Source organism: Saimiri boliviensis, chromosome 6, assembly GCF_048565385.1.
Source record: "Saimiri boliviensis isolate mSaiBol1 chromosome 6, mSaiBol1.pri, whole genome shotgun sequence".
Taxonomy (NCBI): Eukaryota; Metazoa; Chordata; class Mammalia; order Primates; family Cebidae; genus Saimiri; species Saimiri boliviensis.
Genome location: NC_133454.1, coordinates 13722576 through 14010933, shown reverse-complemented (window position 1 = coordinate 14010933; position 288358 = coordinate 13722576). Strand labels below are relative to the sequence as shown.

At 37.4% G+C, this 288358-nt stretch overlaps 3 long non-coding RNA genes and 1 pseudogene across 3 annotated transcripts; 2 read left to right on the top strand and 2 right to left on the bottom strand.

Moving 5' to 3' along the window:
* Nucleotides 1-60401: 60401 nt before the first annotated feature.
* On the bottom strand, nt 60402-61419 carry LOC120360948 (uncharacterized). Its single transcript, XR_005577331.2, has 2 exons — nt 60937-61419; nt 60402-60569 (listed from the first exon to the last, which is right to left on the bottom strand). It is a non-coding gene; the product is annotated as an uncharacterized LOC120360948 (long non-coding RNA).
* A 70310-nt stretch (nt 61420-131729) lies between these two features.
* LOC141584736 (uncharacterized) lies at nt 131730-274103 on the top strand. Its single transcript, XR_012517942.1, has 3 exons — nt 131730-131776; nt 194719-194841; nt 273861-274103. It is a non-coding gene; the product is annotated as an uncharacterized LOC141584736 (long non-coding RNA).
* LOC101028739 (zinc finger CCHC domain-containing protein 9 pseudogene) lies at nt 269957-270762 on the top strand (annotated as a pseudogene).
* A 1875-nt stretch (nt 274104-275978) lies between the features above and the next one.
* Nucleotides 275979-277923, bottom strand: LOC141584735 (uncharacterized). The gene is made up of 3 exons (XR_012517941.1): nt 277387-277923; nt 277075-277181; nt 275979-276093 (listed from the first exon to the last, which is right to left on the bottom strand). It is a non-coding gene; the product is annotated as an uncharacterized LOC141584735 (long non-coding RNA).
* Nucleotides 277924-288358: the final 10435 nt, after the last annotated feature.

Genomic DNA, 288358 nt, shown 5'->3' with positions numbered 1-288358 from the left:
TAAAAATGTACCCAAGACTGGGCAATTTACAAAATCGAGAGGTTTAATTGGACTTACAGTTTCACGTGGCTAGGGAAGCCTCACAATAATGGCAGAAGAGAAGGAGGAGGAAGTCATGTCTTACTTGGATAGTCATCAGATCTAGTGAGACTTGTTTACTATCACCAGAACAGCATGGGAAAAACCTGCCCCCTATGATTCACTTACCTCCCACAGGGTCTCTCCCACAACATATGGGAATTCAAGATGCGATTTGTGTGGGGACACAGCCAGACAATATCAGGAGGGTAAAATCATTCAGTTACTTTGGAAAAGTTAGACAATTTCTTATAAAGTTAGACCTAGGCATGCTCTATTACTCTGCAATTCCACTCCTAGGTGCTTACCCAAGGAAAATAAAAACATACGATAAACCTCCCTCTCCCCCAACAAAAGACAAAAGACTTACATACACACAAAATATTTGCATATATGTGTTAAAAATAGCTTTATTCATAATAGCTGAAATCTGAAAAACACCTAAATGTTCATCAGTAGGGAACAGATAAGCAAAATTATGGCATATTCTTACAATAAAACACTGCTCAGCAATAGAATAAAGTAAGTTTTGATGAATTAAATGATGAGTGAATCTCAAAATATCCTGATGCAGAAGAGCCAGACAAAATATGTAAAAATTGTACATTAGTATAAAATTTCTGAGTGGACAAAAACAATAAATGTTGATAGAAACAAGATCAGTGGTTGCTTCTGGAAAGGTATAGTGATTTGCTTTCAAGAGATCATTTTGAGGTAATGAAAATGTTCTATGTCTTGATAGGTATGTATGACACACAAATGTATATTTCTATCAAAACCTTTCATTCATATATTTCAGATCAATATATTTCACTACAGGTAATTTATACCTCAATAAAAAAACAGTCCTGTTAGTGTCAGCTAAAACATCTCACTAGTTAGGCAGAAACTTTCAAACCTGCTAGAGAATTCTTTACTTGTTTCAGTGATGAAATACGAAATATAATCACTGTTACTCATGTCTATCTAGACTACTACTTGCAAAGTTGTAAGTAATGTAGATAAAAGGAAGGAATTAAGAGAGTCAGGAAGAGACAGACATGGACAGAGGGAGAGGAAAAGATGGTAAATGTGATTTAGTGAGGGTAAACACAACTCTGGTGAAATGTAATATTCCTCCCAACATGTGTTTATTTTCTTCTCTTTAGGGATTTGTGTCTTTTCTGTAAAAATAGAATGCTACAGCGGGTGGACTTTCTGTCTCTCCCATCTATCTCATGGTGAGGAAGGAAAGGGATGATTCATGGAATGCTTCTTGCTTTATAGGCTTGGAGGATCCTTCCCCAACATTTTATTCAGTTGTCAATGTATATTACTTAGGAGAACATTTATTAATGTAATTGATATCTGTTGTGCTGCTGTTACATGCATCAGCTCATTTGTTGTACTAAGGATACGCCAAATCAGGTAAAGTCCCGATTCTCTTGAAGTTTAAACTCTAGTGCAAATCTAAAGACAACAATGAGCAAACATACTAATATAGATTATGTATGCGGTGTTAGTGCTTGCATAAAATAAACTAGAATGAGAGGAATAGGAAGTGCTGGGATGGGGAAAGGGACTTTTTAATCCAAGGTGGTCAAGATGACTTTGCTTAATATAGGTTTTTTGAGAAGAGGTCTTAAGTAATTGAGGGAGTATATGACATGGCCTCTGATGGGAAGAATATCAGGAACAGAGAACAGCAGGTGCAAAGACCATGGGGTGGGAATAATTTGGTGGTCGAGGAAATACCAAAGTGATCAGTGTGACTAGAGAAGAGTGAATAAAAGAAAAAGTGGTAGGAGGTGAGGTCATTGGTAGGACTTTGGAGAAGCATTTGCTTTGTGTTTTAGCAGATAAGATTTGACTTGGGTTTTAATGAATAAATCTAGCTACACAGAGCAAGGATAGAATTAGGGAGACCAGTGAGAAGATTCTCGCTTCTCAAGACAGATGGTGATGGTGTGTCTGGCCAGGCTGGGACTTGGGCATGTGACGGATGTCTAAAGTATGCTTGTCTACATGCTGAGTCATCGTCTACTAGCCACCTTGTTGAGAGCCATCTTGCTCCGACTACTTCCCTTCCCAAAGCAATCTCTCCTTCTCATAGCTTATGTCTAGCAAAGAAATTTCCATTGCAGGTAGACTCCCGAGGACCTACCTCAGTTTCTCCTGAGGGCCCGCAATGTAATGGCCATGAACAGCACAAGGATATAATTCAGGAGCTGGGGAAGACAGCCAGACCTCAGGACATGTGCCTTTCCTGGTCTGTCCTTCCTCCCACTAGCCTGGTCTGCTTTGTCACTTGACGGCACTCACACTGTTAAAATTTCTTAATATTCTCTGAAATAAATGTGATGAACTCTCATTATGAAAGTTCAGCCTCATGTCTCTGAAGAAGGACAGTTAGCATGAAAGAAAGGTAAAAAGATCCACAAAAGATTCATCACTTCTCTGGAACATAATAGATGAACAACTCCCGAGAAGGCCTGTGGGATTGAACTATAACATGAACGTTAAACAATCCGAGCTTGGTGAGATACAAGCAGAGAATAGCTTTATGTTTCACTCAGTGCTGCCTTAAGTATACTCTGGCTCATCTTTCTCTCCAACTTCTTGATACCATCTTGAGAGGGTATAAAGTTTCTTGATCACATTCAACTCCAAGAACAGGCCCACTGTGGTTATTAAGCCTCATTCTGTTGTAAAGAGATCCTGCCTTGTCTAAATAAAATTTTCAATCTCATACCCAGTTCAGATCATCTCCTTTCTTTCCATCGTCTTTTTCCCCACTCCAGCTCAGGCCTGATCTGTGGCTCAGCTGTAGCAGTGCGTTGCAGATGGATCAAAGTCTCAGCAAGAGCCAACGGTTAGCATCTCTTTGCAATTCCAAGTTTAGTGTTGTCAGGTTGGTGGATTAAATCAGCCACAGTGGGAGTATTTGCACCATGGAAATTGGCAACCACTATAAACCAGGGTGTTTTCCTGGTTTATAAGAGAGCCAGCAACATACCACTGCTCAGAGGTGAGTAGTGGGGAAAGAACATTTAAAAAAAATGTTCCTTTCCATCCTTCTCTTTTTCTGGCTCTTTCTTGTATGGGTAGGGGAGGGGATAAGATTTAAAACAGGAAAGTGTCATTTAACTGGCGCTACTGCAGTCTGGCCGTTGATGCTCTCTAAATGGCAGATGTCCATTGCTGGCTTTCTCTTGGAGAGCCAGTGTGAGCTTTTAGGAAGAACTTTCACGATCTCGGCATACATAGTTCTCTGGCATGGGTGATGGGTTCCTTGGCTGACCTTTTGAGACTAAGCTTTTGACCCCCTGCTGTAAAAAACGTAGCCTCTTTCTAAGAGAGTTTCTTCACCTAAAAGGTCTTCTTAAGTGTACAGGTTACATGCAAGATAGTCTATGTTCTGCTTCTCGTTCGCCAGTCTGGTCTTTCAGAAATAACATGCCTTCTGGTTACAAGACAGGACAGGAGCCCAGGCCACCTCACTGCTGCCCTTTCTATTTTCTTCCTGACATCAAGAACCACCCCCACCATCTTCCTATGCTTAAGATGCAGGGAGCATCTCTATGTTCCCATATATCCCAGGTGATGGGGCTTTGTTGTGCTCCTGTGACCTTCCTCACTGTGATCCTGTCTGCTCTGATGGCAGTCCCAGGCTGCGCCCACAGATTCTGCATCTCAGCAGGCCTCTAGCCAGGCAGTGAGAGCAGTCTCCCCTCTTCAGGCAGCTCCATGTCTATAGATAATTGTCTTAGAGCTGACCTCACACTTGGCCTGAGACGTATGGAATGTCACAGCTTTTACAACACTCTCGTCCAGCAACACACATTCAAACTCCTTTTCCATTTTTATTATTCCTGTTGTGTATTGGCTCCAAGAAGCTTTCTGCATGTTTACCATGAAGGACCATATTTCAAACCAAAAAACAAAAACAAAATTAGTCTACCCTTCCCCAAAGTAAAGTTAAGAGTTATCTCCTGTCAGTGAAATGGGGGCTCTAAAGTAAGTCTGGCTCACCCCAAGAATATGCTTGCTCCTTAGGCAGGCTTGCATCTCAGGGTGACTCTGTGGCAGCTATGCTTGAGGTGAGCATAACAGCTTGTCATAAATAACCCAGAGAGGTTCAACTTTAAGGCATCTGGGAACTTCAAGGGCCCAGACTGGGGAAAAGAAGAAAGGCTGTTCAAGGGCAGGAGGAGCACATTCCTTCTGGAGTGTACCTGGGGATGTCTGGCCACAGTCACCAGTGTGCTGGTAATATAGCAAGAGCAGACTTATCTGTCACCCACAGATATATGGAATACCTTGCCATGCTTTGGGCAGTCAATTAAGCTCTTTTTGCATTGTATCATTTACCTTTCTCATAATCTCCTTGAGTCAGATACTATTACTTTCTCTGTTTTAGAGATGAGGAAACAAAGGGCCAGAAAATTTAGGTAATGTGTACAAGGTTACACAGCTATTATGTGGCACTACTGTGGTTCAGCACAATGTGGGCTGCCTCCATTGTTCATGCTCTTACCCATTCCTCTTGATTGCTCCTCTGGGTAAGTGGTTAGAAACATACATTTTGAGTTCAGGTATGATTTGAGTTTCCATGTGATCACAGGTGAGTTGCTTAAAGTATAAATATTAGTAATAATTATTAACTGCAACAGGGAAAAAAGAGTGGTAACTCACCTTAGGTCTTATGCTATACTGTTTATTTATCCATTCATTTATCTATTTATCTTGATATTTACATGTCAGGTCATTTACTCAGTCATTAAAATTTATTGAGCACTTACTGTGACCCAGGCCCAGCACTGAGTACTTTGCATATCATCTCATTAAAAATCACAATTCTGTGATGTATCATCTATTGCTCCCTTAATTTTATAGCTAAGAAAATTGCAGTGATTATATTTTTATCTTTGTTCAGTTCCAAAGCCAATGTGCTTTTTTATTATGTATGATGTTCAAATGCAAAGCTTTGATTTGTTTGTTTATTTTTGTGGCTGTTATTCTAGGCGGTTGGGCAGAGAGCAGAAAGAGGAAGATATCTCCAACAGATAAGGGCTCTATTAGCACGGACAAGATAGGAAAACATCCAGGGAGGCTGTCCAGAATAAAAAAGGTGACTATGATAGATAACAAGCTCCCAAGCCTTTGCCAAACACTGTTGAGAGGTGGCCGCAGAAGTGAGGGAAAGGTGAGTTCCCCAGGCCATCCATGTCGCGGCTAAATCAATACCTGTCAGGGCCCAGCAAGAGGGAGAGAAAGGCTGCAAGAAGGTCAGACTTCTCAAGGTTCTCTGAAGTCTGCACGCGGAGCTCTCGACTGGCAGGGATGCATTTTGCAAGGTTCTGTGGATACTGAGAGGGGAGCATCAGGCAGAATTATGACTCCTTTCTACTTTCACATGGGATTTAAGTGGCGAGAAATGGAAAAAGTGTCCAGGACAGTCACCCTTCCTGGCACCTAAAGTCCAGTCTGGAAACTTGATTGGAGACTAGAGGTTTATGTTTGCTCTAAGGATGTTTCTCAAAGTCCCAGGTTCTCAGGCAAGATGAGGAGGCTTTATCATAGCACAGGAGAATACATTAGCTAAACCTCTCATCGTCAGAGGAGCTGGGCCCCTCAGCCAGAGTGCCACATGGGAAAACAACTTTTCTGCTGCCTTCCCACCGCCTTTCACTCAGTTTTCTCCTGTGGTGCCTGGCCCAGTGAAGGCCTTCTCAACAGAGCATTGTTTTTCCAACTGTGCTCTGGGCATTTCCCAAAATTGTCTCCATGGCCACAGGAGCAACAATTGAAGGGAGGAGAGAGGAGCCAGCGGGGCCCAGCCAACACCTATAGCTCAGCAGAAATACTCCATTCTCTTGATTTACATATTACGAGCTTTAGTCTAAGGTTTTGTTGAAGGAAAGCCTTTTATTATCCAACAGTCCCCACCACCAGTAAATCTAGACCAAAAATGTGTGTTTTTCTGTGCCTTTCTTAGGGCATGATACCTAGCAAGTCTAGTCATGTACCACATAATGACGTTTTAGTCGGCGGTGGACCACACATACAATGATGGTCCCATAAGATTATAGTGCCATGTTTTTACTGAACGTTTTCTAGGTTTAGATACACAAATACTTACCATTGTGTTAGAATTGCCTACGGTATTTAGTTAAATAACATGCTTGTAGTCTAGGAGCAATACACTATCCCACGTAGCCTGGGTGTGTAGTGAGCTATACCATCTATGTTTGTGTAAGTATGCTGTATGATGTTCACACAATGATGAAATCATCTAATGATAAATCTCTTGTAATGTATCCCTGTTGTTAACCGACATGATTGTATTTGCTAAATAGAACCCATCATTAATAGTGGTACTACATGACACCTACCCTCAAGGAGCTTACAGATGTTAGAGGGTACAGATGTATTCCTCTTATTCTTTCATGAGAAGCATGCTACGCTGTGCTTGCTCCTCACACTATTCTCTTTCCAGAAGTTGTAATTCTTTTCTGCTTGCCCTCTGTAAACTGGAATCCAAATGGAGTCTCTCCGATTCAAGTAACAGACAGCCTGTGATAAGTCAAAGATAAGACCATGGATGGCAGAGTTGTTGGTGAATTGTAAAATGCTGTAAAAATATTTGATATTGTTACCCTTACTGTATTTTCTAGAGGACACTGAGTCACAGTGAATACTCCTAGTGGAAATTTGAAAGAATTCCTTGGAGCAGATAGACTGTAGTCCCCAAAAGCAGCACCCGTTCCTCAAGCATTTAGCCTGGGACACTGATGGAGATGCCGAGTCTGTGTGGTGAGGTCTTTGCCTAAAGAGGGTGTATGAGTTCGTTCTTGCATTACTATAAAAGTATCTGACGCTGGGTAATTAATAAAGAAAAGAGGTTTCATTGGCTCATGATACTGCAGGATCTAAAGGAAGCATAGTCTCTTCTGCTTCTGGGGAGGCTTCAGGAGGCTTCCACTCATGGCAGAAAGCAAACTAGGAGCAAGTGTCTTACATGGCAGGAGGGTGAGCAAGAAAGAAAGAGCAGGAGGGAGGAAGTTACACATTTACATGACCAGATCTTGTGAGAACTCACTCACCATCACAAGAACACCACCAGGGGGATGGTGCTAAACTGTTCATGAGAATCCACTCCTGTGATCCAGTCACCTCTCACCAGGCCCCATCTCCAACATTGGGGATTATGATTTTATAATTTGACATGAGATCTAGCGGAGGGGAAGTGGGGACACAGATCCAAACCTTATCAGGGAGCTTGCCATGAAGACTTAAATCAACCAACCCTACTTGGTCATGGTTCAGCTCTATACGATGACTTTTTGTTTTTCCTGTTATACTTCTATGAGAAAGATAAATGACAAAAAGACAAGATTATATCAGACATTTACGTATTATTTTCATTTTCCCAAACACTTATTTTGCCAGGTTAGTTTTAGAATATGCCTCATGATAGTTCATTTGGTATACATTTATGAGATGCTGCCAGCTTCTGTCCAGGCCACAGGACGGATGCTGGAGGAAGATGAAAGGGGAAAGTCAGCTCAGACCCAGGCACAGTTGTAGCAGCAGACACAAACATACAGGAGGATGACTCCAGTGCAAAGGGATGGCCAGTGACACACGGAAAGTACAGAGCTCCCAGGGAAGATGAAGGAAGTAGCTTCCTCTTGGCTGGGAAATGTCAGAGCATTTATAGGCTCCTGATGGAAAGCATATTTTCACTGGTACCAGTTGCAGCCCCAGCCAGGCAAAATGGTGAGATGAGAAAAGTTTTATTTATTTATTTATTTAAATCCCTTTTCCCTTCCCTCTCTTTCATTGCTTACAATTGCCAGTGCCCTTGTGCTTTCTCTCCCTTCCCCTCTAACTCAAAGATACTCGCAGGTCCTTCGGGCACATGCCATTTATTAATTAATTAAATCAACAAATAACTATCAAGTGCCTGCCCTGTGCTGGGTCCAGGGTACTGTTCTCACTCACCATGTAGGAAACAGCAGTGAATGTGATAAACAAGTTTCTCTTCCTACTTGAAATTTATCCCCTAGGAGAGTGAGATAGAAAATAAACTAAGAAAGAACAAATTAAATTGCATTCTAACAATTTTTAAGTAGGAGTAAAGGCCATGCTAAGCATGACTGCAGGTTGTTGTAGCAGTAAGAGATGAAATGGCCACTTCAGACAGAGTGGTCAGGAAAGGCCTCTCTGAAGAGGAAACATTTGAGCAAAGACCTGAATACAAGGATCTAGGAATTCGCTGTTCTAGAAACAGAGGATGTATAAAGACTCTGAGGTAGAAGTGAGTTTTAAGTGTTTGACGAATAGAAAAAAAAAAAAACAACAGAGTGTGTTACAGAGAGAGAAAGCACAAAAGGATGAAATTAGACAGGCAGGCAGGAATTTGAATGAGATAAAGTGCAGTGAAAAGCCATTGGAGGGCTCAGTGCCTGCGGCGGGGCGGGGCGGTGTTTCCCCTCTGAGGACATTTGCACTTGTGTATTTGTGTATCTTACTTCATTAACAAAGTGTGCCTGAGTACCTGTTGAGTGCTACCCCAGATCACAGTGCAGTGCCAAGGACATAGCAAACGCTCATTGACTGAGCAAAGATCAGACCATAAGCGAAAGCCACAAATCCCTGAGGGTAGAATATCGGGCATTTCACCCAAGATAGAATACCAGGGGGGAATGGAATCCTCCAGGTGTCTCTGTGAAGGCCATTGCCCCTGGATCACAAAAGATTGGCTCTCCTTTTCTTTTTGCACAGATCTTAGGCATTCTGTTCTCTCTTTGTTCTCTTTCTAGCTGTCCCATCATTTGGGGGCACCCTCCTCACAACCGTGGCTGCACAGTCTCCCCTGCTTCTCCTACTTCTGCTAACCTGAAAGACATAGGCCTGCCTCATTGAATAGCAGAAATACGAAGAACTGAAAGGAAAATAACACAAACAGCAGACATGGGAGCATGTTGTGAGAAGTCTTTCCAACACTTTCCTTCTCGTTTCTCTGTGTAGATTTGGGGAGCCTGTCTTCATTTCTTCTTGCTGCAATTGTCCTGGTTATAGAAGGATGATAAACCGGAGAAACTTTTGTCTTTTTAATTGGAATGCTATTTTTCATTAAATAGTCCCTGAGGGAGATTGACAAAGGGCTTAGGCTGTTCTTGACCCTATGTTCTGCAGGCTTTGGCTAAAAGTACTGCAAAAGTTTGTCTGCCATGTGATTATATGAGAACAATTCATTCTTTCCTTCCTCTAAATCGGAGAAAGCTCAACCTTCCATCTGGATTCTAAATAGTTGTCAAAAATTCACTCTTCAATTCTCCTGCTTTTTGTCAGCAGGAAAATAGTGAGAAGTATTGAAGAAATATGAAAAACACAATCTGAACCCAACCCAGAAAACCTTTTCACAAAGGTAAAAGAGAAATAAAAGTTTTATTACTGAATAAGCATTAGAACAGAAAGTGATACACACCACAGGAAATTTGCTGAAGAGATCACAGAGACAGAAAGAAATCTCACTGTTTTATGCAGCCAAGTGGCTACAATCATTCCATTTATGTTCTTGAGATAAATTTGCGAATTTTCTTCCATGCTTTTAACTGCAGGTAGGTTTGCAATTTGAAGTCAGTTGATTACATTTCAAAGAGGTGGCTCTGATGTCTTTATTTCTGACTTGTAAGATCGGCAAGAACTTTATTTAACATTTGCCTGATAGTAGGCATTTGGAATCCTTATGAGGCCAATCTTGGTAGCTTAAAGAATAGGTGCCTTAGACATACCCCAGAATTGGATGCTGGCTCAAACATGTGATCTTTCTACCTTGCCAGAAATTCGAAATTTCAGTGCTCTGACAGAGTTCTTACTACAAGTATCTCAGCCAGTCACACACGATCCCTTTTAGAACTATTTTTAGAATGTATGTTGAAAAGTAGTATTTGTTTAATTTGCCAAAATAAAGATGAAAAAGTATCTTTCCTTATCATTTCTCTCCACTGATTTAGGAGAATAATCTGAGTACTGTTTCTCCCAGGATATTTCTGTCTTTCAACTATACAGGACTAAACAGATAAACAGGACTCTGAATCTCAGATGGGAATTCCTGAGTGCTTGGACTTCTGAGGATGACGATCTGGATCCGAATCCTGACTCTTCTCTTAGTAGCAGAATAATTAATATATTGAGGCTTCACTTGTAACATCTGTCGAAGGAGGATAATAATTGTTCTGCCCGTCACATGTTTTCTTTTTTTGCCTAGATAATTTCTATTCTTTGTACAGGTTGCAGCTGAATGCTTTTTTTTTATGATACTTTACACTTCATTTTAAGCTCATTGTGCCTATAGCTGTTAACTTGCCTGTCTTACGATACTGTTATGATAGAGGACTTATTCACTGCTTATTTTCAGTGGCTGCTTATAAATGGGATCTAAATAACTTGTGAGAGCCTGAATGAACCTGCCTGTTCGTGTGGTCATAAGATGGAATGTTATACCCAAGTAAAGTTCCTGCCACACATGGTGCCTCCTCTGCCTTTCTTTGGCACTAAGACCCTTCGAGCTGTGCTTCTTTCCTCTACAAAAACATCTTTGAGCATTTCCTCACCCTCCACTGGTGCTCTTAGTCCTTAGATTATGAAGAGCCTAAGATGAAGCAGCTTCTTCCAAAACATTCATCATTGATTCAAATGCTATTTGCAGCCAGGAAATTAGCCTCGCCTCTTCCAGAAGGTTTTCTTTCAGCCAGGACCTTGAAGAAATAGGTTTTCCTGCTTTATTCATCTATTAGCAAAACAATCACATTGATATCTGATTCCAGGAACATTTCATTTAGTCAAAGCATTGATTTAGTTTGGAAAAGGAGAAAAAAAGAGCACCGGGAGAGAGGCTGGGCAAGTTCTTTTCTCAGCCGGCAAGAGTTCACTGGATGGGATTGTTCCGTATCACCAGCTTGCTGGGGCACTGGAGAGGAGCGCTCAGTCAGGTGATGCTGACAGTTGCAAGGCCCACAAGAACCATGTGTCCACCGTGAGATTTGCTGTTTGGAAATAGAGTTACTGATCATTGTGATACTGTAAACACTGTTTGCCAGCTTCCCCCCTTACTACAGGTAAGTGCACCCTTACTTTAAACACTAGTAGGAATATTTAAGAGGTTTCTGGTCCCACAGGATGTTCAAGGCTTCAAAGGAACAGATGAACATGTGCATAACCTTCCAGGTAGAAGACAGCAGTCAGAGTTAATTTTTAATTTTATTTCCCCCCAGAGAAAATATCTCCTGGTAACTGTTGATCCAGCAGACAATGAGGTTCAGTAAAATCATTTAGAAGCTTGAAGGAAAAAAAAAATCCAAAGTTTCTGATGATAAAGGAAAAGTAAACATTTAAGAAAGGACCTTCTTTTGAAAAAAATTCCAAACTTAAGTGAATGAATGGTATAGAATAGAAGGTTTCCATTGTAGACATCACCAAAGAGTGCGTTTGAATTTGTGGTGTTGTCTCTTCTACTTTGGTATAACCCTATTCCACAGCTTGTTAAATTAAAAAATTCAAGAATAGGTCTTTAATTACTTGAGAAGATATTGCTGGTGACTTTTCTTATCTCTAGTTATAGAAATTCTTTCATATTAAAAAAAATAGAAAAATGTCGGGAACAGTCGGGACAGCACGTCTGCCGGGTATCTCTCGACCTGCAAGAGGGTCCCAATACCTGGAAGAGAGAGTCCGCGGAAGAAAAGAGAGACAGAAAGCAGGGTCTGGTGGACTGAATAGGCAGTGCCCAAACAGCAAGTTTATTCTTCTCCAGGGTCTCATTATATATCTTAAGATCAAAGTAAATGACGTCATCCTCACAGTATGCGAAGAACAATAAAAGGGGACAGAAAGTTACAAAATCAAAAAGTCACAAGTACATTTTGTTGTGCAGGGGGTTTATGATCACAGCTCATAAAAGTGACCAGGTGGTGTGTTTTATCTATTTTTCCGGAAGGGGTCTCTGTTCAGATAACAATATCAGAAAGTCACAAGCTAAGTCATTAAACCATTATCTAGGGTACAAGGCAGTCATGCAAGTAAAGAAAAGGTTAAAGCTATTTTTAAAGAAAGAGTCATAAAAATTAAGAGCAGAAACTGGTTGCTGGTATGGAGTCACTCAGTCTAGCAGAACTGCATAGTTTAGGCCCAAACGTCCTTGTGGTTAATAGTAGAAACTGATTATTCATCTTTCAGTTCCTTCTTTCCCATAGTTTCACTGCCTCCAGCAGGAAACTGTGTTTGGGATCAAGCTCACCGTATAGTGAGACCCACGCCTTTTAGGGGTCTCACACGGGAATGTTCCCCACAATAGAATAAATTTGTCATAAGACTATTCCACATTTTTGGTTACCATGTCTGTGCAAATGACTTTTGTGGAGAAGAGCTATTAAACTCTAGCCTTTTTCTTTTTAAAATATTTTTTTGTGTGTATATTTGAGATTTACCAACATGATGTTACAGGATACATATGGTTAAATGGTTACTAGAGAGAAGCACATTAACATATCCATAATCTCACATAGTTACTTTTTGTTGTGGCAGGAACAGCTAAAATCTACTTATTTAACAAAGATTCCTAATGTAATGTGATTTTTATTAGTTCTGTTCCTCATGTTATACATTAGATCTCCAGACCCATTCATCCATACAGAGATAGCAAATGAAACGCTGGTTACCAGGGATGAGGAAGTGAGTGGACAGAAATGAAGAGATGTAGTTCAAAGGATATCATAGCTTTTATCCTAGAAAATTTCAGTCTCCTATTATCTCGTTCCCTGTCAACAGGACCGTGCAAATACTAACAACCAATACTTGCAGAATGCTTTATCGTTTAGAATATATGTATATATGTTTATTTTATCTAGCCCTCTCAACAGCACTGTAAGAAAACTATTGAGGGATTAATAATAATAATGATAATGATAATAACAACAAGAAGAAAATAAGATAACGATTTTCCCAAAGTCATGGGCAATACCCATGGGAAGAGCTAGGCTATAAACCCCTTCTGAATGTTCTTTCCATTGTGTTTATTTTTTTAGAGTTAAGCACAAATTGGTGAGACTAATCCAATGGGAAAACTTTCAGAATTCTTAATTTCAGAATTTTAAGAAAGTTTAGAGATCATCTATCCACAACTCTGTTGGAAAGCTAAAGATGAAAATAATTGCTATATCCACATAGATAGTTAATGGAATAGTCTGGTCTTTAAGCAAAAAGTTCTGTCATCTGATGTCCTGTTCTTGCTTATTATACCGACTCTCCTGCTCCCAATGTACATGCATGGTAACATGTGGTGCCTCTGCAGTATTTACTATTTATTTTTAATCTTGCAGTTTTACTTATCCATCAGGAATTTTCTAGGTAGCCAAGAGGACATTTTCCAATAGAAGGGAACACCTAGAAAATTTGTACCTTACCGACTTAGAATGCTACAAACTTAAGTTTTATATTGGGACAGACATCATTTTTCTATTTTGGCTAAAGGAATGAGGTGCCTGGGTTCTCAAGACATTATACACACACTCTTCTCTTTTGTCTTTGTTCCTCCTGCTTCCCTTCTCAACTTTTTAACTTTTATTCTGCTGATGCTTTCAGTATTTTCACGTAAACTGTGCTGAGTGTCAGATGTGGGTCAGTGGATATTATTGTGAAAAAGATATCTATGTGAACACTCCAATTTGTGGGCGAAACAAACAAAATGGTTTTTTTTTTTTTTTTAAATTTTTTTGGTGGTTGGGTCAGCTTGACTCCATTCTAATACTGTCCCTGACCTTTTCCTAGCCAAGTGAATCCATAAATTAGTCAGGTTGGGAACACTGATTTATTGGAGTGGATATGCTTCCACATCAGTTTGAATTTAGAACAAGTTGCTGCCTGTGCTGTCACAAAACACACTGTATACATCAGGTGTCCCCAAACTATGGCCCACGGGCCACATGCGGCCCCCTGAGGCCATTTATCCGGCCCCCTGACACACTTCAGGAAGGGGCACCTCTTTCATTGGTGATCAGTGAGAGGAGCACAGTATGTGGCGGCCCTCCAACGGTCTGAGGGACAGTGAACTGACCCCCTGTGTAAAAAGTTTGGGGACGCCTGGAATACATTATTAAGCTGGGTCCTGCAGAGGTTTGAAAGATGTATAAGATGAAGAAGTGGTTTCTCCCAAAGGCTGTGGATCCTTGGGGTGCTGAAGAGTTACACAAATCCTTAACATTTCCACAGATTGAAAAAAGCAGTAGCCACACATTGTTGAATGGACTCAAAATATATGCCTGCAGCTTTGCCCTATCCCAGTTTTCTCAGGTAAGAATTATTTTATTTCTGGCGGTTGAACCCTGGGCCTCTGTGGTGCTGGTCAGAAGAGTGGGTAGAGCTTTAGTCTGGAAGGGGGCAATTTAGAGAATGAGTGGGAGAAAGGGAGAGAGACAGACAGTGACAGTGATCCGGGGACAAGCAGAGAAGCAGAAACAGCACCTTAGGCTGAGTTTGGAACAAATGCAGAGGAGTTTGCACAATAAAACTATGGAGTTAAGGCCAGGGCAGTATATAAAAGCAACAGCAGGATATGTTTTTTTTTTTCACTGTGGAAATAACTGAGGAGAATTTTAAGAAAGGTTTGCTGAGTGTTCCTACTTTGACTCCCCTAGTGGAGATTTAATATATTATTTAGATCGTTTTCAATAAGTTTTGGCTTTTTCCAGATAGAACACTTAGGTTTTTAATCTGGCGTTGTTCTTAGGCCACTAAATATACAGGTGATGAAACACCCAACCAGTTTTCAAAAGTTTGTAGATACTTTTGTAATTAATAAAATAAAATCTATGTAAAAGTGGTATTAAAACCGTCATAGTTTGACATTATTATGTATCTGCTAAATCAATATATACCATATTTCTATCATGAGGAAAAGCTCAACAATTTTTATTTTAAGATCTTTTTAAATTTTAAGTTCCGGGGTGCATGTGCAGGATGTGCAGGTTTGTTACATAGGTGAACGTGTGCCATGGTGTTTGCTGCACCTATCAACCTGTGACCTAGGTATTAGGCTCACTATGCATTCACTGTTTTTCCTAACGCACTCCCTCCCTTTGCCGCACCTGCTGACAGGCCCCAGTTTGTATTGTTCCCCTCCCTGTATCCATTTGTTCTCATTGTTCAGCTCTGGATTATAAGTGAGAACATGTGGTATTCAGTTTTCTGTTCCTGCATTGGTTTGCTGAGGATAATGGCTTCCATGTCCATTTATGTCCCTGCAAAGGACATTATCTCATTCCTTTTTATGTCTGCATAGTATTCCATGGTACATATGTAACTCATTGTTTTTTATCCAGTCAATCATTGATGGGCATTTGGGTGGGTTCTTCATCTTTGCTATTGTGATTAGTACTGCAATGAACTTATATGTGCATGTATCTTTGTAATAGAATGATTTGTATTCCTTTGGGTATATGCCAAGTAATGGGATTGCTGGGTCAAATGGTATTTCTGGTTCTAGATCTTTGAGGAATCAACACACTCTCTTCCACAATGATTGAACTAATTTACATTCCCACTAACAGTATAAAAGTGTTTCTTTTTCTCTGCAATCTTGCCAGCATCTTTTGTTTCTTGAATTTTTAATAATTGCTAGTTTGACTGGCATGAGATGGTATCTCATTGTGGCTTTAGTTTGTATTTCTCTAATGATCATTGATGCTGAGCTTTTTTTTCATATGTTTGTTGGCTTCATGAATGTCTTCTTTTGAGAAGGGTCTGTTATGTCCTTAGCCCACTTTTTAATGGGGTCATTTGTTTTTTCTCTTGTGTATTTGTTCAAGTTCCTTGCAGATTCTGGATATCAGGCCTTTGATGGATAGATTGCAAAAAGTGATCCAGGGACAAGGAGAGAAACAGAAACAGCAGTTTAGGCTGAGTTTGGAGCAAGTGTGGGGGAGTTTACGCAATAAGACTATGGTAACCTACAGAGTGGGGGAAAATGGTGATAGTTTCTTTTGTTGTGAAGAGGTTTTTCTTTATGTTTGAAGAGAGTCCTCATACCCCACAAGGGCTAAAAGCAACTGTGTTCATGCCTATGAACAAAGTTTGTAAATCTGCAAAGCCCTGTGTAAATGCAAAGGCTTCTTATTATCAGTCTTGATAATATGAGGCTTGCTGAGAGTAAATTCAAGTGATAGGACATGTACTTAAGAAAAGTGGTCTCAATAATCCTAGACAGCAAACAAGGGAAATAGAGTCCTAAGGAAGGAAAGAGTATTTCTGTGAGAAGTGGTCAGGGCTACCTTCAGAGAGAACATGAGCGTGGAGTTTGGTCTTCAAGTATGTGGCAGACAGAGTGGGGCAATCGAGGAAGACAGGTGGGAGCAGAGGTGGAGAAATTTACACAGAAGGAGCATCATTATTGCCATTTGGGTTACTTGTGCCTGAATAAACGTGTAACATCCTCAGCAGAAGTGATTGTCATAATGAGACCAATGTGGGTCTTTACTCCTGAAAAATCGCAGCTCTCAAAAATATAACCTGCAGCTTTAGTAAAGATTGGAACAACTGGAACTCATTCACTTCTTGGAAAAGATGTGAGTTGGTGAAAGCACTGAAACACTCATTTGGTTATATCTAGTAAAGTGTGAAATATTCAGGTCTTGTGCTGTGTAATCACCTCCCCCACCTTTTCAAGTGGACATGCATAAAAATGTTGTATTCATGGTAATACTGAAAAGCTGGAAGCAATTACAATGTTCATCAACAGGGAGACAAATATGTAAATTGCATTATCTTTTTTTAGTGGAATACATGCAGCAGTTAATGAACAAATGCTACTCATCAGCATGATTAATTAAATTTGCGGAACACAGTGTGCAGTAAAAAAGCAAATGCAAAATGACATATACTCTATGAGGCTGTTTCTATAAAATTTGAAAGTGTGGAAACAGGGCAACATTGTATGTAGAGGTAAACCTAGAAAGCCAGGGTCTCAAAGTGTGCAAGTGCTTGAAACACAGCAACTTCTCCAGGGACAGAGTAGGATTTCAGGAAGGAGTACCAAGGAAACCTACTTTATTCTTAAAAAAAAATCTACTGCAGATATGTGAATTTGATATACGAATTCTCTATACATTTCTCTATGGTTTAAGTAATTTGTAATACAAAATTATAAAGTTAATAATACCAGATGATTTTTACAAATGGGTGGTCCTTTGTTTCTCAGTTTCCTGCTTCTTTATTTTGATTCCCTAGAGGCAACTGTGCTGAAATTCTTTTGGTATTTGTGGCCACATTTTTTTTTCCCACATATATATTTTTTATTGCATTTTAGGTTTTGGGGTACATGTGAAGAACATGCAAGATTGTTGCATAGGTACACACATGGCAGTGTGGTTTGCTGCCTTCCGTCCCCCTCACCTGTATCTGTCATTTCTCCCCATGCTATCTCTTCCCACCTCCCCACCCCCCGTCCATCCCCCATTTTCCCCCAACGGACCCCAGTGTGTAGTGCTCCCCTCCCTGTGTCCATGTGTTCTCATTGTTCAACACCCGCCTGTGAGTGAGAATATGCGGTGTTTGATTTTCTGCTCTTGTGTCAGTTTGCTGAGAATGATGGTTTCCAGGTTCATCCATGTCCCTACAAAGGACGTGAACTCATCATTTTTGATGGCTGTGTAATATTCCATGTTGTATATGTACCACATTTTCCCTATCCAGTCTATCATCGTTGGGCATTTGGGTTGGTTCCAGGTCTTGCTATTGTAAACAGTGCTGCAATGAACATTCGTGTGCACGTGTCCTTGTAGTAGAATGATTTATAATCCTTTGGATATATACCCAGTAGTGGGATTGCTGGATCAAATGAGATTTCTATTTTTAGGTCCTTGAGGAATCGCCACACTGTCTTCCACAATGGTTGAATTAATTTACATTCCCACCAACAGTGTAAAAGTGTTCCTATTTCTCCACATCCTCTCCAGCATCTGTTGTTTCCAGATTTTTTAATGATCGCCATTCTAACTGGAGTGAGATGGTATCTCAATGTGGTTTTCATTTGCATTTCTCTAATGACCAGTGATGATGAGCATTTTTTCATATATTTGTTGGCCTCCCGTATGTCTTCTTTTGTAAAGTATCTGTTCATATCCTTCGCCCACTTTTGAATGGGCATGTTTGTTTTTTTCTTGTAGATCTGTTTTAGTTCTTTGTAAATTCTGGATATCAGCCCCTTGCCAGATGGGTAGACTGCAAAATTTTTTTCCCATTCTGTTGGTTGCCGATTCACTCTGTTTCTTTTGCTGTGCAGAAGCTGTGGAGTTTGATTAGGTCCCATTTGTCTATTTTGGCTTTTGTTGCCATTGCTTTTGGCGTTTTGGTCATGAAGTCCTTGCCTATGCCTATGTCCTGAATGGTTTTGCCTAGATTTTCTTCTAGGGTTTTTATGGTGTTAGGCCTGATGTTTAAGTCTTTAATCCATCTGGAGTTAATTTTGGTGTAAGGTGTCAGGAAGGGGTCCTGTTTCTGCTTTCTGCACATGGCTAGCCAGTTTTCCCAACACCATTTATTAAACAGGGAATCCTTTCCCCATTGCTTGTTTTTGTCAGGTTTGTCGAAGATCAGATGGTTGTGGATATGTTGTATTTCCTCTGAGGCCTCTGTTCTGTTCCATTGGTCTATATCTCTGTTTTGGTACTAGTACCATGCTGTTTTGATTACTGTAGCCTTGTAGTATAGTTTGAAGTCCGGTAGTGTGATGCCTCCTGCTTTGTTCTTTTTGTTTAGAATTGACTTGGCTATGCGGGCTCTCTTTTGGTTCCATATGAAGTTTAAGGTGTTTTTTTTCCAGTTCTGTGAAGAAGGTCATTGGTAGTTTGATGGGAATAGCGTTGAATCTGTAGATTACTTTGGGCAGTATGGCCATTTTCACGATGTTGATTCTTCCTAACCATGAACATGGAATGTTTCTCCATCTGTTTGTGTCCTCTCTTATTTTGTTGAGCAATGGCTTGTAGTTCTCCTTGAAGATGTCCTTTATGTTCCTTGTTAGTTGTATTCCTAGGTATTTTATTATCTTTGTAGCAATTGTGAATGGCACTTCATTCTTGATTTGGATCTCTTTAAGTCTGTTACTGGTGCATAGGAATGCTTGTGATTTTTGCACGTTGATTTTGTATCCTGAGACTTTGCTGCAGTTGTTTATCAGTTTCAGGAGATTTTGGGCTGAGATGATGGGGTCTTCTAGATATACAATCATGTCATCTGCAAATAGAGACAATTTGATTTCCTCCTTTCCAATTTGAATACCCTTTATTTCTTTTTCTTGCCTGATTGCTCTGCCTAGAACTTCCAGTACTATATTGAATAGGAGTGGTGAGAGAGGGCATCCTTGTCTAGTGCCAGATTTCAAAGGGAATGCTTCCAGTTTTTGCCCATTCAGTATGATATTGGCTGTTGGTTTGTCGTAAATAGCTTTTATTGTTTTGAGATATGTTCCGTCAATACCTAGTTTATTGAGGGTTTTTAGCATAAAGGGCTGTTGAATTTTGTCAAAGGCCTTCTCCTTCTCTGCATCAATTGAGATAATCATGTGGTTTTTGTCTCTGGTTCTGTTTATGTGGTGAATCACATTTTTCGACTTGCGCATGTTGAACCAGCCTTGCATCCCCGGGATGAATCCTACTTGATCATGGTGGATGAGCTTTTTGATATGCTGTTGCAATCGGTTTGCCAGTATTTTATTGAAGGTTTTTGCATCTATGTTCATCATGGATATTGGCCTGAAATTTTCTTTTCTTGTTGAGTCTCTGCCGGGTTTTGGTATCAGGATGATGTTTGTCTCATAAAATGATTTGGGAAGAATTCCCTCTTTTTGGATTGTCTGGAATAGTTTCAGAAGGAATGGTATCAGCTCCTCTTTGTATGTCTGGTAGAATTCGGCTGTGAAACCATCTGGACCTGGGCTTTTTTTGGGTGGTAGGCTGTTAATTGCTGCCTCGACTTCAGACCTTGTTATTGGTCTATTCAGGGTTTCAGCTTCTTCCGGGTTTAGGCTTGGGAGGATGCAGGTTTCCAGGAATGTATCCATTTCCTCCAGGTTTACTAGTTTATGTGCATAGAGTTGTTTGTAATAATCTCTGATGATGGTTTGGATTTCTGTGGAATCTGTGGTGATATCCCCTTTATCGTTTTTTAAATTGCATCAATTTGGTTATTGTCTCTTTTCTTTTTAATTAATCTGGCTAGTGGTCTGTCTATTTTGTTGATCTTTTCAAAAAACCAGCTCCTGGATTTATTGATTTTTTGAAGAGTTTTTTGTGTCTCTATTTCCTTCAGTTCTGCTCTGATCTTAGTTATTTCCTGTCTTCTGCTAGGTTTTGAGTTTTTTTGATCTTGCTCCTCTAGCTCTTTCAATTTTGATGATAGGGTGTCAATTTTAGATCTCTCCTTTCTTCTCATGTGGGCACTCATTGCTATATATTTTCCTCTAGAGACTGCTTTAAACGTGTCCCAGAGATTCTGGTATGTTGTGTCTTCATTCTCATTGGTTTCGAAGAACATTTTTATTTCTGCCTTCATTTCATTGTTTATCCAGTCAACGTTCAAGAGCAAGTTGTTCAGTTTCCATGAAGCTGTGCGGTTCTGAGTTAGTTTCTGCATTCTGAGTTCTAACTCGATTGCACTGTGGTCTGAGAGACTGTTTGTTATGATTTCCGTTCTTTTGCATTTGCTGAGGAGTGATTTATTGCCAATTATGTGGTGAATTTTAGAGTAGCTGTGATGTGGTGCTGAGAAGAATGTATATTCTGTGGATTTGGGGTGGAGAGTTCTGTTAATGTGTATTAGGTTTGCTTGTTCCAGGTCTGAGTTCAGGTCCTGGATATCCTTGTTGATTTTCTGTCTGGTTGATCTGTCTAATATTGACAATGGGGTGTTAAAGTCTCCCACTACTATTGTGTGGGAGTCTAAGTCTCTTTGTAAGTCATTAAGAACTTGCCTTATGTATCTGGGTGCTCCTGTGTTGGGTGCGTATAAATTTAGGATTGTTAGCTCTTCTTGTTGCAGTGATCCTTTTACCATTATGTAATGTCCTTCTTTGTCTCTTTTGATCTTTGTTGCTTTAAAGTCTATTTTATCAGAGATGAGAATTGCAACTCCTGCTTTTTGTTGCTCTCCATTTGCTTGGTAGATCTTTCTCCATCCCTTTATTTTGAACCTTTGTGTATCCTTGCATGTAAGATGGGTTTCCTGGATACCGCATACTGATGGGTTTTGGCTTTTTATCCAATTTGCCAGTCTGTGTCTTTTGATTGGGGCATTTAGTCCATTGACATTTAGGGATAGTATTGTTATGTGTGAATTTGATGCTGTCATTTTGATTCTACCTGGCTGTTTTGTTGGTTAGTTGATGCAGATTCTTGATTGTGTTGATGCTCTTTTATCATTTGGTGTGTTTTTGGAGTGGCTGGTACTGGTTGTTCCTTTATATGTGTAGAGCCTCTTTCAGGAGTTCTTGTAGAGCAGGTTTGGTGGTGATGAAATCTCTGAGTGCTTGCTTGTTCACAAAGGATTTTATTTTTCCTTCACTTTTGAAGCTTAGTTTGGCTGGATAGATTCTGGGTTGAAAGTTATTTTCTTTAAGGATGTTGAATATTGGCCCCCAATCTCTTCTGGCTTGTAGGGTTTCTGCTGAGAGATCTTCTGTGAGTCTAATGGGCTTCCCTTTGTAGGTAACCCGACCTTTCTCTCTGGCTGCCCTTAGCATTTTTCTTTCATTTAAACCCTGGTGAATCTGATGATTATGTGCCTTGGGGTTGCTCTTCTTGAGGAATATCTTTATGGTGTGCTCTGTATTTCCTGTATTTGAATATTGGTCTGCCTTGCTAGGTTGGGGAAACTTTCCTGGATAATATCCTGAAGACTATTTTCCAGCTTGGATTCATTCTCTTCATCACATTCAGGTACACCTATCAAATGTAGATTAGGTCTTTTCACATAGTCCCACCTTTCTTGAAGATTTTGTTCATTCCTTTTTGTGCTTTTTTCTCTGTTCTTGCCTTCTCTTTTTATTTCATTGAGTTGATCTTTGACCTCTGATATCCTTTCTTCTGCTTGGTCAATTCAGCTGTTGAAGCTTGTGCATGCTTCACAAAGTTCTCGTGTTGTGTTTTTCAGCTCCATCAATTCACTTATATTCCTCTCTATGCTATCCATTCTCATTAGCATTTCGTCCAATCTTTTTTCAAGGTTCCTAGTTTCTTTGCGTCGGGTTAGGACATGTTCTTTTAGCTCACTGTAGTTTCTTACTACTCACCTTCTGAAGTCTGATTCTGTCATTTCTTCACCCTCCTTCTCCATCCAGTCTGGTTCCCTTGCTGGTGAGGAGTTGTGATCCCTTTTAGGAGAAGAGGTGTTCTGGTTTCAGGAGTTTTTATCCTTTTTGCGCTGGTTTCTTCTGATTTTTTGTGGGTTTATCCACCTGTTGTCTTTGTAGTTACTGTCTTTCAGATTGGGCCTCTGAGTGAGCTTCTAGTTTGTGGATGCTGAAGTTACTTATTCTTTTTTTTTTTTTTTTTTTTTTTAAGCTTTCCTTCTAACAGTCTGGCCCCTCGGCTGTAGGACTGCTGAGGTCCTCTCCAGGCCCTGCTTGTCTGGCGATCACCTGCAGCAGCTGCAGAACAGAAAGGGTTGCTGCCAGTTTCCTCTTCTGCTATCTTTGTCCCAGAAGGATGCTCGCCTACTGTCAGTCCGTTCTCTCCTTTATGAGGCGATTCTTTGGATCTATGGAGGTCAGGGAGCTACTTGAGGAGACAGTCTATCTTTTATTGGGGCTTAAGTCCTGAGCTGTGAGCTCCGTTGTTCGTTCAGAGCTGCTGGGCAGGTACGTTTAGGTCTGCTGCAGCTGAACTCATAAAGCACTTTTTGTTCCCAGGTGCTCTGTCCTGGGGAGTTGGGGCTTTATGAGTTTCCATTGCACTACTGCCTTTTTTCATTTTTCTTTCAGGTCTGACCTGCCCAGATAGCAGCATGCCTAGCCACTGCCTGCCTGCAGAGGCTTTGCTGAGCTGCTGTGGGCTCCACCCAGCTGCCCTGTGCTCTTCCCTGCAGTCCTGTTTATATGGGCGAAGTTAGAACTGTCTTGGCAACGGTGGCCCCACCTCTGTTATGGTGGAGTCTCTCTGTTGTGGCAGGTTGCCTCAGCAACGGCGGGTTGCCTTGGCGACGGCGGCCGGCCTCCATAGTGGTGGAGAGTCTCAGTAATGGCAGACACCCCTCCCCCACCGAGCCGGACCCTCCCTGGTTCAGCTGTGCTTGCTTTGAAACGCTCAACCCAGAGGGTTTTCAATTCCTGTTTTTGTTTTCATTGTTGTTGGGGGTGGGGAGCTGGGACCAACGGAGCCTGATCACCTGGCTCCCTGACTCAGAGTCTTTTAAGTTGAAGACCCCGCGTTCCAGTCGCTTGTTGAAAAGGCGCTGGGATCTCTCGTGCTGTGGCTCACTGAGTTGGCTCGAACTGCGGCGCCGGCTCCTGGCGGATTTTTTGCCTAGGAATCTCCTGGCCTAGCTCGCTATTTCAGATGAATGGGCAACTCTGCCGTCTCAGGGCTCCGATCGCCAGCTAAGAGAGCTCCTAGACCAGTGGCTTTTGTACGGAGAGCCGCAGCAACAGGGCATGGTCACAGCAGCCGCGCGGGAGGAATCAGCCCCGCGGGGGCCACAACAGCCGCACCGGCCAGGACTGTGGTGCTGGTGACCCCTCTGCCTGGGTATCTCCTCGTCTGTGGGCAATAAAAATTCATCTGGAAATGTGGCGTCCACTCACCCTCTGCACTTTCACTGGGAGCTGAAGTCCTGAGCTGTTCTTAGGCGGCCATCTTCCCAGCATTCCACATTTTAAAATAATATACATTTACTCTTATTTTTTTCTTTATAAATATACACATTATCTATTGTTATTCTAACTTTAGCTTCTAAGAGCAGGCTCCTACCCCATAACTGCTCTTCCCTTCCTTTTAAAATAGATCTCACAATTTGGGATTAAATAAATATTGTGTTTGCTTTATTATGACCATATAAATATATTTTATGGCTGAGTACAGTACTATTTCTTGTGGAATACTATCTTTTTATTTCCCTATTTTTTATTTTCTATGTAGTTACTCATTGCTTTATGTTTTCATTTATTGATTTTCTATACACCTATTGGTAATTTTCTCAGGTTTATAGAATGTCTGTTTAGAAAATTTTCTTTAAATGCTGTAACAGAAAAAATAATCAGTTTCTTTATTTCCCTGGAGACCCCCTCCTGCAAGTCTATATCTTTCTGCTCCCACGCAAATTAGTGCCTACTTAAGCCAGGTTTGTACTTCTCTTATGGGGCCAAAAGTTTGTGTTAGAGGTTTTATTTCCTGGATTCTCTGCCTTCCTTCTTCTAAATTTATAGTGCTGATTTGATGGAAAAAATCTTTAATAGCTTCCTCAGAAAAGATACTTGGGAAGTGAAATTGCTGAGATCTTACTCATTTGATTGATGGGTTGGCTGGATAGAGAATTCTAGTGGGAAATCATTTCCCTCTGAGTTTTCGAACTCATAGCTCAATAATATTATAGTTTTCATGTTTATTGCTGAAATATCTGTTGCAATTTTGATTTCTGATTTGTATCAGTGTGTGAATTGTTTTTCCTTTTTGAAAGTTTTTAGGATATGTTCCTTAACCCTGGAGCTCTGAACTTTCCTAGTGATGCAAGTTGAAGGGAACATTTTTCATTTATGTGCTGAGTGCTTTGGAACTTCTTCTGTTGTAGACAAGGGAAACTTGCTTGTAGTAATTATTTTTGATAAGTTTTTTTTCCCCTCATTTTTCTTTCCTTGCTTTCTGATACTCCTATTGTGTGGATATTGGACAGCCTGGATAAATGCTATGATTTTCTTAAATTTTTTTCCTGTTGTATATTACTCTTAATTTTCTCTTCCAAGAGATTGTCTTATTTTTATTGTTCCAATACTTTTGTTTAATTGTATTTCTGATATTATTATTATTTCCATGAGGTATTTTTTGTTCTCTGACAATTGTTGTGGTATCTTTTAATTGATGTAAAAGATATAGTATCTTATTTTCTCTCTCTAAAGAAAGCAGTTTTTTATATTCTTCCATATTATCTTCTTTTTCTATGACTTCAGTATATTTTTCCTTTTCCTCTTAAATTTTTATTTTAATGACTGGTGGTATCAACATTAATGTTCCTATTTAAGAGTGAGGTGCTCAAAAGCTGATAATAGTTCTCTGATGGAAGGCTTGTAACCAGCAGTCTTCACAAATGCAATGGTTGGATAGCAAGGCAGCCATCTCAGCTGGAGGTCCCCAAATATAAGTCTCTAGAGATATTTTTCCTTGGGATTGCACAGTTTCTGCACTCTCTTGCTTAAATGATATAGTCTGGTTTCAAACACTGTGGGATAAGGACATTGGAGGGAGCTGTGTGTGGAGTTGCTTTTAATCCCGTTTCAGTCCATTTTCAGGTTTGCTTCTTGCTTATGTCTGCAAGTTGAGTCACTGTGGTCCAGTTTCTCTGGACCCTGAGACCTGTTCCCATTCTTGGTCCGGGATACTTATGTGCCTAGCTGAGTAAAGGTAGGAACGGGTTCGGGTTCTGTGTGTCTTATTTTCAGGTTTATGCCCTACCACAGGCCTTCACTGGGATTTCTGGAGGGAATAGAAATAAATTTACATTTGAATAGTAGATGCGAGTAAGGTAGAGCAAGTTACCTAACCTCTCTTTTCTTCACTTTCTTCATCTGCAGAATAGGAATAATAATGATACCTGCCTCCTAGAGTTATTGTGAGCATTAAATGAGTTATTATCTGTAAAGTCCTTATAACAGTATTAGAATATAGGGAGTTCTCAGTAAATATCCCCCGTTGTTATTTATTAATATTACTGTTCAAAATGCCAACAGCTTCCTACTTGAGTGTCTGTAGCTCTCTTGGTTAAAACAAAACAAAACAAAACAACACACCTTGAATCAAAGCACTGAACAAGAATGTAGAACCATGTAAGACACAGAGTAGGCTCTCAATAAATGTTTCCTAATTTTTTATCTGTGTCCTTATTTTCTCTCCCCAATTAGATTCCAAGTGCCTCTGTAGACCCTAAGGGTCTGATTTAGTGCTTATACATACTATTCTCACAAGTATATGGACTGAACCAAACTGAATTTGCATTAGAATCTTTTTTTGAAAACAGAAACACACTACAAATCTTAATTTAGATATCAACAAATTGAGTTAAAATATAGAATCTTTTGACCAAAATTTTAGCAGTGCTTCTTCAAAATAAAAATATTTTGAAGGAACTTTTTTCTTTTTATTACTTTCTTTCCCTTCTATTAATGCGATAAAACAGTTCAGTCAGCAACCATTCCATTGTATATGCTGTGGTTCTTCAGGTTTCATGCATTTCTTGGGGTGAATTTGTTTTAGTGGTGTCTGCTCATCAGGATGCTGAATTTTCTTTCTTATATTTAACCTTCTTAGTAAATTTGAGTCTGTGACAATGTCACAATATTTACATTTTCTTGATTTGAGATAGTAAATGAGAATTCATTCTTCATTTATTCTTAAGCAATGGATACGATTTTCAATACTGGCTAGTACCTAGAAAGTACTAGTACCTAGAAAGATGGTTTCAGTACCTAGAAAGATGGTTATTTTGTTTTGAGTGTTCTGCAGACTAAGCCATGTAGGTACGTAAGTAGAATTCAGCATTGGTAGGTAGATTGATGCATCCCAGGGGCAAGGTAGATCCTACTTTGAAGACTTCCACCAGGAACCCTGTGACGTAAAATTAGACAGCTTAAGAATATGAGCTCTGCAGTCTCAAGAACCCACAAAGGAATGGAATCTGAGACTGTGTGCCAGTGCATGTGAGGGGGTCTCCATAAGAGAATTGGAGGAAGATCCTGGACTGAACACTGCATGATATGCCTTTTGCTTCCTCATTTCAATGTATGTAAAACATAGATGAAGAAATATAATTATATTTCTATAGTCAATTTCAAAACATCTGGACAAACTTACACAAAAAACCCTTCCCCAATCAGCTACCTGTTATCCTGTGGAACTGTATTTGAAGGTTACTTTAAATTACTTTTAGATATAATGTTCTTGTCTTGACTGCATTTCATGTCAAGTAAGGTTCAGGGCGGCTCAACTGATACTGTGAGGGCTCATATTTGGGAGAGAATTGAAGACTCTAGAGGCGAAATTTATTCAAATACCTCAATCCAGTCCTTATCCCATCATCATTTTAAAGTTTTACAAAGTTATATGTGCTCTACTTCATGGATGTTCTGTTTCTGCTCTTAAATCTGCCTGAGCAACCTGTCTGCATGATATAAGAAGCCATGCCATCTTAGATAATTTTGGAACATACTTACACATGAATCACCCTTTCTTCTACTCTAAGGGTACCTTTTGGCGTGGAGAAAATAAATCTTGAAATTATTTAAAACATTGGTCATGGGACTCTTTGATCTAGGCAAACCCATTCTGAGTCTAATAAAATAACTTAGGCTGATTTTACGTTAGAGGAGCTTAATTATTCTCACAAGTCTGTAACTCTTACCCACCGTGAATCATAAGACACTAGAAATACTTCTTTATTTCTTTGACTTTGAGTTTCTGGAACCAATCTTGACTTAGGACATGATGTCTGCACTATAGAGAGCTGGCAAAGAGTTAATGTGCTTGTAATTTCCTGGCACTTTGCCTGCAGACTTGGTTGGCAACTTTAAGAGAGTAAACTAGCTCTTTGTCAGATGGGTAGATTGCAAATTTTTTTCCCATTCTGTTGGTTGCCAATTAACTCTAATCATTGTTTCTTTTGCTGTGCAGAAGCTCTGGAGTTTAGATCCCATTTGTCTATTTTGGCTTTTGTTGCCAATGCTTTTGGTGTTTTAGTCATGAAGTCCTTGCCTGTGCCTGTGTCCCGAATGGTTTTGCCTAGATTTTCTTCTAGGGTTTTTATGGTGTTAGGTGTTATGTTTAAGTCTTTAATCCATCTGGAGTTAATTTTAGTGTAAGGTGTCAGGAAGGGGTCCAGTTTCTGCTTTCTGCACATGGCTAGCCAGTTTTCTCAACACCATTTATTAAACAGGGAATCCTTTCCCCATTGCTTGTTTTTGTCAGGTTTGTCAAAGATCAGATTGTTGTAGATGTGTGGCATTGCCTCCGAGGCCTCAGTTCTGTTCCATTGGTCTGTATCTCTGTTTTGGTACCAGTGCCATGCTATTTTGATTACTGTAGCCTTGTAGTATAGTTTGAAGTCAGGTAGTGTGATGCCTCCTGCTTTGTTCTTTTTGCATCATCACTGGTCATTAGAGAAATGCAAATCAAAACTACACTGAGATACCATCTCACGCCAGTTAGCATGGCAATCATTAAAAACTCTGGAGACAGCAGATGCTGGAGAGGATGTGGAGAAACAGGAACACTTTTACATTGTTGGTGGGAGTGTAAATTAGTTCAACCATTGTGGAAGACAGTGTGGTGATTCCTCAAGGACCTAGAAATAGAAATTCCATTTGACCCAGCAATCCCATTACTGGGTATATATCCAAAGGCTTATGAATTGTTCTATTATAAGGACACATGCACATGAATGTTAATTGCTGCACTGTTTACAATAGCAAAGACTCAGAACCAACTCAAATGCCCACTGATGATAGACTGGACAGGGAAAATGTGGCACATATACACCATGGAATATTACACAGCCAACAAAAACGATGAGTTTGTGTCCTTTGTAGGGACATGGATGAACCTGGAAACCATTATTTTCAGCAAACTGACACAAGAACAGAAAATCAAATACCGCATGTTCTCACTCATAGGTGGGTGTTGAACAATGAGAACACATGGACACAGGGAGGGGAGCATCACACATTGGAGTCTGTTGCAGGGGAACTAGGGGAGAGACAGTGTGGGGTGGGGAGTTGGGGAGGGATAATATGAGGAGAAATGCCAGATATAGGTGATGAGGAGGAAGGCAGCAAACCACATTGCCATATATGTACCTATCCAACAATCTTGCATGTTCTTCACATTTACCCCAAAACCTAAAACACAATAAAATATATATTCAAAAAAAGAGAGTAAACCAAAAACTCGAGCAAAAAAGCTAAGTGAGTGAACGCACAAAGTTATAAATATTTATAGGTGTTGGCAGTTATGCAAATATTTAACACATACTTTTTCTACAATAGACATAAACAATAAGTCATGCCACTTCTAAAAAAACTGTGCATCCATATGACACTAACGTTGGGGTGGAGATGGCACACAAGAAGACACTTCTACCCATCATGAAGGCAACTGACTATAATTGGCAGAGTTCATGTGCCCAAAGGGAAGGCTGGCCTGCTTTATTTTTGCAGAGAGTAAAAGATTATTATTAACTTTTGCAGATGCAAGTTTGAAGCAAGCAATACACCTAGTTATGGTAGCAGAGGCAACATTTCACAAACTCAGTGGAGGATAAAGTCAAATGTACCCTCATTTATTTTCTGACTTTGCTTTCTCCAGAGACTACAAATTACAAATTACTTTAATAGTCTTGACAAAGGTAGGAAATACTGGTATGTGAGACTTGCATATATTTTCTTATCATCTAAAGGAGTTGAGCACTCCATGTTAAGTACAAACTAGTAAAATAGAGAATTATCCAAAGAATATCATGTCTAAGGAGGAATATCCAGTACATTTCAGATTAAAATTGAGGTCTGTGCAACCAATGTATAGGTCTGCAATATTTGAGAGTCCCTTTAAATGCTAAGTAACTCCCTACTCTCTAGAATGTCTGAACTTTCTTATTTACCATATTTTCAGGAAGAAGTATTTCATTTTTCATGCTTCAAACAATCATTGATGGTTATGGGGGAAAAAAAAAGACATTCTTTGGATTTCTATTGATGAGAAGTTTACTCTGTAACTCAAGGAAAGACTAGCCGCATCATTCTTCCTCTGAAAAGGTGTTTTAATGCCAATGTCCAAAGATTACTGAGTGATTCCATGGGTATTTCAAGCACTGGAAGCATATGTGCATCCGCTCAATACCCCTAATAATGTGACATGTGAATTAAGCTAATTTATTCAGTACAAACTTGACCTTGAATTATAGAGTAATATTTTAAAGTTGTGTCAAGGAACTCTACCAACTTGGAAGAATTCTAATTAGCAGATGATGAGAAAAGGCACTTAATTTGGCTCATTGACTTGTCATTGTTCAGAAAATAATGACTCTGTTTGGAAGTCACATAGAGGGTTTCACACTAAATAATCATTTGGACAAATGGATAACCAGGTATACTTTGCAGTGGGAGTAAGTGAGGGCTGAAATTCCTAGTTGCCTTGCTCATCCATGAATGAAATTAAACAATGCTGAATATTAAAATGCCCCCTACTTGAAAGCACACCTTTGGTAGAAATCCAAATTCTTTCATTTTTTTTTCTCCATCATTATCTGGACATTTGCATACAATAAACAGCTATTTAAAAAGAAATCCAGTAGTCTCACTGTTAATTTTCATCCATCCATCCATTCAAAAACATTTATTTAGTCTACCAACGGCTTAGTGGGGTTTGATGTTTGAAACACAGAAGTTAATAGGGCATACTTTTGTTTTCTAGAGGCTTTTAGACAGACATATAAACAGGCAATTAAAATGTAGTGTCACAACTGGAATGACAGGTATGCCAGAATTCTGTGGTCCCAAATGATTATCCAAGATTGTTACAAATATCTCATTTATTATGTTGTTATAATTATGAAACTATGCTTATTTTATAATATAATGTAAGCATAAGAATATATTGGAACTATAGTAACTTTACATAATCTATATAAATTCAACCATCTACTTTTATTATTCCTTTTAGTCCTTTCAGATATTTTCATTGACTTCTAATCTAAGGAGAGAGAAAAAAAGACCTTCAAAGAGTCCCATTGACAACACTGACAACTCTTCTTCAGATTTCTAGTTACTAAGACAATTCCACATTAGTCTGTGAGATTATTTGATTAATGTTTGTCCCCACACTGTGTTATTAACTCTGTCAGATCAGAGATCTAGTCTCATTTTAATTCATTTTTGCATCCAGAGGACCTTGCAGAGTGCTCTTCTCACAGCAGATATTTAATAAATATTTGGATGGATGGATGGATGGATGGATGGGTAAATGAAAGGATGAATACAGGAAACTGGAATACCAGGAGGAAGAAGTTTCTTACAGAAATGATGTGGCCTGGATAGGGAAGTGACAGTGGGGTTACAGAAAAGCAGATGGATTTAAGAGATAGGAAAGTAAGGATGATTTGTTTTTGATGAAGTTTGTGAAGTGAGGGATGTAAAGGAGACCAAGATGACACCCAGATATGGGGTCTCAAGGATGGTAATGCCTTTCCTTGAGGCGGACTAATAAATTGTCTCCTCATACAATAAACAAACTTACAGAGGTAAAGAGCAATGGTTAGTAACTGGCAAGAAATGAAAGAGAATGAGAGTGGCTCTAAAACATGAGGATCAGATGTGTTCTGAAGTCTTCAGGATAATTACTAAGAAACTTTGCATCTTGATTTAGTGAGGCATTTAGCAAATCCATTTGTATTAGCTTCCTGTCATTGTTATAACAAATTGCCAGAAACTTAGTGGCTTAAAACAGCTTGTTCCAAACTTCTAGAGGCTAGAAGTCTGAAATCAAGGTGCTGTCAGGGCCACGCTCACTCTGAAGATTCTAAGAAAGGATACTTTCTTACTTCTTCCTGCTCCTGGTGCCTCCTGATATTCTTTGACCATGGCAGACTAATTCCAATCTTTGGTTCCATCTTTATATACAGATAATCTTTGACTTATAGTGGAGTTATTTAAATAATTCCATCACAAATAGAAAATATTGTAAGTTAAAATGCATTTTATACCCTTAACCTGCTGAATATCATAGCTTAGCCTTGCCTACCTTAAATGTGCTCTGACTACTTACAGTAGCCTATGGTTGGTCAAAATAATCTGTCAAAAATCTATATTATGATAAAGTATTAAATGTTTCATGTAATTTATTGAATACCATTCTGAAAGTTTAAAACAGAGTGATCATGTGGGTACTCAAAGTACAGTTTCTACTGAATGTGTATTGCTTTTGCATCACTGTAAAAGCTGAAAACTCATTAAATCAAACCATTGTAAGTTGGAGACCATCTGTAAAGTCTCCTTTTATTGCTGTGTCTTCTTATAAGGAGGTATCTTTATAAGTCATTGGATTTTGTGCTGATCCTAATTCACTATGCCTTCATTTTAACGTAATTACATCTGCAAAGACCCTATTTCCAAATAAAGTCACATTCAGAGGTTTTCGGTAGAAACGAATTTTTTTTGGGGGCGGACCCTGTTGAACCCACTATACTATTTACCATATTCTTGTGAACAAGATGGAAAAATATGAGCTGAATGAAAAGCTTTGCCAAAAGTTTTGACTGATAGATGTGTGTCAGTTATTTTTTAGTGAAATTTTGAAGAACCTTTGGATCCCTGTTGTACATATTTCATCTATGACTTGGATGTGGAGAAATAATTAGTATGGCAGAAAGTAAGGAAACCCCTTAATAGTCCTGACTCAGCCACTTACTGTCTGTCTGGCTTGAGCAAGACACACATCCATGCTTCAAAGTAGGTAATTCTAAATCTCTGGGTTCAAATGACAAGTGATTCTGACTTAAATGTAACACACTTCCTTTTAACTACATAGTTGAATTAATAAGCAGGATAAATTGTGAGGGGCAAAAAATAAAAAGGAAAGCACATAGAGGTTTAGCATGTGAATGTAGGAGGCCGGAATATGAGTGACTCGGGATTGAATGAAGCAGGTATTAGGCTTGGTAACTAGAGGGCTTGGAGATAGAAGATGAGGCATTACGAGGCAGAACATTGGAACTGAGAGTCCTCTCCCTACTGACACACATCTCAGGCCATCAGAGCTACTACATCTTAAGTGAAAAGATGGATCAAAAAAATCTCCCAACAAGGAAGCTAGTCTCATACTCTTAAGGAGTCCATTTCCTTATATATATCAATCAGCTATTACATTGCAGAGTGCAGCATGTAGGATTCAGCATGACTCAATGCTGGGCTAGACTTGTGACTTCTCTCCCCTAAGTCAATAGTAAGAAAGAAGTCTCCCTCTAAATTCACAATACTGACGATTGGAACGGTCTGTGAAATTGGCACAAAAATGGTCAGTGATTTCTCTGAGGTACCTAAAAGAAGCAATGTAAAAACCGTTCTGGAGAGATACTATTTCAACACAGGTGATAAAAAAGACCTGACATAAAGTCTTAGTGAAAATGAATTCATAAAAAATGTAAAGCTCCCCCAAAAACAATCTACCATGAGCAAGAATTAACAGCAAACATAGACATACAAATGGCAGCATTAGATTCCTAAACCCATTAGATAATGATACAATGCAATAGAAGCTATAAAATACATATTTTATAAATAGTGTTCATATTTTAAAGCAATATTAGATTTACAGAAAAATTTTAACTGTATTACAGAGAGTTTAAAAATTTTAACTATATTACAGAGAGCCCATACTACAAGATAAGGATGCTCTCTCTTACCACTCCTATTCAACATAGTATTGGAAGTTCTGGCCAGGACAATCAGGCAAGAGAAAGAAAGAAAAGGTATTCAAATAGTAAAGGAGGAAGTCAAATTTCTTTTTTCATAGAAGACATAATTGTATACTTAGAAAACCCCAGCATCTCAGTCCAAAAGCTTCCTAAGCTGATAAACAACTCCAGTAAAGTCTCATGATACAAAGTCAATGTGCAGAAATCACAAGCACCCCTATACACCACCAACAGGCAAGCAGAGAGCCAAATTGTGCATGAACTCCTATTCACAATTGCTACAAAGAGAATAAAATACCTAGGAATATAGTTAAAAAGGGAAGTGAAGGACCTCTTCAAGGAGAACTACAAACCTCTTCTCAAGGAAGCCAGGGAGGAATGACACAGACAAATGAAAAATATTTTATACTTGCGCATAAGAAGAATCAATATCCTGAAAATGACCATACTCCCCAAAGTAATTTATAGATTAATGCTATTCCCATTAAACTACCATTGAAATTCATTGCAGAATTACAAAAAACATTTTAAAATTCATATGGAACCAAAAAAGAGCCCGTATAGCCAAGACAATCCTAAGCAAAAAGAACAAAGCTGGAGACATCACCCTACCAGTCTTCAAATATACTGTAGGGCTACAATAACCAAAACAGTGTGGTACTGGTATGAAAACAGTCACATAGACCAATGGAACAGAATAGAGAACTCAGAATTAAGATCACACATCTACAACCATCTTATTGTTGACAAACCTGACCAAAATAATAATAATTTAAAAAAGAAATGGGAAAGAATTCCTTTAATTTAATTTAATTTAATTTAATTTAATTTTAATTTTGAGAGATAGTCGTGCTCTGTTGCTCAGGCCAGAATGCAGTGGCTTGATCCTGGCTCACTGCAACCTCTGCCTCCCAGGTTGAAGCAATTCTCCTGCTTCAGTCTTTCAAGTAGCTGGGATTACAGATGCCTGCCACCATACCTGGCTAATTTTTGTATTTTTAGTGGACACAGGCTTTACCATGTTGGCCAGGCTGGTCTCAAACTCCTCACTTCATGTGATCTGCCCACCTTCGCCTCCCAAAGTGCTCAGATTACAGATGTGGACCACCATGCTTGATCAGGATTCCCCATTTAATAAATAGTACTGGGAGAATTGGCTATTCATTTGCAGAAAATTGAAACCAGACTCCTTCCTCACATCTTATACCAAAATTTACTCAAGAGAGATTAAAGACTTAAATGTAAAACCAAAAACTATAAAAACACTAGAAAAAAATCTAGGCAATACTATTCAGGACATAGGAACACACAAAGATTTCATGATGAAATCGCCAAAAGCAATTGCAACAAAAGCAAACATTGTCAAATAGGATCTAATTAAACTAAAGAGCTTCTGCACAGCAAAAGAAACTAACATCAGAGTGAATAGGCAACCTTCAGTGTAGGATAGAAATTGTTGCGATTTCTCCATCTGACAAAGGTCTAATATCTGGAATATATAAGGAACACAGACAAATTTACAAGAAAAAAACAACCTCATGAAAAATTGGGCAAAGGACATGAAGAGACACTTCTCAAAAGAAGACATTTATGCAGCCAACAAACATATGAAAGCAAGCTCAACATCACCGGTAATTACAGAAATGCAAATAAAAACCACCATGAGATACCATCTCGCACCAGCCAGAATGGACATTATTAAGAAGTCAAGAAACAACGGATGTTGATGAGGTTGTAGAGAAACATGAATGCTTTTACACTGTTGGTGGGAATGTAAATTAGTTCAACCATTGTGGAAAACAGTAAAGCAATTCCTCAAAGATTTAGAACCAGAAATATCATTTGATGCAGCAATCCCATTACTGATATATATATCCAAAGGAATATAAATCATTCGAATACAAAGATACCTGTATGCGTATGTCAATTGCAGTGTGATTCACAGTAGCAGGGACATGGAGTTAACCCAAATGTATATCAATGATAGACTGGATAACAAAAATATTGTATGTGGCACATATACACCATGGAATACTATATGGCCTTGAAAAGGAATGAGATTATGTCCTTTGCAGGGACATGGATGAAGCTGGAAGCCATTATCCTCAGATAATAATGTAAGAAAATAAAACCAAACACTGAATGTTCTCACTTATAGGTGGGTGTTGAACAATGAGACCACATGGACACAGGGAGGGGAGTAGCACACACTGGGGCTTGTTTGGGGTAGGGTAGGGGAAGGGAGAGTATCAGGAAAAATAGCTAATGCATGCTTGGCTTAATCTAGGTGATTGGATGGTAGGTGCAGCAAACCTCTATGACACACATCTATCTGTTTAACAAACCTGCACATCCTGCATATGTACCCTAAAACTAACAATAAAAATTAAATGAAGATATAAATTATCAAAGTGAAAAAATTTTAAAATACTGCTACATGCTAATTATAAGATTCATCTAATCATAATGATACAGAAAAAATTTTAAAAGATAGAAAATTATGCTATACAAATACTATTCCAAAGAAAGCTGATGCAACTATATAAATATGAGACCAAATAGTGTTAAAAGCAAAAAGAGAATATTCAGAATGAAGAATGATAGCATATTCTTTATCTTGTACATAAGGAACACATCACTGGGAAGATATAAACATTCTGATGTTATCTGTAGATAGAAAATTATACTATACAAATACTATTCCAAAGAAAGCTGATGCAACTATATAAATATGAAATAAAGTAGTGTTTACAGCATAAAGAGAATATTTAGGATAAGGAATGATAACATATTCTTTATCTTGTACATAAGAAACACATCAATGGGAAGATATAAACATTCTGATGTTATGTGTGAGAGTTAAACAGTAAATACACTATAATATTGGTATATTTTACTCTTAATTCTTAATAACAGGTAATGTTTATTGAGATTTTCTTATAAGGTATGCACGGTTTTAGTTTCTTAATATGTATCAACACATTTAACTGTCATAACGACTTTATAGATAGATTTTATTATAATTGCCTTCTATGTATCAGCTACTTTAAAATAAGTAACAACTTTATACAATATATTATTATTTGCTTTACTTTGCACATAAGAAAATTTAGGTATATTAGGGCTAAATAAATTGCCCAAGATCTCAGTGTGCATATGGTAGAACCAGGCTTGGAAAGCAGCATGTCTATACTGTAAACTACTATATAATAATGCTTCTCAGTAAAAGACACAAACAAAAAATAATAAGGATAAGGTAATAGACATTTTGAATAACACAATAGTTCGTTCTAATGAACATATACTAGCTTTGTACTCTAAAGAAAGAAATTTTCTTTCCAATTACACATAATTCACTGATAAATATTTACTGTGTTTTAGGGCATAAAGTAAAACTCAGTGAAAACCAGACATCAATATCTTATAAACAATGTTTTATGATTACAGTATATTTAAGTTAGAAATAAGTAATTAAAAGCTAACTACCCTCAATACAATAGATTTTTAAAATACATGTTGCTAAATATATGTTGATTAAATAATTATTAAGTTGAAAAATATTTAGATTGTAATGAAAATAAAATACTATAAAATGTATACATATACATTACATTTACTTATAATCCTCAAAACTAAATGCTATGTATATATATAACGTTTTCTTTAACCACTCATTGGTTAGTGGGCACTAGGTTGATTTCATATCTTTGTAATTGTGAATTGTGCTGTGATAAACATGAACATGCAGGTATCTTTTTGATGTGATAACTTCTTTTCCTTTGGATAGATGCCTAGTAGCAAATTTCTGGAGCAAATGAAGAATCTACTTCGAATTCTTTGAAGAATTTCTATAATGTTTTCCATAAGATTGCACTAATTTACATTCCCACCAGTAGCTTGTAAGTGATCCCTTGTGACTGTATCTGTGCAATTATCTATGTTTTTCCTGACTTTTAAACAATGGCCATTCTGGCTGAGGTAAGCTGGTATCTCATTGCGGTTTTAATTTGCATTTCCCTGAAGACCAGAGATGATGAGCGTTTTATATATTTTTTTGTCATTTGCATATCTTATTTTAAAATAAACGTTCATGTTATTTGTCAAGTTTTTAATGAGATTTGATTTTTTAGTTGATTTGTTTGAGTTCCTTGTAGACTCTGGACACTAGTCCTTTGTCAGAGGTAGAGTTTGCATGTATTTTCTCCCATTCTGTAGATTGTCTGTTCATTGATTATTTGTTGATTATTTGTTTTGCTGTACAAAAGCTTTTTTTAAAAAAATTTATTTTATTTTTTTAATAATTAGGTCCCTTTTACTTATTTTTGTTTTTGTTGCACTTGCTTTGGGGGTTTTGGTAATAAATTTATCCCGAGGCCAATGTCTAGAATAGTTTTTCCTAGGATTTCTTCTGGAATTTTTATGGTTTCAAGTATTAGGTTTAAGTCTTTAATCCATCTTGAGTCAGTTTTCTATGCAGTGAAAATTATGGGTCTAGTTTCATTCTTCTGCATATAGTTTGCCTGTTATCTCAGTACCATTTATTATACAGAAAGTACTTTCCTCATGCTTGTTTTTGTCAACTGTGTCAAAGATCAAATGGTTGTAGATGTGCACCTTTATTTCCTGGTTCTCTATGCTGTTCTATTGGTCTATGGGCCTATTTTTGTGTCAGTACCATGGTGTTTTGGTTGCTGTAGACTTATAGTATAGTTTGAAGTTGGGTAGTGCAATGGCTTTGAGAATAGCAACTAATCTGTAAATTGCTTTGCAAAACATGTTCATTTTAATAATATTGATTCTTCCAATACATGAAGATGGACTATTTTTCCATTTATTTGTGTCATCTCTGATTTCTCCCAGCAGTTGTTTGTATATCTTCTTATAGTGATTTTTCACTTACGTGGTTGATGTCTTCCTGGATATTTCATTATTTTTTTGTGTGTCTATTTTATATGGGATTGTGTTCTTGATTCAGCTTGAACATTATTGGTGTATAGGAACACTACTGACTTTTGTACATTGATTTTGTATATTGAAACTTTACTGAAGTTGTTTATAAGTTCTAGGAGCATTTTGGCAGAGTCTTTAGGATTTTCTAAGTATAGAATCATATTATCAGCAAAGATAGATACTTTGTTTTACTTTTCTTATGTGCATGCCTTTTATTTATTTCTCTTGCCTGATTGCTTTGGGTAGGACTTCCAGTGCTATGTTTAATAAGAGTGGTGAGAGTGACCATCTTTGTATTGTTCCAGTTCTCGAGCAGAATGGTTCCATCTTTTGCCTGTTCAGTATGATGTCAGAGTGTGGGTTCATGACAAATGGTTTTCATTGTTTTGGGGTGTATTCCCTTGATGCTTAGTCTGTTGAGGCTTTTTATCATGAAGGGATGTTGGACTTCTATCAAAGGCCTTTTCTGCAGTGATTGAGATGATTATATGGTTTTGATTTTAATTCTGTTAATGTGGTGAATCACATTTATTGATTTGCATTTGTTGAACCAGGCTTGCATCCCAGGAATGAAGCCTATTTGATTGCAGTGTATTAACTTTTCTATGTGCTGCTAGATTCAGTTTGCTGGTATTTTGTTGAGGATGTTTGCCTCTATGTTCACCAGGGATATTGGACTGAAGTTTTCTAGTAGAATTAGTACTAGTACTTGCAGATCTTATAGAATTTGGCCGTGACTCCATCTGGTTCAGAGCTTTTTCTGTTTTATAGGTTTTTATATTTATTACTGCTTCAGTTTTTTTAGGCTTATAATTGGTCTGTTCAAGTTTTCACTTTCTTTCTGTTTCAATATTGGGTAGTCAGATGTTTCCAGCAATTCATCCATTTCCTCTAGATAGAAAATCTAGAGGAAATTGTGTGCATACAATTGTTCATAATAGTTTCTGATGATATTTTGTTTTGCTGTGCAATCTGTTGTAATGTCATTTTTATAATTTCTGATCATATTTATTTGGATATTCTCTTTTCTTCTGTGTTAATCTAGCTAGTAGTCTACCAGTCTTATTATTTTGAAAACAAAATTCTTCATATCATTGGTCTTTTGTTAGTATTTTTATGTCTCAATTTTATTTAGTTATTCTTTAGTTATTCCCTTTCTTCTGCTAGCTTTGGGGTTTGTTTCTTCTTTTATCTCTAGATCCTATAGATGTAACATTAGATTGTTAATTTTAGATCTTCCTAACTTCTTAATGAGGCATTTAGCATTACAAAACTTTCCTCTTAACACTTCTTTAGATGTATCCCTAATATTTTGTAATCTGTATCCTTATTTTTATTAATTTTAATTTTTTGAAAATTTCTGCTTAAGTTTCATTGTTCACCCAGTAGCGAATTGTTTGGTTTCTATGTATTTGTGTAGTTTTGAGAGATCTTTTTGATGTTGACTTTTATATTTAATACACTGTGGCCTGAGCATGTGCTTGGTATAATTTTAACTTTTTAGAATTTATTGAGCCTTGCTTTATAATTGAGCATGTGGTTAATCTTAGACTATGTGCCATGTGCTTATGAGAAGAATGTATACTCTGTGGTTGTTGGATGTGGTATTCTATAGATGTCTATTAGATCAATTTGGTTAAGTGTTGTGTCTAATTCCAGAATCGTTTTGTTAGTTTTCTTCCTTGATGACATGTCTAATGCTGAGAGTGAGGTGTTTAAATCCTTCACTATTATTGTGTGGCTATCTAAATGTTTTCATAGGTCAAGAAGTTCTTATTTTATGAATTGGGTATCACATTGCTTGACACATTTTTATTTACGATAGCCAAGTCTTCTTGTTGAACAGAGCCTTTTATCATTATGTAATGTCCTTCTTTGTCTCTTCTGATTGTTGGTGATTTAAAGGCTACTTTATCTGATATAAGAATAGCGGCTTCTGTCCTTCTGTGTTTCATTTGCTGGCAGATCTTTCTCCATCCCTTTACTTTGAACCTGTGGGTGTTGTTACATGTGAGGTATGTCTCTTGAAGACAGAAGGCAGTTGAGTCTTGTCTTTTTATCCATCTTGCCATTCAATGACATTTGATTGGAGAATTTAGACAATTTACACTCAGGGTTAGTATTGATATGTGAGATTTTGATCCTGTCATTATGTTGTTAGCTTGTTTTGCAGACTTGATGGTGTAGTTGCTTTATTGTATCTTAGGGCTATGTGTCAGAGGGTATTTTTTTGGCTATGTGATAGCAGGTGTCATTCTTTCATTTCCACATTTATGACTCTCTGAAGCACCTTTTGAATGTTTGCTTGTCTGAGAAGGATATTGTTCCTATTTTGCTTATGCAATTTAGTTTGGTGGAATATGAAATTCTTGGTGGGAATTTAATTTCTTTTAGAATGCTAAGAATAAGATGCTAATCTCTTCTTGTATATAACACTTCTGCTGAGAGGTTTACTGCTAGGAGATCCCATTTTATATAAGTAGATCCTTCTCTCCAGCTCTCTGTATGATTTTTTCTTTCCTATTGACCATAATGACTGTGTCTATTAGTGATGGTTGCCTCATGCCTTAGAATGGTCTGACGACTGTGTGCCTTGGGAATGGTCTATTGGGGTCTTCTGTATTTCTTGAATATTCATGTCAACCTCTCAAGTGAGAATAGGGAAAATTTCATGGACTATATCCTCATATATATTTTCTGAGATACTTACTCTTCTCTCTCAGAAATGCAAATGAACCATAGATTTGTCTCTTTAAATAATCCCATATTTCTCGAATGTTCTGTACATTAAAGAATTGTTTTTTCTTTAGTTTTATCTGATTAAGTTTGTTCAAAGAACCACTCTTTGAGCTCTAATATTCTTTTATTGGCTTGGTCTATTCTGCTGTTAAAATTTCCAATTGCATTATACAGTTTTTGTAGTAAATTTTTCAGTTCCAGAAGTTCAGTTTGGTTCTTTCTTAAAATGGCTATTTTGTGTTTAGCTTTTAGACCACTTTGCTGGATTCCTGTAATTGGGTTTCAGCTTTCTCCTTAATCTTGATGAACTTCCTTACTATCCATATTCTAAATTCTATGTCTGTTATTTCAATCATTTTGGTCTGATTAAGGATCATTGCTGGGAAGCTCGTGGGTTCATTGGAAGGTAAGGGAACACTGGCGTTTTGAATAGCCAGGGTTTTTGTGCTGAGTGTTTCTAATCTAGGAGTGCTGGTGTTCTTTTAATTGTGCTATAATTTGAGTGTAGTCAGTTGTCTTCAATTCTAGATGCTTCCAGAGGGTCAAGGGTTTGTATAGGATTTTTATTTGTTACTGGATTTATGCCCTTGATATCACAGGGGTACGTATTAGCACAGTATTTTCTCGTGTTGTAATTTGAGCTTCCAACCGGCAGATGGCACTTAAGACTAGTGGCCAATAGATAGATAGGGTCTTCTTAGCTTCATGGCTCTCTTATATTTCCTCACATTCACAGGCCTGCTTTGTATTGGAGGTGGGAGTGGGTTGATCCTCTCACCAGGCTCCTAGACCTTGGAAGAGGCCACTCTCATTACTGGTTACCAGCACTTCTTTCGTTAGGTGTTTTAGGCTGTGGGCTCCCTCAGGTGGAGGTCCTGGCAGAGAGATAGGATACATCCTTTCTGGACTGGCCCTGGGGATGGTAGGCTATGGAGCTGTTATCTTACCCCTGTCAGTACTCTGAGAATGGGGGCTCTTTCTCTGCTCAAGTATCAGCCACAGATCTTGGCTTGGCACTCCTGAGCTGTGCAACATAGCCATGGGGTGCTGGGACTGGCCTGCAGCTTGGGGTCAGGATCCGGCTGTATGGGGGCATCTAAAGTGCTCCCAGGTCACTGGGAAAGTATTCAGAGGGAGTAAAGCATCCAGGCTGGGCACAGGAGGCTGCGCTGTGCACATGCTCCTGTGATGGCTAGGAGGGAGCCCTAGGACTGGCTGACCGGCAGAAGGGTCTGTAGAACAGACTTGCTTCAGTCCCATGGCTATGCTGATCCCACTGTCTCCTGGCCTGGCAGTCAGTTGGGGCTAGAGCTTTTCAGAGGGAGGGGGAAGCTCTGGGGGATGGGTACCAATGGCTGTACTTCCCTAAAACTGTCCACATGCTAAAGCCCATGGACTCTTGGCTACCTGAAGCCCTGTCTCTGCCTACTCTCTGGGAGGATCCCCTGCCAGCTTAGATGCTCATAGGTCATGTGGTGTCCCCTGTAGCTAGGATCCCAGAGGTCTGTGGCGAGAGTGGGCTGTGCCTCGTTTCTTTCACTCACCCCTTCCCCAGGAGCCTCAGGTAGCCTCAGGTAGCCTGCGCAGGGTTCCCGGCTTCCTCTCTCTTTATCTTCAGAGTCTGCATCACCTCTCCATCCACTAAGATTTTCTTTCTGAAGATCTGCTCAAAGGATCTTGGTTTACCTGATATTTTGGTCTTTCTCAGTGGGGGTGGCACTTCTTGGCTGTGTCCGGTTGGCCATCTCGTCCCCCTCCTCCATGTATAGCTTTCGTGATTTTGAGGTTATTCTCCTTCCGTGACTAGTTCGTTGAGGGGTTTTTCTTTTATCATAAAAGGATGCCAGATTTTATTGAATGCTTTTCCTGCATCTGTTGAAATGATCATATTATTTTTGTTTTTAACTCTGTTTATGTTGTGAATCACATTGACTCGTGTATGTTGAACCATCCCTGTACCTCTGGGATGAAACCCACTCGAAAATGGTGAATTACTTTTTTAATGTGAAGTTCAGTTTGGTTTGCTGATAGTTTGTTGAGGATTTTTGCATCTATGTTCATCAGGGATATTGGCCTATAGTTTTCATTTTTTGTTATGTCCTTTCCTGTTTTTTTTTTTAAAAAATCAGGGTGATAATGGCTTTGAAGAATGAGTTAGGGAGAATTCACTTCTCAGTCTTTTGGGGTAGTTTTAACAGGATTGATACCAATTCTTCTCTGAATGTCTGATAGAATTTGGCTGTGAATCCATCTCTTAGGAGTATATTTTGCTTTAGAGTCATTTGCATGTGTGCACATGGGTACCTGTATGAGGATATTCATTGCGTAATCATTTGTAAAAACAAAATATTGGAAGCAATTTAAGTATCTATTACCAAAAAAATGAAAAAACAAATTGAGGTATCACATAAAATGTTATACTATTAAGTATTAAAATAAGTATACCAGAGTTACATTATTAACATAGAAAAATGTATTTCAAAGGTCCAATGTTTAGTGAATAAAAGTTGTTGAATTATATGATAACACAGTTTGAAATGTTTAAAACTCACTCTATATTGTCCATTACACATTATAAATTATATAAACTTACCTAGCAATAGTAAAAACCACATTTAAGATATTGACTCTGAGACAGGAGGAAAGAGAATAATGGATTTAGTGGATTTAGTGGGCTTGGCCTGAACCTGTTACATTTTATTTTGAAAGATTTTATCTCAGGCATATACATCAACCTGTTAAGTTCTGACAGAGCTATCACGTTGTCGCAGAAGTGATTGTGGTTTTTGCCATTGAGAGTTTGTGTTTGTTAAGTGAGTATAAAAATGAATAATAAAAGTGTGGATGGGATTTTAAACAGTCGCGAGAAGAAAATAATTCCCAATTAGAACTTTGACAAGGGGAGAGGCACGAGGGCAGTGATGTGTAAGGCATGTTGAGAAGTCCGGAGAAAACTGCATGCTCTCAGAGACAGTGCAGTTCAGAGGAGAGCCAGTCAGAGAGAAGGCTTAGATCTAGGGTCAGCTTTACTTTTTCTTAGCAGAAATTAACCTCAGGCCTCATGGTCCTCATCTTCGAAATGATGATAGTAAAAGTGTTTACCTTTCATGGTAGTTTGAAAATTTAATAAGAAGTGCAGGGGAAGTCTGAGCACAGTACTCATTCCTTGAACTTCCTCCACAAATGCCTGCCCTTAGTGTTGGGTAGTGGCCATGGGAAGGAGAGGGAGCATAGAAGACGGGGGGCAAAGGCAGCCTGGCACTAGATCTTTGGACATCTTGTCTTCAGACTCTATTTGGAAGACAGTGAAAAACCATTGGTGGTATTTTAGTAAGAAAATAATGTGAGGAGGCCCCAGCGACATGGCAGGTGTGAGGGTGAGGGTCTATGTGAGAGACCTTCCTAGAGGAGCCCAGTCAGAATTTCATGACACATGACACAAAGGGAGGGAGATGACAAAGGGAGCAGATGACATTGGAAATTCAAGTATAAGTGAATTTAAGGGAAAGGTACTAATAACATAAATGGAAAAGGGAGCATACAGTTATTTTGGACACAAAATTGTTTTTATAAGAAACTTTAAAATTGTCATCATTGGTCCAGATTTCCTCTCCCCTGCCTTTAACCTATCAATACTGTAGGAGTCTTCAATAAGACCTTGTAAACACTCTTTCCTGCAAGCAGTGTAATGATTTGTATCCATAATGTCTCAGCTTAAATCCTGGCTCTGCTAACATACTTCCAGTCTCAGTTTGCTCATCTGTCAAATGGGGTTAATAATGCCTGCATCATAGGGCTCTTTTCTTTCTTTCTCTCTTTCTTTCCTTCTCTCTTTCTTTTTCTTTTCTTTCTTTCCTTCTTTATTTTCTGTCTCTGTCTCTGTCTCTCTCTCTCTCTCTCTCTCTGTGTGTCTCTCTCTATGTCTCTCTCTCTCTCTCTCTCTCTCTCTCTCTCTCTCTCTCTCTCTCTCTTTCTTTCCTTCTACTATACTTTCTTACATAGGGCCCTTATGAAATGAAATGCACTGTGTTCCAGATCCATAGTCCTGCTTAGGAATATGCACTGGGCTTTAACTAGAGAGGAGGATGAATTGTTGCCAAGAACTCTAAGGTGAATGTGTTTCTAGTTTATTACAGGTTTATGGAAAAATGATCAAATTTTCTGGTTTAGACAGTAATGAACTTCAAAAGAGCAGTTCTCCTTTTATACACCATAGCTCTTTAGCTTGACCAAGTTAAAGCACTGGTGAATAATTTATTGCAAAATATACTTTACAATGTGTACAATTTAGTCAAAGAAAATCTCAAAAAGGGTCAACTGCAGAAAGAGATGCACTAACTCAAGCTATAAGTACAGTGTTTCTATTTAGAACATCCCTTGAAATATTGAAATATAGATGAATTAAGGAAAATTGATAGTCACTTATTTGACAAGAAACAGTTTTAGTTTCTGATGGGTTACAAGTTAATTGCCCAGTAGGGTTTTGGTGTTCAGTGGCCTTAATCCTAAGAACTGAGTAAGAAGCCACTGCAGCCCTGCATTAGGAATGGATGTGGATGTGAACAATCCATGTCTGGAAGGCTAGGGCTCTTCTGGCTGGGATTCAGATGGGCACATACAGATATGGCAGTGTGCAGTTTGTTTTCTAGACATTGGGTAGGTATAAAAACTCAAATGATCATGATTCTTATGAGTTGGTAAATGCTAAGGGTCTATGATGGTAAGCAGTACTTTCCAAGTTTATTGTAATTAACTTAATATCACAAGAAGATCGCCTCCGACTTTTTCATTCTCCTCTGGGCACCTACTGGTCAGAAATTTCAGCACTGTCATACATGAATAACTACACATTTGTGTGTTTGTATTTTATAATTTTTATTTTAATTTTTGTGGGTACGTTGTAGTTGTATAAATTTATGGGATACATGAGCTGTCTCGATACAGGCATATAATGCATAATAATTACATAGTGGAAAATGGGGTATCCATTTCCTCAAGCATTTATCATTTGTGTTACAAACAATCCAATTCTATCCTTTTTAAAAAATATATTTCCAACTATTATTTGAAGTTCAGGAGTACATGTGCAGCATGTGCCAGTTTGTTACGTAGGTAAACATGTATCATGGTGGTTTGCTGCACACATCATCCCATCACCCAAGTATTAAGCCAGCATCCATTAGCTATTGTTCCTTATCCTCTCCTTCCTCCCACCCCCCACCCTCCAACAGGCCACAGTGTGCATTATTTCCAAATGTACAATTAAGTTACTGTTGACTACAGTCACCCTGTTGTGCCATAAAATTCTAGGCCTTATTCATTCATTCTGTTTCTTTGTACTTGTTAACCATCCCCACTTCTCACCTATCTCACTACTACCCAAATAAGTGAGAACATGTAATGTGTGTCTTTCTGTATCTGGTTTATTTCACTTAACATACTGATCTCCATTTCCATCCATGTTGTTGCAAATGACCGAATCTCCTTTTTTTAACACATTTTTTTTTATGGTTGACTGGTACTCCATTGTGTAAGTACCACGTTTTCTTTACCCATTTATCTTTTGATGGATACATAGGTTGCTTCCAAATCTTGGGCATTGTGTACAGAGCTACAATAAACATGGAAGTGCAGATATCTCTTTGATATACTGATTTCCTTCCTTTGGGGTATACCCAGTAGTAGGACTGCTGAATCATATGGCAGCTCTATTTTTAGCTTTTTGAGGAACCTCTAAACTGTTCTCCATAGCATTTGTACTAATTTGCATTCCCACCAGCAGCATATGAGCGTCCCCTTTTCTCCCATGCTAACCAGCATTTGTTAAGCCATTTTAACTGGGGTGACATGATATTTTATTTTTGATTTATGCTTTTGATTTATGCTTTGATTTATGCTTCTCTTATTATTAGTTTTGATTTATGCTTATTAGTTTTGATTTATGCTTCTCTTATTATTAATGATGTTGAGCAGATTTTTGTAAGTAAATTTGCCATCGGTATCTCTTCTTTTGAGAAATGTCTATTCAAATTTTCTGTCCAATTTTTGATCAGATTATTAGATTTTTTCCTATAGAGTTGTTTGAGCTCCTTAGATATTCTGGTTATTAATCCCTTGTCAGGGATTGTATAGTTAGCAAATATTTTATCCCATTCTGTGGGTTGTCTCTTCACTTTGTTGGTTGTTTCTTTTTTTGTGCAGAAGCTTTTTAATTTGAGGTGATCCCATTTGTTCATTTTTGCTTTTGTTGCCTGTGCTAGTGGGGTATTTCTCAAAAAATCTTTGGCCAGACCAATGTCCTGGAGAGTTTCCTCAATGTTTCTTATAGTAGTTTCATAGTTTAAAATCAGATTTAAGTATTTTATTCATTTTTATTTGATTTTGTATATGGCAAGAGATAGGGGTTTAGTCTCATTCTTTTTCCCACTGTATGTTATTGGCACCTTTGTTGGAAATGAGTTCACTGTAGGTGTGTGGATTTGTTTCTGGGTTTTCTGTGCTGTTTCATTGGTCTATGTGTCTGTTTCTATGGCAGTACCAAGCTGTGTTTGTTATTATAAATTTGAAGTATAATTTGAAGTCAGGTAATGCGAACCTCCAGTTTTGTTCTTTTTGCTTAGGATAGCTCTGGCTATTCTGGGTCTCTCGTGGTTCCATATAAATTTTAGGATAGGTTTTCCTATTTTTGTGAGGAATGTTATTGGTATTTTGATAGAAGTTGCATTGAATCTGTAGATTGCTTTGGGGACTATGGACATTTTAACAATATTAATTCTTCTAATCCATGAACATAAAATATCTTTCTATTTTTTGATGTCCTCTTCAATTTCTTTCATCAGTGTTCTGTAGCTTGCTTTTTTTTTCTTTTTGAGGCAGTTTCACTCTGCCACCCAGGCTGGAGTGGAGTGCAGTGGCATGATCTCAGCTCACTGCAATCACTGCTTCCTGGGTTCAAGTGATTCTCCTGCCTCGGCCTCCTGAGTAGCTGAGACTGCAGGCACTTGCCACCATCTCCATCTAATTTTAGTATTTTTAGTAGAGATAGGGTTTAATCACAGTTTGGATGCTCTTATATCATTCTCTTGTCTGATTGCTCTAGCTAGGATTTTCAGTACTATGTTAAGTAACTGAAGTTGGACATTGCTGTCATGTTCCAGACCTTAAAGGAAAGGCTTTCAGTTTTTTTTTGTTTGTTTGTTGTTGTTGTTGTTGTTGTTGTTGTTGTTGTTGTTTTCCTATTCAGTATGATGCTGGCTGTGGGTCTGTTGTATATAGCTTTTATTATGTTGGGGTATGTTCCTTCTATCTCCAGTTTTTTGAGGGTTATTATCATGAAAAGATGTTGAATTTTATCAAATGCATTTTGAACATCAATTGAAATGATAGTATATTTTTTTTGCTTCATTCTGTTGATCTGATGTATTTCATTGATTGATTTGTATATATTGAACCATCCTTGCATCACAGGGATGAATCCCACTTGGCCGTGATAAATGATATTTTTTAATGTATTGTTGAATCTAGTTGGCTGACAGTTTGTGGAGGATTTTTGCATTAATATTCATCAGGGATATTGGCTGATAGTTTTCTTTTTTTGGATGTGTTTTTGCCTGGTTTTGTTATCAGGGTATTACTAGCCACATAGAATGAGTTTGGAAGTATTCCCTCCTCTTTGAGTTTTTTTTGTTGTTGTTGTTGTTGTTTGTTTGCTTGTTTGTTTGTTTAGAATAGTTTGAGTAGGATTTGTATTAGTCTTCAACTGGTAGAATCAACAGTGCAGCCATTGGGTCCCAGGCTTTTCTTTACTGGGAGAAGGTTTTTATTTACAGCTTCAATTTCATTGCTTGTTATTAGTCTGTTCAGGTTTTGTATTTCATTGTGATTCAATATTGGTGCATTGTATGTGTCTAGGAATTTGTCCATTTTTTCTAGATTTTTCAAATTTATTGGCATATAGTTGTTCATGGTAACTGCTAATGATACTTGAAATTTTTGTGGTGTCAGTGTAATGTTTCCTTTTTCATCTGATTGTATCTATTTGGTTCTTCTCTCTTTTTTTCTTAGTTAATATGGGTAAAGGCTTATCTATTTGATATAACTTTTGAAGAAACTGACTTTTTGTTTCATTGATATTTTGTATTGTTTTCTTTATTTTAATTTCATTTATTTCTTCTTCAACCATTACTATTTCTTTTCTTCTACTAATTGTGGGTTTGATTTGCTCTTGCTTTTCTAGTTCTTTAAGGTGCATTATTAGTTTGTTTATTTGAAGTTTTTCTTCTTTATTTGATATAGGCATTTATAGCTATAACCTTTCCTCTTAGTACTGCTTTTGCTCTATCCCACAGCTTTGATACGTTGTGTTTCTATTATCATTTATTTCAAGGAACTTGTCAACTTTTTTTGGTCACTCATGAGTATATTATTTAAATTCCAAATTTTATATTATTTCCAAAATTCCTCTTGTTATTGATATCTAGTTTTAATCAATTGTGGTCAGAGAACATGCTTGTTACTGTCGAAATTTTTGGAATGTTTTAAGACTCAAGTGTGACATGACACATTGTCTATTATTGAGAATGATTCATGTTTGAAGAAGAAAAATGTGTATTCTGCAGCTGTTGGATAAAATGCTATGTAAATATCTATAAGATCCATTTAGTCTACAGCGCAGATCAAGTCCAATGTTTCTTTGTTGATTTTCTGTCTGGAAGATGTGTCCATTGCTGAAAGTGGAATATTGAAGTCTCTAGCTATTGTTCTATCAGCATCTCTCTCTCTCTCTCTCTCTCTCTCTCTCTCTCTCTTTAGCTTTAATAATATTTGTTTTATATATCTGAGTGCTCCAGTGTTAGGTGCATATTTAAAATTGTTTTATTCTCTTGCTGAATTGATTGCTTTAAAATTATATCATAATTTTCTTTGTTTCTTCTTACAGTTTTTGTCTTAAAGTCTGTTTTGTATGATATAAGTATAGCTACTCTTGTTCTTCTTTAGTTTCCATTGGCATGGGGTATCTTTTTCCATTCCTTTATTTTCCACATATGTGTGTCTTGATAGGTGAAGTGTTTCTTGTAAGCCACAGAACCATGTGTGTGTGTTGTTTTAAATCTTCTAATCTTTTGGATGTTTGATTATTTTAATCTTTTCAGCCACTCTGTGTCTTTTGATTGAAGAGTTCAGTTTCCAACTGATCTGTTGTAGGCAACAGATCAATGGGTATTGTGTTTTGTTCATCCATTTAACCACTCTATGTCTTTTAAATGAACAATTTCGTTCATTTACATTCAATGTTATTGTTGATAAATAAGGACTTGCTCCTGCCATTTTGCCATTTGCTTTCTGTTTTTTTTTGTGTGTGTGTGGTTTTCTCTTCCTTCTTTCTTTCTTTCCTATATTCCTTTTAGTGAATGTGATATTTTCTGGTGATATGATTTAGATTCTTGCTTTTTATTTTTTATCTATCTGTTGCATGTTTTTTGGTTTGAAGTTACCATGAGCCTTCCAAAACTATCTTATAACTCATTATTTTAAGCTGATAATAACTTAACACTGTTTGCAAAAACAAAAAAAGCAAAAAGAAAACTAATAAAGACTCTAGTTCTTAACTTTTCCACTCCTCAATGTTTTAGCTGTTTGTTGTTACTCTTTATATCTGATTGTACTGGCTATGCTTTGAAAAGTTGTAGTTATTATTTTTGATTGGTTCATTATTTCATTTCTTCTTAAGTCACAATATTATATAACATTTTGTGTTTTCCTGTGTACTTAGTATTAACAGTGAGTTTTTACCTTCAGATGATTTTTTACTGCTCATTAATGTCCTTTTTTTTTTTCTTATGGAAGTACTCCCTTTAGCATTTCTTGTAAGACAGGTCTGGTGCTGATGAAATCCCTCAGCATTTATTTGTCTAAGGAAGTCTTTATTTCTCCTTCATTTTTGAAGGACAGTTTAGCCAGATATACCATTTTAGGGTACAATTTTTTCTTTCCTTTTGTACTTTAAATTTGTCATGCCACTTTCTTCTGTCCTTTAAGGTGTTCACTGAAAAGTCTGCTACCAGATGTATGGAATCTCCATTATATGCTATTTGTTTGTTTTCTCTTGCTGCTTTTAAGATCCTTTCTTTATCCTTGACTTTTGGATGTTTGATTATTAAATGCCTTGAGGTACTCTAATTTGAATTACATCTGCTTAGTGTTCTATAATCATTCTGTAGTTGGGTATTTATATCTTTCTCTAGGGTTGGGAAGTCCTTTGTTATTATTCCTTTGAATAAATATTTTTACCGCTGCCTCTCTTTAAAGCAGAGGTAATAACTCTTTAAAGTTAAATAAAACTCTTTAAAGAGATATTCCCTCTTTAAAGCCAATAACTCTTAAATTTGCCATTTTGGGGCTGTTTTCTAGATCCTGTAAGCATGCTTCATTGTTTTTTATTCTTTTTTTCTTTTGTGTACTCTGACCGTGTATTTGCAGATAGCCGGTCTTCAAGCTCACTAAATCTTTCTTCTGCTTGATTAATTATGCTATTAAGAGACTCTAATGCATCCCTCAGTATGACAATTGCATTTCTTAATTTCAGAATTTTTGCTTGATTATTTTTAATTATTTCAATCTCTTTATTAAATTTATCTGATAAATCTCTGAATCTCTTCTCTGTTCTCTGATTTTTTAAAAAAATTTCCTCAACACAGCTATTTTGAATTCTTTGTTTAAGTCATATATCTCTTTTTCTCCAGGATTGGTCCCTGACATCTCATTTAGTTCATTTGGTGAGGTCATGTTTTCATGGATTTTCTTGATACTTGTAGATGTTCTTCACATTGAAGAGTTAGGTATTCATTTTAATCTTCACAATCTTGGCTTGTTTCTGTCTGTCCTTCTTGGGAAGGCTTTTAGGTACTTGAAAGGATTTGGGTGTTGTGATCTAAGCAGTATCTGCTTTAAAAGGGGCACCAAGCCCAGCCATGCTATATTTTTTGTAGACTCTTAGAGGTGCCACCTTCATGGTCTTAGACAAGATTTGAAAGCATTCTCTGGATCGCTAGGCAGAGATGTGCTCTTCCCTTACTTTCTTCCAAACAAATAGAGTCTCTGTGTTTTGATCAACCTAAAGCTGCGGGTGAAGTCATGCAAAAATTCCTGCGGCCACCACTTTTAGTTCTAGATCAGATCTGGAGCCTGAAACCCCAGGACCAAAGCACTGGGTTTTCAAATGCCTGCTGTAATTACTCCCTGGCTTCTGCCTGTATTTTCTCAAAACCCTGGAGCTCTACAATTTAACAGGTGGTAAAGCCAGCCAGGCCTATGTCATCCCTTTAGAGTGGCAAGTTCCCTCATGCCCTAAGCAGATCCTAGCTCCCAGACATTTCTAGATATACCCTGGGCCACAAGGGAACCTGCTACTTTGAAGAGAAGGACCCAGTCCTGGCGGGAGTTATCACCTGCTAACTGAAGAGCACTTGGGCCCTGAAAAATCAGCAGCAATACCCAGGAACTATGTTAAGGGCCTTGGTAAGCCTCTCAGACTTGCTGGTTTCAAGTGAGACTCAGCACATTTCCAGTTATGATGGCTATGGGGTGAGACTACATCTGGTTGAGAAAAGTGGAGGGAAAAGTAAAGGGAATTTGTCTTGCACCTTAAATACCAGCCTGGCCACAGAGAGGTAGAGCAACAAGCAGGCTCTTGAGGTCCCCAATTTCAGGACTTGGTTTTTGGACAGTATTTCTGGACTGAGTCTAGTGTAAATGTTTCCTGTGCACACTGGGGATTTATGAATAGCTTTGTAAATGAGGATCACAGAAAATGAACTCTAGATTCTCCAGTGCTGTCCCAGAGTGGAGAGCCAGACAGGAGCCTGCTGCCCTGAGGAGTAAGTCTCAGGCCAGGCAGCATTCACCACCAATTGATTGAAGAGCCCCTGGGCCTTAATGGAACATCTGCGGTAGTCTGGCAGTACTGTCCATGAGCCTGGGGTGGCAGTGGCGATAGAATGAGGCTCCACTGCCTTTGGAAAGGGGAGGGAAGAGTGGGAAGGGCTGCAGTTCATTATTTGAGTACCGGATCAGTGGCAATACAACAGAACACCGGGTAGACTTCTGAGGCTTTTGAATATACTTCCTGACTCCCTCTGGACCTGCTCAGGGCATGAGCGAATTTGCCACCCTCCAGGGAAGGGCACAGGCTTGCCTAACTTTGCCACCAGCTAAGAGCAACAAGTAGGCTCTTGAGGTCCCCAATTCCAGGACTTGGCTTTTGGAGAGAATTTCTGGACCAAGTCTAGTATGAATGTTTCCTACACACAGTGGGGAGTTATGAATACCTTTGTGAATGAGGATCATCGAAAATGAACTCTAGGTTCTCCAGTGCTGTTCCAGGGTGGCGAGCAGTCTGCCATTACATGTACTCCCTAGTCTGACACCAAATATGCAGCAGTCCTGTACAATTGCACCACTATGATCAGTAGATCCAAATAAGCAAAGCCATAGAAAGGGGCTGCCTGCAACCCTGACGTCTATAAAGCTGTGGAGTCCTGTGGGGCTTGGAAAGTAATGCTGATGTTAATTGATGTCAATTGGAGAGCATTTTTAGTGATTTGGAAGATCAAAAGAAAATCCTTTAATAGTAATTTTCAAGATCAGACCACATGGCAGCTGTAAGAAAAGAAGAAGCCAGTGCCAGTGGACTCACTTATTACTGTACGAGTCCACTGGTCACCAAGGTCAGGTCCACTTAGATGTGCCCAGTCAGCAGGCAGACACAGCTCATCTGTTGTCCCTCCAAGGGCAACTCCAAGCCCGAAGCCTGTCGCAGGGAGTCAGAGAATCAGAGAAGGCTAGTGTTGATGAGTGCTCAGAAGCCTTTATCTGTCCCTGCTTCTGGCAAATAGAGGATCAGAGCCACAGACTGCAAAGCAGAGAAGACTTAATCATGGCGCCTAGGAGCCAGCGATGACAGCTGAGCACTGTAAGGGACAGAGAATTGTAGCCTAAGGCTCTACGCTCTGTCACCATATTTTCCAAATAAAAAAGCCAAGGCATGTACTCTGACAAAGGATGTATTCCTACTTGTGATTAATTTTCATGGAAAGACAAAGGGAGAAAACATTTACAGTATGAACCGTCCTGGAAAATTCACGTGGGAAATGAATGCACAGTCTCAGAGACAAACCGTAGGAGGACAGGGAACCAATTGGCTGCAGCGGTTTGAGAGGAAGCCGTTCCAAGTTGCAGTTCTGTGTTTGAAAGGATAAGAGTGCCAGCCGCAGCAGGACAAAAGAGAGAGAAAATGTGACATTGCCTAAAGAATGCCTGTCAGAGAGTATGCATTTAATAAATATTTATTACTGAATAAATTAATAAAAAAATTAATAGCCACAAACTGCACAAGGAGTACCAGCTATACTAGAGGCAGATAAACAATGATGTTCCCAGGCTATAGACAGAATTGCAGTCATTCCCCAGGCCTTCCTGTCCAAAGTGTGGTAACTGAGCAGCAGCAGCAGTGGCATCGCCAGGGAGCTTGTCAGAAACGCAAAAATCTGGACTCCACGTGTGACCTACTGAGTTAGGGCTTACATTGTGATCAGCACTCCAGGTGATCAAGTACACTTTAAAATTTGAGAAGCACTGCTCTAAGGGTCTGCCCAGTTAAAGGAAGTAAGAAAGACAGATGCATAGGAATATGGGGATGTGGGAACAGTCTGAGTATTGGGTAATCGGAGAGATAAACAATCACAGTTTAAGAGCTGTGAGGAAAGGTGGTTTAAAAAATCACCGGTTTCCTAAAGGATAAACCCACAGAATGAAGTATAAACAGACAACCACAGGCTGAGAGAGGATTATAGTCAGAGGTTGTGTGAAAAACAGACCAGGTGCAGGAACCGAATAAATGAGAACTGGCTCATGTAAGGGTCAACACACATCTAAATTAATAAATTAAAACTGAATGAAAAAATTTCCCTGGTGCCAAACATAAAAGAGAACTTTTCCCTTCTTCTTTTTTAAGCATTCCTTTGGAGAACTTGGAATGATAAACTTGCTTTCTGTGACCCTTTGAGCTGCATGTAAATCTTTTTGAAATCTAAATAATCCTCTTAACAGTTTTGCTTCCCAGGAATGCCTTTCTTGGGGGCATTGAAATGTGAACATTGAGGAGGGTGCTGCCCTGTCTCCCTGCCTCTGAGAAAGTTCACCTTAGGTGCCAGCTCCAAGCTGGAACTAACTGCTCACCATAAAATTAAAGTTTTATTTTTCTTATGGTTAGATACAGTTAACCCATGTGTAATTAATTGTACGTATCTAGAAATATAAGTGGTGAGATTTCTTTCTGTTTTTCAGTCTTGTTAGTGGATTGTCTGTGACCCACATTGCAGTCTGGTTTAAATGCTTGATTATTAATAAGACTTCATTCATTTTTGCCTTTTGTGGAGATGATTGTTTTGGGTTGGCAGGATATTTTACTTTTAATTATTTCCCCAACACCAGTAATGAGGGCAAGGATTGGACAGTCTTTGTTACTATATGTAGGTAAAATGATTCATATTATAACTGTTGAAGGACAGCAGAGTCAAAGTGGATGGTGGTTTGATTTGTATCTGAGAGTTCACAATATTGAGTAATAGACATTCATTATATCTCTTAAAATGGAATAAAAACTTTTTGATGGTATAAAAGCAGGAATTGTTTTTTAAGTAGAAGAGACACAGTTCTGAGAGTCTAAATCTCTTGAGATATCGCCCTTCTGTGGGAGCCAAGGTCTTATTTGCTGAAAAAATACTGACATAAGTCAGATTGATTAAGAGGAGACAAAGCATACAAATCTATTTAATGTGTATACATGGGAACCTTCAGAATAAAAACCCAAAGATACAGGGAGACTTGTCAGTTTTTATGCTTAGGATCAAGAAAGCATGGACAGCCATGTAGAAGTATGGTTGGATAAAGAGGGTGTGATCTAATGTTAATAGGCACGGTGGCGAAACTCGACAAGGCCTGTCTGTCTAGATTCTTCTTGGCCTCTCTGAGCATGCATCTCTTCTTTCTGGGCATGGGGCAGGACCCTCTCTAGAATGGGGGTTTTATGACCCGCAGTCAAATAAGGTAGGTCAGATAATTTTCTTATGGTTAGTTTTTACACAGAAAGGCAGAAGAAAAATTAGAGCAATATTTTTAGGTTTTATGACTAGCTTTGAGAAAAAGGAGTTCCATTTTCTATGATCTGCCTTAGGGATGGGGGATTCTAGTTTCTGTAGGTGCCTTGAAGGACAATGGGACTGAGAGACAGAAGGCCAGAAGACAGGACAGTCAGAGAGAAACTTTGGTGTCGGAGGTGTTCATTTGAGGATTTTGTTCTCTGAGCCCGAACATCTCAAACTGGCAATAACAGTGGTCTGTCTGGTTCTCATAGTCACAGATGATGCCCTGTGCAAAGCAAGTCTGAGCAGCCTACCCTTGCCATCACAAGAACCCTGCCTTGAAGGGCCTGGACACAATCAGATGCCCTGGCTCACTGATTTTGCAAAAGGGGATTGTAGCCTAGGGTAGTAGGAAGACCTATGCAGCTGGTATCTCTCCGCCAGAAGATACCCACAAGTGTTTGTGTATTCTCTCAAACAGTTACTAAATATCCTGTGGTACCAGGCTCAGTACTAGGTACTAGTTGTATATGCTAAATAAAGCTCAGGTCTTAATCTCAAAGTACTTTTCTTGAGAAAGAAAAACCTGTTAATGATTATGGCAGAGGGTGGTAAATGCTATTATGTGTTCTGCACAAAAAATGGTAAAAATTCTGAGGGCAACTGACAGCCTGGGGAAGGGTCAAGGAAGCCTTCTAAAAGGGAGGACAGCTGAGCCCTGTCTTGACGCTGGAAACCCAGTCTCTCTAGCCTTGGCTCTCACATTTCTTCTCTGTTTCCTGGCTAATTCCTAAGATCTAAACTTTCCAAGTCTTATGTAACCTCCACCAGGATGCCTTCAATGGCCCTGCAAAGCTAGGACAGGTGATGCTTTTGTGTGCCTCATGAAGCCCTGCCAGTCAGCCTCACAATACATTGTGAGCTCTTTTAGGGCAGGGCCATTTTTCTACTTACCTCTATGTCTTCGGCACCTAGCATGGTGCCTGGCACACAAGTAGTAAGTACGTAACATATCTGTGAAATGACTGAAGGTTGGGTGAAAAGTAGTTATTGAGGTGTGTGAAAGAGGAAGCTTGGGAGGAAAGTGGCATTACTGACATTATCAATAGAAGGAACAGCATAAGCATATAAAGGCAAAAAGCAGTTAAGTATTCTGTGTAATGAATGACAAATACTTCCAAGTTGTCCAGAGCATACATTGCAAGTGAGAAAGTGGCAGGAGATAAGATTGGAAAATTAAGCAGAGAGTGTGCGTCAGTCTAATGGTAAATGAAGTCACGTGCCCTCCTCCATTGATCTCTGTTTCCCTTTGGGAGTTTCTGGAGGATTGCCCATTAAAATGGACATCTGCTTAATGTGTACATGGTACAGATGAGTCTCCCATGTGACACACAGAGATGCAATATTTCCGGAAGTGCAATTAAAAAATAAATATGTTGGTTTTAAGTGTAGCCCATTGTGAACCTCTGGGGTGCCTTCCCCAGAAAGAGAGTATTCATTTCAGAGGGGATCTTCATGCAAATTGGATTTGGGAATTTGGAACAACATGCAACTACAAGTATATAATTAGCACCTAATTATGTTGCAGAATGGCTGACAAGACCCTGCTTGGCTAATAGGAGTTTCCAGTGCAAGTGTGTTTGTGGACAAGGCCCATGCTGGAAGATACGCAGACACTAAATCATTTACAGTATAGTGTCTATGTATCCTGATCTAACCCAGTTTTGAGACTTAGTAGAATATAATCTTTAGTAGGACAAGAGCTAACCTCAGTGATGATATTGGGATAAACCATGGAGATCAGGCAGGTTGGTGCATTGCGATGGATCTGGATGAGGTTGTCAGAGGATCTGAATTCAGTTCCTTGCTCTGTCTGAAATGATTTCTGTGTTCACTAACAAGTCATATGCCTCTCTGACCCCCAGATACTTTATCACGAATCAAGTTGTCGCTGAGTTGTTTTGAGAATAAAATGAGATCATGGATGTGGAACTCTAAAATAATAAACAATTGTGGCATTTTCAAACTAATAAAAACCAGTGCTGAAACTGAAGAGGCAATCACTTATGAGTGTAGCCCAATGCCAGGGGAAGTAGGGAATACAGAGAAATAAAGCTTCTTGTTCCCACCTTCATGGTTTTCTTTTGTTTTTCTTTGACAGTAAAGACAAACCAATATGTACATATAATAGAGAACAATTAAGCACTCACATTTAATGAAATCTGAGTTCAAATAGGAGAGTAATGATTGACAGATGGAGTTGCTGAGGAAGGCTGCAAGCCGAATGAGTTTACCTTTTCTTTTCTCCTCCCTTTTCTTATCTTTCTCTATTCTCACTTTCAGACAAAATCCTCACAAGTCTCCACACTTACTCATCATAAAAACTCCCAGCAAGTCAGGACTAGAAGAGAACCACCTTAATTTGACAAAATGTACTCACGGAAAAACCTACAACCAATGTAATATTTAATGGTTAAATTCAAGGCTGTCTGATCTACCACATTAATTCAACACTTTACTGGAGGTTCTGACAATCCAATGAGGCATGAAAAATTAATAAATGTCATTAAGTTTATTAAAAAAATGTGCAGCTGTCTCTTATTGCAGGAAACATTGTAGAAAATGCTAAGGACACTACAAAGATTAATAGAACTAATAGGTGAGTGTATCAAGGCCACAAGATACACAGTCAATACACAAAATTATTGTAGTTTTGTATACCAGCAGAAAATTTCAAAAATAAAAATATTTACAGTATAATTAAAAGATAAGCATAGAAAACTTAGGTATAAATTCAACAAAATATACTCAATGCCTGTATGCATAAAACTACTAAAGATTGCTAAAAGAAATTAAGAAGACCTAAATAAATGCAAGATATACCATGTTCATGAGTTGAAAGATTCAATAGAAAATTATCTTCAGATTATATAAAATTTTAGAATAAGCCAAAGTAATCTAGAATGGAAAAAATTTAAGACATTCTAGAGGAACAGAATTGCTGATTGATCAAGGAAAGGGCAGAAGTATGCATTTACCAAAACTCATGAAGTTTTGTATCTAAGAATTTTATGTTTCATGAATGTAAATTTTATCTAAGTAAATAATATAAATCGTATTGATCATCTATCTATTTCTCCATCTATCTATTGATACATACATTTGTGTGGTTGTATTTTAAATATACACATATTTTTTAGATATGACCATTGAGAGGGTCTAAAAGCCAGGACACACTAGTAGCAATGAGCACATTTTGAGCCCAGATTTTGATTTCTAAATATCATTCTCTGGTATAAAGAACTAAATCTCTTTGGAGAAACGAATGACTCCAGAGCTGAGGCAGAGGATCTATGAGCTGATCTTGGACATTTTATTGTTCTAGAAAGCAAGGACTATACCCACACACACATTTAGAATAAAGCAAATGATCAAAATGTACATAAATGATAAATCTGGGTAAAAATTACAAAATATTTTCTTGTACTTTTCTGGCAATTTTTGTGTAAACTTGAAATTGTATTACAATAAAAATTACCAAAAATGTTGAAGGTAAATAAAACAAAAGTCATAATAATGATTACATCTTTAGGGAAGACAAGACAGAAAGAGACTGTGGGGAAAGAGCATATAGGAGCATATAAAGACTTCTGAGGTGCTTGGAAATTTTTATTACTTAATCTCAGTATTATATACATGGTTATTTATCTTATTACTGACACACTCAATTTATACCTATTTCCATATACATAATTACCTTTCTAAAATAAAAAGAGACACTAATAGGACAACAAGTTAGCATCCAAAATGACATTATTTACTTGTGGTGAAGTCAGAACTAAAGCCCAAATCCATCAAGTCTGTTTCTCTGCCAGGTGATAATATGGGTGGTGATAACAAAGTTAATACGTGGTTAGCTGGAGAACTCCAAACCCTGAACCATCCATCTTTCTCTACATGGTTCTAAAGGGAAACATATACACAGAAAAATGCCCTGTTGACTGAGAAGGCAAAACTTTAATGCTGACCAGGTTCTTGAGCTCTAAACGAGTAAGCTAGGCTAGGCGGAGACCTTTCCTAGACTAGAGACAATCACAGCAAGCTAAATCGTCTTCTCTAGCCCAGTCTCCCTAACTCTATCAACGTTTTGAATTGTGTGTCATCTTAATGATGACAAGTTTTCACCAGAGTTCCCCAGCTAGCAAGAGGAACAAAAAGTCTCTGTCGGTCTAGGCTTATTTACATTCTGCTAAAGTTTTTTTGTATTTCTTAGTAAAGGCTGCCCAATTAGGGTTCTGGCCTTCAACCAAGTAAAAATGATACTTAAAACCCTTTGGAATGGAGTAGAAATTGAGTTGTGAGCCTGTGCTGGCTAATGGACAGTATTGTCTGTTTTTATTTGTAAGCTATCCTAAGCAGCCAACAATGAGACCACAGAGGTGGGTGTGCAACTAGAGATTCACCAGTAGTGCGAATATGAGAAGTTTGATCAATTAGAGTCTGTGATATCTCATGAATAAGTCCAATCATAACATTTCTTTGTCTGCTTTCTTTTTATGTGACTATAAAAAGATGTCAACAGTGCATTTAAAGTTTCCTGCAGAGAGGAAATATGCAGATCACAATGAAGGTAAGAATATGCTCACAACCATATGTTTGTTCTCACAAAAATAGGTGCCAATATAAGAAATGTTCCGTTTTGAAGTTTTTGGCACCATGTGGTGGTGGTGGGTTGAAACTTCCATGGTGGGTTCTTTTGTTTTTTTTTGTCTTTTCAACCTAAAGGTTTCTTTGCTACCACCTCCTCCCTTACCTCCTCCCTGCTCCCCAACCTTATTCCTTTGTATTAAGCACATTACAAACAATGTCATATTTTATATACTTAGAGACAAAGAACATGGTTGCTTAGCAACAAGGTCCCAGTTAAAATTTTAAGAATTCTTTTACTTTTACTTTCCATTTAGGGCAATGCTCAGGAAGCTGTTTTCAAGGAGATTCAGGGCTAGGAGAAAAAGTCTTCAAAAATGTCTACCTAAAACAAAGTGAGTAGTAGGAGGAGGACATTAATTAATGGCTTGCTGTCACAATGCAAGTGGTATTCTCAGTGACAATCAGAATGGAGACAAGGGGTTGGGGAGACTTGGCCTAGGGTGGGACAGAGAGCTTCACCTTTCCATTTTCCATCTGGTTCCTCTCACTTCTCCCAGATTTAACATGGGATTCAAATCAATTAGCTGAGAATGAAAGGCACAAAGGGAAGCAGACCCACACTGTATCAGTCACTCGAAGTGATCTTGTTTTGAGGGTTTTACTTATAGACTGGGAGTGGCAGAAGCTGAAAGCTTATTTTGTCTGTTATGAGGCCTCCCTAAAATATCTATCTCACCTTTATAGGATGGCTATAACTATATTTCAACTGACTTTTTGAATCAAGGACATTTTCCCACATAATTAAATATTACATGAAAATCTGGCTTTTCAGAAATTTATGCTATGGGTATTGCAGGACTGTCTTACCTATTCCTAATTATACATTTAGTTTATTCTGAGAAATTTGCTTCTATTAATGTTACTTCTATGAATTTACTCTTATAAAACTCTCAGAAATTTTCCATAGCAGAGGTGGCTAATAGCAGAATTGATAGATCTGAAAGAGTCTCTTGCTCCCAGCTTTTAAAATATTCTTGATATCTGTAGACTTATTGCTTCCTGAAAACTTAAACTAATATGCAAGTAAATATTTCATGATTTGGTGAGAAATAACATGATGATTTATTTAGCTATTATTTGATTACTAGTAAGATTGTGTGTGTGTGTGTGTGTGTGTGTGTGTATATATATATATATATATATATATATATATATATATATATCTTTGTTTAGATGCCATTTATTTTTAATGAAGTTTCTGATCATGTTATTGCCCATTTAGTTTCCATTTGAGTATTGTCTTTTTATTGTTTTATAAAGCTTATTACACAAACACACATACACACTTAATCCACACTCGGGAAGTATCTTTTATACAATGACAAATGAAGGAAGGTGGTGGGGGCAAAACAGGAGGAACTAATATAAAGGATTTATATTTGTGGTCATATTTGTTGAAAATATTTTTCTCAATTTATTATTTGTCTTTTACTTTATGGCCTATATTCTGTTTTATTTTTGATGTGTGGATGTTTTGTGTGTTTTTATAGCAGACTAAGGAGCACAGTAGTCAAGAACAGAGACTGGCATCTCTGATGCATTTGCATCTTGGCTCTGACATCTCTGTGATGTGTGATTTTCACCAAATTACTTTAACCTTTTTCTGTTTCAGTGTTCTTCTAGAAAATGGGTGTTTTAATAGCTTATGGGGATGATGAGATTTCATCAAATTAAGACATACAGAAAGCATATAGAATTATACCTGGCACACTGCCAATTATGCCTGACACAGCACACGAAGTGCTCAACAAATTAAAGTAGCCAGCATCATGTAGCAAATATACCAACCTATTCCATTGTGATTTCTCCTATAGCTTTTATGTTCAGAAAGTCCAAATCTGTAGGAACACTATAAAATGTGTATTAATCTCTTATTTTCTTCATAAACTACTTACTTATTTAGTTTAATTCTGTAATGCACCAACATCATTGTTGGTCTATGGTAAAAAGTGAGTTAATTTTTCCTACAAATATGAATTTTTTTTGTCAATTAAACTTTCACTTCTCATTTATTTCTATAATTCCTTTATCATTTACAAGTTTTTACATACGCTTAGATCTGTTTCTGAATTATCTGTTCTGTTGTTTTGCCTTTTGATTTCTATTCTAGTGCCATATTGGAAAAAAATTAGTGCAAGTCCACATGAATACTGATCTCATGACTGTTAAGATTCTCTTAGCTATTTTTAACTGTGAAATAGTTCAGGTGGTTATCTGAACCATTTTAATATACTAAAAATATGATTGAGATTTTGAATAGGATTATTCTTATCTATTAATTGATTTAGAGAGAGTGACAGTTTAAAAATATCTTTAAAAGTGTTTAAATTTTTCTTGCAAAATCCTCACATCTCTCAATGGATTTTTTTTAGTGTTTTCATAAAGATTCCCACACATTTCTTGATATTATTAGAAGTTAATATTTTTTACCAATTGTAAAAATAATTTTCTCTTTTTGTACATCTAACTAGATGTAGGAGGAAGCAAGTAACAGTCAAAGTTCCCAACTCGATCTGAGTTTTCTTCACTTCCAGTGCCTTTGTGTGTTATTTTTGTAAGATGTTTGGATTCTGAATCAGGGAATACTTGCCAAATATTATTGAACCTTGAAATGGGAATACTCTTTCCGAAAAGTTGTTTTTACTAAATAAACACATTTTTATTCTGTCTCAACTAAACGCTGGCTTGCTTGGTGATGATAGAAATAGTTCCTGCTCTACAGTGCTTACACTGGAGAACTGATTTAATGACAGCTGTGGTAAATATCAGGAAGAATGGCTGGTGCACAAGTTGAGGGTCTAACTTGGGATTCACCCTCATGCAAGGTTAGAACAGGTCATCTCTAGGAAGATTTGATATTTGAACTGAGCTCTGAGGGATCAATAGGAATTAACTAGGATGTTCCTTACAGAGCAGTTGCCAGAACACAGGCAGCTGAAGGAATCAAGACAGGGCCTTTGCCGGTTAATGCAGAAATGGGGAGAGAGGTGGGATATGGCATTGGGTGAGACAAGTCATTGGTGGGAGGGTCTCAGTAGGGTTTTTATCCTTAAGAGAAAAACAAAAGTCACCTTGAAAAAAGTTAAAAATAGATAAACTATCAAAATATCTAGTATGATGTACATGTACATTTTTTTTTCTTGGAAACGGATAGTTCCCGTGGTTATTTTGCCATGGCTCTTGAATAAATAGTTCTGTGAAAGTTAACTTTCTTTAGCCTAGAGGGAAGACAGTCCAGCTTCTCCTCCAGATTTCTTGACAGAGGAGTCTGTTGCTCTAATCAAAGCCCAACCAGGCCAGTATCTGCCACAAGATGGAAAAGTATTGAGGGAGTCCTGTTTGCTGTTCTCTTGTCAGTACTGTCGGGAGCAAACCACAGCACCTTTTGTTAAAGTGTCTGTGAAACACAGTTCTTCCTGGAAGTTCAAGGGTGATGAATCCCAAAAGGGCTTATAGAATGTCAAATTACCAGCACAGCCTGAAGGATGGCACATTCTCTAATTGAGGCAAGAGAATTAGGGTAAGGTTTCCCAGTTTTGACTTTTTGAGCCAAGTAATTCCTTTCCTTTCTTTCTTTTCTTTTTTTTTTTTTTTCCTTTTTTCCCTCTTTTTTAAATTGCATTTTAGGTTTTGGGGTGCATGTGAAGAACTTGCAAGATTGTTGCATAGGTACACACATGGCAGTGTGATTTGCTGCCTTCCTCCCCTTCACCTACATCTGGCCTTTCTCCTCATGCTCTCCCCAACTCCCCACCCCACGCTGTCCCTCCCCTGTTTCCCCCCAGCAGACCCCAGTGTGTGATGCTCCCCTCCCTGGGTCCATGTGTTCTCATTGTTCAACACCCGCCTATGAGTGAGAACATGCCGTGTTTGATTTTCTGTTCTTGTGTCAGCGAGCCAAGTAACTCTTTACTGTGGCAGGCTGTCCTGTGCTTTGAACGATGTTTTTCAACAGCAGCAGCAGCTCTGGCCTCTACCCACTAGATGGCAGTAGCACCCTCGCCTGGTTGTGGCTACCAACTGTTGTACCCCCAGGAAACAAAATCACCTTGGGTTGAAAAACGCTGAGTTACAGATATAAAAGTTGTTTTTCTTTCACAATTAAAACTATTATACTCGTGGTTTTTTTTTTTTTGCCGTAAATTCACTTACATACTGCCACATTTAGCAAATCAGATTCCTAATTATCAAGGCTAACTCTCCTACAGTGTACAAAGCACTGCCATTTGTGTCTGCTATCCATTTATTTATGGAAACATTTATTAAACACCTGCTTTATGTAGGCACTATACTAATCGCTAGTGTTATAATCAAGGGAGACAACAATGCAAGAGGCCTAAACTACAAGGGGAGATAAAAACATGAGTATATCATAGGAGCCTGGTAGAAGTCTACTGAGAGGTGAAAAGAAGAAGAATGGGGTTAGAAGTTAGAATCTTAGGGGTGGAGCTCAAAGGAAATATGAGGTCGAAGTGAAGCTCAGTGTGGAAACCTGAAACGTGACCAAGTATTTTTCAGCTGATAGATTTGGGGAGTAGTTGGGAAACTTAAGACTTACAACCATATATATATATATATATAAAATATATAATATTCCTCTCTTCTAGATTTAGCGGGTTAGTCACTAAGTCCCATCACATCTCTCTTTTGGGAGGAATTTCAAAACTATCCCTTAATTTCTCTGTCTGTTCTCGTTGCATTTGCTCAAACTCCTGTCACCTCACCTCTGGCATTAGTGTCTTCCCTAGTCTGTTTTCTCCATGTCCTTCCATTGTATCTTGAGCAGTATATTCAATGTAAAATTTTAAAACTTACTAATATAATATATAATATTATATGTTATAGAGTATTACATATATAATGGTATTTTTTAGGGCGGGGGATGGAGTCTTGCTCAGGCGCTCAGGCTGGAATGCCTTGGCACGATCCCAGCTCACTGCAACCTCTGCCTCCCGGGTTCAAGCAATTCTCCTGCCTCAGCCTCCAGAGTAGCTGGAATTACAGGTGCCTGCCACCACACCTGGCTAATTTTTGTATTTTTGGTGGAAATGGGCTTTCACCACATTGAGCAGGCTTCTCTCAAACTCCTGGGTTCCAGTGATCCATCTGCCTCGGCCTCCCAAAGTGCTAGTATAGGCATGAGCCACTGTGCCTGGCCACAACCATGTTTTAAGACATGTATTATAATCATCTGTATCAAGGATGAGAAAACTGAAAGGTTAAACATTGAGCTTAGGGTCACTTAGCCAACACCAAAGTTAACCTGTCAATTTAACTCTTCCCTGGGTTAACATTGTTTGCCTATTATAGTCAGTTAGTAGTAGCATAAGAAAAACTCAGGGGATACTCCTATCAAATAATTTTAAAAGACAACCTCCAATGATTAAAAAAAATAATGCTTTCTTATATCTGTATATTTCAAAGTGCACATTCACAAACATCTCTTGTGATTCTTCTACAAACCCTATCAGTTAGAAAGGGGAAGCATTAACGTCTCTACTTCTTGGAGAGAAAGAGCACTCTCAGGGAGTGTGTTTAGGTAGAGTGCTCACAAAGCATGCCTGCCTTTCTCAGCATGGATATATAGTTCCCAGAGGGCAATGTAATGGTTCCTTGTATTTTAGCTTGTCATTGTACTTTAGCACCAGGATACTGCCATCATTTTCCTATCCTTGAAAGCAGTTCAATTTCTGCATTTAGAACTGAAATTATAGTGTCTCAAAGCTAAATTTAAAAGAATAATTTACTGCTGTCCCCATGAAGAAACAGAACCAATCAATGTAATAAAAAATATTTAAGATCATTCTGTACTTAGTACAGTTACTCTTGCAGTCATGTGACTCATGGGAAGCAGCAAACTGCCTGTCATTATGGAATATTTAGAAAGCAGAACAGTATTTGGTCTTAGATAGGTATGCAAGAAATGCATGTTGGTTAGATGAATGGATGGAAAAGTGAGTGGAAAGATGGGGAGAAGGATGGAAGGGTGGTTGCTTCAAGAAAGGACAGACAGTGGCCTGTTTCTCAGTATCCTGCCCCTTATTGCTTTCTTGTTTTCTGTCAAAACCAAGTTCCTTGTCATTGATTTATGCAGTGTTTCTACTTCCCTTTATTATCTGAAAGAAGGACAAGAGCAGGTGGAAAATGCTGAATTGAACACTTCAGTTTAGAAATCTTCTTCCAGAGAGAGAGGTGCTCAAAACCCAATGTGTTTGCCATGGATACTCTAATGATCAGACTCACACTTGGCCTCGCCCACTTCCTCTCCACCAGATTCAGCAGGTTAGTCACTAAGTCCCATCACATCTCTCTCCAGGGAGGCATTTCAAAACTGTCACTTCATTTCCCTGTCTGTTCTTATTGCATTTGCTCAAACTCCTGTCACCTCACCTCTGGCATTAGTGTCTCAACTAGTCTGTTTTCTCCATGTCTTTCCATTGTATCTTGAGCAGTATATTCGAGGTAAAATTTAAAAACTTATTTTGTTGTTTCTTATATTCTCCAAAGTTTCCAATGGCTGTTCATAATAAAGGCTAAGTTTCTTACTCTGCCAGCTAGGCCTTCCATAATGAGGTCCTTCATATTTATTTCTGCACAGGCGTGCTCAAAGCTGAATGGTCTCTGCACTTCACTGAGAATGTGTTTTAAACATCACCATATCACATCCCACCACTTATTCTTGTGTTCAATATTTACTGAGAACCTGTTATGTAGGCTGTAAGTCAGACCATGAGCATCAGAAAAAGACAGAATCTGAAAAGACAAACTCCTGTCCTCAGGGAGCTCAGTTTCCCGGAATATACAGATAAGCTCTTTTATTAGAGAATAAATGTGCTGCAGCTGGATAGGAGCAAGATATGGGGGGAGCTCAGCAGAGGGCACCCCCAGATTAAATCAAGTGCTTCCTTTTTTGGATCACCTCTGTATCTCTAGCTCAGTACTTCCTGTATTATAATTTTACATCTATCCTGATTTGTAATTATTGATTACCCCTGAAGTTGGAGATTGAGTCTTATTCTACTTTGGCTCTTAAAAGCCCAGTTCAGTGCCAGGCCAACACCCACTGATACATATAACAGTGAGCAGTTGCTGGCCATGGTAAATGCTTATGTGCATTTTCTCAATTGATTTTCATGATGCAGTGGGCATTATTAATGTATTAATAGCATCACTATTTTACATAATGATATGAAATACCTTGACCAATAACTGTTAAGTGGAGGAGCCAGGATTAGAACTCAGGTCAGTGTGATGGCGAAGATTGAATTCCTTCTGTTAATATATAAATCATTAAGTGACAAATGAATGAAGTTTCTCTTTCTCTGTGGGTGTATATTCTTTCCCTAGAACCTTGGAAGAAGTCAGGCACATTCAAAATTTTTTTTGCTTTAAAATGACATTTGTTCAAGTTGAATTGATAGAAATGAAAATTAAGAGAGGAGCCACAAGCTCCAGGCACATGCAAGGTGTTTAGACAGATAAGTGTGATGAGTACTGTATGTTGATGTTGAAAGGCCTGGGAATGGAGCCCACACGGTTTTGTAGAGGGAATAACATTATGTGTTAGGTTGCATGCCTCTGATAAAATAATGGAACAAGGGGAAGGGCTAGTTCCTCTTTGAAGGGCTTCAACAAATTTCCTTCCTTCCTCCCCTAGCCAATCAAGCTTCCTCTCTTTGTCCTCTGCTGAGAAGTGACTTTTCATTCATGTCCAGGAGCAAGGCAACAAAGAAATGGAATCATATGGGAGGAAGCCTGCCCGTGTAGAGGGAAATGAGCTGCACTGAGTTTGGCAGGACTTGGTGGCTGTTTCATGTTGGCTATTGTAATAAGTTAAGGGAATGGGAATTATACTAATGAACAATACTAGTCAATTGGCTCATTTCTTTCCCCTCATCTGAATAAATTCTTGGGCTCAGGAAAAGTTTTGTAGTCTTTAGGGCTTTTAAAATCCTCTTATGATGCTGGCTCAGCTGAAGATAAACCTTGAAGATACACTCTAGGTCAGAGCTTTTCAGAGGAAGGAGCTATGATAAAGTGGAAACAACATGGAATCTGACTACAGAAAGTTCAGGTTCTGACTGTGGCTTGGCCTCTTACCAGCTAAGTGAACCTTCTTGAGATTTAGCTTATTGTCCGTTAATGGAGATAAAATCCCTGCAAAGGGGTTTTGAGGATTATAAACAATGTTACTTGTGAAGGAGTCTAAAACAAGAGACTTTTCATATGTTTTCTTGTCTAAATGTCCAAGGTGCAGACTCCTTCCACCCTCATTCCTGCCCCAGGGGATTTTAATGAAAACCGGTCTTTGCTGATTTATTGGAATAAGTGATAAGGGATAAGACCCAATACCAAATAATTGTGTAAAAGAGGCCCAAGTTATAAATGCATAAATTATCTCCAGCTTCGTTCCTTAGGCACTAAAATAAATTCAGCATTTTCTGCTCTTCTGAGATATGCTTGGTAAAATCTCACCGTAGAATCTGCCTTTATGGGTCTGCAGATCTCGAATTTACCAAATACTTAAATTTTTTTCTCTTTCTGTAGTAACTCTATAATTGTTATTGATTCCACTTATTTAACATACACTGAGAACTGAAATCTTGTCTCAAACTAATAAAGGATATATAATGTATTCATAGATAAGGAATGATATCAAAATACCGTGAGAATAGTCTCTGTCCAAAAACTGTTGGCTTTCTGTTTGAATAATAGAAGATACTTATTCGTAGAATCAGCCTCAAATCAGCCAAGAGAATTGCCATCTTGTTTTGCCACAGTCCACCACTGGTGCCTAGGTGATATACTAAAAGACAGGACTAAGCTCGCCTGAAGGCACATTTGTACAGGTTACTTACTCTAGGTGGAGGCAGCCTAGGGACATGATGAGCAGAGTGAAGACCTGTACAAACAAATATCCTGGCAGAATTTTAACTTGAAGTCTTTTTCCAATCATGTCCTCTTTTATAGAATTACGCTGCCTTAAAACATTCTATGTGTGTGGTGTCAAATTTTCTTTATCCCAAGGCTTCTCACACATTACAGTAGTTGGCCTATAGATAATCCCTCAATGGCAAATATATGGGAGATTAGATTGTATAGTATGGCTTTAATTTGGTAACTTCTTTTTCTTATTTTCTTGATTGATGATATCTTTTTTTGTCAGTGAGGTTAAATTATCAGAGAAGATTAACATTGATCCATTTGACCTATCAGCAACCATTAGGCAATGTGCCTAATAAGAAATTTATTCATTTATTTGTTCAATCATTAATTCAGCACAGAAGCATTTATTGATGCCTTGTTAGACTTGACTGGGTACCTTTCAAAGTTTCAAAGATTAAAAAATGGGACTCCAAAAAAGAATTAAGCTCAAGAGGGGGAATACAATCATGTAACAAATAATTATGATACCCATCCTTCAAAACTCTGCAAAAGTGGTGTTATCTCTAGAATCCATCTTGCATTTTGCTGGACTCTCATCCTTTGTGTTACCATGGCACACCGCATATACTGCTTTGTGAGCATTTTGCTGTATAATATTGAAATTTTCTTGCTATTTTTTTTTCATTTTTTTTTATTGCATTTTAGGTTTTGGGGTACATGTGATGAACATGCAAGATTGTTGCATAGGTACACACATGGCAGTGTGCTTTGCTGCCTTCCGTCCCCTCACCTGTATCTGTCATTTCTCCCCATGCTATCTCTTCCCACCTCCCCACCCCCCCGCCCCTCCCCCATTTCCCGCCAACGGACCCCAGTGTGTAGTGCTCCCCTCCCTGTGTCCATGTGTACTCATTGTTCAACACCCGCCTATGAGCGAGAATATACGGTGTTTGATTTTCTGCTCTTGTGTCAGTTTGCTGAGAATGATGGTTTCCAGGTTCATCCATGTCCCTACAAAGGACGTGAATTCATCGTTTTTGATGGCTGCATAATATTCCATGGTGTATATGTACCACATTTTCCCTATCCAGTCTATCATCATTGGGCATTTGGGTTGGTTCCAGGTCTTTGCTATTGTAAACAGTGCTGCAATGAACATTCGTGTGCACGTGTCCTTGTAGTAGAATGATTTATAATCCTTTGGATATATACCCAGTAATGGGATTGCTGGGTCAAATGGGATTTCTATTTTTAGGTCCTTGAGGAATCGCCACACTGTCTTCCACAATGGTTGAATTAATTTACATTCCCACCAACAGTGTAAAAGTGTTCCTATTTCTCCACATCCTCTCCAGCATCTGTTGTTTCCCGATTTTTTAATGATCGTCATTCTAACTGGTGTGAGATGGTATCTCAATGTGGTTTTGATTTGCATTTCTCTGATGACCAGTGATGATGAGCATTTTTTCATATGTTTGTTGGCCTCCCGTATGTCTTCTTTTGTAAAGTATCTGTTCATATCCTTCGCCCATTTTTGAATGGGCTTGTTTGTTTTTTTCTTGTAGATCTGCTTTAGTTCTTTGTAAATTCTGGATATCAGCCCCTTGTCAGATGGGTAGACTGCAAAAATTTTTTCCCATTCTGTTGGTTGCCGATTCACTCTACTGACTGTTTCTTTTGCCGTGCAGAAGCTGTGGAGTTTGATTAGGTTCCATTTGTCTATTTTGGCTTTTGTTGCCATTGCTTTTGGCGTTTTGGTCATGAAGTCCTTGCCTACGCCTATGTCCTGAATGGTTTTGCCTAGATTTTCTTCTAAGGTTTTTATGGTAATAGGTCTGATGTTTAAGTCTTTAATCCATCTGGAGTTAATTTTGGTGTAAGGTGTCAGGAAGGGGTCCTGTTTCTGCTTTGTGCACATGGCTAGCCAGTTTTCCCAACACCATTTATTAAACAGGGAGTCCTTTCCCCATTGCTTGTTTTTGTCAGGTTTGTCGAAGATCAGATGGTTGTGGGTATGTTGTATTTCCTCTGAGACCTCTGTTCTGTTCCATTGGTCTATATCTCTGTTTTGGTACCAGTACCATGCTGTTTTGATTACTGTAGCCTTGTAGTATAGTTTGAAGTCCGGTAGTGTGATGCCTCCTGCTTTGTTCTTTTTGCTTAGAATTGACTTGGCTATGCGGGCTCTCTTTTGGTTCCATATGAAGTTTAAGGTGTTTTTTTCCAGTTCTGTGAAGAAGGTCATTGGTAGCTTGATGGGAATAGCGTTGAATCTGTAAATTACTTTGGGCAGTATGGCCATTTTCACGATGTTGATTCTTCCTAACCATGAACATGGAATGTTTCTCCATCTGTTTGTATCCTCTCTTATTTCATTGAGCAATGGCTTGTAGTTCTCCTTGAAGAGGTCCTTTACGTTCCTTGTTAGTTGTATTCCTAGGTACTTTATTCTCTTTGTAGCAATTGTGAATGGCAGTTCGTTCTTGATTTGGCTCTCTTGAAGTCTATTACTGGTGTATAGGAATGCTTGTGATTTTTGCACGTTGATTTTGTATCCTGAGACTTTGCTGAAGTTGTTTATCAGTTTCAGGAGATTTTGGGCTGAGATGATGGGGTCTTCCAGATATACAATCATGTCATCTGCAAATAGAGACAATTTGATTTCCTCCTTTCCAATTTGGATACCTTTTATTTCTTTTTCTTGCCTGATTGCTCTGGCTACAACTTCCAGTACTATATTGAATAGGAGTGGTGAGAGAGGGCATCCTTGTCTAGTCTTGCTATTTTTTATCTTCCAAATGGAAGGTGTGCTACTTGTGGGCAAAGACTTTCTTTTTTCTTTATACTTCCATCTTTTATCCCATATCTGCCAAATATTTGTGTTTACAAAAACAGTGATGTACCAGCTTCAATGGGAGAATAATGAATTCAAATCTCCCCAAAGAACTGGGGGAAATTGTCAGTGAAAAAGAAAAGGATAGTCAACAAGTATCAAAATGGATACTTGAAAATAAGTATGAAGGAGGAGAAAAAGACAAAAGAGATGGAGTCACAGTGCACAGCATGAGCAAAGAGAGCCATGGAGTTACAAATGTGCCTGGTATGCTAAGGAAATAGTGAATGATCTGAGAGCTGGGAATTAAATGTAACTAAACACAAATAGGAAAGAGATGGCACACTGTAGGTACACTGAGGATGGATTTTGTTAAAGGAGTTGTATAGAAGGATTAGAGTTTGAGCCATGTTGTGTGGGCAATGTGGGGCTATACGAGACTTGCTAGGAAGGGGCCTGACACATTAGATAGATATTACTATTTTTGAAACCTTTCTGAGGTTTCAGTAAACCTCTTTTACATACATTTTCTTGTCCTTTGGATTTTCTTGATAGGATGCAAGGATGATACTAGGGAAATTAAGTTGCAAGGAGGCAGCCATGATAGGGATATTGGAAAGATCCCCATCTAGGCGTACATTTTTATTCTGTTTATGTTAAGAGTATTTCTTTGCTTCCCTAACTTCTTAAATAATTTTTGAAAAAATTACAACCAAACACACACAAAAAAATCTCCCTTCATTGTACAAGTAGTTTGGGTTGGACAGTTCTCCCCGCTCCTCTTCCCTTGTCCCTGGACCTTGCTATAACTCTGTGCAGATTCATTTTCCTGTGAGTTTGCTTGCTTGTGTCACATGTCAAATCACTATATAATTATTGGGTCATATCCCCTTCTTGGCAGCATTAAATTATAAAAATAATATGGAGTTGACTTATGCACAACATATGATTTTATAAAATTGTGCTTATTTAACTGGAGCTGACCACTGCTATCATTAGAGCTTAGCATGAGATACAGCAGGATAATGCTGTGTAACAAGTCTTAATGAAAGTCAGAACACCTGTTAGAGTTCCAGCTCTAACAGTTTGTCTACAACATGGAAATTATGCTAACTCCACTTTCTTTTCAGAGTGTTTCTCTGTGAAACACATGAATAGATTAGAAAGCTCTTTTTAGTGCAAAGCAGCACATCATTATATTAGCATTTACTGAGTAAGTGCATGAGCTTGGACTCAGGAAATGGATTCAAATCCTGGCTAAGTGATCTCAGGCAAGTTCCTTAATCTCTTTGTGTGTGATTTTTTATATCTGTAAAAATTCTTTAGCCTGTCTTACGAGGTTGTGAAGATTAAATGTAATAATGTGTGGTGGTTATATAACATATCTGCATATTATTAGACATACTCCCTATTGAGATATATGCTCTTTGCCCCCTTACTTTGAATCTGAATGGGCTTATGGCTGTTCAGCCAACAGAACTTCAGCTAATAGAGTACAGTGGAAATGATGCTGTGTTATTTCTGAGGCTGAGTCATAAAAGGCCATATGGAGTCTCCCTTGATCCCAGATATCTGAGTTATCTGATAAGGAATTTAAAGCAGCATCACAAAAGAATCCTCAATGGGTGATTATGTATACACTTGAAACAAATAAAAGAGTAGATACTTTATATTTTCTGAAAGAGTAGATTTTTAACGTTCTCACCATACACACACAAACCCACACACACCCCAGTCACTATATAAGCTATATAACATGAAGGGTATGTTAATTAGCTTGAGTATGCTAATTATTTCACAATGTATACATATATCAAAACATCACATTGTAATTTGTAATAAAATATATACAAATTTTATTTGTCAATTCTATCTTGATGCTGAAAGAAAAAGAAAAAATAGAAAGTTTCACAGATGAAATAGAAGATACGAAGGATAACCAACTGGAAATTTTAGAATGCAAAAATAGAATAACTAATAGCAGAATGAAAAGGCCAGAAGAAAATGTTAGTGAATTTGAATATAGAACAATGACAGTGTGGCGATTCCTCAGGGACCTAGAACTAGAAATATAATTTGACCCAGCAATCCCATTACTAGGTATATACTGAAAGGGCTGTAAAACATTCAGTTATAAAGACACATGTACACATCTGTTTATTGCGGCACTGTTTACAATACAAAAGACTTGGAACCAACCCAAATGCCCATAAATGATAGACTAGATAAAGAAAATGTGGCACATGTACACCATGGAATACTATGCAGCCATAAAAAGGGTGAGTTCATGTCCTTTGCGGGGACATGGATAAAGCTGGAAACTATCATGCTCAGCAAACTGACACAAGAAGAGAAAACCAAACACCACATGTTCTCACTCATAAGTGGGTATTGAACAATGAGAATACATGGACACAGGAAGGGAAGCATCACACACCAGGGTCTGTTGGGGGGTGGGGTGAGTAGGAAAGGGATAGCAGGGGATGGGGGGATTGGGGAGGAATAACATTAGGAGAAATACCTAACGTAGATGATGGGGGGATGGTTGCAGCAAACCACCATGGCACGTGTATACCTATGAAACAAACCTGTATGATCTGCACATGTACCCCAGAACTTAAAGTTTAATTAACAACAACAACAACAACAACAAAATTACCCAATCTGAAAAACAGAGACAATAGATTTTAAAATACAGAATTTCTGGAAATTGTTGGAATATAATACAAGATTTAATGTTTGAATAATCAGAGTCACCCAGGAGAGGAGAAAGAGTATAGAGCTGAATAAAGTATATGAAGAAGCAATGGCTGAAATTTTCCCAAATTTGGCAAAAGATACAAAGGTAAAGATTTAGGAAGTTAAGTGAATTTCACACGGGATAAATCCCCCAAAATCCATGTAAGATACGTTATAATCAAATTCTAAAAACTAAACAGAAATATTGGAAGCAGTGAAAGACAGGTAAATGACATACCATTTTCCAGTGCTAAAAGAAAAGAACTGTGAAACTAGAATTTTATATTTATCAAAAATGTCATTCAGAAATGAAGAAAAAATTGAGTGATTCTCAGATGACGAAAAATTAAGAAAACTTGTCACAAGTAGTCCTGCCATAAAAGACTTGCTAACAGAAACTCACTGCATAGAAAATAAATTATAAAAAAGGACTTAGTGAATGTAAGAAAGAAAGAAAAAAATCTGAAGAGTGAAAACATATGAGTAAATACAATAAGCTTTCCTTCTCTTGAACTTTTCAAATTCCACCTGAGAGTTGAAGCAAAAATTATAAAACCATTTGATATGATTATCAATGTATACAGAATAAATATTTAAGAAAATAGTATTATAAATAAGGAAGAATAATGAAGCATAGAGACAGGTAAGTTTTTGTACTTCTCCTGAATTAGTAAAGTGTCAAATAGTAAACAGATAAGTTATATACATCTAATACTTAAAGCATCCACTAAAAAAGCAATGGGAAGTGATATACTCAAAAAACTGTAGACAAGTCAAAATAAAATTTAAAAAGATGTTTAAATAACTCATAGAAATGCAAGGCAGGGAAAGAATAAATGAACAGAGTACAAACAAAAAAGCATAAAATGAATTTTATATATATAAATATATGAAACATTCTCAAAATGACAATGTTATAGAAATGAACACATTAGCAGTTGCCAGCATTTAGGGATGGCAGGAGGGAAGTCTTGGTGGTGTGATAGAATAGTTCTGTATCTTGATTGAGGTGATAGTTACACAAATCTACATATGTGATAAAATGGCACAGAACTATACACAGTTGAGGGAAACTGGATAAAGAATACATGGCATCTCTTGGTAAAATCTTTGCAATTTCCTGAGAATCTATAATTATTTCAAATCTAAAAGTTTTAAAAACTAGTAAATATTAGAATGAAAATAAGACGATGTGTTTCCAGCCCTCTTTCCTTGTGTTACATGGCTAGTGAAACAGATGGTTGTAAAATATTAAGGATACACAGAAAGTACCATACATCTTAAATACTAATTTTCTTTTAAAAATTACCTGACAACTTTGTCAGCCTTCCTGTACTATAACATCTATTGTTGCAACATTAGAACTGTCCTTTTTTCAACTATTCTATGAATATTTTCCTAATTCTACCAACCTCCCACTTGTATTAAGAATTTCTTTCTTTGTTTCTTCTAACTTTTATTTTAGGTTTAGGGTTACATGGGAGGGATTGTTATATAGGTAAACTGCATGTCAGAGGGGTGTATTTAGTCATCTAGGTAATAAGCATAGCATTCAATAGGTATTTTTAAAATATTTTCTCCCCTCTCCAGCCCTCCACCCTCAAGTAAGCCCCAGTGTCTGGTGTTCCCTGTGTGTGTCCATATGTTCTCATTGTTTAGATCCCACTCATAAGCAAGAACACAAGATATTTGGTTTTATCTTCCTGCACTAGTTTGCTTAAGATAATGGTCTCTAGCTCCATCCATGTTGCTGCAAAGGACATGGTCTCATTCTTTTTAGTGGCTGTGTGTTATTCTATAGTGTATATGTGCCACATTTAAATCCAGTCTACTATTGATGTCCATTTAGGTTGATTCTATGTCTTTGCTCTTGTGAACAGTGCTGCAATGAACATATGCATACAGGGTGTTTATGGTAGAATGATTTATATTCCTCTGAGTATATACCCAGTAATGGGATTGGTGAGTCAAATAGTAATTCTGTTTTAAATTCTTTGAGAATTTGCAACACTGCTTTTTGCAATAGCTGAACGAATTTACAGTCCCATCAACAGTGTGTAAATGTTCCTTTTTTTTCTGAAACCTTGCCAGAATCGTTTTTTTTTTTTTTTTTTTTTTTTGGCTTTTTAATAATGGGAATTCTGACTAATGTGAGATGATAGCTCATTGCGGTTTTGATTTGCATTTCTCTTAATGTCTGTTATGTTGAGAATTTTTATGCTTGTGGGATGAATGTATGTCTTCTTTTGAAAAGTGTCTGTTCATGTCTTTTGACCACTTTTTAATGGGGTCATTTTGTTTTTTTCTTGTAAATGTGTTTTATAGATGCTAGATATTAAACTTTTGTCAGATGCATAGTTTGCAAATTATTTTCTCCCATTCTGTAGGTTGTCTGCTTGCTCTGCTGATAGTTTCTTTCGTTGTGCAGAATCACTTTAGTTGAACTATGTCTCATCTTTCAATTTTTGTTTTTGTTGCAATTGCTTATAGGATTTTCATGATGAAATCTTTGCCAGATTCTCTGTTAATAATGATGTTTCTTAGGTTTTCTCCCTGTGTGTTTACAGTTTAGGTTTTATATTTAAGTCTGTAATCCATGTTGAGTTGATTTTGTATATGATATAAAGAAAGGGTCCAGTTTAAATCTTCTGCATATGGCTAAGGAGTTACCCTAGCACCATTTCTTGAGCAGGGAGTCCTTTCGCCATTGCTTGTTTTTGTTAGCTTTGTCCAAGACCAGGTGATTGTAGGTGTACATCATTATTTCTGGGCTCTACCTTCTGTCCCATTGGCTTATGTATCTGTTTTCGTATCATTACCTTCCTGTTTGCATTACTATAGTCTTTTAATATAGTTTGAAGTTGGATAACATAATGCTTTCATTTTTGTTCTTTTTGCTTAGGATTGCCTTGGCTATTTGAGTTCTTTTTTGGTTCCATTTGAATTTTAAAATAGTTTTTTCCCCCTAATTTTGTGAGGAATATCATTGGTAGTTTGATAGGAGAAACTCTGCTGTGAATTATGCTCATTCAAGAGCATGAATTATTTTTATTTGTTTGTGTCATCTCTGATTTCTTTGAGCAGCGTTCTGTAATTCTCATTGTGGAGATCTTTCACCTCCCTGGTTATCTGCATTTTTAGGTGTTTTATTCCCTTTTGTGGCAATTGTGAATGGGATTGCATTCCTGATTTGCCTTTCTGCTTGGATGTTGTTGGTGTATAGGAATTTTTTGTGCATTGATTTTGTATACTGAAATTTTGCTGAAGTTATTTATCAGCTGAAAGAGCTTTTAGGCAGAGACTATGGGGTTTTCTGGGTATAGAATTATGTCATCTGCAAACAGGGATAGTTTGACATCCTCTCTTCCTATATGGATACCTCTTATCTCTGTTGTCTGATTGCTCTGGCTGGGACTTCCAGTACTATGTTGAATAGGAGTTGTGAGAGAGGGCATCTTTGTCTCGTTCTGGTTTTGGGGGGGAATGCTTTTGCCCATTCAGTATGCTGTTGGCTGTGGGTTTGTCCAAATGGGTCTTATTTTAATGTATGTTCCTCCAATGCCCAGTTTATTGAGGGTTTTTAATATGAAGGGATATTGATTTTAATTGAAAGCCTTTTCTATATCTATTGAAATAATCATGTGTTTTTTTGTTTGTTTGTTTGTTTGTTTTTTTGGTTTGTTCATTTGTTTTAGTTCTATTTAGGTGATCACATCTATTAATTTGCATATGTTGAACCAATATTGTATCCCTGTAATGAAGCCTACTTGATCATGGTGGATCAGCTTTTTGATCCATCCATGTTGCTGCATATATTTTGTGAAGGATTTTTGCATCTATGTTCATCAAGAATGTTGGCCTGAAGTTTTCTTTTTTGTTGTGTCTCTGCCAGATTTTGATATCAAGATGATGCTGGTTTCACAAAATGAGGTAGAGAGAGTCCCTTCTCTTCAAATTTTTGGAATAGTTTCAGTAGGAATGATGCCAGCTCTTCTTTGTACATTTGGAGAATTCAGCTGTGAATTATCTGATCCTGTGTTTTTTTGTTTTTTGAGTTTTTTGTTTTTGTTTTGGATGGTAGGCTTTTTTTACTGATTCAATTTCAGAACTTGGCATTGGTCATTCAGTGATTCAATTTCTTTCTGTTTCAGTCTTTGGGTGTTGTATGTGTCCAGAAATTTATCTATTTCTGCTAGCTTTACTAGTTTGTATGCATTAAGAATTTCTGCAGAATCTCAAATTTCCCCTATAACACTTAACATAATCATATAATTCAGTGTTTTTCACTATATCCCATATGCTAGCCCTATTCACTAAACCAGTTTATAAGTTCCTTAAGATCAAGCATACCTTTTATGTTTTTCTTTCTATATGACTGATTCAAGATTTTGTTAAATCCTTTATAGGTTGATGGAATTATAGGTGCGTCCATTAGAAGGTTGTCTGCAAAGTTTTGAAAAGCAAATCCTTTTCAAAATTGACTTAAAATGGCATTTTAGAGGCATATTTCTCCAGGGTTTCAAATGCTGATCTCAAAAAGTATTTGTTTCCTACTGCCAAAAATTTAGCCACAGCATTTAACATAGATTTTTATGTTTCAAGAAAAGAAAATCCAATTCAAATTGGCTTGAACAATAAAGAAAATTCATTAGTGAATGTAACTGAAAGTTTAGAGATAATTCAGTACAAGCCAGATTCAGGGCCAATGGCATCAGCAAGGACCTGACTTTCCAATCTCTGCAAATGGCTACTCCAGTTCTAGTCTTGACATATGTATACCACACCCTCTGGAGGAAGTTTTCAAAATGACAAACAACAAACAAAAGCGGAATCTATGCTTTCTCAGGTTACCCAACAAAAGGCACTTTGCTTTTCTTTGAATCTGACTGGGTCCTGTGCCTGTTTCCAAAATCTGTTCTCCAAGTTGGAGGATTAAATACATGATTTATTCTGGACAAGTCTGACAGTACTTGTGAATCTGATGTGGCACATAGTACCCAAAGTGGCTGAGAATATATGGTTAATGATTCCCATAATGCAAAACTATGAGTACTGCTGATGGATAGAAGGGGATGTGGATGTTGAAAACATAACCAACAATGTATACAATAAATAAATAAATAAATAAATAAACTGGGGAAAATAATTTATAGACAGCAGAGACTCTGGGGAAACCTTCAGAATCCCTTTCATTTGGAATTCTGGGTCTAGAGCCAGAAGACTAGATTTTTAGGTTTGACTTTGTCTTTTGTAGCATTGGTCAAATTAATTAATTTTCAGTTTCAGCTTTAAAATTTTATTTAGGTGGAGATAATGCTGCTTTACTCGGTGATAGTGAAGATCAAATAATCATTGCAGGAATTCTTTAAAAATATTTAATTGGATTTGAATAAAGATGACTTTGTATATTTTCCATATATGTTTGCATGTGATACTTACATTCATATTTATTCTATCATGTGTTGTTTTCTATTTCCTAGAGTTTGTTGTATTACCATTTTTACCTTAGGAAACAGAAAATAATATGTGTGATAAAACATGTACTATACTATATTCTCTTCAGCTGTAAGTACAGAATAATGTTACTGTTTGTCGGTAAAGAAAGGGGTTTATAGGGAGTGGATATCTGTAAGTTATTGTATATGCGCTGTTTCACTAAATTTCCCCCTATATCCCATAAAGCAAGTGCTATTAACCCACCTTTACAGATGAGAAAACCGAGTTGAAATATCTTATCATACATTAGAAAACAGCAAACCTAGATTCAAACTTAGGTCAGCCTGACACCAATCCAATACACAATGAAATGTATTTGTTTTAAGGAAAATCTAAATCCCCTGGAGTAAAAAATATTTGAGTTTTGAACAAATATTGTCCCCAAATTCAGAATTTATGAAAGGATATTTTCAGTATCCTTAGCTGTTGGATAGATGTTTATATTCCAGTATTTAAGATTTCAAAGTTTAGCCTAATAATCTTGCCATCTGCTATGAAATGATGAGCCCATCTGTCATAATATTCAATATAGTATCAGATTCCATTTATTCTATGAGAAGACAATGCCTTTTGAAATACCAAATTTGAATGTGTCTGATTACAACATTGTGTTATGGAGAAATCGCAAAGCTAGTTCCATATAATTTTGAATGATAGCTAAAGTCCTAGCATTGAAACAATGGTGATGAGGGCAGCCAAACTGGGAAAATCGAGACTCTCAAAAGCTGATTTGGAGATATTTCAGATCTGGTATAATGGTTCTTACCTTAATGCTTCCTGTATTATGTTCAGTAGTACACGTTATATAGAGGTTTTGGAAGTAATATTTTAGCATTTTATAAAGTACTTTTAATTCCATTACTAATATAGTTCTCATTTAATTATTATTACCTTTATTGTCATCTCATTTTTATCCTTATTCTATTTATGCTCTTCCATTCTAAGAACGTTTTTTCTATTTATTTTGGAAATAAGCAAGCACTGTTCTAAGTGGAGTTGCCAGTCATGTGTTTGTAAAAGGGAAACACATGGGCAATAGGAATGCCCAGGCTGGAAACCAAACTTGAGATATTACAGAGGAAAAATGGAGAGTAGAGCTTCTTTATTATTGTGGTTGTTATTTTTGGGTATATGAGTTTAAATAAATGGGTTCTTGGGTTTTGAGGTGAGTTGACTCATGAATGCATTTTAGGCTGGATTAGTAGCACCAATCTTGCTTTACTTTAGTTAACTTTAGGGTCATCTAGGTTATAAACACAAATTAAAATTCTCCAAATAATACCTCCTCAGTTTTCAACGCAAATTCAACTACCCAAATACGTTCAAAACATCTCCTGTCTCCCTACCCTCCTTTTCTTTTATTCGATTCCATTTGAGAAAAGTACTAAGTTCTCAATAACTATTGTCAAGCAAGTTTGATTCTGTGTTGTAGCAACTTAGGATCTCAAGGCACCAAATATATGTTAGTGTACAGGTACATGGCCTAAGTACAGGAATTCAGACCTATTATAGGATTATAACCAGCCTAAGTTATAAGGTTCATGGCTTAACTATTGGAATTCAATCCACTTACAGGGTTTAGTTTAACAGACAAGTCTGGCTATCTTGTGTTTACCTTTCTTCTACTCCTATCCCCACTCCTGCAAGGATTCCTTGCTCCAGAAAGGGCTCTTTCTTAACCCTCAGGTGCTAAGGGAAAATGTCCTTACTGAATAACACCAAGCTGACGCACTGTGATCTATATTTCCAGGCAGATGCTGGCATTCTGTGCAAGAAACCTTATCTTTTACTCCTTTACCTACTTAGCAACTATATTTGTGTTATCTCAATCCTTGTCTTCTTCTCTGATAGTTTGTATTAGTTCTTGCTAAAGGAGTCAACCTAGATACCTGTATTTGTATCAGCTGACCTCGGCTGACTCCAGCTGAACCAGATGAACGCTTCCTCCCTTGTTTCCTCCCTCCTTTTCTGGCTTCTTTCCTCCCTCCGTCCCTCGCTCCCTCCCTTTCTTCCTTCCTCCCTTCCTTTCTCCTGCCCTCGCTTTCTCTCTTTTTGTCTTCATTTCCTTTTTCCTTTCCTGTCTCACTTGGATTTAAAATAAGAGCAACGAATTGTTCCCATGTGGATTTGGACACCAACTAAATTAACTTCAATGAGTCTTGGGTGAGGAAATGAGCAGAAAGGCTCTGAGTTTGACATCTTGACTCTTTTAGGAAAGTTACAGCCCTGATTGAGGCAAGTCTGTAGCCAAAACTTCCAGCTCCTGACAACTTTTCAAAGGTGGAAAGTAATAACCTAGACATGAGCTATAACCACTTTTCAACCCAGAGAATTGGGCTTCCCATTCCTCTTGTGTTGTCCCTACTTTCCTTCATCAACTCAAGAAAAATTGAGAAGTGTTGAGGATAAAACAAAAATTATAATCAGAAAAACTGGTAGTAATAGTAGTGTTTATGGCATAGGTTGGGAGAGGTTTATGAGTTTTCCATCCTTCCAGAAATAAACTTCATTACAAAAGGCATCTTTTACCTGAGCAGGAAACGAGAAGCAAGAGATGATACTATTACAGCAATAATGTAACCCTAAACACTGAGTGAGGTGGACCTGGAGTTTAGGGCCAGGCACTTAGGGATTGTGGTCCTGTCCATATCCAGCCAGCACTTGCTGTTATAATGGACCAAGTCTTGCCCTTGGAGATCCTAGATTGAGTGTATTATGTGATCTTGGGTAAAGTCACTTGACTTGTAAAACTATCAGTTTCATTGTTTTTAAGTGGGGGTTATAACATCTGTCTCTTTTTTCATGATCATATCCGTGAGTATCAATAGAAATAGTGCAAAGTAATGGGCAGAGTAATGTAAACATTGAGTTGTTAAGAAACAAAAAAACCAACTGGGAGGCAAAGGGAGAATATGTGAAGCTGCATTCTGAGGAAACAGGCTGCGGTGCCTAAGAATATAGGAAAACTTGATAGGAAGATGAAAAGATATTAAATGCATCCCACGCTTTGTACCACGAAGCACCACAAAGGCCATTAAAACCCCAGAGTAGTGACTTCTAAATCACCAGGGGCCACTCTTTTGCCTTCACTTCGTTGAACGAATTTCTTCTGCAAGTCCTCAATCCAAAAGGAAGACATGGCAACAAAAACGTAGGATTTTTACCTTGAGTGATTCCACAGTAAATTAAAGTTTTTAGTATTTTATGCTTACAATGCTGATCCTTTTTAATATTGTTTCTCTTCAAAAAGGAAAAGAGTGGAGGGAAGAAAGGAGGGTGAGGGAGGCATATTATATATATGAGCACGAGAGAGAACTAGCCTCATTCAAAACCTAAAAGTTTTCTTATTCCTCCAGTACCAGTTTCAAAGGGCAGTATTATTCTTTTAAGTTTCATGTCATAAATTCTTTTCCTTTGAGCTCAAGTACTTTTTTCATTGAGTCACTTTCCAAAAAGGAGAGGAACACTCTGCTTCTGGATCTGATTTTAAAATCTTAAGATTGCATTTTGGATTTCCTCAAGTTTCACATTAAGGGTAGGAATCTTTGCCAAGTGCACACAATTGCATCCTTTTGTATTTCACAGTAAAAGAGCAAGGTAGTCAGAAAAAGTTTGTGTGACTCATTTCTTTCTGTAACTCCAAAGTTTGAAGAAAAAAAAAATCTCTCTTTTAATAAATTGTTTTCTGTTAACACACTTCTACCTTCAGCATCCTAATAACCTTTATCTTGAACTCCAGGTCAGAGTTGTACATTTATAGCAGTCCTACCATGTGCCACATACTTAATAAAAATGACGTCACATAAGTCTAAGAAAAAACTTACAATGTAAATATGTGACTTCTCCCCTATTTTCGAGATGAGGAAGATGAGGATCTACAAAGTTTAGAATTATACGTTTACAGGTAGTAAGTGACAGTATTCAACCCCAAATACTTCTTCCTTTAAAAGTAATTTATAATGCAATAATCTCTCTTTACCTGGGAATAAAAATAAGAGAACGTAATTAAATTCTACTTGATGACAGTGCTGGTGAGAAAGTGCTGGGAGTACAAAGATTAACTTTATATTCCTTTCCCTTGGGGCATGTTCATAGTCTAAAAGTGAAGATATATGCAGTAATAGACTGAGAAACTGCCAAATTCTGTGATAAAACATTATATTCATTGAGTGTATTCTATTTGCAAAGCACTACTTATGGCAACTCGTATGTTAAATGATAAAGAAATTTATGAGGAGCATGTTGGCCAAGGATAGGGAGGAAGCAGTTCTGTTGAGGGGATTTATGTCATTATCATAACAGGAGGATACGTTAGAGCAGGCATTGAAGGGTGGGTAAGAATCCCCATCCCACTAGCACCATAGGTATGTTTGGGTGGGAATCTTGCAAGCAAAGTGAATTATATGTGTAAAGGGAAAGAGATATGGAAAAGTTTGGGCACACAGTTTGCCCAAGTAGAGGGTGTAGATGAGGGAGCAGGACTGGATCAGTGTGAATATATAGGCAGGGTTCAGATTCACAAAGGCCAAGCATGTCACGCTGTACTGTGGATTTTATCTTACTGGGAGTAGAAGGCCATTAAAAGATATTAGGTTGGTGAATGACATGGAACCTCAACTCCCTAATTATACCAAAGGGAAGTGTCTTTTCTAAATACAAATGCAGAGGTCCTAAAACAGAGCTAGAGGCCAATATTATTTTCAGGCTGTGAGGTGAAACTACAAGACTTGGACTCCAGCCCTTGATTATATCTGTGCAAGGGCTGGTGCTTCTCTAGTCATGCAACCTAAAAGTCCCAAGGACCAAGGGTCATGGTCTGCCTCCAAGAGTCTGATGTCAGGCCAGCTAGATGCCTGCGTGCTGCCCCAGATGGTGATGGGTAGCAAAAATCCACACACTTGCAACTTTTCCTGTCTTCAGAATTTTCCCCAGTAAATGGAGGGAAAATCTTGGGATCCACTCTTATTTGCCTGTCAGGTAAATACTTGTATAAACTGTTGCCTACAAGGCTTAGTGGAACTCCTTTGCTGTAAATCAGGCATAGCCCAACTTTCACCTGTGTTGGATCAGGTGTCATTTGTCCTGAAAGAAAGGGACTAGAACAAAGGAGCTTTTGATAGTTCCTCTTGACCCCATTTCTACAATAGGCTGCTCTCTATTCTGAGGTACACTCATCACTTAATTCAAAGCAAAATTGTTTATCTGGCTCCGGTTTACTCTTATCATTTACCCAACTTCAATCAGCAGTTGCTTCAGAGCTTGCAGTCTCAGGCAGATGTGGGATCCTGGTGTCATGAACAGAAGTGGCTTGATTATAATCACGTTCCTCTAATGATCTCATTCTAACTAGGCAGCAGCTTGATGCCCCTTATTCCCTTCACAGATCTGCCTTGGGAGCTCAGTTCTGACTTCATGGATGCCTTTCTTTCTATTTTTGCTTCCTTGCTATTCAATAAAGCTATGGTTTCCTAGTTATTTGGCATCCACTGCTTATGAAGCACCCAACCCATCAAGGGAGAAAATGAGTCCTTCATTCCCTTCTTCAAGAAACAATTGATTAGTTAGCTGTTCTTGCCTCCATCCTAATTTGTTACTGAGCTCTCTAAGGCACAGCATCTCCTATAAGAATTATTTTGGCCAGGCACTACTTTTCTCTACACCAGAGACACTGAAAATTTGCCTCCTTCGTTCCTTCTGAAGCCCATCTCATATCATTATTTCACCAACCTCATTTTCCAAGCCAATTACGATCCCATTATCTCCACTAACTTGCTATTTGATACACATGTAGATTGTTGATGAAGAGACTACAATCCTTAATTGCTTTTTTGTAGCATGGTATTTGTTTGGAAATGAAACTCTGATGTGGCATTTCTCTATTTTTACTATCCAGTGACAATCACTTAAATGCAAAACAAAGCAAAACAAAATCTTCATTGTGATTTTCAGAAAGAAAAGGGCATTTCTGTTTAAACCCAGATTACGGATATTCAGCTGCTTGAAATAAAAAATAGAACATGAGGACTTAAAGAGAAGCATTACCTCAGAGCAGTAGTAAACAGTCTTCCACTGATGAGAATAAAGTGAAACTGAGGGGAAACATTTATTCCTCATCAATGTAAATACTCTAAATACTATAGATGTGTAGGTCAGAATCATATATTCAGGTTACTCATTTATTGTCATTTATCCCATTCGGGCATAAAGTGACTTACTCAGAGAGTCACCCACTAAAATATTTATTGAGCATCACACTTGTATGCTAGGCTCTGAAAGTTCAGGTTAAATAAGACATAGCCAACCACTCCACCTTTACGATCTCACATAGTAATAGAGGTGGCAGAATAATGAACAAGGGACACTTTAGGAGAGAGCTTCTCCAAAGTGAGGAAACCTGTGGCCAGAGAAAGCACTGACCAAGTTGAGTACGGTAGCTCCTCTTATCCACAGTTTTGATTTCCACTGTTTCAGTTACCTGTGGTGAACCACAGCCTAAAATAGGTGGGTATAGTAAGATACTTGGAGAGAGAAAGACAGAGGCCAAATTCACACTAATTTTATTACAGTATATTGTTATAGTTGTTCTATTTTATTATTGTTGTTGTTAATCTTTTACTGCCCCTAATTTAGAAATTAAACTTTATCATGGGTATGTATGTATAGGAAAAGAACATGGAGTTTTGTGCTGTCATCTGCAGCTTCAGCCATCCACTGAAGGTCTTGGAATGTATCCCTTGCAGATGTGGGGAGGGGGGCACTACTGAATTAGAATTAGTTGGATTGAGTGAGACAAAGAAGGGGATAGAGATATTGCTGATAGATGAAACCGTATATAGGAAAACACAATCAAGGCTTGTTATCTGCCTGCTTGCAGTTGGAATAGTTCCTCAAAGCAGTCTGAGTTCAGCATAGTGTTTTAAATTTGGGTTTAATTTTTTATACACTGCTCCCTATTACCTTACATATAGGGTGTTATACATGCTATGTTATCTGTTTGATTTATAAATATATTTATTTTTTTAACCTTGGCATAGAGACAGGAAACAGAATGAGGCATTAGAGAAGCTTCAGGTAGCTCAGTATGACAGAACAAAGGGTGAATGCAGGAAAAGAGAAGAAAGAAATCTGCAGAAGTGTATGGGAATACAGTTATGAAAATCGTTGCATGCAATGATAAGGAATGTAAATTTCATTCGGAAAATTAAAGGAAGCAATTAAAGTAGCTCAAGCAGAAAGTGCCAGCATCAGATTTGTCTTATGGAAAGATCACGGTGGGTGGTGTGAAGAATGGATTGGAGGAAAGAAAAAATAGAGATGAAGATAAAAGCTATAAAGGTATTGATTAAACCAGGCTGTATATTATAAAGGTCTCGTCACTAATAATAAAAATAAATGAGTAAGGCCTATTTATTTGACATTGGAAAGAGGTTAAAAGGAGAAAATTTGGCAAATGATTGAGTGGGGAAATTTAAAGGGAAATATCTTGGATGAAGACAATTTTTCTGTCTTAGGTGGCTGAATTCATGGTGATGCCATTTGCCAAAACAAGGAAGGAAGGTTAATTTGGAGGAATTTAAAACCCTCTTTTGTCCTCACTCATTATTCCTTTGCCTAGAGATGAGTGCTCTGCTTATGTCTATTGTTCTGCATTTTTAAACAGGATACCAAAGATTAGATCATAGTTTAGCAGAGCATTAGACTTATAATCAGGAAATTCAGTTTTGCGCTATCTCTTTATGCAATCTTGAATGTATTATTTTCACTGTGCTTCAAGTATCTCATGTGTAAATAGAGATACCAAGAATTTTCTGCTTAACTCAAGATTTGTTTGAAGATAAAAATGTGCTGAAATAAGTGAATGTACTTTGGGAACTGCAATGTGTAAGGAAATATCTAAGCGGTTAATTAAGTCTCCTGGCACACTTCTGTCAAGAGAGTCAGCATTGATCCAGAGTAAGGTACAGGCAGATTAAAAAGCATTGAAAGCTATAACAAGCTCACTGTGTCAAAACAAGGAGCAGATGAAACTGAAATAAACAAAATGTAAACTGGTGAGATGGAATGAAACTTTCAAAGTCAGGTCAGATTGAGAGGAAAATGATCTCTCTGGGAGTCTGGAAAGATAACACTGAGGAGGGAGGTCCAACTGGTTTGATAGTTCTTCCTCTGGAGATGGGCAGGCTGAGAGATTCACTATGAAGGTCCAGCTGCCAGCTCTATAACTTCTTCACACCTGGGGTGTAATATTGACGAGGATGCCTGTGAGCCATACAGAATACCTGGGGCTATGGTGTTAGCTCTCAAAGCTGCTGCCTTGTTTGGGGCTGAAGTTTCCTCTGTGGGTGATGAGGATTTCATGTGATGGTGATCTCTTCATCAGATTTTTCTGTAGTCTTCTCAAGCAAAAGTTAGTGGGTTCCCAAAACAAGGTCCTACAGAAGGTGCCTAAAATGTACGGTGGTTGTATTAATTAGGACATAGCAAACTATAACAAAAAGACTCCCCAAATACAATAGTGTAAATGAGAGAATTTTATTTCTTTCTCCTTTAGAAGTCTTAGTAGGTGGTCTGTGCCTGTGCTGGTTACTTGAAAGGGTGAGAACTCAAGCTCCCTTTATCTTAAGGCTCCATCATTGTCAAATCCACATGTTTGAAACTGGCTGAACATCATATCTGCTAGGAGTACATCTTGGTCACAGAGAAGAGAAAAGGAGAGAAGAAAGCCCTCTCCTTGCCTGTTAAGGATATAACCTAGAAGTTGCATATTACTTACTGTCGATTAGACAGAACTTAATCATATACCCACATCTAGCTTCAAGAAAGTCTGGGGAGTGTGGTCTTCAGCTGGTGGTCCATTTGCCCAGCTAAATTTGGGAGTTACAGAAACAGAGGAATGATTGGATATTAGAATATAATTATTACCAGTATCAGTATCTGCCATACAGATAAAAGCAGTTAGGGCTGGAACTTAGGCAGAATTGTTTTTTATGGCTATTCATATAACTAATCTTCAATCAAAAGAGATAAAATTAAAATACTAGTCTGATAAAAAAATTAATTACAGCTCCTGCTGTGTTTTCCTTTTCATCAGTCAATATAATTTATATACAGTATAATGTACAGATCGTAACTGTTGCCATTAATGAGCTTTGTCATTGTATATACCCATCTAACCCACACTGTACTTAAACAGTGAGCATTTCCATCACCCCAGAATATTTCTGTATATCCCTTCTCAGTTAATCCCCTAAACTGAGGCAACCACTGTTTTGAATACCATCACCATAGAACAGGTGTGCCTAATCTAGAGCTTTATGGGAATGAAATCAGAGCATATACTGTTTTACTTCTCTCAGTCAGAAAAATGAGGTTTAGGATTCATCTCTGTTGTTGTGAGTAATATTCCACTAGACAATTTTACCACAGCTTTTGTCCATTTTTCTATTTATGAACATTTGTATTGTATATGTTTGGACTGCTATGAATAAAGTAATGATGAATATTCACATGTATTTTTTCTGGACATTTATTTTTACTTCTTTTGGGTAAATGCCTAGAAGTGGAATTACTGGGTCACAGGATTGATAAATATTCAGAAGAATTTGCTAGTTTCCCTACTAGCAATTTATGAGAGTTTTGGTTGCTCTAAATCCTCACTAATATATGCTGTTGGCAGAATTTTCCATAGAAGCTATTCTAATGGAGTTTTTGGGTTTTGAAAGAACAAAAATAAAATTTTGTCTCTGACTACTCACATATCATGTTTTTCAATAAATTTCTTTTAAAGGCAGTAAATAAACAAGAAAATATGTATAACATTTTGAAATATAAAATCTTATACAGAAAAAAATGATCCTATGTTGAGTTTTTAATAAGAAGGGCTCTTTCGAACTGTTTATAGTGTAATGGAATGCTTGGAATCAGAAGACCATGGTGTTGCCTCTGAGACCCAACATTTTCATCTGGAAAGAGGAGATAGCAATAGTCTTTATGAGGTTTTTGTGAAATCTAAATAAAGTGCCTAACTCTAGCATGGTGCTGAACATAGAGCAAATGTATAATATGTTTAAATGGAATTTAAAATGAGATAGTCATTCAAATAATCATGATCACGAACATCATAATCACCATCCTCATCATCACTACGATCATCATTAAATCATATTACTAACTTTAACTGAAATTATACCATACTTCAAGAACACTTATATTTTCTAGTTAAATTCTCAAAACAAGCCTTAACTTTGATATTTAAAATTTTCATGCAACTTCTGAAACTTCTATCAACAAGTTATAGCTTACAGCAAGAAATGCTTGTTACACTGGGCCATTTGTTTGCTAGAGGAGTTGCTATTATCAGGAGCTTGGACTAACACGGATATATAACCTAGTGCAGACTAGAACTCATGGGCAGAATGCCGCTGTGGCACAGGCGCTCCATTGCCTCAGCATCTTGTGGAGAGGGGACCTTCTCCCAGTGCCTAACTCCATGGTGTGTTTAGCAGTGGCTCATACCATTCATGCTCTCTGCAGTATTTTAGGGAATTAGGGACTCGAGCATCTGCTCATTCTCTGGTTGCAGTTTTCTAGTCTATTTCAAGGGACACTGTGTTTGTTTAAATATATTTCATGTACCCATATAATATATGATAAACTTCAACTCAGAAAAGGTACATGATTTGCCCAGGGTTGTAGAGTTAGCAAGTTGAAGAACCAAAATTCAGCTCTGGATTGTGTGACTCAAAGCCTCTATTTTGAATTGCTGTGATACATGAACTTAACTGGAATTTTATTCATCATTTATATTAAAACCTGACCCCAAGTTACTTTTTAGTAAACAATCCAAAACATCCCTCATGCTGCACAAATGAGAAATCAAACACATAATAAATCTGTACATGCAGTAACATGGTAACAGAAAATGATGACATTGATCCAACTATAATCATTTGCGTATCTAAGTCATTTCAAAGCAAATCTCCGGAACACTATTTTGTCAAAGACTGGAGAGAACAAAACTCTGAGTCAGAATTGTAGTTCTCCATTTAATAGCCCTGTAACTTGAGATATGTTACTTAACATTTTAAGACTGTTTTATTTTATGTCAAATAAAGATACTGGACTGGAATAAATTCAAGAGTTATACTGTACAATGTAGTGACTATAGTTAATAACAATATATTGTATTCTTTTTGTTTTTTTTTGAATCAGGTTCTTGCTCTGTTGCCCAGGCTGGAGTGCAGGGGTGTGATCTCAGCTCACTGCAACCTCTACCTCCTGGGTCAAGCGATTCTTATGCCTCAGCCTCCCAAGTAGCTGGAATTACAGGTGCGTGCCACCATGCCTGGATAATTTTTGTATTTTTAGTAGAAATGAGGTTTCACCCTGTTGGCCAGGCTGTTCTCAAACTCCTAACATCAAGTGATCTGCCTGCCTTACCCTCCCAAAGTGCTGGGATTATAGTCGTGAGCTACCATGCCCAGTCTAAATGTATTATATTCTTGAAAACTGCTAAGGGAGTACATTGTGTTTCCAACACAAACAAATGATTAGTATGTGAGAGAATTCATAAATTAATTTGCTCAACTTAGCCATTCCACAAGGTATAGGTATTTAAGAACAACACGTTGTACACAATAAATATATACAATTTTTGTCAGTCAGAAGTTATATTAGGACTTCTTCACAAGTTTGTGTGAAGATTAAACAAAATTTATGTTGCATATTTTGTTGACTCTAAGAAATAATTGATTATAAATTGCATGAATTATTTTATTTGTAGCGGAGAAAAAATACCAATAGTTGTAAACTGTCATTGATTATGAGACACATCTGAATTTCAGAGATGTTAAAGTGCAGATGTATGTCTCAAACATCAATAAAATGCTTAGTGGCTACTACATAGGCTCCCACTAAATGATTATCTTTCCTTGAGATTTTTGTTATTATCACTGTTATTATCACCATGCAAACCCATAAAAAACTGGCACAGAGAAAAATTCCTAAAATAAGATGTCTCACTCATTTACTGACTACAATACCTGCTTTGTTTTATTTAAATTGTGTTACATTAAGCCACTATTGGCGAGAGGATTTTCCAGAGAGAAGTCTGAAAAGGACTGGAGAAAAACTCTCCTGGTGATGCAAATAAAACAAAGTCCCTCTTGGTTATGTACACTGAGCAATACAAATCGCATGTTTGAAAGTTAAGTATTTTCTTCTATTATCCAAAAATATGAAAAAAAAAATCCCTGAGACAGAAAAGTATCTCTCTTTTTATTTTTAAAAGTAATGTACTAATGATGGATGAATAGTGCTTTTTAAAATATATATTCTATAAGGAAGATAAATCCTTAGGAAAAAAGATTATTTGGGTTCAAATCAAATCAAGATTCAGTATTTTCTAGTGTGTGATCTTAAGCAAGCTATTCACCCTCTCTAAGCCCGTGTCCTTAGTTGTAAAATGGCATAACAACACTTGCATTTCTGAGTTCTTTTAATATCCTTCCCATGTGCAGTTCCTTCCGTTCTTGGTTTTCTCCTGGTAACCTCCACTTGTACTTTATGTCTTAGTTCAAGTACCTTCTCCAGAAAAAAATTATAGCAGTACCCCAAAGTAACTCTCTTTTTTGGACATGATAAGTTTAATTTGAAAAATTACTTTGACAAAAACATTTTAAATTTGTGTCTTCCACTAGATTATGGCTTCTGTGTTGTTAAAAACCATGTATATCATTGTTTTATTCCAAGCCCTTACTGTAGCACCTGGAACACAGTAGGTGCTTCATCACTGTTTTCAAATGAATGTATGAATAAATGGATAGATGAAAAAAGTGAGGTAGAATATTTAGCTTAACTCTTGGCATTGAACAAGCCCTCAAACGGTAGCCATTGTAATTTCTTCAACAGTTCAGTGCCATTTTTTATGAAAACCTTTGGAAATTCCATTTTATCTTCTTCCTGTGATGCTATGTTGCAGTCATTTTACTTGCACTACGCCTTCCTGTCTGGGCCTTAGCTCTATTTTCACAGATTGTTTGGACCCACATGGCTGAAAGACGTTTTCTGAGTATGTTTATCATTGCATGGTGTGTTGCACCAATCTGTATGCATCTGATTGGACTTCAGTGAAGATTTGCTTCTTTACAAATCATGGCATTTCCTCCTACTATGAGCGAGAGCAAATCAACAGCTGCTGTAGAAGTGCTAGCACCTATGCAGGCTTTCCGATTATCATGAAGCCCAAGTGACAGAAAGAGCAATAGTCTCTGCTTGAGAAGTTGCCTTGAGGAGAAGCATAGCCATTTTTAAGTGTGCTGAACAAGTGGATTGGAAACAATAAGTGAGAGCACCTGGATGGACCCACAGTAAGGCAGAGTGTTTTCATCATGATAATCTCTGCTAGGCCCAGTCCATCATTGTTAGGGTACAAAGAGCCCTGTTTCTGCATGGCAAAAGTTGTACAGATTGAGCTGGGTAGATACTCTTAGAGATTTCTGAAAAATAGTGCAGCTTGTTTCCATGTGTATAACTTGAGCATGCAGAGACCATTGACCAAAACTGTGGCATCAGTCTGGTTTTAATCTAACAATGGAGTTTTTTCTACTTCACTTGGATTCTGAAGTCAGACTGTGTGAGTTTGAATCCCCATTCCATCACTTATTGGATGTGTCTAATGCTCCATCCATTATCAGTGTTATTTGAGTGGTTATTATAATCATGTAATATAACCCCACTTTAAAGAAATGTCACAGATAGTAATGCTAAGAATAGAATTTTAACCCAGTTACATCTGGTTGGAAAGTTCATCTTCTTTCCCCTGTACAATGATATTCACTCTAATAATGTTATTAACTGAAGTGTGCTTAAGTGCCACTCATCACAAACAAAATGTCATGAGGTATTTTTGACAGAGCTTTCACTGTTTAAATCCACAGTATTTGGATTCTGAGGATGAGTGGTTGGAAGCTCTAGGGGCTAGAGTCAGAGACCAGGCCCTAATAAATAATCTTTATTTCTCCACTGCCCATCACAAGGCATGGTAGATAATGGGGACTTAGTATATGTTATAATGATACTGTCAGAGGAGGAAATGAGAAGTCAGAAAGAAGAACAAACTGAGCGGGAAAATGTTCAGTAGTCTTGAACATCCCTTGCTGCTTATATTGTTTTGTGATATGTTCTTCAAGTCACTAAGTATTTTTTTCATTCTCCCTTTGTGTAAACTCTATTTACTCAACATTTCAGATGTGAACACACTGTCCAGATATTATGTGCCGATTGCCACGTGGTTGATGCCACATATAAAATGACTATTGTTTTTGCTAGATTCGTATTCTTTTGTTAAAGCAACTTACGATTAAGAGAACTTTTTGGCAACTGCATCCCATTTACCCAGGTCTATTCTCAGTTTGCTGTTAACTGAAACCCAGGAACTTTTTGACTTAAACTCCAACATCTTGCACATATGTTTTTGAGCTAAAACTCAATTCTGTTGGGCTACTCATTGGGAAGTGTTTTTTCTTTTTCCTTGTTTTCCTTTTTTTATTTTTGAAAGGAGTAGAGTTGTAGGAATTGTTTAGATGATGGAAGTGGGTAGGTTGAACTTAAACGCAGGCAGAAGAAGCTTGTCTTCTCGAGGGTATGTCCTGGAATGGCTGAAGAGATTGGTAGCTCTAAGTTCCAAGGGATGGCCTGGCAAAGGAAGGAAGACGGCTTGAGAGAACGTCCTGCAGCAGAGGAGGAAGACCTGGAGATGACATGTGCTGTAATGAAAAAAGTGGCTGTAAAGCCTGGTGAGGTCTAAGAAAATGTGAGCTTTGGGGAACTTGGAGTCTTTCATCTTTCCCATCACCTTGAACCCCTTTGAAAAGACTTCCTGTACAAAATACCAAACAGTGGCTAAAGCGATAGCTTTTTTATGCCCAGAAAATTGGAATGTCCACCTACACTGGTTAAAATAAGGGTAAAAATAGCTTGAGCAATGCAAACTTGATTTGAGAGCAGCATGTCTTCTGTAAGTCCCATATATCGAGATGATTCATAATTACAGTGGACGCTAGAAATAGAAATTCCATTGTGGCACTGCAGAGTATTCGAACATTCAATTATTGCCTTTTGCATACTATACCTAATGACTCTCAGCAGTTAATAGCTAATATGAAAAGCACAAAGTCATTTATCACATTTTAAAAATATTCAATTTCTGGCTGCTTTTGTGGCTTTCTACTCTGAAAGCCAAAATTTATCTTCACCACCCTTTCATTCCTTCTCTTTCTACCCATTCTAACGAACTAGTTTTCTTTGTGTCCTGACATCATTTCTGCTTGAACTTCTTTCAAGAAAGAGTTTACAAAGTATTTGTTTCATAGCATTAAGATTTGGGTAGAGACATTGTAAATAAGTGAATTAAAAGTAGGAGTGCAACCTTTTACATATTTAAAAGAAGAATTATTGAGCCAATCTGGCTTCAGCCATCATAAGCAGAAGCTATTCTTGCTTTCAATAGCTTAGAATATTATTACTAAAAATATAATTAAAGCATTTAGTGATTTAAGAAAGACTAAAGAAATGGAGTTTCTAACATGTTTCCATTAACAGATCTTTTGAGAACGACATACCTTTATAAAACCTACCATGGACAACAAAAAGGATGTAATTATTCAGGTTTTGTCAATCGCTGGTCTCTGGAGCAGTGAGTGGGGAGGAGGATCCTGGCATACTCACAAACTGATACACCCCCAGGGGCCACACAGGGCTTGGTCCCAGTTACCTGTAAGGTTGTCTTTAGAATAGGGTTGTCTTTAGATTACAGAATTGCCTCATCAACTGCAAGAAACCTAAGATCTTCATCTCAAAGACAATCAAAGTATATAGAATATCTTCTTGGAAGCCATGGCTTACTCTTTCAACTAAGGTGCCAGGTTGTGTATTATTCTCTTCTTTTCCCTTAATTTCTCCATCTCCCTAAGTTGATGTTGTTGTTGTTTTGAGATGGGGTCTTGGTATATCGCATAGGCTGGCAGGCTGCTCTTAAACTTCTGGACTCATGCTATCCTGCCTTTGCTTCCCAAATCATTGGGATTACAAGCATGAGCCACTGCATTAGACTTTTCCTTCTTTCTTGCAGGAAATAACCTCTATTTTCCCATCTGCAAAACTTGGTGGATAACCATTGTATCACCTGCTTCACAGTGTAGATGGATTTTTACAGAAAGTGGTAATCACACATGACATGTGCTGTTTGTGCACTCTGTATGAGTCAAGGGCAATTATTTTATTTGTGTAGATGCAAAGGAGTTTGTCCTATCACACAGCTCCTGTTCAACCATAGCATCCCGTCTCAGATTGTCTGTCACCAAGAATAGGTATTCAGCTCTGCTGTTTCATAACCTCTCCTACCTCTTAGCCCTGGAAAATTAAGATCTTAGGAGGCTAAAAATTGGCCAAGTCAACATTACTGGGCAGATATGTATCTGTCATGAAGAAAGCAGTTTCCTTTATATTGTCTTATCTGGAAGTGTGAATGGAAAGACATATAGCATCAGCAGGGCTCTGCAGATAAACCCTGGGATATCTGCAATAATCTAGGTAAGTTCCTGCTACTGGAATTCAGCAAATTTTGAAAGGAGTTTAGGTGTCAGGAAGAAGGTATGTCTTGATCTGGCAGTTGGAGAGGGCCTGTTTTGTGATCCAGCATTGGAGGGCATCCTGAGAGATTGAAGGGCCAGCTGAGAAGGTTGAAAGGTCTGGAGATGGGCACGTAATGTTTTACTTACTCATGAGCTTAACTGTTAGTTCTGTTATTCTCAAAAGATTTTGAATAATGATGTGTGCATCGAAACATATTCTTTTCATTAGGAGAGCCATGGCTATAAATAGAAAAGATAAAGAATAAAATCCATAAATCACACACAAGGGAAGAGTAGTATATATGACTAGGGGAAAACTATTCTCAGTGGCATCTGGGATAAGGTCCAAGAGGAATGAATTTACACGATTCAAAGAAGTTTAGGTTAGACTGGAGAAAGCATCTTTTCTGGGATAATTATATGATACTAGAAAATTTCATCAGTTGTGGAATCTCTGGTGAAATGTCAAGTCATTTCCATTTAGATTTCTCATTTTCGTTCCCTTAAACTTTCTTTGGAGACTATTTGAACTAGAAAAGTGATTTACTTTGTTTTATTTTCGAGAGTAACACCACTTTGGTCACGAAGTAAAGACTCTTGATTAGCTTCATTTTAGATTTGAGAAAGAATTAGAAGGACATTTCATTTCTATTCTTGTTAAACTCTTTCAATGGTCTCTTTAAACCTACGGCCTCTGCCTAACCAAGTCAAATATAGTGAATATTGGTGAAACTGTTGATTACAGATAATGATTGTAGTGACATACTTTTCACTCTAGTCAAGTGAGCATTCACAAGTGGGCCTAGTGCCTTGGTAGTGCCTGGTCACAAGTGAGATGGATAAACAAATTATAAACATAAAGACTCAGACTCTGCCATTAGAGTTGTTACATATATATCCTATATAATATCTTAATATATAATACCTTGTATTATGTATTATATGATATTTGATATATATCATATAATACATACTATATGATATATAACATGTTATATATAACATGGAGATTTTTATATGTATATATAATATATATATATATAAGTTTAGTGCAAACTTTTGTGGGAAGAGACAATGCTCAAATGAAGAAGAGTGATCTCATGTTCAAAGTGAGGGAATAGGGAGAGCAATAAACGTAGGGCCTAGTCTTAGAAATGAAATTGTATTACCAGCTAACCCAAGGAAAACTAGTAGGAGTTGCTATTTAATCAGACCCTTTAATAGTTTTTCTGTTTCAAAATGAGAGTAAAATGTTGACAAACAAATGCTGAGAACTGCCTGGTATTCTTGGGTATGTACTGCTATGGGGAAACTAGTGCAGTGTAGTTTGGATTTAATTTGGGGATATTTTTTAATTTAAAGTTTCAGCTTATATCTGATTAGCAAAGATGAAACAATTTAGCATATTTCATGTTCCTCAATTTTTCAATTTTTAAGGTTTTAAAAAACATTCTTCTATATCCTGCTCATTTTTCCTGTGAGAGAGCTTCATTGTTAGGGTAGCTGCTGATAAAATGTAAGCGTCATGAATCAGAATGCTGCTTAGAAAATGATTCTCTCTTTATGGGGTAAATTTTTTTTAGTTCACATGCATTGCTAACACCTCGTCTCCATTTATTTCTTAATGTTATGTCTGGGAGATGTTGTGTCAGTCTGACCTGATTCTTTAAAGTAACTCACAGGAACAATTTCTTGAGGTAGTGGCTTCATGCCTGATCCCTGAAGGGCTTGTGGAATCACTGACCTACTAAAGCTGTCTTGAAGCCATGTTCAGGGTAAGGCTTCAGAAAAGGAGGGGCTGGCTTTCATCACTGGTTTCTAGGATAATTTATTTCTTTCCTTCCTTCCTTCCTCCCTTTTTTCCCTCCTTCTCTCCCCTCCCTCTTTCCCCTCCTCCCTCCATCCCTCCTTCCCTCTCTCCCTCCTTCCCTCCCTCCCTCCCTCTCTTCCTTCCTTCCTTCCTTCCTTCCTGTTTTTCTTCCTCTTAGAAAAAAGCAGATAGACGGACACTGGCTAAATAAATTTGACTAAGAAAAATCTTGAATGAGTTAAGTGCTGCACATCTGATGGCTCCTGATAACTCCTGGCATGAAAGGAAATTGAAATGTAAACTAAACACAGAGACTGACTTAGCAGAAATTGATTTCATTTCCTCTTCCTCTTTCAGCCCCCACACACGTATCTTCTCTACTCTGCACACGTATGGTATCTTTTCTGAACCTTGGTGGAGAAAAAATTGGGAGATTCTGGTTTTCAAAAGCTTTTATTTCATATTAGACTTCATCCTTGTGGCTCATGCCCATTATCTATCACCAGAACACCTTGACAATTTTTCCCACAAGGCCAGTTTGAGAGCTTTCTCTTTGGTATCTCCAATGCACAGACCAATCTTATATTAAAACACTGATCACACTGAATTGCAGTACGTTGATTATATTGCTTTCTTTCCTAGCATAGTGTGGGCTACTTGATAGAAAAGAACATTATTCATTCATATTTGTATCCCCAGTGACTAGCAGAGTATCTAAACATAGTAGCTTATCATGAATTGCAAATGAATATCAAATTCTTGGATAATTGTATGGATGCATAGATGAATAGGTGGATGATGGATAGATAGACAGATAGATGGACATCTGAGTTTTGAATGCCTATTGTCTAGAACCTTAATATTTCTCCTCTAAAATAATGAAGGTTTAATGAATACCTGTAACAATTTTCCTAATATTCTGTGACTAATTGACTAAAGCTCCTGCCTGAAAATATGCTTCTGGATTCTGACCTTTTTATTTTGTTCTCCTGGTGAGAATTCCTGAGTCCTGTTGCCATAATGACCTGGAGTCTGAATCCTATTCTGCCTGTTGCATTTTCCTGTTTCTTTCTAGCTTTGTGGCTTGTCTGAGTTTAGACCTTCTATATTTAAGTCTCCTGTCTCTTCCTGGTCTCTCTCCCAGAAAAGTAAGAAAGCCCTTATCCTGTGAAATGCTACACTAGACTTCCTTAATAATCCAGTATGTCATAGAGGCCCCAAGATACATGCTAGGGGAAAGCAGGGTTACAGTGCTTCTATCCATCCATCACTAACTTACATTTTCCATATCGTTTTTTGACTAAATATTTTTTTACGGGCTCTTTCCACAGGACTTTAGACCTTCTCATGGTGTATATGTGTATGCAGATGCACATATGTTGTGGATACACTGTGTGTATTTGTGTGCTTAGAATAAATGATGAATAAACTGAGTACCTGATTTCAAGAAGATTAACATTTACTAGAAATAGGCATGCCAATCATTAAGTATAATAATGTGTTAGAATTTGGATGTGATGATAGAAGAGGGTATAGTCAATATTGCGTAAGTGAGATGGCAGGAAAGCTTGAGCTGAGCTAATGAGGAACTGCCAGTAGATCACTATGACTGGAGATTAGAACGCTAGAGAGAGGAAATACACTGAGGCTGATATGTTGAAGGTGAGTGTAGGATACCTGGATAAAGATGGCCAGGACATGCAGGGTGGCTCCGAATTTCAATAGTGAGGGTTGGACTGGGAGAAGGAAATGTGGCTTTCAGTATCCTCTGTGTGCAGGCAAATGAAGGGAAGGAGATGAGCTCATTCAGGGAAGATATTTAGTGAGAAGAGAAGAAAGGTATGGACAGAACTCTGGAGAACAACACTTAAGAAGTAGGCAGAAAGGAACCAATGAAAGGGACTGAGGAGGAACCCTCAGAGTTGTAGCTGAAGGACAGGCATTTGCAAGCAAATAGTGGGCAACAGTGTAGAATAAATGTTAAAGTTACTTGGATTTAATATACAATGATCAACCATTTATTCATCATTTACTATGTTCTAGGCAGTCTACAGTCTGTGAAGTATAGGATATTTAAGACAGAATATTGCTAGGTCCTGCCTTACAGTAACAGCAGTACACTGAAAAATAAATACAAATAAACAATTCCTGGGAAGTGGGATAAGAGCTTTGCTGAGGGTGCTTACACATGATAGGGGAAAAACAAAACCGAGTGAGTGGGGAGAGTTGCTGAGCCAATCCAGTCTTTCTGGAGCAAGAAAGACATTGGCTCAGCAACTCCCCCCACTCACTTGGTTTAATAGATGAAAAAGTTTGGGGAAGTGAATAGGCTTTGCTAGGAGAAAAGTGGAGATGCATTCAGGGAAGGATCAGAAGTATGAAAAGATCTATTTCAACTCATGACTAATTCTTTATCTAATGGCCAAAAATGAAAGAACGACATTGAGTATTTAAAGCAGATTCTAAAGTTGCAGTAAGCTAGACACGACTCTCTGCGGCTTCCCTTCATTCTCCTCTGAAGGCTTACATTCAGTGCCATTCGTTTTCCAAAATCAAATCACAAGAGTCACATCTCACACAGGAGAGAGGTCCAAAGAGTAGAGGGCTTTTCAATGTTTTTTTGGCTGAAGCTGCCACTTGCTCTGGGGCCCCATAAATAAAATTTTATTTCTAACAAATGTAGCCTTTAGTTTTCTGCAGCCCAGGGACCAGAATTTTGAATTCGGAAAATAATGCTCTTTCACTGATTAGATTTTCAATGGTATTTGTTCACCTTCTTTTAAAAAAACACAGCATTTCTTTTCGTGTTTTTTTTTGTTTGTTTTTTTTTGTTTTTGTTTTGTTTTGTTTTGTTTTGTTTTTTTTGACAGGGATCTTGCTGTTTCACCCAGGCTTGAGTGCAGTGGCCTGATTACAGCTCACTGCAGCATCTACCTCCCGAGGCTCAGGTGATCCTCTGACCTTATCCGCCCATGTAGCTACAGGTGTGTGCCAACAGACCCAGGTAATTTTTGTAGAGACAAAGGGACACCCATAGTTCCAGCACCTAGAGATGAGTAGTTTTAACAATTTGAAGAATTCCTTCCAGTATTTACTGTATGTGTATGTTCTGTTATATTAAAATTGCATTTACTGTTTTGTGTCTTGCTTTTTTCTTTATGTGAGCATTCTCCTATGATATTAACCTTCTGATTTCTCAATAGTTGACATGATTCTTCCATTCAGTGATGTCTCTACATAGCATATACCCCTGTATTTCATCTGTTACTTTTTCTTAGAAACATTTTCTTAATGCCCCCTTCCCTCTGGAATTGAAGGTTTGCCACTTCCTGTCCTGCCCTGTATTTTTTATTGGCTCTTTTTACTGGATGTTAGACCTCTTCATAGTGTATATGAGGTGCTTTAGGGCAAGAGTTATGTCTCATTCATTTTTGCTTTGTGACATATGACAGACTTTTATATCTGTTGACTTAATGATTCTAATGATATAAAAATAAGTAGCATCTCTGAAAGCCTAGGTGGAATGCATTGTGCCTGGAATTTTATCTATTTTATTGCTAATTTGCATCAGAGTTTTCAGTTTCACAAGTAAGTATTATTATCCCATTTTTCAGATGAAGGACTCCATGTTAAATTTACTTGATTCCAAGTTATGAATTAGAAATGTTAATTAAGGAGAGTAACTAGAACCAGTGATTTCTATGGTGAGCCCCTAGACCCACTCCTCTCCCTTAATCATAAGGTTGATGCCAGTCTCCATGAAGCCTGCACATTTTAACAAGATATGGAAGTTGTCCTCTAAAAGTTAATAATAGAACAGAAACGATGAGAAAGATACACTTATAAGATGATGAAGTAAGGAGGAAAGGAAGGAGCTTTCAACTGCGTGAGGAGTATGTCAACCTAAAATAATCACAAAGATCAGAATCCAGTTTAAAAGACTGTAATCAGACATAAAGCTGAGAAGAGCTGTTTGGGTAACACAGATTCTAAAAGAACAGTGTTAGGAACACAGATTCTAAAGGAACAGTGTTAGTAACACAGATTCTAAAGGAACAGTGTTAGCGCTTTGAAGTTAACAAAAAAAAAAAAAAAAGTTAAGGTCTTGTTTATATAGGCAGGAAGCAATGATTTTTAGTGGGATTACAACATTTTCTATAGAAGCCTGGTTTACGAGTTACCACAATCTAGTTACAGTTTGTTTTCTTTTCCATACAACTTCTTTTCCTATCCAGCTTAAAGGAGTATACTTAATATCTCATCTTAGACATGATAATCATGAAGTCTTTGTGTGAGAGAAGAAAGAGGGAAGTTAATTTATAATGAAGATCAACAGTTAAGAGAGAAGAGGGGTCTCCCCTGGGACGCTTACAACATTTTACAAAACAATGTAGGTAAGAAAAAAGCTGATATAATCAGGGAACAAAGGTTACAGCTTAGGTTATAGTTGCCTGATTGTATGACTCAGGTGCCACAATCACATTGCCTTAAGGCTGAAAATATCTTAAAATTACAACAGCTTACATTTTAAATTACTTATTTTCACAAAGACTGTTTTATCACTGACATTGTTTAAAATTACCAGTATATAGTGATAATAAAAAGCGGATCGTCTTTAGTTGGTTTTATTATTTTTGAAATTTCATGCAGACAATATATCTACTAATTGCCTGCACCAGTACAGACTGCTCCAGCCCCTCACAGACCTTAGTATACTTTCCATATATAAAAGTGTTATTGGTTATAATAGATTTGACAAATGTCAAGTGAATACAGTGAGAATGGTTGAGTCATATTTTTTATTGTATTTTAGATTTTGGGGTACATGTGAAGAACATGCAAGATTGTTGCATAGGTACACACGTGGCAGTGTGATTTGCTGCCTTTATAGATCATATTTTAATCAAACATCACAATTTTCTCCTCTTCATCCATTATTTGAACATTGTATCTTTAAGCCAAAGATAATGAAAAGAAGAAGCTAGAACTGCAATGAGGGCACAGCAGTAGGCAATTCTAAGATTAATTTTGGATAGTGACTTTGGCAATCAGATATCCGGAAACATGAACACATCCTGGGGCTGCATTCTGATTATTGCTCAGCTGTGTCCTCGAAGCCACATCCAGAGTCTTCCAGTAACATGTCATTATATGTTTGCATTCTCATCCCTAAACACCTTGAACACATTTACTCTTTGATAATGATATGAATAATAGCTTCAATTTATTAAGTGCTTTGAGCTAGATATTAATTTGTATAGATTACCTCATTTATTCTAAGAGCAACTATCTTGGTAAATAAAAATAATCTCTATAAAATAGCTACTAAGTAGGGGGCCAAGCCATTTAATGCCAAAATCTATTTTGAACCCCAGGCCATTTAACACAAAAATCTTTGCTCTTTCTATTTTGTCAAGCCCCTTCTTTTTGATCTCCCAAGTTTTTGCTTGAGGCAAGCATTCTGCTTTTCCAACATCTATTCCCATTTTTTCTACTGAAAGCATCTGTTTTTGTCCACTGGAAAATTGCATTTTTTCCATTAGATACATTCATAGCAAGTCTGTAAAGTGCATCATTCTTGAAATAAGAGTGACCCAAGCTACATAAATCGAGTACTCTGTTTCTAGATTCTGTTTTTTGAGCAGCATGTCGTAGTATCTGGTCTTTGATACAGTTTATTCCTCTTTAAGCAAAGCCCTAAGGAGATTCTTCATTAGTTTCTGCTGTCTAAATCCCAGAGTTGTCCTAGATCTGATCTTTTCTGAGCCTTGTTATTCTAGTTTTTCCTTAATTCTATGAGTGAACCCATAGTTTTCCAATAAATTACTTTTTGGCATACATTAACCAAAGTTGATTACTAGATGTCTGTTGCCTGCAACTAAACCTCCCTCCTCCCCAAAAAGGGTCATGTCCTGTGCTTTGTTTGCTGAAAACCAAACAAAACGCAAACAAAAAATTAACAATTCATATGAGACACTTTGTTTTACGTTGTACCCTTTTTCTGATTTCTTGTTTTGGAACAAGCCAATGGTGAGGACTGGAAATTTCAATTGGTTTCTGTAGAGATATAAAGAGAGCAGAATAACATGGGGATTCTCAGATAAACTTCAGACTCACAGAAGCCCTTTGTACAGATGTGGAAACTGAGAAATAGATGAGTAAAAGATCTGGTCACTCATCTTTCAGGGTGAGTTAATGGGCATCCTGGGACCAAGTGTTACTTATCTGCCATAGTATGAATTTTGTATCTCTTTGGCCACATAATTATGTCTTTTTAAATGTCTCTTTACAATATAAAGATTTCCACACTTTGGCTAATTATCCATAAAATTGTTTTATAGACAACTCTCAGTTTGAAAAGTAATTTATAAAGCTAGTATAGTTTTGTTGTTGTTTTTGTTGTTTATTTTAGGAATTGGAGAGACGTCTTCATTTGCGACATTATAGAGCATAGAAAAATTGGCTAAGGGAAGCTCTATCTCTCTTTCAAGATACCTGAGCATTAAATGACTCAGATGCCTGGTCTAAGGAGCAGTTTATGATTCTAATCAACATGCTGAAGGTGAATTAGTTTTTGGCCAGAGTCCTAGTATTGTTAAGGTGTTTGTTACCTTGAGAGTATTTCATTTATTATTGTGCAGCAAACTTCCTTTCCAATGGGCTGAAAATAAAGCAGTGAGCAGAATAGTTCATTTATTCAGCTGTTCACATGTGTGCATATTCATTCCTTCAGGACAGAATTATTGAGTGTTTTGAAGGTGAGATCAAAGATGACAAAGGTAAATAGCATTTATCATCTCAAAGAGCTATAATGAAGACAAGACATGTGAAACGAGTCATTTTCCAGAGTATGCTGTTTGTAGTTGAAAAAGATACCAAAAGTTCACTTTCCAACCCCAAATAATTTTAGATCGCCTGATTTATTATTCTTAATACACTCTTAACTACTTTGAATTATATGTTATGTTTATTATTTTTGTTATATTGACCTACACTAGAATGTCAAATAAATAAGGGTAGGAACTTTGTCTAGTTCATCTGTATTCCTGGCAGTGAGAACAATGCTTGACACATAGAAGGTGCTTAATAGGTATTGATTGGATGAATAGATGAGTAATGAATCTTTCCTAGAAATTCTTGAGAAGGTTTCAAAGGCAAAGAGATTATTGAATTACATGTTAAAGCATCAATTTAAGTTCCATAGTAAATTGAGTAGGGGAAAAAGTAAATTGAGTAGGAGAAAAACATTTCAGGCAGCAATGAATTTCAGAGAATAACCTATGCAAATACGTGGCAGAGAGAGAGAGAGACTTCAGTTTGATGAAGAAGCACTCATAGTTCAGGTTAGCAAAAACTTAAGAGTGTTTGGATGAGTGTAACAGGTGATGAGACTTGAGAGATTTCTTAGGTCTGATTCATGAATTTAAAATTTTAATCTTTCAGAAACAGGATTGCCCATGAAAGGTGTTGATATGGTTTGGCTGTGTTTCCACCCAAATCTCATCTTGAATTCCCACCTGTTGTGGGAAGTACCCAGTGGGAGGTAATTGAATCGTGGGGGCAGGTGTTTCCCATGCTGTTCTTGCGATAGTGAGTAAGTCTCACGAGATCTGAAGGTTATAAAAAGGGGAGTTTCCCTGCACGGGTGCGCTTCCCTTTGCCTGCTGTCGTCCGTCTGTGTAAGATGTGACTTGTTCTTTCTTGCCTTCTGCCATAATTGTGAGGCCTTCCCAGCCATGTGGAACTGTAAGTCCAATTAAGCTTCTTTCTTTTGTAAATTGTGCAGTTTTGGTATGTCTTTATCAGCAGTGTGAAAATGGACGAATACAGGTGTTATGAAAGGGAGTGACAGGATTCTGTTTGTTGTGGAATCACTCAGTACTAAAAACATTGACTGGAAAAGCTTTTGATTTGGGTCAGAAAAACCAGTTAGGAGGTTATTGCTATATGCAGGAAAGAGAGCATAAAAGTTCAAATCATGGCTCCTTTGAAAGTGCAGAAGAGAAAATAAAAAGTAATGGTTCTGCATTCACTGAAGCTCACTTTACATAGGCTAGCTCAGTTGTAGCAGTTTACTCACTGAAGGCATTAAGTACTACCAAGCACACCTGCGTCTTAACTTGAGTATCGCTCAGGAATAGAAGTCAAGCCAAGTAAAACACAGTTTTCTCAGTATGAAACTTCAGCTAAAAACAAGGGAGCATAGCAGTTTCTAATTGCTAAACTGGTGACTTTTCACCAAAGTGGGGAGAACAATTTGAAATAACAACACAACCGGATGTATTCTGTAGCAGACGTCTCTCCAAAGACAATGTGGCCAAGGGGAGGTCGGCAAAATCCAAACCTCTTACAGATAGGAAGTTCCAAAAGAAAGCTTCCAAGTGCTTAGGAATGGAAGGAGAACAAGGTATGAATGGCCTTACCTTTCTAATGTTTCAGTAATACTCTGACTTGGAGATGAGATGGTAATTGCTGGCTTTTATGAAGGTCCTAAAATATATAACTGACTATATGACTCCAGAGCTAGAGATTATATAAACTTCCCAAAACCACAGTTCAATCATAAAGTTGAGACATAACAATTTTGGGGAGGGGAGGCCGTAAGGGTTATCACAATGATAAACTTCCAAGAACCACAATTCAATCATGATATTGGGACATAACAGTTTGGGGAGGGGAGGCTGTAAGAGGTGTCACAGATGACTATGAAAAAGTATTGATGTATGGAAACTTGAGAATACTCATTTTTTCTCATTATGGCTGATTCAGAAATATGTCTAAAATAAGATTACACTCACCCAGTATCATTACACCATGCTTTCTTTTCTTCTTTTTTTTCTTTCTTGTTTTGTTTTTGAGACAGAGTCTTGCTTGTCACCCAGGCTAGAGTGCAGTGGCACCATCTCAGCTCCCTGTAACCTCTGCCTCCCAGGTTCAAGGGATTCTCCTGTCTCAGCCTCCAGAGTAACTGGGACTACAGGCATGCACCACTACACCTGGTTAATTTTTGTATTTTTAGCAGATACGGAGTTTCACCATGTTAGCTAGGCTGGTCTCGAACTCCTGACTTCAACTAATCTGCCCACCTTGGCCTCCCAAAGTGCTGAGATTACAGGTGTGAGCCACCATGCCTGGCCCTCACACCATGCTTTCTTGACTATAAAGGAAGGAGTTGAAATGCCAAGTCATTAGGGATTTGCATTATCTTGGGCGTGCCCATGAGAGGAAGATCCACATGTGAAGATTGCAGTTAAAAAAAAAAAAGAAGTTGATAATCACTGACTGCTATAAACCACACTTAGTAATATTCAAAATCTTTAGAACCTGGCCCCAGCCTCCTCTCCTTCCTCCTACCATGGTAGAATACTGGTGTCTTGGGAGGGCAGAACTGCTCAGGTCTAGCGCGCATCACTGAAGATTGGATTCACCTGCTGGGTGACTCGGATGAAGGTAGTTCTCCTGCTCAACTCTTTGAGCTTAGCTGCTCCCACATAGGTACACGTAGAGCGGATCCCTCCTAGGATGTCTCGGATGGTATGTTCCACATCTCCTTTAAAAGGAACTTCCACTGTCTTTCCCTCTGAGGCTCTTAAAGCTAAAAAAAAACAAACAAACAACCAAACAAAAAAAAAAAAACTTTATCTTTTCCTTCTGGATTCCGTGAGCCGAGGGACTTTTCCCCAGACTCTAGCATTGATCCCCCGTTCACCATTCTTCTCCAAGAACTGTACCATCCCCCTCTCAACAGCCATGAGTTCTGCCTCCATACTATTACTAAGTTCCTGAGCTACCACACATACCTGTACTCAGCCACACCCCCAGCATACTTCTTCATGGCCATTTCAGAACTCATTCCATAGAAGAGCTTGTACTTCTTGCCGTCCCTCTCGATAAGCTCACCCCCTGACTCACTATGCCCAGCCAGCATGCCACCCAGCATCACGAAGTCAGCTCCTGCACCTGCCACCATCATGGAGGGGGGAAAGAGATTATTAATATGGCCAAGGTGCCCACATGGCCACCCTCAGAATAAACTCACACCACATTCTCAGTCCTGACAATGATTCCAGCCTCTTCCTGGTTCTGATTCCCTAGCTGACCCACAGTCCATGCAGGCCTCATCTGCCCTGGCTTCTATTCCTCAGTGAGTATGATTTCCCCAAGATTTAAAAAAGAGGCTCTGGAGAATCCCTGCCTGGCACTTGCTTTCTCCTTTTGCTGTTTTCACCATTATCTTCTGGTCATTTCATTTTACTGTGCCCAGCTAAACAAGACTCATTTCATGTGTGCCAAGAGCAAAGATCTCCAACTTTAATGGGAGTAATTATCTCCTGGGAAGCTGTACAAAATAAAAAATGAAGATTTGCTGCCATAAAAAAAAAAAAAAAAGCCTCCTCTCCTTCCTCCTACCATGATCTCTGCCTAGGACAGACTTGATATTTACTGGTCTTAGAACATGTTGCACCTCTTTACCTCTGTTCTTTAGTCTGGAGTGTTCTCCCTTTTCTTCCACACTCCAGTCTCTTTGAAGTACTTTCTGACTCTCCAATTGAGAGTCATGCCACATACAACATCCTCATACACCTCTAACTGCAATACCTACCTTACTTTATAAGATTGATGTGTTAAGGGGCTGTATCCCTTAAAAGACTGCCAACCCTCGATTAGAGCAGATATTCTGTCTTAGTCTGCAACATGATTGACTCATAGCAGTGCTCAATCAATGTTTAGTAAATATTGAGGCAGTAACATTAGGAAGTGTTAGATTTGTAGTAATTTTCTATATCACAAGCCTAATGAAAATTTAGGAACACCTATTTTGATGTTTTTTTTTTTCTTTTTTTCCTGTGGAAAACTGAATTACTTTATATCTTGGTTATGTTAATTTAGTAAATATTTCTTCAATGTTTCTGGGGCTAAATTTTGTGGTGATGTCATGATCAAAGGTTCAAAAACACTGTCCTTCCCCTAATGTTGCTCAGAAGATAATGAGACACATTTAACTTCCACCTTACCTTTGAATATATGTATGTGAACATAAATGCACCTCACAGTGAACTGCAGAATAATTATAAGACATTAGGTTACACTAAAATGAGGCCGTAAGGTCAGTACTATCCTCACAGAGCAGAGCTGAGGGAAGTAGACATTAATTCTGATGTTATTTTTGCTTACAAAGTAGAATCTGGGGGTTTCACGATTTAGGAACGTAGTAGCTTAAACTCGCTTCCCAGTAGACTTGAGTCACACTCTATTATAGACTTGAAAAAATCCCCAAGTTCTCTAATAAATAAAAAGTGGAAGTCCTCAATCCTGTATAGTCTTGTTTTTCCTTCCCAATTATATTGAAACACTTGACAGCCCAGCCTTTAGGAGACTGCTTGCAAGCCTGAGCTTTCTCATCCTGAATCTGAAGCTCAATATTTGGGATTTAGTCAGCAGTACGAGATGGGCTCTTAAGAAAATGAGTGAATGTTTCTAATGATTGCCCTAGAAAAGTGAATTGCATGATGGGAAGGAGAAGAAATAAATGGCACTGATAAGAACATTATTTAGCCTTGGTCTGAGATGCTTGTCCTAAATACAGCCAGTTTCCAGGTGCTCTTACAGGGTAGAAGGAGGGACATCTGGGTCTAGTGATGCCACAGCAAGAAATAGGATTTCTAAATACTGGTTTGGAATACAGACAGAAACTGGGTGCATTAATCATAATGTTTAAAATATTCAAGCAGGAAGCATATTGGAGGATTCTGAGGGTTGTTCTTTGACCCTGATCAGCTTACCATGAATTCAATATGAGAGGCTGTGTATGGAGCAATAAGAAAAGCATTAGCTTTGGAGTCTGCAGACGTGGGTTCATTTCTAACTATACCACTATGTACTTTTGGATGAGTCATATAATTTCCCTGAAGCTCAGTTTCTCTATCAATAAAATGGATATAATAGTAACTCATCATGCTGTTGTCTAAATACTACCTTAAGCTCAATAAATGGAGATTGTTATTGTTAATATCACAGTAGTAGAGATTAAGGTCAAGCTCTGAACCAGATACGTCCAGAACCAAATCTTGGTCTTCAATAATTTAAAAGGTTTGTGATCTTGGAGTAGTTCTTTAATCTCTTTGTGATTCAGTTTCCAAATTTGTAAATGGGTGTAATCATAATTATAAGAATTCTAGCCTCATAGGTTTGTGGTGAAGATCAAATGAGATGATACACTTAACCCTCTTACAATACTTACCATCTAGAAAGCATGCTATAAGCTATCATCATCATCACCAAAGGCAAGCATAAGTAGACTCATGATAATGAAAATCACGTTTACTGACTAGCATCTATGTGCCATACACTGTATTCTTCCTGTGCATCATCTGATGTTGTTAATCTGCACTCTTGTGGGGCATGACAGGAGGAAAATGAGCAAAAAAATGGCACAGGGTCCTGGGACCTGTGAAGAAGGCCTTGATCTTGGAATATGTTCTACGTTGTATCAGTTTTATGCTTTTGTTCCAGTGGTTTTCTCCTCTTACAGGAATTCCTTTTCCGCCTAGAAATATCCCAACTGTGCTTCAAGGCCCTATCTAAACAGCATCTTATCCATATTATTGGTTGCTCAGCATCCTCAGTGAGTTAGCTGCTCTCCTCTGTGCAACCCCAGCACCTGCCCATGGTGTTTTTGTAGAGGTTACCACCAGTGTTGTACCATGGTATTGTTCATTACATTGCTTACCTTCCCCACGAGCCAGAACTTCACGAGAAGAATGCCTTACTCATCTTCTTCATGTCTGTATCCTCAGTAACCAGCACAGTGCTAGGCACACAACAAATGCAAATAGTATTTTATTTTTTAAAGTAAGCATGTTTGTCTTTGAGACATTTCTATTAACTGTGTCAGGACCCTTTCCTTGTGCAAACACTCTAGTATCTCAGACTTGAGTCTCTTTGGCAAAAAACCAACTACAATAAATCCTCACTTAATATCATCAGTAGGTTCTTGGAAACTGATTTTAAGCAAAACAGTATATAAGAAAACCAATAGGTTAATTGATATAAACAAGAGTTAAGCTCCTATTGCATAGTTTTAGTCACAGAAACATCACCAAACTTCTAAATAAAGAAACAAAACATCTCAAATATTAAACATTGTGATAAATGTGACCTATACATAAATTTAAGAACAATTAAAAAATGTAGAATAATTATTTATGTTTTAGTGAATCCGTGAGTGACAGCAGTTTTAGTGGTGGTGGATTAAATCAAGGAATAAATGTTTACAAAGCAAAAATGGTCAGGAGCACCTCTTATCACCATGCAGTCAAAACATAAGCAATTAGAAATACGGTGGACTCCCAGAGCACTTCTGTACCGTATTACTTATTGTTGTGCATTTGTATTATTGTCTTATACTTTAAGAATTTTTATTTGGCAATCATTTGTATTCATTCATTCATTTCTCAACATGCTTATTCATGCTTATTGCCTTTGGTAGCCCCAGCCTATCCCAGCACCACAAGGCAGATGGTACAGGGTGGAACTGGGCAGAACACCTTAGTCCACTGCAGGGAGCACCCACCCTTACTCAAATAGAGACCGTTTAGACATACCAATTCACCCAATGTGCACAGTTCTGAGATATCAGAGGGAGCTGGAGAACCCAAAGAAAATGCACACAGACATGGGAAGAACGTGCAAACACACAGACAGTGGCCCTGGCTAAGAATGTATTTTTTTCCTCTTCAAATTTATAACAAAACTAGATTGAACAAACTGACATTATTGAAGGAATTGCAAAAATCCTCCCTTTGTATTTAAACAAATGCCAAGAACTGCTGAGGTTTATGAAATAGTATTTTGTTGAATTATTTAAATAACAACTGGACATGTAATTGATGGATTTGATCTGTGAGTGGAAATTAAGTCTGATGCCTTGTGATCTCTCTTATCCAAAATCATTTCTTACATGAAGCTAAACTCACCTCAGTGTGCATTAGATTCCAGTGTCCAGCCAGGAAAAACCACCATGGAACTCCCTGGGGAGTTGGCTCTTAGTCTTGAAACTGGAGAAAAGGTTGCTTTTCTTTTAACAGACTGGTAGTTCATTCTTCTTCCCCTTATGATGTAGTGTATCCCTCAGATCTGGCTGTTACCCATATGACTAGCCGTGTTTGCAATAGGAAAGGAAACTGTGAGGCAGAACAAAGACACAGAGTCAGAGGCAACTGAATTCCAAGATACCCTTGTGTGCTGCAGCTTTGCTTCCTCCATATTGTCAAAAGAAATAAACAATTATCTACACACAAAGGACATCACTGTATGCAAAGCTTTACTTTATTCCTGAGCACTGCAGATGTTCGCTAGAACAGATAAATACAAGGAACAAATGCCACCTTGAAAGCTGCTCTCAGGCTCCGAGAGCATGGCACTGGCACTGGTCAGGGTTATCCCACTTCAGAAAGTCTGAACACTGCAGTGAGCACAACAAAGCCTGCTGCACAAGCCGAGGCATTTAGAAACTGTCATCTGAAACCAAGGCATCCAGGGGCTGTGGTTTATGGAACAATGACTGTATAATTCTTTGTCTCTTTAATCCTCATGACAGCCCAGTGAAATAAGCACTATTACTATAACTCCTTCACATATGCGGATGAAATTTAGCCTTTTTCATATATTCTCTAGCCTTGAGTCCTCAGACTTTGGAATTTCAGAGTATAAAATTTCCTTTAAAATTTTGAATATTTTGATTTTACTAATGATTGGGTTTTTAAAAATAAATCAGCAACCACCATCTATAATGAGTGTTATTTAAGTATAAAGAACATTTATTTATCTACATGGAAAACTTGCATACTCTATCATCCAGCATTCCTACCTCTAGATTTTTAGTTGAGAATGACTTTTGTTAATGTATGTCAGAGACCTTCTACGGGAAAAGAGATAAATGAATGCTTGTGTTTGGTATGTTTACATATTGGAAAAATGTATAGCAGTTAGGAAAGTGAATGAGAGCTGCTTGCAAAAGTATAAATCTTAATAAAAGACTGAGTGGTAAAAATGTCCAAAAGATTACCTCCAACAAAATATGTTCTATATAAAGTTAAAACTTTAGAATATACTTTTTAGGAACATAAAGAAATATCTGTGCATATATAACTGGCATCTACTGAGGGTCATTTCATGGTGAAAGATGGAATACGGAAACTAGCACATGAGACAGAGAGAGAAATGGGATGATTTCATCCTTTTTATTAGGAATCTACTCCCATAATCATGAACTCCATCCTGATATGGTTTGATCTGTGCCCCTGCCCAAATCTCATGTTGTATGTGTGTGTGTATAATTTTTTCAAAGTTGAGAGTAACATAAAATTCAAAATAAGAGAAACCTCAAGTGATAGAAGTATGAGTATGAGATGAATGGGAACTGCATACAGAGATTTAAATTACAGCCAGTGTTCCAGTTTTTGTGTTTGGTAGGCGACATACCTGTGTTAATTGCAGTCTATTGTTTCAAACTAATAAGTAAAGAAGTAAGAGTTTTCATGGACCAATGATAGAAAGGTGTCATGAACCAAGAATTATTAATTCATTTTTCTTAAGATCCAAATGAAAGCCTAACACAACACACAAAAAAATGCAACAAATCCCTCAGTGCGTTGTTTTTTTTCTCCATTTTCTCAAGAAGCAGTTGTAAAATATGTTTTAGAATAGTACTATAAAGTGTGAGATCCATGTTTTGGAATGGTGATCTAAATGAAACCATTTTTTTTTTTTTTTTTTTTTTTTTTTTTTTTTTAGCTTTGAGGATTTTATTTTTAATGGAAAACAACTGGCTGAATGATGTCTTCTTTTTTCTAAATAACCTGATTTCTCAGGCTATCTTTTTTTTAAACTTTTTTTTAAATTGCATTTTAGGTTTTGGGGTACATGTGAAGAACATGCAAGATTGTTGCATAGGTAAACACATGGCAGTGTGCTTTGCTGTCTTCCGTCCCCTCACCTGTATCTGTCATTTCTCCCCATGCTATCTCTTCCCACCTCCCCACCCCCCGTCCCTCCCCCATTTCCCCCCAACGGACCCCAGTGTGTAGTGTTCCCCTCCCTGTGCCCATGTGTTCTCATTGTTCAACACCTGCCTATGAGTGAGAATATATGGTGTTTGATTTTCTGCTCTTGTGTCAGTTTGCTGAGAATGATGGTTTCCAGGTTCATCCATGTCCCTACAAAGGACATGAACTCATCGTTTTTGATGGCTGCATAATATTCCATGGTATGTATGTACCACATTTTCCCTATCCAGTCTATCATCATTGGGCGTTTGGGTTGGTTCCAGGTCTTTGCTATTGTAAACAGTGCTGCAATGAACATTCGTGTGCACGTGTCCTTGTAGTAGAATGATTTATAATCCTTTGGATATATACCCAGTAATGGGATTGCTGGATCAAATGGGATTTCTATTTTTAGGTCCTTGAGGAATCGCTACACTATCTTCCACAATGGTTGAATTAATTTACACTCCCACCAACAGTGTAAAAGTGTTCCTATTTCTCCACATCCTCTCCAGCATCTGTTTCCAGATTTTTTAATGATCGCCATTCGAACTGGTGTGAGATGGTATCTCAAACAATTCATTTTTTTTAAGAAGTTAAGAGTTGTAAAGCCAGTCTTAGAACTTGGCTTGGTACTAAAACCTCTGCTAGGGAGTATGAATGAGAGAGAGAGAAAGAAAGAAATGCACAAAGGAAAAGGAACAGACTATTGTTTGAGAAATGTGTAGCCAACCTGTATAGAAGATGGAGACACTAGGTAAGAAATAGATTCAGGGAAGTTGGAAGGCACTTTAACCATCTGTGAAAAGTGCTGCTGTGATAATTGCTCATTACTCATATTTCCTTCCTGTCTGAAATAATAGGAAATTTACTCAGATGTATATGCAAGACTTAATGGGGAACGAGAGTTCTCACAGAATTCTCTTTAGTGGTATAGCAGGGAAGGGCGCTGCTTATTCTGCTAACCAGCAGAACTTGCATGGGTATACCAGAAGATTATAATCCCGTTATAAACAAGTTTACCAAAATGCTGCAATGATTAGTCTGCCTAACTCTCTTTTCAGTGATTAATCTCAAAATCTCACTCCCTTACTTAAACTGCTTCTGTCACCCTCCATGGATTATAAAGTGTAAGCTTCTTGCAAAACACTCTATGATATGGCCTCTTCTTTCTGCCCAGATTCATTGACCACATCTCCCTAGTGGTCACTTTACATAAGAATCTTAGTCCATTTCTGATGCTGTAACAGAATACCAGTACCACAGACTGGGTAATTTATAAAGGAAAGAAATGTATTCCTCTCAGTTCTGGAGGCTGGAAAGTCCAAGACCGTGTCACTGGCATCTGGTGAGGGTCCTCTCATGGTGGAAGATGAAGGATGGAATATGGAAGCAAGCATATGAGATAGAGAGATAAATGAGATAATTTCATCCTTTTTATTAGGAAGCTACTCCCTCAATAAGGAGCCTTCTCCTACTGATAGGGTTTGGATCTGTACCCCTGCCCAAATCTCATGTTCAGCTGTAATTCCCAATGTTGGTGGTGGCGCCTGCTGGGCAGTAATTGGATCATGGGAGTGGTTTCTCATGGTTTAACACCATCCCCCTAGTGCTGATCTTGTGATAGTGTGCTCATGAGATCTGGTTGTTTAAAAGTGTGCATATCCCCATCTCTCCCTCTTCCTGCTCTGGCCACATAAATTGTTTCTCTCACTCTTTGCCTTCTACCACTATATTATGTTTCCTGAGGCTTCCCCAGAAGCTGAGCAATGGCCAGAATAATGCTTTCTGTGCAACCTGTGGAATTGTGAGCCAATTAAATCTCTTTTATTTATAAATTACCCAGTTTCAGGCATTTCTTTGTAGCAGTGTGAGAACATACTAACACAACTACCATAATAGCATAATTCATTCATAAGGGTGGAGCCCTTATGATCTAATCACCTGTGAAAGGCCTTACTTTGTAACATTGTACACTGTATTACTTAATACTGGTAATAAGTTTCCAACATGTGAACTTTGGAGGACACATTCAAACTGTTAGCAGCCAGTCTTCCTGATTTGGTTGTCATTTCTTGACTATATCCTGCACTCCCCACCTTATACATATTGTTCTGCCTGGAAGGCTATTTCCCCCTTTCTAGATGATCCCTATAAATCCTCTTGTACTCAACTCATGGACTTCACCTTCAGGAAGCCTTTCTAAAGTACCCAACTGGATAGGTTCTCTCTCTCTCTTTCTCTATCATAATATTTGTAGTAACCATTTATTTACATTTGGTTTTTTACTCCATACTGAAAATTCTTTCAAGGAGGGAGTTATGTTATTTAGTTCCAGAAGGCTCAAATACTGTAAGAAATGAGGCAAGATATATATTAGCATACAGTCATCTTTATACTCCCACTGATATAAGACCAATGTATGTTGTTTCCAATAAGTATTTGTTGAATGGATTAAATGTCAATGATAATGCTATACCCAAAAGTAATATTCAGCAAGTAAGGAAGGTTCACTTTAATGGGGACACAGCAGATTCAGTATGTAATTCAGTTAGCAGGTGAGTTCAGAGAGGGTCTAGGTGTCTGTGTGTCAGGAAGGCTATGGAAGGGATTCAGGAATTAAATTTTTAATGGAGAGATTGTATTGTACCTCATACTCTCTAGCTGTCCTTCTGAGTCAGAGCTTCCAGGACCTTTAAACAGTGGGCTCTGTTGTTCAGCTCTGAGCCATGCTGATATACTCCTAGACCCTGGAACAAAGCTAGCACAAGGCATGCTCCTAGATCCTGAACCACAGGCATATCTATCACAGCTCAGTCTCTGAAGTCACTGACACAGCTTGCCAAAATTCCATTCCATGTGGACCCTTTCAGGTGCTGCAAAGGGACTCGTCAATAGATAAGTGATATGTTTTCAATATACAGCAGTTTTAAGCATCCTTTTTGAGTTTCTTTCTGGGGAACAGTTGCAACAGTGCCTTTAAAATGCCAGTGAATCATCTCTAACTACAGCCTATGATGAAGCCATCTGTATTGCACTGGGAAAATATCATGTGGCATAATTAATTCATTGGATGTGGTGATTACTTAGAATTATAGAAATACAGTATTGGAAGGGCTCTCATGAGATTTTGTAAAAAATTCTCAGACTCCTCCATAGACCTGTATTTAAACTTACTGGAAACATAATTACTCCATTCTTTGGATAATCTAGTAAAAACTTAAATATTTGCCATTAATGAGCTTGCAAAATTGGTTAAGTAATCTCTCCAGGCCTCAGTCTCTCATATTTAAAAGTCAGGGCAGGAATGTATTGTCTTGATTCAAACTCTACCACTGTGATACTGAAGGTCTATATAGAGCCTCTTCCGGGTTACTGGAGAATAAAGGGCTGCCTTGAATGGATAGCATTCCCCTCCCACAGTATTGTTTATGTAGAACCATCTGCTATCTTTTTAATGTTTCTGCCTCTGATTTCACTCAAAAAAGAAAAAAGAGATCTGACAAACAAAAAGTTATGGTCACTAGGACAGACATGTCCAAGCTCTCCCTACTTTCATAGGCAATGAAATTACCAACTTCATTGAGAAGTGATCCAGTGGAGAGAGTACAGGGTTTTGAGTCAGAAGACAGGATTAAGATGATGGCTCAGACCATGACCCTCTGTGAGACTCTAGGTAACTCACTGAGTTATTTAACATCTGGGCTGGAGACCTAATAGCTTTCTCTTAGTGCACTTAGGTTGGGCTCCCTAGGAATCAGAGCCTGAGACAAAGGCTTATATGGAACAACTTTATATGGGAGTGTGATTCCAGTAGCAGCCATGAGCAATGGGGAGCAAGGCGTAAAAGGAAAAAGAACCAGTACAAAAATGTGTTGTTGACTTGTTGCTTGATCCCAAAAGATCATCTGAGAAGTGTGTAATACATCTCCTCTGTAATACGACAGAGGAGAAAATGTTTGTCTGTTGGTTTCCATTCGCCGTTGGTAAACTATTCACCCTGTGGCTGAAACTGTTTTATATTTCTAATTTGTGCATGTGTGAGTATCAAGTGACTCTCACAAGTGACCTGCTTCCTGATTTCAAACCATGGAGTGAGGCAAGAGATGCGCAGTATTAGCCTGACAAGTCTATTTATAACTGCATGAAGCTGCTTGGAACCCATGCCAAACTGGTTAGGCAACTGTGGCTGGAGTAAGAAGTTCATCTGAGAAGATTTCTAACATTGCATTAGAGATTTTTGTTATATTTCACCCCTTGCACCACTCTGTTCCACTTGTGCCCTCATTTAAATTCAATCTGTTACAGAGGTCCCTTCTAGGTGATGAACGGATTAGGAAAACAGCATTCCTAATGGCTGCAACAGCTCACATGGCTCTAACTAGTATTCACCATTTCCTCCTTAACCATCATGCTAGAAATTGTTCACCTTGGTTAGCACTTTAGTTGGTCTGCGTAGTTGTCTGATGGGGTAACTCAGTTTTATATTCCCAAGTGATCTGAGTCCTTAATTGCTTTGCCTTTGTCAGGATTTGCTTGCAACTATTTCCCATTGATCACTGGGCACAGAAGGTAAATAGGCCCCTCAGTAAACCCCCCAGATGCCATTGTCTTTCCTGCTCCATTCTATTTTGTGGCAGCAGCTCCAGCTCATCGTGGTTATCAGCATTGGTTATCCCTAACATAAGTAATTTTATTTGTCTGCTAGTTGTTGGATATTAAGAGACCAAAGTGACCATCTTGTAGTCAAAGCTTCAAGTTCAGAGCATTAATGACTCTCTAGTAGAAACATTTAGTTATTGGTAGCCATGCCTCTAATCAAGCAGATCTAAGATTTCGGGAATAGAAAGCAAATTTTGGCAAGTGGATCACTTGAAATGGTGGTGACCAAAGCCAATGCCATTTTCACCCCTTGATTCCTGGAACTGTGTATCCTAGCCATTAGAGACGTAACACCTTGGCTATAGGTTTACCGTATGCACTGTATCCTAAAGTACAATCTCTACTCCTGAGCTGACAGATTAACTGAGAATTAACAGACTGCTCATGGGTTTAGTCTACGTGATAAAATGAGCAGATACTATGGTCAGACACCAATTGTTTCACATCCTTCTCTTACTACAATGACATATAAAACCCTCAGATAGTCATTCTGGCAGTGGTAATGTGGATAAGAAAGACTTGAGATATGGATACCCCATTTGTTGATGTGATTATTATGCAATGCATGCCTTTACTGAAATGTTCCATATATCCTGTAACTATATATTACCTACTATCTACCCATAAAAATAAAAATAAGAAATGAAATTAGAAAAAAAAAAAAAAGCAAACTAAAGCCAGGATAAACAGAAGAGCGAAAATAATAAGATCAGGGTAGAAATGCATCAATTAGCAGAAAAAAAAATAGAGAAAATAAATAAAAACAAAATTGACAAACTTTTAGCTAGAATGACCAAAAAAAAAAAAGAAAATAGAAGACAAATTAGTAAATAAGTGTAAGATGAGAATCACTATTGATCCTACATAAATTAAAAGAATTATAAGGGAATACTATGAACAACTTATGCCACATAGTATATGATTCAGATGATATAGAAAAATTCTTAAAAAGATAAACATGAACAACATGAACTCAAGAAGATACAGAAAAACTGAATACATAAATTAATTGTTCAATATTTTATTATTAATGTATTCATTTGAACAATTAATTTAAAATCTTATAAGATTATTTCACTGGTGAATTATACTGTATATTTAAGGAAGAAAGAATATAAATGATTTACAAACTCTTAGACTACAGAGATGGAGGGAACATTTCCTAAAGCATTCTATGGTAGCAAGTGTTACTTTGAGAACAAAGCTGTTCAAAAACATCAAAAAGTGAACCCAGCAACATAAAGAGATGATTATACACCATGACCTAGTAGAATTACCCAGAAATGCAAGATCGATTTAATATTTAAAAATTCTTCAATGTATTTACCATGTTCAAAGAATAAAGAACAAAAATCATATAATTTCAAGAGATACAGAAAGCATTTTAAAAAATCAACACCAATTCATGATATAAACTGTCAGTAAACCAAAATAGAAAGGAGTTTCCTCAACTAAATAAAGGGCATCTACAAAAACCCTTCACCTAATGTCATATTTAATAATAAAAGATCAAGTGCTTTTTCACCAAAATCAGGGACAATTTAAGAATGTCAGCTGTTAACACTTCTATTCAAGCTCAGACTCTGTATTCTAGTTCTAGCCTGTATAACAACTTCCTTCTCTTCTCAAACAAAAGGCAGGGAGGAAAGGGAAGGAAGGAAGAAGAGAGGGAAGTAGGGAGAAGGGAGAAGGGACGAAAGCCAGCCGGGGCTCGGGGGTGGCGATTGAAGGCAAGAGCCGAGTGTGTGAGTGCATGTGCCAGAGAAGTGAGAACATTCAGTGCCACTGCCCTCTAGCCTGGTGATGGCGCAAGTTTCTGCCTCAAAAAAAGAAAAAAAGAAAGAATCTAAGCCATCCACATACAAAAAATTCTAGAATTAATAAGTTTAGCAAGGTTGCAGAGTAACAGATAATTAACAGAGCAACAAATAATTTAAAAATGGAATCAAGGCAGTGACTTCAGTTACAATTAAAAGGTCTAAATCAGAAAGGTAAGTAAAGAATACTCAATAGAATCAACTGTGGCATAAATAAGAAAAAAACATTTAGCAAGGCAGATAAATATAAAAACACAAAACCCAATGGTTTTCTCCTATTCTGGAAATAAGTAATTCAGAAATGCATAAGAAAGTATTTGACTATAGCAAAATCAAATAGAAAGTACCAAAAATAAGCTTTCTTGTGTAAAATTTAAACAAGGCCAAAAATAAAATTTAATGTTTCTTAAACTACATTTTACAGCAATTATCAAAAATTAATTTTCAATTTTGATACAAATCAACATGTAAAGAATTTTGGGTGAGATTGTCAAAGCAATTCTAAAACTCATCTGGAAAAATGAATAAAAAAGCTAAAGTATTTCAAAAGTAGAGAGAGGAGCTTTTGCTTTACTAGATATAAATGTTTCCTATAACATCTCAATAACTGAAATAAAGTGGTAAACAATAGTCAACACGTAGATCAGTCAAGCAGAAAAGGTAGTTGCAAAACAGATTGTGAATATATATAATAATTAGAAATATTTCTTTGAGGTAATTTAAGCAGGGTTATAAACGTCCACTTGGCAAACAATGTTAGATATGTATTCTATAGAACAAAGGCCATTTCAGATGAAACAAAGAGTTGAATGCCAAAAAAACCCCCAAAAATCCCAAACAAAAACAAGCCAAACAAAAAACATACAACCATACAAATAGGAGGAATATGAGTGAATATTTATCTGATTATGGAGGGGAAAAACTTTATGACAAATAGTGAAAGATATCTTCAAGGAAGAAGTGAAATTAACCTCATTAATTAACAGTAAAAGACATTCTTTAAAGATCTTTAAAGAGAGGAGACTCATAAAATGTTCACTGGAGATATGACAGATGAAAACTTGATACAAGCAAATAAACTCAGTTGGGGGGAAAAAAACAACCCAGAATCTGTCACCCTATCTAAAAGAGTATGTATGAACAAATAGCAGCATATGAATATTAAACAAATAAAGATGAATGTAATTATCAGTACAATGCAAATTAAAATTAAATTTTAGTTTTCCTTGTGAAATTGTCTGAAAATCAGATTTTTAAGAGGTAAATACAGAAGTTATCAAGGAAACAGTAAAGGAATAAATGGACACAATCTTCTGCTAGGTAATTTGACAACATCTAACAAAAAAATCTAAAGAAATTGGTATCTTTTGACCAGATTTTTTTGTGTGAAGGAGGGGAATACTGAGTAAGATACATGTAACAAATTCCATGACACATTGTAGTTTCAATGGCCCATAGTCTCTTTATAATAAAATCTTTCTTCCTTTTGTAACCTCTGATTCATTATCTACAGTTCTAGTGATGTTTCTACAATAAAAATCTGAGTGTTATTTTCCATCTTAAAATTCTTTTGTTTCTAGTCTGCTTATCTATTACTGTGTAACACATTACTCTAAAACTTGGTGGCTTACAACAAAAATGAATAAAATAGTATTTTACAATTTTGTTGGTTAGGAATTGGGTAGAGCTTGCCTGAGTGTTTTCATTATATTATGAAGCATCAATGCCAACAATGGAGGTCGTTTGTTAATATTTTGATGAAAAATGTGCATGTCTCGAGTCCCCCCAGTAGCTTCCTTCTCACATCTGACCCCTTGGATGGAATGGCTGAAAGACTGGGCTAAGCTGTCAAGTGGAGCAGCTGCATGTAACTTCTGCCTATGGTCATAAAATTTAAAAATGTTGCAAAATAAAACTGAAACAGGACTTTCCTCTTTAGAGAGGGTTTAGCAGGGCTAGAGAGAACTTTGTGAGAGAGTGGGGAAATTGTGTAGGGCTGAGCACTGGCATGACAGAACAGTTTAGCAAGAAATACTTTGTTTTCTTTTTCTCACTAGTTAGCTGATTCTCAGAATAATTCATTAAAGGAAATTCTGCACCTCAGTGCTTGCTTAGGCCCAGAGTGAGCCAAAATTTAGGGGCCTGTAGGGGAAGACTGACATTTGGTTAAGCAAGTCAAAAAGTAAGTAAATGGAAAAAAGTGTATCCATTATCTCACATGATATGCAAAAGTTAACTTAAAAAGAATTACAGACATAAATTAAAATGTGAATCTATACAACTCCAGAATACAACATAATAGAAAATTTATCTGTGGCCTTGTTATAGGCAAGCTTTCTTGGAACAAAAAGAAGCATGAAACATTAAAAAAAAAAATAATAAATGAATATCAAAACCAAAACCTTGGGCTCTTTGAAAAACACTGATAAGGAAATGAAAAGGCAAGCCACAGACTGAGAGAATCTAAAAGCATAAATCCTTAGTAATAGTGGCTGCCTGATATCTGCCTTGAGGACAAGGACTTGGTTTCCCTTAGGACTGACTTGAGGCAACAGCGCTGAAGCTTAGGATGACTTAGGGACATATCCTGGGGAGAAAACAGCTACTGTCAGTGGCCCTGACTGCTGAGGAGGGAGCTTAGGGTTAGGGTTAGGCTGTTGTAGATTTGTGGTGTTATTTCTGAGGCCTCTGTTCTATTCCATTGGTCTATATATGTGTTTTGGTACCAGTATCATGCTGTTTTGGTTACTGTAGCCTTGTAGTTTAGTGTGAAGTCAGGCAGTGTGATGCTTCCAGCTTTGCTCTTTTTTCTTAGGATTGTCTTGGCTATATGGACTCTTTTTTGGTTCCATGTGAAATTCGAAGTAGATTTTTCTAATTCTGTGAAGAAACTCAATGGTAGCTTGATGGTGATAGCATTAAATCTATAAATTACTTGGGGCAGTATGTCCATTTTGATAATATTGATCCTTTTTTACCACGAACATGGAATGTTTTTCCATTTCTTTGTGTCCTCTGTTATTTCCTTGAGCAGTGGTTTGTAGCTTTCCTTGACAAGGTCCTTCACATACCTTGTTAGTTGTATTTCTAAGTTTTTTATTCTCTTTTTAGCAATTGTGAATGGGAGTTTCACTCATGATTTGGCTCTCTGTCTAGTATTGGTGTATAGGAATGCTTGTGATTTTTGCACGTGGATTTTGTATCCTGAGACTTTGCAGAAGTGACTTATCTGCTTAAGAAGATTTGGGGCTGAGACGATGGGGTTTCCTAAATACACAATCATGTCATCTGCAAACAGAGAAAATTTGACTTCTTCTCTTCCTGTTTGACTATGCGTTCTTTCTTTCTCTTGCCTGATTGCCCTGGCCAGAACCTTCAATACTATGGAGTGGTGAGAGAGGGTATCCTTGTCCTGTGGTGGTTTTCAAAGCAAATGCTTCCAGCTTTTGCTCATTTAGTATGATATTGGCTGTGGGTTTGTCATAAATAGCTCTTACTATTTTGAGATATGTGCCATCAGTACCTACTTTATTGAGAGTCTTTAGCATGATTGTGTGTCGAATTTTATCAAAGGCCTTTTCCATATTTATTGAGATAATCATGTCATTGTTTCATTGGTTCTGTTTATGTGATGGATTACATTTATTGATTTACATACGTTAAGCCAACCTTTCATCCCAGGGATGAAGCCAACTTAATCATGGTGGATAAGCTTTTTGATGTGCTGCTGGATTTGGTTTGCCAGAATTTTATTGAGGATTTTTGCATTAATGCTCATTAGGGATATTGGCCTGACATTTTCTTTCTTTCTTTTTTCTTTTTTTATTGTGCCTCTGCTAGATTTTGCTATCAGGGTAATGCTGGTCTAATAAAAAGAGTTACAGAGAATTTCCTCTTTTTGTATTGTTTGGAATAGTTTCAGAAGGAATGGTACCAGCTCCTCTTGTACCTCTGGTAGAATTCGGCTGTGAAAGGTCTTGTCCTGGGCTTTTTGGTTGGTAGGCTATTAATTACTGCCGTAATTTCAGAACTTGTTATTGGTCTATTGAGGGGTTTAACTTCTTCCTGGTTTAGTCTTGGGAGAATGTATGTGTCTAGGAATTTACCGATTTCTCTAGATTTTCTAGTTTATTTGCATGGAGATATTTATGCATTCTCTGATAGTTGTTTGTAATTCTGTGGGATGAGTGGTGATATCCCCTTTATCATGTTTTATTATGTCTAGTTGTTTGTAATTCTGTGGGATGAGTGGTGATATCCCCTTTATCATGTTTTATTATGTCTATTTGATTATTCTCTCTTTTCTTTATTAATCTTGCTAGCAGTCTATTTTGTTAATTTTTTCAAAAAATCAGCTCCTAGATTCATTGAATTTTTTGAAGGGTTTTTCCTGTCTCTGTCTTCCTCATTTCTGCCCTGATCTTAGTTAATTCTTGGCATCTGCTAGCTTTTGAATTTGTTTTCTCTTGCTTCTCTGGTTATTTTAATTGTGATTTTACAGTGTCAATTTTAGATCTTTCTCCTGTGGGCCTTTAGTGCTCTACATTTCCCTCTAAACACTGTTTTAGTTGTGTCCCAGAAATTCTGGTATGTTGTGTCTTTGTTCTCACTGGTTTCGAAGAACTTACTTGCTTCTGCCTTAATTTCATTATTTACCCAGTAGTCATTCAGGAGTAAGTTGTTCCATTTTCATGTTATTGTTGTGCAGTTTTGAATGAGTTTCTTAATCATGAGTTCTAATTTGATTGCACTGTGGTCTGAGAGACTGTTTTGACTTCTGCTCTTTGTATTTGCTGAGGTCTGAAGAGTGTTTTACTTTCAATTATGAGGTCAATTTTAGAATAAGTGTGATGGGGTGCTGAGAAGAATTTATATTCTGTTTGGGGTGAAGAGTTCTGTAGTTCTCTACTAGGTCTACTTGGTCCAGAGCTCTTAGTTCAAGTCCTGAATATCCTTTTAATTTTCTGTCTCATTGATCTGCCTCATATTGACAGTGGGATGTTGAAGTCTCCCACTATTACTGTGTGAGAATCTGAGAACCTTTGTGGGTCTCTAAGAATTGGCCTTAGAATCTGGGTGCTCCTCTATTGGGTGCATATATATTTAGGATAGTTAGCTCTTCTAGTTGCTTTGATTTCTTTACTATTACGTTATGCCCTTCTTTGCCTTTTTTGATCTTTGTTAGTTTAAAGACTGTTTTATCAGAGACTAAGATTGCAACTCCTGCTTTTTTTTTTTTTTCTTTCCATTTATTTGGTAAATCTTCTCCCATCCCCCTTTATTTTGAGTCTATGTGTGACTTTGCATGTGAGATGGGTCTCCTGAACACAGCACAATGAAAGGTCTTGACTCTATCCAATTTGCCAGTCTGTGTCTTTTAGTTAGGGATTTAGTCCATTTACATTTAAGGCTAATATTGTTATGTATGAATTTGATCCTGTCATTATGATGCTAGCTGGTTATTTTGCCAGTTAGTTGTTGCAGTTTCTTCATAGTGTTGATGATCTTTACAATTTGGTATGTTTTTGTAGTGGCTAGTACTGGTTGTTCCTTTCCATAATTCTTGTAAGGCAGGCCTGATGGTGACAAAATCTCTCAGTATTTGCTTGTGAAGCCTAGTTTGGCTAGATATGAAATTCTAGGTTGAAAATTCTTTTCTGTAAGAATTTTGACGATTGGCCCTCATTCTCTTCTAGCCTATAGGGTTTCTGCAGAGAGATCTGCTATTAGTCGAATCTGCTTCCCTTTGTAGGTAACCCAACCTTTCGCTTTGGCTGCCCTTAATGTTTTTTCATTCATTTCCACCTTGGTGAATCTAATGATTATGTGTCTTCTGATTGCTCTTCTTGAGGAGTATCTTTTCAGGGTTCTCTGTATTTTTTGAATTTGAATATGGGCCTGTCATGCTAGGGTGGGGAAGTTCTCCTGGAAAATATCCTGAAGAGTGTTTTCCAGGAAAACCACCTACTCAAGCCTCAGTAATGGCAGGCACCTCTTGCCCTTCCAAGCTTGAGTGTCCCAGGTCAACTTCAGACTGCTGTGCTGGCAGCAAGAATTTCAAGCCAATGGATCTTAGTTTGCTGGGCTCCGAGAGGGTGGGATCCACTAAGCTAGACCACTTGGCTCCCTGGCTTCAGCCTGCATTATAGGGCAGTGAATGGTTCTGTCTCACTGGCATTCTAGACACCATGGGGGTATGGGAAAAAAAAAAAAGCTCAAAGTCTGTCCAAATGGTCACCCAATTTTGTGCTTGAAACCCAGGGCCCTGGTTGCGTAGGCACCTGAGGGAATCTCCTGATCTGCAAGTTGTGAAGTGTAGTATCTGGGCTGAATAGACTGTTGCTCACAGCACCATACCTCATAGCTTCCCTTGGCTAGAGGAGGGAGTCTCCTGACCCCTTGAGCTTTTCAGGTGAAATGCTCTGATGCTCTACCCTGCTTCTTCAGCTCATCCAAAGTGGCTGCACCCACTGTCTAACCAGTCCCAATGAGATGGGCCCGTTACCTCAGTTGGAAATGCAGAAATCACTTCCTTTCTGTGTTTATCTTGCTAGGAGCTGCAGACTGGAGCTATTCCTATTCGGCCATCTTGCCAGCCACCCCAGAGAAAATATTCTTAAACTAATTATCTGACATAGGTCTAATATCCAGAATCTATAAGGAACTTAAATTAACAAGTGAAAAATAAACAACCTCTTTAAAAAATGGACCAAGGACAAAAACAGACACTTTCAGACATACTTTCAGCCAATTAATGTAGAAAAAAATTCTTCAAATCACTAATCATCAGTGAAATGTAAATCAAAACCACAATGAGATACCATCTTACACCAGTCAGATTGGCTACTATTAAAAAGTAAAAACAAAAAACCAAAAAAAAAACCACAAAAAACCAGATGTTAATGGGGCTTGTACACTGTTGGTAGGAATGTAAATTAGTCACTGTGGAAAATAGTTCAGAGATTTCTCAAAGAATATAAAACATAACTACCATTTGATCCAGCAATCCCATTACTGGGTATATGCCCAAAGGAAAATAAACATTATACACATACATATATCTCTCATACATTTATGTAGGTATGTGTGTGTATATATACATGCATATCCTTCATTATGCAACTACGTCTCTCATGATACATGTATGTATACGTGTGTGTATATACATATACCCTTCACTATATACATACATGTATCTCATACATTCATGTACGTGTATATACACACATACACACATATACTATACATGTATGTATATGTGTATGTGTATAAATATGTATATACACATACACATACATACACATATAATCCTCTGTATATATAGGAATTGGCTTATACATTTGTAGGGATAGGATAGTCTTAAATCTGCGGGGTAGACTAGCAGGATGGAGCCCCAGGATAGAGACCCAAGAAAGAGTTGATGCTGCGGCTCATGTCAAAAGGCAGTCTAGAAGTAGAATTTCTTCTTTCTTAGGGATCTCAGTCTGTTTCTCTTAAAGCTTTCAACTGGTTTAATGAGACCTATCCACATTATTGGAGATAATTTACTCAATGTCTACTAATTGAAATGTTATTCAAATCTAAAAATATAACCATCACAGTAACATCTAGACTGATGTTTGATTAAAAAAAAATGGGTACAGTAGCCTAGCCAAGTTGACATATAAAATTAATCATCAGAGCAAGTAAACAAAAAATTAAAGTGTGATAACTGATAAATTCTTAGAGAGTGGTGAATATATTTTTTTAACAGGATCTTCTCTTAAAAAACAGAAACTTCATGACATGTGGCTTAGTCCATTCAGGCTGTTCTAAAAAAATACCACAAACTTCATGGCTTGTAAATGGCAGAAACTTATCTTTTATAGTTCTAGAAGCTAAGAAATCCAAGATCAAGCCACTAGCAGATTCAGTGTCTGGTGAGGGCCTGTTTTGTTTCACAGATGGTACCTTCTTACTGCATCCTCATGTGGTAAAATAGCTCTCTGAGGGCATTACTCTTAATAATAAGGACAGAGCTCTTCACAACTTAATCATCTCTCAGAGGCACCATTCTCCAATACTATTACATTGGGAATATCTGGTTCAGCATAGGAATTTTGGGGGCCTATAAACATTCAGACCATAGAAACATGCTCTTATATCAAGAAATCAGGGAAAAAAATCCTAAACATTTGTTTCCTGTTTCATTTGTATTAATTTTTTGTTTTAATTTTTGAAATTTTAAAATACCAGATATAACTGAAAAAAATATTTATAATGGGCAGAGTAAGGTAAAATATTTAAATCAAGACAATAAGCATTTTATTGTTTATTAATCAGAGATGCACTGAGTTTATCAAAGACTTAAAGAGAAAACAAGTGAATGAAGAGTTTACTACTAACAGTGAGATATTTTCAGTCCTGAATTCTTATAAGACATTTAGTCAGGTATTCCACTTCCCCTAGTGGCTGGCTAGATATTTGACACAAATGAAATCCTGGGTCTAGACTGATATCAGTTCATGCCTGTTGGGAACCAGGCTGCATAGCAGGAGGTGAGTGGCAAATGAGCATTACTGCCTGAGCTCCATCTCCTGTCAGATCAGTAGAGGTATTAGATTCCTATAGGAGTGAAAATCCTATTGTGAACTGCGCATGCCAGAGATATAAGTTTCATGGTTCTTAGGAAAATCTAACATCTGATGATTTAAGTTGGAACAATTTCATCCCAAAACCATCCCCCACAAAAGTCCATGGAAAAATTGTCTTCCACAAAACCAGTCTCTAGTGCCAAAAAGATTCGGGACTGCTGATGTATAGAAAACACTTTCTTCAAAACTCCAAAATGCCAATACAAACAAGTTTAAAGTTTAAAATTTTCCACACAACACAGATGACCTAGTACAAGGAGTAATTTACTTATAGGACATCCCTAAGTCCCAGATTAAAGTGGATTATTTTAGCAGAGTTCCAGACTTTGACGGGCTTAGTGCTTTGTTCTTTATAGCTGGAAAAAACACAGCACAGAGCACAGCTACATATGCTGGCTGTCTTTACTGGATCTACAAATATCCCAAGGGTAAAAGTAGTTCTGTAGAATTACCAAAAATAATCAATTTAATATAGGGAAATATGAGAGAGGAAAAGGAACATAGAGTTGGCCTGACAGACAGAAAGCACATAATAAAATCCTAGATTTAAATCCACATATGTAAGTAATTTCATTTAAAACAAATGAAGTAAATGATCTAATTAAATAAAAAAACATTGCCAAGTTGGATAAAACAAGAATAAAATTCAGCTACATGTTTTTTTATAAGAGCCACATCTAAAATATAAGGATACAGAAGTTTTGAAAGAAATGATATGAAAGATTTGCCAAGAAATCCTAACAAAAGATGGCACAACTGCTGATTTGCCCAGACTACAAAAGAATCTACATGCCTTGTCCTGGATGTGAAAAAAGACTTTCAAGTGTGATAGACAGGAAACTTTTTCTTTATCTTGCCAGGGCTGCAGTCTGGGGTGCTGCCAAATCGTACTTCCAGCGACACAAAGGTAAGTCATGGTCTCTGACTTCTGCTTTTCACCACTTTGTGTAGCCTGAGGAAGAACTGATATGAATCTGGACTTAAAATACTAAATCAAGGCAGACATTCACATGGGAAAAGCTAGAACATCGTTACTCAACCTGGGCAGCCTTTCCATTGTCTGAATCCCAAAGATAGTACTTCTATTTTTAAAAGAATAATTAGAGGAAGCAGAAATTACTTACAGTCGAAAGCTCTGAAAAAAATAAGTTTTGGGAAGGTTAATGGTTTATTCACCAAGGTAATTTTATTCTGTCATTTTATCCTCAAGTTCTGCTTTCTGCTTAACAATTTGGAGGACATTAAATCTAGAAAATAAAATAGCTTTGATTATCATGCTAGTAGTTCCTTTTTTGAAGTTCTTTCCTATTCTTTATAACCTAGAAAAGATATTAGATTTATCCAGTTTCAACATATTATATCTCTTTTGAATTTAAAAGTAATAAAAAATATTGAGATATTAATTGAAATTGCTGTCTGAATAAGCTACTCTTAAATTGTATATATTTCACTATCTGTCAGTTCTCAAACATGTAAAAAGAGGAAGGGAAACATTTTTCTAACAATACTTCAAAATTTCTGAAGGAATTAGATTCTCTATTATCATATAGATACAGAGGAGATTTAAGGGGAAAGTAGACTTTACTCTCTTTTTTTTTTTTTTTTCTATTTTTCTATTTTATACTGAAAATATCCCCAGACACCTCTGTCACTATAAACTTGCTTCAGTTATCTAGATTTTTATTATTTTTATTTTGAGATGGGGCCTTACTATGTTGCCCAAGCTTGACTTGAACTCCTGGGCGTAAGTGATCTCCTCTCAGCTTCCTGAGTAGTGGGGACTACAGGCACGCACCACCATGTCTAAGTCCTAGAGTTTTTATAAAACGGAATCGTACAGTATGAACTTGTCTTTGGCTTCTTTCATTAAAGATAATTATTTTAAGATTCATCCTTTTTGTGTGTACCAATAATCCCTATTATTCTGTGTTATTAAAAATGTCGTATACATGATATACAGTAAAAAAATAAAAAGAATATGGAGCAAATATTTAAAGTTAGCCAGTAATCAAAAAAGTGAAGAAAAACTAGTCCTAAATGGGTGTGATTTTGTTGTTAATAATTCTGTAAACCTGTGGTTATATTCTTTTCACTGTGGTAAGGGCAAAGTTCTATTAGCATACATGTGGATAGCAAATAGAGTTTACTCATAAATCTTTCTTTCTGAAATGTAAATAGGATCATATACCTACCTGCTTAAAATTTTCAACAGCACAACACTGAATAGAGAAAAAAACAAAACAAAACAAAAAAACAACAAATTTGTTACTGGTGGGAGGTATATCCGAGTTACTCTGAGTTACCAGCAGGGTTTCCGTACAGGTCTGCAGCACCTTCAATTCTTGCCTCAGGAGAAAGAATTCAACTGAGAGTCATAAGGCAGCAGAGACTGAGGCGAGTTTTAGTGTAAGAGTGGAAGTTTATTTTAAAAATGCTTTAGTGTACAGCAAAGAAAGGAAAATCGCTTGAAGAAACACGTGTGGGTACCCGAATGTTTAAAGAGAACATTAAAGAGAGTGTTTAACGTTAAAAAGAGCATTTAACGCTGATCCTAGGACGTTACAGGCTCTCCTCTTTCCCATGTTTTTCCCTTAGGGTGGGCTTCCTGCATGGGCAGTGCCCTCCTTACTCTTGGGAACTGAGTACACGCAGCGTGTCTGCGAATTTGTTCACATGCCCATCTCAAGCTTTTTCTAGTGGAGTGTCCCTGGAAGTCACACCTCACCATTTTTTTTCTTCTTAGAGGGCGTCCCAGGAAGTTTCTTCTCCCTGGCATTTGCATTCGGTTTACACTTGAATGTTAATAGTTGGAACATCAGGAGATTGTCTCTCCAGGGTGCCCTGGCGCCAGCTGCAGAATTATCATTGTTAGAAAGACAGTGTCATAATTGTGGTACCACGTTCATGCCTATCTAACTACCTGTAACAAATTCATGAACATAAAATATCTACACAGTTGACCTCTTCTTCCCTCTTCAGCCCTGGTTTCCAATCCTATTTTTAAGGACCACATTACGGTCCGTACCTCTTTTGCTTCCAGAACCTCTATTTGGAATGTTTACTCCTTTATCTACTTTCTTTGCTGTAGAATCTTTTAGAGGCTGCTGGTCTCAGGTGCACTGTGAACATTTATTTTTCCTCTTCTCTCTTCATAATTGTTCCCTCATTGTAGTTGTCTTCATTGAGCCTTTTATTTTGTTGCTTTTTCAATTCCAGGGGAAAGAAAAAGTCACCAGGGATTACATTTATCATTTAAAAAAATCTAGCAACTTCTTTTAAATAAATATTACTCACATTTTATACATGAAGTACATAAGAGTTAGAAAAATATAAGAAATTCGCTGGTGGTATTTTATGGTCGAAAAGTGATTGAAATTGGGGAGAAAATGAAATGTGTACAATTTCAAATAGTAGCTTTTTCAGGTAGTGATTTTAATGAGCCATCTGAATTTCTGTTGTTTATTTCACTTACCCAACGAATATACTTTGTATCCTTGCGGAAATTCAGATCCATCTGGCTCCAGCTTTGCCAGAGGTCATACTAGGAGCCTGGAGGTTGGTAGAGAACTTGAATTAGGTTAAGATGCTGTTCACTGTGAAGTAGAGAAAAATTGGACGTTTTTAGGAATCAGTATCTCCACTTTACCACCATTGACCTTGGGCAAATAACTTCATTTCATCCAAAATGAATAGATTTGACCTGCTCAGTGACATTCTTTTTTTAAAGTCTCTTTTTCTTTTGCTAAATACAAAACTTTCCTTGTCATTCTTGGGGATGCTCTGATTGCCCTTAGGCCAATCTCACTCCTCTATAACTGATGATTAAATCACCTCTGAAGCTGTGTTGAACACTGGGCTGAGCCCACTTTCATTTTATTGGCTCTATAAATACATAACAATTCAGGCTATAAAAAAATAAACACAATTTCAGCTTCTAAGGCTGAAGGAGACATGTAGTCACATGTTTTGGTTGAGGAAATAGGGTTTGTACACCTGTTGTTAACATTCAATCTGAATTATATGAAGAGTTTTTTGGGATTTCTTAGTAAATGGGTTCCTGTGTGATGGTTTCCCAGCCGAGACAAGCACATTCCTGACTGCAGGCACAGCCTGCATGCTTGACTCTTAAGCAGCTTTTCTGGTCTTGCAGAGGTCTGACACTGCTCATCGTGTATCTTCCATTCAACGGATCAGCAGAATAGATTTCTTGGCTTTTGTGCAAAACGCTGAAAGACTGAATCCTCATGTCAGTAATTTCTGGTTGCTTGGAAACAATTCTCCTTTTGCCACTGTGAAGGAATTTAGGTCAGCAGTGAATTAATCCCTTACAAATTAGAGAAATACAGCCAATCATAAATTCTAAATTGGCCTGTCGAAGATGGAAACTGTTATACTGATTCCACCTTTTTTTAATGAATGAGAGACAAATTGAAATGCAACGTTCCAAAAAAATTCTCTGAAAAGGAACGATGTTATTTTACAACAAGAAGTGCTTGTTTTTATCAAGAAAGATCCAATGACTCTTATGACCCAGGCCAAATAGGGTTTTTACCACCTCACATTAGTAGCATATAGCAATGAAGAGACGGAATAAAGTGAATTGCGTTGCTGGGAGGGACCCTAATTCTGAAAGAATGCAGATGCTATTTTATATCCTTCATTCTGATAAGAACAGCAGAAATAAGCATTTGAGAAACCTCACAGGAATTCATTTCAAGGCATCAGTTTTGGAAGGAGATAAGGAGAAAGAAGATTCCCAAGTTCTTTTTATATTCTACCCAGGCATTAAGATAGTACAGTATGTTGATAAAGAACTGTGCCAGTTCCAGGGTGAAATCAACTGGGCATGTTCAAGGTTAAGATTACTTTTTCTCCCTTTTCCGGAGGTCGATAACCAAGACAGGGAAAGTAGAGAAAAATAAGCAGATAAAAAGCCCTAGTTCATTTTCCTTGACCCAGAAAATGAAGGCACACATACATCCCCCTGCCCCGCCACCACACCTCAGTCAGAGAGATTCTTCAATCTCCCTTTCTGTCTCATATATATGTGATACATAGGATCTCTCTCTCTCCTCACTGCTATATGCTACTAATGCATGGTGGTAAAAAAAAAAAACCCTCTCTCTATATATCAGTATCCTTTTGCCATTGTGAAGGAATTTGGTCTAGATACATATACATTGTGCGTGTGTATAGACAGAGAAAGAGAGATCCTATGTTGTGTAGGTTTTATTTTTCTGAAAAACCCTTAATAATACACAAAATATTCCATATATTAAATACCTTAAGAGCTTGCAGAAATGCAGATATGAAGGACCCACTTTGTTTCTGGGATGAAAGCTAAGAATCTATATTTTTACTAGGTACCAGATGATTCTAATACATACAAAGTTTGAAGACCACTGTGCTAGAACAATAACAGTATTGTTATTTGATTCTATATGGATCAAATATTAGATTTATTATCAGTTGTAACCTTATGCCATCCTTAAATTAATTTTATGAGGTAGGCAATATTAATAGAGCTTTAAATCACATGAAAATATTTAGGTAGGTAAGCTAACACCTTCAACCTAATTAAGATGTTTCAGCTGTTCAAATCAAGAGCTTCTACCTAACTATGAAATGCCAGAGCTTTCTGGAACTGCTATAAGGCATACAAATTGATAGTTTTATAGAAATCTCACAAATTCTTGCTCAAAACTTTTAAACTTTTACCTAGTCAGAGCTGGTTCTACTCTAGAAAGACTCCTGAAGGATTTAAACGTTTCATTCCTCAACGTAAATGACGCTTTTCAGTGTATTCATTGCACCATCTTTTTTCTTACAGTTAGAAGAATCCTAAGAGATCAATTGAAACAATCCTGTAGTTTTATAGGTTTTGTAGTCAAGGAGAGACTTAGGGAGGTTAAAACTAATTTAAATAATTTAAGCAGTATCATTTTAAAATATTGATAAAATGATGCTTCTTTTTTTTATTGAAACAGTTTAACATACATTCTTATGAGCTTTCTTTCTGCATTGAAGCTGCCTTTTCTGAAAGCTTGTTAGTATGTCACTTTCTACTTACGAACCTTAATAAATGGTGTAAAGCGTAAGATAAATAAAGCCTTTAAAAGTTCACATATTTCTCAATTGGAAAGACTTCATTAATTATTATTATTTTTATGCAGAAATAGAGACTAGTCTGCCTTTAGGGACATTTCAAATGGTCTGTCAGCATCAACTCTGAAGAAATTCCAGTAGTATCTTCTAATGGCTCTGATAATCACAGTGTTTTATCTCATTCCATATAAGAGGATATTGTTATGAAGTAATTGATCATCTTGAATGAAGTCAAGACAAAAATATTAACTATTAATCAAGAATCTTAGTGACTAGGTGGGCTCAAAGGAACAAAGTGATTGCGACATCCATTTGAAGTATGAGAATTGATTCTAGAAAAATCACAGTGCCCCAGGATTGGTTCTAAAAGCATCTTTTGGGCACAGTTGTCCTTGTGTAAAATTAGGAAAGATATAGAATCTTTTATCTCAGACTATTTCTCAAGCTTTGTATTTGTCAGAATCACCTGAAGGTCTTCTTAAAATGCAGATAGCTGGGAGCTCCATTTCCAGAGTTTCTTATTCAGTAGATCTGGGATAAGGCTTGATAATTTTATTTTCTTTCTTTCTTTTTTTTTTTTAGGGAAAGCTTGAAAGCTTTTTATTCAATAACTGGATAATGATACCACTTATTACTCTTTTTTTTTTCTTTTTTAAATTGTACTTTAGGTTCTGGGGTACATGTGCAGATCATGCAGGATTGTCGCATAGGTACACACATGGCAATATGGTTTGCTGCTTCTATTCCCCTGTCACCTACATCTGACATTTCTCCCCATGTTATCCCTCCCTGACCTCCCCAACCCCCCACTGTACCTCCCTTGGCCCCCCACAACAAACCCAAGTGTGTGACGCTCCCCTCTCTGTGTTCCTGTGTTCTCATAGCTCAACACCCACCTATGAGTGAGAACATGCAGTGTTTGATTTTCTGTTCTTATGTCAGTTTGCTGAGAATGATGGTTTCCAGATTCATCCATGTTGCTACAAAGGACACAAACTCATCATTTTTTATGACCGTGTAGTATTCTATGGTTTATATGTGCCACATTTTCCTTGTTCAGTGTATCGTCGATGGGCGTTTGGGTTGGTTCCAGGTCTTTGCTATTGTGAACAGTGCCACTATGAACATGCATGTGCATGTGTCTTTGTAAGAGAATGCTTTATAATCCTTTGGGTGTATATCCAGTAATGGGATTGCTGATTCAAAGGAAATTTCTATTTCTAGGTCCTTGAGGAAGCACCACACTGTCTTCCACAATGGTTGAACTAGTTTACACTCCCACCAACAGTGTAAGAGTGTTCCTATTTCTCCACATCCACTCCAGCATCTGTTGTCTCCAGATTTTTTAATGATCGCCATTTTAACTGGTGTGAGATGGTATCTCAATGTGGTTTTGATTTGCATTTTTTAATAAGAAGTGATGAGTATTTTTTCATGTGTTTCTTGGCCTCATATATGTCTTCTTTTGAAAAGTATTCATATCTTTTTTCCACTTTTGGGTTTGTTTTTTTCTTGTAAATCTTTTTAGTTCTTTGTAGATTCTGGATATCAGCCCTTTGTCAGATGGGTAGATTGCAAAATTTTTTTCCCATCCTCTTGGTTGCTGGTTCACTCTAATGATTGTTTCTTTTGCTGTACAGAAGCTCTGGAGTTAAATTAGGCCCCATTTGTCTATTTTGGCTTTTGTTGCCAATGGTTTTGGTGTTTTAGTCATGAAGTCCTTGCCTGTGCCTATGTCCTGAATGGTTTTGCCTAGATTTTCATCTAATATTTTTATGGTGTTAGGGCTTATGTTTATATCTTTAATCCATCTGGAATCAGTTTTAGTGTAAGGTGTCAGGAAGGGCTCCAGTTTCTGCTTTCTGCACATTACTAACCAGTTTTCCCAACATCATTTATTAAACAGGGAATTCTTTCCCCATTGCTTGTTTTTGTCAGGTTTGTCAAAGATCAGATGGTTGTAGATGTGTGGCATTGCCTCCAAGGCCTCTGTTCTGTTCTATTGGTCTATATCTCTGTTTCTGTACCAGTACCATGTTATATTGATTACTGTAGCCTTGTAGTGTAGGTTGAAATCAGTATGATGCCTCTGGCTTTGTGCTTTTTGCTTAGGATTGTCTTGGCTATGTAGGGTCTCTTTTGGCTCCATATAATTTGCTTTTCTAACAAATTCCTAGCTGGTGATGCTGCTACTAGCTTGGAAACCAGTTTAGGAACTACTGCCCTAGTAAACATGCTTCCTAAAAGAAAAGGAAAACAGTTCACAATATTCATATACCTCAAACTAGTATACCACATTTTAAAATAAATAAGTGAATACAATAGTAATAATACTATTGAGATTTACTTGGTACTTACTTGGTCCTGTGCAACAGGTCATTTAATTCTCTCAAGAATTCTCCTAGGTGAGTATTTTTATTACTACCATTTTAGAGGTGAGAAAACAAAAGAGTAGTTAAGTAAATAACCTGAAGTTACATGGATAATCAAAGACAGAGCTAAAATTTGGATCCAGGCACTCTGACTCCAGAGCATAGCTTGACACTTGATCTATGCAGACACTTCTCAAATTGAAATTTTTAATTGTGGCAATGAAACAAGCATTAGGGTCAGATCGACCTGAATGAAATGCAAACTTCACAACACTTTTACAAACTATAAGTGATAGACATACAATTTTTAAAAAATTTTATTGTCTTTATCGGTCAAATGGAGCTAATAATGGTTTTGTAGGAATGTTAAAAAATAAAATCAAATAATATATGTAAAATAGTTAGATAAAGGTGTAGCATGTATGGCTGGTCTACAAATTGGATCCATTATCTGCTCATACCAACTGTAACTCCAGACACATGAAGAATTAACTTCCCAATTTATGATTTACCATTTATCCATTCATTTAACTTTCACATGTTAAATAATTCTTATGAAACAAACAATGATACTTTTCAAGAGCTAAAGGAAAAAATTACAAATTTATAAACTAGTAGCAGTCTATAATACTAGTGATGAACTGGATTTAATTGAAGATCAGACACCTCTGATAGGTAGAGACTGTGTCTGCCAGTTTAGGCTTGAGGATTTCTATTAGAGCTCTATTCACAGCAGCCCTTTTGCCTACCCATTTCAAGTGACAGCTCAGGACCTGTGTATCCAGTCTTTTAGGACAAATGCCCTTTTGAATTTGGGTATTGCCAAGAAATAGGCAGTGTCACCTATTGAACAGTTGTCTCAACCTTTGAAGTGCTGACTCCATCTGTGGAGAGAGTTTTTACTTGCCTCCTTTGGCTGCAGTAAATTTTCCATATGGTTCACTGCAGCACTGCAGATGTAGTGCTACCAAGTGTATGATTCATATCTACAGATAGTATGGGAAGATTTCCATAGCAACAGGCCACTAAAAAATGAAAAAATGAGGAGTCAATGTTACATAACAGGATTTTAAAAAATTGTTTTGTTCTTTTGCTGAAATGGCAACTGGTTTGTATTTCTCAAAAATTTTAATGAGATAATATACCGAATTTAATAATTATATTAAAAATTAATTTCCCCTGTAGATCATGCCACAAGAAAAGAACACAAATTCTCAAAAGTATCTGAACTTTGTTTCTCAGTTAATCAAATTTCAAGTTGAGAGCTCTATCTTGTCCGTGTTACAATTCTAACAATGTGCTTTATAAGTAATCTATAAAGGATCAAGAAAATGGGATTTCATATAGAACCTAAGATTCATTTATTGTATATTAATATGTAACTCACACACACACACACACACACACACACACACACACACAGACACGCCCTGAAATGAAAAACAGTCTCTATCTTTGAGAAGCTCCAAGCCTAATATGGAAGAAAGAAACACAAGCAAATATATTCAGCACTGATAGATACTGTGTTATGGGCAGCAGCAGGACTGCTTCTATTGGTTGGTTATACAGGAGGCCAGTTTCATGAATCAACCCTCATGCTGAAATATCCTAAGAAGTTCTGGGTAAGATATTACAAATAAGTTTAAAGTATTAATAAGCTCTCAGGGAAGTGAGCAATTCTCTGATCAGGCACTGATAAAGAATGGCAATTCAAAGAACGAATTGCCATTCTTAGTGCTCTGCAGCTGGCATTCACTCTAAGGACAATTGCCAAACCATGTAAACTTGCATTTTGGTTTTCATGGATTCATGAAGTGAAAGAGACAGGAAACCAAACCTAGTGTCTGCCAAAGGCAGGAAACCAAGTAGATTTATCTGGCAAAACTAGGTCCTCAGGGTTATTATGACCTCTACAGTATAAGGATGAGCCAAAACAAAACCAATAAAATCTTTCTTAGTGTACTGAAGAATCAATTGTTTTTTAAATAACAATGAAATGAGCTCCAAAAGAAAAATGACAGAGTGAGAATTTAGAAACATAACATAGTACTTGCCCAGATTTTCAATCTATAACCTCACCATCTGGTTCAAAAGAAACACAGCCACATATTCAAATCAGAGTCGTTCAGTATTGGCAGCACTTGGCAAATCAAAGGCAAATCGAACTCTGCAGTATTCACCTTTTCCCAGGTCCCAAATAATTTTCATGCATAAAACTCTAAGAAAAATAAGCTTATGAAAATGGACTAAATTCACTAGGAAATGAGGTACTGTGAATAAGAACCATTAAAGAACAGCAAACAAAGTTTTATAAAATCATTACATAATAAAATAATCAGATCCAAATTATAAAATAACTCTAATATGCTTACAGAAAAAAATAAGTTAAAAACATATATATGGAATAAGGAAATAGAATCAATGACCATATTGAGAATAGTTTAAATAGCACAGGTGGCTTTGCAGCATATTAGAAAAGAATAGAAAACTGGTAAAGTAGATTATGGTTCTGAATAAATTATCTGAAACTACTATAAAGCAGTGAGATGGAATATTTAAAAGGGAATCAAGGAAACACTGATATTGCAGTAAGATGATCCAACATACATGTTCATCAAGGTTCTAAGAGGGGAGCAAGGAGTAACTGAAGCAATATTGGAATGAGTTTAGGCTGCGAATTTTCCAGCAGAAATAAAAGACCGATCCACATTTTTTAAGCCCAATAAATCACAAGTAGGACTTTAAAAAAGCCTAGAACATTATAAACAGCAATAAAGAAAAGAGAGCATTTTAAAAGCAGGCAAGCAGAAATGATAGGCTCCTTCTGAAGTAGTGATACAAGAAGAGTTAATTTTCCAGAAGCAACCACAGAAGGTAGAATAATTTGTTCAATGTATTGAGAGAAAGTAACTGTTGGCCTAGAATTATACATACAGTACATGTATCTCTGAAAAACAAGAGCAGAACAGAGAAATTTTCAGAGGAACAAAACTTGAGGAATTTACCAGCTATAATTCTCTATAAAAAATGTCTTAAGGATATATTTAAGGAAGAAGAAAATTTTTCTCAAATGTAACTGCAAGAAGCAAAAGCAAAGTAATAAATTTGTGACTAAACAAGCACTAAACAAGCACTGATTTATAAAGGCTGGGCACAGTGGCTCACACTTGTAATTCTAGCAATTTGGGAGGCTGAGGCAGGCGAGGTCAGGAGTTTGAGACCGGCCTGGCCAACATGACAAAAACCAATCTCTACTAAAAATACAGAAAATTAGCTGGATGTGGTAGTGGGCATTTATAATCTCAGCTACTTGGAAGGCTAAGGCAGGGGAATCGCTTGAATCTGGGGAGTGGAGGTTGCGGTGAGCTGAGATTGCACCACTGCACTCCACCCTAGGCAAAAGAGTGAGACTGCATCTCAAAAAAAAAAAAAAAAAAAGTATAATAAAATATTGGAGATTCCAAAATAAAGCAAAGGACATGATAATATTATGTAAGTTGGAGAAATTGTAAATGGTATTAAAGTCTTTTATGGCTTTTGTATTTCTTAGGAGGCAAAAAAAAGAAACTGATTAATTTTAAACTTTGAGAGGTATACCTCTTGTAATTACTACAGTAACCATTTCAAACACAAAGTAGAAATAAAATACATTACTTCCAAATTAAATGAGGGACTAAAATAATAAAAATATACCAGAATTCAAGAGAAACCAAAAAATATGAGGAAAAAAGTCATCCAGGTGAGATAAGTAGAAAGCACAAAATAGAACAGCAGAAATAAATCCAAAACATATAAAAATTGTTATTCTATTTAATTGAACAAAATGTTACAGTTTGAAGCAAGAAATTATCAGAGTGGATTAAAATAACTCAAGTACAAGCATGTATTAGACTGATTGCTACATAAAAATTACCCAAAAACTTAGTGGCTAAAAACAACATACATATTTACTTTACAGTTTCTGTGGCTCAAGAATCTGGGAATGTCTTAGCAGGTGGTTCTTGGTCAAGGTCTCTCACAAGACTTCAGTCCATGTGTTGACAGGGCTGCAGTCAGCTCAAGGCTCAACTGTGAAGGAATCCTTTTTGAAGCTTACTCTTGTGGTTTTTTGGAAAGCCTCAGAAGATCTTCTTTCAGCTCATTCAAGTGAAACTCTTGCAGTGGTATCTTACCATAAACAGCAGGCTTTCCTCAGAGCAAGCAATCCAAAAGAGAGTCGAACACCTAAGGCACAAGCCACAGTGTTTTTATAACCTAGTCACTTCCTTCACGTTTAGTTCTTTAGAAGTGAATCAGCTTAAGTCCAGTCTATATTCAAGGGGAAGAAATTACATAAGAGAGGAATATCAGGAGACAGAGAACATTGCAGGTTGCCTACCCACATGGTTTTTTAACGGGACACATCTAAAACATAAGGAAATTGAAAGAATTAGAAAAACCAGAAAGGTAACTAGTGCAATTATAATAAAATCAGGTAAAATAGACATTATTACAAAAAAATTACCAAAGTTAGGGAATTTACTTTATAATGTTAAAAAGTTAATCATAGCAGAAAGATGAAAAATATTAAAGTTTTGTTATAGGATATCACAGCCTCAAAGTATGTATTGCAAAACTTGATTAAACTACAAGGAAAAACAGACAAATCTCCAATCGTTTTAGACAAAAGAGTTAATAGATAGATTTGAGTCGTGTAATTAACAACTTGATTAGCAGGCATACATAAAAACTATAAATAGCTTCCTTAAACTCGTGAAAGATAAAATATACTGAAATTGTATACTGACTTGTATACTGAAAAGCGGAAAACATTGGCCAGTTAAATTTTTGAAAAATCTAAGTAATTGGAGATATAAATTAATATATATAGTTTTTCATAGACTAATATATATAGTTTTTCATATATATAATTTCTCATAGATTAAAAAACTGAATATTATTAAAATAATAATTTTCCCCAAATTCAACTATAGATTAAATACATGCCCAATCAAATTTCTAGTAGCTTTTTTTTTTTTTGGTAAAAGTTGAGTTGTTTCTAAAATATATGAAAATTCAATGGATGTAGAATTGCTAAAACACGTTTTTTAAAAGAACAGACTTCTTTTTACACTAATCTATTTCAAGGGTTAGTAGAAAGCTTTACTAATTGAGGCAGTGTGGTATTATCTGACATAAGAATAGACATATGGATCAATGGAACAGAATAAAAAGTTCAGAAATATATCTGCATGTCAACTGATTTTTGACAAAGTTGCTGATATCATTCAATTTGGAAAGTAAAGTTTTTTTCAACAAATGGAACTCAAGTGGTCATAGTAACTTTATTCATAGTAGCCATATTAAACTCTAAAACCACCCAAATACTCACCAGTAAGTAAATTGACAAACAAAATGTGATATGTTCATACAGTGGAATACTATTCAGCAATAAAAAGGAACACAGATGAAATTTTCAAGAAGAATATATACAGTGAAAGAGGCTAGATGCAAAAAAGTACATATTATATAATATCAGAGAAAGCTAGTACGCAATGCCTGTGAAGATATGCCAATAAGACACATTCAATTTCACATTGCTATATTTAAACAGCTCACGAAATTAAAGCTTTCAGTTTTTGTTTTAGAAAACAATGTTGAAGCTTTTGTTGAAAGATGAGGATTAGTTAAAAGCCTGTAAAAAGAGCGACTTGCCTCTAAAATCCTCCTCCCCATCTCTGTGCAGACAGATTGCCATCCCTTCCCCATCATGGTGGGAGGGATGTTTATAACTGCATCGGTGAAGATGAATCACTACACTGGGATTAAGAGAAAAGTCTACATGTTGAGCACTGAGAAACTATCAACTGCCTTCCCTCTGAGCAGTAAGAGAAACTGGCCTACTATAAAATACCTACAGATGCTTATTTGGAGGCTTTTCAGAAAACATTTGGGTCTCTGCCTTATTACTCCACATATCACATGTACCAAGGTACAAATCAATTATTTAAGGCCTCCTTTTTAAATCTAAATCAATAATCAAGAAACCCAATACATGTGTGTAATTGCAGATACTAAAATAAAAGAAAAATGAACATAAAATTTACTTGGAAGAAACATACAAAGTTAGAAGAATAAGAAACCTTAAAAGAAAAACTAATTGACACTTCAGAGACAGAAGGAAGCTATCAAGTCCATTTAAAAAATCATGTCAATATCCAAAAAGACACTAAGATTGAGAAAGAGCTTTTGGAATTTTCTCTTTTTTTTCCATTTTTTAAATTGTACCTTAAGTTCTGGGGTACATGTGCAGATCGTACAGGTTTGTTACATAGGTATACATGCGCCATGGTGGTTTGCTGCATCCATCGCACCATCATTTACAGTAGATATTTCTCCTAATGCTATCCTTCCCCTATTTCCCAACCCCCTGCTATCTCTCCCCTAACCCCCTACACCCCGACAGGCCCCAGTGTGTGATGTTCCCCTCCTTGTGTCCATGTGCTCTCAATGTTCAACACCCACTTATGAGTGAGAACAAGTGGTGTTTGGTTTTCTGTTCTTGTGTCAGTTTTCAGAAAATGATGATTTCCAGCTTTATCTATGTCCCTGCAAAGGACATGAACTCATCCTTTTTGGGGCTGCATAGTATTCCATGGTGTATATGTGACACATTTTCCTTATCCAGTCTATCACTGATGGACACTTGGGTTGGTTCCAAGTCTTTGCTCTTGTGAACAGTGCTGCAATAAATATACGTGTGCATGTATCTTTATAATAGAATAATTTATGATCCTTTGGATATATGTCCAGTGATGGGATTGCTGAGTCAAATAGTATTCTGGTTCTAGATCCTTGAGGAATTGCCACATTGTCCTCCACAATGGTTGAATTAATTTACACTCCCCGAAATTGTAAAAGTGTTCCTATTTCTCCAATCCTCTCCAGCATCTGTAGTCTCCTGATATTTTAATGATTGCCATTTTAACTGTTGTGAGATGGTATCTCAATGTGGTTTTGATTTGCATTTCTCTAATGACCAGTGATGATGAGCTTTTTTTCATATGTTTGTTGACTGCATAAATGTCTTTTTTTGTGAAGTGTCAGTTCATATGCTTTGCCAACTTTTTGATGGGATTGTTTGTTTTTTTTCTTGTAAATTTGTTTAATGTCTTTGTAGATTCTGGATATTAGCCCTTTGTTAGATGGGTAGATTGCAAAAACTTTTCCCCATTCTGTTGGTTGCTGGTTCACTCTAATGATAGTTTCTTTTGTTGTGCAGAAGCTCTTTAGTTTAATTAGATCCCATTTGTCAATTTTGTTTTTTGTTGCCATCGCTTTTGGTGTTTTAGTCATGAAGTCCTTGGCCATGCCCATGACCTGAATGGTATTGCCTAGGTTTTCTTATAGGGTTTTTATGGTGCTGGGCTTGACTTATGTTTAAATCTTTACTCCATCTGGAGTTAATTTTTGTATAAGGTGTAAGGAAGGGATCCAGCTTCAGCTTTCTGCATATGGCTAGCCAGTTTTCCCAACACCATTTATTAAATAGAGAATCCTTTCCCCATTGCTTATTTTTGTCAGGTTTGTCAAAGATCATATGCTTGTAGATGTGTGGTGTCATTTCTGTGGCCTCTGTTTAGTTCCATTGGTCTATATCTCTGTTTTGGTACCTGTACCATACTGTTTTGATTACTGTAGACTTGTAGTACAGTTTGAAGTCAGATAGCATGATGCCTCCAGCTTTGTTTTTTTTTTCCCTAGGATTGTCTTGGCTATACAGGCTCTTTTTTGGTTCCATGTGAAGTTTAAGGTGGTTTTTTCCAATTCTGTGTAGAAAGTCAATGGTAGCTTGATGGGATATCATTGAATGTATAAATTACTTTGGACAGTATGGCCATTTTCACAATATTGATTGCTCCTAACCATGAGCATGGGATGTTTTTTCCTTGTGTCCTCTCTTATTTTCTTGAGCAGTGGATTGTAGTTCTCCTTGAAGAGGTTCTTCACATCCCTTGTTAGTTGCATTCCTAGGTATTTTATTCTCTTTGTAGCAATTGCGAATGGGAGTTCACTCATGATTTGACTCTCTGTTTGTCTATTACTGGTGTATAGGAATGCTTGTGATTTATGCACATTGATTTGGTGTCCTGAGACTTTGCTGAAGTTGCTTATCAGCTTAAGGAGATCTGGGGCTGAGAGGATGTGATCTTCTAAATATACAGTCATGTTGTCTGCAAATAGAGACAAATTGACTTCCTCTTTTCCTAATCGAACACCCATTCTTTCTTTTTTCTTGCCTGATTGCCCAGGCCAGTACCTCCAATACTGTGTTGAACAGGAGTGGTGAGAGAAGGCATCCTTGTCTCATGCCTGTTTTCAAAGGGAATGCTTCAAGTTATTGCCTGTTCAGTATGATATTGGCTGTGGGTTTGTCATAAATAGCCCTTATTATTTTGAGATATGTTCCTTTGATACCTATTTTATTGAGAGTTTTTAGCATAAAGGGCTGTTGAATTTTGTCAAAGGCCTTCTCTGCATCTATTGAGATTATCATGTGATTTTTGTCTTTGGTTCTGTTAAAGTGATGGATTACATTTATAGATTTGTGTATGTTGAACCAGCCTTGCATCCTAGGGATGAAGCCGACTTGATCCTGATGGATAAGCTTTTTGGTTGTGACGTGATATTCAGTTTGCTAGTATTTTATTGAGGATTTTCCCCTCAATGTTCATCATGGATGTTGGCCTGAAATTTTCCTTTTTAGTTGTGTCTTTGCCAGGTTTTGGCATCAGGATGATGTTGGTCTTATAAAATGAGTTAGGGAGGAGTCCCACTTTTTGTATTTGGAGTAGTTTCAGAAGGAATGGTACCAGATCCTCTTTGTACCTCTGGTAGAATTCCTCTGTGAACCTGTCTGGTCCTGGACTTTCTTTTGTTTGTAGGCTACTAATTGCTGCCTCAATTTCAGACCTTGTTATTGGTCTATTCAGGGATTCAGATTTTCCTGATTTAGTCTTGGTAGAGCGTAAGTGTCCAGGAATTTATTCATTTCTCCTAGAATTACTGGTTTATTTGCATAGAGGTGTTTGTAGTGTTCTCTGATAGTAGTTTGTATTTCTGTGGGATCAGTGGTGATAGCCCCTTTATCATTTTTTATTGCATCTATTTGAATCTTCTCTCTTCTTTATTAGCCTGGCTATCTATCTATCTAATAATTGTCTAGAAAGAATCAAAGAGAAAGCTGAATAAATGACCAATAAAGAACTAACAAATAGACAAAAAACAGGCAGAAAATAGAACTCAATTGGAGGAGGATTATTCCAGCAGGTCCAAAATGCAGGAGAGCTCTAGATAGAAGCCTAGAGACACTAGAGGTAAGGACTGGGGAAAAAGAAAGTTAAAGTTTCTTAGTAATCCAGGACATGTATTTCCAGATTAAAAGAGCCCATCAAGTACCTGTCACAGTAAAAGATGAAGGATCACCAGTAAGGCACATATATCATTATGAAATTTCAGAATACCTGGAATAAAGAACACATGAGAGGGAGGTGGGGGGTGGGGGGAGAGAGAGAGAGAGAGAGAGAGAGAGAGAGAGAGAGAGAGAGAGAGAAAGGGAGTGTCAGTTTGTGTGTGTGTGTGTGTGTGTGAGTATGAATGAGAGAGAGAAAAACAGAAAGAGAGAATGAATCAAGAATAGCATTGAACTTCTGAACACCAACAACTGACAACTGGAAGCTAGTAGAAGGCAATGGAGCCTTCCTGAAGACCAGTTGTTTCCATTGGTAATTCTACATCTAGTCACTCAGTTAAATTACATAGTAAAATAAACGAATTTTCAGACATGCACTATCTCCTGTGCACTGGTTATTATAAAACAATCCAAATAGTAGTAAAAATGAAGGAATAAATTAAAAAGAAAGGAAAGAGTTCAGAAAACAAGAGTTCTCATCGACTATTAAGGAGGCTGTGTTACTTTTCTAGGGCTGCCGTAACAAAATAACACACACTGGGTGACTTAAACAGCAGAAATACATTTTCTCACAGTTTTAGAGGTGGGAAGTCCTCAGGGTGCCAGCAAGGATTGCTTTCCCAGAAGCCCTTCTTCTTACCTCTTCACTTGGCTGTTCCTTTATACATGTGCGGCCCTGGTGTCTGCTTATATGTGCTTATCTCATTCTCTTGGAAGGACACCAGTGAGATTGGATTAGAGCCACCCTTATGGTCTCATTTTAATTTAATTACCTCTTGAAAGATGCTATCTCCAAATAAAGTCATATATTGAAGAATCTGGGGTTAGGGCTTCAACATATGAATTTTTGGTGAACATATTCAGTTTGTAACAAAGGCGTAAAGAGGGAAGCGGTCCTGAATAAGGCTGGAGGACAAGGAGTTTGGAATGATGTGGAGAAAAAGTAGAGAGATTATTGGTAGTCTTTTCTGTCAAAAGGTGATTGACTCTTTTATGAGAGATTTGAGAAAAAGCACTAATAGGGACACAATTTTTAAACAAATCATTAAACAGTTAACTTCAGGGGAATAAATGTATATAAAATAGTCATGCTAAACTACATAGTTCACCTACAAGTTATATTTACATTGTTGCAATAATAAAAAATAAATGATGGTTTAATTAAACATTTTATAATGTAACTATTTTGGGAAGATGAAGAAAAATATTGGGAAATTGGGTAGTGGTGCAAGAATAAAGACTTTATCTTCCATGGTAGAAAAACAATGGATGTTTAAAATGGTAAATGTGAGTGGTAGATAACAGTCATGTTATTTAGAAATATGAAGGTATGTAATAAGAGAATCAATGAATAGTTCTGAAAATGACAGCCCCTAGGGATGAGGATTCAGTGGTAGGAGTGACAGGAAATAGGACTATATCCATATCTTTGTTTGATAAAATGAATTTAATATGGATTGTTAGAACAATAATACATTGTTTTCATTATTTTAGATTATAAGATTAATGCATATTTGTTAAAGGTGCAAAAAGAAAATGTCTCATCATCAGTGTACTTAATGTACACACATGCTACACTTGTTTTATAATCTTTTATTACTTTTAAAGGGATATAGTGAATTTCCCATGAGTTTGCTGTTTATATCTATTTTTTAAACAATAAAAATGCAAAGAAATCCAAAGAAGAAAAATACTAACTCTCCTTGGAAAAGAGAGGAAGTGACATTTGAACTGGGTCTTAACATATAATAGTAAAATCACTGAGGTCTTATTCAGTCAGTTCGCTAACTGCTTTACATGCATCATACCATTTAGTTCTCATAATAAATCTGAAATTTCAATGATAAATCTCAATTGTACAGAGTAGGAGACTGCAGCTTAGCAAGGTTTTTGTTCAAGGTCATTTGGCTAATAAATGGCAGTGCTAGAACTTCAAATACTACAACCACATGGTAAAAAGTGCTGTGGATGTTGGTCTAGAATGGACCCAGATAACCAGCCTCCCGGACTCCAAGGTCACTAACCTCTTCACCATGCTCAGTAGCTGGGTAAGTGAAGGCAGAGGGGAGGACGTTGCTGACATAAGAAACTTTATATAGAATAGAAGCGTGAGGACTTCAGGCCTGGTTTGAGCCTGACATTTCTTTTTCCTGTATGGATATCATGGTATTCGCGGACTGGGATTTGGCTGAAAAGGTTAATTGAGGTAATAATAAGCAGTAACTTGCCTAACATGGACTTCCATCAATAGGCCTCTTGTTGTCAAACAGTGACATCCATACCAGTGATGATAATTCATGTGAATGGAGATTTACAAAGATATGGATTAAACAGTCTTATTACTTACCAACCAGTCATCAGTCCTAAGTGGTTGGAAAGTAATTTTAAACATAAATTCTATATGAAAACAAATATAACTGCTCCATTTGGAGTAGAATGAAAAACTTATAAAATTTTTAAGTTGAAGACTTATTTATTTATTTATTTTTGTGTTTGTTTTTGACTGGCTTTTTTTGACAGTCTCCTGGATCCCAAGGGTGTAGGTTTGATTCTCTCTCATTAGGAGCTCTTTATTGAAAATTTTTAAAGGAGTATTGTATGAAAAATAAGAATCTAATTGAGAATAACATGATCAGATTTGTCTAAAATGTTATTTCTCCCTAAGGAAATATCATAACACATAACCATAATAACAACAAAAATAAATCATGGCTTTTCTTTTACTGGCTCTAAACTAAAAATATATTAAATTTCACTGCTGGTGTTGATTTGGGAAGAATATTAATGAGTGAGAGCCATAGAAATAAAAAGTCCCCAAATCCATATTACTATAATATAAACTGACCATTCTCAGAATATTTCTTGACACCATTAGTCTGTTTTCCCAATACTAAAATAATCAGTTCACCTGGAGATGAGAGTTACCTGGAGAACTTCAGACAAAACTCATCAGCACACTGAATTGATCTCTTCTCAAACAGAAATTCTGGCAACCTATAGAAGCTGCTTGAAACTGTACCTTATGAAATAGCGAAGGAAGGTGTCTGTTGTAGTTAGATTTCTAGAGGGAAAAAGATGATTAAAACCTGACAGCTTCTAAATGCAATGTAGTATTCTGTATTCTGGATTGGATCTTAGAACACAAAAAGGACATTAGTGGAAAACTGGTGAAATTCAAATACAGCCAGGAGTTTAATAGTAATTTACCAATGTTGGTTTATTAGTTTTGACAAATGTATATGGTAATACAAGATTATTTTTAGCTGAAAGTAGGTGAAAGGTATATGGGAATTCTATGTGCTATCTTTGCAAATTTTTGTAAATAAATTTATTCCAAAATAGAACACTTATTAGAAATATTTAAAAATAATGGACTTCAATGTTATGAAAACGGGAATATTTGTTGATTTGATGTCAAGTCCCTGAATAATTTTTAAAACTATTTAAGTTATGCTTAAAATTTCAAAAAAATTCAACTTCTTGCTTAGACTATCATGAATATTTATCATTATCTTTTTTTTTTTATTGCATTTTAGGTTTTGGGGTACATGTGATGAACATGCAAGATTGTTGCATAGGTACACACATGGCAGTGTGCTTTGCTGCCTTCCGTCCCCTCACCTGTATCTGTCATTTCTCCCCATGCTATCTCTTCCCACCTCCCCACCCCCCGCCCCTCCCCCATTTCCCCCCAACAGACCCCAGTGTGTAGTGCTCCCCTCCCTGTGTCCATGTGTTCTCATTGTTCAACACCCGCCTATGAGCGAGAATATACGGTGTTTGATTTTCTGCTCTTGTGTCAGTTTGCTGAGAATGATGGTTTCCAGGTTCATCCATGTCCCTATAAAGGACGTGAACTCATCGTTTTTGATGGCTGCATAATATTCCATGGTGTATATGTACCACATTTTCCCTATCCAGTCTATCATCGTTGGGCATTTGGGTTGGTTCCAGGTCTTTGCTATTGTAAACAGTGCTGCAATGAACATTCGTGTGCACGTGTCCTTGTAGTAGAATGATTTATAATCCTTTGGATATATACCCAGTAATGGGATTGCTGGGTCAAATGGGATTTCTATTTTTAGGTCCTTGAGGAATCGCCACACTGTCTTCCACAATGGTTGAATTAATTTACATTCCCACCAACAGTGTAAAAGTGTTCCTATTTCTCCACATCCTCTCCAGCATCTGTTGTTTCCCGATTTTTTAATGATCGCCATTCTAACTGGTGTGAGATGGTATCTCAATGTGGTTTTGATTTGCATTTCTCTGATGACCAGTGATGATGAGCATTTTTTCATATGTTTGTTGGCCTCCTGTATGTCTTCTTTTGTAAAGTATCTGTTCATATCCTTTGCCCATTTTTGAATGGGCTTGTTGGTTTTTTTCTTGTAGATCTGCTTTAGTTCTTTGTAAATTCTGGATATCAGCCCCTTGTCAGATGGGTAGACTGCAAAAATTTTTTCCCATTCTGTTGGTTGCCGATTCACTCTACTGACTGTTTCTTTTGCCGTGCAGAAGCTGTGGAGTTTGATTAGGTCCCATTTGTCTATTTTGGCTTTTGTTGCCATTGCTTTTGGCGTTTTGGTCATGAAGTCCTTGCCTACACCTATGTCCTGAATGGTTTTGCCTAGATTTTCTTCTAAGGTTTTTATGGTATTAGGTCTGATGTTTAAGTCTTTAATCCATCTGGAGTTAATTTTGGTGTAAGGTGTCAGGAAGGGGTCCTGTTTCTGCTTTCTGCACATGGCTAGCCAGTTTTCCCAACACCATTTATTAAACAGGGAGTCCTTTCCCCATTGCTTGTTTTTGTCAGGTTTGTCGAAGATCAGATGGTTGTGGGTATGTTGTATTTCCTGTGAGGCCTCTGTTCTGTTCCATTGGTCTATATCTCTGTTTTGGTACCAGTACCATGCTGTTTTGATTACTGTAGCCTTGTAGTATAGTTTGAAGTCCGGTAGTGTGATGCCTCCCGCTTTGTTCTTTTTGCTTAGAATTGACTTGGCTATGCGGGCTCTCTTTTGGTTCCATATGAAGTTTAAGGTGTTTTTTCCCAGTTCTGTGAAGAAGGTCATTGGTAGCTTGATGGGAATAGCGTTGAATCTGTAAATTACTTTGGGCAGTATGGCCATTTTCACGATGTTGATTCTTCCTAACCATGAACATGGAATGTTTCTCCATCTGTTTGTATCCTCTCTTATTTCGTTGAGCAATGGCTTGTAGTTCTCCTTGAAGAGGTCCTTTACGTTCCTTGTTAGTTGTATTCCTAGGTACTTTATTCTCTTTGTAGCAATTGTGAATGGCAGTTCGTTCTTGATTTGGCTCTCTTGAAGTCTATTACTGGTGTATAGGAATGCTTGTGATTTTTGCACGTTGATTTTGTATCCTGAGACTTTGCTGAAGTTGTTTATCAGTTTCAGGAGATTTTGGGCTGAGATGATGGGGTCTTCCAGATATACAATCATGTCATCTGCAAATAGAGACAATTTGATTTCCTCCTTTCCAATTTGGATACCCTTTATTTCTTTTTCTTGCCTGATTGCTCTGGCTAGAACTTCCAGTACTATATTGAATAGGAGTGGTGAGAGAGGGCATCCTTGTCTAGTGCCAGATTTCAAAGGGAATGCTTCCAGTTTTTGCCCATTCAGTATGATATTGGCTGTTGGTTTGTCGTAAATAGCTTTTATTGTTTTGAGATACGTTCCGTCAATACCTAGTTTATTGAGGGTTTTTAGCATAAAGGGTTGTTGAATTTTGTCAAAAGCCTTCTCTGCATCAATCAAGATAATCATGTGGTTTTTGTCTTTGGTTCTGTTTATGTGGTGAATTACGTTTATGGACTTGCGTATGTTGAACCAGCCTTGCATCCCCGGGATGAATCCTACTTGATCATGGTGGATGAGCTTTTTGATATGCTGTTGCAATCGGTTTGCCAGTATTTTATTGAAGATTTTTGCATCTATGTTCATCATGGATATTGGCCTGAAATTTTCTTTTCTTGTTGCGTCTCTGCCGGGTTTTGGTATCAGGATGATGTTTGTCTCGTAAAATGATTTGGGAAGGATTCCCTCTTTTTGGATTGTCTGGAATAGTTTCAGAAGGAATGGTATCAGCTCCTCCTTGTATGTCTGGTAGAATTCAGCTGTGAACCCATCTGGACCTGGGCTTTTTTTGGGTGGTAGGCTCTTTATTGCTGCCTCGACTTCAGACCATGTTATTGGTCTATTCAGGGTTTCGGCTTCTTCCAGGTTTAGGCTTGGGAGGTTGCAGGTGTCCAGGAATTTATCCATTTCTTCCAGGTTTACTAGTTTATGTGCATAGAGTTGTTTGTAATAATCTCTGATGATGGTTTGGATTTCTGTGGAATCTGTGGTGATATCCCCTTTATCGTTTTTTATTGCATCAATTTGGTTATTCTCTCTTTTCTTTTTTATTAATCTGGCTAGTGGTCGGTCTATTTTGTTGATCTTTTCAAAAAACCAGCTCCTGGATTTATTGATTTTTTGAAGAGTTTTTTGTGTCTCTATTTCCTTCAGTTCTGCTCTGATCTTAGTTATTTCCTGTCTTCTGCTAGGTTTTGAGTTTTTTTGATCTTGCTCCTCTAGCTCTTTCAATTTTGATGATAGGGTGTCAATTTTAGATCTCTCCTTTCTTCTCATGTGGGCACTCATTGCTATATATTTTCCTCTAGAGACTGCTTTAAATGTGTCCCAGAGATTCTGGTATGTTGTGTCTTCGTTCTCATTGGTTTCGAAGAACATCTTTATTTCTGCCTTCATTTCATTGTTTATCCAGTCAACATTCAAGAGCAAGTTGTTCAGTTTCCATGAAGCTGTGCGGTTCTGAGTTTGTTTCTGCATTCTGAGTTCTAACTCGATTGCACTGTGGTCTGAGAGACTGTTTGTTATGATTTCTGTTCTTTTGCATTTGCTGAGGAGTGATTTCTTGCCAATTATGTTGTCAATTTTAGAGTAGGTGTGATGTGGTGCTGAGAAGAATGTATATTCTGTGGATTTGGGGTGGAGAGTTCTGTAAATGTCTATTAGGTTTGCTCGTTCCAGGTCTGTGTTCAGGTCCTGGATATCCTTGTTGATTTTCTGTCTGGTTGATCTGTCTAATATTGACAATGGGGTGTTAAAGTCTCCCACTATTATTGTGTGGGAGTCTAAGTCTCTTTGTAAGTCATTAAGAACTTGCCTTATGTATCTGGGTGCTCCTGTATTGGGTGCATATATATTTAGGATCGTTAGCTCTTCTTGTTGCAGTGATCCTTTTACCATTATGTAATGTCCTTCTTTGTCTCTTTTGATCTTTGTTGCTTTAAAGTCTATTTTATCAGAGATGAGAATTGCAACTCCTGCCTTTTTTTGCTCTCCATTTGCTTGGTAGATCTTCCTCCATCCCTTTATTTTGAGCCTTTGTGTATCCTTGCATGTAAGATGGGTTTCCTGGATACAGCACACTGAAGGGTTTTGGCTTTTTATCCAATTTGCCAGTCTGTGTCTTTTGATTGGGGCATTTAGTCCATTGACATTTAGGGATAGTATTGTTATGTGTGAATTGGATGCTGTCATTTTGATGCTACCTGGCTGTTTTGTTGGTTAGTTGATGCAGATTCTTGATTGTGTTGCTGCTTTTTTACCATTTGGTGTGTTTTTGGAGTGGCTGGTACTGGTTGTTCCTTTATATGTGTAGAGCCTCTTTCAGGAGTTCTTGTAGAGCAGGTTTGGTGGTGATGAAATCTCTGAGTGCTTGCTTGTTCACAAAGGATTTTATTTTTCCTTCACTTATGAAGCTGAGTTTGGCTGGATAGGAGATTCTGGGTTGAAAGTTCTTTTCTTTAAGGATGTTGAATATTGGCCCCCAGTCTCTTCTGGCTTGTAGGGTTTCTGCTGAGAGATCTGCTGTGAGTCTAATGGGCTTCCCTTTGTGGGTAACCCGACCTTTCTCTCTGGCTGCCCTTAGCATTTTCTCTTTCATTTCAACCCTGGTGAATCTGACGATTATGTGCCTTGGGGTTGCTCTTCTTGAGGAATATCTCTGTGGTGTTCTCTGTATTTCCTGGATTTGAATATTGGTCTGCCTTGCTAGGTTGGGGAAGTTTTCCTGGATAATATCCTGAAGAGTATTTTCCAGCTTGGAATCATTCTCTTCATCACATTCAGGTACACCTATCAGACGTAGATTAGGTCTTTTCACATAGTCCCACATTTCTTGAAGATTTTGTTCATTCCTTTTTGCGCTTTTTTCTCTGTTCTTGCCTTCTCTTTTTATTTCATTGAGTTGGTCTTCGACCTCTGATATCCTTTCTTCTGCTTGGTCAATTCGGCTGTTGAAGCTTGTGCATGCTTCACGAAGTTCTCGTGTTGCGTTTTTCAGCTCCATCAATTCACTTATTCTCCTCTCTATGTTGTCCATTCTCGTCAGCAGTTCGTCCAATCTTTTTTCAAGGTTCCTATTTTCTTTGCGATGGGTTAGAACATGTTCTTTTAGCTCATTGTAGTTTCTTACTACCCATCTTCTGAAGTCTGATTCTGTCATTTCATCACCCTCCTTCTCCATCCGGTCTGGTTCCCTTGCTGGTGAGGAGTTGTGATCCCTTTTAGGAGGAGAGGTGTTCTGGTTTCGGGAGTTTTCATCCTTTTTACGCTGGTTTCTACCCATTTTTGTGGGTTTATCCACCTGTTGTCTGTCTCTGTCCCAGGGAGTTGGAGCTTTATGAGTTTCCGTTGCACTACTGCCTTTTTTAATTTTTTTTTTTCAGGTCGGACCCGCCCAGCTAGCAGCACGCCTAGCCTCTGCCTGCCCGCAGGGGCTTTGCTGAGCTGCTGTGGGCTCCGCCCAGCTGCCCTGAGCTCTTCCCTGTAGTCCTTTTTATATGGGCGAAGTTAGAACTGTCTGGGCAATGGTGGCCCCGCCTCTGTTATGGCGGACTCTCTCTGTTGTGGCAGGTTGCCTCGGCAACGGCGGGTTGCCTCGGCAACGGCAGCCTGCCTCCGTAGCGGTGGAGAGTCTCAGTAATGGCGGAAGCCCCTCCCCCACGGAGCCGGACCGTCCCGGTTCAGCTGTGCTTGGTTTGAAGGGCTCAACCCAGAGGGTTTCCAATTACTGTTTTTGTTTTCGTTGTTGTTGGGGGTGGAGGGGTGGGACCAACCGAGCCTGATCACCTGGCTCCCTGACTCAGAGTCTTTTCTTTTAAGTTGAACGACCCCGCGTTCCGGTCGCTTGTTGAAAAGGCGCCGGGATCTCCCGTGCTGCGACTCACGGAGTCGGCTCGAACCGCGGCGCCGGCTCCTGGCGGATTTTTTGCCTAGGAATCTCCTGGCCTGGCTCGCTATTTCAGCTGACTGGGCAGCTCTGCCGTCTCAGGGCTCTGCTCGCCAGCTAAGAGGGCTCCCAGACCAGTGGCTTTTGTACGGAGAACCGCAGCAACCTTTTTTTTTTTTTTTTTTTTTTTTTGAGACGGAGTCTGGCTCTGTCTCCCAGGCTGGAGTGCAGTGGTGCAATCTCGGCTTACTGCAACCTCCGCCTCCCGGGTTCAAGCAATTCTCTTGCCTCAGCCTCCCGAGTTGGTAGGACTACAGATGTGCACCGCCAGGCCCTGCTAATTTTTTGTATGATTTTTGTAGAGACGAGGTTTCATTGTGTTGCCCAGGCTGGTGGCAAACTCCTGAGCTCAGGAACACCCACCCCACTCGGCCTCCCGAAGTGCTGGATTACAGGCATGAGCCGCCGCACCAGGCCCATCAAGATATTTTAAGTTTGATATTTATTTTTAAATCTCCATTATATTATGTTTGGCAGTTAAAAATGTTTAAGGGGTAAGAGAATCTCTAATCTGTACTTCAGACAGTGAGTTTGCATCCTTTCCTGCTGCCATAAAACGTATGCAATTATGACAGGGAGACGGTGGTGAGAAGAGATGTTTTCTGCCTGTTGTATATTGCCAGTGAGTAAGGATGCCAGGGAAGATAACTAGGTTGTTCTTGCTCAGAGGGCAAGTTCTGGACAATGGTACTGCAGAGGCCCATCCAGTGCACAAAGGTAGGGTCTCCATGCTGTACTTTCTAACCTACCTCTTTCTGGGTTATTTATTGTGCAGTAATTGCTTATTCATTGACTTTTGCTGTAATTACTTTTTTTTCAATTTGTTCATCAGCTTTTCTGATTGCCAAACAATGTGCCTTAAATTTGGTGAGCTGACTCTGTGATGAATGAGTATAAATGCATATATTACTTTTTATTAAACATTTTTAGAAGCTAATTTATCCACAACTTCCTGTTTGAACATTGCAGTCATTTAAATAGATTTAGGAAAAGGCAAACTATAACAATCTTTAGTTAAGGATACATTTGGGACTTAAAAATTTCGGGGGAATTAATCTCTGATTCACCTTGAAAATACTCTGACAAATATCTGCTCTTTTGCTTCCATGACTAAAAATTCTGCTGTTTTCAGATTAATCTAGGCTAAAAGTATTGTGTGTTTTAAAAATTATAGAACACTCCTGCAAAGGAGTTGGTATTTCCTAAGATGAGGAGAATGAAGGATTAGAAAGGCAGGTAACTACACTCAGAAAATTTAAGGAAAATCATTAACTCTTGGGTATTATGATTTCTACCTGGCTGAAGAAATTAATCATACCCCAAACGTTAGCATCATGCAGTATTCCCATTAAACAAACCTGTATATGTGCCCTGTTGTATCAGTTCATCTTCCCACTTTTATAAAGACATACTTGAGACTGGGTAATTGATAAAGAAAAGAGGTTTAGCCAGGTGCAGTGGCTCAAGCCTGTAATCCCAGCACTTTGGGAGGCCGAGGTGGGCAGATCATGAGATCAAGATGAGATCAGGAGATCAAGATCAGGAGATCCAGATCATCCTGGCCATGGTGAAACCCCATCTCTACTAAAATACAAAAAATTAGCCAGGTGTGGTGGCACACACTTGTAGTCCCAGCTACTCAGGAGGCTGAGGCAGGGGATTTGCATAAATCTGGGATACTGAGGTTGCAGTGAGCCAGAATCACGCCACTGCACTCCAGCCTGGCGAGAAAAGAAAAGAGGTTTAATTGACTCACAGTTCCCCATGGCTAGAGATGGCTCAGGAAACTTACAAACATGGCAGAAGAGGAAGAGGCAAGTCTTACATGGTGGCAGGTGAGAGAGAGTGACCAAGAGCAGGGAAAACTGCTTTATAAAACCATCAGATCTTATAAGAACTTACTATCATGAGAACAGCATGAGGGAAAATGCCTCCATGATCTAATCACCTCAACACCTAGGGATTACAATTGAAGATGAGATTTGTGTGGGGACACAAGACTTAACCTTATTGCCTCTGAATCTAAAATAAAATAAAAGTTTAAATTATTTTTAAAAACAAATCAATTTAGGGAAGATCATGCAAGAAACTTTGCATAGGAGGTACCTCTCAGCAGTGTGGGTAGTGAAGTATAAGGATAGAGGTGATATTATCTCCCTTACTTCTGAAATTTCAAACTTATTAATAACACATGTTAATTTAATAATCAAATACTTTCATGAAGCAAAATAAAATTACCTAATAATTTTGACTTTGTTGTTTCTTATGTTGTTTGATCTATATACAATGGAATAATTTGTGGGGGTGTGTTTGCTTCTCAAATTATTTTCTGATTTCTGTCAATTGAATATTCAGTTCAGACAATACTCCTTTGAATCAGTTTTCTGATTTTCCTCTGCCAGATTAGTCATCTAATATTATTATATTTCAATGATATTCAGACAAGAATATTTTTCAAATACCTACTTTGTATCTAGCATTGTATTAGACATTGTGGAAGGTGCAGAATAGTAGTAGAAATAAAAACTAACAATTGGCCAGGTGAAGTGGTTCATGCTGTAATCCCAGAACTTGGGAGGCTGAGGCAGGAGGATCTCTTGAGCTCAGGAGTTTGAGACCAGTCTAGGCAACATAGTGAGACCCCCATCTCTACAAAATATTAAAAATTAGATGGACATGGTACCACATACCTGTGGTCCTGGCTTGGAAGGCTGAGATGGAAGGATGGCTTGAACTCCGGAGGTTGAGGCTGTAGTGAGCCATGATCATGCCACTGCACTGGGTGACAGAACAAGGCACTGTCTCAAAAAAAAAAAAAAAAAAAAAAAAAAAAAAAACTCCCCAAAGCCTTATACTGGATAACATTTATTGAGCACTTATATGCTGAGGGCATTTTAAAAATCTTACATGAATTACCTTCTTTTATTTCCCATAACAACTCAGTGAAGTAAACTATTATAATCTACCATTATATATTATACATCGTACCCTATTATTATATTGTAATATTATAATATGACATAAAATTTAATATTATAAAATTGATGAATTGTAATAATATGCTATCATAATATTAAATATGTTACATATTATATATAATTTTATTGATAAGAAAATTTAATAAATTAAATAAAATTGATATTCCTTGTCTATGAAATTTTGAGAAAGGGTCTCTCTCTGTTGCCCAGGCTGGGGTGCAGTGTTCTGATCACAGCTCACTGCAACCTCCATCTCCAGGGCTCAAGTGATCTTCCCACCTCAGCCTCTCAAGTAGCTAGGACTCTAGATGCGTGCCAATCTGCCTGGCTAATTTTTGTTTACATATATTTTTGATAGAGATGGGCTTTGCCATGTTGCCCAGGCTGGTCTCAAACTTCTGATCTCAAGTGATCCACCAGCCTTGCCCTCCCAAAGCGCTGGGACTGCAGGAGTGAGTTACTGTGCCTGGCTGGAAATTAAGTTTTAGAGAAATTAAGGAAATTGGTCAAAGTCAAATTACTTGTAAGTGACAGACAGGATTTGAATCCAGCATTATTAGTCTCCAGAGCTTAGCTGTTTAATCTTTTAGTTGGCTTCCTGAGGGGTTTACTACACAGCTGGAAAGAGACAAGCAGCACACACCACACCCCAACACTCCACCAACGGCCATACAAAATTGTATTGGATAAATAGTTTATGTATATACAAATAATTTATGCTTAGCCCCATGTCTGTCATGTCAAAGGCATGCAGTTTAGGGTTATAGAATAGACTTAAGAGCCAAAGAGCATGGATCAGGGTCTCAGTGCTGCAGGAATTCAGAGGACATCAATGAGATACAGTGTTGCTAAGAAAGGCTTTGTGAAAACAGTAGGTTTTCAAGCTACGAAATGGCAACATTTAGATTGGAAAGCCCAAAAAAGTGTGAGCAAGGCCCAAAGGTAACAGTGAGTCATGGATATGTCTCCATCAGAGAGGAGATCATTTGGCTTACACAATGAGTGTATGCTGAGAAAGGTGAGAAATATGTCAGAGAGGACAGGAAAGAAGCCCTGAGACTGGTACCTTGGGCGCTTGGCTCAGCAGTCTAGGTTTAATGTGAGTGATGGTGATAATGGTGACAATAACAACACATAAGCTTTATAGTTGGCCCTATGCTTTCAAAAAGACATTATCTTAATGTATGTGTTTGTAGAATATTAATGTGGCAGAAAATGGATTGCAGTAGAGAATGCTTAGATTCAGTGAGGCTCATTAGGACATTACTATCAGCCAGAAGTGTAACAAGGAGAGTTGGAGCTAGGGTCAGGGTAATTAAGGGGACCTGGAGGATGTAATAGCTATTAAATGTCTACTATGTGCCAAAGACATTAAATATGCTGTGTTAATGTTCAAAAGAATTATATGTTATATATGGTATTCTGACATGAGCTCAAGGCCTGGTTCCAACACTTACTAATTGTGTGACATTAGGTAAGCTATTTAAATGTTCACTGCCTCATTTTTGCAACAAAAATACTTGTTGAGCATCTATCAAATGCCAGCATTGTACTAAGTCTAGGAAGAGAATGGTGAAATAAACAGACACTGTCCTTGTACTTACGAAGCTTATAGTCTACGAGAGAGTCTGTTATTAATATGTAAATACATTAGTTTTCTATTGCTGCATTATTATCACCAATTTAGTGGCTTAAAACAATCAATCGATCACTTAAAAAAAATCCCACTAGTTTATTTCTCATAGGTCTTTAGTTCTGAAGCCCAGACTGGCTCAGCTGGTTTCTCTGCTCCTGGTTTCACAAGACAGAAATCAAAGTATCTATTACCTGGGCTCTTCTTGGACAGCTTGGAGAAGAATTGGCTGCTAAGCTCATTCAGAGTGTTGGCAGATACTAGTTCCTATGGTCGTTGGACCGAGGCCCCTGTTTTCTTACTGGCTGTCCACTGGGGGCTTCCCTTAACTCTGACAGGACTCTCTACAGTCCAAGCACCCCGGTCCCCGTTATCTCAGAGCCAGCACGAGGTGTCAAACTCTTCTCACACTTGGAATATCTGACGTCTCTTTATGCCACAACTCTCTGAAATCCTCTTTTACTTTAATCTAGAGAGTGTACTCTCCTTTTAAGAACTCCTGTGATTAAACTGGGTCCACCTGCATAACTCAGGATGCACTTCTTATTTTAAGATTCATAACCTTAGGCCGGGCGCGGTGGCTCAAGCCTGTAATCCCAGCACTTTGGGAGGCCGAGGCGGGTGGATCACGAGGTCAAGAGATCGAGACCATCCTGGTCAACAAGGTGAAACCCCGTCTCTACTAAAAATACAAAAAATTAGCTGGGCATGGTGGCGCGTGCCTGTAATCCCAGCTACTCAGGAGGCTGAGGCAGGAGAATTGCCTGAACCCAGGAGGCGGAGGTCGCAGTGAGCTGAGATCGCGCCATTGCACTCCAGCCTGGGTAACAAGAGCGAAACTCCGTCTCAAAAAAAAAAAAAAAAAAAAAAGATTCATAACCTTAATTCCACCTGCAAAGTTCCTTTTACCATGTAACATAACATATCACAAATTCCATACATTAGAACATCTTAGAGTGGGGGATGGGAGGTGGGGGTGGGGGGGGCGGAGGACGTTATTCAGTTCACTGAAACTTCCAAAACATATCACAAATAGGTTTAATTCTCTTTATTTCCACGGTCCCAAACCAGTCTTTCACATGGACTGTTAGCATAGACCAAATTAGTCTTCCCTTTAGACTGTTCCCATGGACTTCCAAGCAGTTTATCTGCTTTTGTTTGCCCCTTGGTCATCTCTTCCCACAGGGCAGCCAGAGTGATCCTCTAAACTGTGTTGCTCAGGTCCTGTCTCTCTACAGTTTCCATTGTTTCAACAATCGAGTTCCTCATTCTGGCCTCACAGACTTGTCGGACTGATATCTTCTTTCTTCTTTAGCCTTTTTTTGTTTCACTCTACCTTCACCTCATCAAGCTGGAGTAACAATAACCTACTTGTGGTTTCTTGTATAGACCAGTATTTTCTCATTCCTGAGTCTTTGCCCATCTGGAATTCTATGTCCATGGTGCTTCCTCCACTATCTCTCCTCCCCACACTGGTTTTAGCTGTCTCCTTTTTTTCTTTCAGTTCTGAGCTTAAAACTCTTTCTGTTGGTCCCCACTTGTTTCATATAGCATACTGTCCCCCTTTGTATATCAATTTGTAATAACAGTTAAACACAGCACTTTATACCAGATATTGTTCGAAAAACTTTAAATATAGTAACTCATTTAATTTTTTCAAGAATCTTATGAGGTAAATACTATTATTACCTTCCTTTTACAGGCGAAGAATAAAGCACAGAGTTGTTAAATAATTTGTTTTAAAGGATAGCTAATAGGTAGAAGAACCCAAAGAATCCAGCTCCATAGTCTACCCTCCTACCAGTACATAACATTGTTATTAGCTCTAATGAGGCATGCATGTGTTTTCTTACTGTGGTTTGTAGAATAAGGTCCTCCCAAAGAAGTCCATGCCCAGTCCCAAAGCCTGTAAATATGTGATGCAGCATAACAAAATGAATTTTGCAGATGGAATTAAGGTTATTACTCAGCTGGCTTTAAGGAAAAGTATAATGAATTGTCCAGATAAGTCCAGTCTAATTACATAGGCCCTTCAAAAGCGAAGAACTGTGTACAATTGGAAGGTAAGAGATACTAGAGAAAAGGGAATCAGATTCAAGGCATGAGGGAGACTAGAGTCATGGTTTTTGGAGGGTCCATTTGGAAAGCATATGAAGGAATGCTGTGTCCGGGAGCAAAGACTAGCCACCAAAGCTAACAAAAACTGTGACCTCAGTCCTACAACCACAAGGAACTGAACTCAGCCATCACTTTAAATGAACTTGGAAAAGGATTCATCCCCAAAGCTTCCAGAAGAAAACACATCCTTGCCAACCTCTTCATTTTAGTCTTTTGAGGCTCTAAGTGGAGAACTAGCTGAGTTGTGTTGTACCCAGATTTCTGACCTTCAAAACTGTAAGGTAATAAATGGGTGTTGTTTAAGCTGTGGCGATTGTTTTGGTTAGTTGTATTAGCCATAGAAAACTAATACAGTGGTTAGATAATCAGGGCTTAGTTATGACTGGAAGTGGGAGTAATGAAGAAATGGGGAGTGCTAATAGTCATGATTTTAAGATTGAGAAATTGAGAAACTTGGATGTCGTTATGTAGTCAAAAGAATTTGGGGGGAAATTCATTTGAGGGAAGGATTTAGAGCCCAAAAGTTCTTTGTTAAATATATTGTTTGAAATATGTAAAACTGGTTGTAAGATATATCAGTGTAGAGCTTATGGACAGGTCCTGGGTTTAGAATATGCATTTGAGAGTCATTGACATGCAACCTTGTTGCTTAATCTGTAAACCTGACAGTAGTACTAGTTATGGTGAAGGGTCGCCATGAAACACAAACTCTAGAGCAAAGCCTGGAATTTGTAAGGTCCCAATAAATGTTTGGTATTACAATTTCAAATTTATTTATGAGGAAAGCGATGCTCAGAAAGTTTCAGAAACTTGCCAGTGTGTCTGGAAAATGGTGGAGCCAAGACTTCAACATAGATCTGCCCATTATACAGTTTATTCTCTTTCTCCTGTACCATAGGATATAGTTTTAATTCCAACATGTAGAAGAAGCAACTCTAGGTGTTTGATTTAGTTGTCAGGGCTCTTGGTTAGAAATGTGAGAAACCAAATTTGACTAATTGAAATGAAGAATCTAATGTATTGGGTGCCTTGTAGAATCCTAGAAAAGCTGAGGAACTGTGCTAAGAAAATGAGCAGAAACTAAGAGAGCCAAAGGGCAGGGACCAGCCAGAAGAACTGTTGGGTGCTTGCACCTCTGCCCCCAACTGGAACTAGGCTGCATGGTGGGTACTGTCACCACCCAATGCACTGGCTCCTGGTTATACTTGTGGCCACTGCCAGTCTTGATCTTGGATGTTGTAGCTGTCATCTCTGAAGCTTCTGGAATAAAATCCCTACTGTCTCTACTTTCTTTGATTCACTCCTTCCATATTAAGTCCAGGCTTAGGGCATTTTAGCAAAGACATTGTTATGTGCCAAATTGCGTGTCGTCGCTTCCTCTTACAGAAGTTCTAACCTTTAGAACATCATAATGTGACCTGTTTTAGACATAGGTCTTTACAGAAGGAATTGAGTTGAAGTAAGGTTGTTAGAGTAGGCCCTAATTCAGTATGACTGTTATCCTTATAAGAAATAAAATTTTATCACAGTCATATCCACAGGGAAGACCATGTGAAGACAGAGGGAGACATTCATTTACAGTCTGAAGAAACAGACCTGGATCTGGTCCTTCCTTCATAGCCCTTGGATAGAACCAAAATCTCTACCAACACCTTTATCTTAGACTTCTATTTTCTACAACTATAGGAAAATAAATTTCTGCTGTTGAAATCACCCAGTATATGGTATTTATTATGGCAGATCTAGCAAACTAATACAAACATGAAGGAGATTCATACAGTAGTGCCCTGTTTTTTCTGAGTCTTCAATTTTACCTACTGACATCAAGACATCTATTCTTCTCAGCATTAGAATTAGGTCCAGGACACCAAAAACAGCTTTTAACCTATATTTTTTTCTTCAACAAGTCTCAAAATAGCTACATAATATACAGCCATAATAATGTGGGGGAAGTTTCTAAAATAATGCAACTTACCCTGTGTAAGGAATGCCAATGAGCAGTTTCTTCATACTATAAAACTGACTGTAAAACTGGTAATTGTACTAGTTACGGTAAACGTTTGTTATGGTAAAGTCTTTATGAAAGACTTGAGCCCTTCAGACAATTTTGCCTCTGAAACACTCCACTGAAAACTAACGTTGGGTTTTGTACAAACAACTGTGTAATTAGATAACTAAATATATTTCTGTTTAATCTGTCCTTTCTCTGGCACTCCTTTTTCTGGCAATTAAAAGTTCTATCCACCTGATTTCTCAGTCCAGAAACCTGAGTCATTTGTTTTCACTAATTTCTGATTCACCTTCCCCATTCAGTTCATCATTGTGTGCTGCTGACTCAAGTACCTAAAGCAGTAGTTGACTCCATCCACTTTTCTCATGCCCTTTGCTACTATCTGAGCTCAGCATACCATCATCTCTCCCCAAAATTTCTACCACAAACTCCCATGTGTTCTCCTTGAATCCAGGGCTTCATTCCTCCAATCTTTTCTGCATACTCTAGCTAGTCTTCTGTGCTGCAGGTTATTTCTGGAGAACATTTAAATCCTCCTCTGGTTTTTCATGGACCTCAGGATAAAGTGTGGGAACTTCGTGGCATAGTTTACTCAGTTCTTGATTATCTCTTTAGTCTTTGTCTCCTTCTGTGATCTTACCTCTTCTCATTCCCCTAGTCCTATGCTCTGCTCTGGCCATAACAACAAAATTAAATTTCTTTTTACACTCATTGTCTTCAGTATTTTGTGCTTTAAATTCCCACTGTCTGGAAGTTGTCATCTATTCTTTCTTTCCTAGAACTCCCCTTTTAACAAAAGGTTTTTATTTTGATGTCAGACCTCAGTGCCTCACTTACCAGGTGAATCATACTATACAAATTACTTAATCTTATGCTTCAGCTTTCTCATCTGTAAAGTGGGTATATTAAATATTTCTCTTCAATGAGCCATTCATTGTACAGAATAACAAAGTTTTATAAAATGCTTATAATAGCCAAGTGATCATTGTGAGCACTCAATAAAGGGTAGTTATTACTATTTTTTAATGTCATTCTCTTTGATTAAGATTTCCTTATCCCACTGCTGAACTCAAAACTGAGTTTGGAATGCTTCCTGTCTACTTACATAGCTGCCTACATTTTCCCCATGTTAGCACATATATATTGTTTAAAGTGTTGGGTGCTTGTCTGTGAGCTCCATGAGGGTACATTTGTATTCCTTATGTACAGAACAATGTGGATACCTAATGCATTTTTCTTAAATGAAGGAGATTCTTCTACTATCAGTTCTTCCAGAAGAGGCATCAAGTTTGATCTGTAATCTACTCTGGTAGGCAATATCTAGGGCTCTAGAATGTTTTCCTAAGCTTCTAGACCTGCATAAGCCATAAGTATTAAGCTAAAGTTAGAGAGATACAGTAGCAGTATGGTATACATGTCATAAATGATAGTTTAGCAATTGGGCAAAATTAAACTAATGCTTACTGAGAATCAGATTGGTGCTAGTCAATTATTATCACTCAGTCTTCACAAACATTAAATGAATCAAGCATCAGTTTGACTCATTTTATACATAGGCAATCTATGTAACTGATCTATGTAAATAAGGATCAATAAAACTAAGGGTTTTTCTTTTCTTTTTTCTTTTTTCTTTTTTTTTTTTTTTTGCTTAAAGTCACACAAATAGTGTTTATGTGAAGCTAATTCTTGACTGAAGCCTTTGCATTTTCCATCTTGCCAGGATGGACAGCCATTCACCTAAGGGAAAGGCAGTGATGACAATGTGAAGTATAAAACATATTTATAATAATATTTGAAGATCTTCTTGACATACAAGATTCCAAATCATTAGTTTCTTGTCTTCTTGTGAATTGATCTTTCTGCAAATTACCTGCTCTTAAGCAATCAGAGTTTAACACTTAGTAAGTTTTCAGTAAATACTTGGTGACTGTTTCATGTGTGAATTTTGCTTAATACTTTGTCATACATGTGCAGCACTTCCCTGTAATATAGTATAGGAAGAAATGCTTACATTCATTTATATGCAACAACCAGACTCAGGAATCAGCAGCTACTTTTTAACAGAAATCATTCTTCACTAATGAGTTCAAATCCATGAAAAATCTTTCTCCATTTGGTATTGAGGTGGCTTTGTGAGATCTGTCTCTTTGGGAGAGGGAACTGAGCTCTCTTGAGAAAGCTGGGTGGTCTTGCTGCCTTTATTAAGGAGAAGCATTCAGCTTGCACAAATCTTTTCTGGGATAAATAAAACACCAGGGATGTGGGTGTATTTTAACCCCATGGTGGGCATTCATCACTTCGTATTTCTATGTTTTAATTCAAATCCTACACTGTGGAAACAACATATGACATCCTGAAATAGTGCTGCCAGCTCATCCTCTGTTAACTTTAAAAATATCTTACATTTACTGAATGCTTACTATGTGCTGACACTGTGTAAAACTCATTACTGTCATCATCTTACTTAATGCTCATAACAACCCTGGTGAATTTGAATACGTTCTCCATTTCACAGGTAACTCGTTCAAACTTCCTCATCCAATAAGAGGTATAGGTGACAATCTAATCCAGGCTGTATCATTGCAAAGCCCATATTCCTAATCACTGTGCTATGTTACTTTAGTAAATTGTGCTACTATCCATCAGACATTATGGAGATGTTGGACTGGAATAATTTTATCCTAGTCAACAGCCTTACAAGAGATCCTCCATTTAATGGTTTTTATACATTTTGCTGTGAGAAAGTAAATTCCTAGTGCTTTTATTGTACCTACCTTTTGCTTCTAAATATGTTTAATAGATTTTAGTCTTTTGTTCTTTGATCAGGGACCATCTTTTATACTTTATGGGTATCTTCAACTGTGTAATACAGTGCTTTGTGGTTGAAAACATACAATAATACCTTGTTAATTAAAGTATATGATCAGAGATGTTGCAGAAAGTCAGGATTCAGACAGTGGTCTACAAGAGTCTGGTATTGGACCTGTATTTATCAAGTGCACAGGAGTATACATAGGCTATATTTGTCTGCTTTCTAATTACAGGTTGCCTGACTTTCCAGTTGTTCTTTTTCAGTGACATAGGATGAACAAATCAAGCTCTGCTTCTTTAGTTACAGTGTACCAAGACCAACTGGGGGAGAGTGAGCAAAATTATACGATTTAGGTTACTTTATAGGATATTAAAGAAAAAACACGTGTATTACATTTTCTAATTGCTAATCTTACCAGCAGAAGCAGGGTAATTTTTACATACTTAAGAAATAGCTGAATGAACTCTCTTGATATGATATATTGCAAAAGCCATGAAATAGGAGATGGAGATTTATCTGACTTGGATGCTAACAAATTTAGGGAAAGTTTCTCCAGCACTATCCATTTATATTAACTTACTGGTAACTGGTATACCAGAAACTAGACCAAACTCTGAGTATAATAAGAATGAACCTTCATTTGGTCAGTAAGGAGAAATCTTTGTATCTGTCCTAAATATCAGTAGGTTTCTGTCAGGTTGATTGTGGCAATGTATGTGATAGTGGCTTCAAAAGCACAGAGGATGAAAACAAAAGAACATGACTGGATCTTGTTATGTAGACCAGTGAGCCCACGTAATGTCATTAGTGAAATTGAGTCCTAGGCAACAGCAAAATAATGCAAATTCTTTTGCACAAAAAAGGGTCTACTTGTGGCTACTATTTGGTAGAAAGGAGACAGAAAAAGAAGAGAGGGAAGAGAAGTAATGACAAATAAAAGGAAGAGTTGAGAAGGTGTTGAAGTTACAAATGAAAATTAATGGTCAGTGCCTGATGGCTTACTGAAGTTTTTGGAGTTTGAGCTAGAGAAGAGAATTAAATTCCCTATTTTCTTGATGACACTAAGAAACATAGGAAGTCACCATGGATCTTGGATTTCAGAGTAAGCAAATAGCACAGAACTAAGGTGCCCAAGTGGTAACCAATTTGTCCTCTGATTCTCTGAGAGTTGGTGATTGGGATTTTGCTGAGTGATCATCAAGAAGATAGTAAATACTGTATCCAGTGTAATGACGGACTACCTGTTCATCCAGGGTAACACAGGTCCTACACACATGGAATCAATAGCTTAGCATCCTTGTAGGAAAGCTTACTTTGTAACATTTTAATACTATTGCTAAATTAAGGTAGTATTTGTTATAGTTTAACCCAGTGATACAAGTCTTAATATTTTAAGAGTTCCTGTCTCGGCCGGGCATGGTGGCTCACACCTGTAATCCCAGCACTTTGGGAGGCCGAGGTGGATGGATCACGAGGTCAAGAGATCGAGACCATCCTGGTCAACATGGTGAAACCCTGTCTCTACTAAACATACAAAAAAAAAAAAAAATTAGCTGAGCATGGTGGCACGTGCCTGTAATCCCAGCTACTTGGGAGGCTGAGGCAGGGGAATTGCCTGAACCCAGGAGGTGGAGGTTGCGGTGAGCCGAGATCGCACCATTGCACTCCGTCCTGGGTAACAAGAGCGAAAACTCTGTCTCAAAAAAAAAAAGTTCCCTGTCTCATAATACTGTACTTTGTAGGAGTTCCTGAAGAGGAAAATGTGTTGAAATGGCATTACCATAAAAAATAATGTAAAATACTGATGTATATGGATATTTCTAATTTGTAAGACATGTGGAAGTCTGACTTTTAGCTTTATAGACACACCTCTACGTAGAGTGGTTCAAATTAAAGCACTACTATTTGTGCACATTTTCATTTTATTACACTTTTTTTAAACTGATATTTATAACATATTTTGCTTGCTCACCAGGGAACAGTTGTAGAGCACAGTGATTAAGGATCTTGTTACAGGTGTTAAGCATGACAACTCTGAAACCAGACTGTCTAGGTCAAATCCAAATTCCATCATTCCTAGCCCCTTAGTCACTCTGAGCCTCATCCTCATGTTCATTGCCTGCAAAATAGTATCAAAACAGTTGATCATCTTTTTGGTATTCCTATGAGGACTAAATTAATGAACATTATGTATTTAGAATGGTGCCTGGTAGATATATTTTTAAAATATCAGTGATATGGTTTGGCTGTGTCTCCACCCAAATCTCATCTTGGATTATAGTTCCCATAAATCCACACATTTCAAGAGAGGGACCCAGTGGGAGATAATTTAATCATGAGGGCAGTTACACTCATGCTGTTATCATGATAGTGAGTGAGTTCTCATGATATCTAATGGTTTTATAAGGGACTTTTCTCCCTTTGATCGTCACTTCTTCCTTCCTTCCACCATGATTCACCATGAGAACGGACCAATATAATCAGCTATCATTACTATTGTGCTCAAGTGACTATACTTCCTACTTATTATAATTTCTGAAAGGTTCAGATCTTTCTCCCAATTTTATTTGCCTATCACTCATCTGCTGGTGTCCCTTCCAGTAGAAGAATGTGTATTCTCTGTTTATTACATATTTTCTGGATGAATGTTTCTGAGTTTGAATGTTTGTCTGAAGACCAGTCCACCCACAGACCAGAAACAGTCTTCAGTTGCAGAAATTCTGTGCCTATTTCTCAGAATGTGCAACGTGATCTGGGCATGAAAAAACTTTATTTATAGGTGAACACATCTAGATATGTTGGAGGATAAAAAGCGTTACTAACTGATTGGATATAAAGACAAAAAATATAAAACAGAATGTCTTAGGCAACATGGGACTTCTAGTCACTCCACCTGTAGTTTACACCTACTTTCTTTGAGGGGACATTTGGCAAATGTGAACATTTGGAGTAGTTTTATATTCTCTGAGATTCACTTGGTTGAGAGTTATCTTTTCCTTCCTTCCTTCCCTCCCTCCTTCCTTCCTTCCTTCTTTTTTCTTTTCTGCTTTCTATTTTTTTCTTCTATTTTTCTTTGAAACACTTTGTCCCAGGAAGGGAAGGACATAAGATTGAGGCTGAAAGATGCAATTATCTTTGTATAACCTGACATTTTTGCCATTAAAGTAGAATTTGAGAAGTGTCATGGATAAATAAAGAGGAACATGTCAGAGAGGCTATTCAGAAAAAGAAAAAGGAATTTCAGCAGCTTACTAGACCAGAATAAACAATGTGAAGGGAGAAGATGACATGGAAATCTTCAGCACTAGTGTAGGTCAAGAATTATCCTACGGAAGAGACAATGGAGCATCATTAAGCTGTGTCAATGAGAGACAAAGGGATAAAGAAGAAAAAATAAGAGTTTAAATTGTATGTGCTGAGTTTGCGAGGAGAGTTGCAGGAGACAAGTTGAAATCCTGGAGTCCAAGTAAAGTTATGCAAATGGCTTCAAGACCCTCCTCATTTCATGTCATCGAAAGCTCGAAGGTACCTCTTACACAGGTGGAGAGGGGCCTTCATTGTACATGAATATCTCAACAACTACTAATTAGTGTCTTGGAAATGAATTTGTGCCATACATACTTTTTAAATTCTGCTTATCCAAAATCTGTAATGGTGTGTGAACTACACAAACAAGTGTGCTCTTTAATCACCCCTTTAAAAAAACTAGATTGTTTGTTATTTTCTACTTGATACTTGCATATTTTTTCCACTTTATGCTGACTTTCCTGGAAAGATCACCTCATAATACAAAAGTACTCCTCACTAGTGAAAATAAAATCCCCCCAATGCATGTGTGTGCACACACATACACCCTTTTATAAAAAAATGTTTGAAGAATGAAAAACATTTTTTATAAAAGGTGTGAGATTTGTCTCAATGAGAAGTGCAGAATTGACCAGGTTGTGCTTTGTAGCTATGGAAACAAGCTGTAGGGGAAAGTCTTGGCTGAAATAAGCAGAATGGGGGCTCTAGTGAGGGGCTATATTAATTCAGTCCCTCCCACAGGATCTAGACATATTTTATTTTATCAACTTCCAGATGCATTGTTTAGGCAGCTCTTTGCACCCTGTTGAGAAGCACTGAGAGGCAGGCAGCACAAACCATGTGTTGATGCCCATGTGTTTGGTTTGCATCCACTTATGTCTACCTCTCTGAATACCATGCTGGTCAGAGGTGAGGTGAGCTTTCAATGAAAGCCTAGTATACATATGTTGCAAACAGCCACACCCTGCCACTTTTCTCCTTACATAGATTTTTACTGGCTAATCTAATAGAATCAGCTTTTTTCCTTTTTTCTTCAATTTTTCTTGTTGGAGGTTATGATGGGCGGGTAAAGTACTAAGAGGTTCTACATATCTGCCTAGATAATCAGGAATCATGTGTTAGTGTTGTTGCATAGTTACTCACAAGTTGAACATTCACTGTCTCTGCTACCTCACCAAAGTCGGGGTTGCACCTGTAAGTGCTTCTAAAAGTTTAATTGACTAGCATGTACATCAACAGTTTGTACTAGGAAAAAGGAAGCACTATTCTTGGAATCAAAAGACCCAGGTTGAAATCTCAGCTCCATAGCTTACTTATGAGATAATTTTACATGTGTTACTTAAACACTTTAAGCCTAAATTTGCTTGTACACGTGAAGTAACATCTATACTACTTTACAAGGCTGTTATGAAGATGAAATGAGAAAATGAGTGAGAAAATAGAAACTGCAAAACATGATATGAAAATAAAGTATAGTTCTAAGTAAGGTTTCTAAGTCAAAGATCTAAATGACTGAAAGAAAATCTATATTACAGGGTTCTGGATAATGTAAATTCTCTGTTCTTTCTCTCATGAAATGTTCAGTTTATTATAAGTAACTCCTTCATCGCACTCTTTACCTTTTAACTTAAAAAAACAGGCAATCCTGGAAATAGTATCATGTTTTTAATTCATCTACACTTTTGATAAAATCTTTCCTCGTCTCTTAGTTTTAATCTTCCCTGTATGCTTTAATTAACTATATTTTCTATTTTCTGCTCATGACCTTCATATAATGTCTCATCAGATTCAAAGCTACAACTACTACTTTACATTTTGTGTGGTACTCTATAGTTAAAAAAAAAAAAAAAAAAAACTTTTCCCATGGGTTATTGTATTTGATCCCCAAAATAATCCTGTGAAATAAATAGAGATTTCTCTTTTTAAACTTGACTAGTGTGTAAACTAAAACATACAAGGATAATAATTCATTTTTAACTCAGTTTTTCTTTAACCCATGAGAATGCCATTATTTCACATTGTTTTGGATCTGCCTTGAATATCTTCTTCTTTTATACCGAAATCTCAACATATGTCAGGCCTTATGCTAAGCGGTTTGCACAATTAATGTTTAATTATTATAAGAGCCTTATGAGAGAAATAATTTTTCCTGCTTCAGTTGAGTACATTGAGGCACAGGTAGGTTAAGTAATTTCCCTAAAGGCACAGAGCTAGATGGTAGGAGAACTAAAACTTGCTTCTGGTTTGATCTCATTCCAGAGTCTATACTATTAGCTGCTATGTTCAATTCCCTCTTTGATTTATCTCAGGTTTCTTACTTTTCTCAAAGTAGGCCTTATTAACTTCCTGAGTCCACTCTTATCACTTTTGTCACTGAGCCTGCTACAACTGCACCAATAATGACTAATTTATAACTAAGTCTGAAGCAAAAGTTCACTTTCAACCTAATCAGTCTCACTTGTACATATGGAAAAACTTAAAGGTAATAGGTAAGCCTTAGCATAAACCCTGAGCAAATATGCATGGGACCAACATGAAGCAGGCCTACAAGACTGAACTGAGAGTTGAGCTACTAGCACAAGACTGAGCCTAACCTCTGAAACACACATGTGGGCACATTCAAACTAGCATAGCAAAGATTTAGAAAACTAAAATGAGATCTGAATTACCTGTATATATCTGAACATAATCTCCAAATCATGCATGTCTATAATAGTCATAATCAAGAGTAGCAATGATTTAGAGAACTGAACTGAAATTTGAACCATCATCCATGAAAAGTAAAATATAATTTGTTGATTTCTTGCTAATATAAAAATAACAACATCCTGCAGCTTGTAATAGGTAACAAAGTCTAAGATACAACCCCAAATTACTTGACATAGAAAGAACCAGGCAAATGTAGCACAACTCAAAGAAAATAAAAGCAAAAGATACCAACACTAGGATGACACAGATAGGATAGATCTTTCAAAGACTTTAAGGAAGCTATTTTTATTAGGTCCTTTATAAATTGTAAAAAATAAAACAAAAGCCATCAAAAATCAAATCAACCTCACATATATGAAATGAATTAGAAGGTAAGAAAAACTCAACAAGAAATTAAAACAAGAACTAAATTAAAGTTTTAGAACTGAAAATACAACATCTGAAACAAAGAATGCACTGGATAGACTCCAAAGCAAAATGGATATAATAGTGAAAATAAGAGGAGGAATTTAAAAAATTACCAGCCTCCGGAATGTATGGGATGATATCAAAGGTTGAATATATGCATATCTGAAGTTCCAAAGAAGGGGTGGAGTGTGGAGAGATTGCTGTAGGAAAAATATTCAAAATACATGACTGAACGCTTTCAAGCTTTTATAAAAGACTTAGATTTCAGACTTAGAATTCAGAATGCTTGGTGAATCCCAAAAATAATCAACTCAAAGGCAGCAACACTAGACACAGACAAACTGCTCAATTTAAATATAAAGAAAGGTCTTGAAAGCATTTAGAGAAAGTGACATATTACTTATAGGGAGACAACAATTAGATTGTTGATTTCTCATCAGAAACTGCTAAAGCCAGAGACTACATCTTTAAAGTACTGAAAGAAATTCAAAAAATTCTTTCAACCGTAATTCTATATCTAATGCAAATCACGTTCAGTATTGAAGGTGAGATAAATTTTGACATGATATAAAACTGAGAGCATGTGTCACTAACAGATATTTACTACAGGAAGGTTAAAAAAAAATCTAGAGCTACACTTACTATATCAAGACATAGACATGTTTAAAGTAAATGTATGGGTAGAATAGATATGAAATGCAAATAGTAAGCATAGGAAGGCTATAGTGCCTATGCTAATATCAGATAAAATAAGCTGTAAGAAAAATAAGATTACAAAGGATGCATTTTGTAATAATAGAAATCACATATTAGGAAAAGCCTTGATATGCAGTACATAAACAAAAATTGTACAGAATTAAAGAAGTATATTTTTTTCCCATAGGAGATTTTAACAACTCTCAGTAATAGACCAATGAAACAAAAAGTCAATAAAGACACAGAGGATCTCAATAATAACAAACCACTTCATTTATATTTGTAGAGCAGTCTATCCAATGACTGAAGAATGCATACTGTTCTCAAGTACATGAAATACATACACTGAGACTATAATCTGGAGCACAAAACAAAGCAATCAGTGTTTAAAAATCTGGGCCAAGTGTAGTGGCTCACACCTATAATCCCAGCACTTTGGGAGACTGAGGCAGGCGGAGCATAAGGTCAAGAGATTAAGACCATTCTGGTCAACATGGTGAAACCCCGTCTCTACTAAAAATACAAAATTAGCTGGGCATGGTGGTGCACTCCTGTAGTCCCAGCTACTGGGGAGGCCGAGGCAGGAGAATTGCTTGAACCCAGGAGGCAGAGGTTACAGTGAGCCAAGATCACACCATTGCTCTCCAGCCTGGGTAATAAGAGCAAAACTCCATCTCAAAAAAAAAAATAAATATCTGAGTAATACAAAGTGCATTCTCTTACATGAAGGGAAGTACATTAGAACCAAATAGCATTAACTATAGAGTTAAACTTCATTTAAATAAAAGTAAACTACACACATAAATAATTCATAAGTCAATGCCCAATTACAAGAAAATCTATATAATATTTTGATAACTAAATGACAATATATCAAAATTTTTAGGAATAGCTAAAGCACAGGTAAGTAGAAACATAACTTCAAATGCATATATCAGGTAAAAACAAAGATCAAAATTTCATAGTTTAAGACCCATCCTAAGATATTAGAAAAGGAATAACAAAGTAAGTAGAATAAAGATTTGGTAAAGAAAAACTAGCAATCATTGATACTGAAAAGAGCAGATGGTAGAAAAAAGTAAGTAAAAATCTGTTTCTTTAAAATAAAAGAACATAAATCAACAGTATCAGTAATGAGTGGTTAATGGGTATGATTTGTCATCATAGACTCTATACATTAAAAGAACAAGAGAATAAACAACTTTGGACTAAGAAATTCGACATATTACATGAAGCAGACAGGTTTCTTAAGACATAACATATAAAAACTGACACAAAAAGAAGCAGAAAAGCTGAATAGTCTTGTCAGTTAACGAAACTGAATTTGTTACCAAAAGCCTCTGTCTCTTTCAAAACAAAACAAAATAACTCCTCCAGGCCTTGAGTTTCACTGTGGGGTTGGTATTGACTTCTGTGAATATTGCTTTCCTTGGGGACTTCACTGCATGCTCCCTGTGTGGGGTGTGTAGGGGTGAGATGATGGGAGGGTAGAGCAGGTACACAGGAGGCTGCAGCGGAGCAAGGCTCATGCATAGGATGCTTGGATTTGTGACCAAAAACATCCTTCTTTCTTGTTACATCAATCCATTTAACCTCAGCAGCCAAATCAAGAGAGAGAAAGAAAGAATCAAAGGACTGAAAGATGGGATAAGTGTTTTCACTGACTCTCAACAAATAATGTCGGTATCCTGGGCCAAATATGTCTATATTCTTCCCTCTAAGGAATATAATATAGGACAGAATAAAAGAGCTAAGAGAACACAAACCTTGAAATTCTTAACTCGAGTCCAACAATTTCCAATTAAATAACTTTCCAAACATCAAGGTATACAATGAAAGTCCACTAGTAGACTTTTATCCTATTAAACCATTCCCTAGTTGTGCCATATGATTTCTAAAATTTTTTAAAAGGGTAACTAATTCTAATGTATATCTACCTGTAGTTCTAATCTAACTTTGCTCCATCACCTTCTCAAAATCATCTGCTTGATAATTTATGATTTTATTTTTGTTTATTACTCTATTTTGCTGTCATTCAAAGTAACAAAATATGTTCACATGCCTGTATTTTCCACAAAAAAATCCAGCCGATAAAAAGACCCAGTAAACACCAAATTTAAAGATGTCTTTCTTTTGTATTCTAGTAATGTCCAATACATAATAACATCTTGTGTTCACACAGCTTTGAAGTTGCTTATCTTGCTGAGCTGTCAGATAAAGAGTAAAGCTTTCCAAAAGCACCAACACATCAGGTCCACACCTGAAAACTGTAAAAAGCTGAGACTTAATTAATAAACAAATTACCAGAAAATCATTACATACCTGACAGAGAAAATTAGTTATTAATTTGTTGAATTATAACATGTAATTATTAATTTAATCCTTTATTCACATAGTCAGACATTAATACCAACCTCAATGTGGCCATATTTTTAGTTTTACGTCCCATTTCATACTAATAAAAATGGCCTTTTGTTCCTAGCCTGCTTGTTACAAGACACATTATTTTTCTCTTTCTGAGTTTATTAATAAGTTCCAGATTCTCACAGGACTTACTTCAGTTGAAACAATACCATGGATTTCTCCCAGCAAACCAAAGGGCCCTGATAAACATGACTTTTGCCACCATAGAACATTGCTTCTGAAATTAGAAGTTGGCACATTGGTACAAAACTGTGCACCACAGGAAATGCTGCAACAGTAAGAGGATAATATCCTACCCGTCAGACCCAAGTTTCTTGGGATTTGCACCCCAGTTTGCTCAGAATAATACTAGTTTATGCCTCTTTTTCTGGTTTGATTATTATAGTCACCTTCCCTCATCCTTCTACTCTTAAACCGCTCTTAATTTGGTTTATGAGTTCTGTGGTCACCATGTATAGAATTGGCAGATGAGATCTGCTTATTCAGCTCTGACTGCTCATACACAAGTACTCCATATAAAAAGAGACTAGAGCTTTTGGTGGGTATCTTGTCACACAGACAGAACTGTTCCCCCAGGTCCTGCCAATAGTGTTAGTGTGGCAGCATCAGAGAGACAGTTTCAGCATCTGTCACATACTCTGTGCCTCCCTAAAATAATAATAGGTTTTGAAGTTGAACCCAGATACCTCATCCCTCCTTACTGTGAATATCTTTGGGTGTTGTCCTTTTCTGCCAGCTGGACACAGTGTTTAATAACTTTAATCTTCAAAGAGAACTAACCATTGTTATGCCATCTTTTCATCCAAAAACTACCCTGAATAAAATTAATGAGTCATGTAAGAGGTAAGTATCATAGAACTTGACTTGCAAACAAAATTTAACCTTGGAATCCCATGAAACAAAACAAGGATCTTGTTTCTTACCTCCTTGAACAACGTGTAGGTGTTTGCTTTGACTTTTATAATCGAAGGGTCATTATGATGATCTCAAACTAGCTATATTGTGGTTCAAGGTGGCTTGATGATTTCTTCATCAGCAACAGAAAAGAATGGCTGTTCTTAATAATAAAAGTTACACCTCCGGGGGCGCTTCATTGTAAGTACACATATGCTCTGACACGTGTCCACATGCAGACACACAGTCTACATTAAAATCTTTAAAAGTTAACACAAGGACTTACTCAACTTGTCAATTTAGTTATTTTGTCTGTAAAGGCACCAAGTCTTCATAAAATAACCGTAACTAAGGTACTAAAACAATGATTTAACAAAGTAATAGCAGTTTTGCTGCAGCCTCTTTCCCTAGAGACACCATTCCACAATAGTTGATTTTTCCTAGAAATAAAAAATGTCATTTTTCTTTCTTTCTTCTCCTTTTGACATACTCACATACTTATACTTCATAATCTTAGAGGTTACAATTTGAAAACTGATCTTCCCTCATTCCCCTATAACTTTGACATTGTTGCTTTCTGCAATACTTCCCTACCTCCACAAATAATCTAAATAATTTCCCTTTTTAATCAGTGTGTGTGTGTGTGTGTGTGTGTGTGTGCACACGCGTGCACACTCTTGTTTTGGGGGTGGTAATGGGTAGACAAAATCCTGTTGGGAACTGCTATCTTTTGTTGGCTCATGGTTTCATTAACTTTTTCAGTCTTTATTTTGCTATTTATAGGGGAACGAGGGAAGATCAGTTTTCAAATTGCGCAGTATCTACCTTTTTTGTCTTTTCTTCCCAAGTATAGGAACCAAAGGCTGATTGAAGAATTAGTTTTTGAGGATCCAACCCTGACACACATTCACACACACACACACACACACACACACACACCAGTAGACACACAAACAATGCCTGCCCTCTACCCATCAGAGTGTTAAAAGTTCTTTATATTTAACTTGAGGAATTTTAGCTTAGTGCTATACCTTTCTCTAACTCATTTACATAGCAGATCCTACTGAATGGAACATCAAAGCTCAAGTCCTTTTCATTGACCAACGTGGCAATTTATCAGTATTGGTAAAATTCGAACATACACACTAAAACCGATCCAGTTATAAGAGCCTTCATTTCAGGTTATGCCAATTAGTTTCAGGTCTGGGTGTGGTCCCCCCTTCCCCTCAAGGAGAGGGGCATTCACACAGAGTGCTGTCCTTGGCCTTCCCTCTGAAAAAAGTATAGACAGTCTTTTATAGGAGTTACCTACCCCTCCTTCAAATGAGAATAACAATTAGACACCTCTTACTGAGCCTAACTTTAGCATGTTACCCCAAAGAACATCTATTTGCTCGCCCTTCTTCTCTGACCCTTCCCCAACTAAACTGTAGACCCCTTAAATACAGGAGGCTGTGTCTGGCTCACTTCAATATCTTCAGGATGTAGCATGGCAGTTAATAAAAATGTATTGAACTGATTACGACATCATAAAAGTCAGACCACTTAAAATAAAAATGAGTCATAAGTTATTTTTCCCACCATTTCAGAGCATTTAGACTACTTAAAGGCAGTATTTAGAATGGCATTTCATGCCTAAATGAGTGGGAATGTTGAAAGAAAAACTGTTTCCATTGTTGTCTGTTTGGCTGAATCATCTGGAAAACATGCTAACTTTACCTTTTTCCCAGTTATTACACCTGTATGCACTCAAGTTGAACCTAATGGCATTAAAAGAAAAGGTTAAAAAACAAAACAAAACCAAAAAAACAGATAGTATTTTGCTGGGAGAAAAGGTAGTTTCCACTTAATAATTAAGTCTAAAAACTCATGTGAGGTTGAAGCTGCTGTTTCTCTTCGATCCTTAGATTAAACCCTGCCATGTGTAGCTTTGCACAGAGCCTGGGTCTTTCTGAGAACTCTACTACTTGGAAGTGGTTGGCTGAGCTCTGAAATTCACAGGAGTGCCCTTGTAGGGGACAGAAGGTTTTCCTGGACACTTGTAGGGTCTTTAGCTGGGTCTGAAAATCAAACTAACAAAAACAAAAACAAATTAACAGGAGAAAAGCCTACTAATTTATTTAATAAGGCTTACTTAACAGAGGAGTCTTCATAAGGAAATGAAGACCTAAAGAAACAGTTAAACTGTATATTTTTTTAACGCTAAGTTTGATGAAAAAATGAACAGTCTATTTATACAAAATTTAAATCAGCAACATGTTTATGGGTTATTAAAATTATCTAAATTCTTAGGTTCTGTATAGTACACATGTATTGATTTACAAATAAATGATTTATTAAGTGATTAAAAAAAAGTGAACAGTCATGGAGAAGTACAATTGGATAAACATGTACAATCGAATGGTAATAAACTGGAGGAAACTTAGAAGGATCTTTTTGTTCAGCTTCTTCTCTGTGTCCCTTTGTCTTCAGAGACAGGGATATTCCTTTCCTCCAGGTATTAAGAGAGCACCTTTCACATGAAGGTTTGATGACCTACTTCAGGGAAAGACGAGAAAATTATTCTGAAATTGTATGACCTATTTTCGGGTAGAAGGGCAGAGGAAAAGTGAAAATGACCTTTCTGCTTCGGCTGCTTCTTCAAATGCCAAGGTGTTGAGGTTTTGGAGTAGCATGTCCTAAATCCCATCACCCTTCTAGTCATTTTACTGTTCTTCCTGCTTCACAACTGACTTGAAAATTATGTCAAAGGCACATTTCTTGTTGCAAAGAAATTCTGTTTGAAAATATTCTGAGCAAAGTATTCTTAAGAAAATGATGTTTGTTTCTGGCCATAATGTATTTTTCTTAATAATGATCTAATAAAAGGCCCTGAATTGAGAAATTAATGCCATGCCATGGTTCAAATGCTAGGCAACAGATTCAAATTTTAATAGAAAGTTTCAACATAACAATAAAATGTTATTTCTTTATCCCTGCAATAAATATCATTTATATATTCACCACAGGATTAAAATGGAATGATCCTGGACATAGGATGGTTTACTTAGATATCCAGGCAGGAACCACTGAGGGCTAAGAGAACGAGCATACAACAGCACAGAACAAAATATTTTTCTCCCCTCTCCTCTTACCCTGGTCTTTTCTCGCCTCTTTCCATATTCCTATGGGTCTCTCAGAAATGCTTCTTATATTATTCAAATAAGCCTTTCTTTTCTCTAAAACCTTGACACTAGCTGAAACCCAGATCCTGGTGGCTTAACATCTACCTTAAGTTGACTAAGAAAGACATATTTCACTACAAAATGGGATGCCTCTTGACAGAAATATTTGTGATAACTGCTAGCGAGAGTTTTAAAGTCTGAATCCTATTATTAATTATGTGTTACAGTTCTGATATCACAGATGGAGTAGAATATCTATTTGGGTTAAAAGAGAGGGTATAGTCAGCTACATCTGGAAAGGTTTGTGGTCACTACAAAGCACATAGCATTTTCATTCAAGGCAGAAATAACATGGACCAATGAGTGGGTTATAGACAGAATGTTTGTATCCTCCAAAATTCAGCCCTAACTCCCAGTATTATAGATGTAGAGGTGGAGCCTTTGGGAGGCAATAAGGTTTAGATGAGGTCATGAGGGTGAGACCTCCATATTAAGCTTAGTGTTTTTATAAGAAGAGGAAGAGATAAGAGGTCTCTGTTTCTCCACCATGGGAGAACACAGTGAGAAGGTGGCTTCCGAAAGCCAGGAAGGAGGTCCTCAAAAGGAATCAAATGTCCTGGCACATTGGCCTTGAACTTTCCAGCCCCTTGAGCTGTGATAAATGACTATTGTTTAGGCTACTCAGTATATAGTACTTTGTTATGCGACAGCTCAAGCTGACACAGAGCAGAAGCAGTTAGAAAATATATATATATATATATATATATATATATATATATATATATATATGTTCTGGGAACTGAAAGCTAAACTGGAGCAGATGTTTGTGATATGGCATTAGTAGAAGATTGGGCTAGAGAGAAAACTAAGAATGTAATCTTCAGTTCAGAAAAGTCTTCAATTTGACAGAAATGCTGGTGTATTCATTTTCTATTGCTACTATAACAAATCTTCACAAACTTAGTGGTTTTAAATAACAAAAATTTCTTTGAAATTCTCTTACAGTTCTGTAGGCCAGAAATCTGACATGTTTCACCAGCGTATAATCAAGCTGTTCATAAGGTTATATGTTTGTCTGGAGGGTCTAAGGAAGATCTAGTTCTGATTATTCCGCTACTGACCATCACCTGAGGGTCTTTGCAGTTTCTAGAGGCCATCTTGCTTTCATGCGCCCTCTATCTTCAAAGCCAGCAATGACAGGTCTAGTTCTACTATGGCATCTCTCTGTAGGTTTGCTTGTTAGATTGGGCCCACCTGGATGATCTAGGATAACTGACTTAACTCCAGTTCTTCAACATTAATCATATCTGCAAATTTTATTTATTTATTTTTGTCATATAAGGTGATAAATTTATACGTTCCGTGGAGTAGGGCATGGACATCTTTAGGCCAACATTCTGCCTGGTGAAACTGGTAAATAAAGAATTTCTAGTGATGTGATATCAGATAAATTGGCTGATATTCTATACAGTTCAACTAGAAATTTGGTGTCCTATTAATATTTAAGCCAGTTTGTTCATTGTGCACATAAAGAGTGCAGGCTATGAAACTCTACAAAAGCGTATAGACCTTTTTATTTCTCTTCTCATGTTCTTCTCTTACATTCTCTTTTCCTTAGAACAAACTTAACATTTGGTAGTGAATAGAAAAATAATCCACTCTTAGCACATAAAGATTTAGAATACGGATTTTGAGAGAACTAAATACCCAGTAGGAAGTGATTTATGTTTCCTTTTCACTACAAGTAAAGACATAGTAAGTGAGATGTTTTCTTCCTAGAAACCAAAATTTAGAATTGGAGTTCTGTTTGTAAAAATCCATTTTTCTACCATGAAAACACAAGAATTGATTAAAAATGTTAAAAATAAAACATCTTTAAGAAAACAGTTCTTAATTATGTAAAAACCAGACAGTACAGAAGGTGATAGGGTAAATTTTATTCTAAACACATTTTATGCATCAGGGGGACTATTTATGATTCCTTAATATATGAGCCTATCTCATAAAAGTTTCACTCCATTTTTTTCTAAGAAAAATTTTCTCTTAGTAAGCTAAGGAAATTTATTTTCCTGGATTTCTCTGAGTACTGTCAGATTTTTTAAAAATTAAAGTCACCGCTTTTCAAACATTTTATGATTTGTTCCACATATATAAGTGCTTCCATAAAGTCTTCAGATACCATACCCAGGAAGAAGCATAGTTTCCATGGTGATCTCCTTTTCTTCAATAATCTCTTGCTCTTCCATTTCAGGAGATCCCTGTGGACCTCTATTGGCTGACTGAGGTTATATATCAACTCAGAACAGCAGCCATGTAAGAATTAGCCACAATTCCTGGGGAGTAAAAAAAATGTTTTGATCATTATGCTGGAAATTGTATTTAATCTAAATCATGGTTTCAAGTTGATCATTCTATTATTAAAGTTAGGGCAGAGAATAGAAAAAATACTGTGAAGTAAAAATTTAAAATATACTTTGCAAATAATGGTTTATAATTATTTATAAACATGATAATAGGAAAGAAATTATATAAAACTCTCTTGTAGAATAAACATCTAATTTGTGGAATGCAAATCAGAATGAAAGGGTTAGAATTCAGTCTTTTCCTACATAAAAATATTCTATGCCTTCTAATTGTAAAATATTTTTGTTTCCTTTTTTTAAAAATTGTGTTTTAGGTTTGGGGGTACATATGAAGAATGTATTAGATTGTTGCATAGGTACACACATGGCAATGTGGTTTGCTGCCTTCCTCCCCATCACCTATATCTGGCATTTCTCCCCATATTATCCCTCCCCAACTCCCCCCCCCATGCTGTCCCTCCCCTGTTTTCCCCCCACAGACCCCAGTGTGTGATGCTTCCCTCCCTGTATCCATGTGTTCTCATTGTTCAACTTCCACTTATGAATGAGAACATGTGGTATTTGGTTTTCTGTTCTTGTGTTAGTTTGCTGAGAATGATGGTTTCCAGCTTCATCCATATCCCTGCAAAGGACATAATCTCATCCTTTTTATGGCTGTATAGTATTCCATGGTATATATGTGCCACGTTTTCTTAATCCAGTCTATCACTGATGGACATTTGGGTTGGTTCCAAGTCTTTGCTATTGTGAACAGTGCTGCAATAAACATACATATGCATGTATCTTTATAGTAGAATGAATTATAACCCTTTGGGTATATACTCATTAATAGGATTGCTGGGTCAAATGGTATTTCTGGTTCTAGATCCTTGAGGAATCACCACACTGTCTTCCACAATGGTTGAACTAACTTACGCTCCCACCAACAGGGTAAAAGCACTTCTTTTTCTCCACATCCTCTCCATCTGTTGTTTCCTGACTTTTTAATGATCATCAGTATATTTTTATGCTTCCTGTAGGGCAACATGTAATCTGGGGGTACGACACTCACAGAACTTTCCAACATTTAGTTCATTGTTCCTTAAACGTTTTAAACTAGTGAATTTCTTAAAAGTCACAATAATTTTGGAACACACCACAATATACTTAATTTCAAACTTAAAACAGTTACAGGTACATATTTTGGTATGATCATCTGTAGTAGAGACAGTGCTATAAATTCTCCCCATTTGTATCATTTTCTTCTTAGACATATGGGAGGGGTATATGTCCTGATATTTATAAATAAATTTGGAGCAATGAACTGCATTCTGACCAGTGTAATTGAGTGGAAGCAATGTGGTTCACTTCCATGGCTGGCTCATAAAACCATTTGAGTGATTCCCATATACTCTTTTCATATACTTTTATATACTCTCTGTCCTATTGGGATCTTTTATTAAATATAGAGGCAACACAAGATAGAAAGATGCTGAGTCTCTGCATAATTATGTGGAGCATAATTCCACTAATTTACATTAAATTGTGACAAGAGAAAAAGGTATATCTTTATTAATGTAGGCCACCAAAATTTGTTGTTTATTGCTGCAACTAACCCCACTTATCTTAATACAGTGTTTTTTAATACATTTTAGTATGTAAACATAATAAAAGAACACCACAAGTTTTTGATTAATGTATCATCAAAATTTTCCTATCATTTCCCATCAAACCGGAGAATAACAGAAATAATTCAAATTTGTCTTCAGAGTGCCTTGGTCCCAGTAGAGCATAGATTGAGAACCATTGCTGCTTCTTTTCTTAATTTTTCCTTTAAGTTCTGGAATACATGTGCAGAATGTGGAGCATTGTTTGTAAATTAACTAGTTAAAATATGTCTTGAAATCTAGATCATCAAGGCTTATCTGTACTTGGTTGAGTCAGGTGAACTTCTTTTAAAATTTTCTCTCCAATGCCTGGAGCCAGCACTGGCCTACAATGCCATCCAGGTGGAGCTCTCTGATTCCAGACCAGAAACTTTGGGCTCAGGTTGCCATTTCTTTTCTTTGACGCCCTCTTAGATCCTCTACTCTGTGGCAGAGGTGACCAAATGCTCCAAGGAGCTCTGGACTCATGCCTGTGTGTTCTTCCAAGAACCCAGTGGTTCCAGGAGGATAGCCTGTCAAGCAGATTGCTTCTGAAGACCAGAAAGGTATTTCATTAATGGGATCGCATTAAATTAGAAAGCCATTATGGTTCTAGCATCGCTTATTTGGAGTGACTCAAATTATTTACAAATAAAACATTTTTCAAAAATGTGAAAAAAACAATATAATTTAAAAATGTTTATATGCTATTTAGAAGATTCTTTAAAGACAAAAATTAATCTGTAAATTACAAAGAAAATAATTAGCAGATGTCCCTAGATTTTAACAATTTAAAATTTTATTTAAAACTTTGATATGTTTACTTATAAATAATGTGTCAAGAAAAAGAGTGGTTTGAAAGGAAATGTATGTACTCTGTAATATACAAAGGGGACATTTATAGGATATATGAAGATAATCTGAAAAATCATAGATGATCCAATAAGAGAAATGTATGCAGAGTTAAGACACTTGATGATTGGAAGTTTGTGATTGTTTAAATTGATAGCATCTGTGGAAGTGCAATTTGCCAATATATATAATAATTTTAATTGCACATACCGTTAAATGGCCTGAAAATTATACTTGTAGGTCTTTATCAGCGTCAGTAAGATTTTTTTTTGGCTGTGATTGAGAGAAAAGCTAACAAAGTGGCTTAGGCAGCAAAAGGAAATTTGTTGGCTCACATCATTTTAAAGACCAGAGCTAGTTCTTGCTGGCATCAGAAACATCTTGTTTCAGGGATTAACAATAGGTCAACAGGACTTACTTCTTTTTCTGCTTCTTGGCTCTGCTTCCACTATTTTGGCTCCATTCCCAGACAGGTTCATTCATGGTAGTGACAGAAAGATTGTAGTTCTTTCAACATTGTATTGTAACAAGCTTAGAGTCAGCAGAAAATATTGTTTCTCTTTCTTTCAAATTAAAAGAAAGCCATGGTGTGTATAGGTCAAATGGGTCATGTGTCCATCTGTAAACCAATCTATGTGTCTGTGTTATGGAATACTTTAATTGACATCAGTCTAAAGCTCATGCTCTACCCTAACTGGGTAAGGTCTTCCCTGAATTACTTAGAAGGGGTGGTGGAGAAAATTCTAACAAAGGTGATTTAGATTCCATTACTAAAAAGTAGATGCCTGATGGGCCAATGTCTAAAAGTACTATACTACAAGAAGGAATCATAAGGATTTTCATCATATAATTATAGTAATTATAAATAAGAACAATACTGCCGGGCACGGTGACTCACGCCTGTAATCCCACTTTGGGAGGCTGAGGCGGGCGGATCACAAGGTCAAGAGATGGAGACCATCCTCAAAGTTTATAACACATTGCTTGATAGAATCACTTTCTAGTTGATCCTGTACTTTTAAACCATCTTTCTATCTATATTAAAGGTACTCAAAGTATATAGCTCTTAAATCTTTAGATAAGCATAGTTTACTATGTGACCAACCCTCACTGACTTCACTCACCTAAAATCCTTGTAGAATTTATTAAAAAATATCTAAGCATAATATGAAAACCCTTTACATTAAATGATACAGTGATTTTTCCTATAAACGGGTGCTGCCCCATGGGATAGCTTCGTAATCAGTGCAAAGCGGTTACCACTCCCTCTGCTACCAAGGCTGAGCAAATAAACTTAGTAGAGCTTTGGAGGGTGTGGTGGTCGTGATCATGGTAAAAATATTCCTTTTATCTTTCCCACATGCAGCAATACATGTTGGCTTTGAGAGAGTAACTCTTGCTCCAAAGATAAAGCTAACTATTCTTAACCAAAAGTCTACAAAAGTCTCTCATAGGTAGATATGTGGAAAGTTTGAAAATGACACCCTGCTGAGAAAACATTAGCAAAACTTCTTTCTTAGTTGTGTTGGTCCCCTCATTATTCCACTCTCAAGGCTGGTGAAATCACTGCTCATATAATTAATATACCAAATGTTACTTACATAATTTCCTATCATATATCACATAATGATACAACTCTCTCTCTCCTGGGCCTATTCAGCATATGTAAGTTATTACTACTATTAGTAGCAGTAGTAGCAGTATTTTACCTCATAATTTACATACATCATTTAATTTGGCCCCTACAACTATCTTATCAGAAAGCCTCAAATATAATGTTATTGTTTCCCATTTTCTTGGGACATCATGGTTTTCAGGTATTAGATGAATTATCTTAGTTTTTTGACAGCAAATGAAATATTTCATCCTTTAATTAGGTGAGGGGACTGAGGCTCAAAGAAATAAAATAATTTGCCCAAAGCCACATAGCTAGTGAGTTTCAGACTAGAATATGATACCACTTATTTGAAATTCTGATCTATAGTGTTTTCTCAACACTTAAAGAATAGTGCAAGACGTTCAAATATTGAAAGGGATGAGTATAAAAAATTGTTAGATGGTAGCAAGAGAAAAACAGAATTTAACTTAAGTAATATCACAGATAAGCAGTTCACAGTGTGGTTGATCATCACCTAAACAAACTTCCAGAGAGAACATGGGAGAACATCCATCCAGCTATGTATTTGAAAGTTGAGATTTTCTGCCTGATCATTTAATTGAGTAAACATGACCATTGTCTTCATCTATACTTTGTGATTTGTTTGACAAAATGAAAGTCACTTATTTTTACTGCACATAATAAGAGGATAGACTGAGGTGTTCTTATAAGAGGGTCACCAGGAAGGAAGATCAGGGAAGGTTAGAGGGAATGGGGGAAAAGGGAAGGTAAGATGAATGTGAAGGAATGGGGTATGATGGACTGAATAACATCCGCCAAAGATGTCCATGTCCTCATTCCTGGAACCTGTGAATGTGTTACTTAATGAAAGGATTTTGTAGGTATGATTAAGGTAAGGATCTTGAAGTGTGGATGTTATTGTGGATTATCCAGGTGGTCTCAAGATAATCACAAAGGTCTTTATAAAAGGGAAGCAGAAGAATCAGAAGGAAAAAATAGAAGAAACTAAGCAAAGGTCATAGAGGAGAGAAGATGCTATACTACTGGCTTTGAAGATGGAGGAAGGGGCCACAGTCAAAGAATGCATTCCGAGAAGTTTGAAACGGCAAAGTAAGGGTGTCTTCCTCCCTAGAATCTCCCAAAGGAACACAGACACTTAATTTTAGCCAGTGAAACTGATTTTGGACTTCTGGCTTCGAAACCATAAGTTGAAATACGTTGCCTTAAGCCACTTAGTTTGTGGTGATTTGTTAGATCAGCAGTGGGAAGCTAGTCCATGATCAAGAAAGGAGGACATGAAGGGAAGCAAAATTAGAGGGGGAAGAAAGGAAGAGAGACGGAAGGAAGAAAAACAGACATTAAGAAATTGGGAGAGTCAGTAGACTTGAAAAACCTATCAATTTTGTTGTATATTTTTGTTGGTAAACGTACAACATAAAGAGTAAAGGGATTTGTAGTCACTAGAATTTCTCTCAGGAGAATATTGTATGTGTCAGATTTTATATCAAAGACTATGACGGTGCAACAGCAGATGACTCCTAATCTTTATCTCTTTCGTGTTGTAAAGAAGGAAACGAGGGGCATTTACATACACACTCAATAAATACTCCAAATAAATCAGTTGTTAACCTTTGCAATAGAAAATATTCTTAAATTCTTAATTTTATAGAAGAGGAATCTGAGTGTTAGAAAGTATGAATGAACAATAGAGTCAGTATTTAAAACCAGATTGATCTTCCTCTAGAATGAGGAATTAAAGTAACTGAAAAGGAGAAAAATAGGAAGAACAAGGACATCCAGAGCAGGAAGAATATGGGGCACAGGGTATCACGGTGGGAAGAGGGAGAGAAAATGGCTTAGAGCTACTGATGTGCTTGCAAGAATTTTGAGCAAAGAGTTGAGCAGCAAACAAATATCAAGGTTTCCGGGCCTCTATGTGTACATTAGTTCGTGGCAAGTTCTCCAGAAAGCACTAATATTATTCCATGAGCAGTGTCTTTCCAGTAGAGACTCTTCCAATATCATTGCTTTCTATGGCATTACTTTATTCTTCATTCACTTCTCTTTATAAACATGTTTATCAGGCACAAATAAGTCGATCCTACTTAGACTCTATTTTTACCTTTCTATCATAACTGAAGTGAGCTAAATTTGATTGTTGATTTTAGCTGCTTTCTGGAGTCTTGACTCTGTCTCTGTGATATATACTCACTGAGAGAATTACCCTCTACCAAACATCCTTTTCATTTTTCCTTGTCTCTGTTCATTCTATTTCAATAAGTGTATACTGAACTCCTACCATGTGCCATGTAGTGGGCAAAGTGGTGGACCTTACACTAATAGGAGTAATAGATAGTTATGCAAGCTCTCCCTCTCCCATACCAAAATGTGAAGAGCTAATTTGTGCTCAAAGAATGTCTTTGAAATGCCCCAGATGGAAGAGAGTCACAGCAAGGAACATTCAACGAACATGGAGAGTCAGGAAAACTTCTGGCATGGGCTGAATTTTGCCGTGGAGACCATGGAGACTTGGTTAAGTTGGGGGCTATGTTTTACTGAACACCTTTCCCTGTAGAGTTCTAGGGTAACGTTGTATAAATGAGAAACATGAAGAACATTTGGGAGGCAGAAATAAATATGTGGCCATTGCCTTGGAAGGTATTTGAAGTCAGTCATGATGCTTGTTGAATTGCAGAATCTAGGGAGCAAAACTATAAAACAAATCATTTTAAATGTCACTATCATGATCACTTATATTTTCATGGTAAACTGTCCTTTACTGCTGTCTGCTGAATGATCATCTTCCTTCTCATCAACCAAATCACAATATCAGCTACTACTTTTTAGATTATTTATTCTACTTCAGGGACTGGGATAAACATTTAACATCTGTCTCATTTAATCTTCCTAACACTCGTGGTATTTTTATTCTAAACTTAAATATTGCCATGTGTGTACACATGCAATCCTGCATGATCTGCATATGTACCCCAGAACCTAAAGTACAATAAAAAAATTTTTTTTAAAAGGAAATAAAACTGAGATTCAGAGAAATTAAATGAGCACTCATAGTTACTTGGTCAGTACAGCTTGAGAGCCTGAATAAGAACCCAGATCGCTCACCCCAAACTACTGCTCTGCTTACTCTACTACAATGCATCTGTATCCTGTAAACAGGTCTGCATTAACAGAAGTTTAAAATCGTTTTGGAAAATGCAATAACTTTATAGTTACTAGATAAATCACGGAAGCAGGTAGAGTGTTACTGTTTAAAAAGTATTTTTCAGGTTTGTAGCCCTTGGTTTTGCTATATTCAAGTGTCTGTGAAGTTTTGAAGTGAAAAAAATAACCTTAGGGTTCTTTCAAGAGTATCCCAATAATAACATTGTAATTGTTTGTATTCCCTTACGTTTTCTTCAATTGGAGACATCTGCCTAAGCAATATAGCCCAACTGATCAGCGACATTCCTGCAGAGCTGTATCTTCAGTACACATAAATGAGGGAGATGAGCAGTATGTTTCTATTACTAAATTCACAAAAGGATGTGCCTGTTGACAATTCAAGCAACCCTACTGAGCTAATACTTAAAAAGTTCTATAGATATGCTAAAAGTCAGAAAATTCTAAAATTCATTATAATGTATCTAATTTATGAAATCCATTATAATTCTTATAATAAATTATGTTCATACTTATGCTTAAATGATGTAATGTTGTTCATCTTAATATTACCTGTAGAATAGAAGTCTGGAAAAATATCAGACCTTTTAAAAATTAAAATTATTTAGTCATAATATTATTTAGCCGTTTAAAGTAAATACTTATTTGAGACTGATTTTATTCGCATGCCCACAATAAATCTTTTTTACGAGTGCCTCATTAAAGAGAAAATATTTCTGTGGGGATGTTTACTCTACTTCCTTGCAAAAGCTTTTACTGTTCTGTGAAAATATCTGTATATGCCCAGAATGTGAGAAACACAGATATCATCCACTGTGAGTCATGGTGAGATGGCTCAGAATCACTGAAACAGACTTAAACCAAAACTGATACAGGTCTTACGTTTGTGATGCAGCTATTCATGCCCATTTTTATTCTTAATTCAAATTGTAAGAAACCCTTTTTGTCAAATTAAAAAAAAATTATTACATGGTCTAGACACATGTGTCATCAGGGATTCAAAACTTTTCCTTACTGTGGCCTTTGACTTTTTTGGTCATACTAAACTTGTTTCTTCGTTCTTGTTTTTAATTTGGTGTTTCTAAGATAGCTCCTATTTGTGTTATCAACTAACGTGTGACATTAAGAAGATGCTCACATAAGTTGGAGCAGGAAAGTGATAACTCAAGCAAGGATATAATGATTGCTTCTGTCCTCTGCCCAAGCCATATTTTAATAGAAATAGACCTACGTTCTGGGAGCGGAAGGGGAAAGAGGGGGTTGAAAGTGACAACCTTATAATCATGTTGGGCTGATCTCAGTCTGATGTTTGTATATGGAATAACCATCATTGTATATTTGTGCTTTATATTCAGACCAGATGAAAACTGTAGTTTTTCATTTGTAGTACAATTATTTAATCCTACATTTTATGCAGTAGATTTTTTTATATCACTGATAGCATTTTGTTGTGTTTAGTATATCATGCAAAATGTTAAAATATTTTTATAACCATGCAATTGTTTAATCCTGCATTTTATTCTGTAGATTTTTTTATGTCACTGATAGCATTTTGTTGTATATCATGCAAAATGTTAAAACATTTTATAACCATATTTTATGTACAAACTATTCCATTTGTTTCAAACTTTAATCTGGATGCAGACACTGGGTTTAATATGACATATGTAAAAATTAAAACAAACAATTTTGAGAAAATCATTTTGATGTTTAGTTGATTTCACCTGAGGGTCTAAACATGATTCAAGTTTGTTGTTAGTCTGTTTGTCAAAGCGTGTCATTGTGTATTCTGATTGCCTCTAGGACAAGCTGTGAAACGCCTAGATTCCAGAGCAGCAGACTGTGATTCATTCCCAACAACCCCTCCCTACCGTCTGCCACCAGCTCCCACAAAGCAGGGATCAGAGCTACGCTGGCTCAACTTAGGTAAGCAGTGAGGCTTCATGTGAAAAAGACTACATCCACAAAACAAACTCTCAAATATATGAAATGTGCTGATTTCAAACTGGACTCAGAAGTTTGTGGTGTATACACAAACACATACACACTTGCACATGGTCATATACATATGTTTAAAATTCTTCTTAGTGCTTTTCAATATAAAGTATAAATTCGTCCATAAAAAGTTTGCATATTTTAAAGTATAATTTTATAAAATATGCATACAGAAAAGTAGATGTATGTATGTATCTAAATGATTTTACACAAAATATAATGGAACATTGTCAATATCTTAGAAAAGTACCTTATTCTCTCTCCTGCATTTTCCCTGTGGCTAGCAAATATTCTAACTGCTAACACCGTGAATTAGGGTTGACTGGTTTTGAAATTTATATAAGTAGAAGCAGATAATATATGCTGCATTTTTGTAGCGTAACATTGTGTGAATTTTATCCATGACTCTTGTGCAGCAGTGGTTTACCTATTTTTACTACGTTGCATTGAATGAACATACTGCAATTTAACCATCATATTGTTCATGGGCATATGGTTTGTTTTCACCATTGACTACTACAAATAGCGCTACATGTATTTTAGTGAATGTAAGTACATATTTTTGTTGGATATATATATCAAAGAATAGAACTCCAGAGTCACAGGCTCAGCTTTATAATATAGTGCTTAATACTTTATCAAATTGGTTGTATGAATTTACATTTCTACCAACAGTGTCTGAGAGTTCTATTTGCCTGGTGTCTTCACTGATACTTGTTTGTCATTCGTTTTTGCCATTCTGGTGTGCATTTAGTAGTAAGGCATTAAATACCCTATCATATGCATTTTGGCCGTTGAAATATTCTTTTCCTTTTCCCATAAAGAGCCTATTCAAGTTTCAGCCATTTTTAAATTAGATTTTTTTTCTACAGACTTTTTAAAAAGTAGTTTTAGGTACACAGTACAATTGAGTGGAAAGCATGAATAGTTCTCATATACTTCCTCATTTCACATACACATAGCCTCCCCCACCGTCAACATCCTGCACCTGAATGGTACATTTGTTACAACTGATAATCAACAGTGACATGTCATTATAAATTCAAAACCAAAGTTTATGTTAGAGTTCACACTTAACTTACATTCTATGGGTTTTGACAAATGAATAGTGATAAATATCCACTATTATAGTATCAGAATAGTTTCACTGCCCTAAATATCCCCTGTGCTACGCCTATTCATTCTCCTCCCTGTCCTCTAACCCTTTAAACCACTAATCTTTTTAGTCTCCATACTTTTGCCTTTTCCAGGATATCATATGGTTGGAATCTTTTATTTCATTTTACTTAATGGTATTTAGCCTTTTCAAATTGGTTTCTTTTGCTTAGTAATATGCATTTAAGGTTGTTTCACACCTTTTTGTGGTTTGATAGCTCAAAACGTTTAATGCTGGATAATATTTTGTTGTATGAATGTATACAAGATTATCTAGTCACACTCTAAAGGACATATTGTTTACTTCCAAGTTTTGGCAATTATGAATGAGGCTGCTATAAACATATATGTACAGGTTTGTGTATGAATGTAAATTTTCAACTCATTTCCATAAATAATTTGGAACAATTACGGAATAGCATGGCAAAAATATGATTAGTTTTGTAAGAACCTCCAGACTATATTCCATCATAGTTGTGCAATTTTGCATTCCCTCAGTAAATGAGAGTTCCTGTTCCTCCACATTCTCATTAGCATCAAGTGTCAGTGTTTTCAGTTTTAGACAGTCTAACAGGTATGTAATTGTATCTCATGGTTGTGTCAATTTGCGATCCCCTAGTAATATATGATGTTGAGCATCTTTTCATAGGCTTACGTATTATCTATTACCTACTTTAGTGAAATGTCTATTCAGATATTTTACCCACTTTTAAATATTTGTTTTCTTATTATTGAGTCAAAACTCAGGGCTTCTTTGCATATTTTGGATAACAGTCCCTCATCAAATACATCTTTTGCAAATATTTTCTTTCAGTCCCTAGTTTGTTTTCTTATTCTCTTGATAGTATTTTTTTTACAGAGCGGTTTTTACTATTTAGTAATGAGGTTCAACTTAGCAATGATTTCATTCATGGATCATGCCACTGGTGTTGTGTCTAAAAAGTAATCACCAAATCCAACTCAAAGACATCAGGATTTTCTCTTATGTTATGTTCTGGGAGTTTTACAATTTTGCATTTACATTTAAGGCTATAATCCATTTTGAGTTAATTTTCTGTGAAGGGAGTAAAGTCTGTGTCTAGATTTTGTTCATTTGTTTTTTTGTTTTTTGCATGTGGAAATCCAATTTTCCCAGCACCATTTACGGATAAATTTATATGCTTTCTCCATTGAATTGTTTTTCTTTGTCAAAGATCCATTGACTCAATTTGTATTATATTTCTAATGAACTCTGTCATAAATTTGTTTTAAAATTGAATATGTTTACATTTTTTTCTCATTGATTTGCCAGTGTATAGGGGTGTGTGTGTCTGTGTGTGTGTGTGTGTGTGTGTGTTTGTGTGTTCTGCATAATAGTTATTTGTCAGATCTACATATGAATTTACAAATATAATTAAGTCCAATTTGACAACATTCTTTATGTTAATGCTTCTTGGTCCTGTTTAATGAATCTTACTCCTTGTTCATTGAGAATTTTTCTATGTTTACTTCTAATTTATTGTTTTTCCATTTACATTGTGATCTATGACCCATCTAGAATTAATTAATGAATATTGTGGGTATCATGTAAAGTACAATTGTTTCACTTATTAAAATACTGGTATTAACAACAAAGGAAACAGTAAAGTGAAGAGGCAGTCAACAAATGGGAGAAAATATATGCAAGTCATATATCTGATAATACCCAAAATATGTAAAGCACCCAAACAACTCAGTATCAAGAAAACAAATAACCCAATTAAAAAATAGGCAAAGGACCTGAGCAGATAACTTTTAAAGACATAGAAATGGCTTAAGAGGTAAAGCTTAACATTCCTAATCATTAGGGAAAAGCAAAGTAAAACTGCAGTGAGATAACACCTTACATCTGTTAAATGCCTTTTATCAAAAGGATGAAAGGTAAGCATTGGTGAGGATGAGGAGAAAAGGGGGAACCCTAGCAGGTGGTTGGTGGAAATGTGATTTAGTATAAACATTGTGTGAAATGGTATGGAGGTTTCTCAAAAAATTTAAGATGGAACTACCATATGGTCCAGTAATCCCACTTCTGGGTATATTTTCAAAGGAATTGAAATCAGTATGTTGAAAGGATACTTACACTTCCATACTCATTTCAGCATACTTATACTGCCATACTTATTTCAGCATTATTTGTAATAGACAGGATATAGATCTGTTGTTGATCAAAAGATACAAAGTTTTAGACAGGAGGAATAATCTTTCAGATCTATTGCACTGTAGGGTGACTTTAGTCAATAATAATGCATATTTTAAAATAATTCAGAGAGTAAATTTTAAATGTCTTACCATAAAAAATGATAGGTAACTTAAGTGGTGGATTTGTTTATTAGCTTGATTTAATTGTGTGTGTGTGTGTGTGTGTGTGTGTATACACACACACTATATATATACACATATGTAACATTCTATTATACTCCACAAATGTATGCAATTATTATTTGTCAAATAAAGATAAAATAAATCATAACTAAATCTGAAAAAAATTAAAATCCAATCAATCAAACACCAGTTATTGAAAAAAGTCTTTTTTCCATTGCACTTTAATGTCATAAATGAGGGTACTGTAAATGTTGATTATTTATCTTTTGAATTTTCATATAAATTTTAGATTCATTGTATCAATCTACCCAAAATTGCTACTAAGTTTTGATTTGGACTTAGTCAAATCTATAGATCAACTGGGGATAATTTATATCTTTGTAGTATTGAGTATTATAGTTGATGAATATAGCATTTTTCATTGTTTACTTAAATTTTTCTAGTAATTTGTTTTCATTGCAGTTTCAAGTTTTAATTTCTTTAAATTTTTTCTATAGGAATGTAATGTTTTGATATTACAGTAAGCATTATCTCAATAACATTTTATTTTTTAAAATTTTTGTTGTTGACTATCTCAGTACGGTACAGTTGATTGTTACATACTGACTCCTATACAACAACCTTGCTAAGTGGTGAAGTTAAGAATTGAACTTAGGAAGTTTGTCTCCAAACTCTACATTTTAATTATTACTCTATAATTTTCCTTAATATTTCAATATAGATCTCTGGAGATAGATTTTGAAATTGCCATGAAAATATGCTGCTAAGATCTCTAGCTGCAGGTAACAGATATGAGTGATGGTCTTAGCTGATGCCTTTCAATTACCACATTCATTCCAATGACTGAACAAAATGGGCCTATTTTAGAGACAGAAACCTTCTCCAGTGGGTGTCTGGGCATGATGATGACTCCTTACCATCCATTTTTTTTTTTTTTACCATAGTCCTTTTCCTTCTAGTTTTTCACAGATGTCAGACCAGTGTCATGGTCCAAAAGCTCTCTCCATCTCCTCTTTCTTCCTCCCTCAAAAAGCTTTTGTGTATCTAATTCTGTTTTGGCTTCTCCTCACCAAATCTAAACTAACACAGCTTTGAAATAGTAAAAAGTCTTAAATTTCACCTAATGAATATATTAGAATGAAGGGATTATGAGGACAGAAGACTTAGAAAGCTTCTAGTTTATGTTGCTTCTTGATAGGTGATTTCTTTGGGGTTCATGCACATCTTGGACTTGCCATTGTATTTAAGTTTGAAATTTCTTTTCTTAGAAGTCACTCTGGATTAGGAAATTCTAGTGAGGCCTATGTGAGACTACTCTTCATACAAGACTTTGGTAAAAGAGAGAAGGAAATGGTGCTCTTCAATGCCGTTTAGAACTGCTCACTTGGTAGCAGATGGGCAGTGATACTGGGCACATTTTCTCTTTTGTCATTCAGCTGAAGTGTCCTTAAAGAATTTCTTAGGAAATTAAACACATGATATAGTTTCAATAGAGAATCCCAAAATAGCAAATGGGCATTACAAGAAATCTTAATTGTCAAATCAATGTTTATTTTTACCATCAACAAAAATGAGATACCCATCAACAGCAAATAACATGAGAATATTCATGAGTGGACGTGTGTATAAACACTATAAACAGGACAGATAGGCCTCATTTTTTTATACCTAAGGAAAACAATATCATGCATGGGAGAAATGTAAGAGGTGAGGACTTTATCCGTGAAACAGGACCTCTTTATATACTGCTTCTTTTGCATGGATTCTTTAAAGCCATAATGGAAATGGCCTAGAATTTAGAAGGTAGGTAAAACTATTTGAATCCCAGCTTCTTTATGCTGATGTGTGTCATTAAGTGTCATTAACAAGAGACTTACTTTTCGGGGACCCAATTTTCTCTTCTAGAACATGGGAATAATAAAGTCTACATTGCAAGATTATCACGAAGAATAAAGGAAAATTATTTCTATTAGTTGATCCCAAATAACTATGAATTTCCTCCCTCCTCCCACACCCATGCTATCTCCTTTTCTTGCTAACTCTGACTGCTGTTCATTCATGGAATATGACCACGATCATCCTTCCTGCATATCCACAATGCAATTTTCTTTCTTTTATGTCCTGCATCCAATTTATTACCAAATTATTCACATTCAACTTCCACCGTGACTGCTGACTGTGTCTATCTTCCTCTGAGTCTCGGTGCCCCCCTAGTTACGTCCATCTTCGTTTCATCCTCAACTACAGCACTAGCTCTCCTAGCTGTTCTTTCTTTTTCTAGTCTCTGCCCCCTTAACTCAATGGTCTCCACTTGGCTACTAAAGCCATATCATTTTCATGGCTGAAATTCTCATTTAAGCCTGCTTTACTATCTGGTTTTCTACAATAGCCATCTCATCAATCTCTCCCTCGGTTACATAATTGCCAGATTCCCCACTTGCCTTATCTTCTTGTAGAGTGCATGACTAATCTGTAATAGCTTCATACCATGGTGTCTTCTCTGTTTTAGGCAGTAAGCATGCCTGACCTATCCTTGTAACTTGATGCAAATAAGTATTAGTATTCTTATTTTGTATGTAGGGAAACTGAGCCTTGAGCCAGAGAGGATTTAAATTATCTATAGCCTCATAACTAGAACTGTTGAGGGGCTAGAATCAGGACTCATTTTGCCTGATTAAAATCTATGCTTTGCCCATTTGCAGCTTTTTTAAAACCTGCTCTTATATCTTGGATGACTAATATGTGTGCATATATATATATATACATATATATATATATATGTATAAAATTAAATTAACTCTGTAGGTGTATATATGTGTGTGCATGTGTATGTGTGGTGTGTATGTGTGTGTATACACACACATACACACACACACACACACACATATATATATATATATATATATATATATATATATATATATATGTAGAGAGAGAGAGAGAGAGAGAGAATATTAAATGAACTGTCTCTTGTGAACACCCTGGTTATGCAGCTCAGAAAACAGCAGAGGGCAGTGCGAAATCTTCACAACATTAAATGAAAGTAGACAATAAAATGCTATAAAACTGCAAAATAAAGAGGAAGCCATCTATGGTTTCTGAAAGAATTCAACCCAAGGCAATGTTGAGAATGTCGGAGGATGTTTTCATCAAAGCTACTCCCAGTTTTAAAAAAGCAATTCCCATTGCTGACAGTGAGGCTGTGCTAAAAATTACATTTCTCCGCCCCGGTTTCAGCTTCTCTTTATTTCATGTACTACCACATATGGGTAAGCAAATCATAGCTTTTAAAGCCAGCTGTGTGCCACTTACATCTGCAAAAGTAGTGTGCTCACCAGGTGAGTTTCTTGCTCAATCCACCTGTTTAATTTATCCTGTGGAGAGAAAAATGTGACTTTGGCTCAAGGATGAGATTTTTACTCTACCTCGTTATATCATTCTCATCCATCCTGTTATCCCCATATTATTACAATGGAAAAAATCCAAGTTAAGTACCCTATCCTAGCTGGCTTCTCTAATTTTCAGAGCAATTATTTAATTTTTTTTTTTTTTTTTTGCCTCAGTAGAAAATATGTATTGCCTAGGAATTTGAATTCTGGCAGAAGTGTTGAGGAGAGGGGTAGGTCTTATTAAAGCTAGGCAAAAACTCCAGTCATTTTGCTTTGCATTTTCCTTGTGGAAAAATAATTGCTTTTGCATTAGGCATATCATAAATATAAATTTCATCGTTTATTTCTGCATCAATTACCAACACAGTAAATGGCTTAAGCTGAGCTTAAAAATTTTCAAAAAGGCAAGACCCGCCCTCTGGAACGGGAACTCTGAGCTTTACTTTCAGAGCTTATACAGTGGGCTAAGGGCATGTGGAGTGAGTTCTGCCGTCACCTTAGTTCTTCCTCCCTAGGAACCTAGTGAGAACCTCTGTGTGCTCATGAAATAAGCGCTATGCTCGTTTCATGTGGGCTCTGGAGTTTTATGTTCTTTTCATTCTACATTACCTAATCTGGGGTAAAACTACCAGTTCTTGTTTAGTAACTTGCATGAACAACGTTAATAATTACTTATCCAGGTACTTAAGGTGCATTAATTATTGTGAGTTCTTGAGCAAGTGGCTGTTTTCACCATAAACAACAACAATAATAGTATCACCTCCCGTTGTAAAGAAAGAAACTCAATAATGTCTATAAAGTACCTAATACTCAAAATATTAGTAATTTCATTTTAAATATTATGAAAGATCTCCTATAATATGCTATACTTTATCAAAGCACTCATCTTCATTTAATGGTTCATTTGTCTTCCTTTCTCGACTATCAGCTCTAAGAGAGTGAGAATAGTAGTACATAGTAATAAGTTCAGATATAAAATGAATGAATGAATGAATATCTGATTCTTAAATATTTATTAAAAGATTTTCATAGAATATTTTGCTTCCTATTTGTATTTTCTATACTTGTTGGCTATGACTAGAAACACTATTGTGCTTTTTAATTTTAAACCTAATGTTGAAAGTATAACATTGAGACAATGCCACGTATTCACCAAACCATTTCATTTTCCTTCTTGGCATACAAAATGACTGTTTTGTAGGCCTCTTACAACTCAGTGAGACTCTGCAACTGGAATGTAGATGGAAGTAATGTATATCGCTTTGAGTCCTGGCCACACATGCTCCACATATCTTTCGTGCTCTCTCCCAATTTTAAAGCCTTGATAACAAAGAGTTTAAGATGGTAGAGCCACAATATGGAAATAGCCTAGATCTCCATGTCACAGCTTATAGAAGACAGTAATATGAAAGAGAAATCATATTGTGTTAAGTTATTGAAATTGTGGGGTTTATTTTTTTTGCCACTTTCAGCCTAGAATACACTGACTAATACACTGTTTTCAGTTGAGGCCGTTTATATTCCATTTTGGGGAAAAGAGTCACTTTGTATTTACAGTGAGGGCAGAAAGAATATATATGGATCCACAACATTGCTTTTTCTATATTATATGCTTGAAAAAGTACCTTCCAAGATAGTAGTTCAAAAGAAGTGACTTTGCTGTTTAATCACTTAATGGTCAATATTATTCATTCATTCAATGATTCATTCATTTATTCATTTATTTCACAAATAGTAAGTGGGGCCTATAAAGGGCGTTGGGCATAGAGTGGTGGTAAGGACAAGTCCATTATTTCGTGAACCATATTCATATGTGTAATACATACTGCAGACACTTAAAAATAAATTTATAATTAATTATCAACTAGTGCTGAATGCTACAGTGAAAAATAAAGAAGGCACTTTGTTTTGTTTTAGCAACAGGGTCTTGCTCTGTCGCCTAGGCTGAAGTGAAGTGGTGTGGTCATAGCTGACTATAGCCTTGAGCTTCTGGTCTCAAGCAATCTTCCCACCTTTGACTCCCAGATTGCTGGGAATAAGCCATGAGCCATCATATCTGCACCATTTTGCTTTGTTTCAATAGCATCCCCAGTGCCTAAGAGCACCTGACACATAGAAGATACTAAAGAGAATGGAATAACATAGGCTATTTGGAAAATACGCTGCCCCTGCTGCCCTCATGTTCAGAGCCCAGGATATTTGTTGATTCATATTTTATCCATGGGTTATTGAATTAAAAGAAAGATTCTAGATTAGGCACTAGGATATTGAATGCTTATCCAATTGTTAACAAAACAGTTCTGACTTTTCCTTTGTCTTCTCTTTTACTTCCTACTGTTATTTTTTATTAGGTTCACATGATTTTCATTTTTACCCATATCTTCTGGATATGAACTCATAAACGTGGAGACTGCATCATGTCACATAGTGATCTGTTATTTTTTTCTCTACATTCGTTATTCTCAGTGTTTCATTTTTATAAAACCAATGTATTCTTTGCCACACTACACTAGCCTGTGAGTAAGAATAGGACTGTAAAGATAATATGATCTTTCTCTAGTTCCAGCTATTAAGATTATTACGGGTTTGTCTCATATGAGCTTCATAAAGTAGTTCTTTTTAGCCACGAAGTGTTTTTTTTCTTAGGTTTCCCCCATTTCCTCCTCTGGCTCTGTAGTCACATTCTTGTATCTTCAATACCAAAAGTTAGAGCCATATTCTTTCTCCTGCTAAAAGCACAATGGACCGACCTGTGAATGGTATTCAGCGTCCATGCCAAGACCACTGATGCTCAGTGAGCAAAGGGCTGGCTGATGCCTGTCAGAGAGCCATGTATTCAATAGTGACCAGTGCCATTGTTCCTTTCCTGCCATAGTTATACATTGTCCTTGATGCAAATTAATGCCACTTAAATCTCCCCCTTTAGCACAGTTACTGTGACAAGTCTCCTTAGCTTCTTACCAGTCTCCCAAACTATTGCAGACTAACCTGAATCTTAACAATATCCTGGGTGTTCTAATAGAATTTTACATTGTGTGGGAATGGAGCTCATCATTCTCGTATTCTTAACTTCCTCTGGCCCAGATTTGGCCACATTTATAGGCCCATTATTAGTGAAATAAGTTCTTTCATGCTTTTGAATAGGGGGGTATTAATTCTAGGTTGGCTTTTGGCAAAAGGATCTAGCATGTTGCCTATAAATTTGCATATGAGGCTAAGTAGTGTTTCTAAACTATGGTGCATATTGTAAGAAACGCAGGTGTCTGCGCCTAACAGATCTTATACTTGACAATCTCTAAGATAAATATAGAGAATCTATATTTTCATTTCTTCTCAGATGATTCTAGGTCAGTCAATCTGCAGATTATATCAATTTTTATGAATCATTTGCTTCCTGTTAGGTACTGTGTTAAATAATGTGGATACAAACTGAATAAGTTAGTTCCTGTCCTCAAAAATACAATAGGGAGTGACGTCTGACATGTAAAGAAACAATTAGAACAGCATGTGATAATGAAACAAGCAGTCTCTATAGCTACACTCATTCTGGTCTCTCTGTCATTGTCACTTTTTGTTGTCAGCTGTAAAATTTTGGCATTAGAAACCATTCCCATGGAAACTGAGGTAACCTATTTTCTTAAGGAGAATTTCTGTATTTTTCAGGAAATGGCTTAAGATGCATGGTCTTTGTGAGCTTTCTCCTCTCTCCCAAAGATAAATAAGTTTGGCTGAGATTAAAATAGAATGTCCTCTGTTTTCCCCATTTTTATTGGTCTAAAAGACAGCTCCGAGTTCCAACACAGCTATGTTGGAGAGGATTCATTGAATTTTCACTGATTTATTTTTACATTGTTTTAGGCTTGTGTGTGATTTGTGATTGTGGTCGACAAAGCTTGGTAGAATCAGCCTAACTAAAGTATATAAAATACTCTTGGTGAATTTTTCTCTTCTTACTGCAGGAGGTCACTGCTGACAGCACATGCCATCCAGAGCAAATTTTATTTGCATCATCAACTCTAGATCACTCCATATATCTCCAAATAAACCTCCATCCTTCACCACTACAGCAGCCAACTGTTGCCTTGGAAATTTTCTTTTAAATCAGGGAATTGGCTTACTGAATCCTTGATAAGGGAGATAGCAGAAGGAGGTGAATATGAGGATAGGCCTGAGAATTATAGGACTTCAGTTCAAACTTCATGTTTGAAATTTCCCAGCTAGGTCACCTTACCATATTCGTTTTGCTGAGCCACGGTTTCTTTATTTGCAAAATGCTGGTAAGAATCACTACATAAGCTGGGCGTGGTGGCTCACGCCTGTAATCCAGCACTTTGGGAGGCCAAGGCGGGCGGATGACGGATGACAAGGTCAAGAGATCAAGACCATGGTAAAACCCAGTCTCTACTAAAAAAATACAAAAATTAGGTGGGTGTGGTAGTGCACACCTGTAGTCCCAGGTACTTGGGAGGCTAAGGCAGGAGAATTGCTTGAACCTGGGAGGCGGAGGTTGCAGTGAGCAAAGATCGTGCCACTGCACTCCACCCTGGCACCTGGTGAAACAGCGAGACTCTGTCTCAAAAAAAAAAAAATAAATAAATAAATAAAATAATCTCTACATAATGATGTTGTTGAGAAAATGAAGTTTTCACAAAAAGCGTTGTAATTGGCAGTCATTTCTGGTAGGTAGAAAAATGTTCCGCAAAAGATGGGGCCCTGTGAATATTTTGCCTTCCATGGCAAAGGGAGCTTTGCAGAAGTGATTAAAGTTAAGGACCTTGAGATGGGAAAGCGTTGCCTGGATTTTCTAGGTGTGTCCAACTTAATCACTTGTATTCTTAACAATGGAGACCCTTTCCGGGTTATAACTATGAAGAGAGCTGTGACAATGGAAGACAAGTCAGAGAGATGCATTGTTGCTGGCTTTGTAGATAGTAAGAGTCATGATCTAAGAAATGTAGGTGGCTTACAGAAGCTGACAAAGGCAAGAGAACTGTTCCTTTCTTAGATCTTCCAGAAAAGACCTCAGCGCTGCTGACACCTTAATTTTAGACCAGTGAAACTTATTTTAGACTTCTAATATCCCAAGCTGTAGGATAATTTTATGTTGTTTTAAGCTACCGAGTTTGTGGTGATCTGTTATGGCAGAAATAGAAAATCATATACTGCTCTTATTATGAAGCATGATGACCACACTTGAAAAAGAAGTGTTTTACTCTTCTAGATGATTGAGCTAAGGATGATGACCTTGAATTTCTGCCATAAATCGTCTCTATAAACCATCATCTGTCCTTATCTTCAGATTAGATACCTGTAGGTCACCAATAAATAAAATGGTAATAACTAATGAAACAAAAACCCTAGGATTAATATCTGATGACATTATTTGAGGTTGACTTTACTCCTAGGAGTGGGAATACATGCCAGAATGAAGAAAAAAGGAAAAGCTCCCTGGAGTAATGGAAGGCAGGGTTCTTTGGGGAGGAAGATAATAGTTTTTTCCTTGAAGTAGGGTAGATTAACAAAGGGAAAGTTCAGTTGTTAGTCAGATGGCCTGGCCTGAGAAATGGGACAGTGCCTCACCTGGAGCAGCACCAGGAAAATGACAAGATGGTTCATAGCAGACAAAGATGTGCCCTTTCCTGGAAAAAGAATGCTCTGGGCCTTCACATGGCAGTGGGATGGGTCTGGTACATTACTTCCTTAGTAAGCAGGAAAACGCTATGCTCACAAGTAATTTGAGAGGTGCTGAATTATGACTGTAGGAAACTAAGCCCTGAAATAAATGGAAGCTGAAGACAATATCCCATATACCCCTACTTTAGTCTCTATGACTAGATGGGCAAAAAGGGATACCAAAATCAATGGAGAAACTCCTGTAATTCTCATTAGAATAATAAGCAACTAAGGCCCTACACTTCTGTTTTTTTTTTTTTTAATTATTATGATATTACCTGGATGTCATTCAGAATGCAGACTTTTCCACCTTTAACTGTATCAAGAATCTACAGTTCAGCAAAATCCCCAGATCATGCCGGTGTTGATTATCTGATCATTATGGCCCTGGGTCAGGTAGAACATTCAGCTATGGTTTTGCTGTAAGTCAGTGGTTTCTGAATCTACTTTAAATTAGATACATCTAGAAAACTTCAAAAAATACAGACCTGCAGGTCCCATCTCAGAACAATCAGATCATCTGCAGGCAGGTGTGTTTTCAAAATTTCTTTATGATGATTTCAATATGTAATCAGAATTGAGAACTACTATTTTAAGAGAAGACATTCATCCTATCACCTAACCAAAATGATACTTGATACTTCAGATGTACTGGGTGTGTCAGGTGTGATCCTTAGTTGCTTTTGTGGTACACTTCCCACTGTGAACATTCCTGCTTCTGCTCTCTCTGCTTTGGAGTTATCCTGTGTGACATCTGAACCATGCAGCATTGGCAGGAAATGAGAGACAAGGCCAGTAGTATACTGCGAGTAAACACATACAAATGCCTGAAACTGGAACCCTGCTCATTCCTTTGTAAAATCTAAGTTCTGCTGTACTGAAGTTACTCTTCACAATACTTCTGTACCTTGCCCTGACACTGGCTGATATAAGCAGATGTCATGATGATTCCTCTAATCATCAGCAAGTGAGTTTGGAGTAATGAATCTAATTTTTGTTTCTTCTTTACCTGAAAGGTAAAATTGGGGACCAGTCGCCATCTGGCCTTGACCTCTATCATGGGAATTTAGAAAAATGAGGTGCCAGGAATTTGCAATTACTTGTATCAATCAAGAAATAAATAGGGATGAAGGCAAAAATTACACTAAAATATATAATCATCTATTGAAGTATTGTCTCATAATTCCTTAAAGCAAATCCATGGTCATTTTCCTGAAAATGGAAGGGAACGGAATGGGTAAGCTTTCTTTTCTGGTATTCAGGAGGAAAAAATTGTCTATGCTGTGAGTGAGTGAGTGTGTGTCTGTGTGTGCACGAGAGAGATCTAATACAACCTTCCTGATGATTCCAGTCTCTTCCCTGGTGAGGCTGCACCTTGTTAGACAGGGTAAGATAAATAGCTGTCAGGGTTGGGCTCAGATTTCCTGGGAGAATTTACACCATGGAAATCATCAAATGCTACAAACAGGGATTTTTTCCCCCCCAGAAAGCCTGTGGTTGAGCATTTACCAGCACAGTAGCAGTCAGTTGGTTAATTTGCAACTAATCAAGTATCCTGATTCTACCCATGGCTATCAAGGTCAGGGGAAATAGCTATTATATTAACTCTTTCTTAGTACAAACACTTTTATTTAAATTATCTCCTCTAATCATCATAGCTGCCCTGGAAAAGAGATACTATTATTCACTTTCAGTAAACAAGATTAACAAAGATGAGTTGATTGTCCAAGCTGATACCACTTGATGAAGCCAGTCTCATGAAGATGTCCTGATGCTGAAACACTTGTTTTTTTAAGTTTTTTATTTTTATGCTGATGCCAGACCATTGGCTGATGCATCACTGTCTGTGTTCATTGGATATGTGTTGCATCAATAAACGTCTATAGGCGTCACCGAAACAGAAAACAATTTCCATCAGCCAGTGTAACTTTCATGAAGTAAAAGCCTGAGAGTAAAAGCAGCCTGATAGATTCAGCTCCAAACTAACCCCATGTAATGGGAAAACAACTCTCTTCCCATGGAGGACTTTGTGCTATGTGGTTTGACAGATCCCCTTCATTATATCTTTTAAGGCAGGCGGCCCCAAACGTTTTATACAGGGGGCCAGTTCACTGCCCCTCAGACCGTTGGAGGGCCGCCACATACTCTGCTCCTCTCACTGACCACCAATGAAAGAGGTGCCCCTTCCTGGGGGGCCGGATATATGGCCTCAGGGGGCCGCAGTTTGGGGATGCCTGCTTTAAGGCCACTAAAAGCCCAGCAGGTTTGAGACTGTCATCCTCTTACATGCAAATGAGTCTCTGAGAGGCTAAGTAACTTTTCCAGTTCTTACAGTCAGTGAGTGGTTTATCTGAGATTAAAACTCAGTTATATTTTACTCCAAAGTCTGCCTGACCTCACAGTGCTATAGCAAGAAATGGCTGCACATCTTTAGCAACTTACTGTTGCCCTGAGCATCCTTGCCCTCTTCTTCCTTCAGTAGCCAACACAGGAGTTTGTTACTTAATTCTCCAGAAACTGACTAATACCTACCATATGGTCTGCAGAGTGCTGTATCTCTGGTGTGATATATGGAAAATATTTGAAAATTAATACAGTATGACGTTTCACACTAAGATGGTAAAGTCTGACCACCCTGGGTTAAAACCCTCTCTTCCACAGTGTGGCGATTCCTCAAGGACCTGGAACTAGAAATACCATTTGACCCAGCAATCCCATTGCCGAGTATATACCCAAAGATTTATAAATTGTTCCATGATAAAGACACATGCATACGTATGTTTATTGCAGCACTGTTCACAATAGCAAAAACTTGGAACCAACCCAAATGCCCATCAGTGATAGACTGGATCAAGGAAATGTGACACATAAACACCATGGAAAACTGTGCAGCCATTAAAAAAAAAATGAGTTCATGTCCTTTGCAGGGACATGGATTAAGCTGGAAACCATCATTCTCAGCAAACTAACAAGAACAGAAAACCAAACACTGCATGTTCTCACTTAAAAATGGGAGGTGGACAGTGAGAACACACATGGACACAGGGAGGGGAACATCACACACTAGGGCCTGTCGGTGGGTGGGGGATTAGGCGAGGGATAGCAGGGGATTGGGGGCCAGTAGAGAGATAGCATTTGGAGAAATACCTATGTAGATGACAGGGTGATGGATGCAGCCAACCACCATGGCACACATATACCTATATCACAAACCTGCATGTTCTGTACATGTACCCAAGAACTTAAAGTACAATTTTTAAAAAATGTTAAGAAAGCAACAAAATAAAACAACAAAACCCTCTCTTGCTAGTAGTATGAATTTGGGGAAATTATTTAATATCTTTAAGCCTCATTTCCTTATCTGTAAGATGGGAAAAGTAATAGCTACTTGACAAGATTGTTGTTTGAATTTAAAAATGCAATATATGCCATAACATAAAATTTGGGAGATGATATGATCTCAAAAACATGATGTTATTCATGTCATGGCCAGACCTTGCTCTTTGAAACATACATCCGGCTAAAGGAAGAGGGCAAATTCATGTTTGATCCCAGAATTATGTGGGACATTGTGAACACGGAGTTTAAAATCACCTGTCAATATAATGTAAAAATAAAATGTAAGCCAATGTAATACAGCAAAATGTAATAACAATATAAAAGAAATGAGTTTAACTATCCTGAGTAAGCTTTGCTGTAAGAATCTTCTAGTTGGTGCATTTTTTTAATACAACATTCTCCTCTATACCATCAAGGGCATTAGTGATGCAGCATTTTTGAGAAGGGCTCTACTCTTTGCTTGATACTTTTCCAAGCCCCAGACTCTTGTTCTGTATATTTTAGTGATGATGCTTTCTTGATCTTACCATGTATCAAAGGAATATTTTTCAGAAGACTACTAGGACACATAATCCTTCTTCAAATATTTCCTAAGTGGTTTGTTGACAATGACATCAAGTGACTATAGTTATCAAATCATGACTCCAAGAATAACACCCAGGTTTGTGCACACAGAGGCAATGACGAATAGCTACAATTGTCTCTTGGCTAATAGCTCACAATGTAGAAATATGCTCACAATGTAGAAAACAATGTGTCTTGGAATTGATGCAATTCAGTGAATTATGAACAGCCAGAAAAAGTGAGAGCATGTGATGATGAAAAGAGCACCAGCTTTGGAGTTAGGCAAACATGGGTCTAAATCCCAGTTCTATGACTCTTTATCTGTGAGATCTGGAACATTCGTCCTTTCTCTCTCTGAGCCTCGGTTCTCTCATTTTATGATAAAGATAATAATCTGTACCTTGAAAGAATGTTGGAAATCAGATTATATATGTAAAAGCCTCACTTATATACTAATTTGTACCTCCTCCTTCTTCAGCTGCTCTTCTGGTAAACATTCAATAACGAGAGTGTTTGAAGGGACCTCCTTGCCTGCTCCTTCCACACTGCTGGAAACATGCAAGAAACCAGGTTTAGCGCTGCTCTCAGGGGATGAGGAGCAATAAGCTATGGTTTACATCAAGGATTATTTTATCTTTGTTATAATATTTTAGGGCCCATTTTTCACACATGTAGCCCAGTGGATTGGTTGTCTAAAAGGACATGAAGTTCTTTACTGTTGACCTTCAAAGGGAAAATGGAGGCATAGGCTACTTCTGAGGAGACACCACTAGCAATTAGTGCTCTTTGCAAGTGGTTCATCGTGGTGCTTAGACAAAGCACTTAATACTGCTTCAAGGAAAAGATTTTTGCCTAATTAATGCTCATGTAACTCTTGAAGGAAACACATATAGAACAGAACACTCGCTAGTAACATTGTTTTCCTCTTATCAGCAATAGTTTTTAAAGTTTGAAAATATGAATGTGAAAAAAGTATGATCTTATGTTTTTTTTCAAATGGAAGAATGCCTTGGTTACTAGGCCAGGAAACTATTCACGTGTTCTCTGCCCAGGACGTGCAGAGGAAGGAAAGAAGGTGTGAGCAGAGGAGCCCCTTACCTGCCCCTCTTTTCCACCTCCCTCTGGCTGATTCTACCTTGTAGAATTTGCTGGGGTCAAACAAGAGCGCTTGCAGTGAGCACCTGTGACCTCCAAATCCAAATCACATGTGCTCTTCCCTCTGCCCAGGATAAATTGTATACTTTTTTGGGCCTAGTTTATTTATTCTGATCTTTCAAGAATCTGCTCAAGATCACCTCATTGAAAAAGCTTTTCCTAACTTGTTGGCTGGACTACTTTTTTCATTATTATGTTATCAATAATGATAATCAAGCATAAGTATAATCAGTAATATTAATAATGATAGTTGTGATTTTTGAGTAGCTACCATATATGAAGTTGTTTGCATATATTACGTGTTACAATCCTCTTAACTTTCTTACAGCAAAGGTAGTATCTCCAATTTTGTAAAGGAAGCACACAGAAGCCAAGTTAGATTCCCAAACTCACAGAGTAGCTAAATAGAAGTATCAGGTGTGAATCCAGAGTTTTCCTAACTTCAAATCTCATATTCTTTCTCTTACATCATACTTTTATTATAGATGACATTTAGTGTTCTGTATAACATGTAGATGTGTGTGTGTATTTGTGTGGGTTTTTTTTTTTGTTATTTTTGCAACTAGAATCTGTCCTCCTTAAGGGCAGATATCGTACCTCTCCTATATTCTCAATATCTAATAGAACTTCATTATGTTAGAGGGACACTAAATGTTCATTGATGATATTAACAGTATAAAAATCTATACATTATAAATGATAGGATATTGTATTTTTTATTTAACAAATATTTGTGAAAAACCTGTGTACAGGACACTACTCTAGTAATCATATATACAGAGGTGAAGAAGAAAAAGTATCTGTTTTCTAGGAGCATACAATCTAGTGAAGTTACAGAATCACCTCTGTGTATTTTTAATAAAACCTGAAACTATAAAATCACACAGATTTTAAGGCTGGAAAACACTTCAGTGATCACGTGATCCAGGTTATTTATAATATGTATGAAGAAGTAGGTCTGGGGATTAAGTATGTTGCCTAAGAGTAAAGGTATTTTAAAGTTCAAACACATTCACTTTGCGATTACTTTCGACCTCTGTTTCATTCCAGGAGAGACGTGTTTTCCCTCTTCCCAGCAGCCAGCTCCACCTGTGTTCCTCTGTTGCTTAAATATCCCATGACTCATACCAAGCCCTTGGTTCATCTCTCACCTTTCAGAGTGACTGTCTGAAATTCATACCCAACCCTTGTTACTTTCATGTTTAATGGACTTCTATGGATTACTTTAGGCCGTGGAATAAAGTCTAAGCTGTTTAGAATGGCATCTAAAGCTTTCAAAATTTTTATCAACTGCTTTATTTTTTTCCAGTTTCATCTCTCTCATAACTGACTCCAAACAGGCTGGGCTCTAGCCATAATCTAAACTTCCTGCCACTCCCCAAATCACAGAAGTTCTTTTTATCCTCTGTGTTTTTGCATAAATTTTTCTTGTACAAATTCTTTCCCCCTTCAGCTTGGAAATCTCCAACTTGTTTTTCAAGAAAAACTTGATTCATTTGTGAATTCATTCACTTATTGAGCAGTCATTATGCTAGATGTTACATTAGTATATCCCTTTCAGGAGGACTAGCCTGGTGCAAACTGAGGATGGGAACACTTTTTAAGAAAAAAAAAAATGGTATGAATGTCAAGATAGCAACAGCAGCACATTAAACCAAGATTAAGTTTCTTCTAAGTATAAGGCCATGTGCACCTATGCAGGTCACATACTCACGAAACCAGCTCTAACCTACCCTCTCTCATCTGGATTAGGTTGGTTCACAATACCTTCCATGAGAGATAGCAAAACCCCTCAACTTTTACTGTCTTTAAAGAAAAATAATGACCCAGGAACATGAAGAGTACTAGTAAAGACAGGTCTTCATTTGGGGTGGCCTTACCAAGTCTGCTTTTCATTGATTCCTTCATTTTCTTGTTTTTCATCATTGCTAAGATGCCAGGCATCTAACAGACATCCCTAAGAATGTGACAGAAAAGGAACTTGACAGTCCTCTACTTTGGTATCAAGGAAAAAATGTGTATATAATCCCTGACCCTGAATCTAATGTTTTGTGTATGTCATATTTATCATTACACACAGAGGAAAAATAAATACCACTGAATGAGGTTTCTTACTTGTTCATTAATCAGTCAGATTTTGTGATTTGATTGTGTCTCCAGTGGTGAGCAGGCTGAAATGGGTTTTGCTCTTTCCTCCATTTATTGGCAGAAACTAGGTGAGATTTAATGATCATCTAAAGAGCAGAGTTTCTGGACATCAGAATGACCCTGTTCATTAAAAATATATATAAACTATGAATTGGAAAGATTTTCCTGGTTACAAAAATCTCATTAGCCCAGTGAATAGGCCCCCAAGGAGTTCAAATGACTTACACCAAGATTTTGAATCTGTATGTTGTGAGTATTAAGAATTTGAAACGTGTTGTAGAACACTACAGTTCGGCCACTAGGAATCAGGAGTAAACACAAAGAATACAGATCTTGCCCTTCTGGAGCTTTGAATGTAGGTATCAAATACCCTTTCATTTCCATAGCCTTTGTAAGACAATAATGTATTGAGTTTCTCTCTTGTTTTTTCTCTTCCCATAGCCCAATGTACACAGCTGAATGAAACCCTCCATCACATGATATGGTAATTGTTTGCCTGCCTGTTTACCTTACTTGAGTCTTTTAATGATAAGAGGCATAATTGACACATCTTTTATCCCTGGTACCTAGCACAATACATGTTCAGTGTCTATTCGATGGGGAATGTGTGAATGAAGGAAAAGCAGTAGAAATGGGCATGGAAGAGATGCTCAAACTGTCACGAGCTGTCTGACCACCCTAGTGGGTACTAATCTGGAAATTAGAAGACTCAAGTTCTGGTCCCAACTCACTCACCAAGGAGGCAGCAGAATCTCGTTCAAAACTTGGCAACATCTTGAATGTTACTTTTCAACTTCCTTGGTATTACTCCCCATACACATCTAACTAATTACTGAGTCCTAAAATTTTACTTGAAAAATAGAGATCCTCTCAGTCTTCACTGTCATTATGTTATTTACATGACTGTCCATCTTTCTCCTGGATGGTTGTAATAGCTGTATAACTGGATTTCCTTTTCATCTCCTTCAAATTCATCCTCCATAGTGACGCTAGTGTAATCTATTTAAAATGCAAATCCAACTTGTCATTCTCCTGATCAAAGCTTTTCAGGGATTGCGATTACTAGCAGGATTTAGGCAGGGCATGGCAAATCAAGCTTTAGTTGACTAGCCATTCTCGACTTCAGCTCCTACTACTCTGACTCCCCACTGCAATCTCTGGTAATCCTAAACACCTAAAATCTCTGCAACCACACCTAAGGAACTGATTTTTGACTCCTTACCTTATCTAATGGTATGATATATCCCCATTTCTTTGCTTAACTCAATTATATCCATTCTTTAAGATTTAGCTCAGGTACCATTTCTTTCAAGAAAGTCTTGTGTATTCTCTTCACTAGGATTAGTACCAGTATTTCTCATTTTTGATTAGTATTATACAGCTCTTATTGAAATCATTTAATTATTGAAATTGTTAGACCTTATTGCAAAGGTGTTGTTCGTATTGTTGAAATTCTCTGTGTATTTGATCATGCTGGTAGACTATACACTTTACAGATGTCAGAGACCCTAGTATAAGATTTGTAACTTTACAACTCAAGACAATAAAGGTAAAACATTTAGTATGTTGATACCTAGATACTTCATGTATCACTTGTTGTTTCCATGATGTTGATGGTAATATTAGCGGCTTAGTTATAACTAGCACTCAGATGCTGGGATACTTTATCTTCATCTTTCATTGGTATGTTTCTCTCACCAAAGACCAGTTCTATCATAAGGCAGGAAATATCACACTGGCAGTTTCCAAACATCGTAACTCAGAGTTTTAGTTATCAAAGATGTCTGGGTTCTTTTTCTAGTTTTTTCTCATATATATATTTATAAATATGTAAATATTTATAAATATATATAAATATGTATATATTTATAAATATGTATATATTTATAAATATGTATATGAAATTTATTCATATATGTATATGTGTATATATGCATACATACACATATTTCACACATGTAATATTTATACCTATATATTTCACATATTATTTTTACATAGATATTTCAGTGGCAGATCTTAGGTCAAGAGCCCACTTCTGGACCCATCAACTATGTTCAGAAGGAAGGAAGATAACTTTGTTTTCTTTATTTTTCCTTTTTAAAAAATCGTAGGAAAAAAGCAAAATATTAAATTTACCATTTTAACCATTTTTAAGTGTGTGGTTCAGTAGTGTTATTTGCATTGTCGTGTGATAGAGCTCTAGAACTTTTTCATCCTATAAAACTGCAGCTGTATACCCACTAGAAACTATTTTTTTCAGTCCTCTTCCTCTCTCTCACCACCTCTAGCAACCACCTTCCTAGTTTTTTTCCTTACGATTTTGACTACTTTCGCTACTTTGCAAGAGTGAATCATACAGCATTTGTCCTTTTGTGACCAGTTTATTTGGTTAGAATGAACTTTGGGATTCATTTCTTTTGTAGTACATAACAGAATTTCTCTCTTTTTTAAGGCTGCATAATATATTATCATATGTATATACCACATTTTGTTGATTCATTAGTCTGTCAATGGACATTTGAGTTGCTTCCACCTCTTTGTTACTGTGAATAATGCTGCAGTAAACATAGGCATGCAAATATGCTTAGAGATTCTTCTTTGAATTCTTTTGGATATATATCCAGAAGTGGGATTACAGGATCATATGATAATTACATTTTTTAGGTTTTTTTAGTAACCTCCTTACTATTTTTCGTGGTGGCTGTACCATTTTACATTCCTATCAGTCATACATGAGGGCTCCGATTTTTCCCTTGCTTCCTCACCAACACCTTTTTTCTCTTCTTTTGTTAGTGGTTATCCTAATGGGTGTGAGGTGATTTCATTGTTGTTTCAATTTGCATTTGTTTATAATTAGTGATGTTGAGCATCTTTTCATGTGCTTGTTTGTGATTAGTATCTTTTCTTCAGAAAATCGTCTTTTCAAGTCCTATGCCTATTTTTCAATTGAAGTGTTTTTTTGGTGTGTTTTTAGTTGGAGAAGTTTCTTATAAATCTGTGTATTAGCCTATTCTCACATTGCTGTAGCAACCGACCTGAGACTGAGTAATTTATGTAGAAAAGAGGTTAAATTGGCTCATGGTTCTGCAGGTTGTACAGGAAGTGTGGGTGTGGAGGCCTCAGGAAACTTTCCATCATGGCAGAAGGTGAAGAGGAAGGAAGCATGTTTCACATAGTGTGAACAGGAAAGAAAGAGAGTGAATGGGGATGTGCCACACACTTTTAATCAACCAGATCTCATGAGAACTTTATCATGAGGCAGCCCAAGGGGGATGGTGCTAAACCATTAGAAATCACCTCCAGGATTCAATCACCTCCCACCAGGCCCCACCTCTAACACTGGGGATTATTACAGTTCCATGTGAAATTTGGATAGGGACACAGAGCCAAACCATATCAATCTGTATTAACCTTATCATATATACGATTCGCAAATACTTCATTTGATTCCATAGGTTGCCTTTTTACTCTACTGATTATTTCCTTAGATTTGCAGAAGTTTTAAAGTTTGGCGTAATTCCATTTGATGACTTTGCTTTGACTGCCTGTGCTTTTGGTATTATATCCAAGAAATTATTGTCAAATTCATGTTTTGAACTTTTCTCCTATGTTTTCTTCTAGAAGTTTTATAGTTTAAGCTTTGCATTTAAGTCCTTAATCCATTTTGAGTTGATTTTTGTATATCATATTAGGTAAGGATTCAATTTAATTTTTTTGCAGGCAGATAACATGCTTCCTCAACACTTTTTTTTGAAAAGACTGGCTTTTTATTCCCCGTTACATAGCCTTGGCATCATTGTCAAAAATCATATGGCTGTATACACAGGGGTTTATTTTTGGTATCTCTATTATTTAATTTCTCTGTATACCTGTCTTTATGCCAGTACCACACTGTTTTGATTATTGTTACCTCCAACTTGTTTTCAAGTCTGTTGGCTGTTCAGTGGTCCCTTGAAATTCCATATAAATCTTAGCATTTTTTTTAACTATTTGTGAAAATAAAATGCTACTGGGATTTTGATAGGGACTGTATAATACCTGCAGATCACTTTGGGTAATAGGGGCATTTAACAATATTGAGTCTTCCAATCCATAAACATGGAATGTTTCACCATTTATTTGTATCTTATTTGATTTCTTTCAGCAACGTTTTGTAGTTGTCAATGTACAAATCTTTTATTTTCTTAGTTAGATTCATTGCTAAGTATTTTATCCTATTTGATGCTATAGTAAATGGGATTGTTTTCTTCTGGAGGTAGAATTTTGATAATAGGACAGCCCAGCACTAAGTAAGAGGGCCAATCAGTAAGGGAGAGGTAGGGTATGAGAGAGGAATAAATAATTTCTGCAGAGAAAGGATATTGAATATTTACAATAGTAGGCTTTTTAAGGGTAATAATTGATGACGATTATCATATTAATAATATATGATATGCCACAGATTCCCTGGGAGCAATTCCAACATACTGTGGAGTAATGGCAATAATATGGTACTAAATGTACTTCCTTTTAAGGAGATCATTTTGAGACAGGTGTAGTAAAGTCATTTGAGCATATGAATTCTTCTGTGCTATTTTAAAAAATCACATTTAGCACTTTAAAGTCTTAGCGAATAGTGATGCTATTCATTTTTAAATTTGAGACAATAGTATTGAAATAACATCAAGTATGCCTACTGTTGTGTGGGGCATATGCTGCTTACCTTATATATGAAATAATACATACTCATATTCTAGAAGTTTTATAGTCTTAGGTACTACGTAAGTCCTTTATATTACTTAAATTAAACATCTTGATGATATGAGGAGATAATACAGGCAAAATGTATAGTATTGTGGGGGAACTAGAACTGCAGATAATATTGAATTTATTTTCTTTGGGAAGAAGATAGGATTAAGTAGCTCTGATTACAAACAAGACTCCTGGAACAGCTACCAGCTATTAGTGTAGTAAGTCATTTCAATTTCTGTAAAAGAAATGTGCTGTTGTTCCAGCACCCGATGGCCCCATTTTGTAGGGCTGATGGAGTTCAACTAAAATGTTTACTTGACAGTTAGCTTGAATTTGTTTAAAAGAAAGAACAAAAGCACCCCCAGGTGTGAAATGAGGGTGAATTGCTCTAGTGGAGGCTCTGGAGAGAAAACAGCTTGTCTGGCTTATGAGGGTGTTTGCTAAGTTGAATGCCATTGAACATTCTTGCCCATATCATGTGAGTCAAACACAGCACAGATGATGGAGGAAATAAACACTTAAAAATAGCTTTTCTGTTAGTGTCCAATACAGTATATAATTTGGAAAATGAACAGGAGTTGTAGGAATATAGGATTGAGATCCTTGTGTTGGATACTGAGGGAGGGCAATTTGGCTCACTAACCATGAGGCTCCCTAAGCCTTTGCTTCGGAGAGCAAAAGAAGAAAGAATGGCAAACTCCTGACATTTGTTTCATTTCAAGCATGGAATGGACAACTGAACTAGATATTTTAATTAGTTTAATTTAGTTAAGTATTATTAGCCTCATTTTACAGATTAGCACCTAAGGCAAATCTGTAGTTAATTAAGCTAGACAATGGAGAATCTCTTTGGCTTCATAGATTATACTTCTTTCACTGCACTGCCTGCTTTAAGGGGAGGAGAGTCTGTACTGTCTCTGCTTTGGGATATGTTTATAATTCCACGCCACGGAGTAAGCAAAATTCGAAAGCCCACGTTGCGCCGGTGACTGAGCCACAAAAAATGAAGCAAAAGTTATGTCTCATTGACATAGTTAATGTAGCTGAAAAGATAGACATATTATTCTAAATGCAAAGCCGATTGTGATGAGTGCTATAAATGAGGGTATGAAAGAAGTCTTCAAAAGGAATATTTTCTGAAATGATTTCTCCACATATATATTGCCTTTGCACGTTATTTTTTCCCCAATTTCTTCTAAATTATTTAAGCCTGATTATTATTCTGAATCAGTTAATAATTCAGATGCCCCTTAAAAACGTTATTTATTTGGATTGATATCATGTAATCAAAACTATACCAGATACTGATGAAGATATAGCAATGTATAAGAATGAGTCCTATTCATTAGTATCTGGTAAAAGGGAGTGAGAGATGGAAGTCAGACAGAGTTGAATTAAAATCCTTTAGCTGTTCAGCAGCTGTCTGACCATAGTCAAGTTGCAAGCCCCCTGACCTTTCATTTTCACTCGTACATTTAGAAGGAGACCATGCCACGGGGCCATTCAGCCCTTCCCCAGCCATCTGTGGTAAGAATCTCCAACATTCTAGACAGCAAGATGTCTGTACCGAAAGCAGTACATCACAGGGACGTGAACCATCCAATCTGAAATCTGGAGAGACTGTGCTTGCTGGAATCTAGGGCAACCCATCTAGGAGAGAGAAAACTATTTTGAATTTGGATGCAGACACATTACAACAAATACTTTGCTCTCTGCTGAAATTTATGACAGAAAAGAGTCAGAAACTTCAATTCTCCATTAATCCCAAAACACAGCTGCTGAAAATTTTCTAAAGCAACCATCTCCTATGGTTGTTGAGTTAGGGAGCAGAGAAAAGAAAGAAAGAAACAAACAAACAAACAAAAAACCCCAGAGAATTGGTTGTCTTTTAAAGCAATATTACGAGAGAGAGGAAAACAGAGGAGGTATCTCTGAGTCAGACATGGATTAAGGTCCCAAATGTGCTTGCTGTCCAAGTTACTAATCCTGTTGACCCTCAGTTTCCTCCTTTGTAATCCTGGCTGGTCTTACCTATAAGTTTCTTTGTGAATATTAAGGGGCTTCATATGTGTGCAGTATGTAGAAAGGAGTTCGGATATATTAGGCACTCAAAAGAGCTAGTATCTTCCTCCACTCTGCATTCAGGTTAGTTTTATCCTACTTTAATTTCTTCAGGCACTGGAGTATTTCATTAATAGTTTACTTGTTGGTAGAAATATCCCTTATACATTTTTTACTAAAGCCAATCTTATTGATCTGCCTTTTAAGTGTAGACATCTGAGGAACTCTATAGCTTAGAAGTTTACATTTATCTCATTAATTGGGAAGTTAGGTACTTTTAGAGTAAATACATTAAAAAAAACATGTAAACATGCATTTAAAATAACTCTTCAGATTTAGCCTCCCAAACCAATATGAACCATAAATGAAAATCTGTATCCTTCTTGGTAACTTCTCCTATATGTCTAAAATAATGAATCAACCGATATGTTTACAGATTTTGTGGCAAAGTCCTACCTGCTGATGCTTTTATTAACATTCCATTTCAAAAATTGTAAATACTATTGTAGGTTTTGAAATACTGGTATTTTTATGCCTCCAGCAATCCCTAGCTTCTAAATATTTTAACTTGGGTAGCATGCAATACGTAAAATGACGTTCTGCTGTCATATTTCCCAGATCTTAAAAACCTAAACGTCCTTAAGTTAACATTGAACAGTGTTAGAGGGGTATTTTAAAATTTCTTCTGTGGGTTTGTTGTTCTTTTTAAATGAAACTGAAAAGCAGTGGAAATGTTTTAAATGGAAGGATTTTCCCCAAAATTTCCAGAGCAGATACACATATTTGCCTAAATTTTGCATGGATTTAAAAAACAGCCCATATAAAATTGTTTTTAAGAGCTGAGAAAGAAAGAATGGCTTTAGAATCCATTTAAAGGCAAAACCATCATGCCAGGATAAATGAGATGAATACTTTCCTCTTCCATTTTTAATGCTCAGTGTACTTTTCACCTCCAGGAGAAAATAGCTTTTCGTACTTTCTGAGACAAAGGCAAGTGGAATGACCCTAACACTAGAACTGAGCTAGGAGAAGGAGCAGATGGGCTGAAGCAAAGCCATGACTCAGAATCTGCACAATTATCAATTCTCTAGTACTCTGACTGCAAATTCCAGTTCCTTACATTACGTCCAACTTTGATCTTTGTTTCTGGGTCTTCAGTTCCAAGTGCTATGGGTGCCTCTGAGCAGAAAGCCAGGCAATCATGAGGCTCCTGCATTTTTTCTCCTTATCTTGGAGATCGTGGTTCTGTTCTGAAAATTTATTTTCTTTTTATATACTTTGTCTAGTTTTATAGATATTTATAACAGAATGGCTAGATTATTACCAGCTACTGTTACATGTGAGAATCAGGAGTCCTCTCTCCCACCCATGAGCATTAAAAATCAAATAAATAAAGCTTCAAGAAGACAGCCAACTATTCCCATTTTTACCAATGCGCTCGGTGCTGACATCGGTCCTTAAGAACCCAAACTTATAACCATTTGGTTAGTGAAAGTTTTAGATGGAGTAAATGTAGCACTCATCAGTTATTTAATTTTTACAAGTCATTTAATGTTTCTGCGTTTTGCTCTGTCGTCTTTAAAGTGGAGATAGAAATCATTACTATTTATAATTGTGAGATTTAGAAGAGTATTTAGAAGACACATAACAGTGTTTTACACATGTTAAGCATTCAACCAAATACTATTATTCTGAAGTTAAAAGTTAAAATCGTTTCAACGTGATGTTTGGAAAGTATTTCCATTATAAAAAGAGTATATGCATAATTTAAAAATCCAAGTAGTACAAGAAATTACACAATAAGAATTATCTACCTATCACCTTGGAGCTCCAATCTTAATTCTGAGCACAATTTTCATATGGGCTCTTCCAAAATTTTGCCATGGTTCTACAAATATCAGTTTCTGTAGCTTCTTCATGTTTGTGGAAATGGGAGTATTTTATACACAGTTTTCTCTAGCTTGCTTTTATTCACCCATTGATATATCTTCAGTTTTTTCCTTTTTACACCTATCAATACAATTCATCCTTTAATAACTGCATCATATTCTTTGGCATAAATGTAACATAATTTATGTTTATTTATTGACATAATAACATTTACAGCATTAAGGTATTTTCAGATTCTTGCTTTTATTAATGATGTAAGAATCATTTTTGTACATATATGTTTGTGTATTTGTGAATATGATTGGTAAATTTCTACAACAAAGACTGTTAGATTAAATAGTTATGTATGGTATGACATTTTAGTCAATATAGCTGAGTTTTCTTCCAAAGAGTTTCTCAATTGATATTCCCATAAAGAGCACTGATAACTTAGCACTGTTCCCAATACTGTGTATTATCAAACAAAAATTTTGTGATTTGATAAATGAAACACAGAATTTGAATATTTTAATTTTCATTGCTTTTGCTATAACTTGATGGAACTTTTTTTTTCTTTTTTTTTTTTTTACTAGGTCAGTGCAAAAGTAAGCAATGGAACATTTTTATCTGGTTATGAGCTATTTGTATTTCTCTCTGTCTAAATATGTATGCTAAATATTTGCCCTTTTCCTATTTCTTTTAAATTGGTTTATCTTTTTGCAAGATTTTTAAAGTAGAATCAAGAGATTAGTTTTTTGACACATATTACAAAAATTATTTTTTTCACATAGCAGTTTATTTTTTTTGTTCAGTTTTATCTTAGTTTTAAAAAATTTATATAAACTATTTTCAGTTATTTCTAGCATAGATTTTACTCTTTTTGTTCTTTTTTCCTATTCCAATATTATACAAAAATTAAACCATGGATTTTTTTGACATTTGTATCTTTTAAAACTTCTGGTATTTAAATCTTTTAGTCACATGCAATATGCAATAGATTTTTAAAATTAGAACTGAATAATCTGTTTTTTTTTAAATGCTAGTCATTTGTTGAAAAATATTTGCTTAGTAACTCATAGAAAATTCAATCCAATGGTATGTTTTTGTTTTTCACTTTACATAAGATATTTCTTTTTTGCTATAATCTGGAAATCTTTATATATATAGTGGGATATATTTGCTATACTTATTTTTTGGTGGAAATTCTCATACATATAAATACACATACATTTTACATATAGTATAAATATACTATTAGAAAATGGTATCTGATTTACTGATTCTAATGATCAATAAAAATTGATCTCAACATTTATAATATTGATCATACTCTTTCCTCTCCCCTTTTAAGAGTAAAATGTATTTTGTAACAATTAGTCTGAGTCATAAGACCTAACATGTTTCTCTCAAAGATAGTTTTGGCCTGGCCATATAGTAGTTCAGAGGGATGCCTAGCTCATAAGAGAGAATGAGATCTGTGTGCTCAACTGCAAGTGTGATTGGATTTTCAGATTAGCAAAATGGGAAAGATCAAAGCCCTGTTATGAAGCAGACCTACAAGCCTACAGCTTGCTCTTGTAAGAAAAATTGTTCTTTCCCACTAATCTTTCTGATCTTGACCTCACAGAAGGAGTTTTGTACTTAAGACAATGTTATCAGGATGCTAAATTCAATCTAAGACCACATTCCACTTTCTGTTAATGTGGGTGAGTACTCCCTTGGTGAATAAATTGGTAACTCTATGGAAATTTAAGGCTTCAAACAGAATTTCTAATTCCATTAAACTGATGTTCAACAGAGCACACTGAATTTTGTGGATACTGTAGAGGTCTGCGTACTTACTCTGAATTAATCAAGTTTATTTTTTCTCAAATAGTAAGACTTTACTTTTCTCATATTTGTGACTTCAGTGGCTAGCACTGTGCCTATCACACAGCAATTTGCAAGTTGAGTCTTTTTTTTAGACTCAGGAAAATTTGCAATTTGTGCAATTTAAAAATTCTAAACCCATAAACCTGTATTATTTACAGCTGAACAGAAATGCTTGGGAAGTTTTGAAATTGACAATATGCAGGCAGACAGTGAGGTTCTCACCTTCCTGTCTCATGTGTTCAATGACAACATAATCTTAAGGTGGTGAGCTTTTTCTTATCCTGAATGTTAAGAAGATTGGAGCATATCAGAATGCTTGTTTTATTAAAAGTTTTTCCACATAGTGATTTCTGTCTTGGAACAAAATGGAATGCATCAAAAATTCTCAAAATTGAAACTGTAATGGAAACAATTTAATATTATTGAAGCAGAGGATACTTCAGTGTATTCCAGTTACTCAGGGTCATGAAAATATTATCATGGATCTATGTACTCACATATATGCTCTTGCCTCTACAATTACATGCTTTTTAAGAATCACTAATAGTATCTCAAATTCCTGAAACAATCATTTTCTTCTTTATATTTGAGTCTTTGCTTATGCAAGACCCCTATTGGGAAAATTTCATGAACATTTTTTCTCTTTTCATTTAGCTACTTGTATTAGCGTTTAATAGTCAATGTAAGTACAATATCTCTAGAATAATATCTTGACTTGCCAAAGCCTGGTTCCATGCTCTTCCTATGTGCCACAGCACCTATGCTTCTCATGTTTTGCAGGAGTTAAGAAGGGCATTCCTCTTCTGTGAAGCAAATTGATTGGATTCTTTATCAACTGAGCTTAGGTGAAGCCCCAGAATTCTCTCTCTCTTTCTCTCTCTTTTTAAACAATCTTATTAAGGTATAATTGACATACTGTATATAAAGTGTATAATTTTATATGTTTTTACAAATGCATACATCCATAAATTCATAATTAAAATCAGTGTTATAAACATACTCATCACACTCCAATGTTTCTCCATGCTTCTTGTAGTCCTTCTCTCTTGCGCCTCCCTACCCGTACTTTACCCTGGATTCATAGTATATATTCATATATTTTTTTAATTCATCATACTTATTTTAAAATGCATTCTTATTGTTGTGTCTAACCAATTGTTCCTTACTTTTTGTTGCGAAGTAGTATTCCATTGTATGAATATATACATTGGCTTATCCATTACACTGTTGATAGACATTTAAGTTGTTTTTAGTTTTGGGCTACTGCAAATAAAGTTTCCATGAACACTCATTTACAAACCTTTTATAAATGTATGCATTAATTTATCTTAAGTAAATACCAAGGAGTGAAATAGGTGATTAATGTGGTAGGTATACATTAAGCTTTCTAAGAAACTGCCAAAGCATTTTTCTGCATGATTTGACCCTTTTATATTTCTATCAGTAATGCATGAAAGTCTCATTTACTCAGCACCCTTGCCAACATTTGATATAGTCATTTCTATTTAATTTTAAACATTCTAATAGATGTGTAGTGATATCTTACTTTAGTTTTAATGTTCATTTTCCTACTGACTAATGATGTTGAGCAAGTTTTCATATGATGAATTACGCCCTATATGTCTTTTTTAGTAGAGTGTATTATCAAATCTTTTGCCCACGTATTTCATTGGAGTTGCATGTTTTCTTTTTGTTGAATGTTAAGATTTCTTTATATATTCTTGATAGTCTTTAGCAGATCTATTACTTGAAAATAGTTTTCCTAGTCTTTTTAAAAAATTTTAACAGCGATTTTAGAAAATCATTCATTTCCTCTTTCAATAATTATTAATTCATTCTTTTATGAATTGTGCTTTTAATAAAATATCCTAGAAATATTTTTCTAACCCAAAGTTACAAACATCTTGTCCTATGTTTACTTCTAGAAGTTGTGAGGTGTTAGGTCTTACACATAGATCTATGATCCATTTCAAATTCATTTTTATATGGTATGGGTTCCAGTTCAATATATATGTGTATATTTGCATGTAGATATCTAATGTTTCGGTATTAATTGTTGAAAAGACTATCTTTTCTCATCTGACTTGCATTTGCATCTTTGTCTAAAGTCAACTGACTATATATTTGTAGATTGTTTACATTTGTATTCTATTCCACTGATGGGTTATCTTGATGCCAGTACCACAGAGACTTGGCCATAGTAACTACCCTTTAGTCTTAAAAGTTGTTGGTGCATGAAAGTCAATATTCAAATGTGTTTCTTTTTAAAAAAGTTATTTTGACTCCTCTAGGCCTTTTGAATTTCCATATTAATTTTTGATTCAATTTGTCAATGTCTATAAAAAGCCTATTGAGATTTTGATGAAATTGAATCTATGAATCAATTTAGAGAGAAATAACATCTGTTCTTTTTTCAAAAAATTTTTTATTATACTTTAAGTTTTGGGCGATACGAACACATTGTACAGAATTGTTACATAGGTAAACACATGCCATGGTGGTTTGCTGCATCCATTTCCCCGTCATCTACATTAGGTGTTTCTCCTGATGTTATCCATCCCCAATCTTCCCAACCCCCTGATATATCTCCCCTAACTCCAATACCCCTCAACAGGCCCTGGTATGTGATGTTCCTCTCCCTATATCCATGTGTTCTCATTGTTCAACACCCACTTATGGGTGAGAACATGTGGTGTTTGGTTTGCTGTTCTTGCATCAGTTTGCTGAGAATGATGGTTTCCAGTTTTATCCATGTCACTACAAAGGACACGAATTCATCCTTTTCTGTGGCTGCATAGTTTTTCCATGGTGTATATGTGCTACATTTTCTTTATCCAGACTATCACTGATGGGCATTTGGGTTGGTTCCAAGTCTTTGCCATTGTATACAGTGCCACAATGAACATACATGTTCATGTGTCTTTATAATAAAAACAATTTATAATCCTTTGCGTATATACATAATAATGGGATTGCTGGGTCAAATGGTATATCTATTTCTAGATCCTTGAGGAATTGCCATACTGTCTTCCACAATGGCTGAACTAATTTACACTCTCACCAATAGTGTAAAAGCATTGCTATTGAGAGAAATAACATGTTAACCTTTTTGAGTCTCCCAGTCCTTGAACATGATACATAGCATCATATATTATGTCTTTGAAAGTTTATTGCAGAAATATTTTTATAGTCTTTATTTTATAGGACTTGTACATCTTTTGCCATATTTATACATGTTTTATATTTTTGCTGGTTCTGATTCTTCATTTAATTTCAACTTCCAGTTTTCTTTGCTAGTATATAGAAACATGACTGATTTTTGTTTGTAAATTGTAGAATGTTTTGAAGATTCCATAGGATTTTCAGTGTGAAGAATCATACTATCTGGTAATAGATATCTTTACTTCTTTCTCTCTAATATGGATGTCATTTATTTCTTTTACCTGATTTGTGGTACTGGCTAGTATCATAATTATAGTAGTTAATGTTAGTAATGAGAATATGTATGCTTGCTATGTTTCTTTTATTAAAGATACACCGTTATGTTTCATTAATAACTGTAATGCTAGGGGAAATTTGTTTACAGACGCCATTTATCAGTTGGAATAAATTCCCTCCTGTGTCTGGTATGCTGAGAATCTTTATTGGGAAAGGATAGGAATTTTGGCAAATGATTTTTTTTTATCTGTTGAGTTGATCTTTTCTTTTGTATTCTCTTACTGTGATTAATTAAATGAATTGATTTTCAAATATTAAAACCTATCTCACATTTCTGGGATAAACTTAGTCATGATAAATTAATTATATTATATGTAGTTTGATTCAATTTTCTAAAATATTAAGAAGTTTTACATTTGTTTTCATGAGAAATAGTGGTCTGTAATTTTCATTTTATTTAATATATTAGTCTGGTTTTAGAGTAATACTGGACTCATAGAATAAATTGGGAGGCATTTTCTCCTTTTCAGTTTTCTGAAATAGTTTGTTTAGAAGTTGTATTTTTTTTTTCTCTTTGTGTAGTAGAAATCCCCAGCGAAGAAATTTCAGACTGGAGTTTTCCTTGTGTGAAGATTTTTAACAAACTAAATTCCTTTAATTGATATAGGGCTATTCAGGTCACCCAATTCTTTTCGCATGAGCTTCTTATAGCCTGTGTCTCAAAGGACTAGTCCATTTTATCTAAGTGTCCAATGTATTACATAAAGTTAATCATAAGATTCACTTATTATTCTTTTAATATGTGGAGAATCTGTAGTAGTTACTTACTTTATTCTTGATATTGTTAACTTATGTTGTTTTTTTTTTTTGCTTCCTTTCTGTTTTACCCTAATCCTTCCAGCTAAATGTTTATCAGTCACATTGATTTCTTTAAAGAATCAGTTTTTGGTTTCAATAATTTTCTCTATTGCTTTCCTGTTTTCTATTTAATTCATACCCGCTTTGATATTCATTACCTCCTTTTTCTCTTTGGGTTTAATTTTTTTTTTTTTTTTTTTTAGTTTCTTCAGGTGGACGTTGAGGTCACTAATTTGGGAGCATTTTTTCTTTGACATTATAGGGATTTAGTACTACAGTATTTTTCTTTACTACTTTTGGCACATCTCTTTATTTTATTTTACTTTAAGTTCTAGGATACATGTAGGCACATCTCTTTTTTTTTTTTTTTTTTTTTTGAGATGGAATTTCGCTCTTGTTGCCCAGGCTGGAGTGCAATGGTGCGATCTCGGCTCACCGCAACCTCCGCCTCCTGGGTTCAGGCATTTCTCCTGCCTCAGCCTCCTGAGTAGCTGGGATTACAGGCACGCGCCACCATGCCCAGCTAATTTTTGTATTTTTAGTAGAGACGGGGTTTCACCATGTTGACCAGGATAGTCTCGATCTCTTGACCTTGTGATCCACCCACCTCGGCCTCCCAAAGTGCTGGGATTACAGGCTTGAGCCACTGCGCCCGGCCGAGGCACATCTCTTAAATGTGGATATGTAGTGTTTTCATTTTTGTCCAATTCACAATGTTTTGAAATCCCACTTTAGATTTCTTCTTTTACTCATAGCTTCCTTAAAAGAGTGATATTTAGTTTCCAAATATTTGAGGATTTTCCAGTTACCTTTCTATTATTGAATTTATTGAACTTGCTTTTTGGCCAGAATACAATCTATCTTGGTAAATGTTTCATGTGTACTTGAAAACAATGCATTTTCTACTGTTGTTGGGTAGAATGTTCTATAAATGTCAAGTAGTTCAAGTTGGTTTATGTTTTTTCAGGTCTTCTGTATCTTTACTAAAGATATAGATTTTCTGGCTACTTTTTCTCTCAGTTATCATGGAGGAATGTTAAAATCTTCCCTTTTAATTGTGAATTTGCTTATTACTCCTTGCAGTTTTGTCAGGGGTTTTCTTTCTGGCATTTCGAAGTTCTGTTATTAGGCATAGAAATATTTTGAAATATTAGATGTAGAAATATTTTGAATTTTGTAATACCATTTGATTAATCCCTGTAAATTATAAAATGACCCTGTATATCTTTGGTAATACTTTTTTCTATGAATTGTCTGATATAAATATAGTCATTGTAGCTTTCTCTGATAGCCTGGTACTGGAGTTTGAATATGACTTGTCTCCACCAAAACTCACGTGCAATTTGATCCCCAGTGTGGTGGTACTGGGAGGTGGCCCCTACTAGGGCATGTTTGGGTTATGGGGGTAAATCTCTTGTGAATGGCTTGGTGCTGTTCTTACGGAAGTGAATTCTGACTCTTGCAAGACTGAATTTGTTCTTCTGGGACTGATGTTTTGAGAGTAGGTTGGTATAAAGCCTGGATACCCCGTCAGGTTTTGCCTCTTTCCATATATCTACTTGCCCTTTGTCTTTCTCCACCATGTTGTGATGTAGCATGCTCAGCCCTTTTTGTGTGATACTCTGTGTTACCTCAGGACTCTACAGAGAGTTTCACCAGCAAGAGGCCCTCAGTCTTGGAATCCTCAGACTCATGACTGTAAGAATTTTTTTTTTTTAAATTTTTAGAGATTACCTAGTTTTGAGTATTCTGTTATAAGAAACAGAAAACAGACTAAGGTAGAAAACTTGTACTAGGAATGGAGTGTTGCTATAAAAATACCTGAATATCTGAAAGTGGCTTTCAAATTGGGTAATAAGCAGAGATTGAAAGAGTTTGGAGGATTAGGCTTGAAAAAGGCTGTATTTCTGTGAACAGAGCATTAAGGGTGATTCTGATGAGGGCTCGGAAGAAGACCAAAAAAATAAAAATAAATAAGGGAATATTTGAAACATTTTAGAGATTAAATGGTTGTGACTAGAACATTGATAGAAACATAGACAGTAAAGGCCATTTTGATGAAGTCTTAGGTAGAATTGAGGAGTATATTTTTGGGAACTGAAGCAAAGGTCACCCTTGTTACATTGTAGCAAAAATTTTTGGCTGCCTTGTGTTCACACTATAGAGACTTGTGGAGGACTGAACTTAAGAGTGATGTACTAGGATATCCAGAGGAAGAAATTTCCAATCAGCAAAGTGTCCGAGAATTGGCATGGTTACTTTTTGCTGCTCATGGTCAGTCATGGGAGCAAAGAATTGACCTAAAGGTGGAATTTATAATTAAAAGGGAAGCAGAGCATAAAAATTGAAGAAATCTGTAGCCTAGATATGTGGTAGAGAATGAGAAAGTGTTTTCAGAAGAGAAGTGCAAGGGTGCAGTCAAGTGACTGCTTCTTACCTAAAAGGAAGCCAGTTGCTAATAGTGAAATCAGGGAGAGAAAGGCCCTGACAGCCTTTCAGAAATCTTCCAGGCTGCCCCTCCCATCACAGGCCCTCACAAAATAGTTTTGGGGCGTAGGGCTGAGGGACTGCTGCCCTGCGCTGTTTTCGGACACTGCTTCCTCCATCCTAGCTGCTTGGCTGGAGCAGCCATGGCTCCAGTGGCCCCAAGTGTGACCTAATCCTCCACTTTGGAGCAGCCAGGTGGTAATCTTTGGTAGCTCTTTGCTGCAGGTGCCCAGAATGCAAGAGCCATAAAGGCTTGACAACTTCCATCTAGATCTCAGAGGTTGTATGAGAAAACTTGGAAGACTAGGCCAAAACCTGCCTGAGGGGCAGAGCCACCACAGAGAATCCCTACCAGGAGAATGCCTACGGAGCCATAGGTGTAGGCCACTACCAGACCGCAGAATGGTAGAGCCAGTGGCAGTGTGTAACCCCAAGCTGAAAAGTGATTGGCATTTGATTCCAACTTATGACAGCAGTCACGTGAGCTGTGCCTAGCAAAGCTGTCAGAGGCATTTGAACCGGAATGACTCCATCTTGAATAGGGGCTGGGTAAAATAAGGCTGAGACCTACGAGGTTGCATTCCTTGGAAGTTAAGGCATTCTTAGCCACACAGTGAGACAGGAGGTTGGCATGCGATACAGACCTTGCTGATAAAACAGGTTGCAGTAAAGCAGCTGGCTAAGGCCTACCAAAACAAAGATGTGACAAAACTGACCCCGATCATTCTCACTGCTCATTATATGTGAATTATAATGCATTAACATGTTAAGAGACACTCCCACCAGTGCCATGACAGTTTACAGATGTCATGGCAATGTCAGGAATTAACCCTATATGGTTTAAAAAGGGGAGGAACCCTCAGTTCTGGGAATTGCCCACCCCTTTTAGAAAACTCATGAATAATCCTCCCCTTGTTTAGTATATAATCAAGAAGGAACCATAAAAATGCTCAATCAGCAGCCCATGCCACTGCTCTTCCTATGGAGTAGCCATTTTTTTTATTGCTTTACTTTCTTTTTTTTTTTTTTTTTTTTTTTTTTTTTTTTTTTTTTTTTTTAGAAAAAGAATAAAGAAGAGGAAGAAAGAGAAAGAGGGAGAGAGAATGGGTGTATTGCTTTGTTGCCCGGGCTAGAATGCAGTCTAAATATGGGTATGCCTATAATTGTCCTTAATAATGGAGACATGAAAGAAAATGAGGGAAGAGAATAACAAACAAGGAGCCAACCAACATTTCGTTTAAACTTCTTTTTTTTTTTTTTTTTTTTTTTTTTTTTTTTTTGAGACGGAGTTTCGCTCTTGTTACCTAGGCTGGAGTGCAATAGCGCGATCTCGGCTCACCGCAACCTCCACCTCCTGGGTTCAGGCAATTCTCCTGCCTCAGCCTCCTGAGTAGCTGGGATTACAGGCACACGCCACTGTGCCCAGCTAATTTTTTGTATTTTTAGTAGAGACGGGGTTTCACCATGTTGACCTGGATGGTCTCGATCTCTTGACCTCGTGATCCACCCACCTCGGCCTCCCAAAGTGCTGGGATTACAGGCTTGAGCCACCGCGCCCGGCCTCGTTTAAACTTGTAAGTTGATATGATGTGGTACTGATAAGAGTGTATATTTTGTGTAAAGTGGAGAGTTCTATAAATGTTAATTACATTTACTTGTTCCAGATCTGAGTTCAAGTCCTGGATATCGTTGTTAATTTTCTGTCGCATTGATCTGTCTAATATTAATGTTGAAGTCTCCCACTATTATGATGTGGGAGTCTAAGTCTCTTTATAAGTCTTGTATGTCTGGGTATTCCTGTATTGGGTGCGTATATATTTAGGATCTTTAGTTCTTCTTGTTGTTGTGTTGATTCTTTTATCATTATATAATGTCCTTCTTTGCTTCTTTTGATCTTTGTTGCTTTAAATACTATTTTATCAGAGGCAAAAATTGTAACTTCTGCTTTTTATTTATTTATTTTTGCTCTCTGTTTGGTTGGTAAATCTTTCTCCATCCCTTGTTTTGAGTATTTGTGAATCCTTGAATGTGAGATGGGTCTGGATGCAGCATACCAATGGGTTTTAGTTTTTTGTCCAAATTGCCTGTCTGTCTTTGAATTGGGGGATTTAGTCAATTTAAATTTAGAATTAATAATGATATATGTGAGTTTAATAATGTCATTTAATATTAGCTGGCTATTTTGCCCATTAGTTGATGTAAATTCTTCATTATATTGATGTTCTTTACTTTTTGGTATTTTTTAGAAAGGCTGATACTGTTTGTTCCTTTCTATGTGTAGTGGTTCTTTCAGAAGCTCTTGTAAAGCAGGCCTGGTGGTGATGAATTCTCTGAGTGCTTGCTTGTTCACAAAAAACTTTATTTTTCCTTCACTTATGAAGTTTAGTTTGGCTGGATGTGAAATTCTTGGTTGAAAGTTCTTCTCTTTAAGGATATTGAATATTGGTCCCCACTCTCTTCTGGCTTGTAGGGTTTCTGCTGAGAGATCTGCTGTAAGTCTGATAGGCTTCCCTTTCTGGGTAACCTGACCTTTCTCTCTGGCTGCCCTTACTTAGTCTTTTCTCCTTCATTTCAACCCTGGTGAATCTGACGATTATGTGTCTTGGAGTTGCTCTTCTTGAGGAATATCTTTGTGGTGTTCTCTGTATTACCTGGAGTTGAATATTATCCTGCCTTACTAAGTTGGGAAAATTTTCCTGAATAATATCCTGAAGCGTATTTTCCAGCGTGGATTCATTCTCTTCGTCACATTCAGGTACACCTATCAAGCGTAGATTAGGTCTTTTCACATAGTCCCATATTTCTTGGAGACTTTGCTCGTTCCTTTTTATCCTTTTTTCTCTAATCTTGTCTTCTAGTTTTATTTCATTGAGTTGGTCTTCGACCTCTGATATCCTTTCTTCTGCTTGATCAATTCGGCTCTTAAAACTTGTGCATACTTCACGTAGTTCTCGTATTGTGTTTTTCAGCTCCATCAATTCACTTATTTTCCTCTCTAAATTTTGTATTCTTGTTGACATTTGGTCAAACCTTTTTTCAAAGTTCTTAGTTTCTTTAGATTGTGTTAGAACAAGTTCTTTTAATTCACAGAAGTTTCTTATTATCCACATTTTGAAGCCTGCTTCTGTAATTGGAACACACTCATTCTCCCTCAAGCCTTGTTCCGTTGCTGATGAGGAACTGTGATCCCCTGCTGAGGGAGAGGCATTCTGATCTTGGGTATTCTCAGCCTTTTTTGACTGTTTTCTTCCCTTCCTTGTAGATTTATCCATCTGTGATCTTTGTATTTACCGTCTTTGTAATTGGGTTTCCAAGTGGACGTCCAACTTATTGATTCTCAGCGCCGAAATCTGAGCAACCCACTGCGCCGACTCAATCAGCGGCGTTAAGATTGATAGTGCTTCTCTGACTCTGCACCAAGAACTGACGCTCCGAGGCGCCAGCAAAACCGCCTCGCCGGTCACAAGAGTCGCGCTGGCGACCCGTGGGGCTCCTCCGCTGGGAATCTCCTGGTGCGTGAGCAACAAGAATTCATGTGAAGGTGTGGCGTCCTCTCGTTCTTTGCGCTTTTACTGGGAGCTACAATCCCGAGCTGCTAGTGATCAGCCATCTTGGATCTCTCTCTGCTTTACTTTCTTAATAAACTTGCTTTCGCTTTACTCTATGGACTCCCCTAGAATTCTTTCTTGCATGAGATCTAAGAAACTTATCTTGGGATCTATATCAGCATCCCTTTCTGGTAAAAAAGCCATGAGGTGGGACTGACTGCACAAGGCTTTGGGAGTTCACCCCTCATACCAGTGCACCCAGGATCTGGGACATGGAGTCAAAGATTATTTTGGAACTTTAAGATTTAATGTCTGCTCCATCAGTTTTTTTTTTATTTGCTTGGGGCCTGTCATTACTTTGTTTTAGATATAATATTTTTTCCATTTGGAATGGGAATATTTACCAAAGGTCTATCTCACAATTGTGTCTTAGAAGTAAATTCTTTTTGATTTTACAGACTCAAAACTGGAAGGAGCTTGCCCTGAATCTCAGATGGGACTGAATTTTTGACTTTTATTTTGGTGCTAAAACAAATTAAGACTTTGAGGGACTATTAGGGAAGAATGATTGTATCTTATATGACAGATGGACATCAGTATTTGTGGGGCCAGGAGTGGAATGCAATGGTTTGTATATGGTTTTTCACCATCAAATTCAGGTTGAAATTTGATCCCCAATGTGATAGTGTTTATAGGTGGGGCCTAGTGGGAGGTATTTGATACATGGGGGCTGATACTTCATAAATGTCTCATTGCAGTTCTTGTGGTAGTGACTGGGTTCTTGCTCTGGGAGATAGGATTAGTTCTCACAGAAATGGATTAGTTCCGTTGAGCATGTTTTCTTATAAAGTGAGGATGCCCTTAATTTTGTTTTTCCAATATGTCTGCTTCACCTGTGGCAACCTCTGCCATGGCTTGACCTAGCACATGGCCCTCACTAGATACCAAATCTGTGCTTCTCAAACTTGCCAGCCTGCAGAACTGTGATCTAAATAAACCTCTTTTCTTTATGAATTACCCAGTCTCAAGTATTCTGGTACAGCAGTACAGAACAGACTAAGGTAATTGTTCTGTCTCTCTCCTTACTTTAAATCTGTTTTTGTCTTTATGTTTAAATTGGGTTTGTTGTACGCAATGTATAGTTGAACTTTGCTTATTTTGTTGTTTTTAAAAATCTAGTCTGTTGACTTCTTTTTTGAAGTGATAAAAATTTATATATCTATTATATGCAGCATGATGTTTTGTGTACATTGTGGAATGGCTAAATGAATCTATTTAACATACATTATCTCACATACAATTTTTTTAGTGGTGAAAACATGTAAAATCTATATAAATTTAATCAGCGATTTTCAAATATATAATAGATTGTGTTGTACTTTTATCTAATTCGTCTTGAGTTCCCTCTCTGAAGAGTGGCTACAAATTTTCGTCCTGCCTTGATTGGGCTCCAGGAGAAATGGTCTTAGATGTTTACAGTGTGTCTTTCACAGGATACTTCTTTATCTTGGCAGATGGCTGAATACCTCAGAAAACTTGTTTATACTGACAGACAATCTGTCTTGTCTGACTGGTGTCTAGTTTATTCATAGCAAGATAGCCACTATGTAGGAGAGCCCTGATCAGGAAAAAAAGTATGTTCAGATATGCTATTCAGGTGAGACACACAAAGTACAACACAACAAAACACATGAAGTAACAGAAGCAGTGTATTACTTGCAAATCCCAGAAAGAAGGGGTTAGCCTACCTCACAGGATAAGTGGAAAGTGGGTAGTCATCCAGAACATAGGCGTATTTAACCAGTGGCTGGGAAGCAGGAGAGGGAGAGCAAGGGACCTGAGAGCCAACATTTTTGTTGGGGTCTAGGGCATTGCCTAAGCAGATTTCTTTTTTTCTTTTTTTTTTGAGGCAGAGTTCAAGCAATTCTCCTGCCTCAGCTTCCCATGTAGCTGGGACTACAGGTGCATGCCACCACGCCCAGGTAACTTTTGTATTTTTAGTAGAGACAGGGTTTCACCATGTTAGCCAGGATGGTCTTGATTTCTTGACCTCATGATCCACCCACCTTGGCCTCTCAAAGTGCTGGGATTACAGGCGTGAGCCACTGCACCCAGCCTTCTTACGGGGAGTCTAATTAGTGGGTTCAGAGAAAGTAGGCAGAAGTTCCATGGAGGCATACTGAGACTTAGAGGTAGTCACAGTGGCATGTCTGCACTGTGCATGGGGTATTATGGGGGTCAGCAAGGTGAGTCAAGTATGAGTCAATATGACCCATAGGGAGAGGGTCATCAGGAGGTGGTGGTATAAGGCAGATATTTGCTTCTGTCACACTGAAAAACTGGGAGGAGGTGGAGAACTGGAAAATGTGTCAAGAATGGCTAATTCTTGCTTCCTGTGTGAGAAAGCTCAACTTATATTCAAAATGAATGTACAATAAATATAAAATTATGATAATACATTATTATTGACTCTATCACCACCATGTCTTACAATATATTTATTGAACTCATTTCACTTGTCTCACTTAAGTTCCCACCCCCCCACCAGGGAGGGAAAGACAAAATGTATTTATTTCAGGCCGGGTCTTAAAATGCATACTGCACTGTTCCCTATTGTTCGTTATCAGCACCAACAAGGAGAGAACATGCTTTAATGGCAGCTCCATCCAGAGCTTGCCACATGGCTTCTGTGAAGCTCCCCGTAAGTCCACGTAGCCTTTTTCTCATTGGTGCAGTCAGTGATGTTTTCCACCCTTGTAGCAAAGGCATCCTTAACCATAGATTCACTGTGTGCAGAGAAGAGAACGAAATCTGACATATTGATTGTTCTAAATTTAAACCATGACTTAATCCCTATCTCAGGATTTAACTATGCTTGTTTTCTGGTTAAATTTTTTTTTAAAGGGAAGAGGGAGAGTAGGAAGGGGCAATAGCAATAAAGATTACACTTGGCTGACACAGAGACTTTAAATTCTAGTCAGAGTGAAGATTCATATATAGGGCCGACTGAAGTTTTGTGTCCTCTAACAAACATCTGCCCACTCCTCACACCCCCCAGCCTCAGGTTACCACCATTTTATTATTAGTCCAACTTTTTAATACTCCATATGTAAGTGAGATAACGTGGTACTTTGTGTGTGTGTGTCTGACTTACTACACTTAACCCATCCTCCAGGTTTATTCATGTCATCACAATGACAGAATTTCCTTCTTTGAATGGCTGAATAGTATTCCATCTTATATATATGCCACATATTCTTTATCCATTCATTCACTGATGGACACTTAGATTTATTTCATATCATGGCTGTTGTGAATAATGCTGCAATGAATGTCGGATTGCAGATCTCTCTTCTACATATTGATTTCAATTCATTTGGTTTTGTAACCAGTAGTGAAATTACTAGATCATATAGTAGTTCTAATTTTTGAGGAACTTCCATACTGTTTCCCATAGTGACTGTATTAATTTACATTCCCACCAACAATGTACAAGTATTCCCTTTTCTCCACATCTTTGCCAATACTTTCTATCATTTGTCACATAAGACAAAAACCATTTTACAGCCATTAGATGATATCTCACTGTGGTTGTCATTTGTATTTCCCTGATGATTACTGGTGATCATTTTTTTTCATATACTTGTTGGCTGTTTCTACACCTTTTAAGAAATGTCTATTCAGGTATTTTCCAATTTTTAAATCAAGTTGTTTGTTTCCTTGTTATTAGTTGTTTAAGTTCCAAATATGTTTAGAATATTAAGCCCTTATCAGATTCAGATGTATGGTTTGCAAATATTTTCTTCCATTCCACAGTTGTCTTCTTACTCTATTAACTGCTTCTTCTGTTGTACAAAAACCTTTTAGTTTGGTGTGATCCCATTTATCTGTATTTGCTTTTGTTGCCTGTGCTTTTTGGGTCATACCAAAAAAAAAAAAAAAAAAAATCATTGCCCAAAACCATGCCATGAAGCTTTCCCTGTATGTTTTCTTGTACTGTATATACAGTTTAGATCTTTAATCCATTTTGATTTTTTTAAGTGTTGTGAGATAAGGGTCTAATTTCATTCTTCTATGTGTAGATATCTAGTTTTCCAACACCATTTTTAAAATAAATTGCCTTTTCTCCAATGCTTTTTCTTGACATCATTGTCAAAAATGAAGTGGCTGCAAATATGTGGATTTATTTCTAAGTTTTCTATACCATTTTATTGGTCTGTGCATCTGTTGAGCGTGAGTTTGGCTATGAATTTTTTATTTGGCCTTTATTGTATTGTGGAACATTTCTTCTACTTAATTTGTTGTCAGTTTTTATCATGAAAGCATATTAAATTTTGTTGGATTTCTTTTCTTCATCTATTGAGATTATCATAGTTTTTGTTTTTTAATTTTATTAAGGTGACATATGGAATTTATTGATTTGCCTATATTAAAATATTCTTAAATTCTAGAAATTAACCCCACATGGTCATAGTGAATTATCCTTTTAATGAGCTGTTGAATTTGGTTTGCTAGTATTTTGTTAAGAATTTTTAATCTATTATTCATCAGGGATGTTGGCTTGTGTTTTTTGTTTGTTTGTTTGTTTGTTCGTTCGTTCCTTGTGGTGTCCTTGTCTGGCTTTGATATTAGAGCAGTGCTGACTTTATAAAATGAGTTTGAAAGTGTTCTTTCCTCTTCCATTTTTCAGGAAAGTTTGAGAAAGACTGATACTAGTTCTTCTTTAAATATTTGCTAGAATTAAGCATTGAAGCCATCCGGTCCTGAGATTTTTCTGTGATGGGAGAATTTTTATTACTGATTTAATAGATGCTTAAAAATTATTAGTCCGTTCAGATTTACTGTTTCTTCATGATTCAGTAATGCTGGATTGTATATGTCTAGGAATTTATTCATTCAATTTAAGTTAAATTTGGTGGCATGTAATTGTTTTAGCAGTCTCATATGATCCTTTAATAAAATGCATCTACTGTAAGTCTCACAAATGTGTGTCTGTGTCATGGGCTGTAATATCATTTCTTTCATTTTTATTTATTTGAATCTTCTCCCTTTTTTTGTTAGTCTAGTTATGAGTTTGCCAATTTTGTTTATCTTTTCAAAAAAATCATTAGTTTTTGTTGATTTTGTCTATTGTTTTATAATCTCTATCTTGTTATTTCTGCTCTCTTCTGTCTGAGAATTTGGGGCTTAGTTTATTCCTCTTTTTCCGTTTCTCTAAGGTTTTATTTAGGATCTTCTTTTTTGATGTAGGTATTTATTATTATAATCTTTCCTGTTATTTTTACCCATCCTGTAAGTTTAAACGTTGTGTTTCCATTTTCTTCTGAAGATTTTTTTAAAATTCTTTTTTTATTTATTCATTGACCCATTGGTTGTTTAGGAACATATTGTTTAATTTTCACACATTTGTGACTTTTTCTGATATTTTTCCTATTATTGAATTCTAGTTTTAAACCATTGTGATCAGAAAAGATACTTGATATGATTTCAGTTTTCTTCAATTTGTTAAGACTTATTTTGTGGCTTAATTTATGGTCTATTATGGAGAGTCATCTCTGTGCAGTTGAATAGAATATGTATTTTGCAGCTGTTGAATAGATTATTTGTATATGTCTATTAGGTCCATTTGGACTAAAGTGTATCTTAGGTTTAATGTTTTCCTACAGACTTTCTCTCTGGATGATCTGTCCATTACTGAACATGGGGTATTGAATTACCCCATATTATTGTATTATAGTCTATCTCTTCCTTCAGATCTGTTAATCATTGCTTTTTATATTTTGGTACTTCCATGTTGGATGAATATATATTTGCAGTTGTTGCATTTTCTTGATGCGTTGATTTGTTTATCATTATTTTAGTACATATTACATTAATATAACACAATACCACGTATTGGGTAATTTATAATAGAGATTTGCTGGCTCGCATTTCTGGTGGCTGTGAAGTCCAAGATCAAGGGGCTGGCATCTGGCAAGGGCCTTCTTGCAGCATCGTAACATGACAGAAGTCATCACATGGTGAAAAGGCAGAGAGAACAAGAGGAGGTAAACCCATTCTGACAATGGGGAACCCATTCCTGTGATATTAAATTTGGTTGGATTTCTTTTTGGTTGGATTAATGTGTTCATGAGAAATGTTATGTATAACTACAGACCGTTTCCGACTTACAATGGTTTGACTTTAAAATGTCTGCACTTTATGATGGTGTGAAAGCAATACATAGTAAGTAGAAACCATATTTTGAATTTTGATCATTTCTTGGGCTAGTGATAGTCTCTTGTGTTGCCAGAGAGTGGCAATGAGCCATAGCTCCCAATCAGCCAGCCGTGGGATCACAGGGGTGAAGAGCCAGTACTCTACAGTGTACTATGTTACCAGATGATTTCATCCAACTCTAGGTTTACGTAAGTGTTATCAGCATGTTCAACGTAGGCTTGGCAAAGCTATGATATTTAGTGCATTAGGCATATTAAATGCATTTTAACATGATGTTTTCAACTAATGATGAGTTTATTGAGAAATAACTTAATTTTAATTCTCTATATAGTGTCTATATGTAAACATGTATATGTCCTTATGTGTCTCATATATGTCTTTATATGTCCGTCTCTCTATACACATATATACAAATACGCACACACACACAGACACACACATATATGACAACACTAATCTCTCCCTACTTCAAGTACCTTTTGACTCTTTTCTGTTGTACCAACTGTAAGTTCCTTGAGCTTGGAGATTGGTATCATTCATCCTTGCATCTCCAGGTCCTAATACATGCCTGGCACATAGTAAGCTCTAATAAATATTTTTAAATAAATAACTGAGTAAAACAATTGATTAGCAGAGCCTTCTTTTTCTCAGATAACAGCTAGTTTATTTCAGCATACCTCTAAGTCCCATTTTGAAGCAGCACATTGGATAAAAATGATTAAAGAGATGATCTAGCTTCTAGGCCACTGAAGAACGTAAGTATAGGACTGTACCTGAGCAAAGTCAGCATTCTGCCAACCACAAAGAAGGAGAAATACGGTAGATAGGTAGACAGATAAGTGATAAGTATTCTCAAAAGCACCTGTATCCTTTGTTCTGAAGAGAATATTTTAAACACAGTCTAAGTAAGAATTTTAAATAGTGTTTTAGACTGGTTTCATGACAGCATCTAACTTATATGACCGTAAATATTTTCAGAAGACAATAAACTCCACTTCCATTCCAAGATGCTTCATGCGGTGTGTCACTTTGGATGGTAATTACATTGCATTAGGGAGACAGATTGTGCAGCCTCGAAAGTGGAAAGACTATACTGGTAAATCTGTCATCCACCCCCGCAATGCACACCCTCTAACAAGGAGAAATCTATTACTTTTGGGACCATCTTTATTTCACATTTGTTATTTAGGAAATGTAAGCTACTTATTATAAATATTAAGAAGCAGAGTAACTCTTAAGTAGAAATTATCATTTTTGTTTCAATCATAGAGATCTAGGTTTTTTTTTCCTCTGTGGGAATATTTTTAAATACAGAATTTTCTTACTTATTTCTTTTCACCCTTTTAAGAAAAGGCAAGGTTTAATTACCTGTCATATTCTTATTTGACAAGTCATTCAAATTTTCTAAGCCTCATTTTTCTCACCTGAAAAAAATTTAGAATTGAGTCATCCTATGGAGATTTCTTTCACTCTTAAAGGAGCCAAAGTATTTCTATACTGCAAAACACTGAGCACATTTTCAATATGAGGTTTGTGGTATATGGAAATGTAGTTATTTATCTTTTTTTATCCCAACCTTAAATGGTGGCTGGAACATGTTCACACTCAGTGCATATTTTAAAGGAACAAAGTAAATAAGAAATGAAGAAAGATGGAAGTAAGAGTAAGAGAAAAGGAGGGAAGAAAAAGAGAGAGGGGACAGAGGAGGAATAAAGGAAGAAGAAAGGATAGGAGATGGAAGGGGGCAAGAAAGGAAGGGAGGGAACAAAAAAGAAAAGGGAACCAAAAGAAGAGAGAGAAGGGAATGAAAAGGAAGGAAGGAGGAAATAAAAATAGAGGAAGAAGAAAAGAGAGGAATAGATATGACTATTATGTGATCAGTTGATTGACTTTGACCTGTATATGACAGCAACTGATTTAATCATGGTAGCTGTTCTGTGCTCCTCCAAATACGTTGAGTAAATTTTTCAAAGTGACGAACGTTGCGTGAAGTTTAGACATGATGGTCCTATGTTGGAGTGGTTGAAGTAGTGATACTTGCTACTTTGTTAATATTAATAGTAATATTACTTGCTTTGAAGATGAACCAGAAAGAGATGGTTTCATTTCCAAATGCAGTAGCTAAGTGGAAATGCTAGAGGAGACTCATACATTAAAGGGATTACCCTTTTTTCTACTTTTTAGAGGTTTTATTAAAAAAAAAACAGCAGGATACTTTTAAAATCTTCTTAGATTCTCAGTCTTAAATTAGAAAGAATTTCTTCATTTATTTTGTCCTTAAGCCTAAACTTTATTCATTAGTAGGGACACACAGTACTAGAGAATAGACGGTATTTGTATCTGGCTTCAATGCAATAGTCAGTTAATTCTGTGTGTGTGTGTGTGTGTGTGTGTGTGTATGTGTATGCATGTTGTGTTAGCTTTTTGACAACTTAATGCAGATTCATTTTTTAAAAGATGGTGCTATTATTCCTCATGTAAACCAGTAACTCTGAGGTTGTTTTAGGAAGGAAGGGAGTCGGTGCTTTGGATGCATTTAATGATAGCATTAATAATCATCACTACCATTAATTAAGCACCTGCTCTGGTCAAGGCACTGCACAGATGCTGCCTCATTTAACTCTCATGGGAACACTGTGAAGGTAGCATTTGCATCACAGTTTTGTAGTTGAGGAATTATAGACTCAGAATAGTTAACTTTTCAAAAATACTAGCTGTTGGCTCTCATTATGTCCACCTCTCCAAGATCAGAGAGTGACTGCAGATAAAAGAGGAAAATTGAGAAGAAAAAACAACAACATATTTCTAAGGCTTTTTTCATCTCAGGGAAACAAAAATAACAAAAAGCTAAGGTAAATAGAGATACACACACACACACACACACGCACACACACAATAGTTTAAATGAGATATTTAGCATTGCTCTGAGTTCTTTGCTAAAGTATTTTTGTGACTCCCCTAACACACTTATAAGAAGGACACTGTTTTCCTTATTTAACTGATAAGAGAAGGAAAGTTTGGGAAGTTAACTTGCCTCCCCAAGTTGGTAACTGACAGAATCTGTATTCGAACTTAAAATGCACATGCCTTGGAAGGCTGTGCCCCTTTCCCAGGTCCCGCTGACCTTCACCGGTGGTACACAAACACTTTATAGGCACAGGACACTTAAAGTGATACAAAGACAAATAAGACACATCCTTGAACTCAGCAAAGTCTCAGAAAATATCTCAGTTGATGCAACATTTATGAGGAAGTGTGAAATGGTTTGCAAAATAGTCCTTTGAGGTCATAAACTGAAACATTAGCTGTGGCCTTTGTCCTGTTGAGTAAATTTTTCATAGAGAAAGGGCCTTCTAGCACCTTGGTGAGAGAGGACTTTACTATGATGAAGGAGACACTCACTCTGTGTCACCAGGCAACAGATTTTGAAAGGTGAAAGCAACCCTTCCTCTACTTTGCAGGAAAGGGTCATTTTGCATACAGCCTTTCAAATAGCTCTTGTAACAGCTCTGTGGGAAGAGAACTCTATTTTCTCTTTTACAAATGAGAAAACTGAGGCTTGAGAAGATGAAGGAATCACCTTGGGTCAAACAGGTAGTAAGTGGTGGAGGCAAGACTCAAACCAATGCCTAGCTAATTCCAAAGATCTAGTTTTTCCACTGCATCGTCTTGCCCCTCATTGTGTATACAAATGTGTGTTGTGTGTGATATGTGTGTGTGTGCATGTGCAAACAAACGGATGTATCTTGTGGCTCCTGAAGCCTGCTTTTGTATTTGTATTTCTTGTCTCCTTTCGTACTCCCAGGATAGCACACTGGATAAATGGGGGATGGATTGAGGGAGGTTGGTGTGCTCAGTGGTAGGGATGATGAGGTCGTGAGCCAAGGAGTGTAAAAAGGCCTGTGGTTAGTAGAAGCTCTTCTCTATCACTGACAGCACTAAAAAACCAGAACAAGTGCCGTAGTTCCTGGCTTGAGCATCCACCAAACCTGACTTCACTAGTTCCTAGATCTGAGTATACTGAGAAGATAAAATTGAGTTCAGCTTAGAACCTCTTATTTGATGTAGGTCACAAGTACTTAGTTTTCAAAGACTTAATTCAAATGCCAATTCTTCTAAAAAGTTTCTCTTATCACCTGCCTACTTAATGCTAACTTTAGGAATTTATTTTTCTATGAATATTTATAAAGTAGCTACCATGTACCAGGAATTGTGCTAAGCATTCATTTATTTATACTTCCGTTTTATAAGACACATCAATGATCATGTTATGCTATAACTGTCTTTCACAATATCTGTACCATAAACCAAAAAGGACGGTCTTTTATCTGTTTAATATTCTTTGCTTTTGGCATGGTTTGGACATAGAGTAAGTATGTAATAAATGTATGTTTAATGAAGATATTCAGGAAAGGGGTGATGATTTCTAGTGGAAATCATCTTGGCTGGTTATAGAGTGAGGGAAATCAAAGGTTGAGCTGATCGGTTTTCAAGTCCCATGAGGTAGTAGTTTTCAAGTCCCAGCCTTCACTGAGGGAACTAGTGGGCACATGTTATATAAGGCAGTTATATGACTGCATGAATAAAAGTAGTTCTTTCTATTAAGTTATCCATACCGAATGGGCTGTCTGTTGAGATAACGTGTTTCTTATAACTGGTGTTTAAGCAAAATATAAAGCATTTGTCTATCTGGAGTGATATGGAAGGGTTTTCCACATTGATTTTGATACAAACTTATCTAAGGCTTCTAACATTGATGTCTGCCATTCTGTGATCAGAAAGTCTTTATGGAGGGAACAGCAATGTCTTAATAAAGCAGGAGAGGATGGTTCATGTCAGAATGCCCCTGTACCTCTACCAATTCAAACCCTACTCATTTATCCTTAGTGCAGCATTGAGAGAGGTCAATCTGTTAATGGCCTACACTTGAGTGTTCACACAGAGTTAGTTCATAAATCGTGGATAATGAGCAGAAAGTTCCAACCAACGAAAGAATCGCCACTCCCCTCTTTGACTGTCGTGATTGTCAACATTATGCTTTCACCCTCAGGTCCTTTTGGCCTAGTTTCTCTTTCACACCTCTGTTTCAAAAGCTTCAAACCTATGTTCCTGACTGAATTTCAGAAAAGTTACTACATTCTCTAAAATTTAAAAAAAAAAATGAAAAATTACCAAACTATTGTCAGTTAAAATGGAGTAGTAAAGTTCTGATACTGAAGCTAAATCACTTCGCTCAGCCATCAACTTTAAGAAAGTGAGCTTACCTTTCTGTGACTCATCTGTAAAATAAGAATGCGGATCTAACAATCACTGAAGAATTTCTTTAGTTTAATTCTAAATAAGTCAAATCGTGGTTTGCTTTGGTTTGGTTTTGGAATTCTCAGTCCCAAAGAATTTACCCATTGATAATGGTAATATAAGGAAGCTTGAGTCCCCGAGAGAGTTACTATGTCATTATAGATTATTCTAAATGAAGATGAAGAGAGGCAGACTAAGCTGGCAGGTGACAGTCTGGGACTGCTGCTGCTAAGGAGTTGTGCTTTATTACTCAGGGACAAGAAAGAACAGACTTTCCCCACGGGGCCTGACCCGCTAATCTGTGAAGGATGACTCATTCATCAGTGCTGAAGATGACTGCAGCACTGAGCTGCAGCTCTGTCTTCCTTTGCACAACCTCACCCAGTTCCCAGGGGAACCCTGGCTGGGCTAGTTTGTTTTGAAGCATTCAGGAATGGCAGCAGTGGTAGAAACAGTGGAGGAGATGGATCCAACAGTACAGAGAGTCAACTCGGAGGAGACGAGGAACATAATGACATGTGGACTTGCATCTGTATGATAAAGTAAAGATTTTTGCTGTACTGTTCCAACTGCTGTTCTTCATATTTATTTATCCCAGGAGGCTTATAAAGAACAACTGCAGGTGGTGATTGCCCAGAAAGAGGTTTCCCACTAAAAATACAATTTTGGATGTGAATATACTTACGTCTGTATAATAGACTTGCAGTGTTCTCAATGATCCATACCTGGATTGTGAGCTACCTTCAGGTAGAGATTATATTAAAAATAGTCCTACACCCCAGTATTCAGAAGGAAGCATTAACAGAGCTGGTGCTCAATATAGGCTTGATAAATAAAAGAAAAATTGAGAATCATTTTTGTTTGAAGGAAATTGGATTATAAATGATTTTCTTTCTTTTCAGAAGTACCAATAACATTGCATATTGCTTTCTACCTGGAGGTGACTTATCTTCAGTGTGACTTACCCTCCTGAATAGAACCTTTTCCGTTGTTAAATTGCCAATCCACATACTCATCTCTTAGTCATACTGTACACATGACATAGGAAAGCATACCATCCAATCTAAGAAGCCTTCCTGCTATCCCTGGAGAAATCACCCTTTCTCTTCCTTACCCTGATTTATATATCTATGAGCTCATAGATTTATAGAGGGAAATGAAAAAATAGCTGGGTGTGGTGGCATGTACCTATAATTTCAGCTACTCAAGAGGCTGAGGTATGAGAATCTCTTGAAGCCAGGAAGTTCACAGAAGTCTCAGTGAGCTCACAGATTTATATAAAGCAGGGTATTCTAGAAATTAAGGAAGCATACTAGATTTAAATTGTCTTTAAATCCCTTTCTTCCACTCACTTGCTATCAGGCTTAGGCAAGTTACTTAGCTTTTCTGTGCTTGTTTTCTCATCTGCAACATAGGGATAATAACAAAAGCTATTAGTTGAGCAAGATGGCTCATGCCTATAATCCCAGCACTTTAGGAGGCAAAGGCAAGAGGATCACTTGAGCCCAGGAGTTCCAAACTAGCCTGGGCAACATGGTGAGAACTGTCTCTACAAAACATAAAAAAAAAAAAAAAAAAGAATTAAAAAGAAATAGCCAAGTGTAGATGTACACACCTTTGGTTTCAGCTACTCAGGAGGCTGAGGTGGGAGGATTGCTTAATCCCAGGAGGTTGAGGCTGCAGTGAGCTTTGATTTCATTGCTGCATTCCAGCCTATGCAACAGAGTAAGACCCAATCTCAAAAACAAAAAAGAAAAAAAAGAAACTATTATGGTTTTGTAGTTGGGCTAAATGAGTCAGTACATGTACTTATTAAATGGTAAGTGTTCAAAAGTTTTAACTATTATCATTAGTAGTATTTTTCCCTCTTTTATGTTGTACTTTTCATAAAAAATTACTTCTTGTATTTTAATAAAACTATCAATTCATTCTAAGACTAGTTATAGTTATATAAAATGATAATGGGCGGATGGTCTGCATATCTGATCATGTGTTCTTAAAATAAATGAAAAGATGGAAAATTCTTCTAAATTCAGTCTTCCCATGATACACACCTCTTATAACAAGCTGATACTGAGTTCAGCTTATCGTGTATGATTTTAGTAACTATTAAAGATATCTCAAAATGCATTTAAATGTAATTAAGTTTAATTAAAATTTTAAGGCCAGGCACGGTGGCTCAAGCCTGTAATCCTAGCACTTTGGGAGGCCGAGGCAGATGGATCACAAGGTCAAGAGATCGAGACCATCCTGGTCAACATGGTGAAACTCCGTCTCTACTAAAAATACAAAAAATTAGCTGGGCATGGTGGCGTGTGCCTGTAATCCCAGCTACTCAGGAGGCTGAGGCAGGATAATTGCCTGAGCCCAGGAGGCGGAGGTTGCGGTGAGCCGAGATCGCGCCATTGCACTCCAGCCTGGGTAACAAGAGCGAAACTCTGTCGCAAAAAAAAAAAAAAAAAAAAAAAAATTTAAGTAAAATGCTGAGACAAACTGCCTAGTTTATTTTTAAGTGAACAAAAGTAGATCAGGTGGTAAAAATACCCAAAGATACAAAAAAATTCCCATTTGTGAAAACACTGTCAACATGATAGTTAATAGAAACATGAAAGTCAGGAAGAACTTTAGATGATTTGCTTTAAAAAAGCAAAGGATCCTGTTTTCAAGTAGAACCACAAATAATTGTATAAACACTCAATTTCTTCATATGAAAATAAAAAGAATGAGTAACACTAAATAACACAATTTAATCATTATTCTACTATTTTTTTGAATTAGATAAGATAAAAAGTAGGCCGAGCTTGGTGGGTCTCACCTGTAATCCCAACACTTTGAGAGGCCAAGGTGGGCCGATCATTTGAAGTCAGGAGTTCAAGACCAGCCTGACCAACATGATGAAACCCTATCACTACAAAAAAAAAAAAAAAAAAAAAAAAAAAAAAAAAAAATTGCTGGGTGTGGTGGTGTGTACCTGTAATTCCAGCTACTCAAGAGGCTGCGGCATGAGAATCTCTTGAACCCAGTAAGTGGAGGTCGCAGTGAGACAAGATCACACCACTGTACCCCTGCCTGGGTGACAAAGCAAGACTCTATCTCAAAAAGACAACAAGAAACTAAAAGCTCTTCATCCCTATTCATTCAAATCTATCCTATAGAGGTAAATACTGTTAACAGTTTGGTAGGCTTTCTTCCAGATCTTTTAGTCACTCATATTAATTTGTTATATTTAGTTAACTGGTTAGTAAAAACAGTGCTACATATAACATATTGTAACCTCCTCTTTCCTTTTAACAATTTAGCATGGACAACTTTTCATGTACATATGTTTATCTATCTAATTCTTTTTTTTTCCCAGCCCAATATTCCCATAGAAAGTAAATTTCATTCTTATTAAAGGCTACATTTTTAATCTTGATTCTTAAAACCATCAAATGGATAATAAATCCGAGATAATCTTTAAAGACAGAAATAATGTTAAAAGATAATTTATGCTATTATAGAAAGAAGGAGGATAGAGGCAAGTTGTTTTGGCTTGTCGATTTTTGTTTGAGGTCCTTTGGTTGTACTTGCTGTCATCCTTACTGTTAAGTCTAAGAAGAAAGAATTCCATACAAGATGAGAAGGAGTAGACAGCGCCACTCCGGCTGGTGCTTTGCACAGGGTTGGGAAATGTGTCTACTCATGCCTGGGAGGGATTCAGGGCAGGGAGGCATTTACCAGGAGCAGGATTAAGAAATCACTTGTTCTTTCAGAGGCCACTGGCCACCAGGTACTATATGGCTACTTACATGTTGTGAATTCCCTGAACACCAGGCACATTAGTATTCAAATGCCAGAACAGAACAATTTTCAAAACCAACCAGAAACGATATTTTGGTTACCCATAATATCAGTTCCTTCTGTTAGCTTTGATGATTCAGAGAGAATGTATGTGTTAAATTAACAAGTTTATTAGGAACTTTTGACATCTGTAAACTTTTCCTTAGCCGGTACACCAAACGTCTCTATAATTCTTGCCTTCAAGAACAAAATGAGATGGATGTGTGTTCTCTGATTAAAGAAGCAGCACCTCCATTTACCGGAAGCAGAAGGGGCCGGGAAGTAAAGGAGAAAGGAGGGTGTTTGGACAGTGCACAGGAAACGTGGGGCGGAGCAGTGAGGGAGAATAGCAGCCTCCCGGATCATCAAGCAAATCTGAACAGGAAGGCCTGTTTCTATGTGACCTTTTGCTGCTGCTTCTTGGTGTAAAATTGTTTGCTGTCTCCATGTCCCAGTTCCAGGTCCCTAGGTTTGAATACCAGGTCTGCCACATGCCAACCAGCTATAGTCAGGGAAATTTGCTAAATAAGAGATTTAGGGAGGCAAGGGGAGGGAGAGCATTAGCACAAATACCTAATGCATGCAGGGCTTAAAACCTAGATGATGGATTAATACGTACAGCAAACCACCATGGCACATGTATACCTGTGTAACAAATCTGAATGTTCTGCACATGTATCTGGAACTTAAAAAAAGATTCAGGCTGAGAAGCAACAACTTAACAGTTCTTGAAAACAAGAGTTTGGTGCCACCAGAAGGGAGAGAAAAGTCTGGAATATGGCAAAAAGGCATCTTGAAGAGAAGTTTGTGCAGGGGTTTCTATCGTGTCTGGGTAGGGTGGTGGTCCTGTGTGCTTAGTCCTCTATATGCATAACCAAGCTGTCACAACAGGCTCCTTCTATTATCTCACCAAATCTCTTCTGAACTTCCTTTAGTTCTTCTCATGGATTTTTGCCCAGAAAAGTAAGATACATCTCACTTAGATCATGGTATAAGCAGCCTCCTGTGAAAACCCCAGCAAACCCGTTTCTCCAAGATTGCTTTCCGCGGTGTTAGATAAGCATTTCGATTCCGTCTGTAAGCATCCTCTTCTCTGCAACCTTCTGTGTAAGTAGAGCGACAGCTAGTTGTCCGGTGCGTAGGCAAAAACTGCCTGACTCATCTAGTCATACCTTAACGACAGCTGTGCCTCAGGCTTCAAACTGTACTGGTTACTCAGATCCTCTAAATTGGACATTCCTAATTCTAGAAGCAGCAGCAAAGGGACCTAGGGACTGGTCATCTTACTGACTTTTTATTTTCTTAATTTAGAGTCAAGGCATCTTGGTTGCAGTTACGAGAACACAGACTCCACAGTCTGCTAAATTGTATTTCTCAAGAGCCCTATCAATGCCCCTAAAAAGACAACAGCCCTGTGTGTTGTGAACCACCCACAATATCACATACGGAGGTTCATCTTAGAACAAAGATGAATCCTCGGTGAATACAACAAGAAATAAACTGACTCAGGTTCCAGATTAGCCAGGCAGTTGCTAGATATTTTGAAAGCGGAGAAGCCAAATCAGAGATGTGAAAATAAATTAGTACTGAGGTAGAGATGCTACAACGTGACTTTGTAACAGAAATAACATAGTGGGTTTTTGTTGTGATTGTTTCCCTAAATCCATTTATTTTTGTACCACTGGTGTCCTCATTGTCCTCTGAGCCACTCCTTGCCTACTTCCATCTCATGTTTTTCAGGTAAAGTTGATTTCACTCACAGAATACAAGAGTAGAATATGTGTTCTGTTCTACTCTTGTATTAGTGAGGTCCAGCCAAGTTACCTAATTCTATCCTACTTGACTGAACGCAGTTTAAAAATGGGCATATGTCCCAAAGCAGGTCTACCAGATAAGACACAACCTGAAGCCTTCTACTTAAGGTCTCAGAAAAAAACAAACACTCCCAACTGCTAGACAGGAATGAGATTCTGTAAGTGTGAAGCTGCCTTGGTGTTCTGGACAGAAATGAAAGCTGAAGCAGCTCTAAGGAAGCAGACAGAGCTAAGAGAGGGGTAACATTGTCTGAGCTGGGAATCAATTTGTACTTTAAAAAGAATTAAGCCTAGATTTTTCAGTTTGCATAGAGCCCCCCCACACACACACAAAAAAAATTCCTTTACTGTAAGCTAATCCACCAATGGCAGGACAGAAAGTCTTATCTAGATTGGCGTTTTCTAATTTAGGAAATATTAGCTGAAACACCTTTCTCCATCGAAGCTTCTCTGCTTCTCATCCAAGTCTTTCCTTACATAGCCAGTAATGTTCCAGCATGTCTCTGAATTAATCCATGATTGTCTGGGACCACTCAGTAAGCACCTGAGTAAATTCAGCCTTTTTATAGAGGTCTTTCAAGTTAAACTGAAATCTGGATGTGTATCTCAATTATAAATAACATGCCTGTGTGCCTCAGACAGACACACAATGACTAAGGGGTAAATCCTGAAATAGTGGCCCATTTATTGCCTATGAAAATGCTAAGACGCAATTGGGGTTTCAACTTGATTCTTTCTAACATTCGATTCTTTCTGGTATGATAATTATGAATTTTCTAGTAAAATTATTTCTGTCATGTCATAATGGATTGGATTAAAAGACAAATGAATTACATGCTAACTTTATAGGTAGCTTGGTGGAAAATCCACACAAAAGTGATATTTTATACCTAGTGGCAAAAAGCTGATCCAATTGAATTTATTATTTGGGAAAATATAAATATCATATTAACATAAAAAGATAGTGATTTGAGGTAGTACTCTCATGCAATGCGAAATTACTTTCCTAGTTCAGCCTGTGGTCAGTCAGTCCCAAAGGAAGTGAAGCTTTCACTCTGTACGTCTTCAATGTTCACTACATGTTTCCATCTGTGTTTATGAAAATCTTGCATTCATGAATATTATTTCTATGAGTTTAATGCTAAAGTCTGGTCAGGAAAAAAGAAACCATACAAGGTATTTAAGTGAGAAGAAAATAATATGAAGGTTTGGTTTAAAATAGATTAGGGAATCAAAAAGATGAAAAAGAAATGTTAAGGTAACTCGGAGGTAGCAGTTGCAGCAAACAGCTACAATGGGAAGAGACGGGGCAACAATGAGATGGGATCTCAAAGGGAAGAGTTTGGAGATGCCAGAATGTAGAAGCTGGAGGAAGAGGCCATGCGGAGCCTGGAAACAGTCTCCTGCAGCCACAGTGTACAGCCCTTGCAGGACAATGCTGACAGAAACAGCAAGCCCGTGGGGACGGGAAGGTCTCTCCTCCCTTTTTGTCTTCTGGTCTTCTTCAAGGGAACACAAACCACAAAGCTGCTCTAGAAGATTTGGAGAAATGAAGGGTTGCTGTATGACAGATTACTACAAATTGAATATTGGATAACGTTTTTAAAAACGTCTCAGTCCTTTCATCCGTGTGAAAATCCTCCTTGGCCTTATTTATTTTGGGGGACTCCCCCAACATGCCCCTGATCCTCTGATTTTGAACTTCCACACATATTCCCCCTTTTGTTAATTTTCTGATGCCTTTACTGTTTCTCTACTGGGATTCCCCTAACAATTCAAAATTATTGATTATTCTCAATAATTCAACCCTCTTTACCCCCACCATTTCTCATTTCAGACCACGCCCTTGGGAAGACTTCTTTTTCACACAGATTTCTGTGGAGTTTGTTTTTCTGTCCTGAGATTAATTTTGGTACTTCTTTGGAATAAGAACCAGCTACAATTAATTATTTTATTAATATTTTTATTTTGAAATAATTATAGATTCACATGAAGTTGTAGAACTAATGCCAGTAGGTCCAGTGTACCATTTACCATTTTCCCCAATGATAACTTCTTGAAAAACTATAGTACAGTACAATCAAGATGTTGACATGAATACAGTCAAGATTTAGAACATTTCCATTACCACAAGGATCTCTCTTGTTGGACTTTTACGGTCACGCCCACTCCCCGCCCCTACTCCCTGCATGCACTAACCTGTTGTTCATTTTATAATTTTGTCATTTCACAAATGTATGTAAATGGAAACATTATGTACCCCACTTAGAATTAATTTTTGTTCACTCAGACAGGTTTTCAATTACACTTCTTTAATGGCTAATGATTTCTGAGTATCGTTCCTGTGCTTACTTGCTATCTGTATATTGGTGAAACATCTTGTTTTGTCTTAGGCTCATGTTCTAATTGAATTGTTTGCTGTTTGGTTTATTTGCTGCTGAGTTTTGAAAATTTTTTATTATAATCTAAATACTCGTTCTTTGTAGGTTGCAAATTATTTTCCTCTGTTGTTTATCTTTTCACCCTGTCAGCAGGTTCTTTTGAAGAACAAATTTTAAAAATCTTTATGAAGTTCAGTTTATCAACTTTTTCTTTTATGGATCATGCTTTTGTTGTCAAATCTACAAATTCGTTGCCTAGCTTTAGACTTACAAGAATTTTGCTTACCTTTTTATTCTAAAAGCTTGATAGTTACATATTTCATATTTAAGTTCATGTTTCATTTTGAATTAATGTAGCAAGTATGAGACAGGTCAAGCTTTATATTTATTTATTTATTGCCTATGGATGTCCAATTACTCCAGCGTTGTTTATTGAAAAAGCAGTCTTTCCTCCATTAAATTGTTTTCGAACCTTTGTCAAACTATTAGTTGGGTATATTTGTATGGAAATACTTCTGGATTCTTCTGTTCCATTCATTTATGTGTCTGTCCCTCAAGCCCTGTCACACTCCATCCATACCACACCGCAGTACTGCACACACAGTCTTAATGAGTTTACCTAAAAAGCAAGTTTTGAAATTTGGGTAGATGAATTCCTTTCACCTTCTTCTTTGTTAAAATAGTTTTAGATATTCTAGCTAATTAGCCTTCCAATATAAATTTTAGAATTGTTTTGTATATATCCACAAAAAATCTTGGTGAGATTGTGATAGAAATTTAAACCTGAATATCAGTTTGGGAAGAACCGAAATATGTACTGTATGGAATTATAATTGTTGTATGTTTATTGTATATTATTCAATATAACTAAACTCACTTATTGTTTCTAGGAAGTTTTTGTTTTTGTCTTTGTAAACCTCTGGGTAATTTCCATGTACACAATCATGCCATTGCATTTATTTCTTCCTTTTAGATTTGTATGGATTTTTGTTTCTTTCCTTGCCTTACTGCAAATGATATGCACACACACACAGACACACGCATACATATGCACACATACATATATATATACATACATGCATATACACACACACACATACCATGAATGATATATATATGCCAGAATTCTATTTGCTAGTATTTTTAAGTATATAATGAGGATATAGGTTTGTAGTTTTTTATTTGTTTTGTACTGTCTTTGGTTGGTTTTATATTGGAGTGTTATCAGTTTCATAAAATGTACTGGGAAGTATTTCACCCTCTTCTGTTTTCTGGAAGACATTGTGTCAAATGGTTTCAATTCCTCTAGAACTATCTAATGAAACCATGTGTGCCTGGAGATATTTTAGAAGGAGATTTTAAAATTATAAATCCAATTTCATAGTTATGACTATATAAATAATCTATTTTGTATTAGGTGAGTGGTGGTAGTTTTTGTTTTTGAAGAATTGATCCATTTTGAAAAAGTCTTCTGTTAAGCCCATCTACTAAGTGTTTTACTTATTTTAGTTTTTGACTTAAAATCTCCATTTGATTCTTCATAACATCTATTACTTCACTGGCAGTTTTTATTGTTTGGCTGAAGCTTTCTATCTTTTCATTTGTTTCACGTACGTTTGTAACTTCTCATTAAAGTATTTTTTTTAATAACGGATGCTTTACAATCTTGTCAGGTAATTCTAACATTTCTGGAATTTTGGTGTTTGTATCTGTTGAATATCTTTTTTATTCACTTTCATACCTTTCTGGTTCTACATATAAGTAACTTGAATTGACCACTGGAATGTTTTCACATTATGTATTGAGATTCTGGGACCTTACTGAGCCTGTTTTAGCTAGCTTTCTCTGTCATCTTGTTACCTGTAAGTGAAGGTTAAAGTTCAGATTCCTCATTTGGCTTCTTTAACACCTGAGATGAGGACTCCCTGTTATTTCTCATTGGGGGTGGGAATTCCAGCTTTTCATGGGATCTTTCCTGATACTAGGGTGGGGGTGGCCTCATTACTGCTGGGCAGCTGTTAAAGTCTTGACTTTGTGCTAGTTGTCTTTAACACCATCTTGGTGTGAGGTTTGAAGCTCAGCCTCCCCGTGTGGTGTACGGTGGGGGAAGACTCATCAGTAGCTGGTAGGATGAACATCTTAGCTTCCCTAGCCCTCTCGGGCCCAATGGCAGCGGAGTTGTTGTGTTTCTTTGCAACCTTGCAAAGACTGGAGTCGAATCTCCCCACTTGTCTTGGCAGCTGTGTGTAGGAGTGAGGCCACACTTCTTTTCAGTGCCATTAGGTTGCAGTAGAGGGGTTATTGTTTGAAAAATTGGTGTTGTTTTTTTTTTTTTTTTTTTTTTTTTTTTTTGTCTTTCTTTCTTTCTCTGTTGCTCTTGTCCTGGTTTTTTTCACTTTTTTTTTTTTTTGCCAGAAATAAAAATCCCCCAGTATTTTGTTGGGATTTTTAAATTGTTTGTGACCATTGGCATTTCCAGATTGCTGGCTTCTTCAACTCCAATATAAGTATATGTAAGGAAAAAAAAAAAAAAAAAACCCTAGAGTTCACCAGTTTGTAGCTCCTTGAGTCCTGAGGTCCCTAGCTTGTCTGTCTTCTTTTCTGTACCTTTCAGAGTATTATTATACTTATTTTATAGAAAATACAAGGTTTTCAATTGCACTTAGTGGGTTGAATAGAGAAATGTGCTTCTACTGCAGGTTCCCCAAAACAGAAGTCCTTCATTATTTTTTTAAAGTTGTGCTTTACTATATGAGTTTATTTTTAGTACCTACCAGATACCAAATACTATCCATTTTAGAGTATGTAGCATTGCTTTTTGTGATCAAGTGTGTATTTGTCACTCAGTTCCCAACCAAACCTAGCTTCAAATGTATTTCTTTCAGGGACTCGTTCATTAGAGTTCCCATTAAGTTGCTAGTTATTAGTTAGATATTTAGAATGTTGATTGTAGGATGAGTATGGTTCTCATTGATGTCTCTTCAATTATGAGTGCTGTGAATCCAGAGTTAGGATAGATAAAATCCACTGACACACACACACACACACACACACTCACAAAATAATCCACAATTATGTGACCTCCAGGAATCTGTACAATTACTTCATTGGGGTAACACACACACACCGGTTGACAACAATACAGAAATAAAGAAGTTGAAACAAACTAATACAGTATAAAGACTGCTTGATATTTCGCAACTTAAATGACTACAGTGGTTTAGTGGCATATTTTGTCCTTCTCAAACTTTAAAACAGAATTAAAGTGATCTTAAAGAGCAGTACCTTTGGCCAGACATGGTGGCTCACACTTGTAATCTCAGCACTTTGGGAGGCCTGAGGAGTGAAAATAGCTTGAGTCCAGGAGTTCAAGACCAGCCTGGGCAACATGGTAAGACCCCGTCTGTACCAACAACAACAAAAGAACAAAAAAAAAGAGAAATACAAAACTTAGTTAGGCATTGTGGCGCAAGACTGTAGTCTCAGCTACTCAGGAGGCTGAGCTGGGAGGATCACTTGAGCTGGGGAGGCAGAGGATACAGTGAGTCATATGCATGCCACTCTACCCCAGCTACACCTCAGCCTGGGTGAGACAGTCAGCCCTTACCTCAAAAAAACAAAGCTGTCAAGTCAATAATTTATAGTTTCACCTTAATAAACTAGAAAACGAAGAGCAAACTAAATCCAAAGAAGCATAGGGGAAGAAATATTAAAGACAGGAGCAAAAGGGAATAAAATAAAAAACAGAAAAACAGTAGAGAAAAATCAAAACAAAAAATGCAGTGCTTTGAACGATGAATAATACTAATCTCTTGTCATACTAATGAGAAAAAAATGAAGCAGGAAAGAAGGCGGGACATTTACCCAGATAATACAAAAAAAAAAAAAAAAAAAAAGAAAAGAAAATCAGCATAGTTGGTTGGAGTTAATGTCACATTGGGGCTCTGTTTACAAATCAGCCAGCACAAATTGTGTCATGGTCTTAAACTAGTCTGTTGCCTAGTTTACCTTGTATGAAGAATGAAAGAGACACTTAGCTCTTTCTGCCCACAGTGAGATGATGAGTGAAATTATACAAGTGCTGATTTCCCTCAATATTTGTTACTAAAATGATCATTTGGAATAGGCCTCACAGAATATTGCTAGACAACTCTGCAGAACAGGAAAGCAAGGGAGTTAATAGGATATGGAAACTGATATGTGTCTGCCTGTGTTTGATGCAAAAATCGAGAGTTCCTGCTTGTCATATATATGGAGACAGAGAGAGAGAGAGATGGAGTCTTACTCTGTCACCTAGACTAGAGTGTAGTGGTGTAATCTTCACTATGCCTTTGCCTCCCGGGATCAAGTGATTCTCCTGAGAGTAGCTGGAATTACAGGTGCAAGCCACCATATCTGGCTAATTTTTATATTTTTATTAAAGGCAGAATTTCACTATATTGACCTGGCTGGTCTCCAACTCCTGACCTCAAGTGGTCTGCCCGCCTCGGCCTCCCAAAGTGCTGGGATTATAGGCATGAGCCACCACGCTCAGCCCAGGGTTATATATGCTTACTTGGTGAATAAAAATTTACTGAACACTCCTATGGTTCGAGCAGCAGATATTTCTTTTTTTTTTTTTTTTTGAGACAGAGTTTTGCTCTTGTTACCCAGGCTGGAGTGCAATGGCGCGATCTCGGCTCACTGCAACCTCCGCCTCCTGGGTTCAGGCAATTCTCATGCCTCAGCCTCCTAACTGGGATTACAGGCACGCGCCACCATACCCCGCTCATTTTTTTTTTTTGTATTTTTTTTTTTTAGTAGAGACGGGGTTTCACCATGTTGACCAGGATGGTCTCGATCTCTTGACCTACCTCTTTTGCATGTACCTGTCACTGTGATAGCTGTTATGGTGAACCTAGAACTAAAGACAGATTCTTGCTCTTAAAAGAACCTGAAGTTTAGATGTGAAGGTGTATTAGACACTAATTATTTGCTGAAAATAGTACCTTCCAACACTCTTTATCATATATATGATAAATATATTTTGGTAGCTTGTCTTTTCTCACTCCAAATACAAAAATGGCCTAGTAGCCCAAACTGGCCCAAAATTTCTCATCCTCTGACCACAGGGATACTTGTGCAACTTACACTCATCACAGTCTGTCTGGATGTCATCTGGCTGGAGTGAGTTAGAACATTTTCTTTTCTCTCCATTCAGAAAATGTAAAGTTGAGTTTCTTAAAAAGTCAAAAGGCACATCCCCTCCTGAGGTAAAATGAAGTAAGATGGTATGATTTTGCTAAAATTACCCCACTCATTGCACCAGAAGGACAGGATCTATGTCTTTCGTTTTCATTTCCCAAGCACTGAGCATCCAGAAAATACTCAGCAAGTGCTTGTGGAATAAAGGAATGAAGAAAGGAATGGAAACTTCTGACATCACATATTTTCAGTAAGTTACAGCCATCAGGAAAAGTTATGAGATTAACAGGGAAAATTTCAAGTGTTCTCTTTTTAAAAAATTACCGAGGCTTATCAAGGCCAACTAAAGAATATGCTTAATTACAGGTTGATGATGTCACATTTCTAGTTCTTCTCTTCTGTTTCTCTGTAGGAATAAAACTCAAGGTCAGACCTGAAAGACACACAGTCCCCCTCACCTGTCAGCAGAAAGCAGCTCTGCTCTCACTATCGTCCCTGATGGGAATGCTTCATTACCTCTGCTCCTCTGTCTTGCTCCTTGTCTGGGTGTTTGGCGATGAGGCTGCTGACAGCTGTGACTCCTTGTCTGTTGCCTGTAACTTTCTCACCAAAAAGTAGTGCTCAACCTGACTGTTGATTTACTGGCTGCAATCATATTTCTCCTTACAAATAATCTCTTCATTTTCTGATGGTTTTTCTCACCATGAGCTGTGCCTGATGTAGGAGTTTTAGAAAATCACGTAACTGAGTGCTTCTCAAATGTACCAGAAAATCACCCAGGGATTTTGTTAAAGTCCAGATTTTGTACAATAGGACTAGTATGAACCTGAAATTTTGCATTTCTAAAAATTTTCTACCTGATGTTGCTGGTTTACTCAACAAACTGTGAAGGAGAAAAAACATGGCCATTATGAATCTCATAATTTTGTTTATTGTAAACCTGAAATGATAACCCTCTTCCCCCATGAATTCTATGGTTCTAAAGAGGATTGAGGCATATAATAAAAGTAAAAGGCTTTAAGAATTAGCAACTCGCTGTACAAACCTAAAGTTTTTGCTTAGGTTGCCTGCTCTCATGATCACCTTAGTTCAGCCATTCTCAACATCAAGAGTTATTCTCACAATGGAAATGTAAAGGTTAAGGTTTGAGGGTCACTGTCTCAAACTTCCCTGCTGGTATCTGGAGCTGAAATTCTCAATTGCATTATCATTTACAGTAGACTAGAAGGAACACTAGGGAGTACCTACAGGAGTGAGTGGATTTCAAACCTTGCTGAAAGTCTGAATTGTCCGATGACTGCTGAAGATACCGGGACCCACCCTGAGCACAGTTACAGTTCTCACTTAGAGGAATGAATGTCAAGTCTGTGTGTCAAGTATGTCCTCCAGATGATTCTGACACAGCCATTCTCACTTTCATATACAATAATTTATATCAATTGAGCTCTAACTTTGATTTTGTAAATGAGAGGACCATGACCTGCTGAGTTGGCTATGCATTTTCATTCCTTAAATGCAGGGAACCCAGGAACTAGTCCAAAAGTGGGACTCTAAATCCAGAAAACTGGAATGGGTAATTCTCACATAAGCCAAAAGAAAGTCCTAAAATTGAATAAAATGAAAAAGTCAAATAGATTCAAAGCAACCAAGATCTAAGAAAACAGGACAGGGGAAATTGACCATACCCCATGGGAACAGAATAAGAGATAACCAACGTTCATAGAATTTGTCATTTTTCCTATTTTGGAGATGTCTCTGAATTTAACTAGGGAAATGGAAAGACAAGATGCTGGCTCTTCTTTGGGAGAAGATTTGTTTAATGTTGACCATTGAGTGAAATAAAGACAAATAGCTAAGTTCGATCATTTTTATTGTTATTATAAGTCAATTTGTGGGTTGATGACATGGCTAGGTTGGGTTTTTTTGGTAATTATTTTTATTTTTATTATACTTAAGTTCTGGTGTACATGTGCAGAATATGCAGGTTTGTTACATAGATATATATGTGCCTTGGTGGTTTGCTGCATCCATCACTCCATCATCTATATTAGGTATTTCTCCTAATTCTGTCCCTCCCCTACTGTACCTGCTGCTTTCTCTCCCCTGTTCCCCCTACCCTCTGCTGTTCCTCTCCTAGCCCTCCACCCCCCAACAGGCCCAGGTGTATGATGTTCCCCTTGTTGTCACCATGTGTTTTCATTGTTTAACACCCACTTATGAATGAGAACATGCAATGTCTGGTTTTCTGTTCTTGTGTCAGTTTGCTGAGAATGATGGTTTCCAGCTTTATCCATGCCCCTGCAAAGAACATGAACTCATTCTTTTTTATGGCTGCATAGTATTCCACAGTGTATATGTGGCACATTTCCTTTATCCAGTCTATCATTGATGGGCATTTGGGTTGGTTCCAAGTCTTTGCAATTGTGAACAATGCCAAAATATACATACATGTGCATGTGTCTTTATAAGAGAATGATTTATAATTTTTTGGTTATATACCCAATAATGGGATTGCTGGGTTAAATGGTATTTCTATTTCTAGATCTTTGAGGAATCACCATACTGTCATCTACCACAATGGTTGAACTAATTTACATTCCCACCACCAGGGTAAAAGCATATCTATTTCTCCACATCCTCTCCAGCATCTGTCGTCTCCTGATATTTTAATGATCACCAACCTAACTGGTATGAGACAGTATCTCAATGTGGTTTTGATTTGCATTTCTCTAATGACCAGTGATGATGAGCTTTTTTTCATATGCTTGTGGGCTGCATAAATGTCTTCTTTTTAGAAGTGTCTGTTCATATCCTTCACTCACTTTTTGATGGGATTTTTTTTTTTTTGTAAGTCTGTTTAAGTTCTTTGTAGATTCTGGATATTAGCCCTTTGTCAGATGGGTATATTGCAAAGTTTTTTCCCATTCTGTTGGTTGCCAGATCACTCTAATGATAGCTGCTTTTGCTCTGCAGAAGTTCTGCAGTTTAATTAGATCCCATGTGTCTATTTTGGCATTTGTTGCCATTGCTTTTGGTGTTTCAGTCATGAAGTCCTTGCCCATGCCTGTGTCCCGAATAGTATTGCCTAGGTTTTCTTCTAGAGTTTTTATTTTGTTAGGTCTTATATTTAAATCTTTAATACATCTGGAGTTAATTTTTGTATAAGGTGTAAGGAAGGGGTCCAATTTCAGCTTTCTTTATTTGGGAGATGCAGTTTTCCCAACACCATTTATTAAATAGGGAATCCTTTCCCCATTGTTTGTTTTTGTCTGGTTTGTCAAAGATCAGATGGTTGTAGATGTGTGGCATTATTTGAGAGGCCTCTGTTCTGTTCCATTTGTCTATATCTCTGTTTTGGTACCAGTACTATGCTGTTATGATATCCTTTCTTCTGCTTGGTTGATTCAGCTATTGAAGCTTGTGTATGCTTTGCAAAGTTCTCGTGCTGTGTTTTTCAGCTCCAGTAAGTCGTTTATGTTCTTCTCTGCACTGGTTATTCTAGTTAGCATTTCATCCAGCCTTTCTTCAATATTCTTAACTTCCTTGCATTGGGTTAGTATATGCTTCTTCAGCTCAGAGAAGTTTATTACCCACCTTCTGAAGCCTGCTTTGTTAATTGTCAAACTCATTCTTCAACCAGTTTTGTTCCCTCGCTGGGGAGTAGTTGTGATCCCTTGGAGGAGAAGAGGCATCCTGGTTTTTGGAGATTTCAGCCTTTTTGCACTGGTCACTTTCCATCTTTGTGGATTTATCTACCTTTGGTCTTTGAAGTTGGTAACTTTTTGATGGGGTCTTTGAGTGGACATTATTTCTGTTGATGTTGAGACTACCTTCCTGTTAGTTTTCCTTCTAACAGTCAGGGCCCTCTGTTCCAGGTCTGCTGGAGTTTGCTGGAGGTCCACTCCAGACCCTCCTTGCCTAGGAATCAACTGTGGGGTCTGCAGAACCGCTAAGATTGCTGCCTGTTTCTTCCTCTGGTAGCTTCATCCCAGAAGGGTATCTGCCAGATGCCAGCCAGAGCTCTCCTGTATGAGGTGTCTTTCAGCCCCTACTAGGAGGTGTCTCCAAGTCAGGATACACAGGGTTAGGGAGCCATTTGAGGAGGCAGTCTGTCCCTTATCAGAGCTTGAGTGCTGTGCTGGGAGATCTGTTGCTCCCTTCAGAGCTGCAAGGCATATATGTTTAAGTCTGCTGAAGCTGAATACACAACCACCCCTTTTCCCAGGTGCTCTGTTCCAGGAAAGTGGGGGCTTTATTTATAAATCCCTGATGGGATGCTGCCTTTTTTCAGAGATGCCCTGCCCAACAAGAAGGGAGTCTAGTGACAGGCTAACTGCGGAGGCCTTGCTGAGCTGCCATGGGCTCTACCCAGTTGCTGTGTAATCTTCCTGGCCACTCTCTTTACAAAGGTGAGGTTCATACTGCCTACTGGAGCCTCAGCAATGGCAGACACCCCTCCCTGCACTGATCTTGAATGTCTCAGGTCAAGCTCAGACTGCTGTGCTGGCTGTGAGAATTTCAAGCCAGTGGTTCTTAGCTTGCTTGTTTTTGTGGCAGTGGGATCTGCCAAGTCAAATCACTTGACTCTCTGGCTTCAGCCCCCTTTTTTATGGGCATGAGCGGTTCTATCTCACCGGCATTCCAGGAGCCACTGGGGTATCAGAGGAAAAAAACAAAAACTGCTGCAGCTAAAACAGCCACCCAGTTTTGTGCTGGAAGCCAGAGACACTGGTGTTGTAGGCACCAGAGGGAATCTCCTGGTCTGTGAGTCGTGAAGACTGAGAAAAGTGCAGTATCTGAGTCAGAGTGCCAGAGTGTCAGGAAAAGTCCCTAACTGCTTCCCTTGGCTAGGAGAGGGAGCTCTCTGGCCCCTTGCACTTCCTGGTTGAGGCAACGCCCCACCCTGCTTTGGCTTGTTCTCCTTGGGCTGCACCCACCGTCTAACCAGTCTCAATGAGATGAACCTGGTACCTCAGTTAGAAATGCAGCGACCACCTGTCTTCTGTGTCATTCTCACTGGTAACTGCATGCTGGAGCTGTTCCTATTTGGCCATGTTGGTGAAAATCTGGCTAAACTGTTTTTTAAAAATCAAGATGACTTGTACTCTACAACATCTTTCTGCTCATCATTGCCTCTCTGATTCTTCCCCTCTGGTATCATCTCAGATCACCATACTTTTATTCATTTATTCAACAAACATACATTGAGTTCTGTAAGATGGCAAGGTATTGTGCTAAGCTCTGAGAAACAAAGGAAGAAAGATAAGGTCTCATTTTCTCACCAATCTTGGTTTAGTGAAATACAAATAATGATCATGGTTATAAAAATAACTGCTGTATGTGGAGTTTGTGTAGTCTAAGAGAATTCATCATACTTAGGGGATTTGAGAGAGGCCTACAGAAGGGCCAATCATTTTATTTAGAGAGGTCTTAAAGATAGAGTAGATATTTTTAAGTGGAGAAAATGGAGGATGTATAGTTCTACAGTTCTATGAATCTCAGTCCACAGACTTGAGTATGCAAAACTATAACTTATTTTTCTATTTAAAAACCCATTTTCTGTTTTGATTTCCTGTTTGGCCAATTGGTAGAAATGAAATTGTATTCAATTCAAAAAGTCTTTCCTTCATATACTGACATGCCTTGCATTCTACGTTATACTTTAACGTAGAATGTTAACATAGAAAGTCAGTACGAAACTTCTCACACTTACACAGCCAGACCCATTGAGCCTCCTGTCATCCCCCATGCCTTAGGACTTCTATTTTGAGCATCCTACGGTCCCCTATGCCACAGAAATTCTATTCTACTAGCGTTTGGGGGTGTTTTTGTGTGCTTGTTTTCAAAAGAAGGGTATTGGAGCAGAACAGGGAGGTAGAAAATCTGACAAATTACTTGCTTATTCTAAATAATATTTGTCCATATGCTTAATTATTTAAACCTTTGCTTTCTGTTTGCATTACCTTTTAATGTCTCTTTTGGAGCAATAGATACCTGTGATCTAGCTAGACAAATAAAAGAGAGTCACAAAGTATCTTGAAAGGACACATGGGTAAATTTTACAATTTTCATCTGACCACAGGTATAAATTGATAGAAAACTAGAATAATACACACCACTTTGCTGGTTTTCTTTTGCGAGTAGAACTAATTGTTTTGAACTTCTGGTTTTGTATTCTAACTGATTGTCACCTGTATTTTCTACATTTTTTTGCAATTGGCATTACTTTTATTTTGGTTTAAAGCCACAGGGACTAAAATATTAGTTGAATGAAGTATATTTAAAAATATGGACAGAGGCTGACTCTGAAGAACTTTAAATGTCACTCTAACAAATAAGAGGTTTGGTCTGTGAATGGAAAAGAGGGATTGAGATTTTAAGCAATTCAGTAACATTAACAAATTGGAGTTTCCAAAAATTCCCTTTGACAATAGGGTTGTCAGTGGATTGGAAGGGTAGAAAACAGAGAAAAGGAGAATAGGAATGAAGTCAGTGCTGTGGTTAAGAAAAGAGTAGTAAGGACATAGAAGAGTGAAGGAAAAGAAAGGTTTCTACTAAGGCCAATGCCAATTAATTCATTCATATTACCATAAACATAGGATGTCAGAGCTTAAAATGCCTTAGAAATCAACCAGTATAAGATGATCATATTTCAGATGAAATAAAGGAGGCAGAAGGAAACAGTCATTCACTTAAGGTTATAAAAACATCCATGAACCTCAGCCAAATTTTGTGCTCCTAAATGTAAAAGCCACCTTGTACACTTGGCATCTTTCCTGACATAATGAATATAACTGACCGAAGATATTAAGTCAGTTTTTACTGAAAATCTTTGATGTAGCAGGCACTATGACAGGCTGTTCATATTTATTATTTCAAATTTTCACAATGATTATTCATTGGAAGTAGGATAATCCACCATGATGTCCCATTTCATAGATGCAGAAGCTGAGGCACAGAGAAAGTAAGTAACTTGACTGAGTTCACACATGCCAAAACTAGAATTTTATTTATCTGATTTTATTAGCAATCTCAGTTCAATAATAGGGCAATATATACAAACTATGGTAACAGAACTTACCAAATATCTTAAAGGGTCCAATCTCTTTTCCCCCAGTTCTTCAACAGTGACCTGCCACTTGAAGGCTGAGACAGGGAAAGAATGTTTTAGTGCCCTTCAGAACCATGGTCAGTTATTCAGCTCTTTGATGATACATCATCACCTCTAAGCCACATGGGGTAGCCTTAGGTCTTCTTTGATGTATGAGAACACCTGGAATTCAGTATTTGATTTGAAAACCATAGTTCTTCTCAGTGTCTCTAATTCCCATATTGTTACATGCATTAAAGGCAGTTCTTTGATTTTTTTTTAAGTTCCGGGATACAGGTACAGAGCTTGCACATTTGTTACATAGGTATGCATGTGCCATGGTGGTTTGCTGCACCTATCAACCCGAAAGACAGCTCTTTCTGAGGGAAGGTATTGGGAAAATCAAATGTACTTCTCTTCATCCTTTGTGTACATACACACATTCACATCCACATGCACTCACACCTGCACAAATACATCCCCACAGCAACACTTACATATGTACCCAAATTGCAGTTCAGCCTACGTTATTGTAGAGGAGATGGAAGTCTTCAAATGCTACTTGGAAATCTCTTTTTCTCTCTGTCTCTCTTTATCCCTCCCTGCCTCTCCAACAAAATACTGATTTAGCACTTATTCTGAAAGACGAAAGGGCATCTCTGTTACAAGGTATTACTCCTGACATATTTGAGGCAAGCAAAGCCATATAACTCTCCTTATTTGGCTTCCTTAGTTTTGAGGAAGACATGTCCAGTCACCTAGGCTTGTGGGTTCTATAATGCCCTGCTACTGCTGTACCTAGGAGATGTCCACCTGGAGATGGGACTTCTAGGGTCTACTGCACAAAATCGTCTACTAATAAAATTGCCATTAGTCACTGGGTACAAAGAGAAAAAGGACATCAACACAAGTAGTTAATTTTTCACAATAAAAATTTAAACATATTTAACGTAACTAGCCATTTTTTTCCCCTGAGATTGCATCCTTCTTGTTGTCATTAAAAAGTCTTTCTATGGAGTGATGGCAGTAGGATTTGGATATTTTACCCCAAAATAACCTGACATTGCAAAGGAAACTGCTAATGCTCTCTTAGTTCTCCATTAAAATAATACTAGGAGTTCATGAAATGTAAGTATCTGGGAATCCTACCCATGAGAAGGAGAAGGAAAAAGAGAAGAAATAGAAGGAGCATAGAGACCTTGTTTTAGAATAACATAGCTATGTCTGTGAAAGGAGGATGAAGAAGGGGAGAACGCTGGTAGCGAAGATTCACAGTGTTGTGGGAGCACCCATATATTTATTTCATCAGCTCATTTGTATAGAAACTTCTAAGGAAGATAGAATTATCTCTGCCATACAAATAATCTAAATTTCAAAAGTTAAAATGAGTTAAGTAAGGTGACACAGCTGATAGTGACAAAATCATAACTTATACCCAAGAGCAAGCATTTGATTTTCTTCTCATGAAGATTGTGAGCCTTTCAAGTAGAGTCCATCAAATTCCAGCAGCCTGGCCAAACAGCATGCTACAGTGCTCTTACATTGCTACGGTATGTAACAAGAACACTGTAATATAACCCCTTCTTCATATATTCATATTTGAGCATTTCTGATCTTAGAACACTGAACAGCTTTGTAAAGAAAATCTCAGCAACTATAGTTTTTTTTTTTTTTTTTTGACAACTGTGTTGTCTGATTTTTAAATCCAAGAAAAGAGTCCTCAGTTACATCTATCTTTGCCATTGTTTGAGTTAATGAAAGGGAATATTTCAGAGAAAATAAATAGTCACAATTAGAATTCACAGGAACATGGAATAGTTAGAGGTGATAAATACCACAACTAAATTTCATTCTAATTGTTTATAATCACAGTTTGGAGACCTCCACAGCAGTAGATTCCTGAGCATTTAGAATCTTTAAATCTACATTGGAAGATGTGTCTTTGACATTAATTCTCATTTAAAAAATAACTGCATTGACATTGTGCTATTTTGGTAAGAAAAGATAATTGTGGCATCATGAAGCAAAATTTATTTTGCACACTGACATAAAGGAAAAAGCCTAGGTCTCTTAAGAGATACAGGATGGCTTTATTAACACTAAGTGCAAAGGAATTTGTATAACTTAATGTTCACTCATTTACTTTTTGAGTTATCTGTCCAATAAATTTATGTTAAATGCAGTGGAGCTGTTATTATGTTGCTTCAGAGCCCTGATAAAGGAACACTTATCCAATTTGTAGTTGGAGGATAGCAGAGGAGGTTGCCTGGGGAAGGTAAGAGTTCATCTAATCACAAAAACGTAAGGAGTGAGTTGGAATGAGGGAAGGCATTTCCAACAAAGGGAATACGGAGAGATGCAGAACAGCATGCTGTAGGAACGCCAACAAAGTAAACATGACACAAACCATAGCTGGTCTTTGTCTGGTGGGGATTCATGGCAAGCTGGCAATGTGATGCCCTTTCCTCAAATCCATGCTTCTCATTTATTTATTGGTTATAGGGAGAAAATAATTGTGATTATCAAATCATTCATATCCCTGCTAGAAAATTGAGACAGCTGGTGGTAAAAAAGTTGTGCAACAGCACAGTGAGGTACCTCTGATGAAATTATGACCAGGTGGGCACAAGTTAGTACCGCATTTAACAAGAGACCCTTGTCTGCAACATCATGGGAGAACATGAAGAAGGGATCCTTTGAGGGGAGGAGCCAAAATCTACCAAAGCATAAACAGCTTGAAGCCAATATGTTATCCCTCAAAAATGATGCACCCCAAGCAGAACACCAAAGGAACAAAAAAGAAAAAGGAATACTTAAATGACGATGTGAATGGAATCATGGAATACCTAAGACAGAATACATAAATGGTTCACAATGTGCAAATTATAGCAACAGATAGTAAGGAAGTAAAGGAAGAAACTGCAGTTGCTCTAAAGACAGACAGTTGCCAAGAAGGAAGAAGACTGAAAAGACAAGTGGCAAAGAAAAATGCAACTGTGTTTCCACTGTAGAAAACCTGGTCATGGAATTGCAGATTGCCCTGACACACTTGAAAAATCAAGATATGGGGCTCTGAAATATGTTACAGGTGTGGGTCCATAGGGCACAAAATAACCAAGTGTAAGGCTAAAATAGACCCGGCTCTTGGTGAATTTCCTTTTGCAAAAAGGAGAAATAGGGCACTTGTCTAGATCTTGTTCTGGTAACCCCAAAGGACTCTACACTGATGGTGGTAGTGGTGGCGGTGGCAAACTTTGTAGCTCTGTGACACATTTAAAGAAAGATTGCCCTGAAAGTCCGAATTTAGATCAAATGGTCACAGTTGGTTACTGGACAAAGGGAATGAGTGCAGACTGTGAAGAAATTTTGGATGAACCTAAATCGCAGAAACCCACAACAAAAATACCTGAATGTTAATTTTTGGTAACAACTAGCACTATCATTAGTTACCACCTCATTGTTGCGTTCTAAACTAGGTATCAGTACGATCTGCGTGTGGTCAGATGCAATTTCCTTTATTCTGTCCATCAAATAGTATTTCTACCACTGTTCAGAGAAAACTGAAGAAAATAAGATGATTAAATGGAATCTCTAAAAGAACATATTTTAAGAGGCAGAACTTAGATGTAACAAAGTGGTTGTCTACTTAATTGTAACAATCATCTTTTATAAAAGCAGTATTATGCATAAATGTGGAACACCCCTACCCAAAGCAGTGTTTGGGTTATAGTGTTAAAAAAAAAAAAGCAGGCATTTACTTATAGGTATGTAAGTAACAAAATATTTTAATTCATATGAATTTGATAGTAAGAACATCTTTGTCTCCATTGATGGATCTTATTGGATTTGATAAGAGCAATACCAATAATTATTTGTTCAGTTTGCCCAGATTAACAGGCACCACTATTTTCTCATTTAGTCTTGTAATGTATAACAATTCTTTACATATTGGCAATATGTCACAATATTTAGATGTTTTTCTCCTTCTGACTATAGCGTAGACTGTCTTTTTGGAGAGATTACTTTGCTCCCCAAATAACTAAACTGCTACAGACTCTTTCTTTATAACTCATCTTTAGTCACTGAAATGCAATAAAAAGATGGACTTTGGATTCCAGCTCTGCCACTAATTTATGGGGCTTTTATAGAGTTATTCAACTGTCTGAACTTTACCTTTTAGGTGTGTGAAACAGAGAAAATGATGTTTTCCTTGTAAAGTTCTTTGAGGTTAGCTGAGAAGACTGAAAAAAATATCTAATATCACAGAAAGCAAATTCTAGTTCTCTTCCTGCTTTGTACACTTCACAAAATATCCAGAAGATTTGATTTCCTTCTTTTCTGTCAGAAGTAATAAGGCTCAATCATATTCACCAAATAGTGTTTTGAATAATATTTTTGCCTATTCTGAAAGGTTAAATACAAAGATACAAAACCCGAGGCTATGAGCACATGTCAAGAATAGCTCCAAAATTGCACAGTGCAGTAATGCCATCTTGGAAATCTGTGTGCAGTCTGTCTGAGGGTCTATACTGAAGTCCAGTTTCCATGTGGGTAATTGATTTTACATACTGTATTTATTGAAAGACATTCAGGGTACGTTTTATACAGGCTGCTGTCATTCCTCCCTAGGTCCTACCAAAGTTGCATTACATAGAGGCCAGAGGAAAGCTCAGAGTAAAAATAGGTTAAAGACTGATTAGCCCATTTGGAAGCTGGGGTTTTAATTGTGTTTCCAATGTGGTTATTCATCTCTTATTTCTTTACCTATGTTACCTTTCCATAGACCTCTTTTGTATCTCTCAAACTCTTGAACTTAATCGTGAGAATTTATGGAACTCATTTAAAAGTGGACTTCAGTGACCTCAAATGCATCCAGCAGTAAATTCTAGGACATTCTCTTGAAGCTAAAGGTCACACTGTTTTCAAGTGAAAAATATCTTTTTGCAGCAATTTTTAGAAACTAAACCGAATCTTGTTTCTGATTTTGTGCTGATATCCTGGTATATCTACATTCTCTTCTTCACTTCCTCCCTATTTATCTTCCTATTGCTCCACCTTCTTCAGAATGCCATATTCCTCTACCCCACACTGGGAGGACAGTGGGAGCGAAGGATGTTGGTCGAAGCAGAGCACAGCTAACTGGCACAAAGGGGTTGTACCCACAAATCCAACATCACAGTATTGTAGTTTTTATAGGGTTCAGTACTATGCATAGTTCCAGACAAGGGCACTATGTCCTGAGGACTGTAGAGGCCAAGATCCCAAGGGATTGGGGAGTTCAGGAAATATTTAATGGAAGAGGTTGCATTTGAGCTGGACTTCCAGGACTTTTTGCCTTTTATATATTTATCTGATTAGAAGAATAGCACGTGTTTATTGATAAGTATTTGGAAAATGCAGATGCATATAAAAAAGGAAATGAAAACTATCATAAGCTCATCAGTCTGAGATAACCACTTTGTATCTTTATTATAGACAACAGTGTTTTTCATGTTTTAAACGTTTTTAATTTTAAAACATTGAAACAAAATATTTAAAACATTAAAATTAAATTTTTAATTTTAGAAACATTTAAAATTAAATTTCAAAAACATTTAAACAATTCTATAAAGTTTATCATTATGTAAATGTCAATCTTAATTTACACAGACTCCTGATGATTACTTCATGTATTTATCTAACAAATATTTACTATGTGACCACCTATGTGTTAGACATTCTAGGACTGGAGGCATAATAATATACAAGCTAGATAAAGTCCTTGTCTGGTGGAGCTTACATTCTCTGAGGAGAACAATAGCAAGCAAGCAAAGAGTTCACGTGTTTGTAAAGGAGGCAGTATGTGTGCATGCATGTATATCAAGTAGTGATGAATACATAAGGAATAGGGGTTAGAGTGATAGGAGATACTTCAATTCTGTCCAGCTTTTTAGTAATAAAATAAGTGTTTGGATATCTACTCTTAGCAGTAGCACGGTAGTCCCTCCTTACTGGCAGTTTCACTTTCTAAGGTTTTAGTTACCTGCATTTGACTGTGGTCTGAAAATAGATGAGTACAGCACAAAAAGGTATTTTGAAGGACAGAGAAATAGAGCCTGCATTCACATAACTTTTATTACAGCACATTGTTATAATTATTAGTTGCTATTGTTAATTGGTTACTGTGCATAATTTGTAAATTGAACTTTATCAGAGGTAGGTATGTATAGGAAAAAACATAGTATTGTAGTCTACACAGGGGTTAGTACTATCTGTGGTTTCAGGTATCAAGTGAGTCTTGTAACGTAACTCCTGAAAATAAGGGGGAACTACTGTAAATGAAGATACTGTTTCCCCTGGAACAATACTGTATGTTTATTTTTAAATCCTTGCCTATTTTTAGGCCCAAGATGGAATCTTTTTTTTTTTTTTCCACTTACTATTTGTCAGGTTGAACAATTTCTATTGCTAATTGTATTTATTTATTTTTGAATTTTCTGTTACTGTTCTGATATAAATCTACAAAATTTCAACAGGTGAATATGGAGGAAAGACATTCCAGCAGGAGGAAATGCTATGAGCAAAGAAACAGAGGTGGGTCCTCCTGAAGTGTGCTGAGGAATGCTGTTGATCCTAGATAGGGGTGCCCGTGTTCATGTAAATATGCACACAAGCTGAGATGAACAAGACTATCCAGGGATTCTGAGGTAAAATGTGTGTGTGCGTGTGTGTGTCTCTCTCTGTATATAAATATATATAAATATAAATATATATATAAATACAAATTTATATATAAATATAAAACCACCATGTCACATGTATACCTATGTAACATACCTGCACATTCTGCACATGTACCCCAGAACTTAAAGTATATAATAAATATGTATGTATTTTACTTTAAGTTCTGGGGTACACGTGTAGAACATGCAGGTATGTTACATAGGTATACACGTGCCATGGTGGTTTGCTGCATCTACCACCCTTTCATCTACATTAGGTATTTCTCTAATGCTATCACTTCCCTAGCCTCCACCGACTACGTATCCATCCCCTAGACCCCACCCCATGACAGGCAACAGTATGTGATGTTCCCCTCCCTGTTTCCATATGTTCTCATTGTTGAACACACATTTACAAGTGATAACACGAAGTGTTTGGTTTTCTGTTCTTGTGTCAGTTTGCTGAGAATGATGGTTTCCAGATTTATCTATGTCCCTGCAAAGGACATGAACTCATCCTTTTTTATGGCTGTATAGTGTTCCATGGTGTATATGTCCCACATTGTCTTTATCCAGTACATCATTGATGGGTTTTTGGGTCAGTTCCAAGTCTTTGCAATTGTGAACGGTATTGGCATATACGTATGTGTGCATGTGTCCTTATAATAGAATGACATATAATTTTTTGGTATATACCCAGTAATGGGATTACAGGGTTAAATGATATTTCTAGTTCTAGATCCTCCACACTGTCTAGAATCTCCACAGTGTCTTCCACAATGGTTGAACTAATTTACATTCTCACCAACAGTATAAAAGTGTTCCTATTTCTCCAATCAGTCCCAATGAGATGAACCTAGTACCTCACTTGGAAATGCGGATGACAGCTCTTCCTATTCAGCCATCTTCGTGGAAATCCCATAAAATGTAGTCGTGAATCTGGTGGTTGATCAATAGCATTGATGATTGCTAAATATTCTGGATCCCCTTCCTTTGAATGTCCTTCATTTGAGAGGATGATGAATACACCCTGTTGAACTCAGGGATAAGTCTGTAAATTCTGACCAATGGCTTGATGGTGAAAACAACAGCCAGAACTTTGAGATCCATCATGTAATTCCCCACGTCCTCTCTGTCTCTGCCTTGAGTTTAGAAATGTTTCAGATAAAGACAACTCTTTCAGCCATCTCTGGATAAAGGTGACTAATTGGTCTTCCGGGAGTTTGTGTGCTGTGATGTCACAGAAAGATAGAAAAAGATTTTATACATAATGCAAGTCTCAATACCTACTGAAAGACTGCATAAATGCATGCTTGAGAAGGGACAGACTTGTTGAGAAATTTCTGTGTCTTAACAATTCTTCCTCTGTTTCCTGTGAGCACTCAAAAAGCCACGACTAACTTTCAGGAAGAGGCCACTCACGGTCAAGAGGATCAGCTGCTCAGGAAGGCACGGTAAGATAAGGTACAGACAAGCCTGGGAACAGGCTTCACCCACAGTGGCAGGAGGAAGTGGATTTGGTGCACTGCAGAAAGCAAGGACACTTTTAGCTAAACCGTCATGGGCACCTACTGTGCCATATACATTATCTTATTAAAGAATCACCCTTTCATCTGGGATGAAGAGCATTATCCTAGGTTTATAAAAGAGGAAACAAGTGTCAGCTCCGTGTCTAGAATCTTTAAAGGCAATATTCAAAATAAGCAGAGGAAAGAATTTTTGAAAATTAGCAATACTGAATCATATATGCTAAGTAGCAGGTTGGAATAAATTTGGTAAGAATACTTCTGTTGAACAGACCGCAGGAGCAGAGTGGGAGCTGCAAAGCAGCTGTGGATACAGGAGTGTCGGCTGGCCCATAGCGCCCTGCCTGACTCCCCCAGGAGTTCATCAAAACCACATTGTTGCACTCTTCCACATACTTACATAATTTTTTCCTCTTCTTACTCTTCTCTTTTCTTATTCTTTAATCCAGCAAAATCAAATTATAAAGAAAATATATTTTGTCTCTAGTCTCCAACTAGGATATTTATCAAAATTTCAGCTCCTGAAAAAAAAATATATATATACATATGTGGCAACAATAGATGCTGGGGGTAGAGTGTGAGTGTTGAAAAACTGTTAGGTACCTTGCTCACTACTGGGGTTACAGGAGCATTCAGATCCCAAACCTCAGTAACATGTAGTATACCCATATAACAAACCTGCACCTGTACTCCTTGAATCTAACATAAAAGTTAAAATTATTTACAGTATCAGTAGATAATATGATTTATCCTGTAGACTTTTTTAACTAATAAAATAAGCACAACATTTAGGTCTTATTTGATATAATTTGTCAATCTTTATAATCTATCAATTATCCATTGAATTCATGAGATTCATGAGGCTTTAGATGACCCTTGTCATTTGAAAGTGAGTATTTTCTACAAAATATTGGTTATCTAGGCCACCTTTTGCACACTGTGGGGTCATGCCTCAATTCATTAGTGAGTGAAAAAATCACTAATGGGTAGCAAACAATATGCACACACACAAATGGGATGGAAAATATTGTATCTTGTCTTTTAACAACATATATTAAAACAGAAAATACAGTTTTATAAAACAGTTGCGTCCATTTGTTATGTCTGCTTATGTAGTAAGTGCTAAACCAAAACTCTTTAAAAATCCTCATTCTACAGTAAGGGTCATATATTTTCTGAGCTAATAAAATAATTTTTAAAAATATGCATGCATGCATATTTGTATAAGTAAATTATTTAACTCATCTCAAAATGTTTACTCATAAGTAAATATCAATGATACCAAGTCATTATAATATAAAGGAGTGTTATAAAGATTAAAATGAGAACATATTGCAAAAGTCTCTCAAACTCCAGCCAGCAAATAAATTGTAGCAGTTATTATAAAATTACATAGAGCTAAAGCTTAGAATCAAAAAGTCCTGACAAGAATAAAAAACATATCTTTTACTCATCTGCATTGGAGACCACTTGTGTGCAAGCTTGAATTCTTTGGGCCTCACCTCTTCACTATTCTCTGCTGCAGGGATTTGCTTCGGACAGGCTTGTATCAGCTACACCATGGCCTCCCTCTCCTGCCCCATGGTCCCTCAGATGCCATAGTAGATGTCTGTACAAACCAAAAGGCAGGAGAATTAACCCCTCTGTAGCCAACGTTGTCCATTGGGGTCTGGAAACTGATAATTTGTGGGAGCTCAGAACATGATACCTCAAAACATGGCAGTTAGCAATTTAAAAAGCTACAGGGGCAAAGTCACTCTGGCCACCCCCACTTTTCTGTATTAAGCATAGTTATAAACTATTTTTTGATCTACCTTGCTTCCAAGTAAGTCAGAAGACCTTTGTTCCAGAGGAGTACTGCTCCGTACCTAGAGAGAAGGAATGATACACAGAGAAGCAAAGAAGAATTTGAACCTTTCAAGGCCTTTCTGGGTTCCCTCCCCTCACCTTCAGTTTATTACCATGAAGTTATGCCCCCTTTTGTGTACAGTGACATTTCTACAGGACTGTCCGTTCTTCATTGAACCTAAGTATAAAAATACAGTTTTTGAGGGGTCTTTGGGTCATTTCTAAAGGCTTTCATGTCACATAAAACATTGTTAAATAAATTGACTATGCTTTCCTCTTGTGAATCCGTTGTTACAGCACTGTAAGTAATGACTTTACAGTGGGTGAGGAACATATTTACTTTTTCACTCCTACAAATTGATTCCCTCTTTGTCTCTGAGGTAGTCAGTTCTGAGATTTATGTCCTAAGTTTCCTTCAAAGTTCCCTCTGAATCAAGATTCTTTGTCACAGAGGACAATGTGATCACACATCTTTGGCCTGGCTTTCCCTTCTCTCATCCACTGTAGGGGCAATAAGGAAATAACTTTTTCTTACCTATCATAAGGGGCACGGATGACATTCCTGTAAAAAAAAAAAGATTAACAACAACAACAAAAATAAGCTTATTTAACCAGACTTTTATGTGACCCCTATATAAGGTCTTTTAGGCTGACTGACTGCACCATGGGACCACATGGTAACCTCTGTGACCTGCACAGATGAGTTCTGGGAACTAGAAAATCTGAAGTAACTGGAAAACCACAAAAAGCAGAATGGTCAACCCCTGCAGTGCCTAATTAATTTTTGAGGCATTCTTCTGCTGTTCCTTATTCCCACCTCAACTGATAAGATGATTGGACATAGGTCAACCTGGTGACTTCAGACTCTATGACCCCCTCCCAGCTTGCAAAAACCACCCTGAACTGTAATTTCTGTACCTTACCACTGCCTACCCCAAACCTATAAAAGCAACTCCTATCCCACTGCCCTCTGCTGACTCTCTTTTTGGACTCAGCCTACCCACACTTGGGTGAATAAACAGCCATGCTGCTCACACAAAGCATGTTTAGGGGGTCTTTTCATTCAGAGCATGGGTAATATATGGTGCCAAAACCAGGGACAGGAGTACTCCTTTGGGAGACTGATCCCCTTTCCCTGCTCCCTTTCTAAGAAGAGACCTTTCTGAGACCTCAACACATCAGACCAGCAGCTAATGCTTAGTGTGCCAAACAGCTCTCGCCACCTTCAGATCAGGTAAGCAATCTGTCTCTCCTTCTCTCTCTTCTCCTTTCAAGAAAAAGAGACAAGTTTCTCCCTCTTTTTTTTTTTTTTTTGAAATCTTTCTCCTAGGTAGAGAAAATGAAACAAATCTCTTCCTCTTTCTCTCTTTTTTTAAAAAATCCTTCTCCTTCTGGTACAGAAAACAAGACAAGTGTCTTCCTCTCTCTCTCTCTTTTCCTTTAAATCTTTCTCCTCCTACGAGAGGCAAAGGAGACACTCTTGATCCATGTAGAGACAGAGGAGACAAGTCTTTCCTTCTTGCTCAAAAAGTCCAATGTTTGGTCACAGACTGGGGAAGTCAGTCTTCCCTTGGTGTCTGGTCAGTAGTGGGGATACCTGCCTTGATCACTTACCCACACTACAGCCCCGGACTCAGTCAGGGACGCCTCCTGAAAGCCCTGGTAGCTGCTTGTTCCATTTCCTCATTTCTACTCCACTTCTCTCCTTAAAACTTACCTGCTTCCCCAGGGCAATATTCCACCCTCTATTCCTCTGTCTTTGCTTCTAGCCTAGCCTGCATCCTAAACAAACCTAAAACCTCTTCAACTGTCACCCTATCTGAAACCTAAATGTCTCTCTTTTTTTTTTTTTTTTCCTTTAACAGGGCCTAGCCTCAATACAAATTAGACAATGGTTTCAAATAGCCAGAAAACGGCACATTTAATTTTTCTATTCTGTAAGACCTAGACAATTTTTGTCAACAAATGGGTAAATGGTCTGAGGTGCCCAACATGCAGGCATTTTTTAAATACTCCAGTCCCTCCTTAATGTCTGCTTCCAAGGCAACCCATCCCAAATTTTCCTTCTCTCCCTTCTATCTGCCCCTCCTGTGCCTCCGCCAGTAACTCAATCTTCCTTGTCCATTGACCCTTCCAACCTTTCTCCCCAACTGTCTGAACCGACCCTAATCCAGGCCCTAACACCCTCGCCAGAGCCTCCCTCCTCTTCCTCTGCCCACAACCCACCTCCTTATGCCCCTCCTGTCACCTCCCCACCTCATACTTCGTCGGGCTTACAGTTTAGTCTGTGGCTACCTCCTCTACCCCTGCCCAATAATTCCCCTTGTAAGAGGTGGCTGGAGCCAAAGGCAGAGTTAGGATGGACATTCCTTTCTCTTTATCTGAACTTTCCCAGATGGGTCAATGGTGGCTCCTTTTCATCAGATTCTGCTAAATATATACAGAAATTCCAATACTTAACCCGGTCCTATAATCTCACCTGAAGTGACTTCAATTTCATCCTTCTAGACTCACCCCTAAAGAACACTTAATATGCATTTTATCACCTGATCAGCCCCTGACGTTACAAAAAGCTACAGAAATTAGAATCTGGCCCTTCCCCCCACCCACAACAGAAATTAATCAACCTTGCCTTTAAGGTGTTCAATAATAAGGAAGAAGCTGCCCAGTGACAGCGCATCTCCAGACTACAGATGTTTGCCTCTGCTGTAAGACAAACCCTAGCCATACCACTGGCTCACAAAAACTCCAAAGTGCCTAGACTACAACGTCCAGCCACCCCTCTGGACCTTGCGTTAAATGTCAGAAACCTGGCCACTGGGCCAAGGAATGCCCGCAGCCCAGGATTCCTCCTCAGCCCTGCCCATCTGTGTGGGCCCCCACTGGAAGTCAGACTGTCTCAATCATGTCACTGCTCCTTGGTTTGGTAGCTGAAGACTAATGCTGCCCAAACATCACGGAGGCCCCTTGGACTGCCATGGACGCCAAGCTTCGGGTAACTCTTACAGTGGAGGGTAAGTTATCCCCCTCTTAATTAACATGGGGGCCACCCATTCCACACCACCTTCTTTTCAAGGACCTGTCTCCTTGGCCTCCACAACTGTCGTGGGAATCGACAGCAAGGCCTCCAGGCCTCTCTAAACTCCCCAGGTCTGGTGTCAATTAGGCCAGCGCTCCTTTCCACAGTCTTTCCTAATCATCCCCACTTGTCCAGTTCCCCTGTTAGGCCGAGATATCCTAGCAAAATCGTCTGCCTCCTTAACTATTCCTGGGCTACAGCCACACCTCATTGCCGCCCTCCTCCCCAAACCCGTACCTCCCTCAATAGGTCCCCTTATGTCCCCCTACCTTAAACCTAGGGTATGGGGCACCACCTCCCCATCCCTTGCTACAAGTCACTCACCCCTCATCATCCCCTTAAAACCTAACCACCCTTATCCCACTCAACACCAGTACCTCACACCAGCACAAGCATTAAAAGACCTAAAGCCTGTTCATTACTTGCTGACTACAACCTAGCCTTTTAGTTCCCAGTGACTCTTCTTACAGTTCACCTCTCGTACCTGTCCAAAAATCAGACAAATCCTACATGCTAGTCCAAGATCTCTGCCTCGTTAATCAGATTGTACTTCCCATCCACTCACTTGTACCAAACCCCTTTACCCTCCTATCTTTCATACCTCCTTCCACAACTCACTATTCTGTCTTGACCTCAAAAACGCTTTTTTCACCATCCCCTTACACCCCTCCTCTCAGCCTCTTTTCACCTTCACTTGAACCCCAACACCCACCAATCTCAACAATTCACCTGGACCATTCTGCCCCAAGGTTTCAGAGACAGCCCACACTACTTTAGTCATCCCTTTCCCAGGACCACCTCTCCTTCCGCCCATCCGCTTTGCACCTCATTCAGTATGTCAGCAATCTTCTTTGCAGTCGCTCTTACAAATCTTCCCAGCAAAACACTCTCTTGCTTCTTCAACTACTATACTCAAATGGATATCATGTATCCCCTTCTAAAGTCAGAATGTCTTCCCCATCCATTACCTGTTTCGGTGTAATCCTTTGCCAGCATACACACGCTCTCCCTGCCAACCGTATCCCATTAATTTCCTAAACCCGAACCCCATCCACTAAACAACAGCTTCTCTTCTTCCTAGGTGTTGTAGGATACTTTTACCTCTGGATACCAGGTTTTCACCTCCGAACCAAACCACTTTATAAACGTACAAATGGAAACTTAGCTGACCCACAGACCCCAAATCCTTTCCCTATTCTTCCTTTCAGTCCTTAAGAAGGCCTTAGAAACAGCCCCTAAACTGGTGTTCCCCCAAAACGTTCTCCCTTCACAGGGCAGAAGAAAAAGGCTGTGCAGTTGGTATTCTTACAGAAGAGCCAGGCCCACGACCAGTCACTTTCTTGTCTAAACAGCTAGACCTCACAGTCCTTGGCTGGCCATCGTGTTTACGCACCACGGATACTGTGGCTATAATACTCCCAGAATCCCTTAAAAGCACAGGTTATGTCCCACTTACCCTCTACAGCTCTCACAACCGCTGAAGTTTAATTTCCTTGTCACACCTTATACACATACTATCCACCCCTTGCCTCCTCCAACTCTATTCACTATTCACTTAAACACCCACAGTAACCACTGCTCTTGGTCCTGATGTCAACCCAGACTGTCACTCAGTACCTAACACAAACCCTGAATCCCATGACTGTATCTCCCTAATCCATATAGCATCTTTCCCATTTCCCCATATTTCTCTTTTTCCTGTTCTAGACCCAGATCACACATGGTTTATTGATGGCAGTTCTTCCAACCCAGTTGGTTGGCACCAGCCAAAGCAGGCTATGCTGTTATATCCCATTTATCTATTACCAAGGCTGCCATACTCCCCTCTACCACTTCTCAGCAAGCTGGGCTAATTGCCTTAACCCATGCTCTTACTCTTGCTGAAGTACTACATGCCAATATCCATACTTACTCTAAACATGCCTTCTACACCCTACACCACCATGCTGCCATATGGGCAGAAAGACGTTTTCTTATGACACAAGGGTCCTCTATTATGAATGCCTCACTTAAGGCTGCTGTCCTCCCAGCCAAGGCTAGAGCTTTCTGCTGCAAGGGATTCAGGATTCGAGCTACTCCTAAAGAAACCACAGGGTATAGCCCCTTTGAGCTCCTATATGGCTGCACCTTTCTGCTTGGGCCTAACCTTATTCCAGATACCAGTTGTCTTGGTGACTAACTTCCAGTCCTCCAGCAGGCCAGACATGAAACTCACCAGGCTGCTAATTTCCTCTTACCCACTCCAGATACCAGACCGTATGAAAACACCCTAGCCGGAAGGTCAGTCCTAGTTAAAAGCCTAACACCTCAGTCTCTGCAACCTTGACGGACAGGACCCTTCTGGTCATCTATAGCACCCCAACTGCTGTCAGTCTACCAGACACTACCCAGTGGGTCCATCATTCCAGGATAAAGCTGTGTCCCTCAGACAATCAGCCTGACTCCTCCACCTCCTCTTGGAGGTCCCAAGTACTCTCCCCATCCTCTCTAAAGCTCACTCAAATTCCCGAAGAAACTTGAAGGCCCTGTTCTTGTTTACACTGACGGTTTACACTTTTCCATCTGGCAATCATGGCTGATATTTCGGGACGTTTTCCCCAGGCTGCCACCCTCGACTCTCTTTTAGAGTGATTAGATGATCTTCAGTGGCAAGGAACTCTCCAGTTCTTCCACTCTGATGAAGTCCTTTTTTTTTCTGTTATACTCACTCTTAATCTCACTCCTTTTCTCCTGCTACCCTTACCTCTCCCTGATTACCTTCAACATACCATAAACCTAACTCAGCCTCTCCTAGCCAACTCAAACCCTTTTATAGCCAGAGATTGCTGGCCATTCATTTCCCTCTCCTCATCCCACTACACGGCCATTCCTGCCCTAGTGACCAAGTGAATGAAATATGTTTCTCTATACCTCCGGCTTTCCTTCAACACTCCCCACCTGTATCCTCCAGAACTCCTCTATCTCCTAGCTTCAACAGAGACACCCCAGATGTCTCATCCCAACAGGCTACTGCTCTTCTGTGCACCAACCTATGTAATTTTTCCACCTATGTCAACTCAACATCCCCCGTTATTGGACCTCTAACCACACAAACAAATACTCCTGTCACCACTCCCTTATGCATTTTGCAACAATCACCCACTAGAATTCCCGTAGAAGACCTCCCACCCCTTTGTCTTTCTTTATTTCCAAGGCCCAGTGGCCCATGTTAACAAAGAACTAGGAACAAACCAGCTTCGAATTATGGAAAGCCCTTCCCTCATTACTAGACCAAGTTTTGCCAGGGTAGGCATTTACCCTGTCTCTCACTCCATCCTTGGCTGCCCTCCCCTCGTTTATCAGATTCTCCTCTAAACCCGTCTCATAGATGCCGAATGTTTTCTCCACACAATTACCTTATAAAACCCCACTACAACATTTAACAGCCGTGGACCTTGCTGGTTCCTTTGATATTTGGGTCCAAAGCCCCAGCCCCCTCTGAACAGTTTCTCACCTTTTCAGTTTAGACTTCCAGTTCTGTCCAAGCCAAGGACTTTTTTCCTCTGTGTTTCTTCTTCTTACATCTGCCTTCCTATCCACTGGACAGGAACGCGTATCATAGTTTTCCTTATTCCCAAAATCCAGTTTGCCAATGAGATGAAGGCTTCCCTGTTCCTCTTGTGATCCTGACACTAGCAGGTCATTCCATTGATTCCCTTACTTGTAGGGTTAGGAATCCTACAAGTACTCCATACAGGCATAGCAGGCCTTACCACTTCAATCATCACCTTCCTTAGCTTCTCTAATGGTTTGTCTGCTAGCACTGCAGAATTCATCACAATCCCTTCTTCAAGCCCAAGTAAATTCGCTCACTGCAGTTGTCCTTCAGAACTGCAGAGGTCTGGATTTACTGACAGCCAAAAAAGGTCTTTGCCTATTCCTAAATGAAGAATGTTGTTTTTTTTTTTGTAAACCAGTCCAGTGTCATATATGATGCCATCAATAGATTAAAAGAGCACAAAAGCTTGCTTATCAGGCAAATGGTTATTCTGGACCTGTCTGGACTGGCTGGACACTCTCTAACTGGGTGTCATGGCTTCTTACAGTCTTTAGTCCTCTGATCCCTATCGTTCTCCATCTCTTATTTGGACCCTATGTTTTCTGATTAATCTCTCAATTCCAACAAAATTGTATACAAGCCAAAATCAATCCGTCAATATGGCAAATGCTCCTTCTAACAACCCCACAGTATCACCCCTTGCCCTGAACTCTTCCAGCAGTCTAAATTCTTTCCAATTTTTAGGTTTCTGTGTTGCCCCCAATCTCACTCAAAGAAGCCCCAAAAAACATGGCCTCATCACTCCTCTGTGCTGGACTTCCTAATATTCCACAACCCTCCACTCTTCATTTCTTTTTCCTTTATATTTCTAATATAAAAGGACAGGAATGCAAGGTCTTTTAGGCTAACTGACACTGCTATGGACGGCATGGTCATCTCTGTGACCTGCATGTACACTCCAGATGAGTTCCTGGAACTAGAAAGTCTGAAGTAACTGAAAAAACACAAAAAGGAATAGAATGATCAACCCCTGCAGTGCCTAATTCACTTTGGGATGCTCTTCTATTGTTCCTTACTCCCACCTCAACTGATAAGGCAACTGGACTTTGTAACCTACCTTGCTCAACTGATAGGTCAACCTCATGACTCCAGACGCTATGACCCCCTCCCAGCTTGCAAAAACCACTCTGAACTGTAACTTCTGTAACTTTCCACTGCCTACTCCAAACCTGTAAAACCAACTCCTATCTCACTGCCCTTTGCTGACTCTCTTTTTGGACTCAGCCTGCCTACACTGAGGTGAATAAACAGTCATATTGCTCATACAAAGCCTGTTTAGGAAGTCTCTTCATTCAGAGTGCATTTAACACCCCATACCCAGAGAAAAATGTGTGCTCTTATTCTAAGTCTGATGAAGGAAGTGAAAAGTTGTGGAGAAGCATGATTGGACAAAGTAGGATCTCCTAGTGATCAACTGAATGGAGACCCAGCAAAGCCTATTTGTTCAGATTATTTTGGGGCTCTCTATGTGGCATTTTTTTTCTCAGGATGTGGGGCAGGAACTCTCTAGAATAAGACCCTTATGACCTACTTTCAGGGAATGTAGGTCAGAGAGTGAGGTCTCTAGGTTTTATGGCTTGTTTTGGGGGAGAGGAGTTCTAGTTTCTATGATCTTAGGTGGGGAAAGAAATTCTTGACACACCTTGGAGGAGCATGAGGTGAGGAAGAAGAGAGGGCATAAGAAGGTCAGAGTGATCTTTTTTTTCTGAGACCTTTCCAATCTCCTTCTGTTCAAAATACTTGGCATGCCATGACACCATATTTTGAGATACCGTTCTGATCCCTGGTACATTCTCTTCCCTAGAATCACTTTCCAAATAAAACACAGGTGGCCCCAGACTTAGAATGATTCGACTTATGATTTTTAACTTTATGGTGGTTTGAAATCCATATGTATTCTGTATAACTGTACCTCAAATGTAGAATTTTGATCTCTTCCCGGGCTGGCAATATACCGAATTATACTCTCTCTTACTGGGAGCTACTGCTTCCAGTCAGTCATGCAATTACAAGGGCAAACAACCAGCACTTTATAAGGCACTAAATTGTTAGAAGATTTTGCCCACCTATAGGCCTATGTAAGTGTTGTAAGCACATATAAGTAGGCTCAGCTAAGCTACAGTGTTCTGTCGATTAGGTGTCTAAGATGCATTTCTTACATATTTTCAACATATGATGTGTTTATCTAGACATATCCATATAGTTAGGAAGCATTTATACCTGCATGTAAGCCTCTTGTCTCAGTGTCTGCTCTTAAGGAGATTTAAGCTAAGAAAGTCTCCAACCTCCTTTGTTCTTACCCATTTTCTTCTTTCCACTGCTAGTGTTGTTCTTAGTAATCAAAGAAAATGAACCCAGGAAGCAAGGCTCTTAGCAATGTTATGATGTACCTAAAATACTGTGGTCTCTATTTCCAACCTCTACTGTATTTTGTGATGGAAGGGAACCTAAAGGTGTCTTTGACCTTACTATTTTGGAGATTTCAGAAAACACTTGTTTTTTTTTTTTTTTTTTTTCTAAAAGAGAAAACTTAACAGACAAATAGGTGTCAAAAAGAATTTTTGATGTCAAGACAAATAGGACTAACTCCAATAAGGAGCACTATTCTTGAACAGGGCATATGTTTGCCTTGTTTGTAAACAAAAGGCTGCATTTCTTCTCCACCGGAGTAAGTGACATATGCAAATCCTGTTTAATATCCCCTTTCTAAAAGGCCTGCTTATTTGCTTTTTATGTTTGTCTCTGTAAATTGATTAGAGAGGAATTTGTTTATACCCCAAAGAAGACAATAGAGAATTACAATTATATTTCATCACAGGCCTGCAATTTCTGCCCTAGAGAATATAATGAAAGGAGGGAAATACCTCCTCCTCCTTTGGAACTGAAAGCTGTGCTTTAGGCTATTGGCACGATCTCTGCCATGCACACCCCACCAATCATCAAATGGGTCCTAGGATTAAGATCCCTACCTTCAAGCTGAGGGCCCAAAGCTGCACAGTAATTGCAGCTTAGATGATTTTGCCCAGCTATAGGCCAACTGTTGCGTGCAGTTGTATTTGATAAGGAATTAATGACATGTGAAACATTCCAACAAATTTGGGATATCTCCTGCCTTATTGTAATTAAGGGAATCAAAATACATTCTAAATTGAAGGTAGCCTGAACCCTCCATTATTCTAAAAGCTACACAGGAAATTTATTACCTTATATAATTTCTATTTTACAAAATAAGGACATTGAATTTCAAAGAAGACATCATCTTCCCAAAGTCAAATACTAAGTTGGTACTGGAACACATAATCATACTCATGCCTATCTGACTCTTCTATACACTATTCCATCTCACTTTAGCATTTGTGGAGAGCTTCCTATGTGCTGAGCATTGTACTATGTATTTCTATGAGTATCTACTTCATAAGCATTGGAATACCAACAGCTCCTGAATTTGTATAAGGTAGCCGGTCAGCTAGCTCACAGATACAGTCTCCAGTCTCCCACTAGTTATAGCCAAATATCTAGGTTCTCACCAAGGGAATATGAACAGAGTATTATGAGCAGCTTTTGCTTACTTCTTTAAAATAAAATCACTTGTTTTTCTTTCTCTTTCTGTTTTCCCTCAGGCAAGAAGCTTGACATAGCATCAGTGAGCCCAACTCAACCATATAAACAAAACCATGTCCCAGGAGAGCGCAGAGTATCCAGTCAGAAGAATCCTGCATCCTTAGATGACCTTGTAGAAAAGAGCCACAGACTCACTCTGGGTTACCTTTGTACCTCTGAACTATGATGCATAGAGAAATAAATGTATTCAAATCACTGTTTTCGGGGTTTCTCCATTCATGTAGCTTAGCTTATAACCTAAATAATGACACTGCAGTGAACACTGTACATGTTACAAAGGAAAATCTAGAGTCAAAGAGGTAAAATAATGCTGAAGTTGACATAACCCATGAGTGTTCTGAGCTAGGACTGGAACTCTATTTTCCTGGCTTTTAAATCAAACTGTGTAATTGACTTAGAAAAGTGCTTCTCAAAGTTTAGCAAACATTAGAACCAACTGGAAAGCTCATCAAAATGCAGATTCCTAAGCCCCTTCCCTAGAGATTCTGATCAGGGTGGTCTTGGACCAAACCTAAGAATTGGCAATTCTAACAAGCCCCCATATGATGCTGAGATTGCCTGTCTAGCAACCACATTTTGAGTATCAATGACAGCGATTCCTTACACAAAGATGGAAGACCAAAAAAAAAAAAAAAAAAAA